Source organism: Dromaius novaehollandiae, chromosome 6 (assembly GCF_036370855.1).
Source record: "Dromaius novaehollandiae isolate bDroNov1 chromosome 6, bDroNov1.hap1, whole genome shotgun sequence".
NCBI classification, from domain to species: Eukaryota; Metazoa; Chordata; class Aves; order Casuariiformes; family Dromaiidae; genus Dromaius; species Dromaius novaehollandiae.
Window position 1 is genome coordinate 23,882,192 of NC_088103.1, and position 208,264 is coordinate 24,090,455.

A 208,264-nucleotide genomic window follows, 5' to 3' on the forward strand; every position below is an offset into this window, starting at 1 on the left:
TACAAGACTTTGGAAATATGAAGCTCTGCATTACTAAGCGGTATCACTGACGTCAAGACCAGAAATGGCACCTGGTGTGGCTGGCAGAAGTTCAGAAAGGCTTACCTTTTACATCAGCTGCCCTCAGGCCCATCAACCACACATTCAGCATGTACCTCAGGCTCTGCAGAGGAATGTCATTCTCAGAGTGGTGCCAGGCAAGAAATTTCTGGCTTGCAGCTTGCCTAAAAGCTCTGGCCACCTACTTCATGCTGTCCTGCCCTTCCCCAAGGCAGGACAGCCACCGACCAGCTCTCACAGGAGCTCCCCTTGGCACACAGCTGGCCGATTCCATCAGACCATCAACATCATAGCAGAGAGAGGAGAGAGTCAGTCTAAGAAAACGAGTGTTTAATCAGGAAACGAGAAGAGACAAGGGATAAGAAACCGATTACAGGAGAGTAATACCCCAGGCAAAAGAAACACGATTGTACAACTTGGAACGACCAGGATCAGAACATCCTAAGAGCCAGCAGTGCCCAGGGAGGGACACTCCTGAGGAAGAGCCCAAGCACTTCCAGCAGTCTCCAGGCAGCTCAGTGCAGTCATGGACTCCGACTGCCCAAGCTCCAGCCTCTGCCCTCGCAGCTGCTGCAGGAAGCCGCAGAGGTGGCCCTGGCCCTGCTACTCCAGTCTCAGCTTCTCTCAGCAGGAGGTGCTGAAAGGAATGGAGGGAGCACTGGCTGTACAGAGCAGTCCCAGCCTCTCCCGACAAGAGACGGTGTGTGGAGTAAGAGAAGCCCATACAAAAAAAAGAAGGAAAAAAAGAGTTTACATATTTATAAATGCCAAAATAAATATTTAAGACAGACTCCCCCACCCCTCAAACATGTGCGCAATCACACTGCAAACTGCTCGCAGGACAGCCTCCAGGGGCTCAGGGAGAAAAGCAGTGACTACACCACAGGGCAGCCAGCTCAACTTCCTTCTCGTTTCCTGATGCTTCTGAAGCCTGCAGCCCACTGGGAAGGAGGAGGAAGAGCGAGCGAAGCAGAGTGCCAACACGCAACAGTGCTGGAGAGGAATGTCATGGAATAAATACATCAGATCAGTGGTTTCCAACAAGTTAAAACTAAAATAAAAAAGACACCAGAAGGAAGGATGGTGTGAATGGAACTACTACTATGCGGGACGAAGGGCTGCGCGTCCATGGAGCTCTGCCTGCTGTCATGGCGAGAAGGTGGTCATTTCCAGAGAGACCCTTTGCCACAGCTCCTTTGTCTGCTTGCTGCGCTTTAGGTTCTGGAGGATATCGTTAAACTGCATCATGCCCATGGGAGTCAGGCAGAAGGCGCTTCTGGCGCTGCGGATGGCATTCACAAAGTCATCGTAGTCAGCTGGAGTAAGATGGATCAGCCGGTGATGGATGTACTGGATGGGGACAGGGAGAGAGCCTTAAGGTATCTGCTTACCACCCTAACGCTGGTGACACTCAAAGCAGGGCTCAAGAGCTCCCAAGGTGACACATCACAGAATCCTGTTACCCCACAGCAGTCACAAGACTCCGAGGCTCTGACAGACAGGAGAGCTAGCTCAATTGATAGCAGTGCTATATCTAGCATAGCATAGCTCACAGCACCAGAAGCAGCTGTTCTCTTCTTCATGAGCATCACACCACGGCACAGCCCAGAGCAAAAGGGTTGGCCAAAGTCGCCTTCACCCACCTGCCTCCAACCCTCACATCATTAAATCTGCAGGATATACACAGGGACCCAGCATGTTCACAGGACATCTCCTTTGCTAAGGGGTATGGCAGGAGTAAGGCTTACACTAAGTTGTTACGAAGCACCCGTAGACCTAGCACTCTCAGTCAGAATCTGCCACTTCTATCAGCTTCTCAGCTAGGGCCCCAAGACCGCGGGTCCAGCCGTTGAGAAACCTAGTTCCCTAATGCAGCTCGGAGAAACAGCTCAAGCAAAGCAGCTGTGATTATCATGATGCAGCTGTGATGTCCCAGAATATCATCTAGGTGGCAGGACAGCTGATCCCACCTGGACAGTAAGTCTACAGAATCACCCTTCTTGTCATGTATTCAAGAGAAGTAGGTACATGTGGGGCCATCTGTTTACACTGTTTTAAGGAACAGATGGCTCTGGTATGCCAGCTGGCTCACGGAAACACACTTGTCCTGGTTTCAATAAATCCTGAAATATCTCATCTGTACTTGTAGCTGACCAAGGCACTTGCACTATTAGTGCTAGCATTAGCACACTAGACAGCCATGCCAGGGCTCAGTGAGGAGGTGAAGACAGGCCACGATCAAGGAAAGAAGAGAAAGACAGGCTAGGAGGAGGCAGACAGGTGGCTCAAGAGCGTAAAAGGTAAAGAAAAAAGTACAGAAGTTAAAAGGCATGGGTAGCATTTCGAGCAAGAAAGGAAGAGGACTGCGAACACAAAACCACACCATGTTGCACGGTGAGCAAGGGGGCAAGAGGCCTTGAAAGAATCAGTACAATGGCATCCTTTGGACACGGCCTCCATAAAGGCAAGCGACGCCTACTCTAGACCCTGTGAGTGAGACAGATGCATCAGGCAATGCACCTGTTCAGCTACCAGTACCTCAAGGCCCCTTCCCCTCCGCACACGCGCACAGTATCCGCAGGGCAGGTTCTGACAAGCAGGAAGTCAGGCAGCATGTTACCTGCATGTAGGCCTGCTGGCATCTCTGCACCAGCTGGTGGAAGGCTGGGGTACGCAGGTGGTTGTGCACATGGGCTGGGTTGAGTCTCTGTAGAGCTTCCATGATGATCTCCTGCAGCACAAAAGGGCTCAGCACCCCCTTGGCTGCACCAACGCAAAACTGATGCACGTAGTTTACACCTGCACAGGAAGAAGTCAGAACAACACAGTGTTAAAGAGACAGGCAGGCAACCACCCAGCAAGAACCTGCATTTGGAGCACCTTCTTCCTAGTATAATCTATCCTCTGCCAGCCTCAGGGGATAGGGGCTAGCAGACTCCTGGGGACAAGAGACCATTCTGATAAATCCATCAGGACTGAGTAGAGACCAGGTACTACCTCAGCCACTCTCATATTTCCAATTCACTTGTTTTTAAAAAGGATGTGAAAGAAAAGTAATGTGGCAGGATAACTACAGAGACAAGAGTATGCAGCACCTCCTCCCATCGTTTCCTTCCTGTCCACCTAGGAAGCATCTGCACCCCCAGCACTCAGGCCTTGGTGAGGCTGGAGGGATATTCACACTACTCCACTGCTGTCTGCACTGGAGCTCCCCTGGCAGTAGCAGGAGAAGCCATGCCACTAGACAGGCTGTTTGTAGACTTGTTTCTGTAAGTTCTTACTGCTGATGAAAGAATTAAAAAAGGGGAAAAAAAGCTGATAGAAAAAAGACCCAAGATGAAAGTGGAAGTGAAAAAAAACAGTGGTTTAAGCACCTATTGCTATAGAAGGTCTTCACGGAAGACATAAATATACATAAGAAAGAGAGGAATGCCTACAAGATAGCGGAAAGGGAAAAGGAAAAGCTGTTGTTACAGAATGGAAGATATACAAGCTCTGAGTCCAGTCCAACCCCATGCATTTCATCCAGAGCCTCAAAATTCAACAACTTGCGGACATAACCCAGAAAGGGGACAATTGGCTGAATGAAAGAGCAGTAAGGATCTTCTGAAACGCTCTCAGAAACAGGATATCGGCTTCACCCAATCTTTGAAGTTTCGGTCTTAAGAGAGCTTTTCCCCCATGATCCAAATCCCAGCAAGTAGATTTCTGCTGAAGAACTGCTCTGAGCCTTACCTAACTTTGCAGCTAACCCAAGGAGCCATTTTACATCCTCCGTGTAGGGTGGGCTGCGGGAGAAGTTGTTGGGATGGTCGTTGTGAGCTCTTCGGCCAAGCATCTCCAGTGCCAGCATCCCTGTGAGAAAGGGGCAGCCAGAGTCAAGCAGCACTTCTGCCCCAGTAGGACTCAGTCCAGCTCTTACTCACTGCAACACCATTTGATTGCCCTGCCCTTTATTAGCAGCAAATTCCCTGGCTGCAAAGAGCCCACAGAGAAACAAAAGGCCTAGTTTAGAGACTATCACCACAAGGAGGAGCTGCAAGGACAGCTGGATCTGCTCCAGGCTGGGAAATCTGCTCAACCATCACACATCACTAGAGCCGCAAAGAGACCACAAGCACCTACAGCACGTGGATCTAAAGGATGCACTGCAAGAGATGCCCAGAAAACAGTGCCTTTGCTCCAAATTTAGAAACAGAGGGGCTTCCCAAATCAACCAGTTCAGCTGCAAAGACAACAGCCCCACACCAGGCTGCAGTATGCCAATCTGCAAACATTTCACTCACTCCTTTACAGTTCTTCACACAAACCCTCCCATTTAAACATTTTTAAAAACCCAGCAAGCCCTATGTAACCCAGTGGCCTGTCTTCACCTTCCAGGCCCCTGCCCCCACCCCTCCTCTGTTATTCAGGCTATTAAATGCCTTTCCTGTCTTACCACTTACCACTGTAGTGTTTCCCATGACATCTGCCCCCTTTCTGGCTGACAAGTACTCTCTCCTTTAGTTTTCAACAAAAAACTGTTCCTGTGCTGCCCTGCGCTGGCTTTGTCTATCATGAAGTCTCCCTCCCCCTTCCTTGAGTATCTGCTGGGTTGAACCATCCTATGTATGAGTAGCTTCCTACAATCTACGCTCAACTGCAAACTCTGAGACTTCTGATAACCTTATATCAATGACAGTCCAGGCAGACACTGTTTATTTTCTAATAACCAGTGTGACTGGGAAAGGAATACTACTTATATAGCCACCTTCTATGAAGTGCAAGTTCCCTCCGCACCAGTCTTCCCCAGCCTCGCTGGAGGGGTAGAGGGTGTACTCTCAAGTGGTATCATTACACTAGAGCTGAGCCTGCACTGTCCACCAGGAGCAGGAACTGCACTCCATTTTCTTACATGGTCACAACTTCCACAACCACATCCTCAGAGCCCCATGCAGGCTTCCTTACATGCACCTGCTGAACAGCAAGACTCTTCCCAGCTCTGCCCACTTAGCTTTCTCTTCTACTCTGACAGCTCTCAATAGCAACTGTACAACCTCCTAGAGCTTTGCCTCTATTTTCAGCCTCATGATATGCTCATCATATGATCATGAAACAGCTCTCCCCATGTAGCTAGGATGCCATCACCCCCAATAGGTGCAGTAGGAAATTGCCAAACAGCAATGAGAACCTGCTACAGCCCTGTCCTGAATCCCTCTCAAGGGGGCCATGGGAACCCACTTGGCTGTCCTTACCAACTCGGTATGCAGAGTGGAGGTAGTGCAGACCTTGGGGGCTCACAGGCTGACTGTGCTGCTCATCCTCGGCAGGAAAACCCCCTGTAACAAGGGAGTTGGGCTGTGAGGACAGAGTTGTCAAGGAAGCCCCCTGAATCGCTGGGAACGTTGATCCTGCATGGACACTTCCTACTGAAGAGAGCAAAACAGCAGCATTAGGACCCACCGCCAAGCCTATGAGAAGCTTTACTCGGGCCATCATCTCCCTCATCTGACCGCCCACTGCCAATGTACTGTTCTGCTCCCCTAAACAGAACAATACGGCAACCAAAAACCACAGACTTGCAACTGAAATACAGTGGGCTGAGAGTATCTCTATTTTGTTTGCAAGCACGGGCTGAAGCGAGTCTATTACATTGCTTGCCCATCTCTTTCCAGTATCCCATAGACATGCATATCATCCATGATTTACATGTAAATACATGTATTGACTCAAACATCTTTCTTGTTATTAAATTACATGTCTGATTCTGACTTCTTGTTCAAGGAAATAAGCATGTCAGTCTCCAACTGATGAGAAACTGCTGAAAAAAGTCATTGAATGAGAACAGTATTAAGTCAAAGTCCAACATTGTGAGGTTCCTCCATTTCTGCTGTAAAACAGCTATGACTCAATCCAACAACCCTCTGGGAAGGGTGTTACTGGAGGCTAGCGTCCAGTTGATCCTCAGAAGGAACAGCAGATGCAAGTACTGGCAGCATGTATCAACAGTAAAAACAGCAAGGCAACTTGAGAAGGTTCAGACACCTTCGGACACTAACGGGGGCAAATTCGAGGGAATCACAAGAAATCCATTACATTGTACTGCCTAAACTTTTACAGGAAGCAATTAACACTGAGCCAATAAACTGCACTCTGACGAGGGACTCAAGTTTATCTAAATGTCCTCTCAAGAAAGGCACACGGAGGAAAAAACAAGGTGCACTTGAGAATTCTAGAGCAGAGATGCCATTAGGCATGTGAACATTGTTACCTTTATTTCACAGCTTCTCTTTGGTGCTGCTATACCAGCCTGGGTGATGCTCCGTGTTCTGATTTCTTCTCTTCCCTGCTACCTCTGTGTTGTTTGGTTGGGTTTTTTTTTGGTTTTGTTCTTTTTCCCCAGAATATGTTTGCTAGCGCATAGCTGAATACCTGAGAACAATGTACCTCAAAGGACAGATCCACCTGACCTCCTCAGCAAAGCTGACACACAGTGCCAAACACCCCACAAATTGGGGCAAAATCCATGCTGCATTTGAAGTCGGCCAGGGAGAATAACCCGTAAGAATGGGCTGAACTGTTGCCAAAGCTTGAGTGTCAACACATGACTACCTACTCCATGAACAGTGAAACGATATTTTAAGAACTGGAAAACAGAAGTTTACGCAAGCTATAAACAATGGCAACTGGAAAGGGTGGGGTTGTTTTTTCCTTTTGTTATTTTAAGCGCTCTAGGATGAGTTAACGGCTCTGGAGAATTCATAGCTCTTGGGAGGCATGCAGAAATCATTTCTCACAGATAAGACTCACAGCTCCAAGCCAGGACTGAGGTTGTCAGCAAACAGAGGATGCTCTTCAAATTCTGAGGCCTTCAGGACTCCTCTATTTGTTTTTGTGCTGGCTTTTTGGCATTAGAATGAAAGAAAGTGCACTTAAAAATAACTGAAAAGGAAGCCCCTTTCTCCTGAAAATCTGGATATGAGGGAGGCCAACACATCTCTTAAGTGGTTTCCCACATGCCAGTGTTCCAGAGTGTGGTCAGTTGTGAAGCAAATGTACAAACAGGCAAACCAAAGCATCTCCAGAGAGCCTGAGTCCAACCACTATCTGCTGGTGCAGCACCCCAGTACAGTGGGAACATGCCCACAAGTCACTCAACAACACATCTGCTGTTCTAGTGCTGCACACTACCTGATGGGTCTTCATCATCACTCCAGCCCAAACACAAGACGGGTGCAATCACTCAGACTGCCATTGACATGATCCTAGCAAAACATCTGTCCTCTCTAGAGGAGTTCCACATCTGGGGGTACTGGCATCTCCAATCTCTTAGGTCAGGAAAGACAACCATTAATGCCACTGCAGCATGTAGTTTGACTGCTGCCTGCTTCCTGCATCCTCTTTTTATCTGACCCAAAGGAATCACAAGAGCCTACCCAAGATCATCTGTGCTCACTTTGCCCTAAGGAGAGGCTGCTGAGGAAAAAAGGAGGGGGAATAAAGCTCTATTAAGTTAGAGGTCAGAAGGGCAAGGAGGTCTCCAAACACTTCAGTATGAGAGGCCAAAATAATCTCACAATGGAAATTTAAGCTAGCCAGAAACTAAAGCCCCAATAGCTGAATCAGGTTTCCCTGGTGTCCCATTAGGAACCCCAGTACCCTTGAACGCCTGCATCCGTAGGCTGAGGTGAACTTGGTCAGAACTTTTCAGTGCAAGTAGCCCTGTTCCCACACGTGGTTAAGTGAGGAGGACATGACTGGAGCACAGCTAGGAGGCACAGTAACCATACCTACGCTATGCGCAGCCCAGGACCTGTAACACTCACTCGCTACATTGGAAGACAGTGACAGTCCTGTCTCGCTGTGATACGGATGCACTGCAATCTGCGTCATGGATGGAACCGGCACACCAGGGAATGACACTGCTGTAGCTGCCAACGATGGAGTTGTTACCGAATAAGGGTACTGCGCTCCTATGAATGCTGGATGGACACCCTAAAATAGAAGATGAACAACAGTCATGTCTACTTCCTCTGACCATTTAGAAGAAATCCAAAACATGATGTCCCCACACTAACCCCAGAGTGTGGGAAGTCCAATGTGACAGGGAGGAGGAAGCACAGGAAAAAAGCAGCACAGAAACTATCTTGAACCAGACGACTATTACATCTGCTTGCTCCTCATCCTTTTAAATCTAATCACTTTGTACAAAAACACTCCAAGAACTTTCAAGGATAGGCAGAGGCTAAAATATCCTTTGCTGGTTTTTCCTCTGTACTTCTTATTTCAGCTGAAAGCTCTCAAGAAGATAAGCTTTCTGTCAAGTGCCTTGCATGTTCTGAGAAACTACAGAGCAATAATAATTAAAAGCTACTGACATAATACTCTATCTTATATTCTCTCAAGACTTCATATATACCCACAGAAGGCTCCTTATCAGTGAAAAAGCTGAGCTGGGGAGCTGAAGGTAGATATCACAAATCACTTAGGGAGAGCGGAAACTAGAACTCAAGACACAGCAGCTCTCAGCCACATGCTCTCCCCAGTCAGATGTACCTCCTCTGGAAGCAGCCATACAACTGCCTGTAAAGGAACAAACCAAAAGCAAAACTCACCTGTGGGTAGGCTGAGCCAGGCACCGGGAAGACTGCTGGGCGCGGCATGTGCTGGATGGTGTGTCCGATATACTGAGGGTTACAGGGGATGTGAGTCTGGAGGGTGGTGTAGGGGTGGAGGCCCTGCGTGTGTGTGTGTGCCATAGCCGGTCCTGCCATCGTATGCTGCTGGTACATGGTTGACCCCACAGAAATCACTGGCATGACTGTTGCTGCTGCGGTTACTGCAGCTGCCACTGTCACGGTGGTCGGCTCAGAGGTCACCCGGTTGTCTGTCAACCCGCGTGCCGCTTCAGAGGCAGCCCGTGTACCACTGGCACTGCAGCCAGTGGCGCCTTCTCTCTGGGCTGGGGTCCCACCAACAGTCTGTTCATAAAGCCAGTACCACTGGTGAGCTACTTCAAAGAGAACCTCTGGGTACACACCACCTCCTTTGGCTGCCTCTTCTACTGCCATGCAGGCCTTCTCCAGCATCAGATTATCCTGAAGGCAGGGAGAAGAAAAGCAGAGTGTGAAAAATGCAAAGCCAGAAATGCCAGGAGAAGGCAAAACTACAACAGGAGAAAACTATAAGGCACTCTAAAATGACTGATGCTATGGGGAGCAGACAGAAACAAGGCTGCAGAATAACCAGAGCTATTCAAGAAAGACAAGAGAAATCCACAGAAATGCAATTAAGGCTGTCCAGCAGCAAAAAGGAGCCAATTCCACAGATGTTCTTGATGGTGGAAATCAGCATGTGCTAGCCATTCCCCATGTGATGCTCACCTGTTCCTTACACTGCACCAGAGCCCTCTGGATCTCATTTGGGTTCAGGGCATGGGCATGGGGCAGGCAGCTGAGTGCCAGTTCAGCAGCTGCTCGCACCATGTTGGAGTCTCTGGCCCGTGAGGCCCTGTCCGCCAACGATGCCACCTCCGGAGGTGTCAGATGTCCATCCCAACACTCCACCAAGATGTTCAAGGCTGCACTACCAATCTCCATGGCCTGCCCTAAGAGTAAAAAGACAAGACTGTCATACTGCTGACCATGCCAACACAGAGCCAGTTAGCTTCTCCCCTACAGCAGCTGCACTCATAACTTCCCTCAGGGGCCAGCAACAGAGTCCAGTTGCTCCCCTTACGTTTCAAGTCAAATTCAGGCTCTTCCTCTCCAAACACAGGATAGGTAAGAGCCCTGAATAAGCTGAATAAACAAGCAGTGACTGAGGGCACTATTATCCAAGCTAAGTGAAAGATGCACTTGAGGCATTGAGAGGAACTTGCTATAACTGCTTTAGTACCCACAGACCACAGCCTGGACTGTTGCTTGCCTTCTGGCATGTCAGGAAAACATGAACTTTCCAGGGAACATCTTTTGTGCTCTAGAAGCCACATGGGGAGAAAGCTAGCAGTGGGACTGGATGTCAACAGAGGGAGACGGAAAGTGAAATTTTGAACACAGCCAAAGAGCGCATTCAAACTTTACAAGTGTCCGTCTCTTCAGCAAACCCCCAAAGGAGAAGACCAGTCTCTGTGCTACCTCCCTTTCCCAAAAGCTTCTGAGAAAGGGTCTCTGGCTCCAAGCACTGAAGCACATTGCAGTACAAACAAGAAAAAACAAGTCGCCAGAATATTCCATGCCAAAACAAGCACTACAGTGTAAATCACTAGTTCCTAGCTTGTATCGCTGGTTGTGCCACTGGCTTACATGGCTACCATAGCACATCAGCAGCATCATGTTTGGGCACAAGCTCACCTCCCTCCCTTCCTTCCTGTCCAAAAGCAAGCTTCCCGATAAAATTGTGCTGTAACCTGTGATCCAGGAGACATGGGAGGAATAAGTTCGAGAGAGCCAGTTGGGAGACACAAAGTTGTGCAGCCCTAGTGCATAGAGCCCAATCTCGAAGGCGCAGAGGTGAAGGTTGCGGTGTGGTCCCTGGTGCCCACCACTGGAAGAAGGGTGGGTGAAGATGGAGGTGCTGCTATTTCCACCTGCTTTGATAAGGACTGTCTTGGCCAATTCAAAGTAGAAGTGAGCAGCTGCCTCTGAGGGCTGGTTTGGGACATGAGGAGCATGGCTCTCCAGCCGCCTGCCTTTATACCTAAAAGAAGATAGAGGAACCTTTCAGACAGCAACAGGTACCCCAAGTTTACTAGCTGGGGTGCAGAGTTTCTGCCCTTAGGATCCAGAGGAAACAAAACAAGCTCTCCTAAGGAAGTACTTCCTGGTGCACACATGTTACATCCCTCACATCATGCCTAGAGGTTGCCTCGGTGCATTAGTATTATTCATTACCTGCCAACTTCCACAGTCTTCGCACGGGCTCCCCCACTGGCTCTCCTACTGCCACTGGAGGAGGAAGAGCCCAGCGAATCGCTCGAAGAACTGCTGATACTGTCACTGTCCTGTCCTCTGCCCCAGGATGTCGTTGCCCATCCGCCACGTAGCGGCCGCCGACTGAGTGTTGGAGAGCTATCAGAGGTGGTTTCAGGAGCGCTGCTGTCAATACTAGCCATGCCTACAACACCAAAACCAACACAACAACGTCATCAACGAGCTCCTACCCAGGTCCCCTACAGTCCTGTGTAAGGACAGTCATGCCAGTGACAGTCAGCCTAACAGCTGCCAGGCGTTTAACTTCTTTGCAAACTACAAAAGATGAAATTAGCCAGTTTGGCCACAGATATCGCAGTCATTTTGCAGTTCCCTAATTAAAAAGCAGAAGTATCCAAGCAGTAAGTATCTTTATTTCTCCCTTCACACCATCCCAATCCCTCAATCCATCTGCCAAGCTTTATGGCAGAGTATAACAACAAGAAGCAAATATGCATACAAGGTCAAGTTCTGTATATCGTATGAGTATGAAGCAAGGAGGAAATCTGTGGAGCAAAGCTTATTCCTCCAGACCAAAGACCTCAGAAGCAATCAACTCCTCCTGTAATGAAGGAAAGGCTGACAGGTGGAATAAAAGAGCAGGTGAATTACTGAAACCCCAGCAGGGTGGCTAGCACAGCACTACAGGCTGTATAAACCAGCCAGTTCCTACCTGTGTGCTTCTTCTTCTGCCTGACAGGCGAACCCCAGCATCTCCCATTATATCCACCTCGGCTGCCAAGAGCCAGACGACTGGGGACCTTTCCCTCTTGTTTCAAGACAGTGGACTCCCCTGCTGGCTCACAGGGGGACCTCTGAGAGCTCTCTGCATACACAAGACAGTGACAGGGTAAACATGATTTGTTTCTGTACCTTTAAAACCAGATAAGCCAGTTTAAAAGTATAACACACAGGTTCTTCAAAAAGTGAGTGCTATTCAGAAGCAAGATTGTACCAGTTCTCTTTCGGTATTAAACATATCATCAGATACCAGGTCAAGAACATTTAAGCTTAAAAACTCAAGCTTTGGAAGGTTTGTTTCAACTATGGACACAATGCTCCAGCAACCTTGGCCTTATTGTGCTAATCCTAAACTACTGTTGATCTCTTTGGGAAGAGTTAAGAGATCATCTGCTTTCCACCAGATGCTGCTGTATGTGATGCTTGCCACTGAAGCGGGGGCATATCTTGAAGAAAAACACATCCCATTTACCACTGATGCCCTTCAGCCATCACAGTTACTATTCTCAAAGGAAGGCACCTGACTTGGTGCGTAAACTTTTTGAAATGCTGTGATACAAAGCTAAAAGATGCAGTCACAGTAGTTTTATGTATACCAAAAACCAGTTAACATTGACCCAACATAGGATAGCCTGAAAAGTTGCTTGAATTTGTATGCAACAAGGCCAACAGAAATGAATCCAGCCAAGCAGCGAACGGGAGAATGACGTTCTAGTAACTGTCAAGCAGCCAGGTGCTAATAATACAGATCACTTTCAACCACTTCCTAAGACAAACAACAACTTAGTTTCCTTTTTGCAGTGATAACCAAAGGGTTTCAACATAGCCCTTCCAAAGAACCTCTTACCCTGCGCACTCTTCTCCACGAAGTTCTCGGGACTGCTCTGGACTGCCGTGCTTACACTGGCTTGCTGAGTGACAGAAGTCCCTGGAAGCTGCTGGATAGCTGCAGTGGACTGGGCAGCGTGTTTGGAAGGAGATTTCTGATTTGCTACTGTAGGCTTGCTGGATGAGTAGAAGGAACTCAGAGTCTGTGGTTTGTGTGTTTGACTCTCTCTGTCTAGGAGTTTGTCTAAAATCTTTAACAGCAAGAAAAAAAATAGAACTTAGTAGGAAAAGTGAGAAAACAGGCATTACACACACACACACACACAGAGAGAGAGAGAGAGAGAGAGAGAGAGAGAGAGAGAGAGAGAGAGAGATGTACCGAATCAGCTTCCTGATGGAAAATAAATTCCATTTGGTTGGATAATAAAGAAAATATTTTCTCTAGAAAGCAGGCACCTTCTTGTGCTGAAGATCAGTCATGCACAGTAGAGCGCCATGTGGTCTGCATTACTGGGGAAGCATAGATTCATTTGTACTCAGTAACACCCTCATTTTTAGTTCAAAAAGCCACTGGCTTCCCATGGAAGACACCCAACACATACAATACAAAAGCAATTCTGCTACATCAAGCACAGAACAGGGCTGTATATTTAGTTCTGCCAACCATTAGATGTTCTTGCTTAAGTCTCTGCAATTATTTGCTCACTATCTAAAAATTACAATTACTGAGAAACTAGTAAAGCCTTCTGAGACTTTCAGACACTAGAGAAATTGTCTTCCACCAGACTACAATAACACTTTCTCATCCCTGTTTATTATATAATTGGGGAACAATGCCTGAACACATTTTATGGGTTTGTCCATTTCTACTGTTCATTCTGCACAGGAAATGAACACTACAAGTGTGACAGGATTTTATTTGTAGGCAGCTGATACTGTAGGCGTTCTCTATTAATCCCCGTAGCAGAGAAAAGTGTAGTAAAAGAGCTTCTCCTGTAGAAGTCAGAAATAAACTCTTGCTGGGTAGAACTGTTTCTGAATATAAAGGGTTAATAAAAGCCTTCCTGAAGTGCTAGCAATTTTTTTATATTTGGGGGGGACGGACAGAGTTGTACTCTCTCTCTTGCACAGACAGTTAAGAGATAGGTGGATTGAACTGTATATACAAGAGGTGAGAGAGTAAGAGACAAAGGCTTTGCTAGTTAGGTTGTTCTGCATGCCAACATTCCTGCGGCAAAACCAAATCAATGCCCAGACCACACACACAACGCACACCGAAAACCCCTGGGACAAAGGATTTGTTTCAGCAGGTAAGCAAAAGCATTAAATGCAATGAGAACGCGTTTCCAAAGTGGAGCTTAAGAAGCCTATAGAAAGAGTGCCTCTTCCAGAGCAAGGCACACTATGCAGTCAGATTTCACATCAGTGGGACAATATAAGCACTACAACATGGCTTGTACATCAACAGGCGGTACGTGACACAGCAACTTATATGCACTGGCAAAACTGTGAAATCTCTCAAAAACCAAACATAATTTTCTTTGCATCATCCTCTCTGCTTTTAAAGGGATACTCACCTTCTTCAGCTTAGACTGATCATCCTTGTAAGTAATCATCAGAGCTAAGGCCAGATCCCCCTTCTCCCTTCGGGTGCCTTCACACAACAGAGGATGTTCTGCTTCGCTTACAGTTGTCTTCATGCCTGCAAGCCAGAAAAGAGAGGGATGAAAAGACAAGAGAGCTCAAGGGACTTGCACAACATCCTGAGCATTAGCTGTACCTCAGACTGTTTTATTCACCTCACTGTCATACGTGAAAGAAGAATTTTCCCTCTTTTCCTGTTCACTTCAGAAACAGCTGTTGAATAAACAGGAGCTGCTGTCTGTTCCAGAATACTAAGCTCGCTACGACTATCAGAGCAACCAGAGGTGCCACAAGAGTACAGGCAAGCCCAAAACTCCATCCTGAAACAAACCTTTCCAGTTTCTGCAGATGCTACAAGCAAGCATTCCCATGCCATAAAGAACTTATCTTCCTCCTTTCAGAGATGAGGCAACAGAAGTTAGGCCTTGTTTAATCCATTCTATTCCTTCTTTTCACATGCTGCTCTAAAACAGGCAGATGCGTACTGTCAACAGTATATAACAGTAATACATATAACCTCTGTTTTGTTGCTGAAGCTGATAAATGAGAGGCAGTATTCCACTAGTACACCAAGATCCTGAATTACACGACAATGCCTGGGAGTACTTCTGTTAGTCTTTTACTGCCACTGGCTAACTTCTTCTGAGGTGATTGCCTTTTGTTCTCTGAAACTGTCCATCTCAATCAAAGCCCAGCCAATACCTCTTCCAAGACAAAGAAGAAGAATGGCTAAAATGCACATTACTGCTTTAACATTCAGTTCCTGCCCCATATCCCCCTTTCCATTATTCCCGTCTTTGCAAAGGTACCTTAAACCTGGCATGCAGGACACTTCTGTATACACTACTGACAATCCCTGCAAACATTTTTATTTCTGCACCAAACTGAAACCACTCATCAACCCTCACCACCAAAATGAGGCAGGATGCAGAAAACGGATGAGGAAAGCTTCTCTTACAACAAAGATTCTTACCAAGAGCAGCAACAGCTGCTTCAAAACCAAGCTCTTCATCTCCAGGCATTTCATTATTCCAATTACGGCTTGGAGGTCTAGAGCCTGTAGGAGAAACCACTGAAAGAAGACAGGAGAATTAGCGCTCAGCTTTCAAAACTAGGATCTCAGGGCAAAAGGCATTTCTGGCAGCTTTTTGAGTTTGCAGAGCTTCCTGTGGTCTAATTCCCAGCCCTCATATCAGTTTCAAGACCACAGCTCCATTCTTGGTTTTTTTCCCCTTCTCTCTCTGAACTCAGAAGGCTCCAAATCAGGCAGGCATACTATCAAGCAAGTCTTCTAATCCCAGGTTGTTGGGCTCTTTCTTAAATGCTAGGTTTATATTAGCCAGCATAAGGGAGGAAGAGTCAATCATTTATAACTATTTTGCAAACACACCAATAGTGCTGAAGTATACATAAGCAGAAGCAGGGCCAATTCCACTGGGATAAAAAACATCTCTAGAGCTACATGGAAGGAAAAGCAAGTGACAGTGTGGAAAGATCAAGCTTAGGCTGTAATCACACAGCAGACAGTTCCTTTCCGAAAACCTCTCAAGACCTGGAATCCTAGAATATGCTGTTTGCACACGCAAGCCAATACAGACTGTACCTGGAGTGCACAGGACATCAAAAATAAAGCTAGCCAACATGAGAGGCAGAACAGGACGATAATCGCATAAGGTCCCTTCTCGCAGTTCTTCAGCTCTTCCTCGAATAGTATTCATCTCATTAGTGCCCAAGGGAATCTTCTTCAAGAGGGCTACAATCTCAGACTCCTGATATGCCAGCTTCACCTAGTAGCATCCACAAGGAAACAGAAAAAGCAGCCATCAGGCCCTGTGGGCAGCTGACCATTTTTCCCTATACAGATGTTAAAGTATAGCGATAGGTTTTCTTGGTTTCTTAGATGATAGCAACCCTTAGAACCCAAGACACCCTTACCACTCCCTCCACACTGAACACAGACATTCAAATCTAATACAAGTCTTGCTTCATATTTATATATGACCTCTTTTTAACTCAAACTACCTCTCTGAAACTATGTACAGAGAAAAAACTTCAGCCTTCATAAGAACATTAGACAAAGTGTTTGGATGGATAAGTCACTGGAAAAGGAGATCACTCCTAACTGTAGGAAAAAGCATGCTACACTAAATAATACATCGGCCTGAACCAAGAGGGACTGACTAGCAGACAAATGGGCATAGGGTGGCAACAAGCATGCCACCAGAATAAAGATCATTACATTCACAATTCTGTGCCATTCCTGCATTCTCTCCATTTTAACATGCAAAGGTGATTGTTTTCTCCAGAATAGCTTAGGCAGCTGGTGACTGCCAACCTCACACTTAATCTCATCAGACCCTAATAAGTACAGATAATCCAAATAACAAGTGTACTTGGTGAATTCCTAGCAACAATACACATTTCCAGAGTCTGCACAACCCTGCAGTCAAAAGCAAGGCGGGTGCACCTCACAGACAAGGTCTTAATTGGCCACTTTTTTTTTTCTAAATAAGGAAGCCTAATAGTCATTAAGCAGCGTCCACAGTAACATGCCTGCAACTGTACACACATTCATACAGCAACAAATGAAATATCAGCAAGAGCAAGTTTTCCAACATGAAACAATTGTACTAGTTCACCCAAATGAATAAATTTCAAACCATTTAAGCAGTACAAATATGGACGATTCAGTCTACAAATGGCTTTTTTTTTTTTTTTTCAGATTAGCTAAGCAATCTGGAAACATATTTAAGATAACATGAAGTAAGCTGCTCCAAAGGAAAAAATGTTCATAAAGGAGCTGGCGCTCATTTAAACATTTTTAAGATCACAGATTCATGCGAAATCAAATGCCTGTTGGCAGAGGAGGCCTGTGCTTCCTTTCAATGAAGTGATCTTTCCAATCAAGTTCCAGGAAGATCAATGCGTGCTTGGGACATGCACACAACCCATTTAGTTCCAATGCCACTAGTTTTAAGGAAACTTATAAAAGCATGACCAAACTTCACAAGCTGAAATGGGAACTACATGAGCATAAGCATTCAAGTAGCACAATGTTACTTACAGATACCATCTTTCTGAAATAGTTCATACCTCCAGGGCCTTGGTAGAGGCAGGTGGCCTCTGCAGCTCCAGGGCAAACATTCCTATTTGGAAGGCCAGGTTGTGATACTCCAGCCGCTCACTCAACACAGTCAGCAGGAAAGCAGCTTTGGACAAGGTGTTGGTTGCCATCCAGGTCTGCTTACTGGTTGATACCTTGTTCTTTTTGCCCTGTTTGAGAAGAAGTTTGTAGCAGGACATTTTAGGAAAGGAATTCACCCCAGCTGTGACAGTATGAACAATAACTGTCTGCAGAAACTCCTGTGCACCAATGCAGCAAGACAAGGACTGGCCCATTTGTCTAGAAGCAGGTTTATTCTAGCTCTCCTGATTGATTCTATACCTGCCCTCCCACCCTTTCAGGAGACAGAAGGAAGATGAGAACAAACTTCAACTTCATTCCCTTTGCTGCAGAATTCCAAATCCCAGCGGTTACGGATGACCATCGCTCCTCCCCCTATCTCATTCCAGCACAACACAGGGTTGATAAGACATACGTCCACTACTGGACTGGTGCTGTGCAGGCAGATGATGCACGTCTGTCCCTTCCAAGGGCAGGGAACCCTTCCATACAGCAAACACTGCTTAGTGCCACTACAAGTGATTTTCTCAAAGCTTATGCTTATTTCTTTCCTTCCCAGTTCTCTATCTCGAAATAGCAAAGCTCCTAACATTTCCAGTGGCACATATTTTAAAAGAGGAGAGTAAGAGTTTGGAGAAAATCACAAAAAAACGGGCAGGTCACACATGCACAGAGCTGCACAAAAATCAAGACTTTTTTGTGGCTGATGTATAATCTTACAGCACACAGCAGATGCGTACCTTTTAAACAAAACATCCTTTGAAGTTGATGCTAAATAGGATGTTTTGTTCAACCAGATTTAAAATATATTCCTAAAGGAGCTGTTTCCTGCATCTTTTAACAGCCAAACCAAGCTTCTCTCTGAAGCAAATGGAAAAGGGAAAGAGTTTTTAACAAAACTTAGTTTCTAAAAGCGCCAGGTTCTGTTATTTTCTCCCTTCTATTCCCTTCCCCTTCTTCCCCAAGCGACTGGGCACATTAATGACACCTGAGAAGTCCAACCCAAAGAGAGTATCAAGGAATGGCCCTGCATCACAGTGAATGAGAAATGCCTGGGAATGCTACTGCACCCATCCTACATATTCCTTCTAATCCCCAGCCCCTGATATTAGACAAGCTCTCTCTCTACCTTGGTTGGTGGCTGTTCCACTTTGAGATCTGGAGGGTTGGCCAGTAGGTCCCTGGCCAGCTCTACAGTTAAGCGACATGCTTCATTACTGTATCCATGTGCATACAGGGCCTCTGCACAGGCAAACAGGATCTGCAAGAAAGAACAGATGGTCGTATTTGAACCACACTCCCCCAGGCTGGAGGTAACTTGATCAAAGCACTTGTCGCAAGGCCTCTGCAAACACAATTCACAATTAACCTCAGCAGCAGGCCGTCTCACAGAGTCCTCCTTGCCTGGACCTTCATCACCATCCCTTTAAGTACTCCCTTATCTTCCATGATTAAGTCCCCTCCCTCCCTCCAAGTGCTATGATCAGATAATTACTCAAAGATAAACTAAAACCAAAGCTGAGCTACTGTAACTGTTTCCATGCGTACCCATTTCAGCTTCTTGCTTATATAGGTGCAAGCCCTAAGCATATTCAGAGGTTATTACAGGAATCTGTCACAGCATATTTAGACTGTCACTTGCTTTCCAGAGAATTTATGTTTATGTGGTTGGATTTAAATTTTTCCTGCTGGGCATGTCTCAGTCTTTTTTTTTTTTGAATTTGAGCTCAGTCAATTTTGCCATTTTCAAGAGTGAGGCTGGGGAAAAAGCAGACACTGTTTTGCCTACATTCGTAAATCCTGGAATCTGAGATGGTATGAGCGAAAACTGGGACACACTTCAAGGGAGCAGAGCAATAGGGGGTCAAGCCTGTGGGAAGCATAAGTGTGATATCACTACATTAAGACTGTAGATATGTTATGATACAACGGGTTATGATGACATTATAGTTAAGCACTTGACTTAACATACGATGTTAAGTGTGCCAGCTGAGAGGGTGATGAGAGTGACGTGTACAATACATAAAGAAAACCGCAACACAAGTGTTCTGAACTAGATCCAGCTCACCTCCATCCGGTTTTCCTGCTCCAGAGGCTTTATACCAGCAAATATATCCTGCTCCTCTTCATTTCCTCCTTCAGCTTTGTCATCATCTTCCTTGGCTACCTCCTGTGGATTCAGATAGTATACCTGGTAATCGTCTTCCTCTTCTCCCTCATCCCCTCCCCCTGCTGCACCATTCTCCCCCACTTCTTCTGGCTTCAGGCTCACACCACCGCTGTTCTCATCTGCAGAAGGCAGGTCGTCATCGCCACTACCCATTTCTCCCACAGGATCCTTAGGCGATTTCTTGGCCGTGGAACTGCTCCTGACACTGGGCTCAGGTCCCTCAGAGAAATACACCCCACCATCCTCCTCAAAGGTGTCCCTGTAGCTCCTGCTCAGTGGGCTTTCTGTAAAACTAAACGTGTTGCTGGCTTCTGCCCCCAGAGCCAAGCTGCTGTCATCCAGGCTCATCTCTGCCAAGTCCGGCTCCAGAGAGCTGTCTTCACTGCTCATGCGGCGTTTCCCACTATGTTTACTGGTCAAGCCTTTGCTCACTGGCAACTTGGTTTTGCCCACTCCAGTCTTATACACAGTTTTATCACCTTCTGCTGAAAGTCGTCTCAGAACCCTCTGTGGCGTTTCAGAGACAACTTTCCGCTTTCCAGTGAGTTCCTTTGGACGAACTGCTGGCTCCTGGGGAGAGGGACGTGGCCTGTCCCCAGGCTGCACACACGGTCCACCGGGTTCCTGTCCATGGGCTCTACCAGTCTCACAGGTAGTTTCTGCACACTGCAACCGGCAGCTCCTCTGCTGGATGGCCTTTACCCAACAGAATGAGTTCTTCTTGTCAGTGCTGCTATATGTGATCCCAGGAATGGGATAAGCCTCTTCCCAGTTGAAGTAACAGGCTTCCACAGCTGGCTTGAAACCCTGGAAGAGCTTCTCCAGTGATTTCTTGTGCTGACCCCTCTTGACGTTATCTATGACTTTCAGCTGCCACTGTCTGAGCTGTGAGCAAAGGTCCCTGCGCCTAAAGGAAGAAGTGAGAGGACAGGTTAGAAAGCAGACAAAATACATCAGCAACAAACTACCTCCTAACCCACAGAATCCCTCCTTCTCTTGGTCAGAACACTCTTCTGCTAAAATGAGTATACACAGCATTAGTAAGAAGATAAGTCTAGAAAAAGAAACAGGTATATTAATGACCAAGTCCTAGACAGGCCCAGAATATAGAAACAACATTGGCACCAACACGAAAGCATGCTACAAACAGGAAGGTTAAAAATGAAGTACTGTCTACTCTGTTAAGAGCCTCAGATAAGGCATTATAGGTGCCTTAGCGGTCTCAGACTGCTCCTCCCTGGGGGTCAGAATCATTCACAAAACAAAGAGGTGAAAAGGCACTGCAAACAACTCTGGTCAAGACTTTCACAAGTGCAATCTAAACAGCCCATGCTTGGAAGCACATTGCCAGACAGGACCACCTAATTTACCTCTTGGATTCTTATGTTTTGCCCAAATATGCCTATCTAGAGGCACAACAATTTGATTTAGGCTGTAGCAGGCTGTCCTCAGGAGGCTAAACTATTGCAACCCACAGGCACAGAACAAGCAAGACAGAAATATAATTGATGTTCAAAGAAATCTGAGGAGCTGGTAGGATTATATATAATTATCACAGCAGTTAGTCCCATGCCGTGTATTACTAGGAGATGAGCAAAGCATTTCTGTGTTCCCCAGCTCCAAACCTCACTTAGAGCCTAAGCATACGAGTGAGATAGTTTGAATGGACTACATGTTTAGCTGATCTGATTCAAGAAGAGGAAAAGACATCTCTAGATACTGCATCAAGCGTCTCAGCCAACTGCCATCTTATTCCTGCCACAGATTTCAGGGATCTGGGATACAAGCCCAACACTTCAATCCTCAGATTTCCTATCAAAAGGACACAAAAGTACATCAAAATAGGGTGGCCCAATTTAGGTGCAATGGGACAAAATGAGCTCAAAAGAATGGACTGCTTCTATTTCACCACTAAAGAAACCAATTAACAAGAGAGCAGACTAGCAGGGCTTAGTCAAGGAGAGGATTTTCAGAAGGAAAAAGAAGGAGGGGGAACTACTGAGAAAAGGTAATATGAGGATGAGAGTCTGCAATGAATTACAAATGAGGCAGCAAGTTTTCTTATGGCTCACTAGGAAGAGTAGTGAGAATGGACAGAAGAGGTTTCTTCCTGATGACTATTCAAACTCGAAGAGAACAGGAAATCAAGCAGGAGCATTTGAATTATGCATGAGTTTAAGTAGGAGCTTTGAGCAAATTTGGAGTGCATCAGATAACCAAAATGTGAATACATATACAACACAACTTCATACTTTATTAAAAGCCAAAGAGCTTTTATGGTTTTTCTATGTGATGTGATTGATGTTTGTGTTTATTTTAAGCCTCATTCCCAGTTTCCTACCATCGTCAATTTGTTTTCATCACCTATGTTTAGCTACTTCATACTGTAAACTGTACAAGATAGAAACTGCATCCATTTCAGTGTTCCTGATCCACCTTACAAAGATATAGTATTATATTAATGTTAAGCAGCAATTTACAGAAAGCAAATATTATTAAAGTGCAATTGTACTGAAAATAACACCCTTTCTTTGTTCTGAAAAAAAATTTCTGACCATTTATAGCACATTAAATTAATACAGTACAATTTGCACACTACACTTTGTAGACTAGATGGACAAAAAAATTATTACAATGTCAAGCACGATGTCTAACGTGAGCCCTCAGTACCTGATATGCTATTCAGCTTATGCTAAAGAAAGTGGTGGTGATTTACCAAGGCAAAATATGGATTAGAAACCTACAGAAGCCACACAATTTTCCCTAAGGCAACTGAAAAATACATACCTGTGATACTATTTGCCAATACTTTGCAGAGAACAAGCTCCCTAAGAGCGCAGAAAATGAGAAATGGTTCATCTTGAAACGGTCAACAATGCCTAACAGGGCTAAACAAAAATCCACTAAATTGCTGAATAGCTCAAGTTTTAAAAAGTGTTAAAATTTATTCGTAGTCTGTATTACCATCCACAGAAAATGTTCTCCAATGGGATGCTGAAATGCAGAATTACGCTCATAAGATAAAGGGAAAAAAATTAGTTGTTTTCTCACAGAAAACAACTAATTATTCACACTACATGATGTTGCTAAAAGTAAGCAACAATATCAGCTAAAGTTGAAAGCAATTATAGTTCTCTTTAACATTACATAGCACATAGGCCAGAAGGACTTACAGTTGAACAGTTTGCTTAATGAGCTAATGATACAATCACAGGACATCTACAGGAAGAAATTCTGAGTGTGCTCGCACATCACAGAAATAAATGAGAGATTGAGTCCACTGTTTAAGGAGTCTCTACACCCACTACAGGTTATCTAATTCTGGTGCTCACCTCTGTGGACTAATAGTTGGGTCAAGGACAGCCAGCCTCCAAAGAACCACCATCTCGTCACACATACTTGCACAGGCATGAGCAGCTACTTCTGACTGGCCATTACTGCGGCCCGTGTGCCCGCTAGCACTGCTGTGTGATGCAGATGTTCGCACACTGTACCACCAGCCGGTTATCTGCAGGAGAAAGCATGTTCAGTAGAGCTGGGTCCTGGCTACCATCCCATCCCGTGCTCTCTCACTTAACTTTTTAACAACAAGGCTACTGAATCTGTATATCACAGCTGTGTAAATATTTAACAGGTAGCTAGCACTGTGTTTTCATTTCACTCCAAAATAACTGAGCAATAAAGCAGTAGTAGTTTGTGAGAACCAAGGGCCTCAAAATTTGTTTCATTCCCAGAAGGCATATGCCCCCACAGAAAAAAAAAAATTCACAGCAGGTTTGCTTCCTAGAAGCCTTAACATTTGGAGAAAAAAGTGAATAGATGTGGTAAGCGAAGCATTTCCTTTTCCCTGCTCAAAACTGAGATATACAATAGGGTAGTAAGGGAACTCTCACTGCATCTTATATTATGGAGAGAGATCAGTGTCCTGAACTATCAAAGGAAATCTTTCTCGTAACGAGAATCAAATACTTATCCAACAGATTACGACTCAAACCTACCAAAAGATACTTTCTATAAAAATAATCAGAGTCTGAGATTCTACCACTCAACGCATGTCAAAATGACAGCTCATAGCTGGTGTGCTTTGTTTTGGAAAAATTATTGTAATAAACCACCTTGACTGGGCAGAAATCAAATCAGGTTTGCTTAAAGAAGAATTCAGACTTGTACACTGATGTTACAATGGTTAGGTATATTGGGGATGTAGCATTGCTGGGGCATCACTGAATCAGCACAAGAACAAACTATAAGATAATTTTGGTGTGGGAAGGCATATGCCCATAATGCATTTAGATCGTTAAAATAACTAAATAAAAAAACTCAGCCGTGAATTTAACGGCACATGGGATCAGCCCAATTCACAGAAGTCGTTCTTTTTTCCTCACAGCAGGGAGGTTCAAATACCTGCTCATAGTTGAGACACTGGTCAGTCAAAATCTCCAGCAAAGGAGCTGCATTGCTATCCCGTCTCTTAAACATCTCCCGCACGATGGAAAGCAGGTTCCAGATTCCCTCGGGCTCCCTTCCTCGCAGAGGACGCAGGAGACAGGCCCACTCAGCAGCAGCTGGTGGCTCCGTGGAAGAGAGATACATTGAATTCACATCGCTGCATATAAAAGAGAGGTGCAGGGATGAGGAAGAATGAACTCAAGCACAGCCACGCAAAATCCCATGGGTATATGCCACATCCAGAAGTACATCTGTGTGCTGAATGGGACAACCATGCATAATAGAAGAGAGGATGCATAGCTGAAGCCTGAGAATACCATACAAGTAAAGTATTGAGCAAATACACAGCGTGCTCTACCAAAATAACATTGGACAAGGTATGCAATACTACAGTCTGGAAGAGTGACGGCAAAACTAAGCATCCTTCATTCCATGGCATCACATCAGGGTACATACTATCAAGATTAAATGAATGAGCTTACAGAATATGTGAATATTACATTTTCCCTTGAATGGGAAACACTTCACCTGAAAACAACAGGAGAGGGTCCACAGAATTTATGAAGAGTTTTCTTTATGTTGTCACTCAGAGTAGACTCATCTAAGTACCACGTGCTTTGATCTGATGCAGAGGGTCCAGCAGTGGGATCTTAATGAAAGAACACATACACAGTTTGGAGGTTTTGAAGAGATGTTCTCTGTGGGCCCAACCACAGAGATTATAGGGAGCATATAAACAATGTTATTCAGTTTATTTCACCAGTTGCAGAACTGCTCACTATTTCAAAATGCTATCCTGGCATTACCTTAATCACTGACAGTACTAAACTGGGAGGTGAGACTGGCATGCTGAATGGCACAGCTACAACCAGGGACCGTGGGAAATTCAAGGATTGTGCCAATAGAAACCTCATGAAGTTCAGCAAGGAAAAATGTAAACTTCTGTACCTGGGGCAGAAAACCCCATGCACCAATACAGGTTGAAAAGCAAATGGCTGTGTAGCTGAAAGGGCTTGCAAATTATGGTGAATGTCAAAGGGAATACAAATTAATGATACACTTTCATCACAAATAAATCATAGTCTATTTGTGGGAAAGCATGGCTACCACATGTAAGGAAGTTATTTTATCACCCTCTACTTGATACTAGTAAGGTTGCACCTGGAATATTGTATCCAGTTTTGGGTCCCCTAGTTTGGCCTCAAAAACGATAATGAGAAACCAGAGAGGACTCAGCAGAGAGCTATCAAGACAGTTGGCACAGAGCACACAACCTACGAGAAAAGGTTGAGAAACCTGGGCTTGTTTTGTCTAAGACGACGACAGTGAGGGGTGATCTAACAACAGCCTTCAACTGTCACAAACATAACAAAGACAAACTCTTTTCGGTACTGGAAGATGATAAAACAAAGGGCAGCAGGCACAGTGGAAGATTCATACTGGTCATTAAGAAAAAAATCTTCATCAAGAGGGTAATGCAGCACCACAACAGGTTAACACCCAGTTAAGCAGAAAAATTTTCCATTGGAAAGAGTGCGGTGCTCAAAGCTCCCTTCCCCTCTGCACACCCTGAGTCCACCACACTAGCAATTTCCTGTAGCTGCTCCATATATATACAAAAATATCTGTATTTGTCCCCTTTCATTGACCTCCACCTGCAATCCTAGATATATGGTGACCCATCAATTTGGAAACTCAAAGCAACAGAAAAATACCTGCTTCCTATCTTTGACACAGATTATTGAAATAAGATTCAACAAGGTTACCTGGGGCTCCACACACAGTGTTGATGGCAGTGGACTGAGAAGATAACAACTCATCCAGCAAGCGCTGAGCAGTTGGAAGAATCTGCAAACATGAATGAAACATTCAATATACATAGCATTTCTTGTCCCGCTACATCCAGCCAAAGACCCACCTGGATTTTCATGACTGAAGGACTCATAATATCACAAGTATTAAATATCGCATATGTATTTGTGTGTACATATGTATATGTATGCAAGCTTATATGACATGCATATATTTATATGCCTATTTGTGTGTGTGTGTGTATGTATATATAAATATATATATACACACATACACACAAACATCCAGTTAATTTTACAATTTCTTTTCCTAGTTCTTCACCCGCAAGTTTAACAGTCATGTTTTCAGACTGGACAGTAGAGGGTGCTAAAGATAATACGATAGCAGAACTAGCTGTTCCACTTTCTCCTCTCCTTTCTCAAAGCAAACCTTTATGCAAAGCTTATTTCCTACATTCACACCCTAAGAAGTAAATAAAAGCATCACAGGTTATTAGTTCCTTTCTCATTTCTTGAGGAGGAGGAGCTGCCAGCAGAGAGTGATACTGCAGCTGGTTTTCAGAGATATGGAAGTGACTGCTGCCAAGGTCACTATTTCCCTGCACTTTGAATGCTTTTTGTTTCTTGCTCCTAAATCATTTCTCTAAAAAGCAAGTTCGTGGGAATGGAGGAAAAAACTATAAATTACATGTATACATAATTCTGCAGGCAGACTTCAGTTCGTTTAGAATGCTTACGGCAGAGAGACGGTACATATATTAACTCAGGCTCAACACTAAACCAATGCAATCATAGCTTCTGGCAGGTCAGAGCATAAGCAACAGAGGCTCACACCTGACTGCAAAACCCTGAGTAGATCCAATTGGTCTTTTTGCTCTTTCTGGTCTTTTTGGAAGGAAAATGAATTGCAAAAAGCTCTTTTTTCCTCACTTTCAAACTAAGTCTGGGCTGCAACCTTAGATCTATTTACTCTTTAGCATTCACATTCACAATAGGCTAGGGATAAAGTTAGGATTTAAATGACTAGCAACATCACATCTGATACCCCCCCACCTCTCTCTGCACAGCAGCTGCAGTTGAAGATCATACTGCAAAGCAAGCAATATTCAATATACCTTGAGGCAGATATTTGCAAATAATATGGACCCATCTCACAAACAGATGGAGAAAAACAATACTTCAGAAGCACATTTTGCATTTGAGTCACCTGAAGAAACAGGCTCAACATTAAGCTATTCTTTCACCTTTTTCCACTACTACAGATTTTAAGTCACTGAGAAGCAGAAAAGTCACAGGATGAGGCAGTGTCACACCTTAAGGTTGAAGTACCAGGGACCTCCAGAAACTTTCCCTTAGGCACTTTTGCCAAGGCACACATACCTAATTGGAATAGGAAAACTGGGTTCCTGAAGGGAGATTAATCTTGGGAGAAGAACTGGGTAAGAACTTCCAGCTGCTCAACATCACTGACATTTTCACAGAAATGCAAAACACTTCCCACAAACATTTTGAAAAACACCTCTTATCTAGCTGCATTCCTGCAGACCACCATCCCTTCACACTTGAAGTAATTCAACACTATTATTGGAGCATAACGTAATTCACCAGCTGGAAATAAGGATAAAATGGAGCCATGTGAGCAGCCCACTCTGTTTCTACATCATGCAGTCAAAATACAGGGACCCGAGGTATCAAAATATCTCCATTCAGGAATCTCAGAGACTGTTAGAATAGTTTGGGGCATGGCTTCCTTTTTTAAGGGAATTATATTACACAAGCTTAGATGCATCTGCCAATAAAATCCAAACTTTTCTGTTGGGCAGAATCCCATCAGATTATCTGGCAAGAAGTAATCTATTTGTCCAGATGTTCCAGGGTGCACAGCTGGTACAAATAACTGAAGGAGAAACAAACTCTCCAAAAAGGGGCAGACACAGATTATATGAAGCATCATATCAGGCAAACAACTCGCATGCTATTCAAGAAACAACTACCACCACTAGCAGCCTTTCAAAACTCTCCTTTACAAAGTACCAAACTATGTGGCATAAAGCTCTGAGTCCTTAAGGAGGGAAAAAAAGCTTTTCCTTTTTATGTCCTGCAGAAAGATGCACATGCTATTGGTACTGAACTCTCAGCAACAAGAAAAGCCATGTTTTTATATCATTTTCATATTATTGACTCCTCTATTTCCTCTCCTAAGCAGACTAATATTTCTGGAGATAATTTTGAGGACATTTCAGAGATAGACTATCTTAGTGTCCCAAGCATACTATCACAATATAAATATTAGGCACATGCTGACAGTATTTTAACTTCTACTTAACACATTGTACACATGGTACTTAAATGTGCCAGGTATTCAGGCAGGGCAGTGATTCTCTGCCTCATTTGGTTGAATCAGAATAAAAGGTGACAAACCCTTATATTTTTAATTTTAAAGCAAACATTTCCCAGTCACTTCAATATGCTTGTATAACCAATGCATGCATTTTGACTAGATGATAGAAATGACCTGACCTTGAAAAATAAAGATATTTGAGGAATAAGAAAGAAAGATTTTACCTTTGACTAACAAAATTTTTCTCTCTATTGTTTTTCATAACCCAAATGATTCTTAGGAATCACCAAGAAGCTACATGGGAGAAGTCAAAAAATCACTGATTGGGTGCATTAGGGACTGCCCACCTAAGGCATACAACACAGCCCCTGGGTAGTCTTCCCAACTAACAAAACTCACAAAAAGGAACAATATGATTTGTTCTGTCCTAAGTTTTTCCCACCACCGTACATTTATTTTGTGTTTGATCTTTATATCCACAAGCTAAGCACATATGTATGCTAATATTAATAGCCAGCATCGTTCACTGTGCTTTTAAGACATTTCTCATCTTTTACTTGGCAAAAGGCAATTGTAAAATAATGGAATGGCAAACTTGAAAAGAACTGAAAGCCAGTAAACTCCTAATCAAATAGCATAACTGGTTATCTTGCAACAAATCCACCCAGAATAAAGATACTGCAATCTTTAACAAGTCAGTCCTATTGATTGTCCCCATTTACCTGTTGTGGAAGTTCACTGATTAAGTACTGAGCAAATTTTTGCAACTGGTCTCTTTGTAGCCGAGACAAGGACTCAGAAACAGGTGCTCGTAAGCATACCGCAGATGCCTGAGGAAAGAACAGGAGACATAACACTGCCGTTAACAGGTCAGACCTGAGCTGTGCCCACTGGACAATTCAAGTGTCATAAACAACGGCTATGCCAAAGCTCATCATTCGTGGTCTTGATGGACACAATATTTTTCTGTAATTATGTACAGCAGAGTGTTGCAGATAAGATGCAAATAAGCTGTCTAGGTTTTATAAAAACTGTTTTTAAGAGTTTCTTGTCGAGGAAACTGCTTTAACAGCTGTGCTTAAGATCTGTTGTTGCTAGCAATTGCACAAATACTGGCAGAGATTTCACAAACAAACCTCTTAAATAGGACATTATTTTTTAAGCTTCTGGCAAATGAAGTAGCTCTGTGGGGGGCTGTTTCATAGAATCACAACCACCTCATTTATCCCATTAAACATTTTCTCTTCAATCTTAAAATCAATCTCGTTTCATATCTCAAAACAACAGATCATAGATAATAAAAACTAGTTTCCTCACCTTTTTCACCATACAGACTAAAAACAGTCCAAACGGCACCCGCCTAAAATTTAACTTGGAAACAGGCAAGAGCACTTTGATGATAAAGATGCTTCTGATATTGATTTGTCTACACAGAGCAATATCCTTCAGAATGAAATTTGTTGGTATTTGCAATCAGTATACACAAACATAAAAACCCTTTCACTACCATCTTTCGGGTAGGAGAAAGGATGGGCAGGGGGGGCATGAACATCTTACACAGGTTCCAAACTTTCTGGGTGCCAATACTATAAATAAAAGTTTGCTTCCTAGTCTCACTCTCCATAATCATTTCAGAGCAGAATCTAAGTCTTTGCCAACTCTACTGCCATGACTAAGGACAGAAAGTACACTGATATTCTGATGATTTCACACAACTATCAGTTTAAGCCCACTACAATTGTCTATTGTGAAATGCCACTGACAAACTATCAGCAAGTTTCAGTAGGTAATTAGCACTCATTTAGGAACCTGGAGTTGATCATAACCATGCTAGCTATAAAATGTTGTGTGACAGCAGAAAATCTTCTGTTCCTTTCAATCCTCCAGGCTTAATCCTTCCTTAAGACATATTTCTTACAGCTTTCCAAAGACTTAAGGAGATAAATCTGCACACAAGACTGAATGCTCAACTTGTATATCGCATGTGGATTCTACCTTTTTTCACCTGGAGTTCCTTGGGATAGGGAATACATTTTCACTGTATACAAGGCCACACAGATTGCTACAGACAAATAAAAATATAAACATAACTACCTGTTTGAAATCCACAAGTCAAAACGACAAATGACCAGGGGAACATAAAGGCCAACAGTGATCAAAATAACTTTCCCTCTGCACTCTGAACGATCAAAGAGCCTAAAGAAAGAGCTTTTCAATCCCATATTTACAAAGACTTAATAAAAGACTAACTATTGGTGACCTTTCACTCCTTCAGAACTGAAGAAAGAATGACTGATTCTAGCATTTAAATGAGAAACAGGAAGGGGCCAAAAAGGATTGTTTACCTACTTTTAGCAATTCACACATTATCAAAGGGCATTCTGCAGCTTAGAGCCTCGGTCAATTCACACTGCAGACTGCAACTGCGAGCACACACTCGCACAGTCTGTAACCAAAGAGGAACGCCAAGAACAGCTTCCCTACGGAGAGTGCATGTGCATAAAGCTGTAGTGACGGACAGATTCAGAGGGGAAGATGCCTAGGGAGGAGCAAAACTGTATTTAAATGCCTACATTGTGTATCCGGAAGAGACAGAGAGCCACGACGTGAGCACACCACTTGGCCCCAGCTCCACAGGTGCAGCTGCATGACGTGATCCTGCATCGGTCAAACATCACTGCCACGTTGTACGCACCTTTGGGTGGCACCATCTGCGGCGGTACCACAGTGGCACTCAGATGGAAGCCTGTCAAAATTCAAAAGTCCAAAGTTACTGCTCTGGTGCCTGGGACAGGACACATTCAACTAGCATGGAAATTCATGTAGGTAAGCAGCAAAACAGTAATATTTGTAGCAACGTGGCAACAACATCCACACAGGAATGCCACTAGTTTAGAGTTTCCGGCACATGTCTCTTCCCAATCAGCTACAACAGCACATTAACAGAAAGACATAACAAGTTCAAAAAGACAAGCTTTTAATATATTAATTTGTGTTTAACAAGGTAAAGCAGGAATGGATCAAGCCACCACTGAAAAGTGTGGCTTTTGGATGGTGGGGTCACAGCTAAACTATACATACTTTGGGCATGACTTGTATGTTAATTAACTGGCAACAGTACAGAAGAACAGGTTAGGTGATTTCTTCAGAGTTATTTTCGACTCCATCGACTTTGACAATATTGCAGTGAACTGAAGGAGGCAGCTCTTATACCTCTTAGCATCACCTTGTGGCTTCAGAAGCCACCAATTTAACAAAACTATTTCTTGCAAATTATGTGCCTCTTTGCAATTTTGAAAAAATGTATATCTTTTATAAACCAGGTACTCTGAAAACAAAAACAAACAAACAAATCTCTTGCTCCAATTAAAATCAATGGGAAAGGGAAATTTCAGCAACAACACTTAAAAGAATCCAGCCCGCTCCTCTGTGCTCAAACAAATGAATTATGAATCTCATCTTGGGCAGGATGACAACTTTAATGAGACCTGGCTTCATGTAAACTCATATACAGCACATTCCAGTTGTACTCATAGTGCAGCTTCTTCTACAAATAATGGTTATCCAGAGGCACAACATAAGGGGCAGGAAAAAGCCATTAAGAGCACAAATTTTCCACTTGCCTCTAAGGCCCCTATCACCAGTTAATCTTCTTCAGTAGCAATGACTACCAATCTCAAAGCCTTTTCGCTAGATTCAATTTCAGTTCAAATGCAACATAAAAAGTACAAAGGGCATCAAAGCTACAATCGGAATTCAGTCCAACAATCTACCCTAGGTAAAAAGATATGGCTTGGGACAGATGTTTGAAACAGTTTCTCCATCGTCAGCATGGGCAAGTAGGTTATAAATCCAGGCTACTAAGTTTTATTATGACATTGTGCAACTATAATAAACATGGTGTTCAGTAGCACACATGACCTATTAAATCCCATGTAAAATAATGTGCAGTAATTCTTCCTCAAAATATAATCCCTATGCCAAAACAAACTTGCTGTTACCTTGTTTAACCTTTTTATTTCTCCTGCGCATCAGGATTCAAATCCTCTTCCTGATGTGGGTGATTATTTTGATTAGTACACATAATGCCACCCAAATTCTTCAGCTATTTTAGCAATTGGAACAGAATCAAAACAAAAGGCGGCATTCACCACAAAATTACTGCACTGCTTATTACTAGCTACAGTTCTAATTTATGCTCCACACTTGGATAATACAACCCAAACAGTTCAGCTAGTCCTTCTGTTACACTAGAAACATCTCAGACTAATGCCAAGATGTCCTAATTTTCACAAAAGCAAATTAAGCATTTCACAAACTGCAACTGCAGCAATTCTACTTCACTGAGAAGAGGAGGCATTCAAAAGGTGTTAAAGCAGCATGGGTCACAATGACGCCTTCTCATCAAGACCCTATCATGATTTTTTTTTTTTAATTTGCACATGAAGACAATTAACTGATTAAATACAAAGAGGAAAGGTTTTAAAAAGAGACGAAGAGAAGAAATATTTAGGGGCTGCCATACAAAGCTTGCCATATCACAAGCTTGAACTCGCACTGTAGCGTGATGAGCATTTCTGCCTGTGACACTGCTAATTCAAGCAGCCCTGCCCGATCCTCTTGCACCATCAATCTTACTGTACTGAACAACTGTTTGTGGGATGGCACAGGAAACCGCAGCAGGGAAAACATCTGCACTAAATTAATGACTACTTTTATCAGGATAAATGTCACCATCCACTTCACTGTACAACTTATAGACAGCTGAAGCCGCCTAAGTTGAAAAGGTAATGATAATGGGGACCGTTCTGGACTGCTTAGCCCAATGCTACTGCTTAAAGAAATGGTCATCAAATTGTACTCATTTACGGTGCAACTGCAACTGTTACCTGCTCTGGCAGATCACAGCTCTTCCCCTCTTGCTTAAATGGGAATGCAAGTCATGTCCACTGTGTACCTAACTGACCTGCTCACCTTACGGAAACTGCAAGAACAAACAATGGGCTTCCCTCCCATTCCCTCCCCGCTTCCACTAGTCATCAACAGCAAGTCTACTCCCATGCACAACAGCATTTCACAAAAAACTAACTGCCCATACGTACCAGCAGCATTCGTTCTGCAGCTGCATGTAGCCTACCAGAAAAACGAAGATCCAATTAGCCTATTGTCAGCAAGCTCCACTCCCAGGAGACCTCAAGAACAGGCCACAGGCCAGAGGAATTGCTCTGCCAGGAGTTGCACTCCCCCTGCTACCTCTTTTTTTGAAATGCACTGCATGCACGGAGCAAGCTTAGGGCTTCTGTGAAAGCACTTGGGCTTGCTACACAAAAAGCGCATCTTACACTTCTTATGAGTACCAGATTTACTACTCACACAGAACAAACATGCCAGGCAGACAGCACCAGTGCTTCAGAGGATGTGTCAGGCCTAGCATGCATTGTACGATACGGTTATAACTCACAGAGAGCACCAGGAGTGATCTGCTGCACCCATGAAGCAGGTTTTATCATGTAGTGAAGAACGGGCAGCAGCACGCTGTCTTCTGTGATACTCAGTTAAGACACATGGTTTGATCAAGCAGAAAAGCTGGAAATAATCAACTGCATCCCAAATCAGGTCCCACAAAATAGAGAGGGCTTGTTTTTCAGCCCATGACCTAGCCTTCTCACTGCCCTCCCTCAAAAATTAATAGTTATGGGGGTGGGAAAGTGCATAAATATGAAGATCATATGCCAGTTTTCTAAGAAAGAGAATGATTACAAATAGACAAACAAAAAGCCTCTTCGTCACCTTTCAGGAAAAGCATTTAAAAGGCAGGCCTGCATCCCATTGTCAAACTCGTTTCTAGGACTGCAGGATTGCTACACCGCTGTCTTCTGCATTTATTATTTATTTTATCATGGAATTCATTTATTGAGATATTTCAGGTCTGTTTATTCACTTTGCTGAGATTCTGTTAGTCCTCACGATTTCAGATGGAAATGCATGAATCTGAAACACTACAAGCCACTCAGTAAGCAACTGGGATGAAAACATTTAAGTGACCTATGAGTTAACACCGCCTCTATGATAAACACTTCCTGCAATACATTTGCAATACAAGCTTTCTTCACTGATACTAGATAGTTCTGCTGCACCTGTAACAGTGATAACAAACATGCCTATGCATACAATTTAAAAACTTTTTCTCTGGCTTTCCCAGAACTAACAGAAACCGGGAAAGAGGAGCTGAACCAAGTCTGTTAGACAGGAAGTAAAGCAAGGCAATTCTGGAGGTTTTGTTTGTTTGTTTGTTTAAGCAAGATGGGAGAAAGTTCAGAAAGCAGGAGAGTTAGAGCCACTATTCGAGAAGATGGAAGAGTGAGAATCAAGAACTGCATTGGGTCTGCTGCTGCCTCCCTCATTTGCTAAAAAGAAAAACTAGAATAAGATAGACAAAAGTCTGAAATCAGCAACTACAACACACCTATTTGAGAACAACATCTTCAGCGCTAGGAGGGGAGGCAGCAGGGTGACTGCTACAAAGGGAATGTATAGGGAAAAGTCTATAAAAGCCAATCCTTTTTGTATGTACAGCGGAACACGAAAGTGGGTCGATGGAATGGGATGAAGAGGTGCTATTGTCCAGAAACTGTGGACATGGATTTGCATGTGAACAAGATGACTAAGATTACTAATTTATTTTCAAAAAACATCTTATACAGCCCTGCAAAGAGAAATAGGACAAAAGAGCGCAAAGTATGTTTCAGGCTTCATCCTACTGACCATAATATCACAACACACTGCCTGCCCCCCCCCGCCCAAAAGCATATCCCTTCTCAAAGGCTTCTTCTTCTCCTGTATTATTTCTTTTCCCATTTGTCAGTGTATGAAACTCAAAATTGCAACCATGCACTTTAAATTCACTTAGAGAAGACGACTAAAATTATATCCACCCCACACGTACTAACCAGCTTCTCAGCTGCTATCCATGGGGCAGAGGAGGGAAAAATCAATCCATTAAGTAGTTTTCTAAGTTCCTCTATCAAGAGGGAAGCAAAGTTACTGCTTAAACAAAGTTACTTCCCTCCCTTCCACTCAGATGCTCCTTTGTCAAGGAGTCCAGTTGCTACGCGTGGACTGGAGAAGTTCTTTTCTGGTGTCATTCATGAGCTCCTCTTTTTTCCTGTTCCCTTCCTTCTCTCCCAAGCATAGGCATTGCACTAATATTACTAGCCTCTGTTCATGTACATTGCTCTACACCTCCTCCTCGCCCTTTTACTTTATTACTGGAACAAGTTTTGAGCACAGCCTCACCACTGTATGTTAAATACTTTGCTCTTTTCTATTGTTAGTGTCCCAGGAATCACTGAATTTCAGCCCGTTTCCTTTCAACTCATTTTGTCTCCTAAAAGTTTGCCTTCCTGAAGTTCAGCAGATGCCTTAGAGGCTTCTCTCAGCATTTCGGCCCTGACATCAAGGGGCTTATATACGTACTCAGATTGCAGTTTAATCCTATTTAGCTCAGTTTTGCTGATGATCCAAAATCACTGTCTGGTCTCACAGACACCTCAATATACTTTATGTATGAGAAAGTACTTCACCTCCATTCTCAAGAATTCCTGCTACTGTTACTACCATAGTCAACGGACTAGGTAAAATCCTTTCGGATGCTTTACCTCATGTTCAGAACACAGTTCGAACTCTTGCAATTTGCATTTCTCAATGACCACCTCCTCCTCCTCCCCTTCTTCCCCAACCTTCACAGCATGAGTCCCTTTCATTCCCTTGTTAAGGATCCTTTACCTGAATTTATTCATTCCACTGTTCCTCAGGAGTCAGGTGTTACTGGCACTGGCAACTGAACAGGCCCACAGCAGTTTCCTTCCCTCATCACAAGTAAATACATGAACTTCTCTCCCCAACAATGTTCAACTTTTTACATTATCATTATTCTTACACAGCTGGGATCAGTTCCCACATGTCAACGAGCATCCTAGTTCTGAGGCTTATACTTTGCACAATGCCCCCATGATCTTGCTCGTCATGCAGAAAAAACAGCACATCTGCATCAGCTTGACATGGTCCACCTGACGTACTAGTCCTCACCTAATTCCTCCCTGTCTTAACATCTGTCACTGGAACAGCCAAATCAGTATTTTTCTTTACCTTGAAAGGTTTCAGGAAAAATCCAGAGTCTGGTTTCTTGTTTAAGGTAAGATTAGTTTCCATTGCAGTAAAAAGATTGAGATGAATGAAGAGGAGGAGGGATAAAACCCACAGTCTATCAACAGAGATTTCCTTCTGCTCTTATACAGTTACTCTTGTAGTAACTGTATTATAAATACAACCCTCTGCTATAAGAATAACAACTAAGTGTTGCAAACTTCACCTCTGTTTTGTGTAACATATACTTTGTGCAAAGCATTAATTTGATCAGATCACTAGGAAGCCAAGTTCTCTTTATCACTGAAGAATTTAAATGTTATGGAGACACAAGCATTCTATCTCATCTTCTCCAAAAGACTCAGATCAGATTAAGCATCAAATCTGCAAATTTGGCTTTTCACTCAATATCACAGCTGAGCTCATGGAGGCTGAAAAAAACCACAGTATTTTGCTCAAGAAATTACAAAGCATGCACGTAGCAGGGAGTTTAGCCTAGGATGCCAGAAAAGCTAGTTTTGAGACATGGTCACACCACTGCAGATATGGTTTGGGGAGTCTGAAATACCTAGAGACATGGAGCTGCAGTGTCTTACCTATCTGGAGAGGGTCTTTGACAGCCCTCACCCGGAACAGCTGCTCCCCTCGCTGGAACTCATCTGCACTGCCATTTGCCAAACACGAGTACAATCTAGAAGAAATAGACATAACATATCAACATCAGTCTAGTTCCAACACACTGCACATTCTTCTCCTCTTGCATTCTTTGTTGACCTGGCTTTTGACAAATCCTTATCATCTTCGCCTTTAAGATAAAGTCCACCTCTTTTTTGCGATTTCTCCATAACACTGCAAATCACAAAAATCACTGGTCTCTTTCTGACTGGGTTTGTGTATAGCCATGGGAATTTCTAGGAATTTTAACCTAATGCTCTGGAATACAAATTCATTCATGGTCTAAAATTTAACTTTTATATAAAGACTAAAATTACTTCAAGGTCCAGTGTCAGCATGCCACAGTAAGAACTCCTTTGCACTTCTAGATGAATTATCACATGCTCACATGAGATTCTCTACTTCTGTGCTCACCAGAATAATTGCTATAGCATATACAGCCAACTGGTTTGCCCTATTCCTCCACAGCTGATCTTTCTAACTATTTCAGCACATACTGGCATCACCTTCCCCACCCGGTATCAGAATATTAGACGAATGCATAGCAATTGTCAGGATGATTCTTCCTAAAACAACGTAAAATCAGTATTTTCCTACAACATTCTGGATACACAGTTACTTGAGAGGTATCCTGTAATAGAAAAGCTTCAGGCAAAACACTTTGGCAAAAAATCTAGAAGCACAAAATTTTTGATTATGTAGTCACCCAATTTATTTAGATCCATAAGAAATATGGTCAGCTCTCTGGCTGTATCCATTCTGACCACCTACGTACTCAGCCTATTTCAAGCCTCAAACTGGCACAGATAAAAAGCTTGCATAGCATACTGAGATAGCCCTCCCCAAGAGTCTCTGAGCTCAGTTTAAGTTCTGACTCATGCAACAAACAGATCTGAACTGGAAAGAATATTGTGCACGACTTATCTAAGGGCAAACCTACACAAACAAGTTACTGCTAGGCAAACTAAGGTGTACATTTATACTGTATCATTTACACACAGAACATGCACGTGCTCTTGCTGGGACTTACGCAAGGCAGCTTACCTCTCAGTAAAAATCCACATCATGGCATATCCCACAGTAATCCATCTGTACATTACAACCTGGACAAACAACCACTAGGAGCAGCAACTATACGGGACATCAAATGCACAATAATTCTTTTCTAGTGAGCAGAACTTTTCCAAAAGCATCAATGAAGCAGAAATAGCGTACATTACCTAATGTCTTCCTCATTTTCTGGGAAACTCCAGAAGGCGATCCGAAGCTGCAGTTGCTCAGGCACTGGCGGATAAACTTTCTCCACCACCTCGAATGGAATGTGAAACGCAACCTGCTTTGCAGACAGTTCCACCAGTGGGATCACCAGCCCATCTAGCAAGACAAGAAACAAAATGCAGTTAGCCACTAGGGGAACTAAACTCGCGAGAGGTTAGAGAGATCAGAGAAGGGAGCTTTCTCATTTTCTTTCTTCTCTCACCAAGTTCAAGGATCAACCAGTGCATGGCACCACAGAACTCCTCTGAAGAGTCACCTGCCAACCTCATGCTTGTTTTCAGCCCCACAGGGCAGGGGCTGGACATTCCTAAAAACCCAGTCATTCATCAGGACAGCTGCACTAGCCTAGTAGACATCAGTTCTCAAACTTCATCTGCTGACAAAACTAAAGCCATTTAGTAAGATTTAAGGTAACCAAATATCTTTCACATATCTCTGTGAAAATATGGCAGGCAACATGCTGTGAATGCCAGGTGATTACACAGTGAAGCACTGTAACAATGTACATGCACAAAAGAGTAACGAAAATGTTATGCAGTAACCTTAGTATTGGGGTTTTTGGTAACTTTCAGTATTCTGCAGTTTACAGGACTTTCATTTAAAATAGTGTTTGCTGTTTAATTCCTCTCACAGCCACCTTTCATATGACATCTATATTGCAAGCTCTTTTCAGAAGTAATTGGGAATTCACATGTTCATACAATGCTGACTGCACTGAGCCACTAAGGACCTTAGAGCGCACTACGAGCTTTACGCAAATAAATTTAACTACCACCTTTCCACTAAACTAACTCCACTTTTTGTGTGTTTTTAACTGCAGATCACGATTTCTTGTCATCAGGCTACAGGAACTTTATGCTTCTGCCAAGGAAGAGAATGGACTCTGCTCTGAACTAGATTACGCTCTAAAACCAAATGCCAGACTTGGCTTATCTGCAAGCACCTCGCTGCTTCATTGAGATCACTTCCTGACCCATCAGTACAGCAGCCTTGGTCCCCCTTGCCTTCCAATCCCTACTGCCAAGAGCGTAATTATTTCAGTTTCAGATATTCGATGTTATGTCTCTTCACCTCCCTAACCAGCTTCTAAAACACCACTGGAAGCCAGAATGTAAACCAATCTGGCCCTCAGCTTCCCCTCCCCACCGGCCTCCAGGCAGCATATCAAAGGAAAACTTAAGCCCTGATGTCACTAAGCGCTTTCTCACCCTCTGCCTAGAGACGCCCTCCAGCCCCAACAGCTGGGAACCAGATAGGAAGGCAGAGGGCTTTGAAAATACATGCACGCAGCAAAGCAGCCAAGATCTCCCCCAGTCCCGAACGGAGCTGTCAAACGGAAGGATTATATAAATACGGAAAGAACATACAGTTTTCAAACATCCACATGTTTGATTACAGTGAAATTAGACGCACTAGGCAGCATTCCCTGCTAATAGAGAGGCAATTAATGGAGTCAGTCCTTCAGTGTCACAGGATTATTTCTCCATCACCAGTGAATTCTAACCTGCATTAAAGATGGAGCCTCTACTTTAGAGAGCTAAAATCCCAACCACAAATGTGAGAGCAGCAGACTCTACAACAAACACTGGTGGAAAAAGGAACATCCCTTTCTCTTCAACTAGCTGGTAAACAAGATCTTGGGGGAAAAGTCACTCCCATTCCCACTCTTGACAATTGGCACAGGTGTAAAACTTCTGTCAAGTCACTAAAAAAAACCCTATTTTTACTAGTGCAAGACATTCAATTTAAGTATCACGGTTGTTACCACAGTAGCAGTAAGTACCATAGGAGGTGTAAGTTGAGACACATTGATACTTGAAATTGCACTGAACCATGAAAGGGAAAATACTTTTTGTACTTTTAATGGCACTTTTTGTGCACAGGCATTTTACCCATGTCTTTCCTTACACAATACTAGGAAAGAAACAACACCTCAACAACCTGCATTTACAAAGGCACAAAAAAAGAAAAAAACTTCAGTATCGCTGCACATTCTCCAAAGAGCTGGACTGCACAGGAATAGTATCCCCCAAAGCGATACTATAGTAAAAGCAAGGATTTGGTGCTGGGTATGAAGGCCAGAAATGCTAGAGACAGATGGCATTGACAGAAAAGCAGCAAGAGCAGAAGCATTCTGATTATTACTCTGTCATTATGCCTTACCCTTAACAATATTTTCCTTTACAGTTGCAATGGACTAGGACGCACATACAGTCAGCTACTAGGTGATAAGAGGAGCAGCAGTACGACCGCTGCAATCACCCTCCAATGTGTTACACAACGTGGCTGTTCTCTTTCAAGCTAAACTAAACTAACTCCAGAGAAATACTCCGACAAGCATCACTGAAATTACCTCTCCTAAAAACATCTGTCTTCCAAGCGGGAAAGAGACAGTGCTGCTACACATAAGAAGCCTACCTGCTTTCAGATGAGTCAAACAGTAACTTCGTAGCCCCTGATCTAACAAGCTTCATTCAGGATGCCCTGACTTCTTGGGCCAGAACAGGGCAGCAGCGCTTGACCTCAGAAGGGAACCCTGCAGCCAGGTCCTGCCACCGCAGGCTACTTAACTGCCTGTGCCACACGTGTCCATTCCCTGCCCACGGAGCAGAAAGGGAGGTCTGAAGCGGGTAACCACCATCAGAACAGTCTCCCCAGTGCGCAGTGTACCCCCCACCATCCTCTGTGCCCAAGCACTTTTCAGACCCCAGCAGGAAACAGGCTGGATAAACAGCCCTGGCTGTGCCAGGACGCGGCTTCCAGCTGCCCCTTCTCCCCAGAGACCCGTGCCTCCCTCACGCAGCCGTATGATACATGAGCATGGCTCCCTGGGACAAAATGATTTATCAGGATCTCCTTGAGCCAGAGACCCTTAGCTTCTCTGCATAATCTACCAAGAATTCACGCTATGAGAAGAAATGGCAGTTTTATTGGGAAGGACAAGTCACATCAGTGACGTTTTGTTCGCTCAGAGCCGTATAGCTCTATGGCTGTAAAACTCCTTGCCGTTGCAGTCCTAAATTAATCACGGATGACAACGACCCTGGGACAAAGAGATCCACCCCAAGTATACACAAGCCGGCCCTATTTGCCAAGTCTCTAGGATTTGCTCCTTCAGAAAGGCACTGAAGCCGGCTAGTACAAGACATCCCTTCACGTGGCGTCATGTTACTTTGAGAGCTTTCCTCGTCTTTGCCAACATGAAGTTAAAAAGACAAGTGCGAAAAGGTGTCAGAGAGTAGGATAAGAAACAGCACCTTAAAACCATGCACGAAAAAACAGAATACCAGAGCATCCTGAAACAAACTATAATGCTTGAATGTGACAATGAATAAACACTGTAGAGAAAGGATGGGGAAGAAATCTTTTACCATGCAGACAGGTAAGTGAGGACAAAAATCATGAGGCCAAAGCAGATTAGACGATTTGGATAAAACCAGAAACCAAATACATGTAAGCATTAATCTTTCAGAAACCTAACCAGGAAAAAGAAACTCAAACACTGGCATAGAAATCAATAGTAAAAAGAACAACTAAAGAAAGCCCCTTTTCTTCTCAGGATGGCCTTGTGTACGTCTTAGAAAAAAAAAAGAAACAAAAATACTGTGCTTTGTGAGGTGAGGACTGCTATTCACGGGAGAGTCAATGGAACAGATAACACGAGCCCTCCGCATCTGCTCCAGGACAAGTCAGCCAGCTTGATTTTTACACACGGTGAACAAAGGTAACAGGCTGATTTCACACTGAACCCGTCCACTGCTCCATCAACTACAGCGCCAGCAGTGCCAGCAGTAACGCTCAGAAGAGAGGCAGTAACAGCAGCCAGGTGACTGCCACGGCTGTCTCTTTAAGCCGTGTTCAGACATTCACAGCAGATAGCGAAGACATTTTCAGAATAAGCTGAAAGCAGTAAAACCTGATGGGGAAAAATAATCTAAAAAGCAATAATCTTATTTATAAGGTCATGAATCTCTTTAAAATGCTGAATTTCAGCAAGAAAAAAGAGCCATGGAAAAGAAATGGTAGAAGGTAACTATAAAGTAGAAAATATTTTTTCAGTGATACTGTAAGGTAATTCGCACTAGCTAGCTTGCCACACAGTGTAAATACTGAAGTTACAAAGTTGAACTTCTCTAGGTTTCAAGGCAGTAGTCCCCTATGAAGTCAAAGGGAGAGACACTCAGCTCGGAGGGGCTCCTAGGAGGCAGCTGAGGTTATTCTCTCATCAGGCTTCCCTAGAGTCGGCTAACTTGGACAGCCTGAGTTTAAGCACCTAATATATTAGACTGTGAACACTCTCCTCTGAGTCCTAAACAGAAAGAGAACCATCCCCAACGTTTATCTCTAGATATTAGCCACAGTTGATGGACTCATACCTGCTTGTATCAAAAGGCATTATCCAAAAAAAACAGACAAAAATGAGGGCTCAAGTACTACACAAACATATTTTCAGCAAATACAAAAATCGAAAGTCTGCTAACAAAGAAAAAGGGGAAAAGCATTACAGCTTCTATGCAGAATGCAACGAAGATAAGGACAGCAAGGAAGACTGCAATCTTAGTATTAAAAAAAAAAATCCAGGAATGAAATCAAAGATGTAATAAAAAATTGACAAGTCTGCAAGATAGATGTACCTGACAGAGAAGATAATTTTAAATTGTGGAGCAAAACTAGCAAGGGTCACTGCCTCCTCTTGGGAACTAGATGAGATGACCCAAAGAGAACTAAGGAAATGTTTCAAGTTTTGAAAGAATGAAGTCAGAGAAAAAGTGTAAGTAACTTCAAGCAATTGTGACTTACAGGTTAAATGACTAGCAAAAACCCCAAAATCAGAGCTGGAAGGGAATTTCTGAGATCATCTCATCTATCCACCCCACACCCAAGAGGTAGGATCAAGCAGACCTAAACCATTCCAGGTAAATCAGGTCTCATCTGTTTACTCTCACGTGGAACACAGCTTAAATAAGGGCCATCTCACCCTCTTTGCTACCATTTCATGTGAATTACAGGTTTGATTTTTATGACACTTTTGTAATAGCTAAAACTTTAGCATAGAGAACTATTCTTGCAGGGAAAAAACAAGCACACACAAACCTCAGCTGATGCAAGCTATGCACACAGACATGTATTTTCACCAGGGACAGCAACTTCTATGACAGCAGGGCTTAATAACGTGTGTATGCAAGTGTAGCTACATCACTTAATCTTTCCTAATACAGGGTAGGCTATAACATGTTGAGGCCAACAATTATTCATAAAAACAGATCACGTTCAAACTAAGCTATTATTTCTTCAGTACAATAATAGAGCTTGCATATTAGACAAATATACAGAGAAGAAACTGCTTGAATAATCAGCAAAAAAGGAGCCATGAGAATACAAAAGAGTTATTAAACGGAACTGAAACAAACCCAACTAGGCCAAGCACAGAGTGCACTTGTTATCTAATTACATTATTTCCATTGGGTTACTTTTGGTTGACACATATCCCTAAAAATAAACTATACATACAAGTAAATAAATACAAATGCAAGTGAACAAATCTCACAGTGCGAGACAACACAGTGCAAAGGCAGGACTCCTTGGTTTTGTTATATGTACCCTAAGAGAAATAGGATGGCATTTTTTAGTAGAACAAGTAATCCATGTCATAAGACATTTAAACTGCACTAACTTCTGAGAGATGACTCTACAGCTTTTATAGCTACCCCTAGCCCCATCTCGCATTTCCCCCCACCTCTACCATTGGCCTCAGTCCAAACCATAACAGAGCGGAGCAAAGTAACACAACTACACCTAGAACAAGGACACGGGGGAACTGGAGTGAAGCACTTTTGGTAACAACAGCCAAAATGAGAAGTAAGAACAGAAAAGCCAACAGGAAACAAGCCAAATGCAGTGCTGACCAGTGAAAGGGGAGGCAGCAGAAGAAGGGGGGGGCATAAAACCTGATAAAACCTGTTTTGCAAATCTTATCTTTAAAATGGTAAATATTACTTTTCTATTTACAGGATTTGCCATGCAGAAAAATAAATCTGTGACTGTAGAATGCAATTTAGATATCTCTGCTCAATTTATTTTCATTAAATGCCTACCAGTGACAAATGCCTATCAGTGACAAATCAATGACATCCTCTCTTTAGTACCCCTTGAAACCAAAAAGTGCTCAGAACTGTTGTACGCAGGACAGAGGAGCAAGCCTTACATTTGACAATAACATACCCAAATTAAATCTCTTCAGAATTGGTCCGTCTCTTATTGCTTTCCATTTTTTGCCCATTTCCTTCCAAAATTCTGCTATTGGCTTTACTTCTTGCTCTGCCTTTCTTTTTTCTTTTCTAAAAATGCTGACATCTCAGTGATGTCTTTAAGTACATGCCAATGCAATGTTTTAAGCCTCAAGCCCTGCAACAATTATCAGAAAACTCTGCCTTTGTCTTGAACTCTGAACTGCTCTGAGATGGATGCTTTGAATGCTCTTAAAGAACCAGTTTCCCAAGATGAACACTGCTAAATGAAACCCAAGTTCTTTAATCAAAAGTTAACTTTAAATTTCAAATAAAATAGAACCAGGGTATTCAGGCCATTATTTATACTCCTCTGTTTGCCCCTTCCATTATTCTGTGTAATTAACATCCTATGACAAGCAAGTCACATTTTTTTTTAAATAAAAACATCCACCTCTCAACTGAGAATAAAACACAAAGTGTGTAACAAAAGTGCGCTGCAAATGCCTGAAAATAAAGTATTTTCTCTTCCTTCAAAAGCACTTCTCAACACAAGCTCCTTCCACAAAGCCAATTAACTTTAGTTGCCTTTTCAAAGAGGTGGCACTCAATTAGGAGCCGAACTGATTCACCGGGTCACGGACACACCACCATCAGCCAGTTCCTGTCACGTTAGCATTTTGCCCAGGCAGATCCCAGACCTACAAAGTGATCAGAAGGGGAAGATCTTCAGAAGTGCTGAACTAACATATATCCAGCCTACGTGAGCAGGAAGAGTACATTTCTGTCGGGTTGCTGGTTTGTGGTTTTCGAGCATAAATTTGTGAGAAAGGAAGCTTACTATCTGTCCCGTACAACTCTCAAACTTCAGATCACGTGATAAAAAATACAACGCATCCGCAATGCACACACCACTGCAGGATACATATATAGATGGTGGAATATTAAGAGCGTCCTTGAGTAGTCATGGCATTATGATCTTGAGAGTAAATCCCACTAAGCACAATCAAATGCAAGCTTCATGATACAGGCACAAACAGAACAGCTGTATTTTCAAAGAGGCAGAGCTCTTGGTCAAGGTCAAAGAGGTATTGCAGCCACCTTATTCTGCCCCAGTGAGCTTCACTCAGAGCACATGAAGTGCTGAACCACGACCACCAAGCTACAAAAGAGAAACTAGGAACCTTAACATACAAGAAGCAACTGAAATAGCTAACATAACTTTAAACATACAGAAGAGAGAGAGAACAGACAAGCACCTAAAACAGTAAAAGAGTTATCTTGAAACACCCATGAAAAAATGCACCAAAGTTGCAGGGAAAGGGGTTTGGAATAAAAGGGTTTAATCTAAATTGAGCAGCACGAGAAACTTTCGTTGCAAAGGCTCACAGGTGAGCCACTGGAGCAGCTATAAGCTAAACCATATAGTAAAAGAGAGATTTGATTGATATAGGCTTAGAGTGGACTATCTAATAAAGCGTGCCGGATACAAAGGGGAAATCTGACTCAAGATGCACTTTTCCAGGTTTGCCTTTGGTTCTTACAAATAGGGACTTATTTCCCTCCAAAATATCATTGCACTCTGGGTTGCAGATGATCTTTTTGAGCCATACGGCCGGTCCCAGCATAGTTCATAACGGACAGGCATACACACCACAGACCACTCCCGCACAGTCGCAACTAATTGATTCTCTTATAACAGCTCAGTACAGATGCCAAGCACGGAATAGGCACAAAGAACGAATTTCTTGCTCCAAATGCAATACAAGCAAAGAAACCCAGACTAGCAAGCTGAGGAGTGATGAAGCTATGCTACAGTCACTCCACAAAGGGAAAAATTCAGACTCCCAAACTGAATTCAGCATGTTGACCCTGACAGTTAAATGCACACAAGAAGCACTTGCCTCAAACAAAACAAATCCAGGCCTAGCTTGACTGCATACAGAACCAAAAGCTGAAGATACAGTGTAATGTTTGAGTACTGACTCCCGCTCCCCTTCAGCGAGCACTCCCCTCTTGCGGATGGAGAATTCCAGACCCTCCAGCATGGGCGGGGGGGAGGGGGTCACAAAGCTCTTTGTAGGAAAGGCAAACAAACAAACAAAAAAACCCCAGCAAACCACAGTATTGCTAAAATGTACGGGCTTATTTTCATTTTAGAGACTAAGGAAACAGAGGTGAAGATACTTGTTCCTGGTTCCTAAACTACTCAGTGGAGTAGTTTCTCTTCCAAGTCAAAATAAGGTTTCAGCAGTTTGTTTCCCGGAGTCTACCCACTCCAAAGCAGCGCTCTGCAAAGCACCTCAGCGTTAACGAAGCCAGCTGCAATAACAAATGCAGAGCAGTAGATTCTAGCAGAAACTCCTTGGCGAAATACATCTATACAAGTTGTCCAGATGCTGGGATGGAAAAGGAGAAGGAGGTCAGAGAACACAGGAAGAGGGCGCAGGAGACGGAGAAAGGATGCTACGAACACCGCTGCAGAGGGACAGTTTGTTAAGCTTGTTCGGAAAAGATGGCTGGAAGGGGCTTTCTGACCTGAGAGCTTATTCAGTTTTGTTCTCTTTGAAAAGTGTTTTTGTATTTTTAAAATATGCACATACTCGGAACCGGCTAGCAAGTGCAGCTAACCCGATCTAGAAAAATAGCAGAGACAAGGCACTGTAATGTAACCATCAGGTATATCAGGCAAAGTCTGCCACAGAAAAAAAAACTACTTATGTATTCTCCGCTAGGGCTGTACAGCAGGATGCTTTTTCTCACTGTGGAAAAAAGGAAAAAAATTATTATTATTTTTTTTTTTACTGAAAACATAGCCCTAGAGAAAACTAAGTGATCACCATACAAGCAAAAGGCCCCAGAGGGCAAATAAGGATCCGGTCTGAATCACTAGTACATTAATTTGCCCACAAGATAAAACATATGAAAGAGAATGTCAATGTTACTAGGTTGTGTTTTTCTGTCCATGTAATTCACCTGTTAAACCTTCACACAGGCTTTATGAGTGCCTGTAAATAGCGCACAACTTTCAGGAAGAAAAGCTATCAGTGAAATACATTTTTTAAGTTTAGGAACAGGTCTGCTTCTCATTTGCAGTTTTCGTCCTCCTCCTCTTCCCCTACCACCACCCCCGCAAGGCTACTAACGGTATTCAAATTGTAATGGGAGCTGTGTTAGGACTCTCACACCTCTTCTTTCCCCACCTGGAGTTATACAGCTCTGTCTGGTTTCCATAACCATCCTGCAGCAGTGAAATTATACTGAGAAGAATGAGGTGGAGCAGGAAACACACAGGTATATAAGACCACTTTGAAAGGGAAAAGAAGAATTTGGGTGGGCCTACTTCAGTCCTAAGCCACACAATGACATTTTTATGTACAGAAGAGTTGAGAAGAGGAATAAGCAACAAAACTTTTTCACTAGTATGTAGTGGATAAGAGAGATGAGACTCATAGCCAACAACTGTTAAAAATACAAATCCCGGATGTGCAGATCATGGTCCAGAAGTGGAAACCTCACTGTTAGTTGACAAACTGCAGCACCTATAACTACACAAATTCCATTAAACCATCACAATCAGATTTTAAGAATGTTTATTTATTGCTTTATCCAATGCAAAAAAGACTAATTTTATCAGAAGAAGGTGCCCAATTCATCCCCAAAGTCTCTGCCAGGTATGGCAAAAGCCATAGCACAGAGTCAAATCTAAGCTTAATTCGGTTTCTGAAAATTGCCTAACACTGCATCAAAAACAGCACTCACATACAGCCAAAATATTTGATGGCTCAAGCTATCCTTTTGTTGCCGTATTTATATTTCCCTTCAAATGCAGATAAGTAGATCATTTAGCTAAATGTATAAACATATCCTGACACCATGACTTCTACCTCCAAGACTAAGACACTTGAGAAAGCAAAAATAAGCTTTTTTCCATAAGGCAAACCTTAACATGCATCAAAACATCAAAGAATAACATTAATTTTCTATTTTGCACACAAGTTCTGGAAGATTTGCAACCTAAAATACTAAAAACTATCACATTGTGGATTTGGGTGGATGGCTGCTTTTCTAAGTTCAAACCTGTCCAGTCTTGCAGTTCCCATTCCTCTGGTCCTCTGAGTTATTTAAAAAATACACTTCCGACAAACCCATTTCATGATGGTTCTTTACATCCACTCTCTTTAGGTGGACAGAGCTTTTAAAAAAAACATATAAAAACGCTGACCTAACTTCGCCGCCCTTTTGAAAAACAGCATCACCTTCATGCTGAGATCAAGCATAGAGACTGCATCCCAAAACAACTTTTGTTAAAGCCGCCAAGCAACAAACAGCAGAAGGATCCCACATACTGAGCTCAACTCCTACTCAAAGTGGAGTCTTATTGGCCACTTTTTCAATATTAGACTGAATTAAAAAGTATTTTATCTAGATACTATTATTCTTTAAGTTACATCTTTTAAATGGTAGAGTGTTCAAGTACCATGCCAACTTCCAATAACTCATCCAAAAGACTTCAGGAGGCATAAAAAGTTCCTCTGAAAAGAAAGCTGGTTAAGCTTAATAATCCTACCCCAATACCTGATCAGAATTAAAACTCAGAAGATGCATGACCTATGTGCAAGGTCCAAGAGTCCTAAACGCACTGAGTTTAAATCAGTAGGAACATGCCAAAAGTCTCACAGCCATGTCCCAAGTTTCCCTATAAGAACTCTTCATTTCTTCCTGTTCCCATGTCACCAGCAGCAAAACCTCCCACTGCACCTCCTTTAAGGCTAAATGTTGAAAAGAGGAAGCAAACCACTGATGATCAGTGGGGGTTCATATATTAGCCCGCAAATCACACTGTAACACGAGTAGCATCTATTACCACTGATATTTTAGACAGATATGTGAGAAAATGGTTCCTTTTTCTTCCTGTACTCTTTTCAAATTACATTCTTCCCTGAGAATCAGAGCTCTTAACCCTGTGCCACACAGGGCGAGCACCTGAAAGGCACGGACAGCAAGCTTAGCGTCATCTAACTGCCAGACCAGCCATCAAAAGATCACCTTGTCAGATATCCCCAAAACAAGTTTGTTTTGGAACTTCCAAAAAATGATTCTCAAACATTCTTTCAACCCACAAAATATGAGTGTCTGCCACAATCCTACTGCAAAAGCAGCCAGAGGGGCTGCTGTTACCCTTGTTACACTCTAATCAATATGGAAAAATTACAACAAGTTAACTGAGTAATATAGTACTAGCATTACCAGGGAATGTATCCAGGGCACTTAGGACTACCAAACAGACCTGAGTCAGAAGAAAAAGGCTGATGCTTTCTGCTACTGCACTTTTTAGAAAATGAAGGAAGAAACATCTTTCAAGACAAGAAGCTCCAATGTACTTGAAGATGGAGGCACACTTCTCACTACACTTTTTGGAGCAGTTGTTTGCTTTTACCCCTCACAACTTCATTTCCAATTTCCCTGTGTCAGCAAGAACACTTTGAGAGACAAAAAAAAAAAAAAAAAAAAAATTCAAGGAATCCTCTCTTCAGTGCAGCATGAGATGTTAATAAGAAAAACAGTCACTCCTGTTGTTTATTCCTCCTTTCACCACCGGTGAGTACAGCTAAAGAGTTTCGATATGCCCACGTAAACTCTAATCACAAAACAGATAACTCGCTGTGTAATCATCCTTTGAGGCTCCTCTTGCAATTAGTAAACCGAACAAGGGCTTGCACATCTGAAAACTTTTTCTGCACTTCAAAGGTCTCCTGGTTGAAGAAGAGATTTCCTTCCTTGCCTTGTGTCCTTAAAGCATCATAGTTACAACACTATTGGTGTATTAGAAACTAGATCTCTAGAAAGAGCACTTGAATCAAGTCTTTAGAACTTCAGGACAAGCCAAGGGTGGAAAGCTAAATGTTACATTTAATAACCAAGGGGGAAATAAAGATGAAACCAAAATCCATGTTCTCTGAACTCCAGGACAGAAACACCTACACATTGCTCCATCACTAAACTCAAATTCCTAAGACTCTAGTGTAATGATGTCACGTACACAAGTTCTGCCTAAGATTTTGTTGCAAACACAAACGAAATATGTGTAGTAAACTACAGAAAGCATCTGCTCTGAGGAAGTGTCAGAATTTCTCCAAACACAAGTCAAATACAGATCAGAAAGGAAAGGTGTGCTTTCCATATAACTCCATTGCTTCTCCCATCCAGTAACTGCGAAAGTCTTTTGCAGAGGGCTGTGCTGATGAAACTGGAGTATTTCATATTATGTTGACGTCTTATGAATGATACAGGCAAGCCAGATGAGATCTCTTTGTTTCCTCATAAGCTCCAAATCTCAAGAGCAAAGTTTTGATAAGCTCTTTTCTCAACTCTCACCCACTCTAATGTGATTGAGATCCAAAACTGTAATACGAACATTAGGCAGCCAATGCAGCACTCACAGCTTGACAAGCTCCTCTGGAAATTCAGGCAAGAAAATTCTTAATCCAATCTCACCCTTCCATTTCCCTCCCTAAAAAACAAATTCATTAAAAAAAAAAAAAAAAAAAAAAAAAGAGCAGCCGGGGCAAGCAACCCACAGCTGTTAGAAATCCTAAAACGAACAGCAGATTTTTGTAAAGCAAGACAGACAGTGCTACAAAACACTGTATTCATGCCAGCGCTGGCCAAGGTTTCATGACAAATTGGGCAGCTTGCATTCAGAATAACTCTACAGCTGATGAAGCAGAACAGCTTCAGGCTAGTCATTCTTCCTGCGCTGTTACTCCTCTCGCTTTCACTCCATGCAGAGAACATACCGCATAACCTGGATTGTGTATTCAGAGCACAGAGGTCAAACAGCTCCTGCCGATTTATAGGAAGGCTCGGTGCCACCAGTTATTCCCACTCTTGCCCCATGCAAGGTATTTTAAAGCCTTAGAATTCAAAACATTCTGCTGTACCTGATGACAAAAACTATGTTACAAAGACCATCAGGAACCAGATATTTTTTCTAAACACAGGAGACAGAACATAAACATAAATCAAAAGAGTCAGGCTGCATCACAGCTGAGCATCTATCAAGAAATACTGGTATGTTCAAATGCTGAAAAGAATCCTTACAAAACACCATGCAACTATTTACTGTCCTGCGCTCTACCACCAGTATCCATCCTTAAGAATTACAAGCAAAATTAACCTTTAAACCAGCTTCTCTAAATCCCAGTGCAGTATCACTTGTCCTGCAAACAAATGCACGGGCAAACACTGAGGTACTGCATTACTGAGCATATCAGAATGAGATCAAGCCAATTCTACTGGGCCATATGGGAAAGCCATTGTCTGAAAAGAATAATCAAGGATCTGATAGTTGTAAAAAGGCATTCCCACCTCAAGGGACAAAAACTCACAAAATTAAACATCTGTCAGCAAGCAAAATAAGATATTGTCTGTTAATATGACCAGCAGGAAATCGTTGGAGGTAGAAAAATCTGTTTCACAGACAGGAGTCAAAAGAGGTTAGATACCTATATGCTTTGGAAAAAAACTCACCATTTTAATGTCTAGTTTTGTTAAGTGTCTTCCCAAATCCAGCGCCAGGTCTAGTGCTTTCTGGGAGGTTACAAACCCACTCAGTGATGTCCCTCAGCTCCAGGCTCTGCCCCACAGCTCAGAGGTGCAGCGCAGCAGCCCCCGACAGCCCGCGCGGGCTTCCCAAGCCAGCAGCCCTCGGCCCGCCACGGGCTCTCCCCCACCCCAACAAGCACGTTTCCTCATGCTAAGAGCATCTGATCATTTCTCAGGATCCTGTGGTTGGAGGAAGTTCCTACCCTAATAAGAAATACATTTCCCTGCCATTTCCCCCTCCTCCCCTGTGGAGGGAACAAAGGGAGGAGATGCTGTGTGCAAGTCCCGAAAGGGAGCACTGAGGAATACACGTAACAAGCAAGCAGCTACTGAACATTTACAGAGAAGGAACTAATTACAAGCACATTATCATTTTCAGTGCACAAAAATAACAACAAAAAAGCCCTCAAAAACTGTGAGGCATTGATTCAATACACTCCATTGCATGAGTCTCTCAGTCAGATGCATAAGACCTCTCCAACAGCACAAGAATGAGGCAAAGTCAACCATCCTCTGAAAACACCTCCAGCACTCTGCAAATATTTGCTTTAAATAAAATAATTAGTCAATGAAATTTTCCAGAGGCAGTCCAGGTCATATACAATTAACTCACCTGTGTAAGATCACCTTCCCTTCAAGCCAAGCATGAAAGTTAGGTGCAGGTGTAAGTTACAAACATTTTCACCTGGCCCCTCTAGCTAGCTCTGCTAAACAAATTTACAGCTGCATTTCCCTTTTTCTCCCATCTCAGCATTTACTGACCTAAATATGAGGTAGCAAATGGAATCACATGTAATATGCAGCAGGAACTGTAAATGACTCCAGAGAATTATTAAAGGATGTCTTTTATAGACTTTACAAAGGTACTAGACTCTCAGGTGTTGTCACTTCATTGTTACAGCTGTTGGTTACCTTTTAACTCACCAGCAAGACTACCATGAAGTTTCCAAGTCAAATTGCTACCAATAGTTTTATTCATTAGCAATCAGTGCTTCATAAAAGCATGGAGCTTAAGCATTGAAGCCATCATCAAGCTATCTGATTAGCCTCTAACATGAACTAATGAGAATTCAAGTTTGTGCATGCTCTCTAGAGGATGAGACAGATGCAAATTTACAAATTAAGAATTCCAGTACAGTGTTTTTAATAAAGAAAAAAAGATTAAAGAGTAAGTTCTTGAGAATCATAATTTGTTAATACACAAAGTCAGGCAAATGTGAACATATACTGAAAACAGGAAAAACTGAAGTCCTACAAGCACGAGAAACAAGACACGGACACAGTCCATAAGGTCACACGCACCACTTCACATTCACAGGTTCAGCAAACTTTTCTGTACTTCAAGGAGGAATCTGGTTCTGTCACATACATTGACAAGATGCCAGTAATAATAGTTTAGCTACACGTAGGCATTGTTTTTATAAATATATCTTTAAAAAAAAAAAAAGATGGTAACTTGGCCACATTCACTTTAAGGCTGCCTCACTTTTCCCACTCTTCAGCTCTGGCTGGGGAGACGTGCTCAAAGCAGCATCTTTACAGATCTTAGGCCTAATGAATAGAAAAGCTGAAATTAACTTTTTCCAGTAGTTTATCTGGAGAGAGAAAAAAACAAACACAAAAGCCCCAAAGAACCATACTAATTTTGATTTTGAAAACTGGTATTTTCTTCTCAGAGCTCCACCAGTAAATTATTAATCTTTACCAGTATTTTTGAATGGCAAAGAACGATCACTGTCTATTTAAATATTTTACCTCTGTAAACAGAAGTAGAAGACAGAATTGGCAACCCACGTGCTTACCAGACCACTGTTTTATCAAGTCACCTCATAAGTGTCTCGACTCGCAAGGAAAAAGCACAGCTGGATGCCTTCCCATAAAGATTCTCATTACTTACAGACAGATTCTGGGTAAGATTTCTTTTATCACACCATTGATCTATATTTTTTTTAAGAGAAGTGGCCATCTTTCTCTACATCGTTTTTGGTCTCTGACCTCCCTCCTTTTCATTCTCTCCAGTCTCCTCTCCCCTTTTCTGCACTGCAGCATCCAACTTATCTCCCCGGGAGGGACAGGCTGTCTTCTGAGGACAGACCCGCACCCACCCCCCCATCTTATCCATTTATCCTTTCCCTTTCTTGTATATACCGATCCTTATCCTGTATCAAAAAGAAGCTTGAAAGCTCTACTATATACCTCACAGCCACAGAACTAAACCCAGTGGACAAAAGAAAGATATAAAAGACATTGAGACATCAAGAAATAACACACAGGTTCCCTACTTACAGCTGAACGAGGGATGCTAAGAATTTGTTTAAAGGCACTATCCCTGCACCCTTTTCAGGTTTCCTCTCTCCTGGGGAAAGAGAATGTCTTAACTTCAGAAATTTTTCAGTGCTGACCACACACCAGTACAGTTTCATACAAATACAGAAAAATCAGCACACAGATTTGACAACTGAATATATGCACATTAAGCATGTTTGACCATCTCCTAATTTATACTGTTAAATACTAACATTTTTCACTTTTTGTTGGAGCAATCTAGAAACACTAATAATGATGCATAATAGCAACAACATTTTATTAAAACTGCTTTTTGCAGCATCACTTTTTTCAATTTCTGCAGTTTCAGGTGATTTTAAGCAACAGGTGTATCACGGCCTGACAGAGTTCCTTTGTTTCATTCATTTCAAAAATATTAAGTTTCCAGCTGTATGGAGGCAAATAGAGATGAATTAAGCATAACGAAAACAGCAGAGCTTTCGTCAGCCTTGCCAACAACATTTAACGCACCGTCAAAAAATGAGGTCAGATAAGACAACAGTTTCAGGATTTTCTGTTAAAGATGCTGCACAACTATTAAGAGGCACAACATCCACAGCCTTGCCAGAATGTTATTGCTGTTCTGCAGATAAAGAAACAAAGAAGAAAGGAGGTATCCAAACCCACACAGGTTATAAGCAGAATGAGAACCTTCTGGCTGCTAAACCTAGTTATTGCCAAGGCTACACAACCTCGGAGGACGTAACTTAGAAAGGTGTGACATGGATTTTTAACATTACAAGTAACATTCTAAATATTTTGTATATTATGTATCATTACATTTTAATCTTAAAAAAAAATCTAGGCCTAATACTTCAGCTAGTTGATGTATGTGTTTTGAATTTTACTTTTGGAGGTACAGTAGGGAATCAAAGGAGGAGAAGGGAGGGAAGAGAGAGCAATACAGATAAAACACATTAAAATAAAGTTGAAAAATTTACTTCTAGCCATGACACTCTCATTACTGGATTTTAGACTTAAAATTAGATAGGTGAGAGAAATGAGTTGTCAGTCTAAACCAACCAATGACATCTTAGAGACATTCCTACACTTTAAGAACTAAGGAATAAATTGTTTTTGACTTTTTGGGTATGTTACTTAGAGATATGAAAACAAGAAGTATTATATCAAAATTAATTATGAATATTCTAAATAGCCAAACATTTACTCCAAGAGTTCACTAAAGTATGTAAAACATCTTCTGAAGCTGTCCATTCCTTTCTTCCTCTGGAACAAAGTAATGCATAATAACTGGGACAACGGACACTTAAGAGGAGATGGTTTCGGTTCCTGATTTAATAACCGGCCTGAGAGATCTTGGCCAAATCACTGGTGTCCATTTCGGTTCCCCCAAAGGTATACTTTTCTTTAGGGGGAGAGCAGGGAGGAGCAGAGAGGAGAGCTTTTTTTGTTTATTTGCTTGTTTTTTAAGAATACCCTATGACCCTTGCCACTCAATTCTCTCTTCTCTCTTTCTTTTACTCCTTATTTCTGGGTTTCGTATTCCTTGCTCTCAACATTTCATTCACTGTTTCATCCTTTCCTCGGCATACTAGTAAAAATGGTATTACTCAGCAGCCACGGACTATCAAGAACTTGACATGGATAAGGAACTGCTCTCCTATCCATAAGAGTAGTACCAATAATACATACACATTTCCTTCCAATTTCACCATAGTTATCCCAGCATTACAAAATAAGACACTGATTTGAGCAGGTACCACTTCAGAGAAAGGGGGAAAAAAAAAGGGGAAGAGGGGATACTAGTCACAAATCAACATCTGAGTTTTATTTCCAGGACTAGTATGAAGAAAAAATTTTACTTTCTGTATATTACATTAGAAAATACATTTTGATAAGTCTAATCAGTTCACTTTGTGCCTGCAGTTCTTTTCTCACTAAAGCTGCAATAAACATACACTGCATGAAAGGTGCTATTTTTCTGTACCTGAGTTATGCTATAGCTCTGCTGCTCTTCCTCAAACTGGAATTCCAAAGTTTTAAACTTGCATATTAAATTGCATTTAACTGATGGCTCTTCAAGCATACAGATCACACTGCTACATTTAGACTAGAGGCAGCACAAATCCAGAGCAAGGTACACATGAAACTGGTAATAGCTCAATTCAGTTTATGAGGCTACTAGGCCATCTCCACATATTGAACAAGCCTGTTTGGGTTCTTGACACTTTCAATCACATTTTGGACCTGAACAACTTGCCTAAAAATCTCTAATGGTCAAGCGATGAGTCAGAAAGCTTCACTCGTGTTATAGGACCTCAACTCTTCAAAAGCAGAGCCAGAAAATGCAGATTCTGACACAGAGTAATTTGCCTGGTGATGAAGACGCACTTCAAGGCTAACCAAGCCCTAATTTAAAAATCTTCCAGGGTTTTTGTCAGGGAAGGAATTACATCTTCTCCTACGTTTTCTAGAATTTATCAAATAAATAAATAAATAAATAAGCTCTTGTCTCTTTTGCTTTTGCCTTTTATCAGCAACACTCCAGAAGCAGCAGCAAGTTTTTTTCGGTTTTATTTCTCACTGCTATTTCGACGCGTGACCCCAGGCTTGCATTGGAGACATAGCTCCAGACACAAGACTCTCCGTAGTGGTGTAAGGTATACAAAATCAGTCTCTTGTTGCTCTTCCTGTTTAGAGCACAAATTATATATGAATTCAAACAGATTAACAAAGAAAATAACTTTTGCTTTTAGCATTCAAAGAAGCGACATAAGCAATAAAAGCATTTTTTAGCATTAAAAGAAAAGACTCTGTTTTAACCTGAGTTATCCTGAGGTAAAATACTCATTGAACAAAAGATATTGGTGTTTCATTACAGAATCACATTTGCCCAGATAACCACACACTTCACACCTGAAGTTCGGCTTCAGAGAAAAACTGAGGTGTCTTATCTTCACTTTGTTTTTTACCTCAGGACAGAACTAACTATCTACAGGTCAAAAAACAAATAGATAAAAATAAAACCCAGTTTTTAGCAATTAACAGCAGGTCAGAGAAAAAAAAAGAGGATAAAAAAGAGATAGGAAACAAAGGAAGAGCACAACTCAGAGCCTAGGATGAAACCTGGACCCTTATCCTTGTTTCGCTAGAGCTGAGCACACCACAGAGAAGGACAACCCCTACAGCCCCAGTAAGCCCGAGATTCACATACAGCATCTGCGATCTCTGATCATTCAGCAACACGAGGATCTCCTGAAGGTGAAAGGAAGGAGAAAACAAACACAAAAAGAAAAATCCAGGGAATCCAGGAAGCCCTCCCAGTAAAAAGATAAGACGTTAAGAAACAGAAAGAACGTGCAAGACTTCTGGTGGAGGAAGAGAAGCAAGAGGCTGGAAGACAACATTAGAATTAAAATTGAATTGGTCCTTTAAAATCTCAGTAGAAAAAAGAAAAAAAAAGAAAAACTCTTCTTGATAACTTCTTTATGTGGTCTCTTCCAAACCCACTCTTGGAGAAAGGAATACGCACATTCAACTATCTCAAAAAGGCACAGTAGAAAGCAAATGATGAGACAAATGTGAGAGCCGTTCATCTCCCCATTCATCAAAAGGATAGACTTATCACCACAATGTAAAGCAACCTTTTGTTTAGGGGAAACTTTTAGACATCTTCTGAAATCTCCATTCCATCTCTGAAGCAATGCATTTAATTATGCCAGTCTTGATAAATGACCACCTCTAGAGTTTGTCTGCAGTATCTTCAGCTCCAATGAACCTACAACACCCCTTTGTACCTTGTATTACAACACTGATACTCCAGTAAGTCACTCCTCGACTTGAACTTCTGTTGTTGCTATATAGAGGGCCAACAGCATCACCAACCACTATTATAATATACACTGGGTTATAGTACAAAAATAGCTGAAATCCCTTTACTAGGGCAAGAAAATGTAAAGACATTTATTTCCTGCTACCAGTTGAGCTTTCTCTTTCACATTACCACAAAGACCATTTCTCTTTGGACACCTCATCTCTGCTCATTTCATAAGCATATATAATATCTTCTCACTTGCATTTAGCTTCTTAATTCTATTGCTTCTGTAAAGAAAGTTATTAAGCAGCTATACATGACTTATGCTCAACAGTTATTGTTTTGGGGTTTTTAATGTTATTAGTGAATTTGGATATACTATAACAATTACAATTATATTTGAGCTAATGCAGATTTGCCATGTGTTGTATTACACTAAAAAAGATGCATTACATCAGTAGCTCCCAAAAGTATACGTTGATTACATAATCTCTCTCAATACCAGAGACACAAATAAAGTAGGAAAGAAAAAATCAATTCTAGCCTTATAATACACAGTAATTGTCAGTAACAAAACGCCTTCATTTTCAGCTTCATCAGGCTCAAAGAGAGGATACTTTGGATGACACCAACATTCTTCTCTGAGAAGAACAAGAGTCTGAAGACTAGAGTATAAATTTGAAAGACTATGCATTTCTGCTGCTGTCTTTCTGCAATTATTTTTTGCGCTAGAGTTGATTTTAATATATTAAGCAGTTACTGGCAATCCCGAGGAAGAAGCTTTGCTCTTCAAGCTGTTTATTCTTTGTCCTTATTAATTAATGAAAAACAGTCACTGTCACTTTACCACTGTAGATACTGTTCAGACTTCGATCAGGTTTTCTCTCTAAACTGATCATATCCTCGCCTCAGGCTTTAACTATTCTATGCCAAATACTCCATCTCCATAGCTTGTATTTTTTTGAGGTGCTGTGTCTCAAATTTTTGGAAGAAGCTTTGCACTTCACATTACCACCTTACAGAACTGTATCTTACAACATACAATTTTCAGCTAAAGGCTACCATAACCCATTTGTATCTGGATAATGAGAATGTTTTCTAGATCACTGCCTGCAATTCTTAGTTTAGTTTGAGGGGTTTTGCCACACACTTTGCAATGGTTCAAGCTTACAGTTGGGGTGGGTGGATGGGGGAGGGAGAGAGAACAAGCTTTTTCACTAGCTACCTATTGAAAATAGCTTTAACACGACTCATCAGCATGCTTCCAGTAGAAGTCGGTGTGAATGAATAAATAGAAACTGAGTAGAAAAAAATGTGAACACACTACTTAACAGTTATTTATGGCAACCTCTGAAGTTTTTCATAAATATTTGCTCTTGAGAAATTGTAAAATAGAAGGGACTAAGGGTGGGGAAAAGTTTCAGAACTTTCATGAAGAAACAAAGCCATAGTGGTGTTGGAGGGAGGATGAATGCACTTGAATGTTTACTCTGACTTTAAGACCTCTGTCACAAAAATCCTTACATGAAGATAATTGACAACAAAACCTTTGCAGAAACACCAGACTTTTTTCAACTGCCAATGCAAAATGCAAATATTTTATAAAGTGAAAAAGGAAGTCAGAGGACCATAATGGCTCTCATAATGGTTTCTGGGAAACAAAAAATGCACAGAAAACTGGAGAAAAGGCAAACAGGTGCAGTCATCGGTAGAAGAGTAATAAATTGGTGGAATGTAATTTGATACAGAAGAAGGTGAGTAGGAGCCACAAAACAATCTGGGGGACTGACTGGTTCTAAAAACACTGTAAAGACATTGTTCTTCAAAACATCTATTCATGTAACTTCAGTGATGAATTCACTATCTGCCTGTTCCTTATTTTCAGCTAGTACATTTGAAAGCTTCTAATCAATGATGTATATAGGCAATGGCCAAGTATCAGTTATAAGCATTATGTCATTCAAAATGAAGAAAAACCAAAGGGGAAAAGCAAGCGATCAAGGCTGTCTAAATTGAAAACAAGGTATTTCTAAAATAAAGGTTCAAAACTATTAAATACATTGGAAAGGACTGCTTTTCTTAAAGGCATCATTTAAGCTGATGTACGTGCTAAAGTTTCCTTGTGGATTTCAGTACAAATGAATCAGTGGAGATTGAGAGCCAACTCAAAAGCTAAGAGCATCCATACAGTGGACACAATGCATTCCTCCTTAACATTATTGATCCTACATCTAAAGAGAAAACTCCCTTCTAGAAGGAGTTCTATAAGGACTTTATCACAAGTTCAGGTAGCGAAAATTAAATCAGCAAAAAAAAACCAAACAATTACAATTCTAGGTTTCTGATACAACTACGCAGGATACTTGATTTTATAAATAAATCAGTTCCAAGGATCATATTAGAGAAGCTTAGACATTTTTCTCCACCTATCATCATCTTTCTATCAAGTTGATGGGGTGATTGACAGGCAAGTGAATAACTCAATTTTTCAGTTACGCTCAGTAGGGAATCCTATCTTTATTTGCAACAAGCTACCCCAAGCCTTATATTTAAATTTGCATCAAACACAACCATAATATTAAAAATTAACCATGAAGAAAATAAAAAGTTGTGAAAAGTAAGAAATCCAGTAGTAGTGGTGCGGTTTTCTTGTTTCTGTCTTGTTTTTTATTTTTATTTTTCATTAAGAAGGAGGAATCCCAAGCCAACAACACTTCTGACAATTCTCTTTGAACTAATTAATGAAGAACTGGACGCTGTCAAGGACAAATTCAAAACAAATGAAAAAGCTAGAAATCCTTTTTATTACATAACTTGTCTGACTGATCCCAAATCAAAGCACGGGCTGAGTGCCAAACTGGAGGAAAAGGCTAAGAGAACATACTTCCTTTTGTTTTCCTTTAGTGTTCAAAATTGAAGAAACCAGTGCCTAACCCAATTTTTGGCTTGCACAGGCAACTACACCACTACAACCACACCACAGACCACCGCAAAACAGTAAAACTGTGGAAATAAAAACACACAAGCTGAATTTAGAATTATCACAGTTTAGAAGACTCCTTACAACTGACCACCTAGCAAGTTATTAACAACTGTTTTTCTAACTACAAAGACACTGTCACCTACAGGTGTTGAAAATAGTTAAATCAGTACAGGTGTTCTGAAATCCAAAGCTATCCCAGAAGATGAAAGACCCCTAGTCAGGCCAGACACACTGGCAACAGGCTGTGTATATTAAAACACCTGTAAGTGTTCCATGCTGATAATATCATACATAACTTTGTATACTGGATAAATAATTATTTAGGAAGTGAATCCCTGCTCACACACTTCTCAAAATAACCCTGACCAGAGCCTGAGAATCACCAGCAAATGCCTGTAAAGCAGACGACAATATCCTTTTGGAATGTCTGCTTCGTTTTCTAAAATAAACACTTTCATATAAAGGACTTAGGTCTCTCTGCAAATAATACGTAAAAAATGTGAACCAAGTACAAAAACACAACCCTGCCTATGCAAGTTTGCAGAACCTGGAACAACCGCACCTTAATATGGTGTGAAAGACAACAAAGATTATGAATATGCACAATCTACTGAAGTGATTTTTCTGTTAATGCAACAAGTGGATGACAGTAGAGAGAGCAATCACTGCTTGCTTTCAATCTAGTCAAGAAAGCTAAAGGAACTAGAGCAGGACCCAGCAAAACATATAATCATACACTAAACCAATGAAGAACGATCAGCAAAAAGCATCAAGTTGAACACAACCACCTTTTCAAACATGAACGTGACCTGCAGATCTCGCGCATACCAGTTTCAAACACCTCTGCTGAACTAGTGATGTCTCCTTTCCACAGCAGTGTTTTTAATACTTCAGCTCCCTTCCAGGGAGTTAGTGTATGCAACGAAACCTAAAGCAAAACACATCGTTTATATGCCTGCCCTGCACCCAATCCTTCTTTCTGCATCTCAGGATTCATAGCTTTAAAATGCACAGTATCAACACTGTTCACCTTCTTTACACCATTAGAATGTTCCATACTAAAACCAATGTGTTCTGGCAGCAGGATATTAAAACAGCCATCTAACTTGGACATTTATTCAGCGCTTTCCTCTCTCTCCTTCTTTTTTTTTGTTTTTTTAAAATTTTCATCCTATCCTCACTCTAGTAGTGACTAGCCCGAGATACAGGAGGTTATATATCCTGGACTACAACCAGCTCTCAAATTTGTTAATAATTAAAAATTTAATCTGTTCTGGAAAGCCAATGGTTAATGCAAAAGTACTTTCTGGTCCTAATCTAGTGACAAATGAGTATCTGTCTATATCATAACACTGTCAGATTTCAGCACAATTCATTATAAATTGCATTGTCTGTTCTTATAAGGCAACATTCAGAAGAGAATGAGGTTTTGTAGTTCCAGATAGGAAGATATTAACACAGCAGCTGATGGTCATGAAGGTCAGCAGTAACAGGAAAAGTACAGACACTGGACTGAAAGAAAAGAAAGGAGATATAAGCAGCAGGGAAAAGGGCTTGTGTCATTTCTGCTAACTATATGCCTAGGTCTGCACAGTGTAAACTCCACCTGAATTCTAGGGTCAAGATGCATTGGGACAAAAGAGAAATTGCACTTAAATTAAAAGAACAAAGAAAAAAGATTTAGCAGCCATATAATAGATATAAATAGCTTCTGAATAGCTAGTACTGTATGATTTTCTGTCTGCTATCAGAAAGAAATGACTGTCAGGAAAAAGGAAATAAAACAACTCTTAGGGAGCAGACACACTGTAGCTTGGTCACTTCTTAAGGCCTCCTTGCTCTACTACTTCAAGAGAAAGTTCATTATTTTAAGAGAAAAAAATAGAAATGTAAAGAAACAAACAAGGAAAATAGACTGCTCTATACAAACGAGGCTTGCGTGCCTCTCCATGAGTAGTACTACAGTAGTTGTAAAAACCTCTGTGCAACCTTGCTGTAATTCAACCAATGCAACTGGGAACCTATGTATAATTGTTCCCAAGTTTACAGCTTCTTTATAGAAAATTGTTTTCAGATTTTCAACAACAAGCTCAGAAAACATACTCAGACAGGAAGCACTACAATACTACAGAAAACGTGCAGAGGACAACTTCTCCAAAACACAACTTTTTATTAAATTCTCTGGTACATTTCTCAGTCTCCACCTTTATTTAACAATTATCTTCTCAGTGCATCTGACTTCTGTGTGCACCTTTGACTTGTCCTCTGTAAATCTCTACACCCACCGACCCCCGGCCCCCGAACCGTCCTACACAGCAAGAACTAGGTGACCTCACCTTTCATTTTGACAGTGGGAGAGTTGGGTCCAGCTGATTGCTTCCTCCATCCTCTCCAGTTTTGGCAAAGGCTCTCTGCCTCAGAGATGAAAGAACAAAGAGAGTCTTCTTCAAAGCGATCAGAGTCTTCAAATGAAAACCTCTCCCCGTCCTCCCACTCTGCAAACATGAGTTCCATCACATCCAACAGACAAGGAGGGGAAAAAAAATCCAAAAACCAGAACTGCTCACTGTAACAGGTGGATGGACTTGAGGACTCCTGTAACACTTAAAATTCCAGCTCCATTCGCATCCCTGCACTACAACGCCAGGAAAAACAACGCAGTTGCTGTCTGAAGTGGGAGAAGCAGGAAACCAACACGAAAACAAGGGAAGTGTGTAAAAATCCCAGAAGTTATTTAAAAAGTTCTTTAAAAAAAACGCTTATGTCCACCAAGCGTGCCGGAGCGCCGGGGCTCGCTCAGTCCGTGGGGCGCCGCTCCCAGCCGAGGCAGGTGCGTGTCCGCCGCGAGCGCCCGGGCTTCCAGCGCAGCCCGCGCGGGGCGAGGCGGCGCCGGGGCACGGCGGCCGGTCCCCGCCGCTCACGCCGGTGCCAGGCGCCGCCGGGTGGCCCCGCCAGCAGGGAGCGGCGGGGGAGCTCGCACAAACGGCCCCGGCGCGGCGAGCCCGCGCACCGCCCGCACCGCCGGGCTGCGGCGGCGGCTCCTCAGCGGCGCCGGGGGGCCGCGGGCCGCGGCTCCGGCTCCATGGGGGACGAGGGGGCGGCGGGGGGAGGGGGCGGCTCCGGCCGCCGGCAGGCGCAGACGGGGGGCGGCCGCCGCCTCTCCCCTGGCAGCTGGGACCCCGCGGCTCTAGGTGCCCATGGCCCGCGGCGCCCGCGCGCGGACGCCCCCGTGCCCGGCCCGGTGGCGGCTCGCTGTCCCGGCGCGGCGGCGGCGCCCCTGCCCGGCGCGGGCACTAAGATGGCTCTGCGCCTCCCAGCTTCACCTGCGCTCCCCCTCCCCGCCAGCTGAGACCCGCTTCCGTCCGCGCCGCTTCCGGCTTCCGCCGCCCAACGGCCGCCGTGGACTGCACCTCCCAGCGAGCCGCGCGCCGCCGCGCACCTCCCCCCTCCGTGGGGGGGGGGGGAGGAGGGGAGACGCGCCTGGCATGCCGGGATGGGCGAGCGCCGGCTGGCCGCCAGGGACAAGCTCCGCGCCGCGGGGCATGCCGGGGCCTGCAGCCGCGCGTTGCATGCCGGGACGTGTAGTCCCGCCGCGTCCCGGGCCCGGGCCGCCGGCAGAGGCTGCGGGAGGGACGTGCGTCCTGCCCCAGGGCCGGGCAGCGGGGCGGCGGCGGCTGCAGCCCTCCCCTGCGGCCTAGCTGGGTGGGGAGGGGCAGCGACAGCAGCAGCACCGGCTGGTGCAGGAGAGTCAGTTTAATAACACATTTTTCTTTCCTCCCCTCCAGCAGTCTCACAGAGCCGCTGGGGCCACGCGGAAATGGCCCAGATTCTTCCTGCGCGTCGGAAGGCAGTGGCTGAGCTGTTCTGTCTGCACACACCGCCGACGGCGGGAGAAGCGCTCCCTTCGTGCTGAACGCAGGGCTAGACCCCCACCCTGCCCCTCAAAGACGTTGCATAACATAGAGATAACTCAGCTATGCTCTTCTGACTGGAGAAGAAAAGCACAGAAATTCACTATAGCATTTTCAATTAAAAAAAAAAAAGACAGGAAAAAAGATTGTGCTCTTTTCTCAAAGTGAATAAAACATGAGGGAATACCTCTCTGAATTATATAGTGAGAAGTAGTAGAAGGAGCCTTATTCAAAAGCACCACTCAAGCTGCAGTGCTCTCTTCCCTTAGGCCAAAAAAGCACCCTTCTCTCCGGAGCAGCCTGGAGGAAAGGAGGTGTCGGGGGCTGGGGAATTCTAGGCAGCTCTAAAATTAAAAAGGAGAAACTAACTCACATTGCAGCTACACAAGGAGATAACTGTGATGAATCAAGCGATGTTGTTCCACTCAGCACACTGGACCTCCATCTATTTAAAGACAAAAAGATTCAAATAAAAGCCCTGCTTTTCTGTAAGGAAACGTATAAATAAAGCAAAATACTAGTAAGGCTATAACAACAGTTATAGCCCTAAGGAACTCTTTTCATATTATACTCACACTTAAAGCAGAAGTTTTTCATTTGTGCATTTGTTTCTAAAATTCTGCTCTATTTGGGGGACCTATTTAATTATTTCATTATTAGAGAAGACTTGTAAAATAACTAATAAGTTTCCTCTTCAGGTTCAAACTTAATTTTGTCTTAACAGCCATAGACTGGAACTACATCTGCCTTCCCATATTTGTAAGGAGAAAAAAAAAAACAGCAAGTGACAGAAAAAAAGAAGAGCTAGAGAATAAAGAATTAAGTACTGAGAAATGGATCCTAGAGCTGAGGAGAAACTGAACTACCATGTCCCTCATCTTAATTCACTATAGTCCTTGATAAAAAAAAGAATCTGTATTAATTGATGGGTCCTCACAGCAGGCCTTAAGAGATGCCTCTTGGACCTCAAGGGTCCGCTTCTTTGTCTTTTTGTTATATATATAATGCTTTACCAGCATAATATTTAATACATTGAACACAGAAAGATGCATTAATATGATGTCCGTCAGCTGTAAGATGTATACTTACCTGTATAAATGCCAGCGCCTAGCATGGTAATGTAGCTCCCTGGAGAGGCCAGTATCCTGATTAAAGCAAGGCAGTAGCTTTCCTACCAGTAAAGAAAAAGGGAGCAGTCCACAGCCTCTTAATCCTCAAAAGTCTTTCTCCAAAACTTCATCTAACTTAATGTGTTGTTTGCCCAAAGCTACTGTTCTAAAAATACTTACACAATTCCTTTAAGGGATCCTCTTGAGGAGCTATCTGAGGTGGTAAGCAGATATATGGGGAAGAGTATTCACTTACTGTCTTTTTTACATAAATCATTATTTAGCTAAATACACTCTCATAACATCAATATGCTTTTTTTGTCATAAATTTTATGAAAAAGCTACCCATGTATACACTTTCACTTCACAAGAAGAGCTCATTTATACTCATGCATACACCCATAGGACAAGGATTGACATCTGAAGGGTGATGTTATCCTTAATAGTTTGTTGCACAAGAATGTATGTATTAAAGCCTATTAAAGCAATTCAGGATCTCTGAAATACAGACACACTGTGAAAAAAATTGCCGAGGATCTGCTTTTCAGCTAGTGAGAAATACTATTAATTAACAATAGCTGTTGCAATTACCCTTTGAGCTAATAACACACAGTCAGACAATTAGGTAATTACTGTGCTCAGTCACTTTTTACAGTGTGTAGGGGCAAGCAAGGAATGCTTTTTAAGACAATCTGGGCATTTAGAGCTTCAAGTAGTTTAAAATGCTTTGACCTTAGTTCTACAAAGTCAAAATGCCTCAACCTTCATTCCACAAACCTAAGAGATCTGATTATAGGGTACTGAATATTCTGTAAAACACCATAGCAATAGGTCAAATGCTGAGCTGGTGCAAAGTGACTCTATCGGCACAAAGTTCTCCACAGAGTCCCAAAGGGGTGCCTTCATCAAAGTAATTCTAGCTGGAACCACGTCATCCACCACGCTGAGGTCCTTCACTGTCTAGCCCATGGACTCTTCTTGCCCTGTGTTCACTCTCAGTGATCTGAGGTTAGGGGCCCTGAATATCACTTCTCTTTTTAAGTAGATTCAGTTCTAGTATGTTCTCACTTAACGATTTTCCAGACTTAGGTCTTTGTTAACCTCCTACTGAATGATTTCAACTAAGACAATCTCAGAATGCCATATAAGACCTAACCATTACAAATAACAGTTTTGAACTGCTGATAAATCAGAATCTGGCCCAAAGTCATAGCCAGGGGCAAAGTCAGTAGGCTGCAACACAGACTGCAAACTTGATGATTTTCCTCATCCTCCTGATGTTTTTCCTCAGGCAGCCCACCACAATCTTACCAGGCAGAAGTACTGGAGCTGTTTGGTTTTGGGAGCAGGGAATTGCCATGCCTGGGCCCATCTGAGAATTTGAGGAATGACAGAGCCCACCACAAAACCTCTGCTCATATACCCATGTGGGTACCTCAGGACCTGAGCCAGGGCAGAGTAAAGGGTCTGAGCTGGTCTCACAAGAAGGTTGTCAGCAGTGAATGCCCCTTGTCAGCAGGGTATCTGCTCCATGGTATAAGGAGAATCATCACTACTTAAACTAAGATGCAGAAATAATTCCCAAATTCAACAGGGATCCTCCAGGGGAGCATTTGAGACTCCCCAAGTTCAAGGAAAACTTGCATCTTCCAATGGAAAGAAGGAAGACAAGAACACCATGGGGGAAGAGACTACAGGGGAGCAGGATGAGGCTTCCAAGACCAAGCAGCTGAATCTGATGCTCCAAAAAGTTGCACAGCCCCTAGAGCCTGTGGGGACTGCCACTGCTCCAGATGAGGAAGCTCTGCCAAGCAGGCTCTTCCTTGGTTTGGGATGGTATTTTGTTCCTGGGCATTCAGCCAAGTGCCGGGCTCTCAGCCAAGAAGCAGCTACGGCACCGCTTCTGCCCGAGTGCATACTTGTACTGCATGCCACGCTCCCAGCCCCATACCACAGCCACGACTCCCCAGCCTACCCACCATGGCTGGTTGTGCTCACCACACTCCACCCACCCTTAGTCTGGCATACAGCACTACCCTAGCCTGGGTATTTTGTCCTCTCATACACCTTCTTCTGAATTTCTGTGTTTGATGCAACCAGTGACAACTCTGAACCAAACAGACACATGCACAGAAAGACAAAGCAGCAGAGTTTCTACTGCATGCACAAAATTTCATAAACAAAGCGAGACCCATTTACCACAGGCTTGCTGCCTGCTCCTCAGCACAGGATGCAGAGAGAAAACAGAGAGGTGAAAATAGCTTTACACATTTTCACCATGTTAATGGCTGGTGAGTGTCAGGATGCAAGTGACATCCGGTGGCATTGGCTTGGTGCTTCTCCCAAGACGGTGGCTAAGGCTGGTAACAGGCTGTTAGTTCAAGCAATCTACCACACACATCCCCACAACGCAACAAGGTCAACACTACATAGTTCGCTCAGCAGAGTGCAATGCAAGCCCAGTACAAGGCAATATCTCATAACGCACAGCAGCAAATTCTGTCTCGTCTTCTGGCTAATCTGGCAGAAAAGCTATCCTGCGTTGATGCCCAACTGGATCAAATGTGTATTGCCAGATGAACTGCTAGGGCACAGCGGCAGCAGTAATTAGAGACTCCTATGCTTTACTAGTAACAGGAAATCTTACAGTCTGCAGCAATAGCAATCTGGGTCATGGGCTGTAATGTGCTGCAAAGAATCCTTGCTATATCACAAAGCAGAAATATATGAAGGTATTGCAAAACTTTATGGAATGCTGCATGAAAGAAGGGTTTCATCTGAGGGAAAAATGGTTCCCTCGTGGGGATGGCTTAGGAGATTGCGGTAGTCTAAAAAAAAATATATATATATATATATATCTAAAAATACAGCTGAAATTTTGAGGTGTGTTTTGATGAGAAAAGGGAGATATGAAGAAAGAGCAAAACAATGTCTACCTGTGGAATGGAGAGAAAACTAAGGGTGAGATTTAGCACTCTGACATAACCTGAATGTTTTAATACTTGAAATAGCATAAATAAGGCAACAAGATACAGTCATGGCTTAAGCCTGGTAGGACTCACGGATATCTTGTCAACATCGTATGTAACACATCATTGTTAGCTTTTACCAGAATACAGTGCAGAATATACATAACACCAAGAAAAGGCTGAGAAGAAGAGAAACAGTAGGAACATTTGCTAATGTGACATGCTAAAAATTATGTGTACCTCAGCACATTATGTTTAATTGTATTAGAGTAATTCCCATTCACATTCTTTCTCCTTCCAGCTTTGGGATATTACAAGTTGTAGAAATTTCCATCAAAATCCTGCTTTCACTTTTGCAAACATTACAGCCTGAAAGCATGGAAGAGGTGAAGAAAGTAATGAGGCACACAATGCTGGGTGAAAAGTTGCACTTCTATTTTAAAATGAATTTCAAGAGACTGAATGTGTCTTCTGGCTTGCGCAAACTAGATCTGGGTGTGTTCTTCCTCTGGTTAACATGAGGGAGTGCAGGTGTGATTATTAACTTCTTGTCCTGAAGGCTATGGGGCCTGGAAACGCACAGAAGTTCATAAACTCTCATCTGTGCTCTTTCCAGCTATCTTATTGTATGAGACAGGCATGTATTTTCCCTTGTGGATCTCCTGATAGACAGAAACTGTAGTCATTGCTGAGGAGGCCATGAAAAATAATATCTGACAGATTCAGCATTCCTCTGCTAGCAAGAAGGAAGTTCAATAAGAAATGCTGCAGAGATGTCAAGGTTGCCACTAAGAGGGTTTCTCCCTTCCAGTGTATATATATAGATAGCACTCTTATTTAAGAGGAAGGCAATTACTGTTCAAAATTCCTGTGCCTCCATTATACTCAATTTTGAATGCAGTGTTTCATATTAGAGACATAAACACTCACACCTACCCTGAAGCAAAATTGCAATATTTGCATTTGTTTCCTGTCTTAAGTTCTCACCAGGGACTATTAAAAAAAGGAAAGAAAAAAACACCAAAGAGAGTCTGTGCTGCACCCCAGAAGCATCTGCTTTTCACTGATGAGTCCTGTGGTACTCCACAAGTCACATCCAGTGTGTTTTTATTTTTGATCACATGGAAAGCAAGACATACCCTTGCTAAAACCTTGAGAGTCTAACACAGACTCAATAACAAAAGAAAGCACTCTTGAGATTTTATCACTGCTGATGCAATGGGACCCAGCTGTTCAGCCACATTCTGACAATGCAAGATTTTATTGTCTTTTCACATGCAATACTGCACCCAGAAATGACAAGCAAAGGCAAATTGTTTATATCATGCATATGGCTTTGTGTCCAAGTGAAGCATTGGACATGCAGAAGAATAGCTTCTCATGCTCTGGCACTATGACACTATGATAAACTGCAGATTAACTTTTTTATCTTAAGTTCCTGTTCCCTGGGAAGTGACAATGGTCAGACAGTAGTCTGTTTTCCAAAATCAGCTCTGCCAGCAGATCAGCTTCACAATATACTGATCACTATTAATAACAGATATTAAATGTCTCTATAAAAATCACAATCAACTATCCCATTACTATTTATTTCAAAACACTGGGATTGTAAAATAGATAGAGCAAATACTATTTTAGCACAAAAGAAGGGAAAACACACAGTTAGCTAGTTTCCAGTTGTTCTGCTTCTAACCAGACAAGTGCCTGTGCAAGACACACAAAGCTTTCCCAGACACTGAATATTGGGAAGCTGAAAGCAAAGCTATTCTGAGGAATGACAAACTCTGGAGCAGAAAACAAGCTTCCTCGACTTGGATTTAGCAGTTTCCAATCTTTGGCTAATCCTTTCCCCAAGAGATTTTGAACTGATGGTGTAAAAGGTTCATTCTTTGGAATCTTATATAATGTGAACATATGCCTAGTATTAAAACTTTATCCAAAAAAAAAAATTCAATTTTTGAGATGAGTCACTCATACATACATAGAAGATGGAGTCACTAGGGGAGCACTGTTTACAACAGCTGTTAAAATTATTGTTACAGAGTGAGAGACTACAATTAAGGCTAAGTTCTCATGTATCCACGTAATTCCTACTCTTCAGAAAGCATAAGATGCAGTTTACAGATAATGCCTGTAAGGATCACTGAGCATATTTAGTCTGGCCTCTTGTATTTCACAGGTTACAAGTATATATCCTCTTTCCTTCACAGTAACTTACAGGAGCATTTGTTTGCTTTTTCACACTCTTGTCTTTCTTTTGCCATTACCAAAACTGTCCGTCTGGCAGGATCTAATACATAATGTAAATTCACAAATAAGTTAAAGGAGTGATATTAAGCTAAAATGAACTGGAAAGAGATGTTCTGTGTTTCTCAGAGGGGAAAAAAACAACCAGGACCTTTTTTGATGGAGACATTAAGCAAAACATAGGTTTCCTTTTTTCTCTTTTTTCTTTTTTTTTTTTTTTTTTTTACTTTTACTTTCCCTTTTTTCCCCATTTATTTACTTTTCAGTCTGCCAAGAAATAATCAAGCAAAGTTCCTAAATGTGATATTCCTTATCAATCTATAGTTTTAGAAATCAAAAATGGTAATCAAAGGAAAAAAAAAAGATACAAGTACTACAGTAGCTGACTCCCAACATACCTTTGCTGTAGAAGTTAGGTTTCTGTATTTGCTGTTGAGGGTACAGTCAGTTGACTGGTTACGCAAAGGATCACTGTTTGGGAGACAAAGAAAGCCCATTCATTCCTGTCAAGAGCAATATTTACTAATCGGCAACATATGTAAGCAGATCTTGGCTGAGTGAAATAATCTGGCAAACTCAGTGGTAGCTTGCTCTGCTCTATTCACATGCTTCTCCCATCTTCAGGAGAGGAAGCTTTTTACTTGCTGTGAAACCTGCTTCTTCAGATAAAACTGGCCATAGCAAAATTTGTACTATAGCTCTCTTTCAGCACTTGAGTCTTTCAAATATAAAGATTAGGCACCTTAGCACTTAAATATAGCCACCAATAGATGAATATCAGATTGCTAAGAAAAGACAAGACTCTTCTGAAGTGCAGGAACAACAATGTACAACAGTAAAGCAGACAGTAAAATAGTTTGTGTTCTACACGGACAAGGACTGTAAAATAGTCTACGCATTCTGCACAGACATTCCTCAGAAAAGTAATCGAAGCTCAGAGTGAAGGATATCACGATTTTTTAATTGAAAATTTCAATTCATATGTTATCTCCCATCAGAAGTTTAAGAAGCTAAGTCAGTTCAGGGCAAGGTTCTCTCTCACAAGAAGTACTGCCACTACAACCCTGTACCAGACTCCATTTATGAAAGTGACCCCAATCACAGGTTTTTGTAGTCGTGAGTGTGGGTAAGATCTTTGAGGAATAAAATTTTTAACGAGCTTCTTTTGTGTAAGACATTTGGAGGAGACACGAGCAAAAACACTGCACAAGACATAATGACTAAAAATTGCCTGGGCTGCTGGATAAAGAGGTAATACTTCTTGGTCACTTTTCTGCTTCTTTAAGAAGAGAGGGAGAAAATATTTTCCCTTTGACCTAGCCCTACCTACCTCAGCAAGCAGAATCTATTCCAGGGTGCTCTGTAAAACAAAGCATTTGATCCTTAAAATTATGTGGATGCCTACAGGTTGAGAGCATTTGTCTTAACCCCATTTTACCTGCAGAACTCGGCCTGGCTCCATTGGGGAAGCAAGCTTTTTGAACAGACTTCCTTCTCCTTTAGGAGACTTAGGCACCCTAAATCAAATCAGCTGCTTCTATTTTCAGCTTTCTCTTCTGAGGGGGTGAGTAGACCCTTGCAGGAACTCACAGCTGTTTGTTTTGTGAGCTGACTCAGAGGCTATTAACTTTTTTTAGGCAGATATTCATTTTCAGCCATTTGCCTAAGAAGTGCTGTGACAAATTCCTGTAAATCTACTATCCAAAACTTAAATGCATTTCCTGAGGTGATTTCCCACATCATCTTGGGGGAAGAAAAGTACATTTGTATAATTCTGTCATCACACTTGTCCTCACTTTGGTATTGAATCTAGCAATCTATATTTCTTGAGGATGGTTAAATATAAAAGTTATATGAATTCTGCAAACACTGTGTACTTTAACAGCCATCTCACATGTGCGGACAGTCCTGCCTCAGCTGAGCAGTGTCATGTCATTCCAAGATTTCCTTTTTCCCCCAACCTCAACAGTATCAGCAACAGCTGCATCAGTTTAAGCAAATTGTTAAACCAGTGTAACTGCATAGACAAGCCCCACATGACAATAAAGATTTCTAAAGTCTTAAACAACCTAGTTGTAGTTTAAATATTTGAGGAGTTTAAAGGATTTGGTTGATACCTCAGTGGCTGCACTGTATCACAGAATCTCCTCTTTAATTTGGTAGAGATACTGAAATGGCAAACCTGAAGTAAGAGAGATTTCCTCTCATGTTTGGTTACTGGTTCTAAAAAAATACAGGTGTTAAGTAAATAGTGTTAAATAGTCTGAGTAGTACACCTGTCCCCTATTAAGCACATCTCCATCCCATGACTGGAGGTCATACTCCTGCTTTATCTCCAGCCATACAGCCTGTGCATGCAAGGGGGTGGGGGTGAGTGGGAAGGGTCGGGGGGAGGGAGAACAGTAAGGAAGAAAATAACCTTTAGAAATATATTTTCTTCTTTGCAGCTCAGGTTTAAGCAGAGCATATTAGTTAAGGTGCAAAGAAGATGGGTTTTCGCTTGGAAGGGTTTTTTTGGTTCTACTTTTGAGTAGGAAATAGCAGAGAAATTTAAACTTTTCAAATGGTTTCAGCAGAACTGTCCAGCTACTTAGAGAGGCACACTTCCATCGCAAGATCACTCCTGCGCTCAGTACCTTCACACAGTGAGGAGGGCCCACTACCCAGGCTAGCACTTCATGCAAACATGACAGCAAGTTGCTGCACAATCTCTTTGCATGGAAACATGTGACAGCTACCTTCTGCTGCTTCCTGAGCCCTTAGGGCTAGCACAGGCTTGGGATTTCAGCAATATGTTAATTCCACTGTAAAGCATTTGCTGAATTTGCTGCAATTTTAATTCCTGCCAGTTGGTTTCTCCTGTTGGGCAGCTTCTCAATCTGAGCCCAGCATTGAGTGACATCTCTTTCCAGTTTAGCCCTTTAAGCCAAAGCTGCCCCCATGCCTGTATGAAGGCCAGTGCAGACAGAAACAGAGAGGAGTTACAGGACTTTTTGCTTGGCTGACATCAGAGCAACACAGCTTCACAGCTTCCCTTTTGGTAAAGCTGGTCCAAAACAGTCGTCTCTTCCTTTCAAGTGACAGGCTAGCTTTGAAAATCAGCGGAGAGAAAGATGCCTTTTATTTCTGGCAAAATGTGTGGGATTTGAAAAGCAGGGAGTAGAGGATCAAGTGGTGCACTGGGGTCTCACAAATCTGTTTGGATTTTGTCTGTCCTACTTCTGTTCTTCATCGGCAACTATTAAATCCAAAGGTTTTCCTAAACACAAATGACTCAGAAGGATCACGCACTTATTAAAGACCAATTTTGTTAACTCTCTCTTCTTCTTTTCACTTTCCACATAACAGCATAATCCCATAGCAAATCTCTTACCAACGCACAGTATCTCCTGTAGACATGTCAGTTTTGTGGGACAAGCGTCCAGCCCAGCAATCCAAGGTTGTCCAAACAGTCTATTTTCTTCCTCAATTAGAAAGTGGAAATTGTGCCCAAGTAGGAATCTTTTTAATCTCAGCAGTGATACCTAAGTGCCTGCCTTGCTCACTCCTGATGAATACAGTAGCTATACTAGGTAAAAAACTACATGGAGCAAAGCCTAATTTTCTCCCAATTCATACTTCCATTTCAAAATCTGAAGGCAACTCTCCTACAGCTGGCAATGTGGAATGAGCAAGCTCATGCCACACACTCCTCCCAAGCCATTTCACCACATGAAGGCAGCAGGCAAGTGCTTTAACACAAAACACGAGACTTGACAGACTTTTCACCTTAACCACAGTTTTGACTTTGTTTCTTTCCCAGGCAGCGAGTACAGAACAGCATTGTAGAACTTATTTGGTGAAACAGCACCCGCTGGCATTTGGAAGGCCACCTAAAACACCCACAGGCTGCTGCTTCCATTGATACACATGGCATCCATCCTCACAAAACCTCAACCATGAGCTCTCAGTATTGCACAAGCAAGAGAGGAAGTGTAAGCAGGTGTAGAAAACCCCAAAGTCAGAAGCAGAGCAAGGAAGGTGTTAACCACAAACAGCTTTCTCTTCAGTGAATTCTTGTCTGTTCCCCAAAGCAGGCTGGAGACAGTACACACATTAAAAAATATACACTATAAGAGTCTGCAGGCATCAGTACACCAAACCCAAATCTAACCCTAATGACTTGGGAAAGTCACTGCAGCAGCAGTAACCTTGCAGTGCGCTATCTATTTTTCAAAACAGATTTTGTATATAGTAATATAGATTTCAACCTTAGAGGGAGCAGCATTCTCACATCAGTGTCTTGGTTAAATTCAAATGGCATTTCCCTCCTCCCCCTTCCACTTTGGCTTCGATTCTTAGACAGATGACACATGAATCCTAGACTGAAAGGAGACTAAATCATGCTATACAAGTGTGTTCAAAGGAAGTACAGGAAGATCAACAACAACAAATGACAAATTATAAAGCTGATATATCAAATCCTAGTAAGTTTTAAGTGTAATGAGTTGATTTGCAAATATCCTTCACTTGTTCTAAATTCACAAAATATGGCATTTCAAAAGCTGTTACATTTCATTATAATGGTAACTAACATGATACTGACTTTGTAACATACTTTAGTAGGTTCAAGCCATTCTTAAAAATAATATTAACATAAAAAAATCAATTAGCTTAACTCAGTGCTGAAAAAATCCTAAAGCCCACCCCTTGAAGCAAGTCCCTTTATTAAAAATAAGATAGAGCCCCACACGATCATAGTATAATCCATTTATTAGTATATCTTGTGAACTATTGGTGCTAATCCAGGGGACATGACAGTTTTGGCACTTGACTGATTTCAGAGGTACTCAGCCTCTGGTTAGTAGAAGAGGGTTTTAATAGGACTCGGTGCACTACTACACAAGTGAATGGTTCTCCTTGACGTGGGGAATGAAGTATTTTCTGAACAAGTGAAACTATAGCCCAAGGGATGTACATCGGTGCAGGCCACAGTGCCTCATTCCACAAGGAGCAGTCCCAAGCTCATTACCACCACGGCTGTCCTGCTCCTGTGTCCATATTCTCTAGTTGCAAGAAAATCCTGGGGAATCTATCGAGATGGTGTTAAATACCACAGCACCGTTCATCCATCAAAAGCTTTCCTCAGATTGCTGAATATAAACATTAAAAATTGTCTTCAGTGGTTGATGGATCACAGCAGCTCTTTTTGGGTGAAGAGACTTCAGGATATTGGCTTCAGAAAGGAAGGAGGCAAGACAAAAAGCAGGCCCACTTCTCTTGCCTGTAAGATAGCAAATGTCCACGTTCCTGGTCCCTAACCAACCCCTCCATTAATATCTTTGAGGAACTGATCTGTTATTCTCTACTACAAGAGTAATCAACATCTTGCCAGGCTAATAAACAGCTGCCTGATTAACTGCAGCGTGGAACATAATTCATACAGAACATCTGAGCAGTGCTCAGCCACAGGAAAGGGATAAACCTTTAATCCAGGTCCAGCTGGCCAAAGCCTGGACTGGTGTCAAGACAGGGCTGATGATGGTGCCAGTGCAGGCACAACAGGTCAGAAAGGCATTGGCATGCGGTAGCATTTGTAGAGCACTGGGGTGTTGTGTTCCCTTAGAGAGAGAGAACTGGAGCATCAATAGCTGATTCTTATGCCCTTAGCTGGGCTGTGTTTCCACTCCTGCCAGTGCTCCCACCCAGTCCTAGTGACATTCCCTTTCCCACGCAAGCAGCATGCGTCCCACTGCTCTGGGAGCTTGTCTCACACAGTGTAACACAGGTCATGTCCCCATGGCACAGTGCAGTGGCCAGCAGCAGCAAAAAGCTGTCAGCTCCTGGAAACGGTATGGGTGCATTAGCCCTATCCAACTGACTAATGCTGCTAAGGAGGACTGTATCAGTCCCTACAGGTGTATCAGCCAAGGCAAAGCTCCACACAGCTGGTCAGGTGTTCCCTTCCCAAAGATGCATTATAACACACAGATATACCTACAGCAAGTGCTCTGAGCTCAGAGGAGCTGCTACACATGCCTCAGACAAGGGGTGAATTAACCTTGGCTGACTTTCAGCCCTTTGTAGGCTAAACTGCCACTAAGACCACACCAGCAAGTTTAAAGCTAGCTCCAGCCCACATGCATAATTTACACATAGTGCTAAAATCACTGACATCATTGCCTACTACAGAAAATAATACTGAAAATAAACAGCAGATGGCACAGCCTCCTTTGGCAAACTGTACTTGGTTCTAGTTATCAAAGCTCAAAAATCCATCAGAAAGAGAAGGCATGGAAAGACAGCATGTCATTAAGAGACCTAGACAGTTTGGGTTGAAGAGAGACAGAGAAGACACTGTTTTAGAGAGTAGACGATCTGTAAAGTAATGAGTAACACAAAAAATATAAAGCAAGGACCCTTATTTCCACTCATAATGGAGAACACAAGATAGAGAGGATTCAATGAAAATGAAAGGCAATTCATTCAGGAGCCATAAAAGGAAAGAATGTGCTATGGAGAATAAAATGATATTGGGTCTCATTGCCAGAGAATACTGTGGCTGAGAGCTTAGCTGGATTAAATAAAGGGATTAAACATTCGTATGAAAGATGAAGGCTGGTTACATTAAATAGGTTTTTAAAAAGTTAGGGATATAAACCTTCACACTTTAGAAAAAAGACTCACAAAAGGACAGTACTTAGTGTTTGTACAACACCTTGAGTAATGAGTTCTTGTATTTCTATTCTTAATAGTAATGCAAACGGTGAATTTAAAGGGGTCAAGAACAAAATTCCCCCCATAGTAATGGCTGTTAAAACATTTGTCCAGTTCACAGTCACATGTACTGTCCTCTGAAACATCTGCTGATGGTCGCTGTTAGACACGAAATACAGTCCTAGAGCAGCTGAGTGCCTCATCCAGTCTGACAATTCCTGTAAGCCTTGGCAGCAAAGTATGTTAGTTTGGTTTGGACCACTGTCCCAATTTAAACAGTAAAGAGCAATAATGCTGCTCTGAAACAGGTTAGGACAATTGAGAAGAGTATTTACACGATTGGCTATGGTACAAGTAAGGTGTAAAATTAGGTGAAGGAGATGAGATACTTCCTTCCCTCCTCCTGGCTCCTGCAGGATTAACAGAATGTTAATTACAGTGACTCTCAGCTGTCATAGTGACAAGGTCTAAGAGAGGGAAATACTCTGAACATCGACATGGGAATTTCAGAAGACAATATCAGACCTGTATCTCACTCATGTTACATGGTAATTTTTGCTAACTCCTGAACAGCACCAGTGAAGTAGTCTTAGGGAAATAACCTTACGCTTCCAATCCTTTGAGTGTTTCTATGTCAGTTGGGGTTCTGGGCATAAGTAGGAAGAACAAACCAGGTTAAGCTAGAGACATAGCAGCACCCAGGGAACAGAAACTCCACCTGAGCTGCTGTAGTATTCTGTCTTGGGGGAGGCCGAAGGTAAAAGCCAAATCCCTTTGTGTTTCCTAGCCAGTTACTGTTCCTGCCAGTGTGAAATTTGGGATTCAATCCCCTGCAAGACAAGAGGTCTTTAACATAAGTGTCCTTGGTCCTACTGTCATTTTAATTCCTGGAAAATAGTGAGCAGTTTGCAGCTTGGGTCTTGGGGACTGTCTGCCAGCAGCTGTAGGACAACACAGCCAGTGTGGAGCCAAGCAGAGCACTACAGAAGGATCAAGCCTAGCACTTCAAACAGGGTTGTCAGCACAGGCTGCACTGCAGACATTCAGCCCCTCAGGGAGAGGCCCTAACAGATCAGATCGGTCTCAAAGGCCAAGTTGCAGGAATTCTGGCATTGCACATTTTAAAGATTTCTAGAAGCCTTTAAAAAATAAGTTTCCAAGCAGGATCTTTGAACAGGCCATTGCAGCATTTTGTAATCTAACTGTCCTGTAATGACTGGGGAGAGTAAGTGCAACTGATTAGTTAAGCATACACACAGAAAAATAAGACACCTAACCAGGTCAGCACATTTAAGTTAAGCTATTCTATAGAAGCCAAATAAAAGCAATCACTGCCTGCTGAATCCAAGGCAACTTCTAGGACTCCATCACTGTATGTCCTGTAACATGACATTGTTAATCCACAGGCTGTGCTCTAACCTGTCTTCTAATTCTTGCCCTATCAATATGGACTTACGTATTATACATTTCAGTGCCATGCGTGCAGACCTTCCAGACAGCAGGCCAGTGTCCGACTCAGTTACTGTCTACCCTGTAGTGTGTTAGTGAACCAAAACATGTACATCTGGCATAAGTTCCATGCGTCCCATCTTGTACTATTACTCCATGTTCAGGTCTTTGGTCATGCACCAAAGCTTACTGTCCCTGCTCCTGAACAGGCCTCTCTCCTCTCTGCCTCATCTTCACACAACTAGAACACACTATATTTTTGTACCTACTCAAGAATAATAAGTTAACTTACAAAATAATCAAGGCCTGTGAAGAGGAAAGAGTTCATTTGCTTTGATAAGAGGGGAGGAAGAAACTGAAGTATTCATCAACTCCTGCTTGCTTTCAGCATTATTTCTGTTCAGGCTGAGAGTATCTGATCCTAAAATGCAGCCTGATGTTACTGCTTGCATACACTCCAGTTAAGCCAGTTTACTCCCACTGAGAGGGATGAAAAAAGATAGTGCAAAAAAGAGAAGAGAAAGGATATCCAAGAGGTTGCAAGAGTAGCACACACTTCAGGAAAGCAGGAAGCTGCTTTGCCACACACTTCGTTTTATCCATCAAGCAAATCACTCACTCCTGGCGTTTCTGTTCTGTATCCATACCCCAGGAGTATTTGTGTTTCATGGAACTGTGAACACAGACATATTAAAGGCTAAGATCACAAATACAGTCCAGTTAATAACTATGATGTACTGAGAGAAATTCCCTGCAGTGCTGCTAAATTGTGACTCACAACATCTGAATGTTTGAGATTAACGTTACACTTGAATTTAAAGAAAAATGATACATCTATTAGGCCTTCTGAGGTCACATTTTTAAGTTCTTCTTAAACATTTTAAGGGCAAGAAAGCTATAGTCTCTTAAAAATTGAGACTTATGTTCACACAACCAACTGATTCCAGGAGCTGGTGCTTTGTGAAAAATGAAAAAACCCACTGTATAGTGAGAAAGCAGCAATAAAACTACAGGATCTGGCAAGTGGAAATGTGTGATATTAGGTTACAACTGGAGGGACAAGCATCTCTTCACAGAGACAGATACTTTCAAAAGGACCATGTGGGAGAAACTTACTATTTGGAAGAGAAAAGGTTCCCCCTAGAGACATAACAGGCAGGGAGGGGAGGACTGCTGGCTTGTTCTTCAGCTCAGGCAAATCCAGCTTCTGATTCCTGGAGCTCAAGAGAGCTATGTAAAAGTATCTGAACATCTCTGTATCTGAAGATCTGAAGTATCTATGAAAAAGCATGTGAAGAGCTCCACTATGCCACAGCCTGATGCTATCTCCCAAGCATCTCACCTCTCCTTGCAGTCTCTTTCAAGTGTGCAAACATACAAAAACTGGGGAAGAGACTTACAGAGGCAGGTATCTCCACACTCCTACCATTTCTGTGTTCTGGGAAGCAGGGACAAGTGTGACTGCATTACAGGACTCAGCCAGAGCAACACAGACTTATTTGTCTTACCAGTGTGCACCTGCTTTCTCTGCTAAGAGATTAAGGACTAAAGTGAAACCAAAGACTTTAAGAAACCAGCCATAACTGTCTCTCTCCAAATGCTATCTTAAAGTTTTCCCAGTGTCCAAAGACAAAATAAAAAATCTCTGTCAGGCACAGGCCAGAAGCTACAGCCCTCAGCTGCTGCATGGCAAAAGGGATCATATGTTGAAGATCCTACAGCTCAGACATTTTCATTTTAGCTTGGTCACTTTCTTGATCCAGGGTACATACTTGCTGACCTTTGTGTAGACACCAGGGGAATCTTTCCGGCCACAGCCATAACCCCAGGAAGTGATCCCCAAAATGATCCAGCGTCCATTTGATCTCCGACACATGAGCGGCCCACCACTGTCACCTTGGCAGCTGTCCACTCGTTTACCTTCAGAGAGGTTCCCAGCACAAATCATGCGGTTAGTGAACTTCTGTCCATAACGGACCTCACAATCTTCCCGTGGTAGAAGAGGCACCACCCCCTGTAGTAGCGTTCTTGAATAGGACTTCCCTGGAATAGAACAGAACAGCTGGACCAATTCATATATGGAAAACAGCAGGCAACCCAAAGCAAGTGCTCTGCACAAAAAACAGATATACTTTTCAAGTCAAGGCTGTGCCACAAAAATAGGCCTAGTTCAGCATCTCTGAACCACTAGAACTTCAGAAAACAGTACTGCAAAGCCAGACCGCAAAAAAGAGCTGTAAGATCAAAGAAATGGGGAAGAGGTTGGAGAAAGAGGGTCAGATCAAAGGATGACTCTTATTCCTGGTTCTGCCAACAAGTATCTTGAACCTTGTTCAAGTTATTCTGCCTCTCCATTTCCTCATCTGTAAGACAAGGGCAGTGTTTTCTCAAGGGAATAAATGCATTAATATTTGTGAAGTGCTCAATCCTCAGAGAAGTTCTGGAAGATGTTTCAGAAACATCCAAGTATTTTTCAAAAGGAGTTCACTTCATCTTTGGCCAGACTCGCCTCTATTTGCTTGAATCTTTTTTGAACCCCGGACCTGCTCAGAACATAATCTGCAAGTGCTATATTAGAGTGCAGCCTTTCTGTGCCTTTACAGCAAGTCCACAAGCTAGTAGTGTAACTTTACCTCTCATCTGGAAAGCTGGGTTTGGTGTGTGGGAGGGATTCTGGCCATTAATTCCCAGTACAGCTTAAGGGAGTGGCATGGCTAAATTGCTCCTCGATCTTCCCCAGACACCCCAAAATGACATGTGCACCTGGCACAACTGGCTCCAAGCACAAATGTATATTTTCAGTTAAGCACTTGGGTAACAGCCAGGGAGACAGCTGGGAAGGACGGGTAAGTCCAAGATCAACAGACAAGCTCCTGAGGCTATTTGCCTTTTGGCAGCAAGTCTTTCTAGACATATGGATTTGCTCCAGTCACAGCAGCCTCAGAAAAGCCTCCCTGCCCAAAGCCCCACACTGCATCTATGAACCCCAAATGGGGGAGGACTGGACAACTGGTCAAAAAGCTTTGTTTAGAGTTTAAAGCTGTCTTCAGACCTTGCTAATGCATCCATGTCAGGGCTCCACCAAGCCCAGCATTTTGAAACACTGCCTTGAGAGAATTAAATAATTAATACTTTCTAGAATAGTCCCTCGTCCCTTTGACCCAGGAAGCACCATAGCAATGGGCTGCAGAATGGCAGGTATCGGCTGCCTTGAACCTAGTGCAAAAACCAATGTCAGAGCCCAACGGGAATGCTTTGTCCCCAGTCCCAGGATCAAAATCCAGGGAGATTTGACACAGTGACCTGGCAGATGAGAAAGACCAGCAACTGCACAGGAAGAAAAATGGGCTAGGGCTGCTCCCCAGGCACATGCCCTTTACGAGGAAGGTAGTCTGAGAGAGATTCCCCCTATCACTAAGCCCTCATTCAACTACTAGAGTAGCATAAAGAAAGCAGGAGGTCATGGAAACATGGAGGCCTCCCTGAACAGTGTGTATGGGCTTTGTACACCAGCTCTGCACCAGGATGCTACCTAAGGGGTGTGCTGTGGGCAAACGTGCGCGGAAGGGAGGGGAAAGAGGAATGTGAGCAGATGGCAGCATTCCTCTCTCCCACAGCTTCAGAAGGATGCTGTGGTAACCCAAACTTCCACCATTAGACAGGCCCAAGAGAGCCTCAAAATCAGAAGAAAACACAGAGGCACAAAGTTACCTTTCTTCCCTGCTCCTTCAGTCCATGCACAGAGAATAGGAGCATTAAGAACATGGCGTTGAGTTGTGCAGATGTAAATTAATGGCTCTTGTAGACTGAGTCCAGATTTCAGCACCTTTTTTGCTCCTCAAAGCTCTGTCACTCACCTGTGTCTCCCCAGCCAGAGATGACACAGCCTTGCCTGTTGATGTCAGATTTCTCTCTCCTGTCAGGAAGGCACACAGGCAAAACATGGCGATTGAAGGAGAGGCAGCGTCCCTCTCTGCCCCGCATTCGGACCAGGGCAATGTCATTGTCATTGCTGCTGGCCCAGTAGTTCCTGTGGAGGACAATCCTCTCCACAGGCAGCTCCCTCTCAAACTCATCCTTCACAGCTGTGTGGTAATCGCCTACCCGCAGCAGATAGCGTCGCACATCAACACCAAACCTGGAGAAAAAGACACCCAAGAGGTTGGTACTCCTGCTGAGAGAGAAACACAAGCCTCAGTTGCTAAGAGACTGAACCACTTCCTCACAAACCTACAGAAACAGCAGCTACAGGACTGTGGTTCCCTTTAGCAGATGGGATAATGCCAGCTTTTGCAGCCGAGGGGTACCGCAGATCGCTATATGCAAGGCTTTTTCCCTACAAAAATGATTACAACAGTTGCAACAGACTTTTGATCTTACCTGCTCACTGTTCCTTAAATCACTGGAAGAATAGCAAAATGCTGGTTCCCTTTAAGCTGTAAAACCTCAAAGTAGGTGTAAGCAGTGAAGGATAAAGCCAGCCTATATCTAATCATCCCCATAAGTGCTCCCAGATCACACATCATAACCTGAAGGTCCTGGCTTAGCAACTTTGCTCCTGTGGTTCCACTGGGGTGAAAGGATACCCTCATATGAGGTTATCTTCTTAGTCTTTTACTATCCCTTGGTGCTCCTCACTGACAAACACACCTTTTGAAGCAGTGGGCTGCAGTTACTACCCAGCAGCTGCTTATCAGCGTTGCTCCACACAGCAGACGAGTATCTCTATGAAAACCTTTCAACCGTAGCGAAGCCTGCCATGGCCAACCGCCTCTGAGAGAGAAACAGAAGGATAATAGGCATCACATACACAGGAGCCATTTTCCTCTTTTCTGATCCACTCCGTCCCATCTTTCCTCAGCTGCCTTACATTCTCCTCTAGATGGACCCACTGGCTCAAATTCAGTTCAAGAATCACTGGTGGAAATGTGTTAATCAAGTCAGCATTTGCTAGACTATTTCCACAGTCTGTAGGAAAGCTTGGACCAGCTCTGCCTTCCCCAGCAATGACAGGGTAGTACCTGAGAGACTTGTTTCCACCTATGATCCTTTTCTTGCGACGGTGAAGCAAGCGCATCCCACACATGCCAAACTCCGGACCTGCACAGCAACATTAGAACAGCTGAGTAGACACTTCCAGCTTAAGTATGAAAAACTGCTATCACAGAACCAAGATATCATTCCCCTTCCCTGAGGGCATTAATCCTCATGGTAGTTGATTGCATTGTGTTGTGCGTACAGAATTCATAGAACATTTGTTCCCATGGGTTTCCTCACTTTGAGTGGAGGTGCTTACCTCCAGTATCTGTAATCCTATGCCAGGAACAGGACAGCTACAACTATTTTCTCAGTATTCTAGAAACCAAAGTTTGCTCACAGTTACTGCTCTAAGGAAGGGTGCAGTGACTTGGCTGCTGGGAAGTTCTGCAGGCTCAGAGGCCTGAAATGGGTGGAGCTCCTCAGACTCTAGTTTGGAGCACCCTATGCTCCAAAGAAAAGACAAGGAAAACAAGGAAAGTAAGTAGGAGGTGCAGGACAGGACATGCTTATTTTGTAGCTTCATCAAAAAAGGGAAGAATTACAGGCAAAAGTGTAAAGTATGCACTGCAAGTATCTTACAACTGGAGTCCTAGATTTCTGAACGCAGGAAATGGGCATGTCACCTGCTTTCCTGATATCCTGGACCTTCTCTTCCACATAGTCGCAAATCACACCAGCATCTTCACTGTGCCAGCAGTTATGAATCCCAGTGTCAGGCCTGACACATTCCCCCAGGGTGTGCTCCATGCCACTGCATTCTACATTGTCCAGATGGATGGGCCCATGGCCTTCACCAAAATAAGCCATTCCTCTGGCTTTTGCTGCACCACTGCAATGACAGAGAGGATGGCTAATCTGCAATGAGCAGGAAGCAGGTGAGTCTGATACATAATTATTTCTCTTAAAATGTGCTGGTGTATCACTCCACATACACAGCACTCCAGCATTAGCTTTAGGTAGTGTGAGAACAGGACCCTACTTCCTCAAATATATGCAGATACATGAAAATTAAAAAATAGAGTCCCCTGGAACAGGTCTGGAAAGAGCTGATTCCACCTGAGAGTTTTTCCTATCTGTAAGATGCATCTACTGGATCTCTTACCTGAACCCCAGTTGCCTGCAAACCACTGCAGCATCTCTGTCTGTCCAGCCATCATCACAGACACTGCCCCACTGTCCATTCAGGAACACCTCAACTCGGCCCTCCTTGGTGCTTTCTCCATCCACCAGCCGCACAGGAGGCCCTGCAAGAGAAAACACATAGGACACTGTAAGCAAAAGTACCAGAGTGCATGAGGCATCTAGAACTTCGGTTCTGTGGGAAAAGCTGAATCCCAGAGATCAGTAAGCACCCCCCCCCCCCAAAAAAAAAACCCCAAATTTTAATATAAAGACTATGCCCCTCATTTCACTTTCCTGCTGAATCATAAGACTACATGGATATTAATTTATTTAACACAGACTGGAAACCATTAGTAGATCATATTCTGGAAGCTGAGTAAAGAAGAGAACAAGAACAGAAGGAAAATATTAACTGTTGAGCCAAGATGGACAAGCTTAAACATATGCTAGGAAGGGTCTGGCTGTATGTCCTGTGGAGCAACAGCTCTGTGGCCCTGATCCAGGACATCCAGGGCTAATGGGAGGTTCATGACCGGAGGGCTGCTAGGACCCTTTCTCCAAAAGCAATTCCCCTTACTGAGGCAGCACAGGGAGAACTCCCACATCTGCCAGAGTCTCCAAAGGAACAAACCAACAACTGACACTTTCCCACTGTCCCAGGAAAGAGGCAAGGCAAGTTACCCAGGTTGCCATCAATGACCGTGTTGCTCTCAGGGGAACAGCGGACTCCCACATCCTCAGCATGTGAACAGTCATGCTGCCCCCAGTTGCTATGCGGACAGTCCAGGAGGGAGAGCTCTGTCCCTGTGCAAGCCACATCATCCAGTAAGATAAAACCTTGGCCAGCAGTATAATCCCCTTCAGAGGCCAGAGCAGCAGGACCACTAGAGGAAAGAAACAGAAACATCCATTAAGACTCACCAACCCTACAGAGGGACTCAAGCTCAGATGCAAAAGGAAGCCTCCTTTCAGAGACCAAATGCAATAGTGGTGGCCTCCCTAAGCCACTCAGTGACCCACAGGATGGCAGCCAAGAAGCTGATATCTCACTGATTTCAGCTTTCAGGGAGGCCTGTTCAGATCAGTTCATCTTCTTGTGTCCAGCCAAATGCGCAGAGTAGTACAGAGGGCCAGCTATACCACAGGAACTGCTTTGCAGACATGAGAGAAGATACAACACTTTGGGGAACAGGTGGCAGAGGAGAGGAGGCATCAAAAATATCAACATTTAAGTAATTCTGTTTCATTTTATAGAAAATGCTACCTGGAATTGAAATGCACAAAGCCGCAAACTTCTAAACACATGAGGTGACAAACACTATATGCAGTTTAACTCAAAGGGAGGAATTTAGTCAAGTATTTTTTCAGCCTGTAAAGCTGAAATTTTACAAGAATATTATAATCATACTAAAATGTCCGCAGAAAGCTTTATGGGCCCCGAGACTACAGTATCCTGATTTTAAAAATCTTCCCCCAACTCATACCTGGAGGGACATTCCACCGTGGACTGAAAGAACAGCATTGTGAACATCCCTCATATTACTCTTTTTTGCCCTAATGGTCTTCATTCAAATACTGAAGCACGTGACCTAATTTAGCTGGCAAAGTAGATGGGGTGGCAGTGCTGAGCTGAAACAGCCAAAAATTTAAGGAATGTTAAGAGAACTTTCTAACTTTGGTGGAAATTTCACAAAGATAGTAGTACCAAGCCTAGTATCTACTTTCAAAACAGGCCAAGGCAAGAGATGAAAAAGATTTTTCCTGGGAAAGGATGTGGGCACCTATTAACCTTTCCTGAATAAAGTAGTATAGTGGCAATAACCCATCTAACAGAGACAGCATTGAAGTAGTAAGGCGTAGCATACTGCAGTGAAGAGGCATGGAATCTAATCCTTGAAATTAGGAAGCACAGACACTACAAAACACTCTTCAGTCCTACCTGAAGCCCAGCTGCCTGCAGACCACCTGGGCACCGAGATCTGTCCAGCCATCATCGCATACTGTGCCCCAGTCTCCATTATAATAAACTTCTACCCTGCCTTCATTGGGGCTGCGGCCACCAGTCAGCCTGACAGTGCCCTCTGCAAGGGATGGGAGAAGCAAAGATCAGCAGTCAGCAGAGGAGAACAGAAATGGCCCCTGCCCCACTGCCAGAGACTCTGTACAGCCTGTGAGTGGAAGAGACTGAAGATATAGATATCTATGTATACTCAAAAAAAACAAACATTCATTGCTCACAAATATGCCCATCTACCAGGAAGGATCCACCTCAGCCTTTCCATGACACTTGTGGAAAGCAATGGGAAGGCCACCTAGCCTGGCTCTGATTCATTCCCACCTGCTGCTTGCTCTCTGCCTCCACAGCTGGCAATCCTTGCAGGAGCTGCACACAGAAGGACTGCGGGATCCTGAAGCAGGGAGGCTATCTGCTGAGCAGACTGTGTAATATGGGAATAAGAAAGGCTGCGTCTGAGTGGCATAGAGCTATGGATCTGTACCTGTGAAAGGGTCACAGGAGACCCCAGCATCTTCAATATGGTCACAGTTTTGTTGTCCCCAGTCACTCTTCTTGCACTGGTCAAGTGAGAGTTCATTGCCTGAGCACTCTACTTCATCCAGCAGGATTGGGCCAGATCCCTGCCCATAGTGAGCCCATGACAAGGCCTTTGGGTTTCCACTGCAAACAGCACAGATACATATGCTCAGTAAGGAAGGATACAGTCTTGTTCACTTGGATTTTGCCTTGCACAGGGACTTGTCTACACTAGGTCAGTGTCCTTCCACAGTTAACCTGTATTTCTGACACAGTGGTGTTGCCAATTGTTAACTAAAATGTCTCACTGGAAAAAAGTAATGAGCCCTTCTAACAGGTAACAAAAACCCACCCACAACATGAACAATTCAAACCCTTGAGAAGTTCTGAGGACAATGACGTTTCAATCTCAGTGACAGGCAAAACTCCAAAGGTTTGAGGGATCTCAAAATTGCAAACATCTCTTAAGCAATTCTGTACTGATTTGATTTTCAAGATTGCTCAATATACAACGGCTCTCAAGCGAAGTGCTGAATGGCACAGGGGAGAATGAGGTGTTCTCTCTTGCTTTGCTGACACAAGAAAATAAAGACAGTCAGTGAAACTGAAGTTTTTTAAACAAATGCAGTTCACGTATGGAAGTCACCATGGTGAGCTATCACTGAGACCAAGAAGACAGAAAGATTCACATGTATGCAAAAACACTAGACAGGGATAAATATAAACCAACCTTGGATGAGGATACACCAACTCCTTTTTCAAGGCATATACCTGTAATTAACTGAGAGGAATGAAGTACAAAATTCCTCTGTGGCATGATCAGTCTTGAACTATCTTCTCCAGGGTTTCTGTACACTTCCCCTAGAAACGGCTTGTACTATATTAAAGGGACATGCTCTCATGTTCTTCATTCTGCCCACCTTCGTTCCACTCCATGATGTACAGCAGAGAAAATACCTGAGTCCCAGCTGCCTGCAAACCACTTCAGCATCCCGGTCATCCCACCGGTCATCACAGATGGTACCCCATTTGTCATCATGGTAAACCTCCACTCGTCCTTCAAAGCTCTCCTTTCCCCCAACCAAACGCAGTGGCACACCTACACCTGTGCTTCAAGAAAGGGAAAGAGAACAAAACAGAGCAAGATAGAGACAAAGCACATCCAGCGGCTGAGGGTGTAGATCTATTCACTAGCCAGAGGAGCTCCGAGGATGCTCTCATCCCATCCTAGCACACCTTCTCCTCTCAGCCCCCTCCCCCAGGAACACTCATGACTGCAGCCCACTGCTGCAATCATGCCACTACAGTCATGCTGCTGGCTCCTGGTCCAAGTAAGGCTCTCTAACTGGGGACTACAGTGACAAGGACCTTGCTGCCCTTGGGCAGAAGCCTGGTTTGACAAACAGAGGACTAAGCCATAAGTAACTGCCACCTTGCAGTGATTTTAGAAGTATGCTCACTTTGAGTTTTGAGATGAGGAAGGGATGGATGATTTCCCACTGGAAAGAAGGCATTCCCTTCTACAGCAGGTGCAAGTTGAACCTGCCCCAACAATTGATTCCTCACAGCTTCACAACCTGAGGTTTTACATCTTATCAGCAACACTGGATTTCAGGTAACTTAAACCCAAGAGACAGGGAGAGAACCTTCCCTGGAAATTTACCTTCTGGAGGGACACATGTCACCAAGGCACTTCTCTGGTTACAAGCTCCTGACGCAGCTTCCTGGTAACCACACTGCAGCAGAGTTTTCTCATCCCCATGGCAGTTTGCTGACTGCAGGTGCAGGGGAATATGCCACAATGCAGGATGACTCCTTTTCCCAGCTGTACCGATCTCACTGGTACAGAGAATGCAACAGAAGGATGAAATGTGGCAGTACTGCCTGACTCACTTGTTTTCTCTCAGTTCTTGTGACTCTCCAGCCCAGTTGTGGCATTTCACACCCAGTGAGCCCAGCTGATTGGGAGTGCATAATGGGGTGGCCATTCACAATCTAATGGGAAAGCACAAGCAAGCACAAAGCAATTCCCTTTTCCTAACACATTTTGTCTTGCTACTTACTGCATAGGAGCTGATCTGGTAAGAAATGGCACCCTCATTTGAGAGTTTGACGGACAATCCCATCAACAGATTTTAACATGTCAGTACATCTAACACATCTGAATTAGCTCCTTCCTTCCCTGTGGACCTTTAATCCTTCCTATTTGGAGGTCTGAAAGTCCAGATCTGTGATTCCCAAAGAGGGTTCACACCTTCAAGATTCCTAATAGACTACTGGTAATAGAAAAAGCGGATATAATCTCACAACTCATTCATCACAGCCTTGAATGCCAAGCTTCAGAAAACAGTGTTTGAAACAGTTCTCAGCAAATGCTGATGGGGGTCAGGTACAGCCATGGAAAGAAAACACTAATAAATGATCCTGCTAAGTGGGAAATCAGCCCACAAAACAAAATCCTCCTCCACCAGCCAATTAATTATGCCAGAGGGACAGTAACTGGCGAGACTGTTCTCCCAAAGGCAACGTGAGCAAGTATGTCCTGCAGCCAGACTGAGGTTCCCACCTGAGACCTAGCTGCCTGCAGACAACACTGGCATCCCAGTCAGTCCAGTGGTCAGCACAGATGGTGCCCCAGAGTCCACTGAAGTACAGCTCCACTCTACCGCCTTCAGCCAGCCGCACAGCACCTTCCAAAAGAAAAAGAAGCTGCTATTTTCTGATGGAGACTGGTGGAGGTTTCAGACAGCAAGTGTTGGACTTGCATGGAGCCGAGCTGAACTGGATCTGGCTTCTCTCATCCCTATTTTGCTCATGCTGCCACTGAAATGACCCATATGAAGAAGTAGTGGACCTGGCCCCTTCCCAATTCCAGCCACTGGTTGCTTGGGAAAATGGCCAGGGCTATGCCCTTTTCAAAGCCACGGTCACATCAGCAGGAAATGTGGGCTCTGCTGGCAGCTGCAGGATTCCATTTCCCATTTTGTGAAAGGGGGATGAATTTACACGGCACTTTGAAAAAGTATATGGAAAAGGCAGGCTCTCAAATTCCCACTGACACTCCACTGCTTTATTTTCCACCAACCACCTCACCCATGAGAGTCACTGTCACTACAACTAAATGTTCAGTAACAACAGGTGAATCCTTCTTAATGACACTAAGAAACACAGGTGCCAGTGTAAATGCCCTTTTAATTACACTTCATTGCAAATCTCTGCCACTATTTAGAAAGCACATCTCCCCACTCAGTTATGTATGGGAGAAGCATACACCTTGCTTAAGCCAGCAGTACCTCTGGGTATGCACACAGCCCATCTTCACCTGTCATAGCCTTCACTTCAATGAAGCTATCTTTGAAAGTGCTTCCACTGACAAAGAAAGAGATTCTGTCATTTCACTTATTAAACCGGTGCTTTATTTGTTCTCTAAAATGTGGGAAAACAAAGGAAGGTCAGAAAATATGAGGACAAATGCAACATTTTCAAGAGCATTGCACCAGAGTCAAGTGTATTAACACAGAGCTCAGCTCCCTTCTACACACTGAAATAAGCAGCAGTCCCTGTGCTGGCACCGCAAGGAATTTTTAAGGAAGCCTGGGAACCACCTTGCTGAGCTCTCTTACAAACCTAGGCACAAAATGATTTTCCTTATTATAACTGAACTGCTACAGTTACATTAGGAGAGCTCTCCTACGGACCCTTAAGGAGTAGGAGTGGGTTGTTTTCAGCATAACTTAAACTGTTTTCAAGTTGCATAAGTTAATAATAAAAGAAGCTTCCGTGTATGAAAATAAAAAGATCTATACAAGGCATATACAAGGCATTATGGCTACAGCAGCTTAAATCCACCCTCTACTATATACAGATGTTCTTCTCCCACACAGACTAGCCTTCAGTTCTAAGTCTTTCGACAATTTGAGACAGTCATTATACTGTGCTTCTTCCACTGGGTGCCCCACCTGCTGTCTGCCCCAGTCTGTGCAGCACGCGTTTCTGGCCTGACCTCCCTGAGACAGCACAACCCAGGCTCTAGCAGAGATACTCAGCAGCCCTTACCCTGGTTACAGTCGCAGTTAGCCCAGCCGATGGCCCCTGAAGCAAGACGGTAGAAGCACCAGGGCGTAGTTCCCCCGTCTGGATTCCTGCAGTGGTTGTGGTCCCCTAAGCCACGGTCTGGGTATTGCTGAACATAATCAGGGAACTCTGCCCAGTTCAGGCACTCTGCCCCAGCCTCAGTGACTGCCAGCGAGCCATTGTAATACCCGAGAGGTCCGATGCTGCACACACTGGATGCTGGGCACAGAAAGGAAGCTGTTAGCATCACCTAAGGCATCATACAGTGAAGTTCAGATGATGCAGGACACAATCAGCTGTTTTCCTGGAACACCCTCCATGCCTGCAGTCTTGATTGCTACTTGCCTGTTTTATTTTAATTATACTGCTCTTCAAGGCAGCTGCTAAAAGAATATTTATACACACTATTGAAAAAACAAATGGGTCTCAGAGCAGTGAACTGCCCAGACTTCTGAAACGTGCATTAACTCTGCAGCCAAACATTTGAACTGGGGCAATTTGAACTGGTTCCCACTACTGATCATCTCAATAGAAATATTCACATAACTCTGGGGCAACACTTGAGCTTAGCACACGCTTATCGACTTTCTTCTCCACCTGCTCTTGTTCCTGAATAAGATGCTCTTAAAGCTCTTCAAAAGATTAAATTCGTGTCTAAATTGACAGAGATGAGTTTCAAATTAGCTGCAATTTCATTCTGTAAAGCAGGAAGGTGGGAAATTACATAGTATTTCATCGTATACGTGCTCCTTATATACATTAGCATATTAGCTGGCTTGTCTGAACTTGGCCAATGTATGGGAGGAGAAAGGGAACCCATTTCTGCGGGACTGCAGGTGCCAGAGTTCCAGGTCAGTGCTTATATGAAATACTTCATGCAAAAAAACCCCAACAAAACAAAAAACAAAAAACAAACAAAAAACCACCCCAAACCAATTAATTCAATATGGTCTTTAGCAAAAGAAGGAAAGTTTCCTTTCATGACCTTGGAATAAGAAAGAGGGTAAACAGAACCAGATTCTGTGTGAGGGCAGGCTCTCTGGAGTGCATAAAAATGGGAAAAGACGACTCAGAAATGGATAATGAAATAATAGCTGTATTCATTGAATAAACGAATAGAAGCCAACACCCTCAGAAAACCCTTCTGCAGGAAATATATGTAGGGCAAACATCAGGCATGCAAAGCATCTTGCCATTTGCCTTGTACCCATAGGGAAACCGTCAAGCCCTAACAGGGTGACACCTAAAGAATAACTACAAGGTTAAAAAAAAAAAAAAAAAAAAAAAAAAAAAAGACAAAATGTTACAGGTATGTGTTTGGAAGCCACACTATGCTCTCTGGATTAGCTGGAACCCCAAGAAAAAGGGGCCTATGAGAATTCGGTATTTATTAGAGAAGAGGAAAGGTAAGTGTGTAAAAAAAGCTTGAGGCAGAGAAAGAGATGAAAGGAGAAGAACATGTGGGAGGAATAGAGAATTGCAGGAGTATTAGACATGAAGAAAAGAAAGGAGTTTGACCATTTGGAGGAAGGAGATAAACAGAGATTGAAGTGCACAAGAGAAAAGATGATCAAAAAAATGATGGAAAGAAAGGAAGAGAGCAAGATAGTGGTTCATCGTGCCTGCAGTCTCGGGTCACCACTGCAGGAAAGAATCTGCCTGATGACTGAATTACTAACTTCTTGTTCTTACCTGCACTCTGCAAATGGTTTTGGCTGGGCTGGGATCCCAGGAGAGCCTGGGAAAAGAAACAGAGCAAAAGCAGAGAGATGATTATCCGATGAAATAAACACGGGCATGTCCTGAAAGCAGCTCGGCCTTTTGCTGCTTTAGGCAAATACACCCTAGTAACCAGCTTCTTTCCCTGTTCTCCCCATTGCTCTTCCTCAAATCCAGTCGCAGCTCTGCCCACAAAGAACAACATGAATAATTACTGTCCTGCAGAAATTTACTCTCAACCTAAGCACTACATTACAGGGCTGTGTTTGTCCTTTGCAGGGTTTCAGCCCCAACGCTCTGAGGAAATAGAATGGGAAACCTGAGAGAGATGCATATGGAAAGAAAAGCTAGAAGAAAATCATTGTTAGCAGAAGAAAAATAATAAATAGCTACTCATTCTCCCTTCCTGTACAGGGCAAGCTATCTATGGCCACAGCAGCAGAGAGCATCTACCTGATGGGATGATGCCGCCCCTGAGGATCCCTGTCAAAACAGTAATAAACATCCATGTACAAAGTGGCAAACATCTGTAAGAAAAAAATCCAACAAAACTTTGAGAATTTTGGTTTTAATGCATTTCAGGCCCTGAAGGGTATAATATGATGTATCTTATGGTGATATTACCAAAATAGGGTTAAATAGCTAAGAACAAAGACTATGAAACAAAGCCCAAAGAATTCCAGCATCCTGTCCAGCCCCAAAACTGCTTTTTCTCTTGTAAGCATTGCTTTCAGTGGTTATAACCTGGCTGCTGGCTGAGAGATAGGGATCTCGACTTCAACACTATTGCATGGTTTGCAGGCAGGTGCAAGATCTTCACAGACCCAGAGTGAAAAGAAGAAACTTTACATGCTTCTACTAGTTCCACATAGTCTAATTAATTTCTAAATACAGCCACTTTTATATGAATAAGGAGTTCTAATCCATGGAGCAGAGGTGTGCATATATAAAAAACAGCTGTAGAAAACAGTTTTGTTTTTCTTCGAAATGCAGTCATTTTGCTTCTCTCGGCTTTCTCTCTCCCTGGAAAAAGGGGAGAGAACAATTTAGAATTAAACTGCATTACTGATGTGGACCAAATCCATCTCCAGAAAAAGCAAGGATAGTTCCCATAGATACCAGAAAAGAATGATACCTACTCATGGCAGATATCATTTAAAAATCAAGCTTATGATTAGAGTCCAGCAAAAGTTGACGACAGCAGCCAAGCTCCAGGATCACCCTCCAGAAGCAGAATGTAACATTGCATATTGAAGTGCAACTCCTGGTATGGTTTAGAAACAGCAGATCAGATCTCAGATGCACAAGGGGATGCACAGGAAAAAGAGCAATTAATTGACAAATTCTCTTCAGCCAAAACTCCATCTTTCTGCATGTATTGTGCTGCTCTGAGCCCAAATAACGGTCTGTAAACCAGCAACTCTGAAGAACTCATCTGAGGATCTCAAAGCTCTTTGCAAAGAGGAGAAGGTGAGCTGAACTAAACTTAGGTGACTGCCCAAGATCACACAAGACAGGTGACTGAGGCACGATCCAGGTCCCCTTACTCCTAGCTTACAGTGTGCATTTGCATGCACATGCAAGCCTGCATGAGATGCAGGGATGGGTCAGACTAATAAATAACACGCTATACATAAAATTGAACCTGCATTTCTTGGACACTAACCATAAATGAAAGGACTGCAGTCCAAGCAATATGCTTCCTTGCTAACTAATGATTAGTGGCTGTCAGTTCCCACAGCAGTTTCCAATGTCCCCCAGCACTCACCATCACCACTACCAAATTTTATTGCAAACAGCCTGTGCTGCACTCGCTGTCCCATGTCTGTGTGGCCATAAATCATCTGTCCACAACAGCAATAGGGATAATCAGTCAATCAGCAAAGCACAGAAACAAAGGATCCCTCCTGCCAGGGTCACTGCAGTGCTTGAGAAACATGGGAAACCTGAGCCAAAGCATCTGCAAGCTCTTGTGCATCCTGTTTTGCTTTTTTATTTCCTTTTCTGAATTTCATATGCAAAATGAAATAAACCCCCCTCCAAACCTTTAACCCTTCCCAGAGACCACAGCTGCCTAGACACTTCAGAAAGCATACTCAGTAAGAACAAGATCCACTTACAGCAAGGTTATTAAAAAAGCCATGTGACTTCTTACCAGCAGATAGGAGAAAAATAATTTCTTACCTCCATGCATCTGAGACAGGACAATAGACTCAGGAGCACTACCAAGAGCCTGACCACTTTGGGGATCTCCATCCTTCCTGTGCAAAGTGGGAAGAAGCTTCTTCAAGCTTCACGTTCTTGTTCTGCTGCCAGGCTCAGCTGCTGATTCCTCCTCTCGCTCTCCAGCTCTGCTTCCCCGGAGCAGGGCACTAGCAGCTTTGCACGGGAGGGAGCAGGATGCCTCTCTCATTTCTATGCGGGAAAAGGGATGGAATGAAAAGGATCAGAGTTGCCAGCAGCATCTTGTAATTTCACTTTTCCCTACCTCTTCCCCACCTCTTCTCCTCAATTCTCCTCTCTGGAAAGAGGAAAAAGAGGGGAGAGAAGAAAGGAAGAACATGCCCCAGAATTTTTCTATCACCTTTAAAAACAAGAGGCAAGCGCAGACGGGTAGGGTACAGCCCTCAGCCTCCTCCCGCACCTCAGCTGTTCCCTCCCTCTCCTTCCCTGTCCCAGCCTCTCTTGCTCTAGGTATGCATTTCTCCCTAGTGCCAGCCTCCGCCTCTCCTCTCCTGCCTATCCTGCAGCCTAGCCAGCAGATCTCTCTTCTGAAATTCCTTCTTTCCACAGCTGACTCTTCTCCTTTCCTCCCCTCCCTCAAGCACGAAAGCTAAAGCTACAGTGGGGATCTGGGGCTCCCTACTGCAAAAGCTCCAGCAACAGAACTGAAAAGGGAAATGGCTTATGTGCACACATTTGCCAAAGATTAGACTTGTTGGAAGGAATCTGGACTTTATCCCCCCACTGCTGCCTCCTTGATTAGCTGCTTGCAGTTCCCTGAGGTCAAACCCTTCTCAGATTTGAACCCAGTTAAATGGGGCCCAGAAAACTTTATATTAAGCAGCTTTCAGATTTCCCCAGGAGACAACACAGGTGCCACAGCCCACTTGGGATGCACTCCCCCCTTTCAGCCCTGCACCTTGCCATCATTAATTGCCTCCAGAGATCTTTTCCATTCATTATCTCCTTGACCTTGGGCTGGGGCTGCAAAGCTATTTTCATTTGATTGGCTAGGACACTTTCCAGAAGGTTGATCGTTATTGTACTGCTATGAATAATCCTATGGTTTCTTCAGTGTCCTCAGCTTAGTGCTCCTTCATTTGAATTAGGGCTAAAGGCTACAACAGTTTTAAACATTATTAAATCTAAGGAGGAGATTGGTAAATTTGAATCTATTCAACCTTGGAAATTCTTTACACATTCCCTGCACTACTCCTCAGCTCAGTCCAATGGGCATTTCCTATATTTATACTCTGATTCCTGAAGGATTAACTCTTCTTGGTGTTCTGCACCATGAAACACCAAGGTCAGCTTAAAAAAAAAAGCTCACTTCTGGCCAAGACTGCTGAGAAGCATTTCCCAAGTCCTTCAGCATAAAAACTAGAAATACACTGATAAAAATTCCTTGGCTTGATGAAATCTCCTTTTCATTTATTGCCCATTACTCACATCACATGACAGTTGTGTTGCCTCATTCCTCGTCACTTATCAATGCAAAACAATTCCACTACATGCTGGATCCCTTAACAGAAGTCACTGAGTGCGAGGAGGGATCAGTTTCTTGAGTGGATTTGTATCACACCACATTCTGGACACAGTGGATTTGGCCAAGAATTACACTCAATTAATTAGTAGCAAATCTCCTTATATGGTCATAGCAAGGGAGGCAGATGCTCAGGGCAACAGAAGCTGGAAAAAGCTTAGATGCTATAGCATTCTGTAACTCTCAGGCAGCTCTGACAAAACAGCAAAATAAAATAAAAAAGGGGAATGTGTTGGAATTTTAAAACCACTCACTCCAATGAAAATAGGAGGAAGGGATGTACTGAAAAGAGTAACAGAAAATCCACTAGCATTTGGAGAACTCTTTAATCCTCAGTCAAGATTAGAAAGGTTGTTGATGCACTTTCAAAACTCCCATGAAGATGCTCACCTATTTATTCCTAAAAATGAACTCTCTAACAGCAGCATCATACATTTAGATGGGGAAAGGAACTGCTGTATTCAACCTTTTTCTGATACAAGAGGGTTTAGTAATGTCTACCAAAAGCCTGCACTAGGTGTCTCTCACAGTAGCTTGTCAGTTGCTTCCCTCTCAAGTCAAGGCTTTCCTAGATATTTTGAAGTGTTTTGTTCTCAAAAGGGAACACAGACCAGTGCACTAAAGCAAAAAGAAGTACAAGTCTGGTATTCAGCTTCCAGAGAAACAACAAACCATGCAAAGATATACTGGTCTTTGCAGTAGTCTCCTCTGTTGTGGGTCCTTTGTTGGGAGTATCTCCCAGTTGCCAAGACCTCAATTCTACTTTTCTGTTTGGCATATGTAATGATATTTCCTTGAGGTAGGCAGATTTCAGATCTTTAAAACCTTCTAGTGGCCAAATGGCCCTCTCCTTCCTTGCCCATTTGCTCATACCCTGCTACTACCCAAACAAGATCAAAGATCTGCCTATACAGAAAGGGTCCAGTATTTAAGCGAGCATAATTTTACAGCAAGTTATACTGGTATCAGTCCCCTTCTGGACTCTCTTTCTTGGCTTAAACATCTCCCAAGACCAATATAACTATGGCAGTTTAAATACATTTTACCTTATCTCTAGACATGATACCAAGCTAGAACTTTCCTGTGCAGGCAAGTCTGAAATAGCTGCTATTACCTAAGTCCACTATTTAACACTTATTACCTTCTCACCCTGATATAAGCACAGTTCTACCTCTTTCAATGATAATTTAACAGTCTATGATTCCCTCCAGAGTCTTTCTGTCTTGTTTTTTTCCAGATTATTCTGTACTGACCCTTCTGAAGAATAGTACTCTCCTCTAAAATGCTCTTGGCTTTCAGGTATTAAACTCATTTCTCCTTAACTGGCAAGACTGCTATTCATCAAAACAGCTGAAGACCATGTCTTTTGATTAAAGGTGCAACATCTTCACCTGTCTGGGCTAAGAAGCAAGGAAGTAAAATTGCTGCTTGCCACACTAGGAACAAGTACTGGTCAAAGTCAGTGACAAGACTGTCTGTGAGTGAAGAACTGGACCTTAGTGCTTTTGTTAGTCTCAAAGCTGCTTGTCAACAAACAACAGAAGGTAGAGCAAATATGGCTAAATATTAGAAACTGACAGCAAGAGCACTTCCTTCACAAGAGGTTGTCCTTTGCTTTCTCCAGTAACCATTTTCTTGAGAAACGCTCACCTAAAACATAGGTACTATAAGCCTTCCTCGTCTGCATCTACTGAATGCTTGTTCATAGCTAGTAGAGACTGTTAATCTGTATCAGTTTTGCTTGCTGGATTACTAATTACAAACTCACAGTAAATTTGTTTCTAATCGATAACCAAGTTGCACATTTGAAAAGAAAAAAAAATGTTTAAAAGCACGACAAATTTTTCTTAACTTCTAAGGACATCAAGTATGCAGATGTCAAAGGATATCTGCTCACTAATTGATAGCCCAGTTCCAACAACAGTATTGGAAAGCAAAGGGATTTAAAAATATTGGAATAATCACAGCTACTATTTAACAAATCTCAACAACCAAATAAAAACTTGATGATGCCCGCTCTGGGCCTGGAAGCCAGTAAGACTCAAAAGAGATAGGCAGTGGAATTAAACTGTCTCTTTTCACCTTTCTGAACGCTAATCAGAGTTACGGAGTGGATGAAAGTTAACATATCCCTTTACATCCATGTATTTGTTGAGATCCTCTAAGGATTTCCTGCCCCGAAGCCAGGAGGCTGAGGTCTGAGGTTCAGGAACATGAAGAAATATCATTGCTTCATCCATAAGATATCTTCAGTGAAAACCTAAAAAGAAAGGTAGTTAAGAGCAATCATACCCAGAGCTGGTATTATACTCAGGTTGTAAGGAACAAGAGTAAGACCAAGGAATTCCAGGAGATTTGCTTAAAACCTACAAATCCTACTTAAAAGGGTAGAACAGCTAGTCAGCTTTTAATTCTTTCCCCACCATGCAATCACATACAGGTCTCCACAGCAATGTCCTGAACCAGCGGGTTCAGCACCAGGAGGAGCAGAACCAAGTCTTCTTCTGTGCCCCAGCTACAGGTTCTGCAGCGGTAGAAGTCCATCACTAAGAGAGGACAGTGTCATTCATTGTACAAGTTGCTCACATTAACTATTAATGGAATGACCCTGACATGAAAGTGTCATGGAATGTGTTTATATATCCCATATAAACTTAACAGTGAGACACAGGGAAACTGTAGCAGCTCAAACTGCCAACGGCAATCAATAACTGGAGGTTTTTTGGTTACGGTATGAGATGCTGAGCCAAATAAACTGCCAGGTACTTTTTAAAAACAGCATTATAAAACCTGGGTGCATCTGAAGGGCATTCTCTCTCTTCCTTTCCTCCTCTAAATAAATGTATTCCTTTAAGGTCTTGAAAACCTTTAGATAGTATTTTAAGGCTATAGTAAACATTTAAAAGCTCAGAAAAGAAGCAACTGTATCTGTGAAACTCCCTGTGAAGCAGTAAAATCCAAAATTAGCTGTCCAGATTAGAGGGAACTGAGCAAAATTTCAAAAGGAAAAGTATGACAAAAACGTATTAGGTTCTCTTTTACGGCCTCTTATATAATGAGACAGTTCTTCAAAGACGCTAGAATCTGGTACATCTAGCGTAAGATGTGTAAAACTATGCTTGATACGGTGAGTTTTAGTAAGAAGGAAGAAAAACACATCCTCAACAGAAGTGAATTTAGAATTCATTAGTTCCTCGCTCCCACCTTAGCTTGCCTTCTTCAAAAAACAAAGAATTAGCAAACCTCTCTCCTTCTCATAGAGCATCTTTTGGATTGACGATGCAGAAGGCAACAGAACAGAAAATGTTTTTCCCAAGCTTAGGTGTAGTCATCATGCTCTTCTTGACATTAAATCCTCTGAAAGACCCATTTATAGAACAATAGCAACAAGAGAATATACTACCCTGCAGGATAAGCCACTAATGAGCATTTGTAAATAACAGTTAAAAGAAAACTGCCTCAATAACTTGGAAGCATACAATTATTTTTTTACTAATTAGGTACAGGTCCTGAAACAGATCTGCCTGCACTTGTGTAGTACTTTTTCAAAACTGAAAAAACAACAAATCAAAACTAATAGTTAATCACATGATTTCAGTATCAGTCCATGCTTACACCTTCTTTCCCCTTTTTGATTTTTTTTGCCAAAACAGTAGAACTTTTTGGTGTAGACTATAAGGGATCCAAGCCAAACAACAGTCTTGCATTACTTTATTATAGCACAGATAACATCCTCAATCTGACATGGCATCATACCTGTCCCACCTACAAACCAGAGGGTCTAAATCACAAGCATCTACATTAAAGTCATATTTGAGTCTTCCCAGCGTATTCCAGTGTAGCAAGGTATTTTGCTGGAGATTTCTTCCTCATTCTCCAGCCCTCTTCTAAATGAGCAGGAATTCAAAAAATTTTAAGAGGAACCAAATTATATATAGAGATGTGTACGAGTATGAGTCATGAGATTATTATCAATTTTAAGTTGGCTCAGTGTCAAGGCATGCACACTTTCTGATAGCAGCTCATGAGTTAGGCTTGAAGCTTATACGTGAAGTCACTCCCTAAATGTTAGAAAAAACATTTATACACATTTCTAGAAGACTTGACCCCACACTGTGGCTGGTTGAATAACACATTGCAGAAATCTTAAGACTGCAAAACCCAAGAACCTCATGAACACACTCAGCTGCTGGAAAAGATGAATCTTTCTTACTCTGGAAACAAAGATCTCAGTCAAGACCCATACAGCAGTGCTGACAGACACCACCTGACATCAAACGTTCACTGAACTCTGTTTTTCAGTTCTTCTCCAAAAATGATCTCAGCTCAGTTGCTTCTCCATAGTCCCTTAGTAAAGCACATTAAATATAGCGTGTGATATTAGGAAACCTCCTCAGGAGCTTGTTCACTTTACTTGAAGTTAACTTTCCCCTGGGTTCCAGGGTCTCGTCCTCAGCTTTCTCCCTGCGTTCCTTCTGAAAAAGAAAAAGAAACCTCCAAATATTACCTTTGTTTATTTGCTGAGTTGACCCTCACACTCAAGGACTAGTAATAATTATACTGAGATGTTTATCTCAGAAGAATGTAATTTCTTTAAGGAACACTTATGATAGCACTTGCCTAAATAATCAGAAGGCTTTCAAAAATTAATGACTGTGGTCTCCTTTAAATGGTGAAATTAATGAATGACTGTCATCTTGAAGATGGTGTCTCTCCACACTCTTAGTTAAAAATATGATAAGCTTATATTAACAACACAAAACACATTTTTCCTTTTATTTTATCTTTTTTGCTTACTTTGTAATGCACTATATCAATTGTGGACATTTTTTCATGTATGCTGTCATGCAGCAACAGGGAAAAACAATTTGATGAAATGATGATACTATTACTGAAAAGACTGGAAATAGGAAAACAGTTTAGGGCACACCTAGTACATATACTTACCTTTATACTGCTTTTGAAACAGACCTTATTTCAAATTTATCATATTAGGTAAGAACACAACATTGTTTTAGTATTTATGCTCTGCCTTATTTCTGGAAACTATATCCAAATTTATTTCCATTTTCACTTGCACAAAGTCTTTATTGCCTCTCATGGAGTTGAATGGAGTAATTTCTAAAGTATAGGATCAGACAGGGTAACTGAGCTGGTATACTGTAGTAACACCCTTTACCTAGCAACTTCTGATTTCCAAACAATCTGAAATTTTTTCTTTTAACAAAACATCTAGCTCTCAAAGTCAGAAGCAGCCTAAAAGAATTCAAAATTTTCAGGGAATCAGGAATAGCTGTAACTACCTCATGCATCCTGAAAATTCTGCTTTTGATGAGGATTACTGAAACTACTGGTTATTTCTCTGCCACTCACTGTCTCCACCCTCACTTCTGCAATCACAGAACTATTTACAGATTTGTCACATAACTGAATTTGGGAATCCAGACTTACCACTTTCCCCCGCTATCCAGGCAATGCAGACATTGGACCGATACCTGACTGAGTTGACTATTTCTTGATTTCATGAATTACAGCAATTGCTGAAATTCACCTACACCTTACTCTAACAGCCTCAAAGTACTAGCTACAGAATTACAAAAATACTCCCAAATTAGAATCTAATCCACTTCTCACACCATACAAATCATTGTGTTACTTGCTGCCTCTACAGCTCCAAAACATACACTCCGTCATTCAGAACTATTGTTTAACGTGGAGAGAAGCAGTGTCTTCTATTGCTTCATTAGTACTGAAACATTAGAATCAAAAATTGGAAGAAATTAAAAGAAATGGCCTAGGTTAGGACTGATTGACAGCAACTGAGCTCTGCTTCAAGAATTTGACAACACAAGAAAGAACTGGACAGGATATTGTTTCCTCCTCGTTACAATGTACATGGAATCCTGTCCCTTCCACATCTTTATTTTCATTAGGTTCTGACCTTAAAAAAAGGAAGCTCTGCATGTCTGATCTACACCATCCTGCATCTCCCCTGCAGCTCAAATAGCTTACAACAAAAATTAAGTTGCTTAGAGTATGCTGTCGCTGTTGGCACACAGAGAAATGATTGAGGGCTTCCTCCTTTCCTGCCACCAGCCTTTAAGAATGCAAAAGAGGCCATAATTACTTCTGCCTTTGCCACGCAGTCATAGAACGTCCGGATCTCCTCAGCACAAGCTGCGTTACTGAAGTCATTCTGTTTCCAGCAGGCCATCATTACTGACATCTCTGTAATGCACGTTGCCTCTGGAGGGAAAAGACACAATGCAAATCTCAGTGCTCAGAGTGTCATATTAACAACCTTATGCAGTGCATATATCTCCAATGAGAAAACTAAGATGGGGTAGAGGCAGGGGAGAAAAACCAACATAAAAGTAAAAATCTGATCATTGCTCTGCTTAGGGATGAAGCTCCTAGTCCAAGTATCAGTGCCATTGAGCTAACATCTGATTGTTGCAAGTCAGATACAGCATCAGATACAGCATCTGTCTTAAGGATTCAAAGTACTTTACACGCATGTATCACAGATAAGATGTCAGAAGACACAAATTTAGCATTAGAATAGGGAAAAGTAATTTTTTCCAAACAATGCACTTGCTATTTCTATGACACCAGTTGGATCCCTTCCCTCTGCTGGGAAGCCTCTGATCTTCTGCCCACCTTCCAAAGGGGATCCCAAACAACTTCCACAGATGCTTTTTTGCCTCCCTCCGTATTTCCTAAGCACTCAGCAAACACCTCCCTGTTATCCACTAGCGTTTCGCTTCTCTAGGAAGTGGCTGCCAGCTCCTCGAGCCGCTCCGTGGAGCAAAAGCTGCGGTGCCGAGCCCTGACACCACGACGACCCCTCCCAGGGTACCGCTACGGGGAACGGGAGGACAGACCCCCGGGAGGTCCCGTGGGGCCCAGCCCCCCTTCTTCCCCCCCTCCCGCTAACGGCCCGCCCCGGCCGTTGCTCCCCTCTCCCGGGGGGAGGGGGGGCGTTTTAACGGCCTCCCGCGCTGCGGGCGGGGGCCTGGCGCCGGGAACTCACCTCCCGCCTGCTCCCTGCGGTTCGCGACCTTGTTGGCCAGCACGAGCGGCCGGGTGGGGCGGATAACCGGAGGCCGCTTCTTCTGCCGCCACTGCCCGGAGACCCAGCGGGTCACCCAAGCCGGGTACACGGGCGCCGCCATGCTCTTTGCGACAGGCCGCACGGCGAGCGAGCGGCCGCCGGCCCACGTGACCTGCCGCGAGGGCGGTTCTGGCGGCGGCGGCGGCGGCGGGGGGGGGGGGGGGGGCGGCGGCGGCGGCGGGGCGGTGGCGGCGGCGGGGCGGTGGCGGCGGCGCGCGCGCGCCCCGGGGCCCCCGCGCAGCCCCCCGGCACCCGGGTCTGCAGCAGCACTGCGCCGTGCGGGCCGAGGGGAGCGTGGGGCCTGCGCAGCGGGGCGCGGGGGTGCGCAGCATTCACCGAGAGCCTCCTCGCTGCTGCCTGTACCTCACCGGACCACGCAATCCAAGCGCATCTGGGCTGTGACCTTATTCTTATTTCCCCACCCTGTTCTCCAGCCTGAGTCCGGAGAAATTAAATGACTTTTTAAGGTTTCTGTGGTATAGGGATGCAATGAAGGAAGGAACAGGGGCATGCACACTTCAGCTAGTGAAAAATCATTACTCTTTCAAGGTAATTCACATGGATCTTAAGGAAGTGTTTTGCAACTATACAGAAACTTTGCTTAGTGCTTAAGACTCAGCATCACTTTGCCCTCTCAGCCCTTCATTTCTCTCCCTTGCATACTAAAAGCTGGATCTCGCTTGCCTTGTTTACTGATGTTCCTACCATATCTTCCAAAGACGTACTGAAACTGCTTCTTCGGAAGTGGCAACCTTGTTCTCACATCCTCATACTCTGCAGCAGAGAATCCAGTTGTTTGCAGAAGTTTCTCTCCTAGTGTAGGATTTAAATTCCCAGAAGTCCTCAACTCATCTGGCTCATCCTGGAGCCCTTCTGTCCCTTCCTGAAAAACGCAGATAACAGAAAAGGCGCTGTGAAGTTATCAAGGGCTAGGGTACATAATGATTTCTGCACAGCATGAGGAACAAGGTACATACAGAGAACTGAGGAGCAGACAATGGACACTGGGGACCTAAAATAGTCAGGATTGCTCATCATTGAATAAGTTATCTTATCACCATACCAGAACTCCATTAGGCACCAACTATTTCCCCTGTGCATTAGGGAACAGATGAGGAATCAGGTTTTTTCCACGGGAATGGCTGCAGGTTTGGAGTTCTCTGACCGTACACAATAGGCCAAACCACACATACTGGGACCATTTTTTTTTGCATGGATATTGGTCTGGATAAAAAGAACATATTCAAGCTCTCAGCTACAGACATATAAAACCCGAAGCACCCCCCTTGCCTCCGCCTAGTCAAGGAAGTTTACAAGCTGCCAGAAGTTTTGTTCCTGGAGTTAAATATCACATGTTGCACACCGGAATGTTCGCAGAATCATTACTAGAATCTACTCCATCAGCAGATTTAACATGTTCTGGTATGCCTGATTCTATAATTATTTTTGTGTTATTTTACAGTAATATTTTCTTAGAGTCCAGTTTGAAAAGTATGAGAAGCCATTTCCAAATAAATAAAAGACATTTCTTCTGGTCCTCGTTAGAAGCAAATTACCCTCTCTTTAGAACTGCACTGAAACAGGTTGGAAGTTCTGAAACATTTAGGTAGGAGGGTTGTTTTTCTACTTCCATTTTTCTAATTGGACAGGAAATGAGCTATCTTTCTAGCTTGGTTGCCAGTGGAGAAGATAAAAAACAAGCTGACACCTTCGAATTAGTCTAGAGGGTTTGCACGCTGGAACTCTAAATGTCAGAGATCTTACAAATTTAAGCCAAAGAGCTGAAGTACCTTTTCAGTATACCGATTTATGTGAAGTTCATGCGCTAATGTTTTTTTTTCTCTTCTAGTTACACCTACTGATACTCATTTTTCTCCACCACGTTTGTCTGCTGTAGTTACTAATTAGGCTTGCACAAGAAGAAAAAGAAAGAGGCAGATGTTAGGGCATAAGAGAAGCTAAACCGCATGCCTTGTAAATCAACTTCCCTTTTTCCAAATTACATTAGCTAATGGTGGCAGCACCTTCAGGTACATTCACCTTCAAAAGCTGATTGCTCTTTTAAACAATTCCAAGAAAAATGGGGGTGGAGGAGGAAAGGCTGGGAAAGAGAAAGGCAAGCTATGCAAGGAGAATTTTAATAGCTTCCTGTCAGTTACTGCTGTCTGCATTAGACTCTTTTTGGCATGCAGCCTGGGATTGGAGCATCAGCCTAAGAAATCTACCAGCAGACAGAGTAATGTACGTGACGGTGTCTGCACACGCCATGGAGAGATGTTTGAAGCAAGGTACAAACCTCAGTTTTGAGGGAGAATGTGGAATTACAGAAGACGTGTGGTATTCAATAGTCGAGTCTCTCTATAAGCCTGTATTTTGCACAACTGATGGTACAGAATCATAAATGAATGGGACAGAAGTTTCCTCTTTTCAGGTGGAGACAGGAACCTGATTCCCTCAATACACTGATGAACCACACAGGTATGTTTCACTGCGAATCCTGAATACATGACTATAAAGAACTTGTACAATCCTAACTGCATCTGCAATTTACTGTTTCCTCAAATGAACATAGGTTAAAAAAAGCTGAATCCTGCCCTATGTCTCAGCTAGTCAAAAACAAGATGAACCAAAGAGGTCAAACTATTTGGAAAAAAACCCACTACATTACAACTGGAGTAAGGGCCAGTTGTGATGCTACAATAAATGCTATGCTATGGTAAAATATAATGCTAAAAATGCTATAATGAAATATATCCTTAAAATTAGATTGTTTACTTAAATACTTTTCTAGGAGGTGAGAAATTCACCATGGGTTCTTCTCTTTCTTGAGCAACTATCTAAAACCTCAAGGCACTTTCTGAAAAAGACTTAGGGGCTGAGACTAAGGAATCAGACGTATTGGGAGAAATGAAGAGAGCTGAAAGCCACATCTTTCTGAACAGCTTGGATCCAGCTTTCTTCAAGTAAATTCCAAGATATCCATCCAAGTTTATCCTGAATTTCTTAATTCTTCCCATGTAACCTCATAATACCCTCACCTACCATAATTTATTCTCATCTGTCTCAGCCTGACCTCCTTGACTGTGAGCTGCCCTAGGGCATTTCAATTTGTTTGAAGCTGCCTTAAATTTCCCACTTTAGCAGGAAAGCAAACCAGTATGCTAAGAGACAATTCCAGTCAATTCAGACTTATTCCCACTACCCAAACTAATGTATTTGGGTGATAATAGCACTTAAATAGCTACAATGGATGCAATTTATTTTCTGAGGTCATAGTTCCTCCCCCTCCCCAAGCTCCAGTGCTATCCTACTTTTTCTTGATCTACTTCAGTCAGATCAGCCTGAAATATCCTGTTCACCTGATTAGTTCTGAGCTGCCATCCCTAATTTCTAACTTCCCAGACCGACCCAAATCCAGCCCATGCTACTCCAAGTTACCTGATCTCTCCTTATTGTTCAAAGATGTCCCAAAGTATCATGGCTTGCTTTGATCCATTCCAAGATCCCCAGAATCATCTCTAGCTGAGCTGAGCCACTTCAGCATTAGGTGGGTCTTTTCTGCAGGAAAGAATGTATATAACAGAATACAAATTAAGATGCCAGTCATGTCAAGGCTCTGGAACAAAATCTGCAGTTGCATTTCTCTCCACCCTTCCTAACCCTCTGCAGTGCCCTGCATCTGCAAGTGCCAGCTTCGAGACAGTGAGTCATAAGAGAAGTGCAGTTTGTTAATACTTGACACAGGCCTTGGCTCAGCTGCTCATATCACTAAAAGGATTTTGCATCTGATTAATTTCAACCTGTCAGTAGAGGTCTCTGAGCAGAATGAAGGAAGCTGCTGCCCTGTATGTTTCTGATTAATACAATTTCTCAGAAGGTGCCTGGGGATCCATCAACAATCCTAATTAAATGCAACCAAATGGATGACATGACAGCTAATCATTAAGGGAGTGGCTCTCCCTGGACAAGGGGTGACGAGTAGGCTTGGCAGGATGGTAAGGGGGCAGATGGCTGCTTGTCTACCATAGCACTGTTTAAAGAGCGTTGTCCCTGATGGCTGTGTTCCAGTTCAATTTATCCTGTTCCCAGCCTTCTAGTTATTTGTTCTTCCACCATCTATTGTTTCTCAAGCTAGTTAAAACTGCCCTCTGTCAAGGTGAGACAGAAGCATTTTTGCTGTGATTCTCCAGCTACTGCACTTTGCAGACCATTTCCAGGGAAAAAAAAATCTCATTCCCCTTTTCCTCCAAACATATGCACTCACTTGGTACTTCGCTCTTAAAATGTGTCACTCTACTTACCATCACAGAGGATCCAGAGATCTTAATTCAGTTTGAAAATTACTTCAGCAACACAAATAAGAAAAGGCAATTGCATTTTTTTCAGTTCTAGAAATTATCAATGTTAGGTATCAACAAAACAGTATTTTTCAGTGAGGTTATTTTGTTCTTAGAAATTGCAGTTGTTGTGGAAGCTGGAAATACAGATTACCAGTTTAGCAAATAAAATACTATTTTTTGCTGAAAATAGGCAGCACCTGGTATCCCAGTCTTGGCAGAAGAATGATAACTTTAGCCTGTCCAATGCAATGAACTTGACTGCTGTATTTTGAACCTTCAGCTGGACATTCGTTCCCTCTCTCTCACCTCTGAGAGGACATGAACTTATCCTAGCTTGTCATGTCAGTTCTGAGACATCACCCACAGAATCTAGTACTGTTTCATGTAAGCAGCTACAAGGAGGAGATACCCATTTTTAGAACATTAATGCTAGTGAATAAAGCTGTCTTGACAGCTTTGAAATTGTCCCTCTAGTCACAGAGAAAAAAGGCAAAATGTGTGACAAGCAGCGGTGCAGTGACTCACCCTGCTTTGCATAGGCCTAGTAAAGGGTTTATAGGAGCAATCTCTTTATCACTTTAACCTTTGATATCTTTGCTGTAACTCCTGATTAGTCTCAGTTGTGTTTTTGTGATTATGGGCACCTGCACAGTAAGAACTGGATCAAGAAAGATGCTGTTTACACTTCAGTCGGAGTATCATTCAAGACTTCCAACAGTCACAATGTAAGTGATGATATTCAGCCACTATCCAGCTGGTCCGGATTTAAAGCTGTGAAGTGAGAAATCCACTGTTAGCAATCAAAAACGTGTACAATCAGAAACCTTTCTCCAAAATATGAATAGTTGTTGCAATCACCTTCCTCCTTGTCTGCACTCACATATTTGCATTAGCAGAAAGACAACTGGGATCATAAACTTAATTCACTTTGGCTAAGGTTGGCAGTAGTCTTTGGACATTATACAGTAATCCTTTCATATGTATAATTATGTAAATTAATCTCAAACTCTTTATTCCTGGTAGCAGAAGAACTCAATCTTGAAGTCACCCATTCTCAGAAAGCAAGCTTTGACAAGATGCAAAGAAAGAGGAAGACAGGAGGGGGAAAAAAGAGAGAGAGAGAGAGAAAAGAAATTCTATAGAAACAAATATGAGATTATCAAATAATTACAAATATTGCACCTGTCAGGCAGTGTTTGCAGGGCAGTGGATATTCTTATTCCAGAACTGGTGAAAACTACAAGATCACTGAACAGTATTGGAACACATATGCCCTTCAATGTTATGAGACCCAGTTTCTCCTCCTTCCCGCCCCCCAAAAAAGCAGAAGAGAGAAGAAAGCAAAGCCCTGGGTAGAAGAACAGCCATTACTCAACATTTTGGAGTCCTTGCTGTCCAGAGAAGTGGGTGCTGTGAAGGTCAGTCAGCAGCCTGGAACAGAACAGCAACCACAGCTCTTCAGCCAACTGAGGAGGGTTCCCACTTCTCCCGTCCCTGCAATGTTTTCCTAGCAGCTAGACAAGTTATTCAGTCTAGTCACTAGAAGAATTTTAGCCTTAATACATGTACACCATGTACAATAAATAAAAGATTTAACACACTTAACAGACACGCTCTTTATAATTCATGGACACATTGTGTTGTACAAGAGCAGATAAAGCTAGCATGATCTCCTCTTACTACAGGACACCTCCTCATCCCCCCATGCAGATACACGAGAAACACAAGGCTTGGGTAAATGTCATGGCTATAAAGAGTAGTAGCTGATATTCATAACCTTTTAGGAAGTCCATCACCTGTAGGACTTTGATTAAAAAAAAAAAAAGGTTAAATCTTCTAGGAAGACACTAAAAACTCAGCAGAGAAAGGTATGGAAATTGGTTTGTGACTCCTATCTACAAACTAGCAGTGCAAAGTAACAGCCTTCTATAGTGTGTACATATAGCATTCCCCATCCTCATTTTGCTATGCAGACAAGCAAAGTGAGGCTTTAGGACATCATTAATCAAGAAATTTATAAACAAGTGCTATGATACACATACTTACTATTGGTACTTCCTCCTCTTACTCCTGCAAGGACAATACATTAACTGTAGCATATCTAATTCTGATAACAGCAGATAAACTACAACAAATACCTGGACTTGGTTATAAAACTCACAGTTCTAGTTAAATTATAGGATAAAACAGAAAAAGCAGAATGTGCTACTACATACAAAAAGCCAGACCAGAATTTGTCCTCCCGACTATCCTAACAAAAACCTCTGTAAGAAAAGCTTATGGGATACAGCTAATTAAAAGGAGCACACAAACAAAGGAAACAATGATTTTCTATACAGAAACATGAAATGAAGAGAAATGAAATAATTGAGGGCATTAATTCAAACAATTTATTTAAATCTCATTAAGCTGTTCAGCAGACGATCATATTCAAAATTAAAGCAGCCTTAACTTGTTTTATCTTAAATTGCCATAATATGCTTGAGAAGGAAATTTAGTCCTGAATACACCCATCTATAATCTTAATCTGACTTGAGTAATCCACTTTACAGATTAATTCAGATACATTCACTTAAGTATCTCTGTATAGGTAAGCCCTGAGAAACTGAAAGAAAAAAGCTGCAGACACTGGAAAAGAACAAATCAAAGACCTCTGAATCCTTGGCATTAGGGAGAGAACAAGAAATAATTATAGCCAGGATTTCAGACTTGATGGAAACTTAAAAAAACCCAAAGCATACTAATTCTACTCAGGTTCTACACGATACCAGGTAACATGCTTTTATGTTAAAATAAATTATTTAATTCCCAACTTTCAACCAAGTAGCCTTTAGTCCAATCCATATGCATCACCTGCAAAGTCAGCAAAAGAACAAAATTCAGCAGAGAGTAAGTAACCCACCCAAAGCCATTCATTTACCCTGAAAAGTAAGAATATTTGAGGCACGTTTACTTGGGGAGAATAGATTTTATTGCTGGTATTTCATAAGGCACAACTGCTCTCCACAGACACTAGTCTTCTGTAATTCCTTCATTGAAAAAGTTATTTATTAGCAGCTAAACATATAACATAATGAGGAGAATAAGTGATTGGTAAAATATTTATAAAAACAGCAATGTATATTTTAGAAATAAAAAAACCCTGCAGTGAAATAACCTAAGCTATTTGAACAGAGTCTGAAAACATGTTCATCTGAAGTCACGTAAGCCACAGGGAAACAAACCTATACCAAATGCACAAGCAGAGTAAGTTCTTCTGCCCCAGACATTGAAACCTGCAGGTCAGTAGTAGCTTCACACTGACGAGCTGAAATTCAAATCAAAGCAGTGGATAACATCTGCACAGCTGAAATACAATCACAACAAAGACTTACTCACTTTATCCATCAGAAAAATAATCTCTGAAATAGTTTTTCTTCTATTTCAAGGCAAGTATTTGGCATGAGGTAAGAATTCTCACTCTCACAACTTTCAATGCAGTTTTCAAGTCAAAGTCTTCCAAAGATGGGTCAGTGTTGCCTGGTCCTCTTGAGAAAAATCTCATGCATATAATCCCAAAATCTTCCCTGATGTGACTCATTGCGATGAATCATAGCAGTGAGAGCCTCACCCTGATCAAGACTTTGCCAATAATCCTGCAGCCACATCTCTTTCCAACTGAAACATTAAAAAAAAAAGACACCACCATAAACCATTAAAAAAAACCCCACAGGGGTCTGCAGCTGTAACAATATTAAAACCATTTTTTTTTCCTTTCACCTAAGAGGAAAACAGGCCCAGGGAAGCTCATGACAAACTATGGTATTACTGTGCCATTGTGCTCCAAGTGCACTTAAAGAAATCTGCTACATAAATTCTCTCTGGAAAACAACCTCACTGTTGGCTTTAGAACTTTTCCGAGATTTCAGCATGTGACTGTAGTGTTAGCCATGTTACAAACTGTGAAGAATAAAAACTTCTATTAAAATAAAATCTAGCACAGAAGCTTTGTATGATTTTGAGAGTGGCTTTCCATGGCCAGTACATTTACAACTACGGTTAAGACTAAGAATCGTTTTTTTTTTTTTTTCAAACAAACCATTTAACAATTAAAAGACTGACAGCTAGTCATTACAAAAATCAGGTTATACATGACAGAGAGAAAAAGCTTTCTCTCTCAACCCTGACTGCATACTCAATCTCCAGACTACCTGGCTGAGCATATGCTTTTTCTTTTTCAGTGCATACATTTCCAAACTTTTCATAGCACAGACTTCCTTATAACATCTTTGAGCAACTCCCTTCCCACACATGATCACGTAGACTACTCTCATTTGCATTACATCAAAGTATGGCAATAATTTATTTAGCTAATAATTAACACCCTTTCTTTTCATGACAGACCTGATTATTCTTAATATTACCTTTTCTTCTTTACTGTATCTGCTACCCAGACACATAAGACCATCATAAATTTTGGCAAGAAGGACCAAACATGATGCTGTTTCTTATCTGCCCATATGAGTTACCCAGTAATTGTTAATTTTCCTGCAGAACTATTAACTTCTTCCCCCTACCGATCACAGAAATGAGTACAGTGCCTCCTACTTTCACTCTAGACACCATATACTAAAGCAAGCATGGCTGCATTGCCCAGACATCAGCAGACCTCACCCACTATGCCAGGAAACCCAAAAGAACATGCACAAAATCACAGTCACGTTCTTTGTGGAGCAGCACACAGTTCATAGGCGATGGGAATTAGTTTTCTGTTGTCAACAATATTATTGGCAGAGTATACCAACAGAGACCTCAAAATAAACCTTTTCACATTGATCACAATGTGAAGGATCATGGGCAGAGGCCTTCTTTGGCATACAAAATATGCCTGCCTAAAGCATCCTTTGTAAAAAGCAGCTCTCGGATGTACTGTGAGATCACTCTGCCTACCAGCTAAATTAATTAACCTTTGTTCAAGGATCTCCAACATGAATTACATGTTTTTTATAGCACTGAAAAAGCGCAAATATTAGGAAAGTGGACACACTCATGTAAGCACTATACACAAAGGGGAAGGAAATAACAGAAAAAAGAAAGCATTCTGCAGCTGAATTCAGTGGAAATGATACTGAAAGGAATTCCAGTATCCAAATGAACACTTCATCAACAAAATAAAAACTGAATACAAACACTTTAGCATTTTTCTTTTTATACTGGCATTACGTTTTTTTAAGAAATAACTTTCACTCTGATTCGGTAAATTCTCTGGAAAAAAATGGTACCCCAGGATGAACAGGACTGTACAAATATCCTGACACTATCAACTATGTACACTAGAAACACAATTACCATAAGAAAATCATCTGTCTTTAATGCTGCTGATTATTGGATTCTACTGCAAGACACATCTTACACTACAGATGTGGCAAATTGGATACACTTCCAAACTGTTTTCTCTCATCCTAAATAGAGAGATCAGCATAAAATGGAACTAGCAGAGTCACCATAGTTCCAAAATCTTCCTTTACCAAACACACATCGGCCTCTCACAATTACCCAGTTCAAGAAGCGCTGCAGACTCCAGTTTCTACTGAGCAGACATCCTAAACGTGAGTAGCACTGTAGCTCACTGCATCTTCCCTACAAAGCAGCTAAGAATTCAATAGATTATAGTGACAGACCCATAATCTAACACATACAAATGGTTATTCTACACTTTTGTTCTTAAACTACTGATCACAATCTGCTTGGGTACCAAGTTCAGAAGCCCAAACACAAGTGAGACTGCAGGCATAAGAGCTCAGGAGTCGTGTTTAGGAACACTGTTTTAGAGCTGAAGAATAGTGAGGTGAGGGTGTAATAATATGTTTGGGTTACATACACTTATATGAAGAGAGATTCTGAGGCAACAGTTCTGTCAGTTCAGCACATTTGTCAACACTAAACACAAATTACATTTGCGAACAATGGTAACAGAGTATGAAAAGGCACAGTGTAGCCATACTGTAACTGGCACCAGCTCTAAAAATACATAAACTCCAAATGCCTTTGCTGTTCTCTTTGCGCTCCAGAATCCTCCAGAACCCAAAGTCACAGTGTATGTTTACTGTCAGACTTTACAAGCTGCATAGCTTGCACCCTTACCAGGCCTGTGTCATTTCTCCACAATTAATGTAAATTTGTAAAGAAACAAAACACGGGATTAATAGTTTCTGTAGGCATTCACCCAAATAAACCATGCTGTTCTTATAACATTACTGTCAAACTCTGGCAAAAAGGCATGTTTGTGCAATTACAGAACAACAGAGCTAAGCTAACACTTTTGTGGCAATTTTATCTTTCTATCATGTTCCATTTTGGAGACAAAACCAGTGAAAGCTCACATGCTTGCAAGATAGAGAACACTGTACTTCACTGGGGATCCTCTTAATCATAGCTTGTAATTCAGATACACATTATCTTTCTAAAGCAGATGGCAAGCAATGGAAAACTTGCATGGTACAGTATCTCCAGACACATCTTATCTCCATAAATGGGAGGGAATACCATACTATGGTACAACAGATATGGAAATCTCTGCAGCTTGGATTATGGACTGATATATAAAACCTCCTTGCTGATAGGCCCTGCACAGAAGGGTGAAGTACCTTAATTTACAGGTAAGCAGCATAGGACACCCACGCTGTGTATTCAAAAGTATTTCTCTACTGCCACCTGCTGCTCAAGTAGAAGAAAATTTACAAAAAAAGTAGAGAAAATTAATTTATATGGGGTAGAATGAGGGAAGAGCACATTTTGCTACCAAGGCAAAGAAAAAGGTATTACTATAAAAAGCTCCAATAAATAAATCAACCAACAGAAAGCAAAGGATTACAAAGGCATTTAGGGGCCCCTTCTACTTACAAGCATAATTTTTAACTAGCCAATATGTTAATGGTACTGTGAAAAATGCTTTTTAGTGACAAACATCAAAGTAAAGTTTTGCAAAATAGGAATTTCCTAAAGAATTTGAGTGACCTAAGGCTTTTTCTCTGTTTGAATTTCAGTTGGCTATTTTTGAAAATATCCAAACCTAGTAAGTAGCAGCTCCCCCACCACTTCCCTCCAGTTACAAAATACCTAATACTCTTTTTGTGGATGGATAACTTAACAAAACCTTTTTTTTTTTTTTTTTTTTTTTTGAGATTCAGATGTGCATAGAACTTAGTTCTGGGTTATAGAGAACTTAAAATGATGGAGTCTACATTTTCACCAAACGGTTTCCTTTAACATTTTAACATGCCTAGATATTTAATTCCTTAGTCTAGGAAATTACTAACAAACCTGTAAACTGATACAAACTGGGATAGAGGACACTGAAAAGTTCTCTCTGGACAGTGCTTCAGATCTCTCTGATATCTTCAAACAGTCCTTAGCTTAATACTTGATACAGCTGAACGGACACCAGAATTCCGAAATCTTTGGAAACAAATAGCTACGAACGTAGGCAAAAATCTGCTATGGTTTAAGGTTTAGCTTCATGAGGGCTCTCTGATAGCTCATAGGAAATGGACTGCATAAATTTGAGTAATTCCCTAAATAGACGTAAGTATGTTAAAGGTAATGCAGAGGAGGATGACCAACTTAGGGGATCCAAACATGTTACACTAGTGATATACCCTACAAAAAGTGCACAAACAGCTTATGAACAACCAGAACGCTTCCCTTCAGACATGTATTGTAGCAATACTTGTATAAATATTAAGAATTAAATAGACCATGGAAACAAAACTCTCTTCTTCCTGTCAAAAGTGGTGACCTCAGGGTTGGTATGATTAGTTGAACCCTGACAGAGTTCAGGGCAGCTCGCACTAGAGATGAACTGTATCACACTGGGCTAGGCCTGGGAGAATCCAGTAGCAGTATCAATCCCCATATGCAGAAAAGGCAGTATCCACTCAGCCTATTCTGTCCTGCATGGTCACACCTAAATAAATGGGAACACACCTTCCAACACAAGTCAGAATTTTGCCCCATTGCCACACAAAATTTAAATCAGTCTTCTACCGTATTTAGAGTAGACCTAACTTCTGCTCTGATGGAAGTCATCAGAAGCAAGCTAGGCCTACACTGAATACTTTAGCAACCTCTTTTTAATGCAGTAATTTGTACTGACATATAGAGCTTCTTTCATCCGTGGGCTACCAAGTGCTTTATCATTTCTGCCCCTCCTCCAAACGAAAAAAAAAGGCTACAGCAAAGGATAACCAAATTGCCAAAGGTCACACAGCATTTCAAGAGTGCCTCATGGAACAGAATCCAGGTCTCATGCTCTTGCTTCAACCACTAGCCAATATCATCTTCCAGTCCTCTCTTCAGCCTCCGTGTTACACAGTATTAGCACAACTACCATTACTATCCACAAAACATAATATAAAGTGTGAATAGAGATGCATTGTAGGATTCTTTAAAGGAAAAAGTATTATTAAAAATTATACCTATTGATGTTCAAAGCTTTTTTCTTCAAAAAGCCTAGTATTTGTACATTACCTGTCTCCTCCAGAGAGATCTTCAACATTTCCAAACCCAGGAGTTGGCATAGGACATCCCATATGTTTGAACTGAGCAATTCGAGGTCTGGGAGCTGGAAATTTCCCATGAGACTTTTTGTGTTCCTGCTCCTCTTTGACTCGGGTATTCTCCCTGTCACAGATGAAACACTCGAAGCCATTCAGGTAATTGGGCAGAGTCATGTCATTCACACCCCACTCCCGCCTCTCCAAGCTCTCTAGCAAGAACTGGTTTTTGATTCCACCAGTTTTTTTATACTCTAGATATTTCATATATTGCTCTCCATTCTTGTCCAGGAAATCAAGATACTTTGCTAGCTCTTGAGGACTGTCAAAGTCATCTATGAGAATGATGGAGAGGTTGTTTGGCATCCAATCTCGCACAGCTGGGGAGCCTCGGTATACAGGGACAGCACCCAAATGCATCGGACGCCACAGTTTCTCAGTCATGTAGTCGTTACATATGGCGTTTTCCAAGGCCAGGTGAAACTTGTACCTGCCAATAAAGTTCATGAATTCGGAATCTTCTGTAGTGGCTGTAGAAGTGTCTTGCAATCGCTCACTGGGAAGCTCACGGTTATGCAGGCATTTCCCATAGGAGTCAACCTAAAATAACAATGGTTATCTTTACAAAAGTGATTTGTGTTCACTTGGAGCTTGTTTTCAGAGTCTGTTGTTCTCTTTAAAGTTCCTAATTTTGATCAGTTCCTAGTTACCTTAGTTTAGCCTCACTTTCACTTTGACTTCTTCCCATTTTGACAGTCAAACAAAAAAACTGCAGGACTTCTCAAAATAACCAGCACATCTTACTACATCATCCAAGTCTCAGCCATTCCTCACCCCTCCTAAAGCCCCAGGTCTTCTTCAACAGCTTTAGGGGAAACTGAATACTCAATGTCAAAAGCAGCACAAACTATGCTACAGATGAGGAAAAAGAAAAAGTGTGGAGAAAGGAGGATTTCATAAAAAATATATTTATTAGAGGACAACTCAGAAATGGACAGGTGAGGAAGGGCACAAAACTTTTAAATTAACATCAGGAGAATTATCTTTCTACTTATTGGAGATTCAGTACTTTCCCAAACAGTGATTCCACACAGCTCCCTCCAATCTCAGCAGGCTGGCAAAGATATTTTCCATTTGTTAAAATAAAATAAAAAGAATTGATGCAGGGAGCTAAAAGAATACCGTCTAAAAATGAAAGGCAAAACACTTGATCCTGAGTCTGTTTCATACTTTTACAATGTACAGTCACAATTTTAAAATGATTTTGTCTTTACTTCATTACTGAGTATATGATGAACCCTCACACTACTAAAATGACTAAAAAAAAAGATGTTTTAGCTAAAGATTAAAATCAGATCATTTCTCTCCCATCTACTATCCTTAGGAACTTCTAAGAAAAGAGTTAAATGTTTTTCTGCTTAAAAGAAAATTACCAGCTTATCCACCAGTTGAGCCATAGTAGTACAAACCACCGTTAAAGTAACACACTCCTACTGCAACACAAATAAGGAGTGGACTCTCAAAAAGACACAATAATCCATCTTTTTATTGCACACCTACACTTTTAAGTAGCAGTAAAGCTTCTAAGTTAGCATCTTTCCTTTACGCTAACTTACACAGCTACAGAGATTTCAGCAACTGCTGGCACTTGGTCCAGGACACCAAGTTTATTGGGGGATACAGCCCAATATGTACCTGATCCTGCAGTTTGACCAACTCCGTACTAACAGCTACGGTAAGGCCTACCTACTGGTGTGTGGTGTAGTCTAGACCACGTTTTTGGAAGGAAAGCAACTAGTTTTGCTGTCCAGCTTGCAGTCAGGTGTGCTTCCTGTTACAACTCTTGTTTTGGCTAAAAACGAGGACAAACAAACCCTGTTAAAAGGAGGTCCCGGAGGCGGCAGGGGTGGCCAGGCAGGCCCAGCTCCCACAGTGACACCGTGTCACAGCTGCCCCGCGCACCACACCTACCTGGATGTACTTCATGAGCTCCCGCACGTATCGATCCCTGTCCGAGGGGACGTCGCAGTGGGACTGCATGTACAGCACGGGCGCATAGCCCCGCCGCCGCCACGCGTCCTTCTCGGCCAGGGGCACCGCCGGGCGCCGCAGGTACCCCGCACCGGGCAGCCACTGCAGCGTGAGCGGGTAGTCAGACTCCCGGCGGAAGGTGGCCGTGTAGTTGAAGAGCCGGATGCCGGGCGCGTGCGAGAGGACGTAGTTGTTCATGGGGGACTCCTCGTGGAAGAGGGCCCAGGTCTGGTGGGGAAGGCGCGGCAGCGGCGCCTCGTAGGCCCTGAAGTCAGTGCCGTAGAAGATGAGGGCCTTGGTGCGGCGGTGCCGCGCCGCCCGCCGGCTCCGCGTGACCAGGCAGGAGCCGCGCGGGCAGTCGATGCGCTCCGTGTCGCCGGGAAAGTGCGGGAAGAGGCTGCCGCTCCACCACAGCAGGATGGGCAGCGCCCTGTTGGCCCGCGTGTCGTTGTTGCCGGGGCCGCGGTAGGACGCGGCGGCGACGGCGCCGAAGGCCGCGGCCGGCGGGACGGGAGCGTGCGGCCACCCCTCCGCCTCGGCCGCGCACGACTCCTCGGCGCCCGCCGGCCCGGCCGCCGCCTCCTGCTGCCCGTCGGCGCCCGCCGCGCCCCACGCCAGCACCAACGTCACCCAGAGGCGCGCGGACCACAGCCCGCCGCCCCCCATTCCCGGCTCCTGCGGCGGCCCCGCCCCGTCGCTGCGCCCCGCCCCCCGCGAAACGCAACGCGCCGCCCCCGGGGTCCCGCCGGGGAGCGCCGCGCGACCAACGGCCGTAACGGTCGCGGCGCCCCGCCCGCCGCCGCCGCTGTGCTTACTGGGGCTGGCGGCGCGCGAGCCGCCACAGCCGGGTCCAGGCTCCTCGGCTTGCCGCAAGCGACCAGAACACCTCGGAGCAGAACAACACGCATGGAAAACAACACTGGCAGAGCTGGCGTAACAAAGATACTGCCTTTCTTCCAGACTGAGATTTAAGAGCAAATAACGCTTTTTAACCTCCACGTAGATTAAAAGCAGCTGTTAACAAATCCACAATAGATTTGCTGCTGCTAAGACGAGAACCGCACTTCCACTAGTTTTGCAGACTTCAAACTTTAAACCCTCTCCCTGCCCCTGGCACAGGCTCATTCTTCTGTGAAACCAATACAGCCAACTAACCTGCAACAGCACCGCCAAAAGCTAACAAAAGCGACTTCACTGAGGGGTAGCATACCGAAAGCAAGTACATTTGCAGATACGCAAGCATCCTAGACAGGGCAAGAAAATACACTTCAGTGTAGCCCCTGCCAGAGTCCACAATAAGAGGGAACAGAAAACATCTTCTGGTAACAGAACTTCTGTTTTTGTACATCTACATGTAGGGTAGAAAGCTCCCACTGGAGCTGCTTTTCTGTACCAACCTGGAATAACTCCTTTGGTATTAAAATATTTGTAAACAGGACTGATGTCTGCAATGCTGAGTTAGTTTTACATTATAAAGTTCTAACAGAAGAATTACCCCTCAGTTAAGGAATTGCTACAAGCACCAAATTCATGCCCGTGAGGGATAATTTAATCCCACAATACTTGCACTATTTCATAATACATAAGTTAATATGGACACACATTAACTGTATAAAGAGCAGGTTAAAACACTGGAGGCTCTTCTTGCCTTCCTTCAAGGAGGAAAGTCCGAGCCACAACTCGGTCACGATTCGGAAGCACAGTACAGATGACGACTACCCTTGTGTCACTGCCGTCAACTCCTCCACTCACTGAACGGACCCCCAGACCCCAGCACAATGCTGACAGACACCGGCTGGGCAAGGCATTTCCCACAAACACAGGAAGGGGCACTACCACAAAAATTCCTGCAAGCACAATTTACTCCACACCATTAACACACAAGATGCACAAGGCCCATCGTTATCGCAGTATCAGTTCAGTAGTGGATTCTGGACATAAGGTAGGAACATTCTGTAGAAGAGACTAATCTCAAAAATATTCCATAGCAAACTAAATATTATTGGATATTTAGCAATGATTGTCTTGTGCTTTCATACAGACCATTGTAAAGGTTATCAGTAAATTGTACAATAGCAATCTTCCAGGCTACACTTAAGTAAATAACGGGATTTAAGTGCAACACAAATTATGATTTTAATGTAGACTGGCCAGGTTACACTGCCAAGAGCCATGTTCATTCTGAACTTTAATTTTGCAGTTAGCAAAAAAGAGGGGGGAGGGAAAAAAAACAACAAAAAGCTTTCCCTGCCATCTGAACTCTGAAATATATTCTTTCTCTGAAAAATTAAAACTGCAAGTCTAATTTAAATTTAACCTTGCCTCAAGATAACTAGAATACTTTTCAAAGCAGACCAAAAAAAGCAGTCAATTTGACCCAAGTTGCATTAGAGAAAAGGGAAAGCTTTCTGCAAAATAAAAGTTCAGATGAGGCAGATAGTTAAAAATGTTGAGCTAAGCAAAATAACACTGAGACTAAACAGCACCTTTCGTATGTTGACGCTTGTTGAATTTACCACCTTCCACTGCAAGTAAGAAAAAAAGACTGAACTTAGTCGAAGACTAGATTGTAAAGGATCACTCAGCTAGGCTCCAGCCCTTCCCACTTCCTCTCTCTCGCAAAATACAGTGTTTGGAAAAATAAGCAGTGTTTATTTACTAACAATGACATAAAATACATCTTAATATATTTTTATTTCTTTACAAATTAAAAGATGCATTGGAATAAACAAATGAAGAAAATGCAAGGTTCATTTATGATCTTATTTCCACCCCCCAATATTAATACTAGAAATTAGTATTGTGGAAGTCTGTGGTTGCTGAGCCTTATATTCCTGGGAAGCTGTTGTTTCTCTGGTTAAAATCCTCTAGATTTTTTGGTTGGAGGCAGTCTATGGAGTAAAAAGTCAGCCACATTCATACAAAAAACACAGAAGGTTCTGTCAACTACATCTTGAAAGAGTTTCTCCATTACAGTTTTCATAATCCCCTTTCTATGTAGTGATGGGAGGGAAGACAAACTAGCAGCATTAGAAGAAAAATGGATTTATATACACGCTACAAGATATGGGACTAAAACCACAGCCAGATATTTTTCTGAACTTAACAAGAACCTTCCTCTGAAATGTCAAGCCCAGATAATATGTTCTCTAAACCATCCACGTTCTTCCTCCCACTTTTAGTGCCATCTCCAGCTCAAACTCCTAGGTATTGTAAGAACACTTGTTAAGTGTTCAAGCTAAAATATAAACCTCCTTTGAAAAGTGAATAAACAAAGCCCTTAGAATTCTGAATTTGATTTACACTCACTCCCTCTGTGCAGGAGTCCTCTCATCCACACTTACAGAATGGAGCGGCAGAGTGGCCAACCAAAGTGGATGGATTAATCTGTCTGAGGTATTTTAGTTCAACAAACAGGCTTATAAAAAGGTTTTGTGCAGGCTGATCAGTAGGTATAACGGGGGAGGGAATAAACATCCAGTGATGAAACTCTTCGTCACGTCCCAGATCCTTTCCAACAACTGAAACCAGGTACTTGCAGTACCTACTACAGTGCAGTCTAAATCTCATTTTTTTCTTTACCCTTCCTTGTATTCCAGGGTAACAAAGCAGCCTCAAATTTGCAACAGTAAAGCTCAGTTCTTGTTTGCTATGATTCACAACACTATGGTTGAAAATGGACAGTTCCTATCATCCAGTTCCCACACAGCCCCACATCGCCTTGTTAAAAGTATTTTCTGCTTAACCTTAAGAGGCTTTTGTTCCCATCACCATCTGGATAGATAGGTAAGCTCTGCAGAAGAGAGGCCATGGAACACAGACTGAGTAGGGCAACGTTACAGAGCTGTGCAATGAGAAGGAAAGGAGTCACCGCTCATGGCAAGAGGAAGCACTGACTGTACTCCTATGCTATTCCGAAGCCGCTGATCATTGCTCGCTGAACAATTACTCCAGTACAGCTCTGCACAATAACTCTTAATATAGAGAAGACAGCAGAAGGGGATTGGCCCTGCTACCTCCTGGCTTACCGCTCATTTCCTTTTTCAAGAATTTCTGGTCCAGAGGGCCACATGATGTACTTGTGCTCTGCAACCTCATGTTTCCTGCTTGAAAAGAGAAGGGGGGAAACTGTTTGGCTGCTCCAGCTCCCATCACCTGACCTGCTTCTTGTCCTCCCCACCTGTGTCCTCTTCATACTTGGAGCATGCACACGCGCCCATACAAACACACAGCAACTACCAGAAGTTTTGAAGAGTTATCGCTTTTTCACCCAATGTTGAATCATGTACAGTGAACTGGAAAAAAAACCTACATTCGTTAGGACAGGATTAGCGAGCATGGGAGGGGCATGAACTCCTGCCAAGCACAGGAAACAATTTAGATACAAGTAAAAGACCTGGTATCAAAGGCCTTTTTGCCAGCCCTCACCAGGAAAAATTTTCATCTCTCAAATGGGGCTGGGAGGGCTTGAAAGGATTTCTGCTTATGCAACGTGTATTAAAAATTATGGAATTGTACAGATTTCTACGTTGTCCTTTTTGAGGGCGCTGGGCCTTCTGATCAGGTGGTTAGCGGAGACTGAAATGTCACTGAGTTCCAGCACCACTCCCGCCTCTAGCTCAGTAGCTGCCGAATCTCCTTGTGCATGTGACACAGGAAGTCCACATATGAAGCCCCCCCACTCAGGCTCTTGTCCTCCACTAGAAAGTGTTTGAACAGCATCTCCAGTTTATCTTCTTGCTTCACAATTATTAACTACAAAAAAACCAGAAGTGAATAGTTAGCAAAACTAATTTTCTGGGAAAAACAGACTACAGCATATATGGCTTATGTACTTTCACTTCTGTAACTATTTACAAGAAAAATACCATATCCAAGGTTTGTGCATTAGTATATTATAATAGGTATGAAAAATTCTATTTTTATACAGATGAGCAGACTTATTGCATTCTCAGTCAACAGCAAACAGATAAACATAACCATTAGTTTGGACACCAGGGTTCTGCTACTTTGTGCCTGACTTCAAGTTGCGTATTCAACATTAGATGTTTCCCCTTCTGAAAGGGCAAAAAAGAACATCTGTTTTACTTTCATGAAACCTTAGGTGTAGAAGAAACAGGCAGTATGATAATAAAAGGAAATTTACATTAGTTATCATGTGACTAAAAGTTGAAAAGTACACCAGATAGCTGATTAGGATCTTAAAATGTTCAGAGAGAACATTTTAAACTAACTTGACAGCATCCATTATACTGCTTTCTAATACTGCGGAGACATTCTGCAACAAACCAGCCTACTACATATCTTCAGAGCATCTTTGCACCAACAGCTCATGCTTAGCTATGTCATCAAAAACAGGTCCAGAGCGCCAGCGCCCAAGAACAGTCTTAACATCGCCTATTGCAACTTTAATTTGGTTTGAAAAATTTGCATTTTGTTTTCAAAAAGTTTTTTTTAGAAGTTTGCTGAGGCAAGGTTAGTTCATAAAGTCTTTAAACTACAATCTTAGCACTAAGGGGGTGAGACACACTGACCAACAGGAAAGCCTAATTTGCCAAAATTATCCTTTATAATACCCTCCCCTCAGTTTTTCATCTTTAAAGTAGAGAAAAGATCGCTTGAACAGCTGGAAGTGACCCAGATGCCTCTGCAATCAAACTGATAGAAGTGACTCTCTTTTTTCCACTGATGTGTAAGTGTTATCCCTTCTCCAACTGCACAGCTTCAGAGGAATCATTGCTTTGCTTATTCCAACTCTACCAGATGTGGCCCAAAAACTTTCCTGGGAATTACTGGCATTGGGGCCATGTATCAATTCTGTAAGCCTCACAGCACTGGGTGACAGGTCCTAGTCATATTTGATTGGGAGCTGGTAAAGGTGCTAAGAAAAACATCCAGCCTATAGAGGCCATGTATAAATCCCTTCTGTCAATGGAAAAAAGCAACACTTATGCACAGCAACAGCAACAAGAGTACTAAGTTAGGCATTGCAAAAAAACACTCTGGAAAGACAAATGGGCTAAGGTAAGCACAGAACTCCAAGACTAGTAACAGAAGTTATTTCAGAGCCTTAAAAACTTGTATGTTTGAATCACAATGATGAGGTCAGAGAAAGCAGGTTCCACGTTACAGTTTATATGAGTAAGACCACATTTTTACCTTCATGTAGCGGGATCTCTGCACTTGAAGCATGTCAACAACAGATCGTACTTTCTTCGAAAAAGGGTTTTCCAAGACAGGCAGGGTACTCTGGAACACAAAACAGCCAATCCCCATTACTCTCACAAAGGAGCAGAGCAACAACAAAAACTCAGTTTTGTTGTATTACATAGGTTAAAAATCCCCCTAGTAATCTTTTTGATGACCTCAACTAATTAAAACAGAAGTTTACAAAACAGATCAGAATTACATGCCAATTGTTAAATCCATTTAAACATCAGATATTCTCCTTTACTGACAGTGAAACATAGCTTGTCAAATAAGCTAGGCAAAAGTGTGCCCAGCATGCCCAGACTAGAGGTGTTTGCACTTCAGAATGCTGCATGGTTAGCCAGAAAATTAATTCCTGTATTTGTGCTTCTCCACTATGAGTAGTATGAAAGTTTTTAAACTATCTTCTGAACTTGGTTTCTGATAGCTTTAAGTATTGGGTGACTATCACAGACATTATCTCCCACACTGCCGTCCAGCTCACCAAGGTGTTGCTAATCTGGCTGAAGGATGACACTCCAAAGAGGTTCTGGATCAGGCCTTGCTGCACATTCACTCCCACCCACACAAAGATGTTCAGCCCGTTCTCCAGCAGATATATGTCACCCTTGGAGAGGCGTTCCTCTGAGTTCCGGATTGCAGCTGGCAAGGAGTCACTATCAACATCCGCTTTGGTCTGTTTCAGAGTGAAATTAAAAAACAAAAAAACAAAAAAAAAGGATTATAATGCAAGAACACTTCGGAGGAAGTGAGGAACACTTCTGCTTCTAAGACTCCAATGGATTGCTGATTTCTAGGACTCACAGCCAGCTGCTTGAATATTTCTTTGTAAACTGTAGAAGCTATCTGTTAAGCTGCATTAGCTGTGACTGAAATATTTTCCTCAGCTTATTTTTCATACCTAACACAACATTAAAACAGATTAGAGAGCGTTCAGCAAAGGAGGACATAAGGCTGTTGTGGAAGTATTCTGTAGTTCCAATATTGGCTCCTGGAGCAGGAACGTAATTAGCAGTTTACTCTAGTAGCTATGATACTGAGAAGTCAGAATAGCATGTGGAGTTTCCCTGCAATGATTACCACATAAAATTACAAAAAGCTTTAGGATTTTTAAGACCACCAAAGAATCAAAAAAGTCATCTTTGCCACTGGTCACATGGCATAGGTCAGGGAAAATCCCCCAGCAAATTCACAAGATGCAGTAATGCATCTATCTCTTTAAGTGACATTAAATGAAGCACCCAGACAGATGGCAGGCCCCAAATCCTTCTCAAATAGTATTTATATCTTATCAAGGGAAAGCGAGTCCTTAGGGCAAGGCAAGACAACAGCAAGTCTCAAGTGGTAAGAGTATCCTGATTTACTCACCAGGGGCAAAAGCCTGGGATAAAAGAAAACATTTGTTTCTGCCACATCCATGGATGTAACTAACTGACGAATGTAGGCACGGTCATCTGTCGTGACCTCCGGACCAGGCTGAAGGACATCACTCTTCAACACACAATTCAAGTACACAGGAAGCAGCTTCATGCATTCAGGGAGGATCAGCTACAAATCACAAGCAGAGCAAGCAGACAGAAGTTGGTCATCTGTCTTACTATATAAGGCAATATTGTCTACATTTAACAAGGCTTGCATGAGCCCACAAAGTGCAAGACAGATGCAAGGAGTGAACCCTGACACTAATTATATCAGGGACTTACAGAAATAACATAAAAAGTTCCCCTGGAAGAGGTAGTAATTTCTGGGCACCAGACAGATGTCCAGGAAGCCATTTCCAACTACGGTTTTACTTGCAGGCTCTCTACTTCCCCAAATCCTCTCTTTGCAAATTTCTGCTGAGCAATGCAATTCACTTATATTGAATAGGTTAGATGTGATGAGAGTTTCTTCCTTCCTCTTTTAACACCTGAACCTGCAATTCAAATCAAAGATGAGTTTACCTGGCCAGCAGAGGAGGGACTAGCACAGTTCTTCCGATAGCAGGCCAGGATCTGAGCACACTGGTTAATCAGCGCGTCTCGTACAGTCTTTACTGGACTATTCAGAACTCCACGATATGCTGCAGAGAGATGGAAAGTTATCAAGTCGTTATTTTATGCAATACTGCTCAAACTGTAACAAAACAAGAAAACCACCACAAAACACAAAGCCCACACCACTTCCACAAATTAAATCTAAACAACTATTGCTTATGAAAATTTTTTTCTTCCAAATTTCTGTGGGAAACATACTGCTGAAGATCAAAAGAAGCTTATCTACCCTGTTTTACTACTTATTCTTCAACTGTCCATCTCCCATACACTTTAAAGTACAGTTACTTGTACCTGAAAGGGCAGAGTACTAGAAAAACTCCTTTAAGAGCCTGGCCACGTTTCTTTAATGATAAGTGAAAAGGTTAAGAAACATCCCTTATCTGCGGCTTTTGTTCTAAGCAAGAATATCATCATCATAACTTTGTGCTCTTTCCGAGGAAGAGCTAAACGATCAGGATTGCCACCTGAAATCTGAGGCAGAGAGACTAAACAAGTGTCACTGAATTACAATAGGCGTTTTAAGAGCAGGAAAAGGCTAGGACTCTCTTCACCATATTTAACCTTACCATACTTAGCCAAGTAATTGATGAGTGTGTCTGTCTCACAGTTTCGATAGAGGTCAGCCAGCTGTGTGCAACAGTTCAAGGAGAGGTTGTGAATGCGGAGTCGTCGCTGTCCTGCACAACTTGTATACAACAGAGCACACTGTAAGAGACAAATGCCAGGATATAGAAAAATGAGGCCTTGCTAAAATAAGAAAGCCTAGACTTGAATAAACTGTATTAAAAGTTAGGACTCAGATGCCTAAGCAAATAAGATTTTTTTAAAAAAGATTTCTACACAATAAGCTAGCAGCATATGTTACGAATTAGAGTGAATGAAAAATATCAAGCAGCAATGCTAGCAGTTGGTAATATCAGAACCGGTCTACACAAGAAAGATTATGGCTTGAAGCAGTCTAGGTCACCTCGAGAATGTGTTTCTGAAAGGTTAGGGCTGTAGTAAATGGCAGGAGAGAGGGGGGGGAGGAAAAAAAAGAACAGCTCCTTAAGGGAGTGTATAACAACTCAGCTTCAGAGCAACATCATACTCTTTCGCAACCAGCACTCTTCCCAGTTAAAATCTGATTCACAATGACATTTTTGTTGACAATTCAGAATTGTCAACTTGCTTCTTTCTGCAAAACTTCCCCCCTCACCTGAAGGAGTGCACCACTGTCTTCACTCAGTTTGTCATCGTGCTTGAATTCCACTGTGATGGTTTTATCACAGTCCAAACCTGCCATCTCCACATCAGTTGTGTTGCTCATATAGAAAGCTCCAAAAAAGTCAGTTGCTCGAATACCTACAAGAGAAAAACAACAAGAGTCTCACTTTTCAATAGAAGCACCTAAAAGACAGCCTTGGAAGCCCTGAAAATCCTGTCATCAGGGACATTTAATTATCTTGACAAATTCTCAGCAGGGATCTTTGTTCAGTCTTGACAAACATCCTTAGAATTTCAAAGCTTTAAGACAGGTTTTTGCATAGCCTTATCTCAGGATGTTCTAAGTTACGCAAACATCTGTTACATCCTATATCCTATACTTAAAGTAGTCAGTTTAAGACTCAAGTCATGCTAAGACCCACCTGTGCTGGTACGCACTCTCATCACAGCATCAAATCCCACTTCTTTCTGAACATCTCTTCTCAAGTCATTCAGGAACCTATCCTGGTCTGTTTCCAGCTAGAACACAAGCAATAATTCAAGTTTCACACTTCATAAATCACAGCTATTCTATAGGCCATCAATTAATTTAAAAACAGGTATCATCTCCTGCAGCCTTACTCTAAAAATCAGTTATCATGTAGGGCTCAGTGTCCTACTAATTCAATATCATACAAAGAAGTTAACAGCATAGCATATTTTTTTGTTAATAGACATTTTGCATAAAGATATAAAGCTAACAATTGTTTTGGTGACAATCTAGAAATTCAAGTAGCAGCTTAGTTCCAAAGATGGACTTGCTCACTATGGTTCACACCATATGAAAAAGCTGGCAATTAAACAATGTCTTACTCAGATCAAACAGCAGCCTGACTCCATAAGGCTCTTACCTGGAAGTAAGCATACTTATAAATGGAGCCTCCCGTCTGGTAAGTTACTACCCCTAGTGTTGCCACATCCAAATATTGGTTTGGGAATATGAACAGATCCACACAGCAGCCCTGGGCCACACAGTCCTTGGCCAAGTTGTTGTAGAAGCTTGTCTGGGGTTGAAACAACGTCTGAGAAATGGAGTCAGAGATCAGATCAAAAGTGACGGGAGGAAAAAGAAAAGAGACCCGAGTAACAACCATAGTCAATACACTTTTATACTTTGAGTCTCCCTTCAAGGTAAGTAGTCATTGAAATTCTTCTTGACCCTGCCTTTGAAGAACTGGATAACATCCTGAAAACTAAAATGCCTTTTGCCTCAGTTATAAGCAAGTTCTGCATATTCACTTTAGCAAAGTTATGCAGATTTCTCCCATAAGACTTTAGCTCTACACTTCTCCTTGCTCTCATATCAGAGATGTCCTTACAATATCATGTCTGCTCAGATTTGCTTGAGAGTAGAAGATAAACATGCAACATAAAAAGATTACTATTAGCCACGATGGTTACATTACTTACTACCTTTCTCATTCTTTTGAAGTTATTTCAGAGTTATTTTATCCATAAGGAGTATAATACAGACCTGTACTGTAAGCACCACACATCATTATTACCTTCTCCTTGTCCGTGTTGATTAGTTTTTTATCATCCCTGTTCTTCAGCTTCCCTGGGGCCTCTGCAATGGGCAGAGAGGTGTGGAAAATGAAGAGCTTGCCAGCACACTCGGCTGCCTGCAGGAGAGAGGATGAAATTGCTCAGGTTAGAAACATTTATAAAAATTGTAAGGGAATTTCAAATTCAACAGCATCTGCATTTTCACTGCTTCATTTCTTTATGTCAGAAAGGCACTATCTCAGACATGCGGCTCAGTAGCCACTTTCTTATGTCAGTGGTACCCAACACTTGAAGCACAGCTTACTGGTCAGTTACGGAGAAGCAAGTTTCAGTTCTACTGGGCTTTTGCTAGTTCCATGGCAAAGAGAAAGGGCTGGCTCCAAGGAGACACAGGACAGTCAATTTGCTGAAGCAGGACCCAGCTACAAAATGTTTTGTACAAATGAGTAAAGGATTACTTTCTTCTCTGAATTACAGTTACTGAGTGTGTGGAAAAGGAGAACTGGCATAAACAGCAAAGGATTTTGAGATCTGAGCTTCAACAGATAATTACATCAATAACCTATGTCAACACTAGTCAACGATTAGTAGGTTATTTTCTGTGACACATACAGCACACAAATGAAACGATCAATTAGTACTATTTCTTGACATAACTGAACAGAAAGGACATCTGTCATGAGAATTGGGATTAAGAGAGTCTAAGACAAAACAATGCAATCAGGTTTGGGTGGAATCATTCAGACAATGAATTCAATCACTAAACACAAGTTTGAACTGGATCACAAATGCAATGCTCTGGGTGAAGTACTGGAATGGAAGACTTAGGAAAGATTTACTTGGTTAGCACATTGTTGTGGGGAACTTCAATAGATGGCATCTTCTCCTTTTATTTAAGATTATGCTAGAGCTCAAGCACAGCCTTAGAAAAACACCATGTTACAGAACTCTCTCAGTGAGACATGACAGAGTTCAGCACCTGGGTTTAATGCTCGAGGGTCTTTTTTTGTAGGTTCTGTAAACTGTCTAAAACCAAGCACAGTCAGGTCACTGAGATTAAGTCACATGCCCTGTACTTTCAGTGAAAGTGATTAAGCAATTGGGTAGAAAAGAGTCAACTACAAAAAAAATCAGAGGTACATGCACTTAAAGAATAGACCAAGCATTCCCTACATGCAGTGCATCTACCACAAGGAGACTTATGAAAAGTTTTAAAATTCTCTTATTGGGGTGTGTTAACAGAATATGAAATTCTGAGTACTCAGACTTTAAAACAACTTGCCATGACAATGCATTTACAAACCTTCAGTGCCTCCAACCCTGCTTGAATAACAGGTGCAAAAACAGTTTCTGTTTCTCTTGTGTCTGCAAACATTTCTGGGATCTGGTCCAGCAAACTGGCAAAGAACAAGAAAAAGAAAGAAGTCAATAAGATTCAACTCAACTGGTAAACCCAGAATTGTAGCCAGTGACCTATGAGACTGAGGTGGCTTAAATAGAAGCCCTTAATGTGTCTACTCGTTCTATGGACTTCTGCAATTTCTATAATTTATGGCATCTTATTGCTTATCTATGAAAAAACTGATGCTTTGTCATCCTTTATTGACTTCCCCATCTGTACTGATTTCTTCAGTGCTTACATATAGCCTCAACTGATGCCTACTCTAATAGCTATTCTTGTTCTTTTAATATATTTCAGTGCACTGGTAAGTAAACTCTTAAGGAAGAGAAGTAACACTTCACCCTGTTTGCCAAACACCCTATGTACTATTCAAAGACTAATGTGTTTAACCCACAATTTTGTATTTATGCTTGTTAATGGATTACAAAACAGGCAAGAAATTTTCTTTAAAAACATTCTTTCCCCAGTCTAGTTAGCTACATACCATGGTTTAGTTCCAGTTTAAGTATGCTGTTAAATACTTTGTCGAAGCCTTATGGATTTCTTCCCTTTCCCTCCAGATTTTATCTTCTTTATCCCATTCAATCAAGTTTCTTCACATAACCAAAATTAGACACCATTGTTTTCTCAGTGTACAGTTATTTAGGCAGCTTCCTTAAAGCCAATGTTTCGGCATTCTTACAACTTTCGCTCTGCAACGTTCTCGATGTTCTTTTTCTAGAAAGGCCCTTCTTCACTATATCATACTTTATATACCTTCCTGACAAGCTGGACTGCCAAATACCCTTACCCATAAATGTTCCCATCTCCCTTTGCCCATCTCAAAACAGCATAGGAAGTTAAAATATATGGAATGACTTCTAGACACGTAACATGACAATTAAGCAGCTAAGCATGTTACTTTAAGCACAGCATTTCAATCTATTGAACAAGATCTTTACTGCACACATCTTAATTCACTTCTTGTTACCTGGCAATAACTGTCCTGGACTCATTCACATTCACCAGAAAACCATCAAGGAGTGGCACAAACATATCTGCCACATCTGAGACAACCATCATTTGTGGCTGTGCCAATGAGCTCTTCACGTTATAGAAGTGTAACACTTTGTTGTAAGTGACAAATCCTACTCGAATGGCTGATTCTTCCATGTTGCCTTCCCTGTAAGAGACATATTTATACTCCACATCCAAGCAGACAGTGAACTCATTACACAGAAAAGTGTAATCCCAACATAGTAAGGAATAAAGGAAAAATGAAAGGAAGGAAAATTGTAATGTCACCTGGGAAGGTGCTCAGAAAGCTGTCCTGCCTGGCCTCTTTGGGCCAAAAGGCTGACAGGGTCATCAAATAACTTTTAAACTTTGGGCATTTTAAAGGAGAAAGTGACTGCTTCCCCCATTTTGACTGGCTACAACAATACACAATAAACCTACCTGGGCAGATAATCTAGAAGTGACTTTAATTCTTCGCATATTAGCCTCACTAAGCCACTCTTCACAGCATTATAGGACACATCAATCATGAAAATGAAAGCAGGCGGACTGGGAAACTTGTTATTCTGTGAAAGGGGGGAAAAAGTTACATTATGTCAGCATGCAGCCCACAACAGCTCTGTAACATGGGCAAAATGAACGCTGTTCAAAACCCTAATAGCCTGCACGTAGTTTCCACTCACAAGCAATAACTAGTTCTTCATATCACTTTCCCATCCCTGCTGAGCTAACACAGGCAAGTAAAGCACACTGGGCTTGAAATGGATCAGTGTTACATGCCCCAGCTGAATTTTGCCATTGCTCAGTGAAGAGCAGGCTAGTGACAACTAAATAAACCATTTGTATGACTTGGCCAGATCGGGAATGTGGAGAGGGAGGCTTCCCACAGCTCTCAAGACTCTGGAATCTGACCAGATTTGTTTTATGTGGTTTTTTGAAAATAAAGCAAAAGATTTTCCTCTCTGAAAGCAAGTCTCCTTAAATATCAGGTTTGCTAAAAAGAACTGCTTCAGTCAACAGTTCTCTCCCTGCAGTCATATTGAAAGGAGCACACAGAACAAAAGCAAAACTGAAGAACTTCCAAAAATCTGGGAAGATCAAATCTCATTTGTCTTAAAATGCATCTTAAGCTGTTAGAATTGAGATCATGGCTTTACCTTTACCTCAAACTAAGGCTGAAGCATCACAAGGTAACTAGGATAAAGCTGCAACATTAATCATCTATTTTCCAAGTGTGTCTTTCAGCAAAGATATGAGTATTAATATACACTTTTTATCTGTTTTTCCATTCCTCAGAAGTAAGATCTAAGTCTTCAATTTAAAAATGAGCCAGTTCTGCCAATACATATTTCCAGACTATTTCTGTATTTTTAATCAGCATGGTTGTATTTGAAATTCAGTTTTGATACATAAAGCTTGTCTTATCCACCAAAATGGCACATTTTGTGGTCAGGATTGTGAACAAAGAGCTTTTACTTTTTTTTATTTTGTTTCTACTCTCTGAACAGTTAACGACAATTAGAGGCAGCTGAATCAAAGTAATATTGTGTGATGTAATATTAATGTAGTCTTGTGTGTCAAGACTTCCTTTACTTTGGGAAGTAAGCAGATGAGCACATTAAGACAATGTCATTAATTATCTGCCAGCTAGAAGGCAGTTCCACAAAATTCATCCTGGTCTTACTTTAGGAAAAGATTCTCTTTATTTAAAAAAACAAAAACAAAACTCAGCAATAAACACGTACTACTGTACCTTGCAGTAGTCTACGGTTGCCAGAAACTCGTAAGACCCCAGTGATAATTCAGGTCGATCATAGAAGTCCACTCGCTTACCAGTATGATCCAAATGCTGGAAATAGTGAGGTGGTACTGAAAAAGGAAAGACATCAAGTTCAGGGACACATCCACTATTAATACTTTCACTGCCTCTAGAGATCTAACATGAGAGCAGCTGGTTCAAACAAAATTACAGGAAAGCTAGCTAGTGCTCTGTGCTATCACGCAAGCATTATGAAAAAAATATTCAAGCAATTCAAGAGCATTGTTAAATCCAACAAATACAGACAAACTTCTTCCATTGGAAAGGTCACTACAATATGCTCTTAGGATCTTTTCAAGGATTTAGTCCAAAGGAAAATATAACTTAATCTTGTAGAAATATTATCAAATGACTTGCAGCGGAATTTGAGATAAACTACTGGTTTCACCCTTACTGCCTACATTCAGGCTTACCAGAAGATTAAGCTCCTCATTTTGCCAGCCAGGTGCTATAGAAGCTGGCTTTCTCTTCTCCTTCCCGTGCTGCACAAGAGACAAGCCTATAAGAAATCTCAGGTGCAGAGGCTGCCATACTCCCTTTGTCAGAGGAGAGGGTACTTCTTGTAGTGGGTTGTAATGCATTAAGGAGGACAATGTATAACCACATGCACCGCTCCCAGTACTGTTGTGCTGGTCCCAGTCATCAGTAAGTCAAATGGGACTTTTTAATAAACTGCAGATATGCCAATAAAGATAACAGCAACTCTGTGAGTTATGAAGTTCAAGTGCACAGGCAGAAGTACTTGTCTGGATCCAAATACACTTTTAATAAGATTGAGAATTAAAGTAAGTTTTCACCTACAAAAGTCAGCTGCAAAAATAAAGAAAACATTTGCCTTCTTCCCCAAGAACTGTCATGAGAGAGAGTCCTTCCTCCAGAATTGCTAAGGTGGCAAAGTGTATTCCAGAGTATAGCTGCCTACATAGCTCCACGAGGGAATAAAATTAGAATCTTTACCTGTAATAACAGGATTTACGACCTTAAAATTATTTTAAATATTCAAAGATTCAACACTTCAAAAGAAACAGAACTGTACCATTGAGACTATATAAGCAGTTATCACTCTTCTCTGAATGCACATACCGCTGCTCAGCGAGCAGCTATAGGCAATGCATGCAGGCTGAAAATCACCAAACAAGCAAAGTTAAAACAAACTGGCCATTTCTAACTCAGATCAGTTTCTCATTTTAGTTTGTCATGGACTTGTACAAAGTGCTGTACAGCATAAACTGAGGTGATGAGAACAAAGAGTCCGCAGGCAGTTGGCTGCTTAAGTTATCAGTGCTGCCAAATGAAACACTCAAACTGTCGCTGTAACAACTGCAGTTTTTTATATCTTGCATTGCTCTGTGCATGCAGAACAAATCTATGGATGATATGACATGAACAGCACACAGTGAATAGTACTTGTGCTTAGGACAGCGTGTTTCATGTTGATTTAGAAGAGCAACAAAGAAACTGCTATACACTGAACACTACTATTTAACTGTAGCACATTTAGCTGCAATATCATCCCATCCCTAGGCAGCATCTAAGCAGGCCTTGTAAGCCAAAAAAATCCTAACTCATGCTACTGAGTAGATGCTTATCTCAAAAGTGTAGCACAGAAAAACAAATCTGAAATACCCAAGAAAACAGCACAAATTTCTCAAAATACCATGTTATGGAGTACCTCACCTTAAAAATTGTTTAGTATGAGAACACTGTAATGCATAAGCACCTAAACAATGTGAACATCAGCATCTCAGAACTGAGCACTGTACATGTTTTATAATAGTATTTTTAGAAAAATAAGCACATATTAAAGCACAGTATGTTACAAATTACTGTCACATGATTAAGATTTCATTTCCTTGCATCTTGTTCAAAGATCACTCCAATAGAGTCTACAGGCCAATCTCCAGCAGAAACCTTACCCTCAGTGACGCAGCTGCAGAAACAACACTGGAACCTCCTTCCACCCTCAATGAACTGCATGAAAGGGCACATGTAGGCCTTGCACCTATTACACCGGACAGGACCAGATTCTCCATGGTCTACCAAATAAGGAAGGGTCTGCAGAAGCAGGAGGAAAAAAAAAGAAAAGAAAGGTCACATCATGATGAAGAAAGAAATGACTACACATATTGCAGAGCTAAAAACTACCTCCTTGTACATTGCACAGGACTTCGCATTTTGGCTGCTGAGGGGTGGGGGGGGTGAGGGGAAGTCTGAACAAACATTTCATAGATGCTTTTCAATTCAAGCTCTTAACACAGGTGTAACCCTGTGGGCTGCAGACATCAACAAGCTATCCCACATAGACCCAAACAAATATTCCTGCATGGTGCTGCACTACCTTATACAGCAGCCTGCTTGAGGAGCAAGCTCTAGTAGGAGTACCATACTGCACAGCACAGATGTATCCCAACTGAACTCAAAAGACTGAAGCCATGCAAAGAATGGCTGTGATACCCTGATTGGAGTGAACACAAAACTCACACTTCATTACAGTTTTTTTTTTAAAGCAATTCTTTACCTCTTATATTTTCCCCTTGTACAAGCTTTTGACAAAGTAATAAAAAAGTCACTGCATTCCATATATGCAAGAACTTAAATCCAGACTGTCTTAAAAAAAATTTTTACTGATAGGTCTTTTTAAACTCCACCATGAAATAGAATATATCCACGATTTCTGCTTGTCAGGACCCCATAGTATAGCGAGGCCTCAAAACTGATACGTAGTTATATCATTTTTATACTGTTACTGATAATATATTTTTGCAGCCAAACAGTAGAGATGCTTGGCAACTTCTGCAGTTTCTCAAACTCAGGAGCAGGATGCAGTTTAGAACAATTAAGACAACTTTTGCAAGCTACAAGCTGCATTCGTAGTTCAAAGCACCTTTCATAACTGTAAGAATCTAGCTCAAACGGAAATTCAGCTACTGCTTTTAAACTTTCTGACATTAAAGACTGGAGATCATAATTCTCTCAGTGACCCTAAACTTCTGATCATGCTTAAGAGACAGCACACTCCTTGAGCAGGAGCTGCACAAATGCCCCAGCCACTTTTTCCCCTTCAGCCCCCAGAAGTGCTACAAACATGCACAGTAGTATACATAAGCTGTTACTAACACTACTTACTCCCAGATGGGGCTTCAAGCAAGAAGCATTACTGTGCCAAGGCTTGCTTTCTGAACTGTGCATTAACACAGGACAAAGGTCCTGTACCTGGTAAGCAGGTGCTGAGTTTTATAGATTCTAGATTTATTTGAATATTGTATTTTCACCAGTCACATTTATCCTCTCTCATTTCTGATATTTTAAGCTTTAGCTCTATTTACAGGGACTTATTGCTCTGAACAGCTGAGCCTTCATCTGTTAGAAGGGCCCCCACACAGGGAGTTTGCCCTTGCTATACAGAACTTTCCAGTGCTGGAAGCTGCCTGGTCTCCAGGACAGTTTTCTGATCCTAGCCTTGTTTTCTCTGGCTATCAAAAGTGTTTGTTCAGAGCATGAACACACCAGTAGAGCAAACGGCTAGATGTTTGTAACATTTCGTCTGTACAGATTTGCAGCTCTACAAGCCTCCAAGTTTCCAAACTGAGACCACATTCACATATTGTGCTCATTTTAAACTCCAGCCACAACACAGGAATTAACTTCATAACTCAGTTTTATCACAATCAGACACTCAAAATCCCAAACATAGTTTAGGGACATTAATAAAACACCACAAGAAACTTAAACATCCAGATGATAGCCCCTTCCTCAGCAGATGCTAATGTTAAATTTAACAGGACACGGAATACTACCAGTGTATATATTCAAATTTCACAACAACAAGCACATTTGTCTTTGTGTCACTGTTCCAAGCAGGTTAACACTACACAGTAACCAGACTCTAAACAAAGTACTTTTTATAGAATTTCTAGCTCTGTAGTACTCTAGCAGCTTTTTTTCTTCAAAAACAGAGGATGTAAAAGACTAGCCACACATTGCACTTAGAAGGAAATAAATGCTGCACACAGCAAGGGCAGAAAGATAAGAATAGTTCAGCAGTGCCTAGTACTCAGTCTTGTACTGTCACTCACCCCACACAGTGCCCTGCATGTGCATGCACATTAGACAGCTTAACCAGTGCTGCTTGATACCACAGCTTGACCTCCTATGAAAGACTTCATTTCAGTGACTGGTAACCATTTAAATACAGTAGGGTGAAAAAGAAAGTGAGATGAACTGGAAGTACATGCATTTATCATCCTAGTATTTGGGTCATTTGATCAGACTGCTTGACCAAGACACTAAATGCAAAGAGGCTTAAATTATGGTGATCAAAATCTTAAATATTTTGAACAGAGCATTTTTCTACCCAACAGATCTCTAACACCACATCTTTGTTGGAGAACCAATGTTTAATCAGTCTTCATTAGCTAAGCATTTCTTCTGTCAAAATTTAAACAGCTTGTGTGTAAAACGTGGACATTTAACAGCATTCTCCTGAGGAGTTCAGAGTGCCTTAACTCCACACACAGTTCTCACCTCCTCTGGGGGTAGAGTAGCCAATGGTTTTATGACAGCAGCTAGGGGAACTTGGGACTGTTTGGCCATATCCGAGGTGCAGGGAATATTGTAAGATGTGCATCTTATGTAGCGGGGGCTTGCATTACCTGGGGGGGGGGAAGGGGGGGAAGGGGGAAAAAATAACAAAAAACACATTTCAGCACAAATTAAGTTTATACGCAAGACAAAACAACTGGAGATACCCCGAATTCTGTTCAAGCTGTAGAGACTAAGCCATAGAGACAATCAATTAATGTTCCACTCTTTTTGCAGACTAAAACATACTGTGCGCAGCAATCTCAACTCAAACATTTCTAATATTTGACTGTGTAATTCTAGTTGAAAAGTCAAGCACTTGATCGCAGAACAGGATTCTAAGGTTTTAAGCTTAAATTCACAGTAAAGTGTAGCAATGATTTTAGTAAATATAGACATGAGGTAAATAAAAAGATGAAATCTTCTTTCTGTGAAACCCATAGGCCAAATGACATCTCACTCATGATTTAACAGCACACTGTTTCCAGTCCAAATCACATGATATTACTTGTACATTTCAGTCCTAAGCTATTGTGACACAGCTCTACAAAAGCAGCTTAATTTATTGCTTTCCAATATCCCTGCTAACGTTGGCCTCAAGTACCTGCCTTAGAAAACATCAGTTGTCGTTACTTGGTAATTGGTTACTGGTTGCCAACCATTCAACGGAATCTAAATTGAGATCAGATTAACAGGACTTGAAAATAATCTGTTGGTAAATCACACATCCCCAGCCCCTGAAATCATCCCCCAAACTTTTCCTATTCCCCTTTTCCTTTTTTACCAAAGATGTAGGCAGTTCTGTCACTGAGCCTCTAGGGTTTGTGTTTCATCTGTTCATTTAGGAAAGGGACAATATCTTACCTTGATCCTTGACCAAGAAATTTGTAGTAACAAGAGGTGGGACCTGCCCTCTTACTCCAGTGACAAATGGTTCTGACCCACGGTTACTTCTGTCATCTTCAATCACTTGAATCTATGATGGAAAATACCATGTTAATCTTTTGAGGCTTAGTTTCAAAGTACTGCAGAATACAAGATTTGTATCTATACGGTAGGGAAAAAGGGACCTGAAACAAATGTTACTAGCTCTAACAATTAGAAGCCTAAAGCAAATAAGTTTTGCCAAGCAGTCACCTCTCAGTTTGATTTGGAATAATACAGAATGATTTTAACAACAAAAAACCAGAAGTCACAAATAGTGATTTTTCCCAAGTATTTTGAGTAGTAACATGTTCTGTGTTTTAAGGCCTGATCTGGATTCATAGTTTGATCAGGAAAGGAATTTTTGATAGTATTCCTCTGTTTACTGGCCCTAGCTATATTAAAATCAGGGTGAAGTCCGATTAATGACATCTTTTCTTTTCCCTGCTCTTCCCCTGTGTTATGCCCCCAGTGTTTTCATATGCATTTGTTTCTATCCAGTGCAACTCTGACCTAAAGATACACACTTGCAAGCTCAAGCGATCATTGCTTCCCAATGCTCAAAAGTTCATGCTTTGAATTCTGGGGATGTGAAAAGTGAAGCTGCAACAGACTTAACGAATCAAGCTTAAACCTTGCAAAACTAGTAAAAAAAGAATCTTAAATTTCTTAGTATTTCAACTTCTTCATTAACACAAATACACCCAAGATCATGGAAATACATTAAACAATTAAAAAATTTTGACTAAAATACCCACTGAATTTTGCGTAAGAACAGAAGATTGTTATTACACACAGTTATAAACTACCTTTTCCATACCAGTGCCTGAACCAAAGCATTAAAGCTAGCAACCACTCCACTAAATGTATTTTGCTACCAAATATGCATGCCTTTATTCTAAGTATATTATGCAAAAGTTTGTATGGCAGAGCTTTTACCCTCTACATTACAGATCCCAACTTGCCAGCTGAAAGCCTACCACAGCATCAGATAGTTACCACTCTAGAATAAATCTAGTCCCATCTCAAATCTACAGACTGACTGTCATTGGCAACACCACAATTGGTACCTGTCATATGACCAACTTTGGCCAACTAAATGAGGAAGAAGGGATATGTGGGTAACAATTCTAATCTATTTTTTTCTTCCAATCCAAAAGGTAGCTGCTTTTTCTTTCTTTATTCTCTAGACATAATCATTAAATTTTCAAATTCAAAATTTAATAATTATGTATGAGCACAGATAATGAAAGAATGTTTATAGCTCCCCATGCCTCATATTAATCTACTAGAAATTTGGATCAGGAATTAACATCAAAATAGTTACTTCTCACTTAAAACTTCAAAGCATTAGCCCAGTACTGGCAGGTCAACAAGAACAGTAATCAAATTCTGATCAAAACTGGTAGAAAACACGACTACAAATGTTCATGCTGTGTGTATGTTAACATGGGACACATCATACGGACAATTATATGATGGTTTACACTCTGAAAATGCCAATTGGAATCTGATGCAGGAGATATTTTAAGGATCAGACGTAGTGAAGGGGAAACATTCTTCATGATCTGTTTCTGAAACTGTCTGCTTTCTATTGCCCCCCCATTCATCACAGAAGAGAAGATTTAACAACCTCTTGTGATGTTATGTTACACACTTTAATAAGGCAAGCAGAAGACAGCAAGGAAAGGATAAAGGATTAATGATGGAGGGTTAGTGAGGTGAGGTTTAGGTTTCAGGCATGCACAGATGGTCACCGACACAGACTACAGTAGACAGATACATACAGCACTTACTGGACTAGGAATTGCATCAGGATCTATTCTGTGCCTGGGTTTCTGCTGAGGTGGCAGCTCATTAAGTTGCTTTTTTTTTAAAAAAAAATAAAAAGTAAGAGTGCCACAAAAAAAGAAAAGAGAATAATAAAACAAAAAGTAACAGTGTTACTTCTCTCTACCCAAACCTAGAGCACTGGAATTAGATATATACATTGGACATCGGTTCATGCAACAACAGGAAAAGAAACACACCTGCTTCTGCAGCATACACTGATCCCCAAGAACAATCTTGTCATGGTATTGGGCCTGGGCTCTGAACACATTGCTAACAGACATAGTGGCTCACGTGCTTGTTTTTGTTAGAAATTGGGGATTTATGCTTCAAGAACATGCTAAAATGAAGGCAATTGATACAAGCTATTTGAGATCTCATTTAGTGGAAGAGAAAAGAAGCAGCCAAGCAATTAAAGATTTCTTATATTCCTTTAAAAAGTAAGGTCATAAACTTTATATAAGCTTTTATAAACTTAGAGGCTAAACATATAATCCATGACTTTTTTTGAATAGCACCAGTCAAGATTTAAATAGTAATTCAAGACTAAATTATTTTTATATAGTTTTAAACTGAACTGATTGTAAGCATCACCCTGGAAAAGTGTTATTGATATCAAATTATTGCAGCCTTTTGAAACAATGACAGAACAGAACTGGGAGCAGCAGAAAGAGCAACGCAGCAAACTAATCGCAATAATTCAACCAGTCTTAGTATTATTCATCATGACTAACCAATACACATAACTGCTTGTCCTTTCTCAGAACCCTGCTTCAGAATTATAACCCTAATTTGAGTTGTCCTTATTTGTCTGAAGTAGTGTCATGACTAATGGCCACAAAGCTAGCCAGCTTTTTGACAGATTATAGGATGAATAAGGGAAAGGAAAAGCAATACAAGGAACTCTACTTTGAACTTATTCATAGATCATCCCCTCAAAAACAGAAATGAGTTCACCTTGGAAAGTCACTAAGCAAGAATCTGGAAATGGTGAAGCAAGCTTAATCAAAGCCTTCAGGGATTCCCAAAACATAAGATAATACGGAAAAAGACCTGAGGAATCAGAGCAGTGATTTGCATACGCAGTGCCTTTCTTTAGTCACCCCCCCCCCCAAAAAAAAAAAAAACAAACAAAAAAACCCCACCCTGCTGCTTGCCTTGTTCATAACAAGTGACTGAAGCAGGATACGTGAAAAGAAAAATAATCAGGCAAACAGACTGATGTTCTTTTGAAAGAGAAACCTGCTTTCAGCTTTGGTCTTTGTCAATTCTATTTTATGTAAAGACACTATGGAAGAGTTTACACTGGTAAGAGCGGAGAAAGCTTACAGGGCTAGGAATGGAATCTGGATCCAAGCGTTTTGGTGGAGGTGGTGGTCCAGGCTGACTTCCATAATTTGGTGTTCCTGGATAGGCTCCTCCATAGTTTGGTTGTGGACCCCTTGCCTGTCCAAAGGAACCTTACAAGAAAGGGACACTAGAATTAAATAATGGCTAATACTAGGCATTTCCTCATTAGGTATTTCTCATTTTTCCTGCAGTCAAGAAATAGAAATCTACTTGCTTTTGAGTTAATTAGGATTAAACAGATTAATCACAGTGCTTCAGCTCAGACCTGTGTATCTCTATCAATGATCCAATAAATAACTAACGGACACAATCCTCCTTAAAACCAGGCTTCAGAAATACTTATTTCAGGGAAGTACATATTTTTAGATTAATGTAACTATTTTTAGAATAATAGAACTAACATTTGCATTAAGATCATGTGTAAAAAGCACTATGAACATCCAGTCTAAGTTGCAGAACTGCTTAACAAAGTGTAAAAAAAAAAAAAAAAAAAAAAAAAAACCCCAAACTGAAAAACAGCCAGTGAATGGCTCATAATTTCTTGAACTACATGCAAAGAGTTCTCTTGGGCAGTTCTGGCTTGTCTGAAATCACAGCAATAGTTTAATTTGTCATCATTTCTTTTGTTTTGTAATGGCCTGAAAATATTTCTTTCACTTCACACAATTTTAGTCTGTTACGGAATAATTGCATCATTCATTCCATCAGTGTTTTTATAGTTTGTATTCATACGGACAGAAGTTTTAAACAAGTAGTTTACCTGGCCAGTTGTACAAAACTGTGTGGGGGACAGGATTCTCATCCCAGATCCTTACAGGTGATTATTTTCTCCTAGCTATTTATAAATATTATTGATGAAAAAACAGCCAAAACTGTTTATAATCCAGAAAGTTTAACTGATACTCATTACTTCTAATCACACATGAAGTGTGAAAGGTTCTACAAGGAGAAAAATGCAGAGTTTTGTGATTTGTCTCATTTTGTGAATTAAAGAAGGAAAAGCAGCAACTCCTTTTCAATGTATCCCAACTCTTCTCATACATATAGTATATGCAATGTAGGCCACAAATTAAAAAACAAGAGATTGATGCTTTCAGGACTTCAAGTCTCTACTTTTGAATAGATGACATTGCAGATATCAGATTAATCAAAGTACATACTACCATTCTGATCACAAATTCTTGTAGTGTTATGGTACTAAATATCAAACAACTTGGTTAAGTAAGCTAGAATTCTTTTAGTTACATTAGTCTGATAAAAACCTATATAACAAGTAGCTTAGAATGACACATCCTACTGCTTGTTTTGGATTTGTCCTTCAGACAAAAGCACAAGAAAGCTTTAAATTGCAGCCAGGAGTCTACAAGGTACAAACCTGAAATCTAGTTCTCAGTCTGCAGCACACAAACATCTGACTTACAATCCTTGTACTGAGAATACTCACCATTCTGCTGCATTTGGTATCCTGGCTGAGGAGGATGTGTAGGAGGAGGCGGTCCATGGAGACCAGCCATGGGAGAAGGCCCTGGATGAGGTCCTGACATGGTTGATGGAGGTGGTGGTGAGGACACATGATTGGGCTGGGATGTTGGTGGTCCAGCAACCGTCTGCCCAGGCAGCGGTGGGCCTTGCATGGGAGAAGGCCTTGGGGCACCTGTAGTAGGAGGGTAAGAGGAAGGTCCAATCCCCGTAGAAGAGGGAGGTGGGGCAAAACCAGGGACTTGAGTAGGAAGGCGCTGAGTTGATATTGGTTGACCAGAAAAAGGAGGCTGTGCCAAAGGAAGACCCTGAGACACACTGGTAGGAGGGGGTCCTTGGCCCGAAGTGTAAGGTGTGTAGAGACCAGATCCTGTTGCACTAAAACTTCCTGAGACTGGGGGAACCGATGTTGGGGGACCTGAGAAGAAGAAAAGAAGTTATACCACCATTTGCTTCTATCCTCAAGACAATTATTTCCAAACATGGTTCAGAAGACACAAACTCCATTTGCCCTAGAGCATCTAAAATAGCTCTACCACTTTCATCTTCAGAGGATGTTCCAGTTTTAATAAAGACAAACTGGAAGTGAACATTCCCTTAAATTGGTCCTACAAGGGATCTGAAACTTGACAGTTCCTTCATCATTCTCTCCCAAAGTCTGAGCTTCTTATTTCACATAAGCAGAATACATTTCAGGATTGAAGGCCAGAATAAAAGGGCAAAGCCAGAAACAAGAATAATCATGTCTGTCTAGTGATTTCTTGAACTGAACTAAGTCTGAATCTCAAACTCCACAATGAATTGGAGCCTATAGTTCAACAACAGCTTTGAGCTTTGAGGCTTTCATACCATGGAACTACCATCTAGTATATTTACTCTGAACTGCTTCTGAGGATAATTTTAGATAAATATATTGCTGAAGGCTAGAGAAATCTGCATCTCCTACTCCTAATTTTCCTATAAAATAAATCCTAGATTAGAGTATGACAGATGCTTATAAAAAGTATTTTATTAAAACAAATCAAAAAAATGGAAGTGTAGTAAGACTAGTTTACACATACTAAAGACAAATCTCTGGTCCTCAGTATTAAAAGAAATTGTTATTTACAGTAGAGGGACTAGAACTAATACAAGAGAACACACTGCCTAAATTCAGCTTATACTTATGTAAGAATGTTTCTTCCCAACTTCCAGCAAAACTCTTCACTGAATCATTCACAACTTCAACCCTTTCTGAATTACTGAACTCCTTTTCCTTTATTTGACTGGGTTGTTCCACAACAGCAGCAAGGCACGTAGACTCTCTGATAGCTTACTTAGAGATTGTTTCTGTGCTTCATGTAAAGATTCATCTGGTTAAGTAATGAAATAGTATAACAATATTCCTCCTTATGTGCTGCAGTACTACTGCCTGCCTTATCCCCTACAAAAGTCTGAGTTCAGTTTCCCCAGTGATGACCCTATTAGTCAAACAAAACTAGTGTTTACTACAGCAGATGTCAGTGTCCAGAGAATTACCATCACCATATGGAAAAGGGTAACTGCCTAACAAGAACAAGTCTCTTATGAAGTTACTAGCACAGGTGAAAAGCATATCTATAAGTCATATCTAAAAAGCATATTTAAAAGCATATCTAAGCATATCTAAAAGCATATCTATATAGTCAGAAAACCTCACCATAGCCCAGTCCAGCTGGGGGAGGAGCAGGAGTTGAAGTACTGCCAATTGTCATCCCTGCCATTTGATTGCTGAGCTGCTGTGCACTGCCTGGGGGAGGACCATATTGCTGGAACGTAGATGTCTGGCTGACAGGTGTGGGTGCCGAGCCAGGCAGAAAGGGCTGAGAAGCAGGCGGCCTGCAAGGGAAGATGAGAAACTTCACTGGATTCCTCATTATATAAGCAGTTACAATTGTCCATGCCACTTAAATGCTAGTTGGGTCTCAATTACTTATGTGAAGTAAAAACTAAGCACCATAGCTCAGTTTCTGAAAAATAATTACACAGATTTGAATCTCTTTCATCAAAAAAAACCATCGACTCTTAAACTACAAATGCTGTGTTCACAGCATGTTTTTTGGTAACTCCATTTTAGCGACTGCAACAAACCAGAAATACTGCAGCAGAGACTAGAGAAGGAGCAACAGTCCAGCCTGCACAGTGATACAAGAAGCCTCTCTTCCTCAAAGGATTCAGACTCTCCAGCTGACAGCGCTAAGCTTTGCCAGGAGGAAACAAAACACAACCACTTTCCTCCCAACTAAAGTAATAAGTACTGTGCAGCGAGGACTACTGCCACTTCCACTCCATAGGTCATGGCTGTATCCTTCTGGAGAAGATGCCCAAGAGCTTTAGACGAAGACGACTCAGGAACCAACTATGGACAGAAGGGAACCCACACGAGAACTACGGAGTTACTCAGTAATGACAGACACTAACACGTTCCAGAGATTCCAGACAGATTCACACTCCCAAGGAATCGAATGCAACCACCATATGCATGCAAACGTAGAAAAACGAGACAGATTACAGGAGTCTGAAAGTTCTGTACGGAAAAACAACTACTGCAAAGCAAAGCCAAGCCTTTGAAGGAGTGACTTTGATCAACCAGTCACTAAAATCTGCTCATATCGTTCCTTCTGCAGAGTGTCACATTTTCTAACAAATATCCCTATGGCAAAATACTTTTCAAAACAATAAGCAAGCAATAAAATTAATGTACACCACAGGGAAAAAAAAAGTATTTAGTTTTTCTTAGATCTCCAGCATATCAGTGTCCTTTTAATGTTCGAGAAGACAAAAACAGGTTGTGAAAGTCCAAGGTTTACTATAATTTACTTGTAAATGGTCCTTGAGTGGCAAAAACGACTGTTCAATAAGGCTGGCAAAGGGAAACAATAGAATATCTGTAGTGACTAGTTTTCCATACCACTTGGATTGTCTATAACTGTGAATGGTAAGGTTGAGGTCAAGTGAGGTTGTCTGTAGGCAGTGATTGCATATAGCAATTGCCATTTTACAAAATAAAAATATTCAAGTATAGAGTCAATGATGTACAGAACTCCCTTCAAACTAATCATGAACATTTAAGATTGAACATTTAAGCAACCACGTTTTCAACTGGATGATTTTAGGTGGACCCCCTTCTAAGCTTGTTTTATTCTAACCATATTCTTTTTATTTACTATGCACTGCCAATGCTCAAAAATAAAACAGTAGAAAAATCTAGCAACTTGTCTTCACGAGCAACTCAGAACCCTCAGATGGATGGGACAGCAAGACATTCTGATAAGCAAGATTAGATTTTCAAAAAGCAGTATTATGAAGACATTAATAATCTTGTTTCTGACAAATTTGTCAAAAAAATCCCAGCTCATACTGAAGCAAGTAGAACTGACAAGACTCACCGTCTTCAAAACTATGATTGCTATTATTTCAACACCATCTTTTTAACGCCTTTTTACAACTTGTGATAAAGAACAGGAGTCCAAAAGAAAACTCTAAGAAACAGAAGAAGAAACGGAACAAATTTAACCTCCTTCGCCCTTCTCCACATCATGCTAATAGGGACAGCATAAGTCTACCAAGCTAGGCCTTTGTTATGATTTGTTCTTTTTGTACGTACCTGTGCATCTGGGCTGCTGAGGCTGGAATCCCATTCTGCACATCTCCTTGTCCAAACTGACTGTATACTGGGTGGCCAGAAGGAAGAGATGCTCCAGAGGCTGGAGGGGGAGCTCCAGAGGTTGGAGGGGCTCTTAACAAACCTAAGGAAAAGAGGAGGACTCCACTGGTAGCAAATCATCTGTACAACTATATTAGTAGTAGCAAAATTGAAAGTACAAATATTTTTAGCCAGTGTCATTAGTCACATCTCCACAAAGATCAAGCAGAAAATAAGCATTGTGGAGGATCTTCAAAAGGCATCTTTACGTGAACCTTTATCACATTGTCAGTAAGATATTAAATGCTCCTCCCCACCAATAGTCCAATTGGTTTCATCCAAAGCAAGGAAAGTATTCATATGGAATCTAATATTCTTAACAGGTCAGCTTTTACCACCTGCAGAGTAAGCAGGTTTTGCAAGTAGATACAGTGTTTAAAATTACATCCTACTACCTGCTTTTAAACAATACATAATAGGGACCAACACAAACTTTTCTCCCCATCATCTCAAGGTTGGGGATTAGCAGGAATACTTCCTCGTTTTTCAGATTGAACTGGTTCAGTCACAGCACAGACAGGTTTGCCTCAGAATCAAGTCTTCCCCCTTCCTAGAGACTGCACAATGCTGGATAATATAATGCCAGCAGAGCAACTGCAGCATCTACTTCCAAAAAAAGAGAGTATGAACTACTATTTTAATATGATCATATTAAAAAAAAATGCTGATAATTAGAACCATATAACCATGCCAGCTAGCCACAAAGGAACATATTTGGTGTACAGGGTACAGTTAAACACAGATGACTCCCGATGTTGCAACCCCCCACAAGACCCAGGCAGCAGCTCCACATTCTGCGGCCTGCCTCTGACGATGGCCAGCACAACAAGCTAACAGGACCCTCTGAAACCTTCTTGAGGAGCCATTATGAAATAGCAAGCACGTAAGAGAAACCACTTCTCAATTCTACAGCACAATTTTTACTCCAAAACATCAGGTTTCAGCTCATGTATGTTTTTATCTCATCTGTTACACTTAAGTCTTAGTAAGCTTATGGAAGTAAATTCAAGGAATTAACCATACTTTGTGTGAATACACAGTATTTTTTTTCTTTTAAAAAAGTCTTTATGAATCTCCTTTTCTTCTTCATTGAGACTTAGGACTTAATTCCTTCCAAAGAAATTTATTATTTTTATATACCATCATCTTTTCACATCCTGCCTTTTCTAAACTATTGTTATAACATCTTCCTCTTCTTGTTCCTATGGCCAAGCACTTCCTCATCTCTAACCATTTGTGTGTTGTCTCTGTGGCATTTCTATTTCTGAATGTCTTTTGTGATATCTTTTAATGTTAATTTGATATATTTTCAGCTATTTTGGAATATCTTTCCTTTGGTGTTGCATGTAAACTGTTTGGCATTGCTACCCTTCGTCTTTGAAAGCATATTTAATCTAATTTGTGGAGGGTTCCTAAACCTTTCTTTCTTTTTTCTTTTACATTAAGTTTATGTAATTGTTTCAACTTTAACAGACATACAATTTACGTCTGACGAATATGCTCAATTCAGAAAAAGCTTCAGTAGTCTTCTTTTTCTAGTCCTTATCCCAAGTATTTTTTTAATCATCTACACAAATTGCTCAAAAAAATCACTGAAGAAATTCACTTGAACAGTTATGAATATCTAGTAGTTTATTATCTTAAGATTCATTACCCTTGAGGAATCTGAAGTTCCCCTTCAACACCTTCAAGATACTCATCACAGACCTCAAAATGAAGGCAGAGTACAGCATACTGGGAAACCCCTGCAATTTTACTCAAAGCCTTGAGACCATCCTATCCATCACTAAATGTGGACTTGGCCCAGTATGACTCCCTATTGTTCTAAATGAACAGACACTACTGGAAACAGCTCTTGTAAAACACCACTACTTGGAAGGAAGGAAAAATACAGTGTGATTTCTTGCAGTGTTTAATTCTTACATCTTAATTGCTAGCTTTGCAAAAAATATTTTCTCCTTCAAGCCACAGCTTTTGTAATCATAATTATTCCAAACATATATTGGGTTTCTATGCTATATGCAAGAAAGCTAAAAAGTTTTCTCTTCAAATGAAACCTAGAGTTAGCAAAATCTCATTACTTTCAAGACCAAAATCTGGGAACTTTGGGAGATTGCTTTGTTGCAAAGCTTTAGAGAGCATTACAATCATGTTGAACCCTACATCCTAGCTCTCACTCAAATGAGAGACTACTTGCTTTTAAACTGAGGCTTCTCTCTGACAGAACCTGAATGGGCCAATTCAGGTTTTGAAATCAGCTTTTAGAATACATTAGTCACAAATCAGTTTATCTATGAATCTGCAGGCATAAGGGCTTTCTACTAGGATTGTTTCTTCATATCCTATTTATGTTTTTGGAGTGCTGCCTACAAATAGAGCGAAAAGTGTGTCACCCACCTCTGCCTGAACAATCAGGTAGCCACACCTTTGAGATAAATATCCGTATTAAATGGGAACTTGGCACAAAAGCCGCTTAAGACAACCACCCTCCTCCCCACAGTAGGAGCAGCACAGCACAAACACTCCCATAGAAAGGACACTATTTACCTATGAAATTAGGTGCAAGAGAAGAAGTGTCAGAGTTGAGAGAAACAGGAGAGCCCTTTGAAGGGAACCCCAAGGAAGGGAAGTAACCTGGAAAGACAGAATACACCAGTAAATGAAGCCAGAGAGAAGGCACCAAGAAACAGTGTCCCAATGACATCCCACACAGCACAGAAAATACCATGTACATAAAAATCCATGTCACATTTGATACTTATCCCTTACTCACTCTCACTGTCCTGCCACCCATAACAAACTACCAATATACTGCATATACTAACATGAACACAACTGGTATCATAAACTGAGTCTACATAAAATAATACAGCAGCAACCTAAAAGTCACTGGTATTCAGACAATTGTATAGTAGCACTTCCACCTGCAATGATCTTGTCAGAAGGCAAACTGTCTCCTATAAGACTGGCAAAAAGTCATCCCCGTTCTTTTAACATTTTGCCAGCAAGCAGCAGCTACTTTCAGCTGAGCACAGTACTCTACTTCTGTTCCCAAGTGAGGCTATCGTCACTGGCACAGCACTTCATGTTTCCATCAATTAGAAGTAAAGGTTTGTGACCCAAGTCAGATGTGAAGGCTGGACCTCTCCCTGACTTAGGACAGCATCTGCTCCCAAGACTTCTCCACTCAGTCTTCAAAGCCCTCTTCACTGTTATTTTTAAAACATACCCCTAAGACAACTACTTGGAGGTCAGAGAGTAACACTGGCAGCTCTCTTTTCAGCTCTGTGTTCACTGAATTGCTGTCAAATTCTGGTGCCTCTGGAATTAATTCTCTTCCTTCTACATCATGCAGCCATAAGAGGTCTTACTGCAATGACCTGAAAAGCCATGCATGTTGGAGAGAGGGGCAGAAAGGACAACTGGCTTTGAAAAAAGGCAGGAACTGATCATCGCCCAAGGAATATATGCACAACGGGGGAAACAAGAAATCTCTGGAAGTCCCTTTCCATTCCTGACTCTTCCTTAAACTGCTTCCACTAAGAAAGCAATATCAGGTTTATGAGGTTCTTGGTAATGCTTGTCAAAATATATTAAAAAAACTATTTTATGTTCCAGCAAAAGTTAATATATATCTGTATTAATTATAGTGCTTTCATGGTCCTTAAGTTCTCAGTGTATGCTCACTATTATTTCTCTGCTCTCTTTGATAGTTTTACTTGTCTTCCACTCTTTCCCACCCAGATCTCATATTCAGCACCTACCAACAGGTCAACTTCCAACTGCTGTGCTGGTACTCGGCATTTTACATTCCTTTCTTCTGAAGACAGGAATCTTGAGCGTACAAGAACAGGTACAAAACATGCAACTTGGCAGCTGAGATTTCCTCTATAGTCTGCTAACAGAGCTTCTACTACTAAGAAGGATGGTCTCTGAAGAAAAAACAGAAGAGGAACCTCTTCCACAAACCATGACCAACCTTTGCCTGACATCAAAAAAGCGAACAAGATGATGTTGATAGCTAGTGCAATACACCTCTGGCATCCAAATGAGACCACCATGTCACCAACAGCATGACCCCACCTTTCAGTCACTACTGGCATGAACAAGATCTGCATTTGCAATCCATAAAAGTTTGTACATTTATGTGTCAAGGTAGCTACTGTCCTTACTGAACTGTCATGAATTAAATTTCTATTGTTCTGATACCTAAAAAAAAAGGCAAAACAGAAGTCAGAAGAAAGAGTTACTTCTCTTAAAATGAAATGCCCTTCAGACTTGCAGGCCACTTTTGAAGTATCAGACAGAAAATATATATCAGTTTCTTTTCACAGACATCCTAAACAGTCACTAGAAGTTCTTCATACTGATGACAGCTAGAAACCAAGCTGTTCTGTAAGTAACAGCACTGATGAAACTTTTCCAAAAAACCTGTAGTAATCTTTGTCCTCCTTGAATCTCCTTCCCTCCCTCAATGAAATAAGTCCAGTTTCTCCCTGTTCCTTCCATGAACATGAAACACCAGTTAGTCAGGGGCTATATATGCACTGGCTGGCTGGAACTGCAGCCAAACAGAGCATTCCATGGATGAGCTCTGCCTGTCTTTCCTGGGGAAGCGAGGTTTCTTTTATCTGCCCAGTACCAATTTTCATTATTTCTATAAAAATTTAAACCTTCTGTGAAATTAGTTCAAAATTCACAGATTAAAAGTGCTGCTGGATGAGATTTATTGGGGAGAGGGGAAGAAGAGATTAAGGAAAGCAGAGGAAGACAGAGTAACTGAATAACCTGTTCTTTAGCACACCACACTAACCCTTCTTCACTCAATTATCCTGCTAGCCCCAGTTAAAAAAAACCCAGCAGCATAACTGTTCAGCTCCTATTGGAATCTCTTTCTCAGGGACACAAATCTCAGTCTCTCACTTCTGTTAGTTTTAAGACAATTGTAGGCACTTTGATTGTTCTACCTTTCTCATTAAGTTTGGTTTAAAATTCAAGAAGTTGCCAAAAAAAATCAAAATTTACTTGGAGGGGGAAATGACACAGAGTCCATCAGCATGATCACCATATTCGTCATTTCCTTAGAAAACTAATCTGAAATCTAAAACATCTCAGAGTGAAAGTTGGTGTTCTTACCTCAGTTGAACTGAGTTCATATGGACATTATCTACAAGGCAGAAACACTTCTACTCAGAGCAATAGTATTTTCTCCTACATGACATTTTAGAAATCACTTTTAATCTCCCAAAACAATACAGGTATTCAAAAACAAAGACTCCTCAAAGTTGTTTAATAACTTTAAATAAGTGTTTATTTTGAAAGAAATAAAAAAAATTAATTGAACTACTTTGCAAAGAAAGAGATTCAAGCTTAACCCTGTTTTGCCTCTCCAAAAGTGATACAACTGTGCAAAACTGAGAAAATTCTGGAACATATTAGCATGCCCATGTATCTACGAATTTTTTATTGGTTTTAAAAACTTTAAAGAAACTAGCTCCACCAAACGTGCTTTCTACCTAAAGCTGTCTCTTAAGTGTTCAGGATGGAATGCAAATCTTTCCATATATCTCAGTTATAAATCTCAGGTCTACAGTTTCAGTTACAAATCTGTTACAAGTCCCTACCTGCTGTCCCTCAACACAACTTAATCAGGAAGACTGTTCTATTCGGGTGCTTCAGTACTACAGGACAGTGAAATACAGGAAGAAAGTAGGCTGTGCTTCTCAATGTGTTATTCTAGCTATGGAAGTAAACCAAACTATACTGAAATGGACAAATGTCAGAGCAATACCCCAAAAATGTACAGGAAGAACATAACTTTCAACATCATGCATGCCACATGCAAAAGCAAAGAGAAATACTACCACAAAATAAAAATTAACAATAGGAACCATTAAAAAAATTCTGTGCACGCAACAATTCACAGGTTACTAAACAGATTGAGCAGTACCTTGTGGAGGGACTGGCTGTTGGTATCCTGGCATCGGACCATTATAAGCTCCATACTGCGAGTGAGGAATCCCTGGCAATGGCTGTCCTCCATAGCCAGGCTGCTGGTATCCCTGATATCCAGGCTGAGCTTGCCCATAAGGAGGCCCTGTGTGAGCTTGCTGGTTTACACTCATTGTATTCACATCCCCAAGCTAATCTCACCTGCAAGAAAGGAGGAAAAATGGCTTTTAGCAGACAAAAACAAAGGGGCCAACCTCTCTTTTCACAGAAAAAAGATCCTGAGGTATTAGGGAAGGTAACACATTAGCAGTAAGTTACCCTTGTACAGCAATTTTCCCAGTAAGATTAAAAAAACTTTAGAAAAGCTAGCTAGAGAACAAAACATACATAAACTGTTTCACAATCAACTTACCAGTTCTTCAATATGGTTAGACTTGTGAACACCTTCTTAGGAAAAAAACTCATAATTTGCCATTCTGCAACAGGTAATTATCAAGCCTCCCAAGACACCTTAAGAATTACTTGCAGCTCACTGATCAAGAGACCAATGGAAAACAGATTTCATGACTCAGATGCATGATTCCTTAGCGTAACACCAGTAAAACTCAACAAGTTCAGCTTGCAGCTCTTCGCTTAGTCTGTTAGATCATGCTTCCTTGCTAAAAAAGCAACACAGTTCAGCTGCCACAAAGGCTACTGCTTGAAGTCTTTGAAAGAATCTAGAGCAAGGTCAATAAAGACTTTTTTCTTTTTTAAATAGTGGACACTTTGAAGTCCTCACTGTATGCATAAATGTTTCAGAAAATTTGAAGATTGCAAACACAGCATGCTCACCTAAGAAAGATGTTCAAGAAGAAAAGCATCACAGGCAAAGATGTCACCAGCAGATTTATACAACAGAGTAAGACCTGGAAGGAGAGCGTCAGAGACATGAGGGAAGTTTCCTGACAAAGCCACGCACAAAATCTTGCTGAATAAATGAATTCCTAATTCCTCTCTTTTGAACATACTAAAGATTGACTAACTTTATAGAGAGAAAAATTAAAAAAGATGATGGGAGACCCCAAAGAAAGGCAGCACTTTTACAATACCATGGTCCCAAGCAGGCAGCTGTACCACAGAGACCTCCAGCTGTGGAAAACCAAGGAGATCAGCTCAAGGACAGGAGACTCCCTCATGGTCTATTTCTCAATAATACCCTGTATCCTCTGCTGTACTCCTTTAACTACATAGCTGTGTTGGGGGGAACAACATTGTAAGACTGTATCTATAGTAACATTGTAAACAAAACCCTGTTCGGAGAGCAAAAAATTAAAGGCTGCAGTTATATAAAAATGCAAAGCTAAAATAAATAACTTTAATTCTGTCCTCATATCTTGCTCCAAACCCTATGATGAACTTGTGCATTAAAAATATGCAGTAAATCCTAACACAAACATGACACAGTGCTGTAACAGCCATCAGCCTGTTGAGGTAAATCCCAATGAGGAATCTACAGCTTAACTTGAGAAGGTAACAGATGCCTGAACTGTTTTGCCCATTCATTGCTTTTAGTATGCCAACCAATGTTAATGTTTTTTACACTATCAAAAATATAACCTCTAAGAATTATTTCAGCAACAGACACAAGAGCTGCACAGAAAGGGTACTAAAATAACTACAGTTCTTTAAGAACCATCTAAATACAAACTCTTGCAGAGCCATATATATCATATCAAGGGAAAACACGCGTATCATAACAGAACAATCTAATAGTTTACAGAGGACAGCATACTACATTAAGTTTTCATAGCTCATAAATACAACAAATATGAGCATAAAGCACACTAATGCTTACTCTAAAAGCTTGGCCATGGGGCCAAGAAATCTGGACTTTGGGACCTGCTCCCTGCCCAAGTTCCCTTAAAAGTTAACCTCTTCCTGCCCAGCTAGGTACTGCCACCACACCACAAGCACAGACTTACCCCTCTGCTTTTGGTTCAGTGCAAACAGCAAAGTAGGACAGTTCCTCCTGCAAGGTGGGAGCAAAGGGAAGGCAGAGTATGGCAAGAGGATTGCTATATCTGAGCATCTTGGGACATAAGGGCAGCAGTTGCTCCTGAGGAAGGACCACTGCTTGCTCACTTCTTGGTTCTAAGCGCTGACTGCTGCTTATCAGACTGTGCGCACGAGGAGTTTGCTGGAACAGTGACTAGAAACCGCTCTCTCTTCCAGAAGAGCTGCAGACTAAGCAGGAGCATCCTGCAGAACACATCCAGAACTATAATCACTAAGACACTCTCCACAATTCACACCTACAAAACTTTACAGGAGTCACTGGAGATATCCCCAAACAGACCTACTGTTTGCAGAAACAATTACTACAGGGCTGGAGAAGACCAATCTTTCTTTTTTTTTTTTTTTTTTTTTTTTAATATGGCAAGATGGGGGGAAGTATCCCTTGCAAACCATTTTTGACTTAACTGATAAAAGTGTATATTTAGCTGGTGACCTTACCTGATGATCTTTTACTATTCTCTTTTTAGCCTTTCCCTTCCCTCCCATGAATGTAACTCCCCACCTGACTGGGTAGTAGCTATCTGCTCCTTGTTCTCTCCTCAGTAATAATGAAACCAAGAGGCAAGCCTATTTAAAGTAAAACTAGAAGAACAAAGTTCTGAGAAAATCTCCTGCACTTTCTAGGAAAAAGTAGCTACATGAAGGAGATGGTTCTAACTGGGTGCCCCCACTGAGAGAAAGGTAGTTACTACTCGGACTTTCAGCCATTCCATGTGGCAGCCAGCACATGCCAGCCTCCAGCGCAGCACAGGCTGATACCTCCTCCAAAGTGGCAGAGGGTGAAGGAGGGACCTGGCAAGGAGGAGAAAACACCTGAGAGACCCAAGAAGAAGCCTATGTTGTAGTTGGGGGAAAGGTCACTTTATTAGTTCAGTTGCTCAGCTTGCTCTAAATGAAAGGCTAGTGCCATGCTTGCTCATTACTGCTGTGGAGTATCATCTGGGCAAGACCAAGAGTATCCACCTCAGAAGGCAAAAGGCAGTTGTCACTGAATGAGTCCCCGCTCCTTCTCCCTCAGGAAAGATCATTTTTACCAAACAGCATTCATTTTATTTGCCAAAAAAGATGTATGTGAACTAGAGATTAGAAATCAGAACATGGTCATTTGAAGAGATATGGGAAAAGGGAGGATTTTATGCACTATTTGCGATGACAAAAAAAAAAAAAAATCACAGAAAGAACAAAATGCATACACCAGATAAGGAGAGGAAGCGTAAATGGGCACTTCTGCTCAATCAAAATACTGAGGATATTCATTTGTATGTGGCAACACATTGTTAAAACTGAACCAAAAGTAATGTTAAAACATGCTGTTGAACATGATACTACTACACTCATCAGTTACAATACAAAGCACCAGTAAATAAACAAAGCTCAAGTAAGCAGAACTGATGCTAGCGTGAAAATACTATCACAACAAGCAGTCATTACTATAAATAACTGAAATCAAGTTTCTTGCAAAACATGAAGCAAGTTTTCTACAAGTCTCCACAGTTTTCTATTCCTCTGTACAAATGGCAGTTGATTATGGAAGCTTTGTTCAAAATAGCATTAGTGCAAATAATAAAAATTTATAATAGGACAAAAGTATACAAGACAGATAACCAGCGCTGATCAGCAACAAACTGAAGGAAAAAAAATGCAGATCAATGGGGGAACAAATCTTTAGCTTCTATAATAGGTTCTGGATTCCTCAGTATCCACACAAAACAGACTGCAATTCTGTTTTTATGACCTGTTTTTTAAAAAAATACAGTGATTCATATGAATGTTTTCAATCAGCAGATCTCCCAAATCACTAAAAATTGCATAGCCATCACTTTTCTGGTTTGCATTCACTGTTAATTCCCTTTTGAAACTGAAAAGCTTGATTTCATCAGTTCTTGATCAGTTTCTAAAGGAAAAGCATACAGCAAAATGACTTTCTTTCAGAAAGATGCTAATTTTTTTACTGGTCCCAAAGAAATAAAAGCCTTGTTTGTTTCATTTTTTGATGAGAGTGATCCTTGGAAAAAAGCTGAGGACAGCATGGCCTGCTATATTTTGCTGGAACTAAAGGAAATACGTCTACTTAATTTCTGAACATGGAAATCAAAGTCATTTCCAAAGGATGGGAGAGAAGGGGGATGATCAGCATCCTCAAAGACCAATTTAGAACATTACTTATAGTGCCTTTAACATGTCTATTCTGCAATTTTATGTAGAAGTACCAAAATAACGCCATTCTCATAAAGACCTAAATTCTGGAGCCAAGAACACTCTTTTGACAGATGTCCTTGCTTTTGCTTCAGATACAGCATGACAATGTCTGCTACAAGCATTCATAGAACACCTGGCTCTCTTTAGATGCAAGAAGCTCCTGTTTCTCTCTCTTCCCCCCTCCCACCCCCCCTTTAAAAAAAAAAAAAAAAAAAAAAAAAAAAAAAAAAAAAGACAGAAATGCTGGAAGAGAAGCTCACATCCTGGAAGTCAAAGACTGGCAACTGATCTGGAATGATTCAGGCCATTACAGCAGCACATCTCCCATATATTTGTCCAAATTATATCCAAATGGCATAAAATCCAGTTTTATCTTTGTGGAGCTCTGTCTTTCCAGCTGGGCAGATTCTCAGAACTTCTTACAGCATAGGTAATATTTTCTTCATCTATGCATTTTGAGTCCAAAAGGATTCCTTTTAATAGTTCATCTAGAGATATAAGGCACCTGCCTTACAGAACGTTACTTTGCAATTTAACACCAATGAAAGTCCAGAAGCCACAGTATTTGCATTGAAGACTCTTTTAGGAAAAGAAACAATAGATTAACTGCTATAACACCTTGACACAATAGGTTCTGCAGCAGAGTTTTGCTTTTCTTGGGCTGTTTTGAAAGAGTCTTTCAGGCTCAGGATGCAAAAATCAGTAGTTCATACCTAAGTTAAAAAGATCATTTCTACATTCTTCTAAAGAAGGGCCACCTCAAGCCCTGTTTTGTTAGGCTGATCCATCAACTTGGGCAGAGACCAATGCAACATGCAAGTTACAAGAGTGTGAAAATGGTAAAAAATTCAACACAAAAATCTTAGTCTTCACCTAACCCCAAATCTCCCATAATTTCCCACCCCCCAGCCCCTCCAGTAGATTTTTACATCTCTCTCTGAAATAAACTAACAAAATACAGACATCCCTGGATGGTTAACTATTTCTCAAAAAGATTTCAAAATCACTCAATTATGGGCACCACTCCTGGAGGGAAATCCTGTGGAGGCCAAAGTCATAGAAAATATGACATCAACAAAATGACAGTGGAAGATTTTTTCTCCTCCTCAGTTGCATCTCCAGATACCTGTTACAACCAACGAAGTCACCTGACTCAATTCTGTGAACTTTGCACAAGTGTAATTGATTAGGAACAGTTAAAGTAGTTTAAAGTTTAGAGAAGAGGCCAGAAGGAAGAACAAATGAGTAAAAATGTGGAATAAGACTGTATTATAATGCTAAACAAAATTTCTGCGCATACATTGTAACACTACCCATCTTTCATCCAAGATTTCTGTGCTCTAACTTCAAAAAACATAATATACAATTCCCACTCACAAAAAAATAAAGATGCCCAGAATTAGTTTTTCCTAATGCATCTCATCCAGTTCATACTGTCTTTCCATGCTTTCTTTCTTAAGATTGGAGCTTGCTGATCTCACAAGAACAAGCTCTATCTTCAAATTCCATTCCTAATAAAGTCTTTCAAACCTAAAGAACCAGACACCTCCACCTTTTCTCTTCTGTGGAGGCCTTGCTGTTGATTATTTTTAGTCAATCTTTGTACCTTGCCCTTCCTTAGCCAACCATCAATTCTTTCTTGGATTTTTGACCCTCCTTCTGATAATAACTGTTACAGGAAGAAAATATAATCCTACAGTATCGGAAGAAAACTGAAGGGCTACAAGCATCAAACAACTCATTAAGGAAGTAATCCTTTAGACAGCTTTCACTGCTAGAGCTAGAACTCAGCTCTCAGCCATGAAATTAGAACCTGCAATGAATGTCCTAGCATGCTAAGAAGAACTACTTCTTATATCCATCTTCATCCAGCACTGTCTGAGGCAATAAAGAATGGAGTGATACATCTTTAAGCAGAAAGGTTCTTACTTATAGAACTAGCCCTCTTTCACATAAAAATGGGTAGAAGTGTTTATGGTTCTGCTGACAGTATACATATATGATTTAAGACAAGTCTCTTCTAAAGAAAGTTTCTAAGAAGCTCTGGCATTCTAGGCCACAGAGACTTGTGCCCACCCCTCATTCAGAATAGCTATTCTATGATAAGGAGGAACAGATCAAAGCCAAAGTTACTTAAATCCATCCAGGACAATTTTATATTAATGAACAGTAAAGACTTCAAGAGTAAGTTCAGCAGCAAATCAAATTACTTTCTACTGGTATGATTTTATCCTGCTCACTAAAAAAAAAAAAAAAAAGAGACAAAGAGAAAGAGAGAGAGAGGGGGCACATTATACGTCAGAAGGCATTTAATTTCCCCTCCCACTAGCATTCTCCCAAACATTTGGTAAAGTTTACTACCAAACTTTGTAACAAGAAAAGACTAAGAAATATTTTTATGGGACTATTGGATTAGTGGATGAAAACTGAGTTGCAAACTGAAAATCTTCTTTAACATTAGTGTACAAATATAAAGAACTCTGGTGGTAAACTTGTGACGCTGGTGTAAACAACTAACCTATGTTCCAGCAACCACTCTCATCAGCCATGGCTACTGTAAGTTTAAACAGAGCTTAAACTACAATATGACAGTTACCAGTGAAGCCCAGTTTGGATGTTTTTGCAAGATTTCCCTATCAAAGACACAATTTCAGAGTTGACTAAGACAACACACATGCTTTTTGGTGGTGGTACTGGAAAAAGCTCAAGTACCTCTATAGCATAAGAAGAAATGAAACTAACCTTCTCCCTACTCCGAAGGGCTTACCTCAGAAAAAGTGAAAGTGAACTCCAGCAATACAAAACAAACACATTTAAAGCACCATCTATGTGGAAACCGTGATTTCATCTCACACATTTAGTATTTCAAGCCTACTGTCATGTCTTGGTCATGCCACCTCCTTTCCCTTTTCCCGTGCACTTTCCAAGCAAGCCACAGGCAGCCAACTGCTCAGCTGACTACCAAATCCAGGAAAACGCTGTCACCGGGTCCCCGCACGGGACGACCCTCCTCTAGGAGCCTCGAATGAATGAAGCCTAAACAGCGCAACACAGGACGCCGCAGAGCAGGGCGCGAGGGTGACAAGACACCCGGGCTGCTCCAGAGGACACCCGCCCCCGCGCACACCCAGCGCAGAGGGAAGGCCCGCGGCTTTCCGGAGGGAGCGGCGGCCCGACCCGCACAGCCCCGCGCCGCCACCCCACACCGGGCCGCCGGCGGCCGCGCCGGGTGCAGCCCCCGCCTCGCAGAAGGGAGCCCCACCGCCAGGCAGGCCCAGGGCCGGCGGCCACCACCACCCGCCCGCCCGCCCGCCCGGGGCGGCGCGGGGCGCTCCCGCCCGGACGCGTTACCGGGGCCAGTCGCGGCGCGGGTGGGACCGACGCGACGCCCTGCTCGGCGCCACCGCAGAGGCGCCACTGCAGAGCCGCCGCCGCCAGGCCCCGGCCCCCGAGGCGGGGAGGGAGGTGATGGCGCTGCCTCGGGCCCCGCCGCTTGGGCCGCCCGGGGCGCCGCCGGGAGGCCGGGCGCCCCCCGGAACCGCCGCGCGGCCTCACTCACCGCGGCCGCCGCTCCCCGCCGCTCCCGGCGCTGCTGCCGGCCCCGCTTCCGGTTCCCGAGCCCAGCGCTCCCACCGGAAGCAACCCCCCCCCCCCCCGACTCTCTGCCACGTCCGCACTCCCCGCCAACCCCCGGCCGCCGCGCCGCGCCGCCCGCAAGGACCCGGATGCCGCGCAGGCGCCTTGCGGCGGGGAGCGCGCACCGCCCCCGCTCGCGGCGTGACGTCACCGCGCCGGGCGCTGCGTGCCCCGCCGCCGCGGGGGGGGCTCGGGGAGGGCACCGCGCGCCGTGACGTCGCCGGGGCGGTTGCCCGGGGTGCGTAGCAAGGGGGCGGGGCGGCGCCGGCATCCGCCTTGGGAGCGCGGCCGTTGGGGCGCTCGGGAGGGGCTCGGCGCGGCAGAGCACCTGCCAGCCCCGGGGCGGCAGATCCTCCGGGGCTCTCGACGGCACGTGACCGCCGAAGCCCCGCAGCGAGGGGAAACACGGATTTTCCCTCGTCCGCGCTTCCTGCGTGGCCCCGAGGGGTCGGGGCGGTCTGGGGAGCCGGAGGGCGTCGTGTGCCCCGCTGTAGGGAGCAGGTAGCCAAGGACCCGGGTGCGGGGCCCTTCCCGCGGCCCGGGAGGCTGCGTAGGCCCCAGGCCCCGGAGCGGAGCGCGGGATCCCGTGTGCGCTAATCCCGGCTATTCTTGTCCCGGGGCCCGACCCGGGAGCGGCCGTAGAGGAGGGCGGGGAGCAGCAAGCTGCTCAGGGAGCCTAAGGCATTTGTAGGCTGCCTGTGGTTTTCGGGGTGGGCTGAGATGGTGCTGCTGTGTGGTCACGGTAGCTGCACGGGGAGACGCGGCGAGCGTGCCGCTTCCACGCTGATTTTGTTCAGTTTCTCAGGGCGAGGTGCTGTCGCCTAATCTTGGTGCCTGTGTCCTGTCCTTGCCTGAAACTGTCACACTAATTAATCCGGAGTGCTGGGTGACTCTAGGATTTGCAATTGGAATGGGAAGTGGAAATAAAATTTTTACTGAAATGCTTCCAGCTTTACGAGTGTCAGACAAAGCTGGAGAGACAGGAGGTGAGCTAATTTCAGCCACACTTCCGTGAGAGATCCATGGTGGGGGGGGGGGGGCACCGAGGGTGAGATTGACATGACACGTGTGCCGGACAACTCTGGCCCCTTACCAAGAGCAGAATCAAATGTCTAATCGTGGGCAGAGCAGCAGCTGAGAGTCCAGAAGAGCAGGGAAGGCTAGGCTTGACAGTCTCAACTCTCCTCTTGTGTGCGCAAACTTGAGGGGGAAAGTGAGAAGAGGGCCTTTTTGGGTACTGTGGAGTCGTGACGTGAATTGTGAAGATGGGAATGGAAGATACTGCCCCTTAAGAATTGGAGTTTGTGTTGAAGTTGGGAAGAAGGTGGCACAGAAGACAAAATATCCAAAGCACAGAAATCATGGGAGCTGAAGAAGAAATGCTCATCACCCTGTCTGGAGGTGCCCCTTGGGGCTTCCGGCTACAGGGAGGCTCTGAGCAGAAAAGACCCCTTCAGGTGTCAAAGGTAGGACCTCAGGATGTGAACTGTGAGGGCAGGGTTGTTCCGCTGGACTCAGATATCCCTAGTGAGTCTGGCATCTTCCACTACCATTAAGGAATGCAGGAACGCCTTACCGAGGTGGCAGATCTGAAAAGGAAAATGGGTGGAATAGTCAAGCAGGGTCCTGGGGGGAATGCCAGTCCTGAAATGCATGCTGTTGAGCTGGAAATAGATACACAAGTGTCAGGTAAAGACCTGCTTGCTTTCTCAGTGCAGGTCTGTATAGTTCAGACCCTTTATAAATTGTACAGCTCTCTCCACTTATCAGCTGAGATATAACACAGTGACAGTGCAGGAGTAAGGGCTCACAGTATTGCATAAGACATCCAACTAAATTAATTAAAACCAAAGCAACAAAAGCCACTTCTGCAGTTCAGTTCAACTGTGCTTAACATTTCATTGCTACATTCCAGCTTTCAAAATAGATACAAATTTCCTGGGGTCTCTTCTGTTGGTGAAGCTTTGTGAATACTGTCTGAAGTGAGTATCTTTGATGCTCTAAGCAGCAAATACTGTTTTCATTTCAAGAATTAAAGAGAAGCAGAGGTTGTTTGGATGGGAGATGAAATAAGAAGGGAGTAAACATGAACCTCGAGTTGCATTACTTTTAATCAACAGCTGGTACAGTTCTCCTTTCAAAAGATCATTGAGCAGGTTAAAATGTAGGAAAAAAGCTTACTGTGTTGATTAAGCTCCTAACAGCTGCATTAGCCTTGATGCAGTGATATCCAGGGATATCTCAATGGAAAAAATCCAGCAGCAGGAATGAACAAATGCTCTGCCAAACTCCTTCTGTTTCCTTAAGAAGATTGTGCCTCGGACACAGAATTGTAAAATGAAATGTCCTGTGTCATTTGGCTCTTCCCACGTCAAGGAGTGTTTGTCTGTAACTGCAACCAAGTGGTTGGGAATCCCACAGCTTCTTCCCAAAGTGGAGGTTTCCTACATGGAGAAAGATTATTTTTCTCCAGGAAAACAACTTCTGCACATATTCTTGGCTTCAAAGAATCAATACCCATGACACATATCTGCAATCAGTGGTTGCTAGCAAAATAGTATTTTCCATGGTCACATAAACTCTGCAGAGTCTAGGATTTTTTTGACTCACTTTTTCCCCCCAATAGGTATGAAATTGGGATTGAAGAGGGAGGAGATACTGTGTGTTATACAAAGATTACCCAGCAATGAACAGCAACAAGAACTAACCGTTATCCAAGATAAGTCGCACCTTAAGGTGAATGGAATATTGATTAGGGATTAATAGCACTTCCAGAGAAGTATTAGCTAGAAGTAGCTCTCACTGAGAAGTGGGTGCCATTCCTTAAGTCCAGCAATACAAAAAAAATTTTTTTGGAGTACAATACTTGGCTACTGCAGAAAAAAATAATTATGTAAAATGTAATTGATACAAATCCATATGAGGCTCAAAATATAAAGCATTGTTCAAGCAGGAATTTGATTTTATGATTACCACTTTGGGCTATTATTGTCCAGAAGTTATTGGCAGTTTGGAATACAGGTGACCCCCAAATAGTGAGTGTCTTAAATACAACACTGTTTAAATAGCCTCCAAGCAAAGGACTGCTGGATCCTTACTGGGAACCTGAGAAGATCATATTTGAATGTTAAATTTGAATGCTTAGAAGAGAATAAATCTTCAGGAGTCATGGAGTGATCTAATTGTCCTCCTCTGTTGCCATGTAGGAGGAGAGTAGAAGCTTGAAGTTTTGGGCTCTTTGTGATAGAAAATCAACCCTTCATTCTTCTGTGGTTAGGATTCTGCTACTGACATCAGTAGGATGAGGTCTGGGCCAAAATGCTGCCTGAAAAACATGTCCCAAAACTCTAAAATCATTATTGCTGTCTGTTTGGATATTTTAGGAGCCAAAGATGGGAATGGCTCCATTGCTAATAAGCCTGGCCAGGGATTATGGCCACATGATATTGCACAGAGAAAGATGGCACTGCTGTGTGCTTCTCTATGGGTTTCTTAGAGCTGGGACTCCTGGGGTGTGGATGAGTGATTTACTATGTTTTGCCTCCATCGATGAGATCAGTGCCAGGGGGCTGCGCTGGGAAATGTGGTCAGAGAGGGAGCTGTCACTGAGATGGAGCCTGGCTAGCAGAGGTAAGGTCAAGTAACACAATGTTCAGTAGTAGAGTGAAGAATGTGGTGCGCATGCATGGAAAGGCAGATTAGATAAATGAGAATGGTCTATTAGTAAGCTGATTGCTGGCAAAGAAAGGATTCTGGGGAAGAAAGGGAAGTGTTTACATGAGACAAGGAAAACTTGGCTTAACACAACAAATATTATTAGTGCTTGGGCTTTTATAGCAAAATCTATTCAGACAGAATGGGGAAGGACAGAATATGCAGGAATCTGGAGAAGATGCTATAGGAAATACAGACGTGAATATCCTATAGGTAGCAGGAAATATTTGAGCTGATAAACTTGGGGTCTCAGGGGATTCCAGCGCTGTCATTTAAGGCAACTTCAACTTTCAGACTAGCAAAGTCTTAGTAGGAACACTACAGAAATATGCTTATCCTTGGATGTTGCATCAAATTGTTTCTATATACCATTCTTCATAAAAAGAAGAGCTAAGCAGATAAAAAGCTAATTTGGGACTAATAAATGGAAGTGAATCAAGTATAATAAATAAGTTAGATATAAATGGTATACATTGTACTTCTGTAGAGATGTTGGAATTGCCAGCAGGGACTAGGTTGATGATCAGTCCATCTCCTGCTCTGTTTCCTCTGTGTTCCCTGCAAGGCAGGGAATTTCAGAGGGAGCTGTAACCTTCAACAATGCATCTAATTTGCTAGCACTGCAATGTGGAGGGAAATTCTTTCACTCCAGCATCAGCACGACCTATGAAGTAAATGAGAATTGACAGTCCTGCTATTTTACCATATACATAAGCAGATGATGATTTGTGAACAGCTAGTGCTTTGGTTGTCTGACTAAAACCTGATGTGGTTTCAATGAAGATTTGATGGCATCATGCAGCCAGGCATTCCAGAGACTAAACATTGTGTAAAGTAGGATTTCCTGCTGGAGTCACACATATTGAATATTTTGTTCCACCCAAACAATCACCTGCAGTGTCTGTGTGCTAAAAGTGTCTGATGTGTACATGGAAGATTGGTGGTACCACAACAATTCAATCTCAGAAAAGCAGGTATCATAGGAGTGGAGGGTGAGCCAAAAGAGAAGCAGCAGGGAATTTGCTAGTGTCTGGGGAACCCTCAGTGGGAAAGGGTAGATGATATTTAACTCGGGGTTGTATTAAAAGATCAATTCAGTAATGAATAAGCTAAAAGGACAACAGACACTGATATGCTCAGCAGGCAGATACACAGTAGGATCAAAGATGAACAGAGGACATGAATAATTCTACAGAAATTAGGAAGAATTGGAATAGGGAGAGCTAGAGAAACAAATAAAGGGAAAAACGAGGTAAGAACCAAAAAAGGAAAGGAAGCTCTCCATTTTATTCTTAGTTACAGCAATGTCCTTTTTGCTGAAAACAGTGGAACTACTGTGTTCACACTTGGCTTATTATCATTTGCAATGAATCTTTTACCCAGTTAAGCAGATAAAGGATAGTGGGAATTTATGCTACCCCTTACCAAAATAAAGGTGCCTGTTGGTATAGCTCAGTAGCACACAACGATACAACACAACAAATCTTTGGCCTGGAACAATCAGCAGGAAAGACAGAAAACAAGCTTAAAAGCAAGAAATGAAAACGATCCGTAGATAGCAAGATTTTTATTTTAGAAAGACTAAAGGAAACATACATGGCCCTGATGTGCACTGCTTTCCTTGCAAGAAGCTATGAATGATTAGAAGACTTACACATTCTGACAAGAGAGTACAATACAGAGAATAATGCCATCAGATTCTTGGAGGATGTCTTTGCAATAAGGAAATGGGCACCAAATGCATTTGAAACTAAACAAAATATAAAACAACTAGTCTCAGAAAAGTCATAAGATAAGACATAAGCATTAAGTGCACAATCAGCCAAACTAGAAACAATGTGGGGCTATACTACAGAAATAATTTTTACCAAGATTAGCAGGGCAGCTTTAAAGATGGTACAAACTGATGCAAAGCTGTCTTTAGGGAGTCATCTACAAAACAAGATTTATTCCACAACAGAGAAACCCAGTTATTTTACAAAGCAAAGAAGGCACTTGCACCTCCAGCATAGTCTGGTCCACAACTAACACTAAAAAAATTAGTGGAAATTAGAGGCTCTTCAGCTGGTTGTGATAGTGGAGGGGAAAGACCTGGGCATATTAATGTATCACGGGAGGATTACGAGCCAGCAAAATGATGCATCTCTGAAAAAAAGGCAAACAAATGAGCTCCACTTGAGCTGTTTCTAATAAAGTTAGGAAGGCATTGATGTTACTGTGTAGCGCAAAAGTGAGAATTCTTTGGAAATACTCACACCTATGGATTCAGCCACATTCAAGAAAAATTAATTTAAGGCAGAGCAGCTCTAGGAAAGGAGGGGAGGAGAGAAGCCTCATTTCACCTAGCACAAAGGTTAAAAGGTACGGTTGCTGTCCACAAATAGATGTTGGGCAAACAACAGCAGCACAGTTCAAATACAGGACAGCCTTGTCACTGAACAAGTGCGCACGGAAAGGCCAGGAGGAACTAACCAGGGAGGTTCTGCAACAATTTTCCAATCTAGGCAAACAACTGAAAACCTTTTAAAATCAGTGTATGAACAGGAGTGAATGTGGCATGTGAAACAACTGGGGATTGACCCTGATAACTCAAGAGGCTCTTTTCAGCCCCTCTTCTGTACATCTACCCTGCAGTGACAGAATGACGTGTTAGGGTAAGCAGTGATGCACAAGAACTGTATAGCTCCTTGCTTTTAAAAGCAAGAACTGTTTTGTCATTTAAGAGCAGTTCAACACAACATCCTTTCTACCTCTTTCTCACATATCTCCCCTTTCTCCTGTTTCTCTGCTGGCAGTCCACTGCTGTTCCTGTCCCCTCTGCCAGATTTCCCTGCCGCCTGGATGCTGGGCCATGCTGGTCTCTGCGACGTATGGCCTGGCTGCTCTGTCCTGTTCACCTTTGCTCGTGTGACTCTTTCCTGCTGGAGGCTGCCAGCTCTAACCCAAATAGATCTGATGGCTCACAGATTTGCAAGCACTACCTCTTCCTCTCCCCCTTCAGTGAAAGGCGTACAGGCTGCTCTTTATCTGTTTTCTCTCAGTCCCATCTGAGAAAGTACTGCTGGCAGCCTCGCATATAGCAGTCACTAGCACTGGTCTTGCAGGTCTGAGCATGCATCAGCCCTCTAGAAAGAGTGCCTTGAGCAGCTTTTGTAGCATTTTTGGCCATGCCTTATGGCCTGTCGGTGCTCAGACAGGTGCCACACTTGGGACACGGCAAGGGTTTGCAGGATGCAGAGCTGGGGGAGCTTTCCGAGGAGCAGCTGGGCCCCGCAGCCGCAGCGTGCCAGCAGGATGCCAGGCTGTGAGGCTGCAAGTGCAGCCCAGCACAGGGACAGCAGTGAGCGAGGGGCAGAGCCGCTGGGAAGGGCGGCTGTCCTCTTCCCCGCGGAGATGTGCGGGTAGGACCTTCAGGACAACGATAAGAAAGGGGCCTAAAGAGAAAGTCGTCTCCTCACTGTTGCAAATCGCCATTGTTGATCTGTAACAGCTAATGATCCAGTTCACAAGTTCCTGAGCATCACCAGGGCTTAGAGCTAACTGCAAGTGAAGTAGCCTTACACAGGCACTGCTTCCCAGAGCAAGTGAGGAGAGCAGACTGTGTGGACAAACTAGATCAGTCGTTATGTCATTTCCTCTAGACTGTCTTTTGTGTCAAGTTAGGGACTGTGGGTTAGACCAGACAGGCTTTTATTCAGTGAAATTACGCAGTAAATGGTAACTGGGAGTAGTAGCTCATTCTAAAGCAAGACTAGAAGGACATCACAAATTGATCAAGTTTTACCAGGTAGGTGGATCTTTTTGCCACCATAACACTAATTGAAAGATTGCTCTAGAGTCTGATTGAGAAATCACAAATAGTTAGAAACTTGATTTATAGTCTATGTTTGCGCTTGGCTAATCTTTAACCATTTGTTAAACTGCTCCTTTCTCACTGCCCAAGCCATTTCATTCTGTGTTTATAATTTTTTCCCTGCCTGCCTTCCCTCCAAATAACATGAAGCAATCATGCCTATGACAAAATGAGAGTGTCGGCTTCTGGTCTCTCGGACATTACTGTCCTGAATGGTTTCTCCTCCCTCATGTGACCGCAGCCTGCCTCATGCTGCCTCATGCTTTTTGCTTTTGCAAGTTGTCTAAAACTTCTGTTCAAAGCACACTGCAAGAAAAGCTTCCCCTCCCATCCCTGCAGAGGTGAAGAGTCTGGGCAGTAGCTTGTTTATATCCTATCTGGCTATTAGCAGTCTTGGAAGCATCTCAGACATATGACTACCAGCAGTTGTGGTGAAACCACACAAACTGCCTCTATACCTAGTACATTCGCTGGGCCTGGGACCAAGCTCCGGCACTGTGGCCAGCGCTGCAGAGGGGAGCCAAGCCCAGCAGTTAAACTCTTCAGTTCTCCCAGACAGGAGGCCACATGCAAGCTGCCCACTGGGAATGGCTGTGGGAATGGCTGTGGGAATGGTCTGTGCTAGCTCCCAAACCGTGCCTGGGAATTGTTCAGGAGAGCATTAGCTGGCCTGGGCCAAAGGTGTGCTAAGGACCATTTTAACAGTTTAACATCACAGGCAATTGAGGTCCAGAGCCCAGGAACGTTCCCTTGTGTTATTCAACTTACTAGAACTACTGAATGCAGCTATAAAGGCTAAGCCAGTTTCTCTTGTACGTTCATAGATAAAGATGCCTACAAAGAGGCTGCAAGGCATGTGAAGAGACATGTGCCACTGTGACATGCGTGTCCCTGTATGAACGCTCCCTGCAATCTTGCAGGTGCCTGGGGCATTTGTCTAGGCAGCACCAGTTACTGATCCTATCCTTGCCACGGTGCTGCAGAACAACGGTGCTTATCCTCCTCCTCGGGTTTCTAAGAGGCTCTCTTAGGGTTAACAGGTGCTGTGTTTTGGCACAGTAACCCACAATGACTTCTTGCAAACATAAGTGCTTTTTGTCTCGGATTGTATCCTCATTCTATCAATAGACTAGCAGATACGTTTTCATCCTAGCTTGCACTGTCTCAGAATAAATATTGTGGTGGCATATTACACTTAAGACTGCTGCTGTTCAACAGCAGGTAATAACTAAAGAGAGTCTTCTGTTCTGAGCAAGGGTTTTACTCAAAGCTTGCTGCCTTTTACAATGTAGCATTAGGATATAGCGCTGAAGCTGAGAGTGCCTTGTTCTGGCGGACTGAAACCACACTTCTGGATGACTCTGCCTTGTGTGCAAGGCTCCCCTTACTCCTTCTGCCCCAGCTCAATGCCTCTCCCTGTTAAGAGACATTTTGGTGGTTAGATTTGCTTACGAGCTCTAATTGCCTTCGTTTTTGATCCTAAAACCTCTGATGTCAGAGAGAGCAAGGCTGAGCCTCTAGAAAGGGATCTACATGGGACAAGTATGAGCATGTTTCTTCTGAACATTCAATCTCTTTTGTCCCAGAGCTGACAGGTGGGCACAGGAGCTCTTGCTTTTTCACATATATGTCTGGTTTTTCTGAATCCTTGCTTCATAGAAAAAAACACTTGGTATCTTGCTATTTCATTCTGTTGAGAGTCAAATGCTTACCAAATACTGTTAATATCTATTCCAGTATATGTGGCATTACTCCTTGTCAGTGGTACTGCCCTTCACTCACTTTTCAGCTACTCTCACATCAAGTAATAAAAGGCCATGGAGATAAAGCCTCTTTTTACATACCTGGAGATAAAGCCTCTTTTTACATACCTACAGTCAACTCTGGCTAGATACTTGCTCCTAGCAGCAAGCTTTGTGCTAAGCTTTTTGCTTAGGCAAAGAAGGTGAATAGTTTGGGGTTGTTTTTCTGTTTTCCCCCTTTGTATTATCACTGCAAAATGCTCTTTTTAAGGTGTTTAGTTTCAAAAGACAGAGAAGACTAACAACCCCTGATTGCTTGCATTTGTTTTATATAGTTATACCCCTGGTACAAATCGAAATTAGGTCCAGTACACTGAAGAAGTTGTTCTCCTCTCTTGCCAACACTGGGTTAGCAGCATCCCCCTTGCTAGTACGCTCGAGGTGGTGATGGATTACAGGAGTCTTGCATGCACTTAGCAGACTGGCCAGCACCAGCATCTTCTGCCACTACCAGCTTTCATCTCCAGTCCCCCTTGCCCAGAAGCCACACAAATCTTTGCTTCTACTCAAGATCTTTTCTTTCACCACCCTTCCCTTGCTCTGCTCATTTACTGTCCCAGCAAATTTCTGTTCTCTCTCTTTCTCTCTAGGTGAGCACCCCTAATTAGCCTCACTGGATAACCTGTGAAATAGGTCCACAGGGACACTGGACCTACTTTACCAAGAAGCCAGTCACTCAGTGGCACTTCTTAAATGAGAATAAGGTGTTTGGGCAGGAAGTTACGGGAACTAAATAGAGAAGTATAATTGTAATGGCTAGTGTAATTATAATATATTAGAGTAAATATCTCATGTAAAATTGCTGAGATGTGACATTGTTCACATCCTTAATAGACAAGGCACAGAATAAGTATCTTACTGGATCTCTGCATTCAGGTAGGCAGCTGAGACACATAAAATTTAAGAGTCAGAGCAAAAGGCTGCTGAAGAACCTCCTGATTTTGTGACTCCTGTCATCTGTGGCTCACAGTTTGAATATCTTCTCCAAGGTCACACAAAAGATCATCCAGGTCTCCTGAATTCCACTCTAGTGTTTTAACCACAAGGGCATCTTCCTGGCACAAGTGCAGATTAGGTGCTGCTCCATTAACCAAAATGCTGTGAACAGATTTTCGGAGAGAAGAGATGGTGGGGTGTGCTTCTGCTCTGGCAGCTAACAAGTGCTGCATTTGTAGTGGGGCTGAGCAGGAAGTCCTGGGAGAAGCAGACCCAAATGTTGGTTGGCTCTTAAGTTCCTACCTGAGTTCATTCCCTTTTAGTAATGCTTTATACTGCTTTATATTACAATGAGGCAGTTCTTATCTCTCTGGGGGAACCCTGTGGCAGGACTACATTTCACATAAGGCCGTGAATGAAACTCAAAACACCTCCAGGTTACCATGGACCCTATGCCCTTGTAGCTGCTGAGAGAAGGGGAGCAGCTGTGTGATTGATTTGAGACACAGTCAGAGAGTAGAAGGGGGGATCGGATGGAAAGACCAATTGTAGTTGATCCACAACTCTGGCTTGGCCTGAGTTTGCTAGGTTGTTGCTGGAAAGATGCATTAGGAGGTTAGGGCAAAGGCAGATAATGTAACTTGCCTTCCTACCTTACAGACTGAGCTCTGCTGATGAAAGAGAGGAGGTGTGAGGTACCCTGGGGAGACGATGGGCAAAAAGGCATGAACCTACTACAACTTTTTCCTGAAAGGCACTGCAAGCCACTTCCGATTGCCCACAACAGATTTTCTTTCTTAGGAAGAAGTGGGGCTGGCCAGCAGGGAGGGTGGTTACAGAGTTGCAAGACAGGTTTCCTGGGCTATACTCAGGCAAGACATGAAGCCACTAAGTTATAATCAGGATTACTCTATTCTTAGCGTCCCTGCATGTGTTCACCCCCCACATACCACTATCTAAATATAGTGCATACTGAAGGACAGATGCTGCCAAGTTGCATCTGACCCCCTCCTCCCTTGCATTCTGTTCCCAAAAGCTAGGCCAAAATCCCCAACACACGTCCAATAATCACTGCGTCTTTTTGTCTCTTCAGGACTTTACAAGGAAAATTCTGTTAACACCTCTTCCCAGTGCTGGCCTTCCTGGCATCTCCTAGCACTGGCCTTCCTTGCAACAACTTTTCTTCTTCCTTTCCTCTTCATTTGTTGCCCTTAACCTTTTCCTTTTTTTCTCCCCTCAGCTATTTCCACCCCCTCCCTCTTGTCTGATTCAATAGGATCAGTCAGAGGAACAGGGTGAAGTAGTGACAGCAAACATGCATATATATATATATGCATGAATATATATATTCATGTAAGTAGGTGCTGCACAGAAAACCAAACCTCCTTGACAAGAGTGCAGTGAGGCGGACAATTTTCTATGTAAATGTGTTTCACTGGTTTATAGATCCAATATTCCACATTGATTTATATTTTCAATAGCACAAATGAGTAAGACCCTGATATTGGGATTCCCTCAAAGCAGCTGAAATCCAAACCGGAGAGTCCTCCTAGGGGAGCCCGGGTGTGCCATGGGGAGGGAGCGTGTCCACTGAGGCAAGGAATGGAAAGTACAACAGGTCGCTGAGAGGATCAGAGAATTTGTGGGTTTTTCCCCTGCAAAGGGAGAAGTGAATCCTTCCAGTGTCCCAGATCGGAGAGTGCAGTCCCCCTAGGCCAAGTCCAGGGCTGCCCCTTCTCAGCGTCCCTCCATGCTGCTTCTGACTCGCACAAGAAAGTGCTCCAAGGATTTTCTACAGGAAGCAGAAAGGATTTCTCTTTAAAATGCCGCTTTTCCTATCCTTAGCCATCTCTTCAGAAGAACTGCCGGGTGACACCTTCCTTCCTGTCCGCAGCCTAAGCAAAAGCTCCGTATTAGCAATGCCGCATGTGGCTCGCCGGGTGACCGGGAGAGGGCATCCTTTGGGTACGGGGAGCAAGTGGTGGGGCTGAGGGCAGCCTGACCTTCAGGATGGGCAGCGAGCCTGGCCCCTGGCCTCAAAGCGCTCGGTGCTGCCCTCACTGCGAGTGAGACACACAGGCTGCGGTTCGTCTTTAAAGGTCTCCATAGCCCTGTGCTGGGAGTCATACAAACTGGCAGGCTTGTACTGGTCTGCATCCAGAGGCTGTCCAGTGTCTGGCAGGCAGCACCCTGCTGACAGGGCTGTGGATTAACTCCTGTCCTTTCTGTGCAATATGCCTTTTCCCTCTCTCCCTGCAGAATCCTCTTCTGCCTTTAACCCCTTTGCTCTCCTCGCCTGGCAAGTTCAGTGAGGTTGGGGTTTGTCGTTAAAGTGAGGCTGTGAAGAGTGTGTTTCCCTTTGCCCCAGGAAGCAGATTTATAAATTCCTGGAGAAGGTTTTATAAACCAGGGGGGAGCTGAATGCTAGGAATACTTGCATGCTATTTTCAGACTCTCTAGGTCTTTCCTGGGCTGGCCACTGGTCCTCTTTTCTCAAGGAGGAGTGGAGACAGGGAGGAGTCCTCTCTTGTATCACAGGGCTGCTGCAACAGCACTGAAGTAACTCTAGTTGCTTTAGAGCACAGGCCTTTTGCCTCTCTGGTAAAATCTGAGCACAAACTAGTTACTCAGCCTGTGTGGGGCAGCTATCGTGGTCCCACCAGCCTCCCCTGCCGCGCAGGTGCCTGGAGCAGCAGCGGGCAGTGTGGGAGCGCAGCCTGGCCCTCCCCAGGAGTCCCGACGCTTGCTGGCAGGGTCCCGCAGCACTGAGGGTCCTGCGGACTGTAGGAAGCCAGAAAGGCTTAGGGCCACTGGTCTGGGCGGCCCCCAGCCCGCAGCCGGTTGGTTTCAGCTGGCACAGAGGAGTATGCTGGGATGTGAGGAATGCGCTGAGCACCTGCTGGCAGCCTTTAATCCCCAGTTCCCTCCCTCCATACTTGGGAGATGCACTCAGCAAACATGTTCCCATCCAGGGCTGAGCACTGAGCGCTTGGCCTGGAGCAGCCGTTGGCTTTTCGGGGAATATTACCGGGACGCCTTCCTTTTAAACCACACTTCAGCTTTCTCTCTCTGCGTTAGTTGATGTGTCAGTGGGTAGCGGTGCTGCTATTTCTTCTCGGTTAACAGCTGCCCCCTTCCCAGTATTGGCAAGGGGCGTTTGTTCTGTAACAGCAGCAAAGTGGTTCTTCACCGACAGTTTATTGCAGACCTACATGTTCCCATTCCAGGCTGTTTATATTAACAAGGAAGGAGATAAAGGGCTAAGGTGACAGGGGCTGATGGATATGGCAGCTGGGATGAGCCAGTCTCTATTTTAAGCATGCTGGCAAAATTTGGGGTCAAGCTGGAGAGGCTACAGAGTGATAAAGTGCTAGTGAACACACAAACAACTCAGAGGACAGCCCACCCTCTTTCCACCCTCTTCCCCAACACCTCCCAGCTCTGCTGGCAGGCTGACCAGGGAGGTGTGCTGCTCTTGCCTGCTCAACCCTGGCCAGCAGAGTCGAGCCCTGGGCACAAACACCCCATGGGTGCCAAGGGCCTGGGCCCTGAGACCAGCTGGTGGTGCCAAGGGACCTCCTCGGGGCTCCAGCTCTCTCCTTCCCTCCTGCCCCCTGCCCTGCAGCCATGCTGACGGGGCAGAAATCCACACACCTCCGCTTCCCTTCTTGGGGCTGCCGTGGGATGCAGGGCGAAGTAGCTTGTGCGATTTCCCCATATACTTGCAAAGGATTATGGCCAAGTCTGGTCGCCTGAGCAGCAAGACTAGAAGATATAGATGAAGGTGTCCTGTTGTGCATTACCTCTCTGCAGGGATCTGCCATGGTTGGTTTACTGGACACTCTGTTAAACAGCTCTGCACTGGTTTGTCTCTCAGTCAACAACACTGCAAGAGCTGAAGAAATCTGCCAGAAGCGTTTACAGATGCAGTGTATTACTACCTTGGGCCTGATTTGCTCTGGCCCCGTGTTTTTGTCTGGCTATTCCTGTCTGTGCAAAATGAGTACATTATGGGTCCTAAACAGTCCTACAAGAAGACGGTCCCATTGCTCACCTACATGGGAGAGGTCTGTGCTTTGGGCTGAGCCGGCATTTGCTTTTTTTGCTTGAGTTAACAGAAAGGCTAGGCTGGGTCAGGGGTTTTAATAGGAGGTTTTACTTGTGCGTGAGGGAAAGAAAGAAAGGAGAAACACAAGGTCTGTGAAGGCCATGAGAAGCCACAGAACTGGGACCTAGTCTGAAACTAGGGATCCAGACTCCACTCTCAGATACAGCAATGCATATCCAGCACAGCTCCTGTTAAGGCTAAAGATTTATTCCAGGTTTCTGCTCGTGTAACAGGACACCATATGGCCTGACTGAGATATACAGCAACATAGTGGCCAAAGCCATGACAGCAGGAATGCTTGACAGCAGGAAGTGCTGTGGAGTCCCCATCTCCTCCCAAGGTGGGCTTCCCCGAGGCAGGTGCCTGCAGGGGCTCTGCACGCGTGCTGGGGGTCATGCCAAGGACGGGCAGTAGGGGCGGACAGCAGGAAATGCTCACACGCAGCCAGGTACCTGGATTGTTTGCAAAGAGGTCCTGTTCCTTTCAAAAACACAGACTCCCTTTGCAACTTAGGAGACAGGAAAAGAGCATGTAGGTGTCCATCTGCACTGAAAAACTCAAATCTGGCTGGTGCTCAAGTCAGGCCTATGTTTACCATCGTCACCCTTGGAATAACCAGGGATGCAGAGGCCCAGCAGCACAACCAGGACTCACTCAAGAGCACTGGTCCTTCACTGGCAGCGCAGTGTTCTTAGGCCTTATTTGGTTCCTTCAGGGATCGAGCAGTAAATGGGCCAGAGAGAACAAGCAACTGAGCTAAATAGCTGCTGTTCTTCCCTCCATCCCTAACCTCTCTCTTCTGCGTTTCCAGATCCGGAAGAGAAGCAAAGCATGCCGTGGAGGCCTGTGGGAAAATGATGTGCTAGTATCCATCAACGGGAAATCATGTGCTGGCCTCTCCCATGCTACTGCCATGCAGATCATCGACTCTTCCAACGGCATGCTCAACATCCGTGTGAAAAGGTAATAACCACTCCCAGCCACCGGTGCTGTGGCAGCGCAGGCAGCAGGGCAGCTTCATCCCGCACAGCAGTTACCCACACCTAACAGAGAGAAGGCAGGCAGGAAGCCTTTGGTTTCTTCATGCTCTGAAGCATACTAGGAGGACTTCCCCATGGCTAAGGTGTGGTCATCCAAAATTTTTGGACCATCTCTGTGCTGCTCTCCAGAGTGAACTGACCCCAGATCTCCCTGCCCTTCAGGCTGTAGGAAATCTGTTTCCAGTGTGAGGAATATGCTGCAAAGAAGGAGCAATTTAGACTCCTACCAGGTAGTTGCCATAGGGCAGTTCATCTCAGCAATTAATAGAGACTTCAGTTCATTCTGGATAAATGATTATTCTGTAGAAGTGGATTTGAATACATATTGGATAACTGAGCCAAGACAAAAAGTGAAGGAAAGATTACCCAGAACATTTGCTACAGGAGGTCATGGTAGTCCAACAGGGTGTGAAAAGAGTTCCACAAAACTAAGAGATAAGTAGGTGAATCCCTTTTTCCAGGAAGAAGTATCTCTAGCAAAGTCTCTAGTCTAGCAGAATACTGGAGATGAGGTTCAGCTTAAGCATGAAAACGGTCCCAGTGACTTCACTGGTTCTGCCACTGCTAAAGTTAACCCTGTGCCTCAGTGCATGTTGGATGAGGCCCAAGCTGTAAATTAATCATGTAAAAACAAGGGCAGCAAAGCTCTGTGAGGTCCCAGGTAATCCGCACTACTCCCAAAACAGAAGTCGCTCTCAGGAAATAGGCCTTGGTGAAGGGGCCTGAGAGCTGCGATTTCTGCAGTCCTGAGCAGAGAGAACCCTGGGTGAGCAGTGGCGAGGGAGAGCCATCCTGCTTGAGGGTGTCTCTAAAGCGGAGGTGGAGGTGGGCAGTGCTCAGAGAAGGAAGGAAACTGTCAGCTTGAAGGATCCTCTCCTCGGCTTCAGGGAGCGTGTCCTGGTGTGGTCTGATGCGCTCACCCAATACCCCAGCTGCGATTAAGTGTGATGAGTGAGCCCTGCAGAAGACGGCCAGAATAGCACCGGGTCCCATGCCAAGGCCTTATCTCACCACATTGGAGCCTATCTGCAGCCAACAGGTGCCGGGGCAAATTCCACTGGGCCAAAATCAGCACACTTTGAATTAGCAAAGTGACAAAGGCAGGCTGGGGAGCCAGCATTAAATGGTCTGGGAATAACATAACTAGTTGGCTTCATCTTGGGTAGTGGAGGACTCATCAGATATTACTGTCCGATCACATCTCTATTCCCACTTCATATTTATATTCCTGGGGAAAACAGCAATCGGTTCCTTTCAGACAGAAAAGGTAGCTGGATGACTCTGGAGTATGTAAGGTCATATGTGTATTTCCATTTGGGGCGGGATGTGTGTGAAAAGAGGGAGAGAGAGGGAGAGAGATTGTGACCTGAAGAGACAGTGCAGAAGACAAACAGGCTTACAGGCAGTAATGCTTTTCATTTATCTGGTCTAGTATTTAAAGAAAAGGAAGGACTTCTGTGTTTTGTTTGGGGAGCCAAATGAGAATTCATAATAGTAAACAGTATTAAAAAAATAAACTGACAAAGAAAAAGTGCCAAGCCCTTAGTTTCCAACAAGGTTTGCATTTGTCATGAACATGAATTTTTCACACTTCAGAGACTGGATAAAAACAAATTAGGATCCAAATCATGAACTCCATGGCTTTGCAGAGGCAACATTGCCTGGCTCTGCAGCAGGCATGCTCCGAAAGCATATACTTGGGGCTCCTTTGTAACAACAAGCTTTGTTGGCTCTGGCAAGGGAAGGAAAAAGTTCTCTGCCATATCTGTATAGTCCGGGGTCAAACCACCTTTGAAATCCAGACTAGCTCTTGAGCAGGAGGAGAGCAGAACTGGCTCTTTCCCTCCAGCGCAGCCAGTTCTCCCTCCGGCAGCCAGCAATGGGACTGACTGCCCATACTCTGCCCTGCCCCGACTCTGGTACCTCCTTCCTGCTGGCTTCTGGGCTAGAAGCTGGTACGTCTAAGCCCAGGCGAATGCCGCCGTGGAGCTGCCTGGCTGGCATGACTGCAGTACAGTCATCAAAACCCTTGCACTCGGGTTGCTTGCTTGTGAAGCAGTCCCACAGTGAGCAGGCCACTGATCAGACCTTTCTGACCAGCAGAGTCCTACCCCCTAAAACAGCTTGGGCCTTTTTCTCCTAAGTATTTTCTATTTACTCCCATGTAGAGGCCAGGGCAAACACACAGCACTGACTCCTGCCTTTGAAGCCCACTGTAGACTAAAGCAGTTTTGAGAATGCCCTGATCTGCAGGGCTGGCACAACTCTTAAGATGCAATTTCAGCTGCCAGTAACATCTGGAGTGTGGTGGGATGGCTAAGGCACTATCTCCCTCATGTGCCTGCCAAGCTGCAGGCTGTGGCCTGGAAGTGGCACATTGCTTTGTACTGGGGGATGTTTGCTGTGCAGAAATTCACCTCCTGGGGAGAAGGGCCTGGGGAGCTGATTAAGCTGGCTCTGCAGATTTTTACGCTCTCAGGGCATTCTGATTTTCATATGACCTCCAAAGAGGTCATGAAGCAGAAAATCAGGATGAGAGCATGTAGCTGATACCAGAGATGAATCTCGCCTTGGTGACTGCACCTGCACTTTAGGTGCCTGTGCCCCCGAAAGACACCTAAACCCAGGCTCAGAGTCCTTATCCCTTCCCCCCCGGTGGACTCTCTCCTCACGTGCAGGGGTTCCCTTCCAGCCCCCATCACCCAGACCTCACTTGCCACTTTACCTTCTCCCCACAGAATAGTTGGTGGTGACCAGACGGGCCCCCGGCTCCAGCGCTCCCCTTCCCCAGGGCAGCGAGTGCTCTCCCCGCCATCCCCGCTCAGCCCTCCGGCGCAGCTGCTCAGCCCCGAGCCAGCGGGAGCCCTGGCCCCAGCACAGCCCCAGCAGCCGCGGAGGCCGCAGAGGCACCTGGAGAGCCTGACCTCCCCCCCGGACAGTGAAGCCTACTACGGCGAGACTGACAGCGACGCTGACAACGTGGCTCAGGAGAAGCAGCGCCGGGCCCGCAAGAAGAGCCCGCGCTCCCCACCGGACAGCACCACCAGCAAGGCGGAGGGGCCTCAGGACGAGGTGTCCCTGTCCGAGCAGAGCGGCTATGAGAGCACCCCAGAGGCTGCCGTGCAGGAGGGAGCCGAGGCGGACGGCTCCAGCGGGGTGGCCAAGAGGGAGATTGCCTATTCGCCCGGCAGCCGCGCGGACACCCCCTTCTCGGACAGCGAGGGGCAGCTGCAGCCGCCCTCACTGGAGGGACAGGAGCTTTCTCCAGAGGCCCTGCTGCTGCCTCACGCCACCAAGGCTATCCGAGCGGAGCGCCATCTCATCCCCATGGTGGGACCTGTTGAGCACCCCGTCGACGAAGACCTAACCACCACGTATGCGGAGAAAGCCAAGCAGGCCAGTAAGTCCTCAGCACCCCACCACTCATGCCTGCCCTCTCCCTGCGCGGGATCTCCTTCCGAAAGCCCCGTTCCTGTGGATGTCAAGGGGGTTATTGCTTCTGGTGTGGGATGAAGCCAAGCCAGGTCAGCCCTGTAGGGACTGGGGTTTCCTATTGCAACTTTGGCACTGGGGTCTAGCTCACCCAGGATGTCCCACACAACAGGTAAGACAAAGCCTTTGGGGTCTAGGATTCACTTTAGGCTGAAGAATATTCAGCAGAAATGATGCTGTCAGGGAAGAAATTGCGGTTTAAATTTCTTAGGCCTGGCCATTCAGTGATCTCAGTGACTTCAGTTTGCTCCTTAGCTATCTGTGTCCATGCACAAGGCCCACTCAGAGGGATCTCAGAGGAGCCCCTGGTTCATCTCCTCTCTCCCCAGGCACAGAGGTATATGGCATTATACACAACTAAGGACCAAGTAAGGAGATCATCTGCAGTCAGCCCAGTCCTACAGGAGTGTTGGCAGTAGCTCATTTATTTCTTTGGGACTGCTTCACTCTGTCAAGCTCAAGGAGGGGCTTGTCTGCATCCATGTTTGGAGGATGTTTTCTGCAGTCATTTGCTGCAGCAAGGGCGGCTGTGTGTGGCAGCAGCAGTAGCTGCTGAGCTCTGGTAGAATTGGTCTCTTGTAAGGTATCAGCAGCAGGGGGCTGCCAGCAAGGACACGCAGGAGCAGGTAAATCAGTTAATTCTGACGGTTCCTTGTAGTGGGACCCCTGTTACCTGACACCTTTCCAAGTGGGATAAAGCGCTGAAAAATGCAGTGTGGTACATGGGTCATGGACCTGAAGTGACCTTAACTGTGAATATGTTTTCTGCTTTCTGCTACATATGTATTATTTCAAACAGAAACACAAAGGCAGAGCAAGATCCTATTTGACTTCAAAGCTGTGATCTATCTGACTCTGTTAAAAACAAGGTCATCAGTAATTTTTTTCATGAGTACCTCAGCACACAGTATGATTGACTAATTTACACTTATCTGAGCCTAGAAATGAAGCAGGTTTTAGAAAACTGACTTTACTGGGGGACTTAACTTGGAGGATCACTCATGGGAGCCCTTATTACAGACTGGGAAACTGAGATATAGAAAAGTTAATAGAAATAAAATGCACAGATTCTAACTCTAATTCTCTGCTCTAAATGCTAGACATGTTTTTCCAGAGCAAATAACATTGCAAGACAATTGTTAAGCCTCTCTTTTCTCTTTTCATTCCTCTACTTTGCATAAGGGATCCTTTGGAGGTTACTCTCAAATCCAGGTTGCTTCCTTCAGGCAGGGCACTGGCTTACTGCTCTGCCCTGCGCTGAGAGGGCAGACTCAGCTGGTTCCCGTAAATCAGGCCCTACTAGGCAGTACAGCTGACCTGGTGCCTCATACTGTTCCCCAGCCTATTTAGCATTCACTTTCCTCAGGAGAGCAAAGAAAGTAGCAATTTCAGCCTCCCTGAGGATGAAGCTATTTTTTCCCCTTCGAATAATGTACAAGAATGAGGCGAATGTTGAGAAAGGCATGTTCAGCTGCTCGCTGCCACCTGATAGTCCTAGCAGTGGATGAGCAATTGCTTTACATCAAGGCTTATTTCCATGGACAGCGTCAGTAGAGAAGGCTCCCAGGAAAGCCATGTATTTAATGCAGAGCATTTCTAATGGCAAGATAATATCCCATGGCAGAAGGTGACGCAACTCTATTGCCAGCTAGAGGGAGGGTTCCTAGAAGCACTGCAGACTGAGATAATATTTTATTTTTCCTAATACTCCCACCTTTTGGATTATGTTTGACCATGGGTGTCCTCATGTAAGAGTCACAGCATAGCTCTGCTATGGATGGATGGCAGAGCTTCATGGCAATTCACACACCCGCCTGGCCTTTTGTTGAATTAGCAAGTAATGTGAAGGCAGATCTCTATGTCTTGGTTATGCTGGAGCACAGTAGCCATTAAAAAAAAAAAAAACAAAGTCATGGTCATTAGCCACTAACTCTGGGAAGGAAGGAAGCAAGGAAGGAAAGAAGCGGGATGGAAGGTGTTCATTATGGGGTTAGCAGAGCTAAGGAGCACCCACACCTCCCACAGGCGGATGGGGGACTCCTGAGCTGCCCTGACTCCCAAGGGGAGGCTGCCTGCAGAGGAGCTATAGGCAAGGGAGGCACATGGTGCTGCATCTGGTGCTAGGAAGCTGTAGCCTTGGAAAGATATTTGGGCATGCATTGATTTGGCTGCCTCAGGTTGCTCCAGGCTCTTTGGAGCCAGCAGACTTTAAAGCTCTATTTCTCTGCCTTTCTTTAGCAATACCCAAAGCACAATAGCCTCCACTGGGACAGGGGGACACCCGAGCTTTTGTAAATGTGAAGACAAAATCAAGCTCATGGTTTAGAAACTAAGCAAGTTTTTGAAAAATGACTTAACTGGGGTAGAGGACTTGGAGGATCAGTGACAGAAGCCCAGAACTTGATGTAGAGGCAGCAGGCACTTAAGGATCATTCTTGCTACCTATTCAGATCTCTGCCTTTTTGCAGCACTGACTACCTCTCTAAGCATATTCCTGGTGTACCTGCTCAGCAAACCCTCCTTATCTTGCCACAGCTGCCACTGCACCATAAGAATGTGAATAACTCTTTTTTTGTTTGTCGTGACTGTTACCAGATGGTTCCTTGCCTCTGCTTCCTAGAATACATTCCTCCAGCTTTCTCATGCCTGCCGTTTGCTCCGAGTTTTGGAGAATTCTTCTTATCCTTTGTATTCATTCTAACTTTTCACCGTCATTCTTGAGTGACAGAGACCCTTCCCACCTGCCCCTGCACCTCAAGCAAAGAGAATCGCAGGTATAGTTGCAGCAGAGTTCTCCAGAAACAACATTAAATCTACAGATGAATAGGTGAAATTCCTGCGCCAGAGCAGAGGTACAGAAAAGTTCTTTTGCACACCACTAAGAATAGCAACTGATATTTTTTATAGTCCTATTGGCCTGCCAGGATCTCAGTAAGACTGCTAGGGCTTGTCAGCTCTTGGGTTTTCTCAGACTTAAGATCTGTAGTTCTGCTCTTTATTTTCTATCCCTAGAGCTTTTTTAGACCTTTGCTTTCTCAGCATTCACCTCACTGAATGCTTTCCAGAGCTTTGAGCTTTCTAGATCATTTATAAGTTGATTCAGCCCCTGCCTCTCCTTTTTTGTATAACTTTCCTTCAATTCTGGTGGTGTTAGCAAATCTGATCTCAGCTGATTGTATACAGTCCTCAAGATCATCAATGAAACTATGAAATGCTTCTCATACTCCCCCGACCCTCTTTCCTATGCTCACCCTGATGGATGATCAGTATTTATGCTCTGATTGCTACTGATTCATTTTCTGGTAGTTTTCATCTGATTGACCTCTTTCAGTACACTTTTTTTTTTTTTTTTAATCAAAACCCCCATGTCCTGACAACTACAGCTGCTTTCCCAGCCTTTGCTAAGAGAATATAAATCACAGAGCAATTGCTAGGGGTAACACTGCTGCCTAACATCTGCTTTGAACAGCGGTAACACTGGAGCAAATGGAGCTCACTTACTTCCACTAGCCAAGGATTTGACTTCAGGAGCAGAACAGGCAGGTGCACCCACTGCGTGGTGGCAAGTACAAGCAGCCCAAGAGGATGAGCTGGCAGTGGATGGGATGGAACGAAAGTAGCACAGGGAGGAGGGGGCACCCACTGATGCCCTGCATGTAGTCAGCAGCTGTGATGTGCCTCTCCTTCCCCAGCAAAGACACAAGGGCTCAGAGCTCCTTAGAGAGGCAGCAGCCCTTGCAGGGAGGTTTGGGCCTCTCTCCTTCAAAGTTCCTGCCCTACCAGAAGTTGCACATTGGTGTTGGCTCATTTCTCCAGCCTGTGGGACAAGCTCCTCCATCTGCCTGACCCTCCACAGGACACAGCTGCCAGAAGCTTGCTGGGACACGCCAGCTCAAACCCCACTCAGATCATTGCTAGGGCAGACTGTCAGGGCAGTGAGGAGCCACTCAGCATCCAAGTGTGGGGAACTTGCCCTACCAGTAATAGGGACTTCAATCTTCATTGCTACCCGCTGGCTACTGTGCACCCCGTTGTTTTGCTCAGTGGGGCAAGAGAACAGCTAGCAAACAGGACTTTCTGCTCTGCTTTAAATGAACTACAGGAGGGCATTCATACCTGTGAATAGCCAGTATTTTAATAGCCAGTATTTTCCTTAGTCTTAAGAAACCAAAGTACAAACTCATTTCCTTTCCCTATAACAGTCACTTGCTCTGTTTAAAGAGGTAATTTAATTCCTGGGGAAGGTGGGGGGCTTTAGGTTCCTAATTCATCATCACTGTCAAGGGTCAAGCCACGTGCTCCCCAGCAGTGACTTCTGTGCTGCCTGGACAGTGCAGCAGGGAAGTAAGACGTAGCAAGATGGAAAATAGAAATAAAAGAATCTGACTGAGTTGCAGGAGGTTAGAAGAAAGCAGGGACTTGTGGCAGGGAAAATCAGCCTATACCTGATACAAGTAATTGCTGGTGACGTTCCTCAGTTCCCCACAGCTCCATGGTGGCTCTTGTGGTGTCTCCTTTCTGCACAAATGCTCACCCCACCGTGGGAGGCTTGGGATCCATCCGTAGCGAGGGCTGCTTCTCCTCAGACACCTGGGCACTGTAAGGTGTGCTGTAATTTCACCCCCATCCTAAATTGTCTCACATGTGGAATGAGCTCAGGCTTTCTCACCAATTGGAAATACCAATCACTGGAAGAAGACAGGCATACCAGGACAACAGTCTAGTCCTAACTTGCTATCACGCTGTAGGAATTTTTGTCACTGCAAGAAGTGCTTCAAAATATCTCAATTTAAACTTATCCACTGGACTATTTTTAGTTCCTAGGACTCAAGAGCCTTTCCATGTATGGTGGGGGAAGGGAGGAAAAAATGGGTGGGGAAATTTCCTCCTCTGCTTTATAAGGGCCTGGCTGCCTGTGCAGATTCATCAAAGTTACTGCATTCCATATCAGAAAAGGAAATCCTCCTTTTTAAAGCGGATGTACAGCAACATCACTTGACGAGATAGGATGCTTATAAATAAGTGGCCTATTCATTGAAGGGTCATACAGATTTCTTCTTCCAAGAGTGACTGCAATCACACTTCTCTGCAGAGAGGGTGAGTGTAACAAGCCAACTATCAGCTTATTTCAATGGGTGGAGGCCATAGGAGTTGTGAAGAAGATAAAGTACCTGAATGGCAGTTTGAACTTACTGCACCACATTTTCTACTTGGCTTTCAGTTTTGACAACTGTGACACTAATGATGGATATTAGGCTAGCTTAATGGTTTTGCCATTCTCTGCAGTCTAGAAGACCAAAGGGTTTAGGATAGTAGTCAACTGTCCCCATTCTACCTGCTTTACGGTAGAATAGAAAGGCATTCTACATAGACCAGGAGGAAATCAAGATTCATTGCCTGAACTATTGATCTTATAGGAGGTCTGTCTCTAGCAGTATGAAGCAATGCTGAATAACCCTTGGCCCTTGCTACTCAGTGAGCAGCCAACCACTAGGAGAACAAGGAGAACCACCTCTGTGGTTGAATCACGGATGGAGAATCTGATCTCACTTCAGCTCACATTAAACTGGGAATTGCCTCCACCTGGGAAATCAAGAAAACTACATTGGTGTATGCAATCGAGTTGAACATCTTTGCTTAAGAATCTCCCACTTAGTATTAACATTCAATTTTGAATTCTCTGCAGCTTGGAAGGCATTAGTAAAGAAGATAACACTGAGATAAACACAGTGCATCTGGAACCCTCTCAATCCAGTTTTAGGCTTGAATATCGTGTACCTTTTGTCCTTATGCCTTTGGTTTATTTTCATCTTCTATCCAAAGCACAGAGGTGATATTTTCTGGCTGATGTATTAACTCTGTCTGGCAGACAGAGATTGTATGGTAATGCTGACTCTCCTGGCTAGTGTAGATGATTTTTTCCTTCTTTCTTGAGCAATCTCAGAAATTGTCACAAGCAACCGGCCATCCTCCTCAGGGGTTCTCGCTGGAGACACGCAGCATCATTCCCTTTGGGCACTGCTCTTGCCCAGCATTTCAATGGAAGATGCTGTGGTTGCAGCACTGTAAGTAAAGCTAATAGAGCTCTGCTCTGCTTCTCTCTGCTCGGTACCTCACTGCTATCTTGCTGCGCAGTCTGACAGAGATAGGGTTTTAGGTGAACATGCACTCACTCAATAAATCCAGTTGGATATAATGTTCTCAGTGAGGGAAAGATCTTTAGTATCTGAAGGTGTTTGGAGGAGAGCTGTATCTGATCCCTGAAGTGAAAAGGTATACTCGCTTTTGTCCTAGTATTTCCAGCTCTAGATGTTTTTTAGTGCTTTTTTTAAACTATCAGTTAGCTCAGACATTTCTTCTCTATGCTGTTACTGTCAGGGCAGGGACTCTGACTCTGCAGCACAGTTCCTCAGACATAGCCAGATCTTGCTGATGGTGAAATGGTGACAGCAGCTCTCTCCTGAGATCACACTTCCATGGTCCTTGGAGGGCCCAGGTGAGCGATTTTTCAGAGTATGCTGCCATGCACATTTAGCTAGCTTAGCCTGTCTCAGTGCATGCACTTGTGGAGTGACTTTGGTTAGATAATGGCTGACAGGATGTGGAAGGCTGATGGGGAGTAACGGGATTAAGCCAAATTGTTGCTAATAATTGGCAACATTCATAGTGTGTGTTTTAATTATGCAATGTGCTCAGATCTCAAGGTGATTAGAGCAATAATCGCACTGAAACAATTATATAAATAACCCCCTAGGCTGTCTCAGCCAACATGATAGTTTCTAGGTTCCAGGATTTTCAGAGCAGAGCTGAAAAAAACCTTAATGCAAATAGGCAACAGGAATCCCTCTCCTTGTCTAGGATTGTTTCCATCAGGTCTGAAAGTGATGGGACTTGCTGAAAAGGTTGGGACAAGTAGCCAAAACTACACAGAGACAACACTGAAATGATGAGACAAAGTGACAGGGGAGGGAGAGGCATAAAAAGGTGAGGCATAAAAGGACTTTCACAAAGGGTAATTAAACAGAAGGGTCATTGCTTAACAAGAATGAGAGAAAATTGTGGCTAGGAAGGAGGAAACTGTCACCCTGACAAGTATCATTCTTTAGTTTCCATTAAATCTATCATAGGAAGAGAGATCAGTCCGTTGTGAAATCTGTAAAGCTTCACTGTTGTCAGTGTATCTACTGCTTATGTTAACCAAGGATCTGTCCCTTAATATATAAGAGATAGGAGCAGGAACAGGGGTGAGTAGATTCAGCATGTCTGAATATACGTATACACTGAGCACAGTGAAAAGGACAAGCCTGAATCATATTCTCTCTAGAGGTGTAATGTAGGGAATTAGTGGAAATTGTGTCAGAACAGCCCTCAGCCATTGATAAATATTCTAGAATGAGATGGGAAGGGTCTCAGTGGAAAGAGATCAAGAATAGCACAGACACTGGCTCTAGGGATCACAAAAAAGTAAGTGTAGCTTCAGTTAGGTGAATGAAGTAGTTATTTTGAACATACTTTGTGGAAAGCAAGACCATCACTAAAACCAATATGGATTAATCAAAGCTAAAATAAGAGACACTTACTGAGCTGTTTGGTAAAATAACAGGCTTAGTGGCTGAAGAAATAAGGTGTACACAGTATATGCTGACTTCTGTAAGATATCTGATATGGTTCCACATGACTTTCCCAACTAGAAAAATATGGATGAGGTGGGACTACTGTAAGGTGAGTGCACAATTGGCTAAGAATAGAACAGAGAACATAACTATTAATGTCTCATGATGTCAAGTTAGCTAGTTGGCTAAGTTGGTAGTAGTGTTTCACTGCACTTCTGAATCCAACAGGACTACCTCTATATTTTCACCATGGAGCTTTAAACACTAACATATGTCAATCAAATGTCCTCTCCACCTCAATGGTATGTGACTGGGGAAGAGAGAGATCCCAACCCTTCTCTCTTCTGTCAGTGGATCTTGTCCTCTTGCTGCATCTAGACAGAGCAGGGAGTATGTGCTGTGGGGCACCCCGCAGCCCTGAAACTGCTGTTGTTCAGAACTGGGACCTAGCTGGGACACCTTGCGGCTTCTTTCTGATCTTTCTTCCCACAGAAAACAAGGTGTGTGGGGGCATGGGGGAGGAAGGTGGGTTACCTACATTGAGGAGCTCAGAAGTGTTCCCAGGTCCACTGTAACTGTCTTTTTATCTGCTTTTTCTGTTGCACACTCCTCCTAGTGAATCTTTAAAATATTTCTGTTTCTCTTGACTGTGTTGTACCTAGTGAGCAGTAACAGGAAATAGCAATAATACCATTTGCAATGAATGACCTGAGGATGCAGTGGAGATTGCAGTATGTTAATCAGCAGATGACATAAGCATGGAAGGTGCATACAGTTGTCTTGTGGAAGGCTGGATTTTTAAAATGTAGTGGGAGCTTGGTAGGTTGCAGAAAAGGGACTAAAATCAATCAGATAACAAGTATAAATAGCAAATGCTGCAGGCTTAATCAAATGCACAGAGATGGTGAACATACACTTGCCTATATTACCAGAGAGTGGATGCTCGAAACACTGAAAGACAAAGAGAAGATGAATCAGTAGTACTCTGCTGTCAGAGATCAAGCAGTTTTGTGAGAATTAACAGAACCTGGTGTCCTTTTAATTTGTCTTCTGCTTGATATCTCATTCTCTCGTGTCTAGTAAAATGCAAATCTGTCTGATGCCTCTCACATTCAAAATGGGAGCTCATAAACTCTCTTTTCTGTCCATTCTTCCATTTTTGGTGCCTAAGTTTTGGTAACTAAGACTGCATTCAGGCTTTCCATTTCCTATAGTAGGGCCTGTCTCCTCTGTCCAGACACCTATTTTAATGTAAACTTGTAGGAGCTTAGTATTTTTGTGACTTCATATTCTTAAAATTAACAAATGGGCTCAAAAGCTATTAGGGTGAAACAGAGAGACCGAAAAACATACAGCCTGACTGCGTAAGCCTTTCTTAGGAAATCAGGCTAAAAATGCAAAAGACAGATTCACTAGGAGACTCAACAGGTGCTGCCCTGGCAAAAGAACTCTGCTTTGGCAGTCTTGTCGCAGAAGACTATGTAGGGAACATCTAGGGCCTGAGTTTGAGCTGTCAGCACAGGGAAGCTGGGCATGTGTGCTACCTTTTGCACTGAGCACATGTTTCTATCCAACCCACAAAGAAACACAAACTCTCATTCAACTAAGGGAGATTTTTTTAAGTGAACAAGCTCTCTGAGTCTCCAGCAGGATACCGTGAGACTAATACATTGCAGCCATGCATAGAAATGTCTCCTCTCCCTCTCCACCTGGTAGGACTCTTCAGTAGCAGTGCAGGAGTCTAAGAATGGCTAAGAATGGTCAAAAAACTGCGAAGTGAGTGGGTGTTTTGCTCTCACAGGCTATAGATACACCTGCAGAGAAGCCTGATTTGCAGCTGATCTCCATTTCTCTGAAACCAAGTGATCACAGTGTGGCAGTATCTCAGTGGGAGCTCTTAAAATCACTAGCCATTTAGGAAAATTTTGACATTTCATGAAGTACTTAAATATATTTTTAACCTTAGATACATGCTTAAGTGTTGCAGACTTCAGAAGGACCAAAGCATATGCTTGTAGCCTGCTGAGTCAGAGCTGAAGTTAGTAGCTATATTTTATATTATGCACAGATTACATGATGGAAATGTGCAAACATCCAAGAATGCAAAATAAGCTTTCTGTCCCAGGAGCCTTCTGTCCCTGCCAGTTATTTTAAGTTAAAGAACATATACTCCTCTACCTTATGGTTTCCAAGTCCAGCATTGGTTGTAGCTTGAAAGGCTGGCTTACAACAGGGAAATACTTGGAAGGCCAATAGAACCTATTCAAATCTTATTTTGAAAGGGCTCCAGATATGAAAAACATGAGAAGTCTATAGCCTCTAATGACTTACTGAGATATTTGCAACACTAGCCATGGAAAAATGACCTTGTCTAACATAAATAGCTTGAAAAACAAAATTCTAGTTGATCCCATGTAAAAAAAAAAATAGTGGGCAAGTAGTATTTCATCACATAGGAATAGGTTCTTTATCTCTGAAATTAGTGGTATGTTTATTTTCAACGGTAATGGCTTTTCTGGAATTTGGTCTTCAGCAATGAAATCTACTGTTGTTTGTTTCCTAGTGAACACAGATAGTTTCTGACACTATGTAAGCCCGCTTGTTCTGTAGTTTTTCTGAGCATACAATTAAAATGCTTTCTTGTAACAGGTCCTGATCTTGAAAAGATACTTCTTATGCTTCTCTTTACTGCAATTAGTAAGTTAATTCATTTCACGTTAGTGAAATTAGTTAAAGTAAGTACATGAAAAAGTCTTTGTAGGCTTCGCTTAATAGCAAATATTATTTCTCATTGATTACTTCAATAGAATTTAGTGAAGAAAATAAATGAGTGCTATAAAAGTTAACGAAGAGGTTTCTGTAGAAATTATCCACCACACCAGCAGAATAATACAGGAGAGTATTATAACTCTTCTGTTCTTCTGTTTACTCTTTTATCTGTTCCATTTGGATGCTCTTAATAGAGAAATGTTTCTGTGCTACAGAACAGTTTTTAGTTTCCAGTTGCATACTGCAGATATCAGATTCTATAAGGCTTTTCCAAAGACACTTTATCACTATGAGTATAAATATTAATCAAAGAAGAAGAAACTGAGCTACATCCATTTCTCTTGCTCTAAGAGCATCTGCATGAGGCATGACAAGTCTCTTATAGCAATGTTGCCTGCAGCAGTTGTCTTCCTTGGAAGGCAGCGATGGCTAATGGATTTCAAGAGGCATGGTCAGACCTTCACTTTTCTAGACCCACTAACACTGGAGATGGTCTGCTCGAGTCCTGAGCGATGGTGTTACTAAGGGTGGGACCGCTGTGCTGGGAGAAGCACTGGGCAGCGTCACTCAGCCATAGTTCTGGGTTTTCCTCACAGCACCTATTGCTCCTGTAGAGAACGCGCCAATAGGACGAGCCCTAGCCAAAGTGCAGGGAGATGCTGCAGTGTGCAGCTCCTGGCTGAGGAGATCTGCAGCCTCCCACCACCCTCTGCCCCTCTCTTCCCTGTCCACCCGAGTCCTCCCTAAGCAGCATCTCGTCTTTCAACGCTTCTAGTGCAGGAGCTCTGATCAGCACTGCCAAAACACCACTTGTCGGCCTCCAAAACCTTTGTCACCCTCCATGGGCACAGCCACACTCTTCAGGGTTGCAGTACTGTAACAGCTTCTGCCATTGCAATTCAGCTGAACAACTACACTGCCGGCATCCAGGATCCTAATGCTCTTCTATTAAATGTTCCTCAGTCCTGATCCAGGAATCTGTTTCATGGACTGGTTCTCCTGAGACACAGAAGGAAATTGATATACACAGAAAAAGAAAGCCTTTCCTCCCCACTACTGTTCTCCAAATATTTACTTGCAATTGGGTGCTTTCTTGGGTTTTAGAGAAGGAAAGTTGTCGTCCTCCTGGGTAGGTTTCTCTGTGCTGGGACATGAGAGGTGTGTTAACCTCATCTGTTTGAAGGGTTCTTTAGCATGGAAATGCTGGATGTTGAGGTACTGGAAACACAGTTTCTTCCCTGAAGCTTGCACCCCAGCTGCAGTGAGAGTAGGGAGCATATTTTCTCATTTTCAAATATAAAAGAGGAGTTTCTCTTCCAGGGAGTGAAGGTTGGGGGAAAGACGGAGGATGTTTAAGTGCCAGGTGACAATGTCCGTCACACTACTCAGTGGTGAAGCTAGGAAAATAAAAATAGACAGAGTGACCTCATGGCTTTCGGCAGCAATGCCTATGAGACAAAAGAGGGGCTTTAAAAGGCTTGTGGAGCTGATAGCAAAGGACTTGGACACTTCAGAGTTTTGGTTCTGCTCCAGCAGGGAGCTGCTTCGCTTCTCTCCCATTGCCTCTCTCTGTTTATGGGGAGTTGTGACTTAAACGGGCTTTGTGACATGCCCAGCTCTCCAGGCCTGGACTCTGCCTTCTCAAGCTTGGATCAGCCCTATGCAGGTACACATCTTTTCTTTTCCTTTTTTGTTCTGTTCTTTTCTCTTTTCTCTTTTCCCTTTTCTTTTCTCTTTTTTCTTTCTCTTCTTTTCTTTTTCTCTTCCCTTTCCTCCTTTTCCCTTCTTTTCCCTTCTTTCCTCTTTTTCCCCTCTCCTCTCCTCTCCTCTCCTCTCCTCTCCTCTCCTCTCCTCTCCTCTCCTCTCCTCTCCACTCTTTTGCTTTCCTTTCCACTTTTCTGTTCTCTCTCTCGCTTGCTTTCTCTTCAGCAAGTCATCTCAGGGAGATTTCTCTTTCCCAGCTTTCTTAAACTATTGTAGGAGATTGTGACTTGAATACCAAGATCATTTTTCTGGTGGGAGAATGGGGATAATTAGTTATGTGCTTTAGCCTTTGATGAGAAGGAAAAGAGGAAGAAGAGAACAGGGAGGCAAGTCCCAGGCCCCAGCGGGGCTTAGCTGTCAGCTGCTGAGGGCCAGCAGACTTTAAAGCTCAGGGCACTTCAGAACAACTTCCTAGGGGAGCCATACGTGGATATTAGTGCTGAGCCAGGACCAAGAGTTGGTGGAATCACAGCCAGGACTAGCTGCTGTTAAATTTTCTCTCTCAATATTTGCTAGCCCCGAAATCTAGAGGTGAGCCCTTTCATGGTGCTCTGCTGGCAGGAGGGGCTGCACAGACACTTACCCTGGAAGGTGTCGTTCCTTACCTGTTGGCTCCTGATGCCAGAAATCTGCCCGTGAGTCACTCATGCCCGAAGTTCACATATTCTGGGCTTGATTCAGATTCTGTAGTGCTACTTTTGCTCTTTGTAAATTTAGAAGCAGAATACAAGCTGGGTAAGGGTCTTCTAAGCTGGAGGTGTAGTGGCTGGATGCTCATAGCAAGAGAGAAAGCTCTCCTATTTCCTCCACTGCGAACACCTCTGCACAGACACAGACATGCAGATTTCTAAGTGGAGTGGGCAAACCTTCAGGGACTGTAGCTCCCCTCCATCATGGACAGCAGATCTTTTGGGGACAAGCCCATGACTGTCCATGGACAGCACTGAGTCTTAGCGAAAGCCTGAGCAAGGCTAAGTCATTCGGTAAGGAGAGCTTTGTAGAGCCTTAGCTCAGCAAGTGCCAGTACAACAGTGAGCCCTTTCTTCAGCCCAGCCCTGATTTTGCTCTGTTCCCAGTTCTCTGGGTGGAAAGGGGAGGAATGGACTGAGCATCCAAGCGAGGTGATCTGAAGTTGCAGAGCTCCCCTTGCTGAAATCTCAAGGCAGCAGCATATGCTATGGAATGGCTGAAAACCTGGAGAAGAGTCTTTCCTTTCATGATTTTTAGCTTCCTGGAAGGATGATTGCTCTGCAAATCAGTATCTTATTTTCAGCATGAGGTGAGCTGCTTCTGCTGTGGTTACACTGGTGCAGGAGGGAACAATGACACCTGCCACAATTGTACAGCCTAGCCAGGTTTCAGGGGACATCTGAAGCCCTCAGAGAAACCAGTATCCTTACTAGTGAAGTGCTCTGTTCCCTGCTGTCCCCCACTGCCGGTCACTTTGCCACATCAGCTGTTCCCTGTTGAATTAATGCTCTGTGATAAGATGGTCCAAAGTTAGATCTTGAGAAGACTGAGCAGCTTCCATCCTCTCCTGAACTAACACCATCGCCCAGCACTGCCTGCAGCATCCTGTCCTGTCCTGTCCTGTCACTTCACTAGGGCATAATATTGTCCCTCCTTCTGGAGAATGTTAGGGCAAGACAAGATGTTGTACAGTTTTTTAACAAATGAATAGAGGCAGACAGTGGATGGACATCTCTTCTGTGATGCTGGGAAACAGACAATGGGAATAAGGCGAAGGATGAAGTGAAAGAAACCAGAGATCAGACTAGGGGCTGGCTTTGTTCTTTTTCATCTGGACAAGGTTGGTGTCCCTCGAACACTGATTCTAGACGTGGCCATACTTTCTCTTTGGACAACTGACTTACTATTGGTGCCTGCTCTCCCGCTGTGTGCCCTGCGCAGAGGCAGAGAACACAGCGTTCCTCCCTGTGGCTTTACTGCCTGCTGGGCTGGCAGAGCAGGTGGAAAATGATTATCCTGCACTTTCATGTCAGCGTCCCAACAGGTGTTGGCTTTTCCAGGCGAGCCTATGTAAGTGCATTCCTTCTGGCCTAGCAGATCAGTTGTGGAAGTCTGGGATTCTTGCTCAGGAGCAAATGCTCTTCTTCCTTGCTGGGCATTGCGCACAGGCAAGGCACTGCAGCAAGGATGCAAACATGCCTCCTACTGCTGCAGGCCCACTGCATTGCTTCTGGAGAGCAGTGAAGGGCTCCGCACATGGTGTTGCTGCGGCCCACACTGACTCTGTAGCTGACACTGCGGGGTCCAGACTGGGAGCAGCCCAGCTGTGCCTGTAGGGGAGTCACCCAAGAAGCACCTCTCCTATGGCACAGCACATGTGGGTGCTAACAGCAGCAGTGGCTGCCTCCCAAGCTCCTGGGGCTGAGAGACTGCTTCTCCTGGGAATCTTCTATGCAGTAGGAGGAAGATCTGCACAAAGCAGGATCCCAGTTTCAGGGTGATAAGCAAGGGGTGAAAATTCCCAGGAGCAAGTGCATGCACTGCAAAAGCACTGTGAGATACAGCCTGGGACTCTTGGCCACCTTCTGCAGAAACAGGAAATCTCAGGTGTGATCAGGAATCAGAGACTGGTTTTGGAGCCAGGGAGTTCCCTCCTGCACCTGCACAGACTTCTGTCATGCCTGCAGGGAAAGAGAAAACTGCAACTGGGTTTGAATCAGCAGCTCCTGAAGCCACTGTCAGCAAAGGCAGGAAGGATAGGGAGGGCAGGGGGTGATGGGTGTCTCCTCACATGAGCACTAGGAAGCCTATAGCCGGATCACTGTGAATCATTGCCAACCCAGCCTATTGCTGAGCCGTGAGCTTGTCTCTTCTTGTCTCTTGCAGAGCTCCACCGCCGTGAGAGCACCCAGGAGAAGAATGTGAAAGAAGCCAAAACCAAGTGCAGAACCATTGCATCCCTGCTGACGGATGCACCCAACCCCCACTCCAAGGGGGTGCTGATGTTCAAGAAGCGCAGGCAGAGGGCTAAGAAGTATACGTTGGTCAGCTTTGGGAGCGTCGACGAAGACCGCTGCTACGAGGAGGAAGACGGAGTTTTTCCAACTAGTGAGTCTGAATTTGATGAGGAAGGTTTCTCCGATGCCCGAAGCTTAACTAATCACTCAGACTGGGACAACACCTACCTGGACATTGAAAAGTCCAAGTCGGACTCTGAGCAGAAGGAAGAGAAGCAGAAAGGTTTGAGCGAGGCCTCAGGAAAAGGAGCACGATTATTTGAGCAGCAGAGGGAGCGGGCTGGGAAGTACACAGTGGAGCGACTTCCTGTGCAGAAGAGCCCCCAGCCTGCCCCCGCTGCCCAGCCGCAGCAGGGCATGGTGAATGGAGACATGCCGGTGCCACAGCGAGCAGAGAGCGTGCCCCTCAGCATCCACCTGGAAGGTGTGCAAGTGCCTGGCAAGCAGCCAGCCACACTCCCTGCTCAGGGCCTGCCTGCCCTCAGCCCCACTGCCTTTCCACCGCCCCCAGGCACCCCCGACCCATTCTCTGCAAGCAGTGCGAGTATGTTCAACAGGTCTGCGCGGCCCTTTACTCCCGGCTTCTCTGGCCAGCGCCCGGTAACATCCTCTGTTACCTTCAAGCCATCTGCACCCAAAAAACCTAGTGAAAGCCTGGGAGGGCAAAGTACGGTGGTTCCCCCTTTCTCGCCTCTGCCTCCAGGAGCACCTGCCAGTGCATCAGTTCCAGTGCACCGCGGTGCAGTCAGCTCCTCCACATCCCTGTATATTCCTGCCCCAGGAAGGCCAGCCCCACTGCTGGAGCTGCAGCCAGGAGGGGCAGGAAGTGCTCCAGAGACTAAGCCTTCTGCCAGCACTGCCCGGACATCCACTGCCTCCATATTTCTGTCTTCTCCCTTGAAGCCAGGAGGAGAGGCAGGCTCTGCAGCATCCCAACCACGAGTTGCTGGAACAGCTTCTTCTTCTTTGTATATTAGCCCAGCTCCATCTCTTCCCACAGGAAGCAGCTCCCCACTGCCAAGGCAGCCATGTCCTGCCACCTCACCAGCAACACCACGACCTGCTTCTGAGCCCTTAACCTCAAGGGAGCAGAGAATTGCCGTGCCGGCTCCCCGGACAGGCATCCTGCAGGAGGCTCGCCGGCGGGGCAACAAGAAACCCATGTTCAGTCGCATTGAGGAGAAGAAGAAGAATTCACCCAACCCCGAACTTCTGTCTCTGGTGCAGAACCTGGATGAGAAGCCAAAAGGTGACCACCCTGGGGCTGGCTTTGAGTCTGGGCCTGAGGAGGATTTCCTCAGCTTGGGTGCTGAGGCCTGCAATTTCATGCAGTCCTCTGGCCGCAAGTTCAAGACGCCACCTCCGGTGGCTCCAAAGCCACAGCAGCAAGGTGCTGGACTGGTAAATGGGGCCCATGATATGCCTCAGCTTAAAGGCAAGGGGGCAGAGCTTTTTGCCAAACGCCAGAGCCGCATGGACAAATTTGTGGTGGAGACAACCCCGAAGCCAGACTCCAAGCCCAGGACCCCCTCTCCTTCCCCTTCTCTACCCTCATCCTGGAAATATTCACCCAACATCCGAGCTCCCCCTCCAATAGCTTACAACCCAATGCATTCCCCTTTCTATCCCCTGGCAGCCAGCAAGTCTCAGGCTAGCAAAGCAGAGAGCAAAGTGAAAAAGGCACCCAGCCAGAAATCAGGGATCAAGGTCATTGATTTCATGCGCCACCAGCCCTATCAGTTAAAGTCAGCCATGTTCTGTTTTGGGGAGCCCCCAAGCCCCAGCACACAGGAGGCTCCTGGTCAGCCAGGACAGCATGCCAGCTCATCCTACACTGCAACCAAGCAGGTCCCTGTGAAAACAGCCAAGACCCAGGAGATCCGGCGGTTCTCCACCCCAGCTCCCATGCCAACCTCAAGCAGCCTGGCACCTACTGTGCTTGCGCCCCGCTCAGCCACCACGTTGGATGAACCGGTGTGGAGGACGGAAATGGCCTTCTCTGCTCCCACCACACCAGCTCCCTTCCAGGTGGAGCTCAGCCAGTACCCTAAGCCATACCAGAGCTCCCCGGAGCTCAGTCAGGTGTGCCGAGGGCCTTCCCCAAGCCCAGCCTCAGCTTCTCGGTTTCAGGTGGCCAGGCCCAAGTTCTCGGCAGCCAGAACAGGGATGCAGGCCAATGTGTGGAGGCCGAGCTTTGGACACCACTGAGGCAGCTGCTGCTCCCATCTCATCCGTGGCCCCGCAGAGATAGTGCTCGTTTTGACTTTCATGCTCAATACATTGGGGTGAGTGACACAAAATGAAGAAAAGAGAAAAAAAAATTACTCCCCTTCTGCACCACCCTCTCCCCTAGCCTCCCCTTAGTCTCAGATGGGCAGCTTCATGGCAAGGCTTAGTGGCTGTGGCTAGAGCAGGAGGAAGGACATGGAAAGAGGGCATTTGTGTGGTGGGCACAGCCTGGGGACTCGCACACAGCTGCACACACCTTTGGAGGGGGCGAATGGCAGGGGTGTCTCACACAAGCACATGTAGGTGGTAGTGCTTTTCCTCTCTGGAGGGCTTTACAGGGAATATTGAACCGATCCTTTCAGTGCTTCTGTGAGGATGGAGTCACCCCTTGAATGCAGGAGCTCTGGGGGCAAGAGCCTCGCGAGGAGGAAGGAGCAGAGAGAGGACTTCAGTACAGAAGTTCTAGCTTCCCCATTAGAGCGTTTTTTGCTGACCTGCCAGTCTGTACACATGCACTTGTGTGTGCAAACACAAACATGCACACACACAGATGCACAGTCATTAATGAGTGCAATGAGAAAGGAGGCTCTGCCTTGGACATTTCTCTCCAGATCACCCTTGGGAGGGGCAAAGGAAGGAAGGCAAGAGAGGAGTGCGAGAGGGGGTGTTTGCCCATTCACACGTGGGCAGCGTGCCCTGCCTAGGAGGATGGTGATGTGTGCCCGTTCTTCTGGTCACCAGGGCTGGGGTTGAAAGGGAGAGTCATCCAAGCTGGTGCCAAATGCAGCTATCGAGGCTGGTGGCTGTTTGCTGGAAGAGGGGCACTGAATAGACTTGGTGGGGCTATCACAGGCTGGAGGAACCAGAGAAGGAAGCAACCATGTTTAGACACACAAAGGGCAAAGCTAAGCTCAGGCAGTGGCTGGTTAGCTCCAGGCAGGCCCTGCAGCATTAGCTCCACTGGAACAGGATACAGATGCTGTAAGTGTGAGGGAGGATTGTGTAGGAGAAAGTAAAGTTGGCTTTAAAAGTAGGCAGGACTGAATATGCATTTGCACATCAGCTTTTTGTTCAGTTTAAGACAGGAGTGTGGCTAAATGGGAAACAGGTTACGACATAAAAACATCCTGCAAACTCTCCATTGAGCTGGAAAATGGAGCCCTTTTACAGATGGACTCAGCAGGGGAGTGGGGGATAGGGAAACAGGAAGTCACTAGTGGAATTTCATACTAAATAATTTAAGTATCCTCAGGGCTATTTGGTAAGAACTGAAGTGCTCTGAGATTCTGGGAGGATCTGCATTCAAACACACACACGCAGAGCTCAGTTTGTGGGCAATGCTGGGAAAAGAGGGCTGGTTATTCCTAGAATGTCTCAGGCTAGCCTCAGGCTTCTTCCCTACACTAAAAGCATGAGACATGTAAGCATTCCCTTTCCTAAGGAAGAATTCAGGATATTAGTAGGGTCTGTGCATATGTGTGTGCATGTCGCCTGTGCTCTGGTTTGCACACACCCCTGCCATTTGCTTTCCTGCCCTTGCTCCCCCTTTTACAGCAGCCACTTTCACAGCGTGATCCCACAGGTATAGCAAGAAAGCATTGCTCCTGAAGCACCGGCTCCCTGGACACAGCAGACACCCCTGGTGTGGGGAAGAGCTTTGCCACCTCTTTCTGGGCAGGTATGGACCCTCAGGAATGAGTCCCAGAGCAGGATGAGGCTCTCATAGCCCTGCTCATGATATGTCTTCATCTCATTAGATCTGGTCCTTTCCTCCAAGCAGAATCCATTCTCTGAATGGACTGAGCAGAAGCTTTGGATCTACAAAACTGTGGGTTCTGGGGAAAGAAAAGCATCCCCAGCTGGCTCTGATGCCAGGTCTATAAGCAGTGCGGCCCATGTGGTTTCACGCTAAGTCCAAGCCAACCTTCCACAATGCAGCTGGAGCCTACGATGTGCAGCTCTTCTCACAGAGGCTCAAGGCTTTAGTTTGCCTCTCTTCTTTGTGAGCTGCTAGAGTTTTTGCATGTGTGCTCTCTCTCAGCAAGAAAGAGAGGGCTGGAGAACCTAGCTACCAACTCTAGCCCTGGACAAGCTTGGGAGAGAGAGAAAGAGAAAAAAGGAAAAGTCCTGCCTTTGAATACTTCAGTCTAGCTGGGCTTGCTCTATAGACCTGTGCTCGCAGCACACATTCCTGGGGGGGCTCTGAAACAAGGGCGAGCATGCTGGGGAGGGAGGAGGACAACACTCATGCCTCACTCAGCAGACTAGCAGCCATGGAAGAGGATGGAGGGAAAACCTTCAGGAATGCCCTGAATTAATGAGCAAAGGGGTGTCCAAGGCAGGTGAGGTGTTGCACCTGATTGTATGACCCAGGAGCAGCCAACCTTAACTGATGAGGCAATGGTACATGCTCCTGGAAAGACCCAGTGATGAGGTCTTAGGGCAAGTCATCATTGCAGTGTTAACTCAGATCACCAGAATCTGCTTAGCTCTGGCAGGGGGGAGCAGCCACGCTACAAAACCTGACTTGGACAACCGCATTCTCACTCATCCTGTGATGCCTTGCATGGCCTGTGCTTCTGGAAGAAAATCACATTTGCTGCTGCAAACTGAATCTCTGTGATTCTTCCCAAAGAACTGTAGGAGGAGTCATTTATTTTTCTAGGAAAACTGTGGGAAGGAACCGAAGGACTAGCAGTGCTCCAAAAGCTTCATCTCAAGTCTCACTGCAGAGTGCTGGCTATCCGTCAATGATTTTAGCCAGTAGCCTTAGGTGGACCAGCTAGTCCAGACTGAAAGCATCACTGAACTCATGTCAAGAGGGGTTGTGTGGACCAGAGAAGAGTGCTCAGGATAATTCTGCAGTGAAAAAATAATCTGAGAAAGTCTGAATCTTACTCCGGTATCTCTGTCCATCAGGGACATAAAGAAGGTGAAGTGCTCTCAGGGCCTGAGTGTCTCAGGAACTTCATTTTGTCACTGGTGAAAAAGGGAGGTCTGGCCTTTGCATGGGCCTGCATCCAGTTAGTACTTGGATGGGCCACTCCAGATTTCTGGGATGCAAGCCAAGCAGTTACGGTCAAGCACTGTTGGATGTTAGATGGCAGGACTCAGGTGAGTGGAATACCTGCATTTGGCCTATCATTTCTAATAACGTAATGGGCAGAAAATGAAAAAAAGTTAGGTTTGACTGGAGAAACAATATTAAACATCAGAGCAAGGAAAAGAATCAGAAGGCTGGGGATTCTGCATTTCACTCCTAACATCCTGGGTTCAAACCCATGTTTAGAAGCAAAGCCAAAGTAGTTTGATGGCTCTAAGACTCTCTCAGTCTTTTCTGGATCCTCTGCTGAGGATAGAACAGGATCTGCAGAAGCAGAGGGTGCTGCAGATAGGACCTACAGTGCTTCTAGAGTATCCCAAATAAGGCCTGGGGCTGCAAGTAGCATGAGATGAGAACTAACACTGAGACGCATCTGCTAAACTATAGGAAAGAAACCTGAGCTATTGCTGGCCTCAAGCAGCTCTGCTAACATCTGGTCATGAAAATAATGAGGCTGGCCTGTTAGGAAGGTCACAGGTGAAGTTACAAAGAGGACTTTTGAAGCATATAAGCTTGTCTTGAGCCTCCCCAAATTTCTAATTCCTCCACTGTTGAACAAACACAGACTTAAGCAGTTCAACAAGTTTTAGCTCCCACCTTGCTATGCTACAGGCTGCAGTGGTAGGCCAAACCCAGTATCCCCTTGTTAAGCATTTAAAGATGTCTGCATGGGCTCTGATTTAAAACTGCTTATCATCCCTCCTCTCTAGCACGCTGCAGATTATATGTTGCAGCTATGGCAGTTCTGGGGGTTTATCTTGGCTTCAGAAGTGTCAATTCCTTCCCTCTGTGTCTATGGGAACACTTGCTAGAGATAACCTCGAGTTATGGCAACAGCTGGGAGGAAGAATCTCAGAAAAGACTAGTGTGAAGAGAAGTCACGGATCACCAGACGCTAGCACAGTACAGCCCCGGATTGTTCCTCAGACTGAATATGCTTTCTTTCTGCTACAATATCCAGCACCCCCTACCAGGCCCTCTTCCTAGAAGAGACTTGTCAGTGCTCTGAAAATGGGAGCCCAGCAGCAGTGCTGTGTCTGGTGGGAGATGTGACCCCAGAAGGAGAACAGAGTTGGCCTCTTTGTGTATGGAAATAATTTTGTTTTCCTTTTCTGTTTGTTTGTTTTTTCAATTTAAAGTCACTTTCTATTTGTTTGTGCAGAAGAATAAACTTGTGATATGCACTTTATATGCTACATTTGTCACTTGCTTTGCTTAGCACCCAAAATGAACTGCTATGTATACAGCACATAGAGTTATCACTACCACTACAAGCTATTAGGGCCAAAAGAATCCAAGGAATCAAAAAAAGGATGGGATGTCTTGGCAATAAAAACACGAAGACTTAAGTTGGACTTAAAATCACTACACATTAAAAAAAACTCCACACAAACAAAAAGTTAAGTGAGATGTAAACTTTGGAGCTACAGGATATAAAACACCCATTTGCTATTGGAGGTGAAGAAGAAATTCTTTATGGACAGTGTCACAGCCTGGTACTTTTGGCAGAGCTAATTTTAGCTCTGTCTCTGCCTGTTAATTCTCAGTATAATCCTCCATAGCTCTGTTCTGCTCTAGCCCAGTGATCTCTGTCTACCATAAAAGAAAATCAAGCTAGGAAGTTCACAGAAGTGCCAGCTGCAAGCCTGTTCCACCTACCTCTTCTTTTCCCAGTTACAGTGTAGACAGGAAGCATCGGTATGAAATCTAGCATCTTCTTGTCTCAGGCTGTTGGATTGTAACAGTCCCAGTCCTAGCAAACATTATCCGTCCTAACCTTAACACTGAAAGGAAGGGAAACAAAACCTGACATAACCTAAAACTAATTTAGTCACTTTTTCTGCTCTCAGCCTTAATCCTTGTTTCCTGGTTCCTGCCAGCCCTAACTGCTTGTTAGAGGAATCCCCAACTTTAGCCTTCATCCTATAGCAGCAAATACCACTGGACCTGACAAGGAGAGCTTGGTAGCATAACCCCGCCGTAGCCTGGCAGCCTCTTCTATTCCCAGCCCTAACCACATCCAGCCCAGGCCAGCTGGAAGTACTTTACTATAATTCAAACCCGTGTCCAGTGATCACTGCAAACACCAGCTCTCAAACAAAAAAATTAGGCCTCTGTTGGCAATAGTTTTAAAATTAATTCACCAGTTCCTGCTTGGCCAAACTCTAACCACAGTTTTGCTCTCACCTTAACCTTGAGCAAGAGCCCCAGTCAACTTCCGCTCCAGAAACAGTCTGATGGCCCCTGCTGTCAGCAGGTAAAACTTTACAAGGTGGCCATTTCCATTTGCAGAAGAAATGACACCTAACTAGTCCCTGCCACCTGAATCCCAGCCCCAAACATCACCTTTATCACTGTCCTCATTCTTATCCTTTTCACGCACCCTCTGACTGTCCCAGCCCTAGCCTCAGCTTACTGGTCTGTTCTAACCCGAACCCTGCCCTCTGCTTGTAAATCTGGTATTAATGGTAGTTTGTCAGCTCCCCTAAGACCAAATACAAACTCTCACTTATGACTCAACTTATTCTTAACTGTAATCAAGAGATCCTTATCGTTTAAAAAACTAAATACATTCCCCCACCTCCTGAGGTTCCATACCTAACCCTAACTCAATTCATGTTAAAGTCTACTGAATTCCTGGGTCCTGTGAGGCTCCTTGCCCTCAGTGTAGGACAAATGTTAGCAGGCCTTTTTTTCCGAGATGCTTGTGACTCACAGACAGCAATTCCTGAGTGCTGCAGAAGAAGTGGGGGTCAGCTGTAGGATTAGACTGCAGACCATGGACACTTGTCCAGGGATCATTTTGTGGCTGCTTCTCAGGTTAATTACTAAGAAGGGTCCCTTACACTGTGGGTCTTGGGACTATCCAGCATATTTCTGATTGATTTGTGGACAGGGAACGCACAAAAAGGCAGTGATGTCTGCTGATGCCAAGCCTGAGCTTCAAGTCCTCCCATAAGCACAATTCCCAAAGGGAAGAGTCTACAGATGCACAGGCTGCAGATTAGGACTGCATCTTGTTTTTCTTAATAAAGCTGACATAGTGGGATTATGAGCTACTCCAGATGGTTTGACACATTGCAGTACAGCTGCTGGGTCCAGGGCTCTGATTAAACTCCCTGTTAACCTCTACAACCTTCTTAAGTGAGAGTCATTTCCCCTCACAGCAGATCATGTCAGAAGGAGCCAGACAACCAGACTCTGGAAGGTGGCAAGGCGGTCAGTCCTGCGGTTACGAGCCCAAAGCAAAGCTGAAGGATTACTGAACAGCTACGCAGCAGGCTAGGGGAGAATTTGAACTCCAGGGCGCTACCCGGTGAGTAGTTTAAAACCAGAAAATGGTAAGGTGCCCAGCGGAGATATCTACCTCCAAGCAACCTTACCGTAAAGAAGTGTCCAGCAAAGCGCAGAGCAGGGCTACTGTGTGGCACGCGTAAAGAAAAAGGATATTCCCAGGCAGTACAGACCTATAACTTCAATGGCCACTAGGTGTTGCCACTGTTCTTCTCTCGTTATCTGGAGTTTCAGCATTCACCTGGTGCGGAGTTAAGTCTGGAGGGTTTAAAATCGTAGGAAATCCTCTCCTCCTAATCCATCCTCTTTTGGCATTCACATACGGCGTTGCTAAGTGCCACATACTGGAGCAGAAAGGCAGCCCCATACTGGGGAGTTGTGGCGGCGGGAGGTTTGCTGCAGCGTGGAGGGGATTCCTGGGTGGCAGCGTGTGGGGCAGGCAGGCGAATGGGCTGCCTAGCGAGGAGCACGCTTGGGGCATGCCAGCTATTTCAACACCCACCCCCGGCTCTGTGATCAAATCCTACACATTTCTGCCTGAGCCGTACATCTCATTGTGCATTAAGCCCTCTCAGCAGCAGAGGGGAGACTGGTGTTAACTGTCTACTTCTCCCCTTGTGTCACTGCAACAAATTACTGACAAGTCTTCTTCATGCCTTTGTAAAAGTGGAAGAAATTAAACATATATGAAGTATTTCAAAATAACAAAGCTCTTCTAGGATCTTCTCCTTCCCTCCTTTTTCTCCCCTTCCCCACTCCCTTCCTGAGGGGGAAAAAAGCCAAGGCAGGAGTTTCACAACTTTTTTTCAGAACAGATCCAGTTGGTGTGGAAATTTGCAGCCGGTGAATACTTTCAGCTTGTGCCAGTCCTGGGCTCCAGGGAAAAAGGGTCAAGATTTAACTCTATATCTTTGGAAAATGAAAGTGGTAATAGCTATCTGCAAGACTGACTCTGTTTGCCTGACTCTCACGTGATCAACGTGTGCTGAGGAAACACCCGTGCTGAGGACTCCTGTCTTAGCTACTGTTTATGTCCACCCAGCACTGTGTGATGAGACAGATCTCATCTGCTGCTCTTAAAATGATTTTGGAAACATCAACAATTTGAAATTGGATATTTTGAACTGAAATTTGGTACCCTGAGATTCAGAAAAAAAATTGTGAGAATACAGGTCAGAGAAAGCAAAGCTTTGTGCAGGCTGTTCCTATGGCCATTTAAGCAAAGGGTATATTTGGAAAGAGGGAGGTTGGCACAGTGAGACACAGTTCCTTGTATGATTAAAAACTCCTCCCTGAGGTGCTGAAATGTCCTGCAGGCAGCACATGAACTATCCCTGCTGACCTAAGTGGGAACTCCATGTACTCAAGCATGGATTGAATTTAGCCTCCAAATCTCACTACAGTCCAGGAAGAAAAAAAAAAAAGAAAAAGAGAAAGAAAAAGGGCAGCTCAGCAAGCGAGGCTTGTAATGATTTCAAACCCCGAGTAGCATGAGTGGGTGCAACAACAGTAAGAGCTCTCCATTATCTCTTTTCCATGCTGATTTCATCCTATTACAGAAGGCAGAGATATCAAATGGGGACAATATTCTCAGAGGCAAAAGCCACTGAGCTGCTAAGCCTGACATTGTGGCAGGACATAAATGAAATAAATTTTTCTCTGCTAGACACATCAGTGACATTTCTAGATTATTGAACTACACTTTTCTGTCTCTCAGGAGAAACTGTCCATAGAGAAGAGAAAGGAGCAAAATTTAGTTCTCAAACTGGCAACTGAAAATGGAGACATCATTTTGTCTGAAGATAGAGCAGGAGGTGAAAATCTCAGATAAAGATGTGCCTTGGTGTACAAGTGTCAGACACAAGACTACGAATCCTGGTGCCACAGGAAAAGGATAAACCCCATCTTACATCCCCCTTGGGGTTCAGGGCTCAGACTGTGCAGCACATTCTAGGTGCCCCCTCAGGTTCTGCAGCTCACCCTGTGTATGGATATATATGCACATGCGGATGGAAATAACCTCTGGAGGATCAGGGTTGCAAGGACAGAATGGGGCTTTACATAGCACAGCGTGAGAGCTACATATCACCTTTCAAACTGAGCTGGCCAGTTTCTTCAGGGATCAGAGCCTGACAACAGCCACAGGCACAACAACAACACTGAAAAGTCAGGACAACAGGCTGGCCTAGACCTTGCATTTTGCTAATGGAGTTTCTGAGGAGTCCAATGATTGCCCTAGGGACCTAAATGCTGGGCACCAGCATCTAACCAATAAAAGTCTCCTTGCTCGATCTTTTCAGCTTCAACCTCCTGTTCCTGAGCCCTGGATAAAGACCCTGCCCTGTGGTCTCTGCTCCCAGTTTCTTCTTTCCTCTCCCTGCTCATCCTGGCTCTTGCTTCCAGCTCCTCACCACCCTGTCTGCTTCTCACTCAAGACCTTGACTCGGTGTACAAGGGGAGTACTTCAATAGGAGAGCACCAAAGGGTATGTACAACACCCCAAAGAGCACCACTGATTTCCATAACAGGCACTGGTCACCTTAGGCAAATACCCAGCAAGGTCCTCAATCACCCTAAGAGAAATAAATGTGGTGAAAAAATATTCCTTGCTGTATGGGCTGCAGTGAGGAGTCTTTGGCCAACACCAAGAGCCTTGCTCTTCTGTGACCACCTGCACTTGTGCGGAGTGGGTGTGAAGTGCAGACAGATGGTCAGTTGTGACGGTATTTGACACCCACCAGCCTTGTGCAGATGTAAATGCCTTGC

At 43.3% G+C, this 208,264-nt stretch overlaps 6 protein-coding genes across 14 annotated transcripts; 1 reads left to right on the plus strand and 5 right to left on the minus strand.

Annotated features, from left to right (window-relative positions):
- Window positions 1–375: 375 nt before the first annotated feature.
- ZSWIM8 (zinc finger SWIM-type containing 8) lies at window positions 376–64,593 on the minus strand. 3 transcript variants are annotated; one of them, XM_064513865.1, is made up of 27 exons: window positions 63,530–64,593; window positions 38,218–38,371; window positions 36,919–37,013; window positions 30,751–30,923; window positions 28,900–29,007; window positions 25,792–25,873; window positions 24,554–24,674; window positions 23,981–24,182; window positions 22,909–23,084; window positions 19,679–20,483; window positions 19,475–19,576; window positions 18,536–18,667; window positions 17,316–17,495; window positions 15,826–16,009; window positions 15,196–15,294; window positions 14,156–14,280; window positions 12,598–12,829; window positions 11,683–11,835; window positions 10,932–11,154; window positions 10,448–10,737; window positions 9,423–9,646; window positions 8,655–9,137; window positions 7,866–8,034; window positions 5,295–5,468; window positions 3,796–3,915; window positions 2,681–2,859; window positions 376–1,410 (listed from the first exon to the last, which is right to left on the minus strand). In XM_064513865.1, the coding sequence occupies exons 1-27, from the start codon at window positions 63,705–63,707 to the stop codon at window positions 1,207–1,209; spliced, it is 5,367 nt and encodes a 1,788-aa protein (XP_064369935.1). In that variant the 5' UTR covers window positions 63,708–64,593; the 3' UTR covers window positions 376–1,206. The 3 variants fall into 3 exon arrangements, with proteins under 3 accessions (XP_064369935.1, XP_064369934.1, XP_025950702.1); XM_064513864.1 differs by having other exon boundaries at window positions 19,658–20,483; XM_026094917.2 differs by having other exon boundaries at window positions 19,475–20,483.
- Window positions 64,594–76,163: 11,570 nt separating this feature from the next.
- LOC112980248 (neurotrypsin-like) lies at window positions 76,164–101,411 on the minus strand. Its single transcript, XM_026094959.2, has 16 exons — window positions 99,911–101,411; window positions 96,247–96,477; window positions 94,036–94,081; window positions 92,326–92,562; window positions 90,836–90,959; window positions 89,933–90,108; window positions 89,227–89,374; window positions 88,235–88,413; window positions 87,676–87,817; window positions 86,418–86,620; window positions 85,717–85,858; window positions 85,238–85,443; window positions 84,596–84,674; window positions 84,225–84,347; window positions 83,432–83,712; window positions 76,164–81,617 (listed from the first exon to the last, which is right to left on the minus strand). Exons 2-16 carry the CDS (start codon window positions 96,316–96,318, stop codon window positions 81,307–81,309), a joined length of 2,469 nt encoding a protein of 822 aa, XP_025950744.2. The 5' UTR covers window positions 96,319–96,477; window positions 99,911–101,411; the 3' UTR covers window positions 76,164–81,306.
- A 111-nt stretch (window positions 101,412–101,522) lies between these two features.
- On the minus strand, window positions 101,523–105,062 carry CHCHD1 (coiled-coil-helix-coiled-coil-helix domain containing 1). Its single transcript, XM_026094956.2, has 3 exons — window positions 104,862–105,062; window positions 103,956–104,074; window positions 101,523–102,303 (listed from the first exon to the last, which is right to left on the minus strand). Exons 1-3 carry the CDS (start codon window positions 105,001–105,003, stop codon window positions 102,190–102,192), a joined length of 375 nt encoding a protein of 124 aa, XP_025950741.1. The 5' UTR covers window positions 105,004–105,062; the 3' UTR covers window positions 101,523–102,189.
- A 5,003-nt stretch (window positions 105,063–110,065) lies between these two features.
- Window positions 110,066–120,568, minus strand: FUT11 (fucosyltransferase 11). 2 transcript variants are annotated; one of them, XR_010389705.1, is made up of 4 exons: window positions 119,788–120,568; window positions 117,791–118,416; window positions 112,661–112,939; window positions 110,066–110,713 (listed from the first exon to the last, which is right to left on the minus strand). XR_010389705.1 is itself a non-coding variant. In XM_026094955.2 (3 exons), the coding sequence occupies exons 1-3, from the start codon at window positions 120,511–120,513 to the stop codon at window positions 112,792–112,794; spliced, it is 1,500 nt and encodes a 499-aa protein (XP_025950740.2). In that variant the 5' UTR covers window positions 120,514–120,568; the 3' UTR covers window positions 111,650–112,791. The 2 variants fall into 2 exon arrangements, 1 of the variants encoding a protein (XP_025950740.2); XM_026094955.2 differs by lacking the exon at window positions 110,066–110,713 and having other exon boundaries at window positions 111,650–112,939.
- A 1,954-nt stretch (window positions 120,569–122,522) lies between these two features.
- SEC24C (SEC24 homolog C, COPII coat complex component) lies at window positions 122,523–162,898 on the minus strand. Of its 6 annotated transcripts, XM_064513873.1 has the most exons (27): window positions 162,718–162,898; window positions 156,866–157,142; window positions 155,736–155,809; window positions 154,900–155,102; window positions 151,497–151,583; window positions 148,851–148,992; window positions 146,904–147,082; window positions 145,191–145,643; window positions 143,726–143,856; window positions 142,363–142,431; window positions 140,507–140,618; window positions 139,586–139,713; window positions 136,978–137,116; window positions 134,996–135,111; window positions 133,684–133,808; window positions 133,217–133,408; window positions 132,148–132,241; window positions 130,844–130,960; window positions 130,190–130,360; window positions 129,722–129,818; window positions 129,292–129,437; window positions 128,660–128,798; window positions 128,001–128,119; window positions 127,426–127,605; window positions 126,542–126,733; window positions 126,007–126,096; window positions 122,523–124,602 (listed from the first exon to the last, which is right to left on the minus strand). In XM_064513873.1, the coding sequence occupies exons 4-27, from the start codon at window positions 155,072–155,074 to the stop codon at window positions 124,462–124,464; spliced, it is 3,534 nt and encodes a 1,177-aa protein (XP_064369943.1). In that variant the 5' UTR covers window positions 155,075–155,102; window positions 155,736–155,809; window positions 156,866–157,142; window positions 162,718–162,898; the 3' UTR covers window positions 122,523–124,461. The 6 variants fall into 6 exon arrangements, with proteins under 6 accessions (XP_064369943.1, XP_064369942.1, XP_064369941.1 ...); XM_064513872.1 differs by lacking the exon at window positions 156,866–157,142; XM_064513871.1 differs by lacking the exons at window positions 155,736–155,809; window positions 156,866–157,142.
- A 998-nt stretch (window positions 162,899–163,896) lies between these two features.
- On the plus strand, window positions 163,897–203,381 carry SYNPO2L (synaptopodin 2 like). The gene is made up of 4 exons (XM_026094948.2): window positions 163,897–164,260; window positions 178,019–178,170; window positions 180,986–181,647; window positions 196,742–203,381. The coding sequence occupies exons 1-4, from the start codon at window positions 164,156–164,158 to the stop codon at window positions 199,078–199,080; spliced, it is 3,258 nt and encodes a 1,085-aa protein (XP_025950733.2). The 5' UTR covers window positions 163,897–164,155; the 3' UTR covers window positions 199,081–203,381.
- The last annotated feature ends 4,883 nt before the right edge of the window (window positions 203,382–208,264 follow it).

Bases quoted from the DNA above. Each gene is read 5' to 3' on its own strand.
- ZSWIM8 (XM_026094917.2), bottom strand. From the start codon at position 63,707: ATGGAACTCATGTTTGCAGAGTGGGAGGACGGGGAGAGGTTTTCATTT. The intron at 37,014-38,217 runs GTAATGTACGCT...TATTTCTTCTAG, and splicing joins GAAAATGAGGAAGACATTAG to ATTGTACTCGTGTTTGGCAA. The intron at 17,496-18,535 runs GTAGAGAGAGAG...CTTCTCAAACAG, and splicing joins TGGAACAGCCACCAACCAAG to GGCAAAAAGAACAAGGTATC.
- LOC112980248 (XM_026094959.2), bottom strand. From the start codon at position 96,318: ATGGAGATCCCCAAAGTGGTCAGGCTCTTGGTAGTGCTCCTGAGTCTA. The intron at 90,960-92,325 runs GTAAGGGCTGCT...TTCTTTTGGAAG, and splicing joins TAACTGCGACTGTAACCAGG to GTGCTGTGCGGCTGGCTGAA. The intron at 90,109-90,835 runs GTGGGAACCTCA...TCTCTGTACCAG, and splicing joins TGCAGGCAGCTAGGTCTCAG to TGAGATCGGTACAGCTGGGA.
- CHCHD1 (XM_026094956.2), bottom strand. From the start codon at position 105,003: ATGGCGGCGCCCGTGTACCCGGCTTGGGTGACCCGCTGGGTCTCCGGG. The intron at 104,075-104,861 runs GTGAGTTCCCGG...TTTTCCCTCCAG, and splicing joins CCGCAGGGAGCAGGCGGGAG to AGGCAACGTGCATTACAGAG. The intron at 102,304-103,955 runs GTAATTATGGCC...TTTCTTTTTCAG, and splicing joins ACTGCGTGGCAAAGGCAGAA to AAGGAACGCAGGGAGAAAGC.
- FUT11 (XM_026094955.2), bottom strand. From the start codon at position 120,513: ATGGGGGGCGGCGGGCTGTGGTCCGCGCGCCTCTGGGTGACGTTGGTG. The intron at 118,417-119,787 runs GTAGGTGTGGTG...TTGTTATTTTAG, and splicing joins AGCTCATGAAGTACATCCAG to GTTGACTCCTATGGGAAATG. The intron at 112,940-117,790 runs GTAATGTACAAA...TTAATGTTTCAG, and splicing joins GATCTCTCTGGAGGAGACAG to TTGGAAAGAGATGTGGCTGC.
- SEC24C (XM_064513871.1), bottom strand. From the start codon at position 155,074: ATGAGTGTAAACCAGCAAGCTCACACAGGGCCTCCTTATGGGCAAGCT. The intron at 135,112-136,977 runs GTAAGGTTTCTG...TTCCTTTTTCAG, and splicing joins CTGCAGCTGCGTCACTGAGG to TACCACCTCACTATTTCCAG. The intron at 129,819-130,189 runs GTAAGAGCCTTA...CTTGTGTTCTAG, and splicing joins ATAAGTATGCTTACTTCCAG to CTGGAAACAGACCAGGATAG.
- SYNPO2L (XM_026094948.2), top strand. From the start codon at position 164,156: ATGGGAGCTGAAGAAGAAATGCTCATCACCCTGTCTGGAGGTGCCCCT. The intron at 164,261-178,018 runs GTAGGACCTCAG...CTGCGTTTCCAG, and splicing joins GACCCCTTCAGGTGTCAAAG to ATCCGGAAGAGAAGCAAAGC. The intron at 181,648-196,741 runs GTAAGTCCTCAG...TGTCTCTTGCAG, and splicing joins GGAGAAAGCCAAGCAGGCCA to AGCTCCACCGCCGTGAGAGC.